Below are 288,358 nucleotides of genomic sequence, written 5' to 3' on the forward strand. Positions count from 1 at the left end.
TACAAAACTCCTGGATTCTTCCTGCATCTGAAACAGTTTCAGTCTAGAAGAATGTAGAAGTTTTATAAATAGAAAAATTAAAATTAACGGGTATCAAATGTCAAGAAAACGTTTAACTAGGAGATAGTCGAAATGCAATATTATTGCAACTTAAAAAGTCGCCAGTTCCATAAAAATGAAGAATTGTTTGCCCAACACTTAATCCCTCGGGGTATTGATTATACGAAAACCTCGTAACCGCCCCCGCGACCACGCCCACAATATTTTTAACCCTAAACCCTCGTGCAGCATGAATTGACAGTCTTTTTATTCGAACCGAATAAAAAACACCTTACATCATCCCCGGCGAAGTGTTAACAGATCGGCCCAGGCATTATTTTCCATTACAAGGCAAAAATTCCGACCGAAAATCGCGGCCGAGCAGCGAGGGGTCGTATTTTTTTTTTGTTATCCGAATGGTACGGCAGGCAAAAAGTGGGCAACCGTATATACACCCTTGCTTTGCTAATCTAAAATTCAAAGTGTGCCGGAGCGTTTCGCCTCAAAATTTGCCTGAATGATAGACGGATTGGTTAGACTCATATAGCTATTAGATAATATAGTGGCTCCACTACGGTAAAAATTCGCGGTATTGATGTTCTCGTAATGATTTCTCGCGCATGCTTCTACATTTTATCCACTAACCTGCACCTTTCGCCATTTTTCTTCTAATCAGCGATTTCCACACACTTAACTCGTTTTCCCCGAGCACTTACCGAGATGTAGGCATATTATAAGAAAATACGGGCGTAATAACGCCACATCTAAACTTATTAACCGGCCATGTTGGTTGTTGAAGAGAATTTAAATCAATTTAATTTTTTTTTCAAATTATTTTATTCTTTTTAAAATTTCTTCTATAGTCCTGATGCGGGCGAAATACGTATAAAATTTTGAAAATAATTATTTTTGAGGCCTGCATTTCGGAAATTCGGAGTGTATTTCGATCATAGAGTATTGATTGCACTTTGTACCATTTTCTTTCTAAACATCGCATACGTAACTCGTTATTGCCTGAAACTTTAATGGGATCTGGATATATTTCGGGAAAATCCCGTAAAAATGCTGCATTCGAACTTATTTACGATCTCTCTGTCTTCATCAGAGATCTCAAAATCTGTCTTCTTTACATATTTTTTAAACTTTCATTAATGCGATAAAGTTTCTTTTAGTTCAGATTTGACCACATTTTCGTCAATTTTCATTTATAAGATTAAAGTATAATTGTGGATTTAAAAAATCAAGCAAGCATTGGAAGAAGTTTTTGAAACCTCTATTTTTCTGTATGCGGCATATGGGACAATAAGTTTTTGGAAAAAGTTGCTCTAAATCGAAATCTAGGCCCATGCCAAATTTCAAAATCTTCGGCCAAGTATGATTATTTACATTCTTCAAGCTTTTTGGGAACAATTAAGTTAAATTCATAATTAGAATGAGAGAAAGCTAGACCAAAGGTTGAAATTGTTTATACGGACATAAAATTTGATTTTACTTTTTTGACCATTACAGAAGAACAGAATTTTAAAAAATTTTCAATGCTTGTTTGATTTTTAAAACTTTAAATAATGTTAGAAATTACTCTTATCAAGTAAGTATCCCAAAACAATTGGGATACACTTTTGATGGTGTTTCATTAAAAGAAATATTGACTTATCAAAATTAGACCTTTACTAAGCCTTGCTCATTAAAAAACCACGAAACTTTCGTATTGACACCCCAATTCTTTCATGATTAATTGCCAAGAATATGTGCAACCCTGTAAGTAGTGTACAAGTACAAAAAGATAGGGAAAATCCCGTACAATCGCCATATAAGTTCGCCAAGCCTCAGAAACGCGCACTAATGCCTTTTTTACGTGTCATAAACGGGACTTAATAATCACATTTATCCATAACTTGCAGCCGCGTATCACTCGAGAAATAAATAAGATAATCGCAGTTTTATCAGTTATGTACGGTCGACTAGCGCACCTGAGTATTTCCACAAATGATTTATGCATTCGCATACGAGACGCTTAAAATATTTGAAAAAATGCCACCAAGTCCGCGGGCGTGCGACTAAAACCATGTGCTGTTATTAAATTGGCAATAACGTCGCCTAGGAGACTTAATACCATTATTATAGATGATTAAGATTGGCTATAAGTGTAGGAAGAGACATGGGCTGCACCTGGGTCCGGAAAGCCGTAACTGTGCACCATGTATACAGTTGCGAACGATAGAGAGAGACATTCCGCAGAGCTAATCATCTGATGGATAAATTTAAAAACCATAAATTACTACGGGAGACCCCGTTGCTTACTCGTCGTCGTAATCAATGTCAACGGAAATCTCTTTTAATTTACTGTATCAATGAAGGATATTTACGATGTTTGCCTAAGGTTAATTCGGTATGGAACTAAATTTTATCAATTATGTACCGTTATTGCTACCTTTTAAATAAAAATATTATGACTTATGGGGACAAGTGGGTCAATGCTAGCCGATTTTTTCTATCAATATCGGTTGAAAAGTTCACCCCAATAACAGGACTAACTAACCTGACTAAACTTTGATTTGCACTCCGAAAATCGGTAGTCCTAAATATGAGAGACTTGATTGTGTGTGGTTGGAAGAACATGACACATGACACATGTTAAACAATGTGTGAGAATCGTTTAGCACGTATTGAGAGATCAGACTCCAATAATGCTAGAGTCTAAAATAATGCGAATAGATATAACTGTGGTAAATTGGGTTTCACGGCTTTTGATGGGTTCACCCCCAAAGAGTACTTACGACCTTCGTACCTATTGTTACTGCGCACATCCCACAAGCAATAATTTATTCACATGTAAGGGACAAGACAGACCATATTGTGGAAAAAACTTGTGTTGTCCGATTTTATTAATATTGTTTACACAATTTCTACGTTAATACTGAAAGTAACTCCAATTCAGATCAGTTAAAATGAGTTGTTGTATAGAGCGCCCCAAAACTTCTATTTCAAATGAATTAATAACAAAGAGGTTCGGGTTACGATATGTTAACCATATGGGGGCACATTGCGTGCGGCAGACTATTTTAATAGATGTCAATTACATGGCAAACGCAACCAAAACAGATAAACAGTCTTAATGGAGAGGTCCTGTCGTAAAGGTCGGATTTACCCGGTACAACCACAACACTGCGGCTTTTCGGAAAAACCTTGCGGTGCTCTCGTCATAACCGGGTCCATAAAAAATTTATAGCACTCTCCTTTAGTCGACGGTAAAAGACTTTCTGTCGAGTTTTGAACGCCCCACATGTGCGTGTCTCCCGACGCTCACATGGGCGTCCCTTTGCAATTTTCAGTAAGTTGTATCAGTTATATTAACATAAACTATGATACTAATAATGAATTACATCCTTCTCTGGGAAAAAACTTGATAGTATTAAAATTTGAAATTCGGGTAAATAAATTATCACTCGAGATATGTTTTCTTTACAAACTGCGTCCATTTCAATCAATTAGTAATAAGGATAGAAAATTTAAGATAGTTACTAGATTTTACGATAAACAAGTGCAACTCACCCGACGTAATTTTCTAATGTATCGATTAAAAATATCAGATTAATTTGTCCGTAACTTTTCACTCTGTCCTTATAACACATTTCACCATAAACACCGGCCGAGCTAATTGTCGAAATCTTGCTAACACTAATACCGAAAAAAATATTTTTTAGAGGAATACCAGGTAGCAACAGTTATTTTTGCTATTTGTCTCTCAACCATGAGTCACGATGTCATTTCGATAACACACTGTATAGAATAAAACATCCCTCGGGCACAATTTTGGTTTTTCTCATAAATTTTGTTTAAAAATAAGTTAAAGCTCTTTTCTTTAACAGTCCTTTATCCACACTACTGATAATTTAGCAAGTATTACTTATGTTCGTTTTCTGGTAAAGCGCGAAAAAAAAATCTAAACCCCCGTCACTGAAAACCCTTTAAAGTTTAAGTACGATTGGATGATCCCGCCGCGTTGTCTAATAGGCCCATGTGACTTTAGCAAACATATTCACGCCAAACTATGACTCATTTCCAAAAACGCTATTTGACTCATAAATAATAAAATTCGCCACGCATTCAAAATATTATATTGAAGTTTCAACCGTATAATTTAATAATAAGAAACCAGAGTTTTAGACAAATTGTTATGGGACCAAAATAATATCATCTGCTCGTTGTTCAATTTATTGTGTTGGAATTTACCCTCTTCATTTTTCGATGCTATGAAACTCCGTTTCCTTTTTTTGCTCCAAGCTGCTGTTAAAAACTATTATTTTCTTTTTTATTTCAACATTTCTTTTCATTCCCCTGGCATGTCAGTCGAACAGGTTGAAGGCTTTAGAGAGTATTTGCCCAGTTTATAGTTTTGTCAGACTTGAGTTTGCGCTGCAAGTTTCAATCACTTAATCACGTTAAAAGATCAAAGTATGATAAGCGATGTGTATTTGTCAAAGTCCGTTAATGCAAACTTTCAAAACGATATCGGAATTATTGAGAGTCATCCAGTTGTTGGTCCTTTCGATCGAATCTGCCTTCATTGTGAATCGGTTGCATAGAATTCTCATTAGACGACCACATTATACTTCTCGGAGCATGACGGAAGTTGGAAGATAAGTATCGAGGCCAGAAAAGTACACGCCATTATTTCCCCGAGAAGGTAAACTCGAAGCGGGTAGAGTCGGAACTCGGACAATTTGTTATCGCGCGTCTTCGTTTGCCTCGGGGACGTTTGATAAAAACAAATGACACTGACGACACCGTCATCCCGATGGAAATGACTTCGGTTCCGTCGCCCGCCGTACTTACTTATTCATTTCACGAAACGAACTTTTAAATTGTGTAATTTAACGAACGCGTCCTCTTTTATTTTTGCCCGCCAGGTCCACGGTCGCCTATATCTGCAGATACATTTCATTTCGTCGCCGTTAGACAAAGCGACTGCGCCCGAGGGGAATAAATCGGCAAGTTTAATTAAGATATTGGGCAGCGAAGAGATATTCTTTTGTTTCGGCGGAACTCGAGACCCATTCATCATGGCCCTCCTTTTCAAAGCGATATCGTTAATGAACATTTTAAATTTGCTCTTCTCGCTGATAACACGTCCCGTTTTATCTAAGCGCGCCCCCACCAATCTATATCGCGACGTGATACACCTCAACATTCCGATCGCGTCCTATGCTTGTATACATTTGTAGAAGAGTACTGTGCATACTTTGCTCTGACCTAGACTAAAGATTTTTTTGGTCATCATAACAGATGCTTGATATTAGAGAAGTGGCAAAAAAATAACAATAGGAAACTCGATTTTGATATTGGATTTAAGTTTTTCTGTCAAAAGTGATATTTTCACAGTATACCAGTAGATTTCTCACAAACAATTTCCTTTATAATTTCACCACAGCAATAGTATATTATGCAACAAGTGCGGTAAACGACATTTGACTCACGAGTTTATTTGACACTTGCGGAGCGAGTGTTTAATAAACGAGTGACTTAAAAAAGTTTACCGAACGAGTTGCATACCGTTAGTTTTTGGGTACATTTTTGCAAAACAACAAGAATACTCAAACAAACGTCAATATTCAATACGTATAAATATCTCCGAAGACATCCGATTGCTCCTAATCCGGTGCGGTAAAATCACGGAAATGTCCGAAGTGGCTCGGATCCATGGAAAACAAAACTGACGTGGTAAAGTGACGCTTCCCGCTAGATCGGTGTATAATTAGGTATTTTACAGGCGATAGTAGAAAAACATTATTAATAGTGCATATATAAAATACACCTGAATTAAAGAAACTAAAAAATTAGGATCACCATCTAATATTGCAAAATTTCTAGTTTTTGAAATGTTGCTAGGGATGTTACAATATGTGCCGCTATCAGTTGAGGTTTGAAAATTATGACAAAAATTTATATAAAAAACGCAAATGGGAGTATTATTATTCAAATTTGGTATATTACTACATACATCTAAGGTCTGTTTAAATAAATAATTAAGAAACCGTATAATAATGGAAAAGACTACCTCGAGCCCCGTCTTTATTCTAAGCGATACAGGATTATTTGCAGCATTTTCTTTCTGAAATATGGTCGTAATGGAAAAGAAATGAATCGACAAAAAATTGAATTTCTGAGAAGCATTTACCCAGAGATTTGTTCTACTTTAATAAACAATCTTTTAACTAAGGGTTTCTAAATATTCCTACAATAACTACTCAAGATGGGGCAATAAAATAAAATTCAACAATAAACATCCTCACTTTATCCGGTAACTTCGAAACTCAAATTTGTTTCTGATGAACATCAACGTTCCGGCTCAGTTCGAGGCTACATTTCATAATCTAAGTGTCAGATCTGGTTGGGAAATTCTCCCGTTTCGGTTTTATTAGAAATTACAAATGCTTCCCTAAAGGGGGATCTCGTTTCAATTTTCTACACCGGTGAACGTATTCTCCGTCGAAATCGTATACCGGGTGATCACTTTAATGAGCAGTACCGTCAAAATTAGAGAGTAGAAAAATTTGAATCAAAATTTAAGATATTTTAATCTCTTTTTATATATATAAATTATGGGCCCACCCAAAGTCTATTCTATAAATAATCGATTTTGTACTTATATAAAACCGAACATTCATCAATAAAGCGGGAAACCTTATTTAGATAGAAAGATAAAACCACAATGTTCTCCTAACTCCCCACTTCAAAAGGCAGTACACACCTAAATATGAATAATGTTAGGTATTTCATAAACATAAAAAAATACAAATTTTCCCTAATTTGCTGTAGTGGCTCGTTGGTTACATGGCGTGGCTGATTTGGCAAAGTTCGTTTGATGAATGATCCTACGAATTATTATAACTAAGTAGAATATGTCGATCATTTGTCTAATGCAAATTACGCAGTCTCGTTTCTAAAAAAAAAATTCATTAAATCAACTTCCTTCGAAGCATTCATTCGTTCCTCCATTCTCGACTGGTTGACTGAAAGCATAAATTATACCGGGGCTTGCGTGCGCGTCGTGTCCGGCCCTGCACTTAGCGAGGGTTGGACAGGGTGTGCTGGTAACACGCTGCCCGTTTATGGGCGGGAGACATGCACTTCGCGAGAAACGTCAGCTGACCAAGACAAACGATTCGCACCTCGAAGGTGCTGAACGTTAATTAAACTGAATACTACATCTCCTTCCTCGCCCCTGTCCAGGTCTGGGGGGGATGAGGACACGGCATCTCGGCTCGCCAAAATTGTGGGGGCGGTTAACTTGACGGGGAGTTTCGTTCGATTTGGTGATTTTTTCACGTTGGAGATTTATAGTCTCAGTTGATAGACTTGGCTCATCATTTTCAGATCGAATTTCTCTTAAGCGAATTCTATTAAGGAGGTACAGAATGTCGGTCTGAACATGAAGTTACACTCCCAGCTTCTCCCATTGTATTGGATAGACCAAACAGTTCAAGAAAATAGGTAGTAAATAACAATCTCTAACCCATATGAAACGAAAGAACTAAAAAAAAAACGAAAATTACACTTTACAAAAACTTTCTCAACCTGGATGATTTGAGATTTTAAACGCGTAAAATTTTGACAGACCAGTTGCTAGAAATTTTATGCAGTTTTACAAAACATAACGACGATTTGAAACTGTTAAGGAACAAACTTTTACCCAAACACAAACACACAAACGGAACAATATGTTTTGAGTAATTTCTATCTAAATTGCATAAATTTCTGACTTTTATTATGGCAAATTTGAAAAAATCTATGTCAAAGTCTTGTGCTTAATTCTTGCGTTGATTCAAGACGGAAGAAGCGAACGATATGATGCTCGACGTTATCATTCCGTATGAAATAGCATTGTGCACCGTATTTATTTTGCACGTTTTTTGAGAAATGGATGTTACACTAAAAGATCTGGAACTAATCCCCAACGAGAACTAACGCTTATGACGATCGCGTTTTCGTTTTACGCGGAATCAGAAATCGACTTCATCACGCCCGAAAAACTTGGACACTTAAACGTGATTGGTTTGCCACAATGATAAGTCAAGATTTAACATATGATAACCAGATGGTCTTGAGAGGGTCGACGACTACAAGAACGTTTTGCAAAATGTACCTTTAGTACTAGGGGGTTTACTTGTGGCGTGGAATGAAATTTCTCTGGAGGCACACATACTCTTGTACATTGTTGCAAGAGAGTCTAGGAACAGTTTGTTTACCCTAACATCGATTTTATTGGAAATAATTTTATTGTGATGTCTGATAATGTCAGATCTCACGCCGCAAGAATTACTCAACAATATTTAAACGATGTGGACATTCCTGTCTCGAAGTGGCCAGCGTGTTTGGCAGATGTCAGGCCATCTGTGGGAAGAATACGAAGTCGTGCTCCTGCTCCTTTGACTTTAAATTAATTGCAACAAGTCCTATTAGAGAAATAGGACCTTATCCCTCTAGAATACATTCGCCATCTGATCTGCATGATGCAGAATGCAAGCAATTTTCATTAATTTCAAGGTCCACACATCAAAACATAAATTTGTGTCTTTTCATACTGCTTCAACAAACGAGTTTTTCATTTCAAATGTACGGTTGATTCGTGTTAAAAATTACTTCAAACATGTTTTGTTTATGTATTAGATATTAGAACAAGAAAATATAACAAAATATTAAATTTGGTATTGGTATAAAGTGTCGGTGAGTGTATTTCTTTCTGGAAATCTGCAACCAAACCGCGCAAAAACGCGTCTAATATGAGATAATATGTTAATGTTTACGTACGTAATAGAGTACATACTACAAAAGGTTATAAACGCATGATGCGCGTGATGCGCCGCCAGCAAAGAAACCCGAATCTTAAGAAGCAACCTGAAATAATACAAGGGGCCAATTAAACTAATCATAAAACTTGGATAAATATATAACGGCTCTGTTTGATCTCTTTGTGGATGCGACAATTTTATAGTTCGTAAAAGCGGGCTGCTTCTACGCGTGCTTCCCGGTAGCGCGGTGTTTATTTGATGAGGTTTCCCGATTCTTCTGCGCACGGGTTTGCTTTTCGATTCAATGATCGCGGATTCCAATCTATCAGGCCGCATTAGATTTACTTACAACTTTTCCCATAATTTAAGAAGGCGCTGCTGCGTCTCCGTTGCCTTAGATCTGCTTTAATGGAATATCGATCAATATCTATCCACGGCCTCACTGGTTTTAAATTTGTTTCAAAAAAACTACTTTGATTATTACTCTCTGGACACTTATTCGATGTCATGGCTGCGGTAGGACTACCCTTGCAACTGCAGCCTAACGCCGTTACGTAAAGTAACCACTACTGTAAGCTACCAATTCGTTATGGTTGCGGTTAGCGGTAAATATTCCCATGTCCAACATTTATTTTGTAAAATAATATGCCAATAACCACAAAGAAATCTAAAGCAGTTAATAGGGCACATGGACGAAAGTTAATTTAATTGAATCGACAAATCATAAATATTCAATAATTTGAGAAATCAATTTGTTTGACCACCCATGTTACTTTTAAAAGTTTCTGAGGAAATGTATAAGCTTGAATAAATTAAACTAAACATTACCATTAACTTTATATTTAAACTTACTTAAAACACTAACATATGAAGCTAGGTATATTGAACAGAAGAAAAATATAAAATAATGTATCTTCATTTTTCTATTTACCATAAAGTTTCAGTTATCACATGTTTAGCGATGGAGTGTACAAGGTGGTCCGTTTAAGAGGAGCCTATACCTTATCTCGAAGCCTACGTGGGTTACAAAAAAAAAATACAAAAGCTGTTTCTATTAAAATTACCTATTTTTATTTTCCTAATAGTCACTTTTTTATATACACGGTAGTAAAATCAAAGTCACATTTTTCTAAATCGAACACCCAACATTTTATTGCATTTTTGAACCGTTCTTTCAAAGACAAATTCAACTATATATATGAGTATGGGACTGTGATGCACCGTTTCGAACTTATTAGCGATCATCTTCGGATATGTTTAACTTTGTTGCTTATTAACTTTCTAAACTTTTTACGAAAATAATGCTTTTCTTTAGGCAATGAATAAATTTAAAATATTTTCTTCAAATACGCCAGGCCACGTATCGCAAAATGATGCTTTTCTCAATTTTCTTAAATGAGACACCCTGCATATGATTGGATTTCCGAATAGCTTCTTGAATAGCAATTTCAATTATATACTACGGGTCTCTGACTTGCCGTTTTGGCCTAATTGGCAGATAAAATGAAAAACTGGGCATAAGATTTAAATTTTTAACATATTAAACTGGGAATTAGCTCCTTATCAACTTGTTCACAACCGTTGCAGAGCATTGTTAAGAAGTCATATTGGAAACCGAATATTAAGCTTTGCACAATATTGCCAAATTTCGAAAATTACTTATTTCTATTTTTAAATATCTACGCGAAATGATTACAAAAAATTAGCACTAACTACTAATGCATATTACTTGCAAGTAAAATTAGTTAAATTAGTTTTTCAATATGTCCGTGGTTTTGAAGAATACAAGAAGTATATGCTATTTGAGACTTAATTTGTTTCATTCGGATAGTAGTGCATTGCCGCGCCAACTCGTTGTTGCACTTCCAAAACTGTTGACGGTTTGTCTTTGTAAACCATATCTTTCAATGTGCCTCACAAAAAAAAGTCCATCGGGGTTAAATCTGGACTCCTTGCTGGCCAGGAGATGGTTCCATTTTGTCCAATCCACCCTTTGAAATTTTCGTGTAAAAAACGAATGATTGCAGCACTTCGATGGTAAGGGGCGCCATCTTACTGCCAAATTAAATTTGGATGCTCTCTTTGGGGAATATTATTATGTATAAGTGGCCGATTTACTTTCCTTAATAAGTTTAAATATCGTACGGATGTTAATTTTTTTTTTAAATTCTAGATCTCCACATTGCGCACCATACTTTCACGGCTCTTGGGCTCTGCTTCTACTTCAAGAACACAATTTTTATTTTCTGAACTCCAATAATGCGCATTTTTTCTATTAAATAACCCCGCAGACGTTTTAAATATTGATTCAACGGTCCAAATTATATTTTGAAATATGTTATTTAAAAAATGCCTATCCATCATTATATTGCAAAATTCGAGTCTTAAGTTAAAATCTGCTTCTTGTAGTTTTCAGGCTGGTGTGAATTTAAATGGCTTGTAACTGTAAATTTTTAAACATGTTTGAAGTGTCTTACGTCACCTTACATCTACATCTGAAATTCAGAAGAATATCTAGCTGCATATTTTCATCCAATACTGTTAGGCACCTACTTTTTTTCACTAAAACAATGCCACTTTTTCACCTATGGGGAAATTTGGCTCTATATTGTCTGAGAGCAAGAACCGGACTTTTGTTATTGGCGATGTACATTCTAATAGGTCAACTTTTTCCTCCTTCGTATAAATTATACAAAGTAGACAACAAAAATTCAACTTAATAAAATATATAAAAAATAGTGCAAGTCCGAAAAAATACGCTTAAAATAGTATAATACACTGATAACTGTAAAAAAAAACGGTAATATTACAACAGAGAATTACTATTGTTTTCAAAGCTACTGTAATGATTATATTAAAAAGGTCAAAATTAATAATATCATCAATTTTGTGTTTGTCTTTCAACAGGCAGGTTTCCATATATTTTTTAAAGACATGTGGTCTATATTATTAAGAATATGAATATTTTTTAAAAGTTTTTTTCCACCTAAGGACCTTATTTACAAAATTTTTAAATTATGAATGTAAAAGAATTTATGTATTATTGGAAAATAATTGCCAATCATGCCAAAACGGTAAGTCAGAGGCGCGTACTATGTTATATAATTGAAGTGGCTATTCGAAAATACAATAATATACAGGGTGTCTTTTTAAAGAAAATTGAGAAAAGCATCATTTTGCGAAACCTGGCAACACCGCGTATTTAAATAAAATATTTTAAATTTGATGATTGTCTAAAGAAAAGCATTATTTTCGTAAAAATAATAGATGGAAAAAGTTTTAACAAGTTAATAAACAACTCAACAATGATGGTTTAAAAATAACCCGAATTCTGAAGATGATCGCTAATAAGTTCGTTCGAAACGGTGCACCATAGACCCATACTCATATATATCGTTGAATTTGGACTATCCAAAAATGCAATAAAATGTACGGTGCTATATTAAAAAAAAATTAACATTGTTTTACCACCCTGTATATAAAAAAGTTAAAAGTTTGGAAAATAAAAAAAATGGTCATCCGTGATTTGTTTCTATTTCTCAATAATATCTGGTTCCGGTTTGATCTAACCTAACTTAACCTAAACATTTGTCGAAATATGATACGATACAGTACAATCAAATTTTAAATAAAATTAATTTCTAATTTTCTGTGAGGGGTAAATCGATGGGGTATTTTAGTGTATAAAAAAAACAACACAATTTCAGAGGATTTCCGCGGGATTTTGGAATATTTTAGGGTATTTTTAAGTATTTTGGAGAATTTCAGGCCATTGCGGAAATGTTAATGAATAGATTTTTTCTGTGATTTAAACATACGAGACATCGACACACTAAACATTAATTTGGAACATTGCTCAACATTTTGAAAAACAGAGGGACCAATCGACCCACTAATGGAAAGTCCCCCAATATACACGCAATTTTTATTCAACTAACGCTACGATATGTATGGATTTATCAATTAATTTTTTATTTTAATTATATTTAATTAAAATTATAAACTGCTAAATTGTATAGTCGTTTTCGGTGATAATGCACCATTAGAAGCATTTTAGAATAATGTAGTGTATTTCGGGGTATTTCCTAAAATTTCACGGCATTGCGGAGAAATTTCGCAGTAGTGGTATGTTGGAATATTTATATTATTACGTCATATCCGACAAGACCCCGTAACAAAGAGGCGCCGCCTTGTTTTTTTTGCCGATCGTAAAATGTATCGGCGTCTCAGGCAAAAAGGACAGGGTGGGCAAGCTGCGGTGAGGAGATAATTAGGGTATTATTATGCGATGTTTTTGGGGGTTTACGATGAGTTAGTGAAGACGTAGTTGTCGAACGGAGAGGATTAAACTCGATTCTGCTTCATTACGTGGTTTTATTTTTGATGATCCTTACAAAGCAGCGGTGGGATTTTACTAAAATCACTTACAATCGTTTTTTTTTTTTTCTCTTCTCGGACAAGTTAAAATTATTGTACGTCATGGGAAGATTTAAATCGAAAACAGTTACAAGTGAAAAGCGTAATAAACGGAAAGAACGTTCATCCTCGTCTTCGGGAAGTGATAGTGACAGTTCGAATTCGAGTTATAGCTCTTCCGATAATAGCTCGAGGAGAAAACGGACAATAAAACGTTTGAGAAAAGAATTAAATGATTTAAAAAGGCGTAAGCCGGTCTTTCGCGCGGGAGACGAACTTTTAGTGCCAAAATTTGACCCAAGTCGGGATGACGTGATGGTGGATAATTGGTTGAGTAAAGTGGATAGTTTGGCAGAACGTTATCAGTGGGACGATGATACTATTCTTCGAATAATTTCCGGACGATTACGAGGTAATGCTCGTCAATGGTACGACGAGAACGTGGAGTATGACTCAAGCTGGATTGAAATTAAAACATCAATGAGCCTCTATTTCCGTAAGTCTGTTCCATTTTCCAAGTTACTAAAGGACGCTGCTAATTACGAAACTAAGCCGGGACAAAACCTAGGAGATTATTGTTTTAAAAAAATGTCTAAATTAAGGGCACTTAACATAAATATACCTGACGTTTATTTGATTGACGCAGTAATCGGCGGTATTAAAGACGATAATATATCGCGAACTGTTAGAGCCGCACAGCATGAGAATGCCAATGCACTTTATGCGTATCTAAACACCGTGGGTAACATGCCTACGGAAATTTGTAGTTTTCGTCAGAATAATACTAAATTCAAACGTCTGCCTTGGACTGGCTTCAATCGAGGAAATTCGAATAATAAAGAATTTTCTAGAAAATCTGAGTCCCGCCCAACGTGTTACAATTGTGGTATTCCGGGTCACATTTCAGTTAACTGCAAAAAACCACGTCTTGAATGTAATAATTGCAAAAAACTAGGTCACACTAAAGAAAAGTGTCCCTTTTTACAAAAGGAAATACAGCACGTTAATCTGTGAGCAAAGGAAAAGTTTCCTAATATATTCTTACAGCCCGCCCGAATTTTTGGCAAAAAAATAAAATGTTTAATAGATTCGGGCAGTTCAAATACGCTAATAAAGGAGTCCCTCGTTAAGAGATTTGGATTGCAACGTATTGATTCGGAGAGTATGACTTTGTGTAGTTTTATGGGCACTTCTTTAGATAGTAGGTCCCTTTGTAAAATAACCGCTACTATACAAGGGGTTTCGGCACAAGTAAGTGCCATAATTCTTCCGGACAAATACCTTAAATATGATTTATTAGTTGGTCGGGATTTTATTAACCAAGAACATGTAATCATGATTAAACGTGACGATCGATTAGTTTTATACAGCTTATTCCCCATTACAAGTGTGTCTGTGAGTTTGGTTGAGGTTTATGACACTATGGATTTAAATAGTGTAAATTTGGGCCCTATTTCAGAGGCTGATAAAGTAAAATGTATTTCCTTATTGCATAGTTTTTCGGATTGCATTTCATCTTCCATGGAAAATTTAGGAAATACGAATACGGTAGAGATGGAGATAAAATGTATAGTCGACACACCGGTTGTACGTTATCCTTATCGTATGCCTGAGGTTGAAAGGGGTATTCTCCGAAATATGATTCAAGAACTTTTGGATAATGAAGTCATCCGCGAATCCAATTCTCCGTACTCCAGCCCGATTACACTTGTTAAAAAAAAGGATGGAGGCTATAGAATGTGCGTTGATTTTAGACATCTCAATGCAGTAACCATTAAAAACCGTGGTGTATTGCCACATATCGAAGACCAAATCGACAAATTAGGAGGATTTAAGTATTTCACCAGTTTAGATTTAGCATCCGGTTTTTATCAAGTTCGCATGGCTGCTAATTCCATTGAAAAGACTGCATTTGTAACACCCGATGGCCATTACGAATTTTTAAGGATGCCCTTTGGGTTAGCAAATGCGCCTTCAGTTTTTCAATCATTAATAAACAAGGTTCTGGGACCGTTAAAAGATGAATTTGCCTTCCCCTATATAGATGACATTATAATTCCTTCATTGACGGTTGCGGAGGGACTAGAACGCTTAAAAAAGGTGTTAATCCAACTTCGTGCACATAACCTTACTTTAAAAATCAGTAAGTGCGTATTTCTTGCAACTACTATAGAATATCTTGGGAGAGAAATCAGTGCAGAAGGAGTGAGGCCAGGTAAGAAGAAAATTCAAGCGGTATTGGATATGAATTATCCTTCCAACGTTAAGCAAGTGCGTCAATTTCTTGGATTAGCAAGTTATTTTCGAAAATTTGTCAAGAACTTCTCCATGATTGTCGAGCCTCTAACAAAATTAACTCGCAAAAGTGCGAATTGGATATGGAGCGCACCACAAAAAGAAGCATTTCACCAAATTCAACAAAAGCTTATATCTTGTCCAATTCTTGCAATATATAACCCTAAATTAGAAACCGAACTTCACACAGACGCATGTTCCATCGGTGTCGGGGCAATATTGCTTCAATATGATGCTGAGGGTAATACACATGTTGTCTCTTATTTTAGCAAAAAAACAACAAGCGACCAAAGGCAGTACCACTCATACGAACTCGAGACTATGGCTGTAGTTTATGCCTTAAAATATTTTCGGGTTTATTTATTGGGGATAAACTTTAAAGTGGTTACGGATTGTAATGCCTTGCGAACGACCTTATCAAAGAAGGATTTGATCCCGCGCATTGGAAGATGGTGGCTGGAAATTCAAGAATATACCTTCGAAATTGAGTACAGGGCCGGCAAAAAGATGACGCATGTTGACGCTCTTAGCAGAAACCCTATATCGAACAATAATTTTAAAGTTGAAGTTTTTCATATAGACTTGACAGAAGCTGACTGGATTACCGCCGCACAAATGCAAGATGAACAGATTTGTAGAATCCGAAACATTTTAGCCGATAAAATAAAAAATAGCGATACAAAGTTTTACTTTGAGCAGTATGAGTTAAGGAATAACAAATTATACAAAAAATTAGGAAATGGAACCAAAGCATGGGTTGTTCCACGAGCAGCACGTATGCAAATTTGTCGTTTGTGTCACGATGATTCTGGGCATCTTGGTGTAGAAAAAGTGTTACAAAGAATTTGTGAAAACTATTGGTTCGCAAAAATGAGGAAATTCGTAACGAAATATGTTAACGCATGTCTAAGTTGTATGTATTACAAACAGTCGTTTTCTAAACGAGAATGTAAATTGAACCCTATTGAGAAACATCCGATTCCTTTTCATACATTACATGTAGATCATGTTGGGCCGTTTATGACAAGCAAAAAGAAGAATAAGTATATTTTTGTAATTGTTGACGCATTTACTAAATTCACTGTAATCGAACCAGTACATAATCAAAAAAGTAAATACGTTATTAGGGTTTTAACCGACCTAATATATCTATTTGGAGTACCTAGCAGAATTATAAGCGATAGAGGGACAGCTTTTACATCTCGAACTTTTAGAACATTTTGTAATACTTATGGGATTAAGCACGTTTTAAATGCCGTTGCCTCGCCCAGAAGTAATGGCCAATGTGAGCGATATAACAAAACCATTGTGAGTGCGCTATCAACAACAGCTGCAGGCAAGGATGAAAGAGATTGGGACAAATATATAAAACAAGTGCAAAGCGCACTTAATACAAGTTTTAATAAGGGTATTAATTCGACCCCCATGAAGGCGCTTATTGGCTATAATTCAAAACATGCGGCAGAGGCAATAATTCTGAATGAAATCCAAGACGAAATCGATAGGCTAGACCTGGAAGAGCTTAGGTGTAAAATTTCGGATCACATATCGAGGGACCAGAAAAAACAAAAAGAACGCTATGATAAAACACGACGAGATGCCAAAAGGTACAACGACGGTGACCTAGTTAGAGTATTAATAACGAGTATACCTACTACGGGTGCCAGTCATAAGCTTCATCCGAAATACAAAGGCCCTTTTCGCATCACAAAAGTACTATTTAATGACAGATACGAAGTTGAAGACTTACGAGAGGGGTTCAAACGTAGACGAACTGTTGTAGCCGCAGACCATGTTAAAAAGTGGATTAGTATACAAAACGAAGAGGATTAATGGCAAACGTGCCTATGAGCGAACGTCGCTCGTGTTTTGTATTTTGGCAAACGTGCCTATGAGCGAACGTCGCTCGTGTTTTGTATTTTGGCAAACGTGCCTATGAGCGAACGTCGCTCGTGTTTTGTATTTTGGCAAACGTGCCTATGAGCGAACGTCGCTCGTGTTTTGTATTTTGGCAAACGTGCCTATGAGCGAACGTCGCTCGTGTTTTGTATTTTGGCAAACGTGCCTATGAGCGAACGTCGCTCGTGTTTTGTATTTTGGCAAACGTGCCTATGAGCGAACGTCGCTCGTGTTTTGTATTTTGGCAAACGTGCCTATGAGCGAACGTCGCTCGTGTTTTGTATTTTGGCAAACGTGCCTATGAGCGAACGTCGCTCGTGTTTTGTATTTTGGCAAACGTGCCTATGAGCGAACGTCGCTCGTGTTTTGTATTTTGGCAAACGTGCCTATGAGCGAACGTCGCTCGTGTTTTGTATTTTGGCAAACGTGCCTATGAGCGAACGTCGCTCGTGTTTTGTATTTTGGCAAACGTGCCTATGAGCGAACGTCGCTCGTGTTTTGTATTTTGGCAAACGTGCCTATGAGCGAACGTCGCTCGTGTTTTGTATTTTGGCAAACGTGCCTATGAGCGAACGTCGCTCGTGTTTTGTATTTTGGCAAACGTGCCTATGAGCGAACGTCGCTCGTGTTTTGTATTTTGGCAAACGTGCCTATGAGCGAACGTCGCTCGTGTTTTGTATTTTGGCAAACGTGCCTATGAGCGAACGTCGCTCGTGCTTTGTATTTTGGCAAACGTGCCTATGAGCGAACGTCGCTCGTGTTTTGTATTTTGGCAAACGTGCCTATGAGCGAACGTCGCTCGTGTTTTGTAGTTTGGCAAACGTTGCCTATAAGCAAATGTTGCTTATTTTATTGTTTATAAAGGAATATCGCTTATGTTTAAGATACCCTACTAATTGATTATGTTTTTTTTATTACGTAAGACTAGGAACCAAGCTAGAATAGTCAAATTATTGTAGTTTTGAAAGATTTAAGTTACGTTTAAATTTCACCATTAGGTCTGAGGACAGACCAATAGTCAGGATGGCCGAGTGTTGGAATATTTATATTATTACGTCATATCCGACAAGACCCCGTAACAAAGAGGCGCCGCCTTGTTTTTTTTGCCGATCGTAAAATGTATCGGCGTCTCAGGCAAAAAGGACAGGGTGGGCAAGCTGCGGTGAGGAGATAATTAGGGTATTATTATGCGATGTTTTTGGGGGTTTACGATGAGTTAGTGAAGACGTAGTTGTCGAACGGAGAGGATTAAACTCGATTCTGCTTCATTACGTGGTTTTATTTTTGATGATCCTTACAGGTATTTCGAAGAATTTTTTGAATTTTCTTTTAAAAAACGGATTTTAGTAAAAAAAAAATTCAGTGACTTAGCCCTAGACCCATTAAAAAATATTAAAGAAATAAACACACACAGAAAAAACATAGATAAAACGTGAATTCGGAAAATTGAATTTTTTTGGGAAAATGGAAAAAATCGATCCAACCCCACACAGTTTCGAAACATACACGCAATTTTTATTAAACTAACCCGGCGATATGGATCGAGTTAAATACGATTAGCGTCCGTTTAATTGCGTCTTTTTAACTGTGCAGAGGGGCGGCAAGTAAGTTAAGTTAATCGGAATGTACCCGGGGTTTTTATCGTGTGATCTGTGCACCGGTAATGTCCATTTAACGACTAGATGCTTGCCCGCCCGTCTATAAATGCCTGGTTGTAATTTTGTGTAAAGACAAATGAACGAGTATCGATTTTGTCATTAGTCGGATTCTCGTTACCCCGGATGACTCAAATTTGACCGAAAGGGGTCATTTTCCTTTCTTTTTTTTTAAGTTTCTCTTTTTGTTTCATGTATTCCAACAAATTTTGTTCATTTTTCCTTTTTTTTTTCATTTATTCAATTTTTTTCCATTTATTCATCTGAAAATCCTTTATTGTTGTGGTTTAGGAGTTATGTCATCAAGTCAGTAGATCGCCAAACAGTGAAGCAAAATTCTTTTTTTCGCAAAAAATCACATTTTTTGAACGTTTTAAATTTCACATAAAATGCTTTGGCAGCCAAATTTTTTGAAATTGAGATTTTCAGTTTGGAGGTTTTCTGTGCTTTAGCTGATCGAGTCACTATCTTGTAGTCGTGAAAAAATTACGATATATTGCTCAATAGCTAAACCACAGCCTCTAAACTAAAACATTTATTTTGTGATTATTATCGTCTACTTTCATTAATTTATGAGTAGAATTTTTCTATAACTAAATAAATTAGAACAATTAGTAATACATAAAAAAATAAAGTTTTCCTCCCAAGCGATTTGATGGTAAAAAAAACGAAAGAGGTTCCAAGAATAAAAAACTACCAGATGATTTAAAAAGTTATTTCTGTCACAACTTGAGGAACAATTTTAAGTTTAAGTTTATAAGTTATTTTTTCCTTTTACTTAAAAAGGATAAAATAAAATTGGGATCTAATAGTGCGATTGTATGAATTTAAAAATAAGTTGTTATAAAACGTATGATAATCTAAGATCAGTGAGAGGGGCGCGGCAAAAAATGTTGTCTATATTTATATTTATGTCTTGACGCAGGTTTGCAGCAATCTGAATTAATTAACATTCCCAAACCATTATCCACAAGTGATATTTTCCGGATAGGTATCATTTACAGAAAAAAAACTGAAAGTTGTGGGGGTGCCTTCTGAAATTATACACCATAATAAAATCTAACGTAAAATGTAAAACGTACAAACGAAGCAATTAAATAAATGCGGTCCAGTCTTACTTTACAAAGAATATCGATGCAAGGCTGGAACGCAAGGGTAGGTCAATCTTTACTGCTTTAGTTGCGCAAAAAAGTGTATACCTTCTCGTGTTAGACACAGAAATCAAAAAGTTGTATTTAAAAAAAAAAGTATTTTAACTGCCCAGACCTTTTTACAAAATGTTATGAATTAAAATGCGAAAAATTAAAATAATAACTATATAACTATTTATAATTTAAACACAAGAATTTCTTTTACTCCTCAATCTGCCCTTACATTGTAGTAATTTTACAAATAACATAAATACGTCCAAATCTTGTTTTGTAGGGTAAGGTTCAAAAACTTTGATCGCCGAAATTATAATACATTATGGGCAGTGTATTTTTTCTTTTTAGGTTAGTATTACGAAATCAGGTCAATCGTATTATGAAAACAAACGTATTGTAAACTTTTTGGTTAAAAAAAAAAATCGTCCGATTTCAAGAGAACCGCTCTATTGATTTACGCGCTAACTTTTTCGCATTCCACCGGGCAAAAAAGATATTTATACAGATAGACCAGCCATAAATAATTTCAACTGCTTTTCTTGCAACGGTTATTACGTTCTGTGCGCTCTGCTTCCGACGACAAATTACTTGCAAAAAAAATTGCCTCGTTATATGGACCAAACCATATATCACTAGTTTTTTCATCTGTTCGGAGCATAGTACTTTCAGATATAGGTACGTTTCAAAGAATCCACGTCACGCTGGTATATATATACAATAATTGTTGGGTTCGATACCAACACAAAAGGATGGATCAAATAACCGATTAAAAAAATGCGTATGAGGCGCCGATAAATCTTTTCTGGGAATCGTCGGAATGAAAACGTTACGGAGGTTCTCGTGGGGTTATCAATGCAACGTGGCAAGTTTTTCTCGTACATATAATTGACTCGGAGTTATCTCCGTTTTTTGCCTTAAAAGTCGTACAGGATGTTGTGACGTCAACGGATGCGTCGCGATAAAGACGCCCTTTGATCCATAAGAGCGTTTAAATTGAGGTGGTGCGCCAGATGTACAATATGCGTTAAAAAATATGTGATTTTATGATTTATTTTTTACGAGTTATTTCGAAAAATATTAAAAATTTAAAACTTTAAAATGTTTTGATTTTGTATTTGTGTTACTTGGAAACGATGTAAAAAGCAAAAAAAAAAAATAAGTATATGTTCCAAAGAAACAGAAAACATAAACAAAAATGTTTTTCAAATGAGTCGATTTGGCACGAAATTCCCCAACATAATACTTAACGAAATTCGAAATGCTTAATTAAATAGATCCAAAACGACACATTAACGATCAACCATGAATATTTTCAAAATCAACATAAGGTTGGGGTTATTTTTTGAACAAGAACTTCAACAAATTACCCGTGTCCTTTTCTCATTGGCTTAGCCCAGTCATTACCGACATAAATCTGAAGAAATGTTAATATAGCAAAATTGTTTTCGAATATGACAAAAGTGACTTGCTGGCGAACTTGTGCCGCGGCACAGATTTGGAATATTAACACAGTGATAACATTCTAGCAGCTATGTGAATGTCCCAATAAGGGCAACAAAATTTGAAAAAGTAAATCGGTTATAAGAAAATGCTAGAAATTTTGAGCCAGCCGGGCATCTTCATTTTTTAAATCCGGGCTCTACAAAATGTCCTTATATTAACGAAGTAACACCGAGACAAATCCATTTCCTTTTATTCAACACTCTTTGCTCTATTTTTCGAATTTTTTCGAACATTTTCCGAAATAAATGGCGATAACTCCAAATGTATATCATCTTCTGGTTTCTTCCTGCGTCGGTTGTTGATTAATCGAACTTGCTTATCAATAACCACGGTGGCCTGTGGAAGTTTCTTCGAAGAAGGTGTTTCCAAGGCTATCAATGATATTACTACAATTATGAGTGAAGCGAATACGATTGCTTACTAACCAAACCTAACAGATGGGCGTTTCCTGACATAAAAAATAATTTTCTGAAAGTTGCTACATAGTAAAATAAGAGCCCAACAATCAACTGAGAATTGCATATCAATATCTCCAACTTAATCTAAAATAGGAATAAAAGAACTTAAAGAAAACGTTTAATAAAGAATGTCCAATTTTTATAGTTTTGGGAATTTACAGCCTCAGTCTGAATAAAGAAACTTTGTACTTCTCATACACCACATTTCTGATTTCAGTCTCAAGAATTTCAAAAATACCAGTCACTGTTATTTTCCGTGGAGCTTTTTCATTGGATATCTCAGAGGTCTGCTCTTCTTGACATTAATAAGTCGTTTACTGTGGACAAACTGATAATATAAAGTCTTTCCGTCGTTATGATTCAAGCACAGCACAGCACTAAAATAATGGGACTTTCCTTACGCCATTTTCTATTTGAACGATTTGTTTGCAATAGGACTTATTTCAAGATATTCTAGGAAATTTTTTGCAAAACAAAAAACAAAGGAAAAAATGAAAAAATTAGGGTGTAAACCGTTTGAGATCCCATTTTCTCTGACAATACATCTGTTTTTTGTAGTTATGGCAGGATGGTATTTACGCCCCCTGTTAGCCATATCGGAAACTCGAAAATAATTTCCCAGCCGTTATTTTACCGCGGTCTAAACGAAATTCATAGAGTTTTCAACCCCATGACTCCGACATTCTTATTACATCGGTTTAAAGCATAAAATTGGCTTTTCGTCTGGCCGCCCTTTTGTCTTCCTTCTGGGGTTTTGAGGAGGGTGTTGAACGGCGCCGCGTAATTCCTTAACGCGGTAATGGGCCCACCGCAAGAATTCAGACCCCCCTCGCTCCTTTCTTCACGGCTCGTCAACTTTTGTCCCGATATTTCCGCAAGTTTCCGCTCACGAAATAATCCCACCCGCTCGAAGCTCCCGCGCACCAAGGCCCTTTATAATTTCAAAATTGTATCGTCAAGGAAAAGAAAATAAATCTCGACTGACAGATTGCACCTGTAAAGTTACTGGCTTGTCCACGATAGTACTTTCAGTGACCATGCATACATAAATTCTAAAATTTACAAATACATAAATATTTCAGGGAGTGCCTGGATTTTTGTTGAAATTTGGTACACCGGAGTTTGCTAGATCTAATAATTACATAGACAATAATGCAATGTTTATAAACTTTCTTACTGTAGATGAAAAAGTTACGGTTAAAACAAAAAAGTTTGAACCAACAACGCCCATATAAAATTTTAGAGGTTTTCACGTAACAGTTTCACAAAGCTCTTATCTAAAATGTAACAAAATATTTATAAATGCCCTTATAACATGAATTATAAAAATTATAAGTTAATACAAAACTATGAAAGAAAAGTATTAATAAACTAAGCATCCACGATAATAACATACAACTTACAGTTTCATTTGAATGAAGAAATTTATTTTGTTTCTGTGAATTATAATTTAGTCAGAGTCTGAGGCCGATGCCTCTAATCCTAAATTGCTAAGATTACATAAATTACATAACTTTGCTGGTTTCTTCCGCAGTTTTAGTAATTTTTTTGATGGGAAAATTGTTTAATGCGTTTCTGTAAAAAAACAGCCCACGTGTAGAGAAAAAGGACGAAATGAGAGGAAAAATATGAATTGTCAATTCAAGCCATGGAGCCATCACCATATAGCTACTAGATATATAGAGAGCTTGGCTCTGCTTAACACAGGAATTTATTATGTGCGTGCACGCTGGGTTATTTTAAATCTCGTTTTCAACCAATAAGACCTAACGGTGCTCAGCAACCAACATGACCGTTGACAATTCGTCAATTTGACAGGTTTCAGTTTGGACGTAGCATTTTTAAGGAAGTATTTTCTAAAAATATGTCCAGATCTCGTTAAATTTTCTAGGAAAAAGAGATAAGTGTATGGAGTGCAAGTTGGTGGATGAAATGTAGGCGCATGCGCGGAAGATGATTCCAAATTATCACAACCGTTCGAGGCGCTGGACTGTAGGATAACATGAATAAAAAAATGTTTGAATATTTTCCAAAGCAGCACTCAGCCTGCATTTAAAAAAAATCAGATTATTTTTTATTTATATAATTTTATCTTTAGGCTTTAGCGCTGTATATCTAAATTATAAGCCAAATTAGGTCAAAATTAACTAACATATGATTTGCATGTAAACTCTAAGTTGAATCTCAAATTAAAATAAAGAAAATATTGTTGTCGCTGTAGGGTGCATATTTTCTAGTATATAAGTCGACCTAAAACGACCAATTTGGGCGTCGACACGCATTTTCCGGCCACCTTGTACAAAACCCAATTATTTTAACGAGTCGTTTAGAACGAACAAATGGAAAAGAAAACAAGTCCAGGTACAAATTTGCAGTTTCCCGTACCTGTTATACGGTGCAGCGAGATCGGATCATCAGATTAAATAAAAAAAATGCACATTAGTTACAAACGCGCGATGACGCTAACTAATGCGGGCATGATAAATTGAGATTTGTGAGCCAGATATATATTTGAATATTGAAGTTGCATTATACGGCCGTACGGATAGGATATGTGTGTGTTTGTGTGTGTATGCGCCGTTGTTGTACACAATTACACATTGTGGTGACATTAGTTTAATTCACTGTCGGGCTAATGAAAGTTTACGAGCCGGCCACGTGAACGTTGCCGCAATCCAGTTTGTTTTATTTTGACGTTTACTCCGTCGGTTCAACTGTCAGTTAGTTAGCGAAAACTACGTAAAATGCATCATGTGCACGCACGCAGCTCGCACTCACTCATCGTGTGCTCGTTTTCGAAGAAAATGCGACGGGCGAGGGAGTACATGGGCCGCTGCTTCATTGCACAAGGTGTCGAACGAGCTACTAGGAACATCTGCGAAAGTCGTATTTTTTTACACATATAGTCCAAGTCACGAGACGTTTAAGTTAGCAGTTAAAACTACCGATTAATTTTGTGCAAGCCAAACGATACAAGATACAATTATACGTTTCAAAAGTTAATTTAATATTCATGACTACCTTAGCAAATCACAAGCGAATAATACAAAATACTTTTTTTTAGAAAATGAAAATGTTTCATGCTTTCTATGAAACTATTTTCTACACTTATTATGCAATATATTTCACGTTGATACTATTTGAAGTAAACCCATAAATGTGGTACCTTCCATATAATTATTCTATTTTCAAAAGTATGTGGAGTACCTTCTATTAAGCAATTATAAAACCAAACCAAAACTATACCAGCACCAGTTTAAAAACAATTATTTGTAAAACTATAATTATGTGCTTGCCTTATGTCCTTAAAAATAATAAGAATTTCATCTTAATGATGGATCAAATCAAGGAAATTTGTCAGGTGGTAAGGCAACTTTTGGCCACCGTCATTGTAATAGTAGCAATGATACTAAAATGTTGCTTAATAGTCATATATAAATGTAATACGTTACTCACTTTAGTTTACCAAAAACAGATTAAGTTTGATACAGACGTTTAAAAAAGTTGTGCAAAAGTTTAAAGTTTAATACAATCAAAGAATTTATTTTATGGATAATAAAAAAAGATACTGCTACAAAAAATTTTTCCAGAGCGTCCTTCGAATGACGTTGTTGCTGTTTCTTTGTTCCATCCAAATTCAGGAGATTGTTTACGCAATTCCGAATAATCTGTATTTTGGTTCCCGTAATTTCAAAAACACTGCGTTTTAATAGGCATAAACTTACAACGGCATAGGAACCGATCGTAGAAGAGTACATACTCTTCCAACCGTAAATTCTTTCAAATTACGTGTCCCAAAGTCTACGTAATCCATTACGAACCCAAAATAACTTAGCGAGTATAACAAAATGGTAATCGTTTTATTCATTATCGCGGTAATCATTATTTTACGTGCACGGGGGCTCATTGTATTCCAATTTAAAAAAGGGAAACAATTTTCTGATGCGTATCGTCAATTTCGTGAATGTAATGAAAAGCTCTTCGACGGCCCTTACGTAGAATTAAGTTTAACAATAATTGAAATCACAAATGAACGTGGATAACGACAGTTTATACCGTTCGAACTCCAGTCGATATCGTCATTGCGTGTCAACGATATTCCACTACAACGTTTCGATTTGCATGAGCGTGATGTGTAAATATCTTATCAAGGATTGTCGAAGTTGTTGTCGCCAGCGAGTATTACAGGCAAAGCCAGAAAGAACCATGGATGCTTGTTTACCGCAAAACATCTGCAAGGAGGAACTAATATCGAGAGCTTGTTGATCCATCCCTAAAATTCAAACAGTGTTGGATAAGTTAATTATAAGTTATTGCCAAGAAAAGCTTTTTTTACATAATCTCGTCAACCAAACCTTAGGAGATTAAATTGAATTTTGGTGTATGTTATTAATGGTCGACAAAGCATGGTAATCGGGTGTTTGTAATATTAGTGCCTACATTTCATTTGAAAGTAACGAATTATAGTCTAATAGGATGGATTATTTACTATTATTTTTACCGAATAATGCCATTATAATAATAGACAAACTAATAGGAAAAAGAGAAGACAAACCAGTATGTAGAAACTACAGTAAAACAGATAGATAAAATAACAGAAGAATGTATACTAAGTTATTATTTATTATTATTCGAAAGGTAGACAAAAAAACCATAACCAAAAACTTAACAAATGCATTACCAACCAATAAAAAACTGAAATTTTAGTTGAAAAACTTAGTTCCTAAAAACCTTCAATTATTATACTTGATAATGATGTCCATGTGCAACAGCAACATGGTAATGGAACACATACACTATCTAAAATATAGACAAACAAGTTTTAATGGAATTTTTAATGAGTGTAATACGTTCAGATGATAATTACTCAAAATAGGTTTGTGAATTGTTGTGATTGGCTCAACGAAAAATGCCAAAGGCAAACCGAAACTATGATGATATAGGACTAAATGAATGTTCAGACAAAACTTACTTGGTGTATTTCATTCGCCCCTTCAATCTGACGAAATGCTGATTTGGGAAAGTATTTTTTTGTGATAGCAATTTAAGTTTCAAATTTGTTGTTTGTAACTATCAAAATGCCACAGCATTAAAAAAAACTAGCTCCTAGTGTATATGTAATTACAACCGAGGCAACAAATTAGCTCGCCTTCAGTGCGGCTACAATTCTTAGACTTCGACTTCAAGCCTTTGAACAGTTCTCAGCAGTTTTCCAAGTTTACTCTGAATTGAATATAAAAACAGAAGCGTCAAAATGTAATTTTTAATGTCCCCCTAAAGATCGTTCACAACTTCACAAATTTCAGAATGAAAATTAATTTCAGAAAAATTTGCATTCTCAGATCTTCTTCTGTGAAGAGTTTAGAAATAAAACGAGATATTGATATCGGGGGCAACTTCTTCTGCATCCTGTAAGCAGCGTAGTGCGCGATTTTTACTGCAAAACCGAAAAATTAATTTCCGGGCCATTTAGGACTTACGCAGGTTTTACAAGTTTCGGAACTGAATATAACAGAAATTCCTCTCCTGTCCACACTAAAATAGGACTTCAATAATGTGCTGCTATTTTTCTTGACCTACAAAAGGCATGCGATACAGTGTCACACCCACAATTTACATGACATACAGGTGTGTTCAAAAAGTAAGGTGACTTAAGTTTTATCAAAAAGTTTTATTTATTTATCAAAATTAGTGTGCCCCCTTCAAAGTAATAATACTTGTGCCAACCTCTTTTCCAACCCTCGAAACACTTCTGGTAGGCATTTTCTGGCATAGCCTTGAGTTCTTCTACCGATTTTTTCTTAATCTATTCGTTCCAAACCTCCTTCATTTCATGGGTTTCTTAAGTCTTGGGAACAGGAACAAGTCGCAGGGGGCCATATCCGATGAATATGGTGTCTGAGGTATGATTGTGGTTTTGTTTTTGACACAAGCAACAATGGGTGAGCTGGTGAATTGTTTTCCCACAATTCCGGATGTTTTCTTCTTATTGCTTCTCGCAAACGGCGCATAACTTTAAGGTAATAATCTTTATTGACCGCACGACCTTGTGGTAAGAACTCTTGATGTACCACGCAACGATACTCAAAGAAAACAGTAAGCAAAACTTTGACATTTGATCGAACTTGACGTGCTTTTTTTGGTTTTCACGTCATAACCATAGTTATGACTTTTTTGAGCATATTAGGATCAACATTGACGTCGTTTAACAGCTCTTGAGGGATGCTAGTTAGATGTTACTTTTGTTCAAAATTAAGCAATTTCGGAACAAATTTTGCTGCTAAACATTTCAAGCATGCGGAAAAAATTGTATTTCACGAGCCAATAGAAATGCTGACGTTTTCAGTCACTTTTCTAATAATGATACGACGATTTTTCAACACCATTTATTTCACTTCTTCAACGCTTTGATCAGTTAATGAATGACATGCTGGGGCGTCAAGAGCGAGGTTCGTCATCGGCATCTTCTGGGCCATCTTGGAACAGCTTCTACTATTTATAAACTTTTTTTAAATATGCGGCCGATATAGAATAGTGGTTCATCTTGGTAACCGGTGGTGAAAATGGAAAATTGTTTAAAAATATGAAAGATGTTTTTGGACGATTTTAAATTTTTGTAAGTAAAACTTTTTCTACAACTGGAAAAAAATGTCCCCACTTTTCAACGAAAGTTTAGTACAACCAATTAATGAAAATAATGTTATAAAATAATTCTGATGCTTGATAAAAACCTAAAATGGAATATCTTATCACTTTTATCACATTTTTACTGTATAAATTTTATATACTACTGGAATTTATTTCTAAAAAAACTATTACATTTATTTCTAAGCGACTTTTTTGCTAAAGCCAAAAACTATATTTTAGATAGCTCTTCCACGTTTGTCGGAATGGCTCATTCTTTTAATTCAATTTTCTGGTTTTAGCTATCTAGGATTGAAAATTGAATTAATGTAATTGTAATATTGTAATTCGTAATAATAACCTGCTTTAGTACATGTAAAAAAACCTATTTTCGAGCTGTAGTGGAAGGGGGATGAAGCTCTTCGCTCCCACTTAAGCCAGCCCAAGCCGTGAAAACGCAGGAAGGAAAACGAAAAAAAAAAGCGTCGGGGCGGAATTATGATATTTATATCTACGTTTTCCTCCGGGCGTATAATATTTTTATTTTCGTGTCAGTTACATCGACGGCATGGGTCGGGGTCGAGACCCTCCGTCGCGCTAATGGAAGTTGTTTAAATAGAAGAGCGCATCCTTCTTCGTTCTGACTACGTTAATAGCTTTCGGAATGGAATGGAAAACAACTTTCATCACGGCGCGGCTGCGACGACGAGGACGGCAGAGACGAGGCCGCCCAAAAACAACCCCTCGTTTTCACAATAAAGAAAACGATAACAACCCGCTTTTACCGCGACCCACACCTTAGTGTATAAGTCGTTATAGACGGTATTTTTAACCCCGTGTTGATACAATTCGTTTACATTTCTTCGATGTGGAGGTTCTCTATGGCGTAGCGAAGGTAATTCGAAAAAAAAAAAACGAATTCGTCTACAGTTGCGTCGACCGCGGAAATGTATAAAATAGATTGCATAAAAAATTTAAAATGCCTGACTCTCGGCGAACGAAAGAAAATCACCCATTGTACGTGCTTTGTCCATTAGTGTATCAGATTAATTAATCACATAAAGTTAGTTATGCTTCTCTAACAATGCTAATTAATAGCGAAGGTTTTCATAAAGAGTATTAAATAAAACGCATTAAAAAGATTTTGCTACAATGTTAGCAATTAGTGTAATAATTATTTCTCGGAGAATCTTTATACAATTTTTAAACAAGTTTGCAACGAAAGGACGACCAATACGTACAGTATGTCGAGTTTTCGTTAGTTTGTTGAACTATTTACGCGTTTTTATATATACACATATATACACAATTTTGAAATTATGCTATTTCATTGTATTCTTGGCCACAATACCTGCGGCGAAAAATATTTCTTTTTTTGTTTTAGGGTTAGAAGATGGAATATGCAACATTTTTCAGACAGAAATATTAATATTGTCAAACATTAGATGGGTAGGCTAAGCACTTACTTTGACATAGTTTATGACAAAAGATAGTAATTAGCATCTTTTATGATTATTATTTGGTCAGTATGTGGCGAAACTCCATTCTTAATGAAACACGGTAACTAGTCCAATGCTACGTATAATAAAAGGTCTATTGGAAAATGAAAGGAGGTATTTTAGAAAATAGACTAACAATAAAAAATTATTGATCAGTCAACACGCTAGAAAGATTAAATGGATGTATTTCATCCATGCACTGCTACAAAGACAACCACTACGTTTACAAAAAGCAGAACTAGATATCGAGTACTTGCACTGCGATTCATTATTTAAAGCCATCGTTTATTATTAAATTTGCGATTAATAATTAAAATAAAAAAATGCCTTAATTCTAATTTAAAAAAATAACTTAAGCGGTATTAAAGGAAAAAATATTTGTTCAGAACAAAATTTTTAAAAAATGTTAACTAAACAAAGAAAAAGACTCGCAGGTTCATCAATTAACGGTTTATATGAGTCATTTTTTTCTGCCATGATAACCTTACCAGGTTGCGTGTTTTACCTTTGATGCGCATGCGCGAGTACTTTCGAACCTCCATTTTACCAACTGTACAGATTAATATGGTCCCTGACATTACTTGCTGCAGTGTAGCGTAAATAAAGAGGCATATTAAGCGGTTGAGGACGCAACGACTGTGAGGCTATTTAAAAATAGAAAAAACTGCAAGTGACCTGGCCTCTATTTCATCAACCTGGGATTTAATCTCCTCACTATAGTCAATATGTTCAACAGATCGAAAGAGCCCAAAAGAGGTTTGTGAAATTTGTGAAAAATGGGGTTATTGTATATGAAGAATTACTCCACTCCTTACTCTAACCAAAAGGAGAAAATATATTGATATAAAAACTCTGTATAAAATCCTAAATGGATTAATAGATTGACCCGAACTGCTGCCTTTGATAGAACCTAACATGCCACTGAGAGCTCTGAGAGGGATCGACCTGTTGACCGTTCCATTTAATACAATTTATGATTTATCTTTATCTTCGACACGCCTTTCAGATAGTGCAAATAAATCGCTTACCAATAGTGATGCAGATATTTTTACTTTCCTTCAATTTTGTTATTACGGTAGGTTCGGGGTATAGTGAACATGCTGTATAGTGAACACACATTTTTTTCTTAATGAATTCTGTAGAGTGAACGACTGGCTCTCGAAATAATGAACCCAAAAGAATTTGTTGGTCAACAAACGCGTCAATTCAGGAAAACGATTTTAAACGTTTTGTTTTCTTTTATGTAATTGGATCACAGCAGTTTCTTGCAGATTGTTATTGCATCAGGTTGTTTCGCGAGTGATGTGTGGCAATAAATAGAAAACATTTAAGCCTAAGTAATAAAGCCATGATATTAAAGGATTTACAGAAAGGTGTTGGCTTGATTGTTTTATCGGAAGAAAATGCTATTGTTAAATCTAATATATGCGCTATTCCAAAGATAAGGGCAAATATTTGGAAGAGTTAACAATGCTTTTAACGGATCAGGAAAAATGAAAACCTTAAGACATTCGGAGTATCCACGAATGGAAAATGCTCTGTAAAAGTGGTTTTTAAAACAAAGACAGCCAAGCTACTCCACAACCAATACCAAGAATTTTCTTTCTATGCAAGCAGCGGCTGCAAAAATATAAAAGGCGCTTTGGCATACGTTACTTAAAGATTTCAGGCGAAAAATTGTCATCACAGCCTGAACTTGTTGATCCTTTCAAAAGAAATCTAGAAGAAAGAATTAAAGGTCTTCAACTGTCGAAAGATCAGATCAACAATGCCAACGAAAGTTATATATTGGAAGCTTCCTCCTAGAAAACATATGTAGCTCGCGAGGAGAAAACAGCTCCAAGAAGAAAAATCGAAAAACAAACACTTTTCTAGCAAGCACAAACGCACCAATTAAAACCATTAAACCAAAAACCCTGGATCATTCCGAAATTTGAACTGCTCTGTTCATTATAGAAATTCCCAAGCTGCTTGGATGACAGCAGCAATTTTTAAAGAATGGTTTCATGAGATGTTTATTCCAGAGATAGGTTTAGCAATAGGAAAACATTTTAAATCGTACCATTTTCACGAACAAAAACGAGTTATTTCATCTGCGTAATTTCGATGTCTATTAATTATTTTAACCACGATTTTTTCAATTTGTTGCTGTTCATGTTTTATGCTTTAAGGTTTTGTTTCAACTTGTTTCAGGTGACAAAGTTCCTATGTAGTCAAACTCAGCAATTTGAAGCTGTCTTATTGTTAGAGGACGCATCAAGTTATCCACTCTCTGAACAGCGAAAAAGTGATGATTTTCATTCTTTACACGCCACCTAACAATACAACCGATGGATCAAAATGCGATTCCTTTGACAAAATTCTTTTATCCCAAAAATTTGTAGTCGCAGGTTATTGGTGTTGATCAGGATATAGGAGAAACTTTGAAATATCTTTGACCGTGGAATTGAAAAACTTAAAGCCTGAAGTTATAGCAAGATGTTGACACAATCTATTTTCGCCATTAGCTAAGCGTTCTAAGAAATCGAATGAGTAATCGAATCGAATGAGTAAATCCATATAGTAAGATTAGAAATTGTTGATTTATTGCTAAGTTTTCAATCGCGATTAGTTAGTTCACTATATCGCGAGTCTACTGTATGAAATTGTGGATTGTAACAATTTTTTAACTGATCTTACTGAGACTATGGTATTTTTGTTGCTTATTTTTTAAGTGATAGTCCAATTTCTGTATATGGTTGATCAGTTAACTTTTATTTATATTCAAATGGGCCCCATGGTTTGTAATATTGTACTGGGTTTATCGTAAACTAACCCGAACTAAAAGGGATCCTACCTAATCGCTCCTGGAACTAGGTTCAGGAAACATTTGGTTGTAACTCACCAGGATCCGAGGCATCGAGGCTTTGCTGCGAGGCGGGCGGCTGCGAGAGGGGTCCAGGCGTCCCGGGCGACCTGACGTCGTCGTTCACAGGACCCCCGTAGCTCAGCGACGACGATGGGGGTCGCTGCAATCAGAAACAATACTTCGGTATAAATGATCACATCTTATCAATTTTGCGGCGAGGGCGTGGTGGTCAATGTGGTGTGTGTGTGTGTGTGTGTGTGTGTGTGTGTGTGTGTGTGTGTGTGTGTATGTGTGTGTGTGTGTGTGTGTGTGTGTGTGTGTACGCGCGGGTGTGAAGAAGGAATAAAAAATTAAAAAGTTCCACCGGGAGCTGAAATGACACACGGTCAAACAAATATCGGACTCAAAGGACCAACGGCCAACGAGCACATATGTCGTGAACACGGGCAAAGTTCAATAGCGAGATGAAAAAAGAGGTACCATATGGATCGGACAGTTACACACAGAGGTGTTAAAAAACCGTATCGAATTGCAGTGTCGGACGGGGAAAAAAAAAGAGTCCGTCATTGCGTCACAGTTCATTAAACAGGGACCGAACAGTTGGAATATCAATTAGGTGGCCGGTCGGCATGTACGGGGCACCTTGTATATGTTTTATTAAATATAACTAGGCGTGTAAAAAGCGATAAAAAAAGCGCGAACGAGTTAGCGCTGCGCCCGTAAACGCGCACCCCGATCAAGTGGGCCGTGGCGAACGTTTCCTACTTCCGTTTATCGACATGTGCACCACGCTCGCTCGACATAAACGTTGAACTATGTCGGTCCATTTGAAATTCATTTGACGGGACCGTTGGTTGAATGGACCTAATTTTTAACGACTAACTACACCGTACGCCTGTGTCAGTGCGGTTTGGAGGTGGCCATTCAAATTTAAAATAGGGACGATTTCGTATTCCGCTAAATGTTCGCATAATTAGAAACAACAATAAAAAAAAATCAAAACCCCCATCGTTTAGTAGTAATTCTTTTATAACTTACAAACTAAACTAATTGCAACCCACACCCTCCCCAAAAATAAAGAAACAGGATTAAAATAAATTTAAGAGCTATATGCGAGATGTTTTGGTACATTCTGTAAACCAAGTAAACATCCTCTTGAAAAACTACAATGAACGATTAATAATCATATATTTTTAAAAAAATCAAGTAAAAAAAAATGTCAACCAGCGGTTTGAGAATATGATCCTTACATTAATTTAAATATTGCACATAGGAAACATAATCTTCAAATGCACTTACCACAGAAAAACAATAAGCTGTTAAAATTTTGCCATGACAATGTTGAAATGTTCAATGTTTTAATTAAAAAAAAAAAGTACACAAAGAAAATGCGACACCTTCCACTCGTAGAACAACCAAAGCCTTAAAGTGCCGTGATTAAAAAAAAAAGGTTGGGCACCATTTCCTACGTTTGAGATTCGGGCAGGGCACTATTGCCCGGATTTAGCTTTTTCCTCTGTCTCGTGTTCTACGCCAAAGAAGCTCAGACCATTGAACGATTTAGGTATTCTAGGAAACACGTAGCGTAAAGGTTGCCGTGGCCGGTAGGCTAGCCGGGACGTAAGTCGAGAACGAGTGCGTGAACATTGTAAATATATATACCGTCAATGAGTGTGAAGGGAATAAAGAGGAAGATTCATTTAAAATGATTTAACCGAAGCAAGAATATAGGCCTAGTAGCCTTGTAGCAGGTTATCAGTGCTGATACAGGGATCGAGAGGAACTCTGGAGAAGCTGAAACCCATTCAAAAGACGTACGGGCCTAATGGATCGAAAAGTCTCAATGCATGGTCATAAAGGGAAGGGGAATAATACCAAATATTTTAGCATTTCCTAATTAACTAATCGCATTTAAATATATTTTCCCTATACACAGGTAATACTATAGTAGTAAATTTAACTTTCGAAACGAATAAAAAGGATTTGCAAAAGATGTGAATAAGAATAATAATAGCAACATTCACGGCATACTTCGTTAAATGTATGTTTTTCGTATATTATCCACGGGTGCGTTTTTCGCGTAGAATTTTTCTAGAATGAAATTTAAAAGGTCTCGGCATTAACTATTCAAAATCATTGACGTAAGTTGGTTATTAAAGTTTCATTTATATATGGCGCAGTGTATATCGACTTTGTTTCGATAAACAATCAAGATGATTGCAACAAATATGCTCCTTTGTTGTTTCATACATATTTTATCAAGTGAAAGATGACAACCTCTGTAACAACAAGACATTATTTATATCTAGCTTTCCACTAAGAAGATTTTGATTAATCAAAATTAAAGTATAAATTTTCATTTCTAGTATTAAATATTGGCGGCATAATCTCTCTGGCGAACGTTACAGTTTGTAAGGAACGCGGAGTTAGATGTTACATGTACGTAAACCCAGAGCTAGAAGCGAATGAATGAATAGGGTCTACCAGAGGTAAAGAATTTGACTGTTCAGGAACCGACGACCACTGTTAACATCACAATTAAATTTTTAGGTTTTCCTTCAAAACTTATATGTTGGCAGTTTTCCAGAATCTTTTAAAGGAAACCTGATGCCACCCAGGTAAGGAGGTTGGATGCGTCATCGCATTTTACCGTCAAATTCTATAAAAAGATTTCTAGTTATCGCGCAACCAACAGATAAATAATAAAATCCGGTATACGCGACTCCCGCAGTTTTCCCTAGTGGGTAACGTGACATGACACTCCACTTTTCGTGGGGAGGACTCATTCCTATGCAAAAATACGGTAACACGACACTTTGACGTCGAAGGCCTTTCCATTTCTATCTGGAATATTCATGAACTGCACGTAACACAATATCCCGCCAATATCAAACGAGGAAACTTACTAGGCAAGAAGCTTTTGATGATTCAAAACGAAATCATAAAAGCCAAATCATCTCGCAGAAATGCCGCGTGTAGGTTGGTATCGACGGAACGTAAATTGGTTCGGTAAGCAGTGGAAAATTAAGTGTGTGAGTGGCTAACAAAATGTGACGAACTTATGCGAGGAAACGGTCAAATAATACGCGTAAACTAACCATTTAACTTTAGGCAATCTGACAACACAATTAGGTCGTAAAACGAAACGCGAAATCTGCTACAGAATATGCTCGGTATACAGTTACGGCTATTGTGGGATCGTAACATTTTTATGGTTCCTGCGAAGAGCGAAGTCTATCTTCTGCCTCGCGCACGTTCGTATTTACTGGTTTTGAGCACAGATACTATAAAAATGATGTGTACTGCTCTTCGGAAAGTTTTATTTAGCGTTACATTTCATTTGATGTAACACGACTACGGGGATGGATTTAATAGATTTTGTCGTTTTAACAACTCAATAACAAGCACTTAGAAGTTTACCTAGGTTCATATCGCTAACTAGACTCTACTAATTTTGATAGTGGCGCATAGTTACCTCTAGCTTGGTTACCCCAGCTTTGAAATAATACCTGTAGTCATTAGCTTATGAGATGTACCAACAATCATAAAGTCGATTAACAAAAAAAACACGATTTCCTTATACCAGTTTTCAAGTCAACTAGAAAATGAAAACAATGCAAGATATTTTTTTCTTTTGTGACCTTACCTCAGATCCTTGATAACGTTGATTGCTAACCTACTATAGTAATAGGATAGGAGAAGAAGAATAAGTCCACAATAGCAGTTATGTTAAGCCGGAGCGTTCTGACTAGTAACATTGGTTGAAAGTAGGCAATTAAAGCGAGGTAGGTCGAAACTTATAGAATCTGATCTATCTGCGGTTTGCATTCCACTAAAACCTTACAACTGATGCCGAACCTCAGGAAGTATATTTGTGCCAGTGCGAATCTCCCATTCAACAGATTAAGTTTTAATAGACATGCTGATAAAGATTCAGGAAAAGGAGTGCGCAATTAGAAGATTCCTTCATGGATAACAGGGTGCAAAGCCCATCAGGGTAACGAAGGCTCGTCGAGGCGCATGAATGAACCAGAACTTTTTGGTGGGGTGGCTAAACCCATGGCAAAATAAACCATAAAAAAATCGATGGAAAGAAAACCCCGATATACCAGGATAAGGAATTTTTCAGCAGTTCGTCTGCCAGAATTTACAGCAGACTTGTCAAGCTACAAAATAAACGCCGCAACAGGCCTCTGCGGCTTAAGAGCTAATAGGAGTAAAAGAAAATACGCTTTGCCAATCGAGAATGGGTTTTCATCTGCTGCTAACCAAACTAACGAGCTACACCAAGGGGTCACTATCGAAGCTTTGGAGTGTATTAAAGGCGAACTTAGAGAAAGCTGTGGAGAGAGTCACAAGCGATACTTGATTCTTAATCTTGAATCTTAGACGATTCCCATGCAATTATACTTACATTGTGATCGACGTTTTTCATGATAAAACCCACTCGTTCCTTTCCTACTATCCACCACGGAAATTGAAGAAACGCGCGCCAATACCTCAGCATTGCAATCTAAAGTAATTTATTTTAAACGCGTCCCATTATATATTTATGCGCATCAGATACGTCCGATAATAGACGAGTTGCGTTTCATTTTAAAAATCATCGCTACAGTTAAACAAACTGTTTAAGTTCATTAAGTATTTATATGAGAGCGACGGAAAAATGATACTGCATGTGTATCGCCCGATGGCTGAGGTTAATGTAACTGAAAGCATCTGCTTTTAAATGGATATCCGAGTTATGCTACATATACGGTTGATTGAATCGATACTAAATAACGGTCCATTGAATTTAGTTTGCGTAATACGGATACGTGTGTCTCGTTTATTTGCATTTAACTGGATTCTGCAAAAGGTCAAAAAAACTTAATCACAAAGAAACGATGGCGACGCTTCGAATGGCAGATTGTCACGCGATGCGTTTTTCATTATGCGAGAGGGTGAATGGATAAAAGGATATTATTGTACGTGTTTTAGTTTATATCGAACGAAATTTAAAAAAAAATAAGCAACCGATAAGCAACATTTTTACTACTTAAGACATTTTCTATTGGCTGGAAATTACAACTTGTCTTATCTACTTATCATTGTATAAAGGTTATAGGCGAATAATAACTAAAACTGAAAACCAAAGTTATTTTAGATATGAAGGGGATATAACTATGCAACAATCGAGTATGCAAATTAGATTCAATACATAAAGAGTTTAAAAAGTTGATGGAAAGCTTATAAGGTATTCGCAGAAATTCAAAAGAAACAGGGCTCTCCAACAAAGAACAAAGTGATAATAGCTCTTTTTCGTTCATACCTACAGATCTAATACGTTTTAATCGTTCAACTACGTTGTGTTTCAAACTCTAATATAACGGGGCCACTTACTTAAACCTTTTATCCACCTCAACGACAACGACAACCAGATGCGGATGAAGGGATTGAAATGAGAATAGTTGATAACAACCTTTGCTTTCAAAATAAAATAGAAAAAAGAAACAATTAAATTAATGTTTTAAATACATTTTTGAACATTTGAGTCGTAGTAATTAAAAAAAGAACAATTGAATACGTTTACCAATAAAGAGCGCAATGCTTCAGCCTCAGCAGTGTAAGTATGTGCTGAAACAGACTTTTTAATTATATTTTAAACGACAAACAAAATAAGGAAAACGTATATGGTCTAATTATATGGCGAATTACTTCGGCGGCTAGATTTACGACACCCGGGGTCCATCAGCGACGAGGCCATAAATCAATTGAGGAGGAAGCTCCTCGGCAGTGACCTACATGCAAGAGATCAAGATGGTCTACGACAAGATTTTATACGTAATACGCTTTTAATTGACAGCATAATAACAGGTCTGTTTACGTGTTGTCAGCGAGAATGCAAACATATTTATTAGAGGGGAGGCGTGGGTGTGTCCGCCGGTGAGATTATTGATGTTCATTAAATTACTGCTGCACTTTCCCTAACGTTTACTTCGCGTTGATGTCGTCCGAGCTCGGGAGTTAGATCCTTTCTTTAGACTAGGTAGTTGTAATTTCTTATCGCGAACCTTGAAGATATTTAACAGATTGGTGGCGCTAGTTATCTTGACAATTAAAAAATATTGGTCATTGGCCAGTAGACGAAAATTTGATCAGGAATAGTGCAAGTGGTTGGGGGATGTTTTAGACATGTCAATATATAATAATACTTATAAATCACAGCTGCAACAAAGTATCTGTCATTCCTGATTACATGTACAACAATACAACTGCAGAGCACGACTACAGTACAGAAATGGAAGGAAGACTAGGAGCTCTAAAGAGAAACACTGGTTCCGTTATCCAAGGAAGATATCCTAATTTTTATTAGCTGATGTATTAGATATTTATATAAAGATGGAAGGGTAACTTGCTAATTGGGCTTAATCCCTAACTTGCATATGACATTATTCCTGTATTCTGACTATATTACTGACTGACTATATTACTTAGAGTAAAGATTACTTCATGTGTTCCTTCCAGGTGGATTAAACTGAAACTGAAAGTAGTCACATGATCTGAAATTTAACCTAGGAGCGATATACCCCAGAGATCAGAGAAGCCATTCATCAAGTCCCTGGAAATCGACACTTAGCATAAAGCAATGCTTAACGCTAGCATTAAATGTAGAAGTTATGAATGAAAATCTTTTCACTTCTCCATATATAAATTGACGCTGTCACTAATAATTAAAATTTCTAACCAACTAACTGAATCATTGCTTTTTGTGAAATTACATAAATATATATTTTATCGGAACTGTTTTGAAAGAACTGCAATTCACAAGGACATGAAAGCTTTAACAAGAAATTAACGTAATAAGGAAGGAAACGCTTTTTTCGTATTTGAATGCGGGAAGAGCGAGATTAAGTTTACCAACGAGAGCCATCTGATTTGTTTAATTTAGTATGACCGGTACATTGGTTCCGTAACCAGATTACCGAAGGGAAGGGTAAGGATTTTACATTTGAATAATTCCGTTTGGACGAGTACGAAGTTGATTTAATATCGCAGCAGCGAATGGTAGCGGCGTAGATTTCCACCCTCCCGGATCGGGTAATTGACTTTTAACTAAATGCTAGAAAATGGATAAGTCCTGTACAGAGGGGACTAACAAATCTAATCTACGCGTCAGTCGAATTACGAATTAGCGAATCTCGGGGGATTCGGCCGCCCCTCATGCAAATAGCAATTGGCCACTTACGGACTAATGCGAGTGTTGTATGCAGATTGAAGCTTCGCAACCCCGTCATCATCCGGTTTAGTGTCTTGATCCGATTTCGGCGTTGACAAACCGACAACAGGGTCGCCAACTCGGACACAGATTTATTTAATTTCCGCCTTCGCGAGGCGAATGCCTCAACAGTGCGGGTGTTAATTGCAAGCAATGAGATGTCGACGTTGGCCCATGTGGGCAGCCGTAATGAAATCAACGCGACCGTTCATTGATGTCGTTGTAGTGTGATAGAGGCTTCCGATCGCTGCAGCTTTTTATATACTATTTGATCATGGTAAATTTATTTGTATTTTGATTGCAAAGTGAGAAGTGAAATGAACTCTAAGAAAAATTTACCTGAACTAAGTCAAAGATTATTCAAGTTAGTGAACATTATGGACCCAATGAGAAGTGAACGTCATATTGCCCGGTTAAAATATCGAAATCGGAAAGTCATGTTAAATTTCCTTACAGGCAGACATTAAACAAGAGCGAACCAGTTATTCATTAAACTTTCAGAACAACTTCAATTTACTAGGTTGGCAATAGCGCATCCCGCTTCAAATGTGCGAAGACTGTATGGCGACTAGAATATATCCCCAGTTGGCAACATCGAAGAACATAAAGAATGAAAACTAAAATTTTGACTACCATTCGTTCAATTAACCAAGTAAGAAAAGCCACTTTTTATAATAAAACATAATTAAAAATATATACGTCCATTCAAACGGACATAATAATAATAATAATAATAAATTGCCTTTATTGTTGTATATTGTCATATACAAATATACAGTAAAGAAGAGGCGAAGTCTATCAAAAGCTACTCCACTTAAATGTTTAAATTGAAAACTAAATAGGAAGTTATAATTACATTGATAAATTAAATATAGTATAATAGATAAATGTAATAGTAATATGGAACAATTGAAAGTTATTAAAAGTAAAAATAAAAAGAATAACATTGAAAATCAAATTATGTGAGAAGTTAACAGTTTCAACCGGAAATATTTTTTAAAGAATTTAATTGAATATGACATTACTGAATCGGATATACTATTAAAAATTACACACATTACAGCGTTATAACGGTAAACGGTAATTTAGCTCGTAAGTAGGACGGATTGGATGTGCTAATAATTTGGAAAACCATAGACCCCAAAAAGTACTTGAAAGTACTGTCAATTTTTATCCAGTTAAGTTCCTGGATTTTACCGTATTCAGCGAACTCGAATGCATCCCCTAGTACCGCCGAAAATAACGAAATCGCAAAATCGATTTCCTGATTATTGAAATATAAAAAACGAAACGTTTACGAAATGTTAAATAATCCTATCGTTTTCCGCGACTCCGAAAACCCCCGGAATCGCCCCCAAAACCCCGAAATTCCAATTTCGTATCCTGATGATGGCTATCTCGAGAACGAAATAACGGGGCCATATTCGTGATCAGCGCACCCCAAAACCCCCGGAACCACCCTCAAAACCCGGAAAGTCCAAAATCGATGTTCTGATGATGGATTGCTCCGAAACGAAACGTTCGACTTGAAAAATGACGTCATTTTCGAAAATAACTCGACCATATTTACCTTAGAACGCAATCACTTTTCACCTAAATCTTTTTTTTCGAAAAATCGAAATCTAGCTCGATTGGATGTGCTAAACCCCAAAAAGTACTTGAAAGTACTGTCAATTTTTAGCCAATTAAGTTCCTGGATTTTGTGGGAAATCCTATCAAATTTACGCAAGCCGAATATCTGCAACAGCTGTTTTGAATTTTTTGCAATCTATATTTATTAATACTATCAAGACATGGGTAATAGAGGACTAAACCATAGTTCCTAATCGAATGAACAAGTGATTGAGCTAAAAGTTTCCGTAAACTGAAATTAAGGACAGTTCTATGCCTGTATAAATGGCACAAAAACTAAATAAGACATTGCAACCAAAGGGACATTTAATTTAAGAAATTCACAAATAGCAGAAGGACCAATTTCGGTACTATATCTTAGGAAACAGAAAATTCTTCCACCATTTTTAGCTATAGATTCACCTATCTCTTTTCTAGGTTTCAATTAATGATTTAATGCCGGAGTTTTAATAAATTTTAATGATATAATATGCCAGAAGTGCAGAATAGGTAACAAAACTGACGTCGTAAAATGACACTTTCCGCAGGCTCGATCGGTGTATAATTGGGTAGTTTTGAGAAAGGAGTACAAAAAAATAATTTCCCAATCTTCCGTATTCTGCAATGATATCTATTGATAAGTGACGACAAGCATATACAGGCTGTTGATCGTCTCGCGCACGTACAAAATGTTCGTATTGTTCGGTGTACCCGGACACGCCTAAGGAGGTGATAAGGATAGATACCGAAAGGTTTTCGAAACTGTTATTTGTTTTGTACTTGCCAGGTCGATTTTCGTACGACGTTTTGATTTTGTTTTTCAGCAGGAATGAAACAATTAAAAGTAACCACTTTGTGTGCGCAATAAACACCACTCAAATAGACTATTCGGACCCGGGCTATGAGACTCCCAAACTTGACGCTCAGGAAGCGAATTGTTAGCTTAATTCTTTTATTTGCCGCGATTATTTTTAAACTTTACGACGGCATGCGTTACCGTGCCACCATAAATCTTCACGAGTAATTAGTTTTTACGTACGTTACACTTCAAGCGGCGTAGTTCTGGTGCGGTAATATGATGTTTTGGGTCATAACGTCAACGGCGCTGCGTATTGAATTACGGGCCCGCACGTGAACGCATGCTTAACTTTAAAGAAATTAGCTGTCGCGGGGAGATTGAGCCCCGCAACCATCGCATTACTTAGTTAATTGGAAAACTGCCTTTAAGTACTAATTTAACCAACAGTTTTTGTTCATCTAAGTAGCGTAAACAACTTTAATGTATGACTGGCTTTACGTTACTGTCTATTTATATACGGTTCTGACACTAGAGGGAGGACTGACAAAAGCGACACGAAAATTCACTAGTCTGAAAATTTGGTGGACGCTAAATATTTAGTTCGAGAAAAATTAAGAGGAACGTGTACACTTACGTGGTAACGATCGGCACAATCCAGCAAAACGTGGTAGAGTTCTCCAAACAATATACCATTTTTACAACATAATCCGGCGTTTTACTTTAGTAAATTTTTATGAAAAGTCTAACCACAGGCCTACTTCGCTGGGGTTTATCTTTGTAACCCTCAATAAATAGATTCGGAATTCCACAATGACGTTCGAAAACCGTACTTCATTGCTACATGCATACAAATGCTTAAAGCTGACGGATTTGTTAGAGTTTCATAGATGAGATTCCTCGATTATTATCGAGGCATGCAGTGAAAAATCTATTATTAGTCTTAAACCCTACTTTCAAAATACAGCAGTCCGCACGGCACAGTTCTTGTCGGCTTAAATATGGCCGTGGCTTGTGGTACACGTGCTGAAAAAAATGGTCCCTTCCGCTTTACCACAGGCTGGTCTTAACCTCATTCCGAAATGAAAAATATAAAAGGTTGTATAAATGGTATATATTTTGGAGAACTCTACCGGTGAACGCGCACACTTGCTGCTTCACAGCAAGAGAGACCAGACAAGAGAACGACAACTTCTAAGTCGTTTCGATATGCGCACGACTCGCGAGACCAGGGAGGATTTATCTTAACGTACAAGTACCGCGCATAGGCAACTTGGAATAGTTAAACACTACTATTCCAGCAAAGAAAATTTAATTACAACTAAATTTAATCTAATAATATATGTGCGCGGCTGTAACACTAATTAAATATTTATTCCAGTGGAGTAACTCCCGATATGGAAGCGGAAAGGCACGAGCACCGAAGGGGGTAACCACAAGACATTAAAACAGAAAAAACGACACACCTGTTTTTGTGATATTCTGAATGCACTATATTATAAGTAAATGGGTTTACTTTTTAGAATCATAAACACTTAACTACTATACTTTTTATAAAACTTCTGGATTCCTCCTGCGTCGGTTCTTGGTGATTCGAACTAGCTAACGCTTCATCGATCATCCTGTTGGCTTCTTCAGAGCTTGACTGAAACTGGCTCGTATTAACAGTAGCCTGTGGAAATTTCTTTGAAAAATACTTAATTATTATTCTTTCAAATCCAACTTATAAATAAACACTCAAAACCTAATAAATCACCAAATCTTTCAGATAACAGTAACAACGCCCAAAGGTGAATCTTAAGTATAAGAAATATAAACAAAAAATTAGTTTCTAATTTTCCGGAAATTACAAAAATGAAATATATTACAGCAACAAAATGGAAATTCTTTCTTGATTTGAAATCTTAAACCGAACACTGAAAAAGTTGAAAAAAAACGAACCAAAAGGATTAGTGAAGAAAGCCACTGGAACCTTAGATATAATAGGAAGAAGAAGTCGGTTCATTATATGGCAAGCGTTGGGTAAACCATATTATCGTCTAATAAGAATAACGAAGATGATCATTGGCTAAAAGAAAATAAACACTCTTTACATGAAAATTAAAGCGTAAAAGCAAGATAGACCTGTAACTTTCAAACTAATGGAGTAACGTAACTATTTACAAATGTTCTACATCTTAAAGATTTCCGTCCATAACATCATTTAGACAATTTTAAATCTTTTTTTACAGATCCTGTAATTTTTTCTTAATTGGTACAAATGGAGAACAATTATAACTGAAGTGAGATGAGAGAGAAGGGAAGAGAAGAAGAAATGGGGTAGAAGCGATAGAGTGAAAAACAAAACAAGAGCTTCTATTTGATTAGGGATGAGTTAGAACCGTTGACGTCATATGCAAAAGAGATCCAACAAGCCGTTATGTAATTGAGATGATTCTAGTCTTTTTTTGTGCTGAAAATTTACCTTTCTAACATACCTATGTTCCAAGTTATAATTTACCACAATGTGTTGATGATTTCTATGGTCATCCGAAAGTCTACCTCTCTAACCGTGATTTCTAAACCCCAAAAATGTAAGTTGTGTTTAGACTTATCAAATTTTATTAAAATGCAGCGATCGTAGTGCCATAGTTAATTTGTAGAATCAATAGCCCGGTTAAAATCAGTTTGATCCTGTCAACATTGTATAATTGAAGTGGGGAGAACATTAGAAGTCAAAGCTTTACAAATACCACCCGATTTTTAATACAAAGCAGGAATAAACATGCAACACGAACAACGAAAGCGCGTAAAATTTGAAGAGAAAATTCGTATTATTCCCTTCACATAATATTTAATCTATTTAATTTATGGAGTCAATTTAGTCGTATCGGTTGCGTTCGGGAAAACGTCGCTGGAAATATTCAGGTGTTGCTCCGCGTTATCGGAAAACGGAGCGCGGCACCTGAGCCGAAAGGGAGCCATACATCACCCGTCCAGAGATTTGGGATCGGATAGAATAGAGCCACCGAGGGAAACAGGATATGAGCGCCGTGGAGGCGTCGGCACTGCCATCCCACCACGGTGCCGACGCCGGCGATATATCACACCGACAAATTAAATTATCCTGTTTTCTGCGATAAGACCGGACTACCGAGAACGCCGTGTGCACTTTTAACCCTCCCACCCACACCGTTCCCGCCTTTCCGTTTTCCACCGTTCGAAACTCGTATTTAGGTAAACCGGAGAGATTAAAAATAGGCACGCAAGCAGCAAGAACATGAAAAAAGCGAACTTGGGAAAGACATCGACTTTGGGTTTCTCATGGTTCCTACTTGGGAACGGTTCAAGTTACCCTTCGACACGTGGACTAGCTGGCGATTCTAAACTGATTCTGAGTAAAAAACAAAACGATTACCATCAACTTTCTAACACGAAGTTTAAAACGGAAAAAACTATCCGTTTTCAAGAATTCTTAACAACAGACAATTGTGACACGAAGGAATATTTTTGCACCTTACTTGCAGCGGCGTCCATAAATGATGGCAAAGAAATGTTACGAAGAGATTGACATTCATAACTTTAAAAGCTCTTAGTGAGTTTTAAAAAAAGCTGCCAATTTCTATGATAAATAGGATATTGGTATTGGGACACAATGCCGACAAAACTTAAGTTCAAAATAATTTAAAACAACATGTTTGCTTCATAGTTGGCAACTGAACTGCCAGAGTTCGTTCTCACTTCTAAAAATTATATAATTTATTAATTCGATCAGCTTTGCTTGATAGAACCTCAAATAACTCAAAAGCCGGCAACTTTATTTACTTTAAACAAGAGTAAAGTAAAGATTGTAAAGTTATTCCGTATAAAAATTAAGTTGGAGGGTAAAATAAGTGACACACCACTCCCCTTAACAAAAAATATTTAAATTTAGTTTTTGATATTCTATTTGGAATAGAAATTAGAGAAGCGTTTTTTAAAACACCATGTAATAAAATAGTATATTATGCAACAAGTGCGGTAAACGGAATTTGAATCACGAGTATATTTGGGACGAGCGGAGCGAGTATTTAATAAACTAGTGACTTAAGAAATTTATTGCTTTTCCGACTTATGCCACTGTTGAAAATTACTTACGTTTCTCACGTCTTTAAGGTTCCGGTTGATATTTTACAAGGGTTTGTGTAAAATATTATACAGTTTCAATTAGAGTTATGAACATCTCAAAAAATGGCCCAAGTTAACAATTAAATGCTTAAAATTTAAAATACTTTACATTCAGAGAAATTATTAAACTAGATCACGGATTGTTGTGGGTGTATAAGGTGTCAACGTTTAAAATGGTCGACATTTAGCTGATTTTATATATCTCGCTGTGATTATCTATTTATTTATTTATCTCAACGGCTGAGCCAATTTACAAAAAAAGAATACAATATATAAATATATAAATAAATAAAACATGGGAAAACACCAATTTAGGTAAAAAGCTTCTTTTAAATAACCATGTAAAAAACATAAAAACAAAAAAAAGACACAATAATTTTGACTTAAATGATGGAAGACCGCTAGCAAAGGGATCAAGGCAGCAGTGATTAAATATTCTCAAGGTTCGAGTTAACGGAGAAAAATGGATATAGTTGACGTGATGAAATGGAATACAAAACATTGGCAAGTTTTGACTTCTTTGGTAAATGTTAAAATCAATGGACTGATATCGTAGTAGGTTCTTCTAATTTTAAAACCACTGATCATAAAAGGGTCATCATAATTAATGTTGTCGTAGATATTTAAACCTGCTTTACATAATAGGGATCTCAGAAATGCCATCTGAACAGTCACCAATCTATTAATGTGATATCTTCTGATATCACCCTGTATAATTAGTAGCCCAACTAACTCAATACATACATTATAGCATTATCTGTAAAATAAAAATGAAAAAAAAATTAACAACTTCATTAGAAGCGAAAGATGATGATCTATGACTCGACTTGCAAAATATGATACACGGTGTTCCATTTAAATTTTGAAACACAGTCCCGGCTCCCAGAAAATCGGACACCAAGAATAATGAAACTTTAATAACCTAAAATTTTCTGCAAAAACACAAACTTTAACTTTTTTTTATAAATTCTCGACATTTCGAGTTCAAGCGATCTTATATGAAACACACTAATAATTAAAACTTTTTAGGAATATTTTAACGAAACTCAAAATAGGTAGGACTGGTTATGCCGGAAGATCAAGAAGAACCAGTACTTGCAAATCTTCTGGATTCCTCCTCGGTTGTTGATAAATCGAACTTGCTAACGTCTCGCCAATTATCCTGGCCCAGTTTCAGTTAAGCTCTGAAGAAGTCAACAGGTTGATTGGCAAAACGTCAGCAAGTTCGATTCATCAACAACTGACGCATTAGGAATCCAGAAGATTTGTAAATAGTATTACAGTGGAGTGTGGAAGTTTCTTTGAAAAATTAAGGAGAACCAGGATACCAAAATTATTTTATGATTCATTACTTTTTCTTTCCTCCATTCAACGCTCTGAAATAAAAAAAGTTCGAAACCAAAAGTAAATTAGAGCAATAATTGAATCCGCTCGGAATCATAGTAAGTATTCTTTGAGGTTTAGGTCGATCCTGCTACTCATACGATAGAAGAGATTATCAGATCGATTGTCTATTCCGCACATGACTCGATTATTCTGTTTACAAACAGCGCGTGGTCGTGTCGAGCATATGAAACGGCAGCCACAGAACGACCAATTCAAGGAGTAGACAAGCGGAGAAATCCGCTACATTCAATCGGGACGTTTACGACCGCAACACTGTTTCACTGGCATTGTCACATCATCGCTATAATGTTTCGAAAGATGTTTATTGATGTTTGAGTTTTTTGAGTACCGTCGTATTATGAATTCATGCAATTGGCAGACACTCGACTGCATTAAGTTTTAATAACGCAATTTGCAACTAAACTAACAAAATAAATAAATTACTTAAGTACGTATGTGATCTTGTGTTAACTGCTTAATTATAGTGATATCAGAATTTAAATAGGCTGAACAGAATGTGACCATAATACGGAGATAAATTTTGGGGGTAAAGTAGTATCATCGCATAGCCCAAATAAAAGACATTTTTTTAAATCTGTGGTTTTGAAGCACCTGCTAAAGCCAAAAAGTTATTTCGAACACTTTTCGATATAGAAATTGACGAAAATGCTCATCTGGTGTTGTTAACTGTAGAATTCAGGTAGTTTTTGGAGAAAATAGTAATGGAAAAGCAGATTTTAACCGAAAATTGATCGAAATTTGCTTGAATAAAGTGGCAAAGAAAATATGTGCTTGGCAAATTTAACCAATGTCTTCATAAGGCACAATGAATAAATAAACTAAAAGTAAATCACAAACTTGGCAGGCGCGTTTTTAATTAATATTTAGAGATTTACTGTTACCACTAGTGTACAATCACGAGAACTTGGTCTCTAATGCACATAATAAGTCTCCAAATTTTATGCACTCGCTATTCTTAAAACTTTTCGAAATACTTTTGACCGAGAGAAATGACATTCTAATTGAATATACATGAAGCATATAACCAGCGGATCCTTTGGGACATCTGGATCTACGTTTTACCGTGTTTGGGCGTTACATTGAGATGAGAAAAATAGTAAGGTAATATTGACAGGAATACTGAATTGGAGTTACACCTAATTACTCCCACTGCAAAAGACGTTAATTTCTAATGCACTCCATGGTCTCCAAATTTAACAGAGTCACTATTCTTAAAACTTTTCAAAATATCATTGATAAAGACATTAGAAAGGAGAGCTGTGTGTACAATTAAAAAATCCGATGCTTGTGGGTCACCGGGACCCAACTTTTTGTGTTACATTGAGAAGGGGAGAGTAGTAATGTTAAGATTGTTTGCCATATTTATGCACTCACTATTATTCAAACTTTGCGAAATATCGTTGACAAAAATATTGAAAAGGAGAAGTGAATTCTGCTTCGTTGAGGAACATTAGTGCAATGCGTCTAGAGACATTAAGTGTTACCTGGGTCAAGTAAGAAGGTTAATAGGAGTGACCAGCAACAAGTAAAGTTTGATAACGATATACCGTTTTTACAACCTTTTATGGTTTTGACTTGGGAATGAGTTTAAGACCCACCTGTTGTAAAGCAGAGAAATTTTCTTTGATTAAACTGTTAGATTAATTCCTATTAGTGTGCTTTTTATAAATCTTGCTAAAACAGTCCCTACTTGCAGTAAATCAATGTCAATTTGCCCATTAGTTGATCTCCTATATTAAAAATACATTAGAAAGCTTAGACTGATATCCAATTTAACATAACCACATAACGACTCTAAAATATTTTCCTAAGAAAGCAATACAAAATCTTGTTGATTATAATAGATGTTTTCCCAGTTTGCTATTGGTTGATTTAGGAGGGGGTTGGTGAAATCGGAGTATTCAATCAGTTTTATGAAATAGCATTTTCTTAGCCGTCGAAGTTTTGCAGTTATTTCTATTCCATCTTGTATTTGTAATTAGTAATTACCAACTTACTGTTATTCAATTGTTTTTCAAAACTCAGTATGCCATTTTTATTGAGGTACTGTATACATTTTATTACAATTTATTTGTTACCAAATACTAACAAATACAAATACAATTTTGTTACTCACTTGCGATGTCCAATGACGAAGAAGTTGAGATTGTGGTCGACATCTGGGAAAATGCAGCCAGAAAATTAATATGCCAGAGTACGTGGCATAGTTCTGAATGGTGTCCAAGAATGAAAAACGCGAAAAGATTGTGGGGTCCCAAAAAGTCTACTTGACATGCACCATGCCGAAATAGTGAGCGTTTTGGTTAGTTGAATGTGCCATATTACATGCGGGCTCTGAAGCTTTATTGCTTTCTGCAAAAGATGTCAAAGAAGCAATGGTTGACTATCACGAAAACATGACTGACAGCAGCATGGTTTTCTGAACAAGTGCTTCCCAAGATTCCACAGTGTTGTCGTGATGGACAACGTCAGTTACCATTCTGCACAAGCGGAAAAATTACCAAATTCATCATATACTAAAAAAGTTATTCAAAAAGAAGCAGTTATTGCAAGTTCTTAAGACAGGAACGTTTGATAAGAAGTATAATGTGGACAAGCTGTCCATGGAGCGAGGATTCAAAGTTGTCCCTCTTCGACCATATCATTACAATTTTAATCCGATAGAACTGACAGCCGAGACCCAGTTTGAGAAAAAACAAGAAATTTAGAAAGATCTGGTTCTATTTCAAACAAATGTGTAGAACATGTAATCGAAGAAGAAAATGTTTAGAGTCCGGTGATGATAGCGATTATTTTGATACAGAATAACTTTTTGCTCTATAATTATTCTAACATTTTTTTGTTGCTAAATTTACTCCTTCATTTATATTTATAATAAACATTTAAAGTAAGAATGGATTTTTCACTGCATGGGCTAATAATAATCGAGGAATCTCACCGATGAAACTTTGCACAAATCAGTCAGGTTTTAGCATTTGTATGCACGAAGTACGGTTCTGGAAGGTTATTGTGGAATTACTAATCTATCTGATCTATTGAGGGTTACAAAGAAAAACCCAAGCGAGGTCAGTATATCGTTTGGCGAACTATAAAGGAGCACTTTTAGTATACAGCACGGCCAAATGCAACTCCGTCGGAAGCAAATACTTTCGGGTCGCGCCTCGTATGCGCAGCCGTCCGATAAAGTTTGCGCGTCGAATGTTCCGTCGCTTTAAACCGTGGAGAGATCCGTTTTATTTTCTTCCTGATACAATTTGCATCGTCTCAGAATCACTTAGACGGAGAAAATCGTCCCCGCGTGGTGTTTCTCCGCACCGCTTTTATTGGGGCATTATCATTTTATTGACTTCAAATAGCTTGTAAAACGCAGAGCTTCGGAGTCGAGAGCCGAGCGCGGGAAACGATTCCCTCGAAACGGCCTAATTCAGGAGACAGTGATGGCTTGTAATCGCCGTCGAGCTTCCCTTCTTGCAAACAGGTGGATTTGTTCAATTTATTACGAGGACCGACAAAAGAAACATCTGCTACAACTATATGCGTTCGCGTACGACGACTATATATACCGGATGGGTGTGCGGGTTATTGAATTAGACACTTAGCACCGGCGGTAGACCGGTGCGTAATAAACGTATCGATCGGATAATGGTACAATTTACCGTGAAAATGGGGGTGTGTGTTTTCTTCTTGGCCGAACGTGGGGGCTGAATTATGAGTTGCCGGGTTAGCAGAAGGAAGCAGCGCCCGAGACGCCGCCGCGCCGCCACCGGACCATCTATCAATCGTATTCCTCCGGCAGGATTGTTTCCGGCTGCAACGGACTAATGGTCCCAGTGGCCAAAGTAAACTTCGCAAGAGAAACAGTTTAATGGAATCCGGGACCGTGGGGACCATTAAAATGAAATACTGGGCACGGACCGAACGGACACGCTCCGTCTTTTCTTTTTGCCCTCCTCCGTTCCGATGTTTTCCTATTTGCGTTGCAACAATGGCACCAGCGATATTTATTTTATTTTGCGTCTTTGTGCCCGAACTCGATTCGATTCGTTGCCGTCCGCCACCCTGTGCACTGTTTTATACAGTGTGACACAATTCTATATTATTAAACGTCAAAAGTTCATTTTTCTAATTCACTTTTTATTTTAGATGTTTTATTATTCCTTGCTGCAAACGAAAATTGTTGACTGCCGCTAGATACAATAACAATAAATAGAAATTAGTTGATATAATGGGACAAGGTCAAGTCGTTATAGAAGAAAATATAATCAAAAATTTCAGACACTTCAAAAATTTAACATTGTACCATGAACACTGCAAACAAATTCTACGCCAAAAAACTACAATATCACGCGGCTTGTTTTAGAGTAAAAACTATGTTTCTATTCAATGTTTTAATGTAAAAACGAATAGAAATTAACTATTTCGTTTTTTGTTACTTACATAGTTGAGGGGGAGCTTAGCACTTTAAAATTAAAAGAACAAATATCTTTATGTTAATGTAGATGTTGCTTTTAAACAGCTTCCTAAAAGTGCAAACGAGTGCTTTCCCTGTTAATCCTTGATATACAAATTTTGACGTAAGAGGATGCACTTTTCGAGTTTTGGCCAATTTGTAGAACGGTTCGATACTTTTGAAGTCGATAGAAATAACGGAGCCTAGAAGGAAATACTTGCCACAACTCATTCCTTTACTTATCAATATTTCTATTGTTAAATTTTCGGACACCTAAATATATAGACGATCTAAAAAAATAAAAAAAGAAGAATCAACAATAGACAACATTTCAAGCGACTTGATTATAAACTAGAAGACAGGTATGGGGTAAAATGTTATCACGGTGATTTGACCAAATATTTGAGGAAGCGAATATAGTTCAAAATACCTGCGGGGCAAAATATCTAAAAAAATGGATTAGGTAATAAAATGTCCAATAATCCACGCGGAAGAGTCTAAGGTCAAGGGTCCAAGAAACCATTATATACAAATTTAGTTTTCAAGCTCATTGTTTAAATTTTGATCAAAACTTTATTTACTTTTGAAAACTGTATGTGTTCTAATGTTATGTAAATATTTTCAGTTTATTTATTTATCAGTTTGGGTTTTAATGCTTTTTAACATAATGCTGGGCCAACTCTGTTGGATTTCTCCTAGTTGTGTTTAACGTAGACGCGGCTACATTTTAAAAATGATGGTGTCTCAGGCGACGACACTATTCGGTCAAATAGACATCGGCGTAACGCAGATTTTGTTCCCAAGGAAATAAGTTTCCTTAAATAAGCTAATGATTATAACAATTTTAAAAATGTTCGTCGCTGTCCGTGGAATTTACCCACCAACGTTCACGTATACGTTTATCGTTTTGCAGAAGTACGAGGTCATAAAACATAAAATTCGTCGTTACCAGATGTTATCGTTACTTGTAAAAGGTCCAATTAATACCGACACAAAGAAATAATAAGCGCTTTTCCATATTAAGGAAACAGCGCGAAAAAGCTGACGCGTCCCCACATTTTGCAGTTTTTACCCGAAACAATAATTATGTATTTTATTATCTCGCTTTGACGGACGGCCATGACAATGTAAAAATAGCAGACGTGTGGTATGCGGCGAGTGACTGAAAGCCAGGTTGCGCTTTGGAAGGCGCTCAAAATGAGAATACTTCATAGCTCGGATCGCAAGGGAGCTGCCAATAGCATCTCCTGCACGCATTTGTCGTCTGAGTCGTATATAATTAACGCGGTATTTATAGTGCAAGGGCAACGATCAGCTATGCTCCTTCACCGAAAAATACTTTGGGGACATCTCGACACTTTCAACTATCTGTATCGTTTAGAATAAACTTACGTTACTTGTGCTAAATCTTACGAATGGAGTCTGATTATCCAACTTAACTTTATACACCATTCGCATGTTTGCTCCTTTTGTAAATTATTTTGACAACGTCCAGTCTGTATTGTCAGTCTGATACATGACATGTCAATATTGGAGAAGGGGCCTTTGCCTGAATCTATGTGACTTAAATTGTTGTTAAGTTCTTAAGTTTCTTAAGAATATTAGTAAGAGGCTAAATTATTCAGATCTACTCCAGGTTCAGATTATTATTTTCAAAGTGTTTCCAAATCTAAAAAAAAGTATGCCACTGCATTTTGCAAAAATATTTAATTTGTATTTCAGATTAATTTACTATTGTTAAAATTCAAATGAAAATTCTTTTCATAATAATTTTCAAACCACTCTTCAATCACATTTTGTACACTGCTGTCAAGCAGCAGAAGAAATTATAGCATTCATTCCTCAGAATTTCACACACCCTGTATCTCGGAAAGCAAGCGTTTTCGGATATGCGTTATATAGGAAACTAGGACTTATTTTTGCCGTAGAATATGCCATAAAACAGAACTCAGAATATATAACACGAAATATAAAATGAATGAAAAATTTAACATGAAATATCAAAATTATATGGTGTAACTACCGCCTTTTGCATATTATTTGAAAAAATAGAATGTACTCGTTACATCGAAAAACTCTGAAGGCAAGTTTTCATATCGATATTTCAAAAACTTCCTGAGGTACAAAAAAAAAATATTTCTGGAACTTAACTCGTCGCGTATCTCGCTAATGAAGGACGTATTACTAAGGTATATTTGGCTCAATATCATTATTTTCACGAGTTTTTATAGAGATAAATAATAAAAAAACTTGAAAATTATCTGCAAATTTCAAATTTCAAGTATGTTTTTAAATACTTCAGGATATTTTGGCGAACAGAGAACATGGTAAAAAATATACCACAAAACATACAAAATATACAACAAGAAAGAACACTTAAAATAATTCATTTTTATTTAGATAATTTCAGGGCTAGATTTAAAAGTTTAGGTATAATGACTTTCCATGCAGTGTTTAGTGTTTCTTTTTACCAATAAGATTGTTTTATTTAAGGACTAACATAGCTATAGTATATGAACTGCAGACTTAAATCGGCTACTACTCACTACGAGGGACTGGACAAGTTACTTGACATGGATCATACTCGGCAAGTACTTGTATGAGCCCAAGTATGTTACTACATGGGTACTTGATAGTTTCAAGTGCCAGCTGATAGAAAAGTACTTGTTAAAAATGAAAGAGAAGTCCAATACGATAGATCTTTAGCAGTTTTAACTACTTTTGTAACATGGTGGTTATCTTTCACTCAAAAATAGAAGAAAAAAGCACAAACCTAGATTTAAATTAGAGTGTGAGAGTGAAGATTATAAACAACATTCAAACCAGCACCACTTTTTTCAATGCTTTTTAGTTTAATTTTGCAATGGCCAAATATAGTCACACATTTTAAGTTACTTTCTGTTGAAAACTAAATTTTAATTCCTTTCCAGGCGTCGTATCCGAATAATAGGGTTCTTTTCATAAACATCAAGAAACTTCCACTTTGTTCTTCTAAGCCATTTGAAGATTGAAATAAATAATAGAGCTTTGCTGGAAAATTAACAGCAACAAAAATTTGTTGTCAACTAAATCCCGCGTAGTGTAGCGCAGACATAAACAAACTAGGAAGTAAGCAACCTTTGACTTGGAGCCGTTTTTGTAGGTACTCACGAAGTACTTACTTGGCAAGCTCCGCTTAATGAGTGGCCGCAATTACATTAACCCATCAAGTTACTTAATGCTGTCCCAATAAGTTTAAAAAATATTAGTTCACAGAGCATTCTGACCACGAAAATTGTTAATAGAATTAGAACCTTATACGACCTCCAATTTGGAAAGGTGGTTTTGGATTTATTTCATGACGTGTTTCGTTGTATCAGTATTTGAAATAAAACCATTTAAATAGACCAAGAAGATTGATCTAATGACGCAGAGAATTTTATGGAAAACGTCCCACAGCCGAATCTGATTCCAATTATCGTGCTATGTGCAGACCAAAAACAAACAAACGGAACAAAGCCTATTCACAAAAACTAAGCCAAATTCAATTTTGACCGGGGGGCGTGTAAAACAAATACCGCAGCGTTTAAGAATATCTGATACTGACAAGGGAACAAAAAGTAACGGTGGCCCGAGATCTGACGAACATGTCTCGTGAATGGCACACGCACACGCACCCACGAAGTAAAGGGCTGCAGCCGCGGCTTTTCAATTCAGCGCAGCGCAACGGGGGGAGAAGAATCGCCAATACCTTGCCTCGACCAACCGTGATATGAATGGAGGGCGTATTGAGTTACACACCAACTGCGATTCCTCGGCTCATTAATTCCAGGCGGCCGTTGAGTGTGATAAGGAAGTTTGTTAAACTTTCAAATATACCCGCTTGCGCCAAATTTGATACATGTGGAACAGTGATGGAATTGATTTAATTCAAGAGGTAAAAATGTGAAATCTAAATCAAAGTGTCTAGTAACAACTATCCATACCGTTATTTATTTATTAGGCTTATTCAAAAATATTCACCAAGTCCATGCTTCCAGTAATAGTATATTATGCAACAAGTGCGGTAAACGGCATTTGACAAGAGCGGAGCGAGTTTTGAATAAACGAGTGAGTTAAAAAGTTTACCGAACGTGTTGCATACTATACTTTTTCTACGACCCTTAGTTTTTGAGTACATTTTCCTAAAACAACACGAATACATTCACTGACGTGACCGTCAGAATTGACAAAAGTCAAAATTTAAAGCGTGGGAAATATCTCCGAAAACATCCGATTGCTCCCAAATCCGTGCGGTAAAATCCCGGAAATGTACGAAGTGGCTCAAATTCGTGGGAAAGGAAACTGACGTGGTAAAGTGACGCTTCCCGCACGCTAGATCGGTGGGTAATTAGGGATTTTCCAGACGGGAGTAGAAAAATATATTTTTATTTTGAAGGTACTGATTAATTGTTCTTATTTATTAAATTCTTCAGAATATTTGAGAGGCCTTTGAAGAATAAATGTTTACATGAACTTAGCTCAGAACGGAATTGCAGTTTCATCGTAGGAAACAAAAAACAACAACTGACCAGCAAAGGAAATATTAAACTTTCTCATGTTTAATACCTCCATTACAATTTTGGATTAGCAGCATTAAGGCACTTTCTTGATTTCCATAGGATTAGGTCAATGTGACAAATTATGAGTTCTTTATACAGACCGAAGAATAAAAAATGTGTGATATCTATACAAGGTGGACCTGATTTTTGGTTTTAAACATTGTAAAACCACCTTTTTTGAAAAAGAGTCCATATAAACTCCAAAAATTATAGGATACAGTGTGTCTAATTAACAGAAAAGGCGAGACGAGTGAGTCAGTTTTTTGTATCTATTAAACTTAAATATCAGAAGGGCTTTTTCTGTAATTCAGTCACTTGTCCTTAATAAATGATTTTTATAAAATTTTACATACAAAAAACAAATGGCAATTTAGAAAATATTTTTTATTTATTTATATTTTGGAGAAACGAGTAGCGTAAATTTTTCATTTAAAAAACAATAGGTTCTTTTTTATTTTCAAAAATATTGTTCACCCAAAAGTGCTGTTTGCTGTTTACAGGAATCTATATGGATGATTTCCCACTAACTGATAGAGCTTGTGGTTAAAAACCCCTTCCCCCATGTATAAGAAATAGTAGTAGATGTATCAGGCGTATAACAGTTTAAAATTGCAGACATGCATAGCAACTTTTCTTAAATTGTCCCGCCTATAACAACTTACACCTGGACCTGGCACACCTAGGTACGTTATGGAGCAAATAAACTTTTAATCAGGGCCGTTATTTTCTAGTGACTTTATTTTCACAAAATTTCAGTTTATCAACCATCGCACTAAAAGCGAATCAAGGGGATATGGAAGTCAGGATATGTTAGACCAAGAAATAAAACAAATTCCGATTGTAGTTAGGTAGTTAATTAAAGAACAGTGTTTCAATTTGCAAGCGCCAATGCAATAAAAGTTTAATTTCCGGGAAGTATAAGCCTAATAATTTTTCTTCTTCTTTTATATTATGCACTTCTGCCTGTTTTACTTCAATATAATTTTTATAACAAGTTGTCGCTCTATATGGCAGCCGATTTATCTCTTGCTATCCTTATTATTCGTTGTTCAGACAGTCTATCTATATGTTGATTCCATTATTGCTTTCTATTTCTTGTTCAGGTGTTAATGTGTTCAATTCCACATATGTGTTATGTTTTCATTTGTTTTTTTATCCCAGACTGTTTTTCCTGCTATTTTCCTTAATGTTTTCATTTCATTTGTTTACAGGCATTTCTGAGTCTTAGATGTTTCTGATCTTGTTTATGGTATATGTCATGACTGATCGAACTACAGATTAATATATGGGGGATTTTGTTTCGGTTCTCGAGTATTTATTCTTCCATATCGTGTCGTTTAGGCATCCTGACTTTTACAATTTGTTGTTATATTTTATCCTCTATGTTATTATAATTTATATGATAATCTAATTCCTAAACATTTGATGTCCATTAACTGCACTATACTTTGGTGATCAAGTTCCAACTTACATCTCATTGCTTCTTTAGAGACTACTAGTGATTTAGTTTCTTTGGCCGATATTTTCATGTTAAATTTCCTTGCATTTATATTCAACTGATGTAGTACTGTCTACAAATCATCTTCATTCTCAGCTACCAATACAGTATCGTGTGCGTAACAACACACTTGTATTTCTTTATTACTACGTAGGAAACAATCTCGAACAGGAATACTAAAATACCGAGCGAACAAACTTAATCCTGAGGCACCTACGCAGAAACGCGCATCACCACTGTTTATTCATCCGTCGTCTCAAAGAAACCGAAGCGGGTGACCACAAGATACGCAAGGGTGTAACTCAATCCCCCATTCGCATTGACGATGCGTCAGTCTAAATTGACACCAATTACCAGTAAAACTCCCTGCTTTAAGCTCCCCCCATAGCTTTTTGCAAACAGCATCACGAAAATGAGCTAATACACTCAGCCGTTCCCCCTCGCGTTCGTTCGCTTCTGTTGTGCGCGGCGAAGATGTCGATCAAACAGACGCCACGTCGAATGCCCGTTGGGATTTCAAAACTTACGACCGATTCGCCAAAAGTCAAGTTTTATCCTTCTCCGATTGTTCTTTTAAACGGCTAAATGGAGTTAGTTATTCTCCTTTTCTATCCGGACCCAAATTATAGCATTACCTCTTAAGGTTGAAAAATTCCTCGGTAAAAAATATTTAAAATTTCAAGCGTCTTCGAAACATTTCCAAACATCTTTTTCGTTTTTCCGTTTATTATGAAACAACGAGGTCAAAATTGCTTAAAGCATTACATGGCAGTATTAAAAATAAAACCACAACATATTTATTACATGCTTCAGCAGTAAGTAGTCGCGATTTTATTCTCCAATGGTGACCATTTTGACCAGCTCATTCGACATGCATAAGTGACAATAAAATATTATTTGTCGCTCTGTTATCAGTTTTTGTGGTGTGTGGTTTATTGAAAATGACGTAAGATCATCTTACGATGAAATCCATTTTTATCGCATTTAAAGTATGCCAGAGCCAGAGTTTTGTAGTCGACCATTTTTAAGTACAAAACATCTAATTTTAATTGAGTTTACTGCAGGAACCGAAAAATTAGGAATTTTAGAGTATGCCTTCAAACTAGCGAAATTAAAAGCACTCCCTATGAAATTAAGCGTCAATGAAATATTGTAAAAGGCCCCAGTATATATATATATATATATATATATATATATATATATATATATATATATATATATATATATATATATATATATATATATATATATATATATATATATATATATATATATATATATATATATATATATATATTAAATGGAACAATCTGTATTGAGTTCAGTCATTGGCCCTCTTCCGCAATTTATGACAGGTCGTGGTTATGATGCTTAGCAGATATTTTAGCCAGTTTAGCGCGAGGCGTGACGTCACCTATCTTTGTCGAAAAAACTTTCATGCGTTGTTTGTCTAGGAGGATGTTTGCCTTTTGATTGAGTGTAGTATTTAATACAATAAAGCATGAGAGAATTTTTTTATTATATGTAACTAGAAAATAAAAAAAGATCTTTTGTTTCGGAACTTCTATAGAGAGGTGTTACCTTATTTGTGAATATAGGGGCGTGAAATGTGTAGGATTGGAAAACGCTAATATTCTAAGAAAGAGTAATACTTACGACATCTGGCGTGCTGGCTCCATCCGTGTGCGAGGTGGAATCCGCATTGCTTCGTGTGCCTCCGTCGCCATTCGTCGAGCCCGTCAGTTCGGGCGGTTTGCCACTATCCCTCTCGTCTATCACTAAGTCTATGGGCATTTTGCCTTTTAAACAACTAATATACCTGTGACAGAAATTGTCACACAATTCATGAACCTGAAACAAAAAAAAGAAGAATAAGATTTGATATCAAATCAGTGATCAAATTACAACCGTAGATGTTTTCAGAAAATATCTAAAGTTGCAACGCAGTGTTATTAACTGATCTGCTCGAAGAAAAAGCTCCGTATTTTAAAAAGCGAGAAAAAAATATATCAGGTTTTTGCTCATTTTTCCGGGGAAGCGAAGTTTTATTTTTTATTTATTTTATTTTGCGTAAATGGCTGCCAAAAACTGCAGAAACGCCTAAGATTAATGGAGCAGCTTCAAAACTAAGCGTCTCCTTAATAAATACAACGGAAATCCTGATTACTTTATTATTGTATTATATATTACACAGTGTCAATGGTTAAAAATCTTTACAAACATGTCCTTGAGATACATGGGGAAATATTCACCATTTCATTTCATCATTATAAGCTGAATAATCTGTCACGTAATACTTAATAAATATTCGGAAGTATATACGGTGATTCGTTAATACTCGGCCCGAACATCTGTCTCAACTTTTAAACTAACTAATTGAAAATAAAGCGGATACATAAAACTCTTAAACGTGATTTTTAATTGACAAGCAAAATACTCTTTCGAAAACGCACAGTTTCTGGACTCTGATTTTAAAATAACGGATGTTGAGGTTTATTTCGAAAACAGAAAATTTCTGAAGAAAAAAAAACACGAGAGGCATTAAAGTTAATTTTAGGCTTTCGACAACTAAGTCTTTCTACCAAAGAGTTTAGGGTGACTAAATAGTAGAGACCAACAAAAATGTAAATGTAATGTAAATTATTAAAACAGTTGTGCTACTAAAATACAAAAATAAGCAAGTCTTTTTGACACTCTGCAATTAGGAAATTTATATGAACTTTTTTTCTATATATAAAATATTGAAAATTTTCCGGTAGTTTTTGACTGTCACAATAATTTTAGCTGCACGCGCATTATTTGAAAATTATCAATTTTTTGTCGCTCCAAAAACTCAACAATATGACATCGTTGAAGGGCGATAAGACCCGACACAAAAAATTCGTTAAAAGCACTAAGCTTGCCGTAAACTTTTTTCATTTTCAGATAAAAGATCCCGAAAAAAATCTAAAAGGTTATAAATTAGGTACAAGACAACAATTTACCATGCCCTATCAATTCGATCAATAATCCAACGTGTGTGTGAGTTTCGAATGCAAATAATTTTAATTGCGGTTACGGTTACGACATTGTATCCTTCGACGGCAGTGGCGTATCTACATTTAGATTTTTCTTATTAAGTTATTTACGCTCGAGACTCCGTAGCATCTCCCAGATTAGATCACGGTTTCCCAATATGATTTATTCTATTTATTTCGTCTGGTTGTCGTGTAACGGTGTGAAATAGAAATAAAACGAGATACATCTGTCAGTTGATAAATGCAAAATCGATTCCCGCCGGTAGAGTTGAGAACGCCACTGTCTTAGACGGTTCTTTTACCGCTACATATAATCTGAGAACAGGAAATTCTAATTTACGGTCGCATTTTAGCTATTAGGATCGCACAGGTTTTAACTTTTTTTTTTCAAAAATCCCGGGCCTTATCTATAGCGCAGATACAAAGGTAGGTAGACTTTGATGGTCTTGTACCCGACCGATTTAATTAAAATGAGCATTTTGAACATATCTTTCGAAAAAAATAAAATATCAATGCCAAAGCTACGAATTACGTCAGCGCTCACGTCATTGGTTTCTAGTAGACAAATCATTCACAATCTCGTGTCGGAATCACTTTTCAATATGCGGGCTGACTAAATTATGCAAAGATACCAAAAAAAAAACAAAAGGTACATTTACATATTCTCTTATGGGATGATTTTCATTCAACGGGCCACGAAGAAATAATACGAATAATATGCAAATCTTTCCAGCGATTTAAATTATGTTAAAATCTCTCAAACGTCTGAATATAACGTTTGACAACATTTTTCAAAAAAATGGCAACTAACAATCTTCACATATTGCCTATAACAGACGCAACGATTTGCTAAAATAAGACTCCCAAGAAATTTGGATTAGTTACTTTTTTATTTACAATGTTGGCGCGGTTGTAACAGTTAAGATTAGGTAATTATTAAGATCGATCAAGGGTTTCAGAGAGTAAATAGAAATCGCAGTCTGCCTGATCTTGTCCTTGTTTAAAGCTGATCGCCAAATGGCATTTTAAAGACTTGTACAACAAAATTATTGATTTCTTTACAGATTAAATTGTAGGTTATTAATAGTGATTCATCTTTAGAGGGTGTTCTCCCGGTTTTTATATCGCAAATTGTGTTAAAAAAGTACAGGGTGTTAAAGGTGAAAAATCATTTTAATACGCAAACAAGTAAGAAAAAAATTGAAAGATGTGCCCAGGTATTTGCACAAATGTCCTGTTTCTGAAATTTTAAATGCCAGTATGTTTATCTTTATATATATATATATATATATATATATATATATATATATATATATATATATATATATATATATATATATATATATATATATATATATATATATATATATATATATATATATATATATATATATATATATATTTTTTTTTTTTTTTCTTAGAAAAAGGTTCGATTTCTTTGAAAAACTAAAAATTAAATTTATATAATTTTTTTATAGATCGATCTTAAGGTTTCACTTAAAAATACTAAAAATTTCATGGCTGCTACGTCAAACCAATGGCGGACCTACTACTTTCTTTAGAAAAAATGCACAGATTTTCCGGCACCTTAATCTTGAAACAATATTTCCTTTTTAACACCCTGTTACGAACCATGCTAGATAAAGACTTTTTCAGAAATGCTCACTAAAGGTTATGACGTTTTATTTTTGGTCGCAAATGGTCACTGTGGCGCCGACCATGACCCTTATCCCAACCCGCCCAACCTGCATGCCCTTGGTTAGAGGCAAACCCAGAACAATCACTCCGAAATGGGTAAGAAAACATTGTTCTTGTGCATCTCTGATGCTATACTCAAATATGGTAAACTAATATTTGAATAAAATTCTTTCGATCAAAATCTGAATTTACGATAAAGAAAAAGACCCTTCACTTGAAAATTCAATTTTTCGTCCAACGAAGCGCGAGGGTTAATAATTTTTTGCTGTCCTTTGTTAAATTAATAAATTGTATGTATATACCTTTTACTTTATTACTTTTTTTTGTAATTCCTGACCAGCACGATAATTTTTTTTTGTTTGCAGTAGCGCCATCTGTCGAGAGTTGAAAAAAGGCTGTAATAAAAAATTGAAGTTTCCAGTGAGTAGTAATGTTTGAACATTAAACCGTTTTTCCATTCAATTCTTAAAGGCATTTTTTGTTTTTTGTTCAGTTTCGTAATTGTCGTGAAAATACACTGTTTTCACCCACCGGACGGTTTACTTTTATATAGCATATTGTTCAGTGGAGTTAAAAGCTCTGCCTAATCGATTAAGCAAGTTCCAAGTTTCTTAATCCGCCAATTCATCTATTAGAAACATTTTCGTTTGTTATGGCTAAATTTTACGGTAAAAAATAATTTTAAGATGCGTCGCTAAAAACAATGAGTGGCAATTGTAGATCAGACCTTAAGAGCAAGTTGGCAAAGAGGACGCCGAAAGGAGCGATCAAAATGTACGAAATAGGTAGGATTCGGATGCATGATTGTAAGATATGGCCGAAAACGCGAAATGCCGGCCGTATCGATTTTTAGTTTTAATTGGATATTCTTTCTCGGCAAGGAACTTAAATTACGGGGCATTATACGTTAATGGTGTTTCGTTGAAAAACCATTAGTTTTGCTCCCTTCCTCGCCGCTCCCTTTAAGCACCCGAACGGATTCAGGAATGGTAATGTAGCGAATATTCGGCAATAATGGGTTGTAAGGCAGCCTTTCCTAATTAGGTGGGAAGAGAAAGGCTGCTACGAGATCAATAATATAGCGACATCGGCACACACATACACACACACACACAATGGCTCGCTTCGCGTCGGATCGTATCCCGCGGGTTTTCAGTCTTTCAGATTCCTCGTATTAAACGCCGACATGTAAAAATATGGAAATTGCGAGGCGGCCGGAGAGCAGAATGCGGTCCGATCGCGAACCGGATGGCCATCGCATCGTTTTGCATTCGCATCCACATTTAAATTGCTAAAAGGGGACACTATCGAACGGTCCATCTCTCTCGCTGCGTTGCGATATTATAATCTTGTTGCAAGGCAAATGCATATAACCGGTTATCCCAGACACTGCCGTCTTCTTCTTCTTCGATGGTCGACAGCCATCTTGAGGATCGACTTTACTCTTTGGCCTGACTGGCCGATAACTTACCATATACCGCTCGCGGTTATTTCTCAACAATAGGCAAATAAGAGAGTACTCAGGTGAAAAACGTCATACGAAACATGTCGTATATTAAGGCCGGTCCGACGGTACCCGATTGTGACATTTATTTAATACTCATTCGAAATTCAATTTGGTGGCCAAGTGGTTACAATGTTGTACCGGAGGTGTGTGTGTGTGTGTTCCTCCGATGAACTTAGTGATGCTGCTTCGGGTTTCGGTCATCTCGCAACTTTGAAGAAAAACAAAAAATGAACTATTTATTTCCGAACAACAATATGATCTCGATTGGTGCTCAATTTCTAAATCATTTTTCACCGTAACAAACGCTTTATAAATTTTTGCTACAATATCCGATACGAGTATTTAAAGGAACAACATTATTCTTAATCTATAAAGCACAGATTTGCTTTAAAGATACAAACAATTTGAAAATATATATACATATATATATATATATATATATATATATATATATATATATATATATATATATATATATATATATATATATATATATATATATATATATATATATATATATATATATATATATATATATATATATATATATATATATATATATATATAATCAATGTTATAACAGGAAACGCTCCAGTGTTGTCGTATTTTAGTTTTATTATTAATGTGATGCACAGGTCTACAGTGTTTTTATGTTCGAAAGCTGTTTGCTTACTTGTATAGTTTTGAGGGCCTTTTTCCAAAAAACGCCATATTTTTTCTCTATCACGTCATTTTTTGTATACCTTAAAAATGTTATTTTATTTATATACATACCAATGATATGAATATGTTTGTTCCATTTTTAGGCGTGATTTTTAAATGAATTGATTTTTATGGAATTAAATGAGATTTGGCAACACTGGATAATATGCAAAGCAACAGAGTTGACATAGAAGCGTCAATAGAGCGTTGCTGCTGGGCAGTGTGGTTGTATTGTGTTGTGCTACTGGTTTCGCGGCTATTGCCTTCGTTGGTGCGTATTTCTAGTGTTCTAGAACGTATAAATATAGAAAGAAGACTTTGAGATAGACATTGCACTCACATGAATATCCCTCTAGAATAAGCCTTAACCTGGTAGCAAAAATGTATTAAGAGATAGCTTAGTTGACCCCTAAAAAGTTTCTCTGCCTCTCCTTCATATCAGACTTGGCTTGATTAAAGCCCTAGACAAAAAAGGATAGTGTTTCAAATATTTGTGCAACAAATTTTCAGCCATGACAAGATAAAAGAACTATTTTCCTGAATATCTTGGAGCAGTTAGCGAAGAACAGGAAGAGAGGTTTCACCAGGACATTAAGTAAATGGAACGGCGATACCAAGCCAGATCGAGCATAACGATGATGGCGGACTACTGCTGGATATTAAAACGGGAAATGCCCTTAAAAACAAATAGCCGAATGTCGGAACAACGCAGCTTCCTGGCAAAAAGACGAAGATTTCACTCAAAAAGTATGAGTAAAGTTTTTTTATTTATTTTTTAACTAGGGTTTAATTTTTTTACTGAATGAAAAATATTTTTTTTAGAAATATTGCTTGTTTTTTCTTTAATATTTGGAAACAAAACTCACGTGATGCAAATAAATGTATAGAAATCAGTTTTCAAAATAAAAACATCTGTCCAAAAAAGTTTAATTTTGTAGACCCTGTGATATTAGTAGCTTAGCAGCTTACTTAGTAGGATTTCGCAGTCCTTGCAGTATTATGTTCAATTTCAATGTCAATGTGGTAAATTTTATTACAACAAATAAGGGTTATTGCAAATGGGCTAAATAAGTGTTCAAATAGTATCATTAACTAATACATTTTATATTACAATTCTACGGTACAATGAGCTACAAATTGCTAGTGGCGCAATATGCGGAATAATTGGCCACCAAACCTTTATTTGAGGTGGCTGCATTATTTCGATTTTTCTATTCACTTGCTCATAACATTTTTGAAAAACGTTTTTTTACAATCTTTAAAAATTTGGCACTGTGTAATTGCGAGGACGCGCAGTTGTCACAGAATCAAGTTTAGCATTACCATCTTTTCTATGGTGTAACAAGAAAAATGAGACTTTTATGTATGCGGTGTCACGATTGCCTTGTGTTGTAAGAAGGTAAGAATTGATGAATATTTTTTTTATTTACTACACACCGGTATTTTCACTGTTTTTAACGTAACAAAAGTAACAAATATGTTTTCGAGAATACTACTTGTTCGCTCGGACAAATAAATGGTTTTCGCTCTTAAGTCAAAGACCGGCACCATATTTCCGTTCCCAGAATCATTTTATTTTTTAACTGGAATGTGCCCCTTTCAAAATTTATGTTTGCTTGGAATGTAGACACTTCGGTAAATAGATATCGATCTGTTTAACGAAATAGATTAGGTATTTTCCTTGTAATTTGTCTTATCTCTTAGGCGTGTTTATATTTTACCGAAATCAATCGGGAAAACTAATCAATAAATCGACAATATAGACTATTAGACGGTGGCCCTAATTAATTCACGTCAGTATATAAATGCAAATCTAAACCACGCGTGCAGGTAATATCCTTCAATTGCAATGAGCATTCTGCTTTCGAAAAATGAGTTTATAATTCCCCCACTTAGGAGATAAAAAAACTGCCATTTAAAGGAGCGACAACAGGTTATGAAGGCGATAATAACTCAATATTCATTCAACGTCTGACAGATAAAGTATCGGACAAAATAAGAAATAAGACGCCACCCCTGTCGTTTAGATTCAACTCCGAGATTATGAATAAATAGGCATTTGTTGTCGAAGAACACGTCTCATATTTCAGATTCTGAATACTGTTTAGTCATGTCCGGAATGAGAAATAATGCCCCGTCTGACGGTATATATTCGAAAATATCTGGAATATTTCGGCTTCGAATGCATGGAAACCGGTACATTTAAAAAGTTTTAAGTACAAGAAAAAAGTTTAAGATAAATATGTTAATCTCATTTAGTTTTCGGATAAAACCGAGTTCATTATTTAGGTACAAAGCCATTGCTGCAATGTGCATATATGTAAATGATTTATATTTAGATAAGATTTTATTTATGTAACTTAGAAAGAAGACGTTTATAACTTTTTTGAAAATCGGAATACCTGACTTTTCAGATTGAACTTCCAAAATAAGTGTGAGTTTCATGATACCTAAACGTTATGGATTCTTAAGTTCATTCTAATCTAATAAGAACTTTAAGTGATTAATTTAAATCGACCGTCATATAATATATAACATATAATTTTCAATGGAGTGGTATTAGGGCTAGCTGACACTTCGCTGGCGTTTTCCTTAAAATTATGGGTTTTGGTGTTGTCTCACTAACAGATTTATTGCAGCTAGTTGTCTATGATATTTAGAAATCACAACTAATTTATTGAAGCTGTCAAATTAGTCTGGCTTTGCTGGAAAGTCTGTTTATTGATCACATACCATTAAACTTTATATTTTTATACTCTTTGACGTTGGTTCAAATTCAAAAAGAGCTGCAAGTTGTAGCATGTATAAAAATCAAATGGCAGCAACAACTAGGTGATTAAAACAATAACTTAAATAAATAACAATAAAACTGGATAAACTTTTTTCAGATGTTGACAAACTTAAAAAGAGTAATTTATTTTCTTAAATCAACAAAATTATAATAATACGCTTCTCTTTTGGGTAAATTTTCATACATTTCAAATAACGCTGCATGGCGTGAATAACCTTGTAGTATATTATATTTAATAAGAATCAATTCTTGTTAATGCATAAAAATGACACTTGAAATTTGTATCAATAATCACCAAACCTAAAATTCTCAAAGTGGTTTTCATTATATACTTTTCTAAGATTTTTAAAAATCTGACGTTTCAGATTTGTGGGAGGGGTCAGTTGTTTTAACATTTTAAGGGGCATTGTGACCCTGACGTGTGGTTTGAATTGAAATGAATCAACATTTTAAAAAAATGGGAAAAAGCAGACCATTTTTTTGTGAGATAAGGGTAATGCGTTGCGTTAATTAAGCATAAGCACACGACACTAAACATAAATAAAATTGCAAAAGATGACATACTGGAGGCTATTGCTAAGCTAATGCCTAAAAACTCATGTGGACTAGATAATATTCCTCCATATATTTTTAAAGCTTGCAGGGAGCTTCTGGTGAGACCCCTAGAGATCCTTTTTCATTTAATTTTAAAGACTCAAACATATCCGGAAAATTTCCAAATTTCCAGAAGATCAAGTCCTATCATGTGTCAATATAAAATGAAAGAAATTATAATAGGACGAAAAACAGACATGAAGGATCTTGGTGTACTTTTTGATTCCGGAAGAAAATTTAATAAACATATAGACAGTATAACAAAAAAAAAAGGTTACAAAATGTGAGGTCTTGTGTTTCGAAATTCTTCCGGCTTTCAAAATAAGGAAACGTTGAATCTATTGTAAAATGCATATGTTAGGAGTATTCTCGAATATTGTTAGATTATCTGGAGTCCGTACTATTCTGTATATTAAAATGAATTAGAAAAGATTCAGAATAAAATTTTGAGGTACCTTTATTATAAGAAGTATGATATTTATTATTTTGATGTACCCTATGCCGTTTTGACTGAGGAGTTTGGTATTTGCACAATTGAGAAAAGAAGGAAAATTGCTGAAGCAATATTTTTGTATAAACTGGTTTGGGCCAGAATAGATTGTTCTTTTCTAATTAGTGAATTAAGATTTATTGTGCCTACATATTTAACAAGGAATAATATCACTTTTGAACTTCCTAGAGCTTACACTCGTCTAGGACAAAATAATTGTACTAACCAAGTTATCCAAGGCCTACATCCTGTTCCAATTGCGTTTTAAGGCTTGATCATTTCTATTTATCAATTTTCCTATAACGTGAAAAATCTCTGAACATTTGTGAGGTTGCAATTTGAAATAGTAATAATAATAAAAAGTTTATTTACATTTGGGATTTAAGGACTTAAGTTAAGTTTAACAATCTATAAACAAATTATCACAGAAGTGGTGCAATTCTACTTCTTTGTGATACGACTAATTCTGGTCTTGTACCATATTAGAAAATTTATTGTCACAGTCAGGAGTTACACTTTAATACCTAATTTATTCTTATATTTTTAAAGTACTATTTGTAAACATTTAATGTAGGTTGTACCATCCATGTGTTTAATTTATTTTTGAAAGCCTTTTTCCTTAATCATTTTTAATTGTGCAGGGAGGACATTATATATTTGTAGAACTAAAGATATAATGCTGCACAGTCTTATGACTTACAAAAATAAAACAAAAATCAAGCTTCTCACTGTCGAAAAAATTGGTGTGAAATGTTCATTCATAATATAAACGTGGGTCGAGTTAAGCCTTTGTTTATGTTTGCTGCCGCCATTAAGCTATTTTATCAATGACTTGTCTAGTCACCTTCAAATATAATGACCGCGACCTACAGCTACTACTCACCTTTTCTAACTCGAGCAGATGAAACCTAAGTACTTGTATGGCCTGGACCATCTGAAACACAAGAAAAAACAAGAACATTATACCCTTTAATTCGCATCACTTACAGACAATGGAGCGTAATCGTTACTTTAGATAAATCACTGTTTTCCGGAATAAATTAACTTTTGAATGGTATTATTGTCAGTGTGTGTAGGTGTGTTTGTCACAATGACCCTGCCCGACCGTCGAGCAGCGGCGAGGCACACGAAAGAGAAAATTACACGGGAGATAAGAACGAGTGAGTCTGTCTGACTTGGCCGGGTCGCATCGGCCTTCGTGCATGACCAGTACCGATTTTTTTTCTGCCGAGCTACATAGGAAATCGTGCCGGTTTTCAAAGATGTCCGGTTGACACGCGATTTGATGATCGAAGCGGAATCGATGCTTGCGGGTAAAGATTTATCGGATATGGTAATTTTATTAATAAAAGCTCATATTCACCGCGAAACTGATTTCTCAGTGGTCGTTTAAATAATTACAAAGTATGCACTTTGTCCCGGACGCGGTAACAAAGGCAATTAAAGCGTTAAGCATTTTTTAGCTCCCGTACGTACAATGTTGATGGTCGTAAAATTTATTTTCCCATATAGAAGTTTATTGGAAACGGCAAAATAGTAATTAGTGAAGAACATAACATTATTATCTGGTTCTTGAAAAGAGCAGCAGATCTTCGCCTATTGACTGAATTATTTTCTCAGTCCAAGTACTTGAAACGAGTACACTGCGCGGAATTAACCTTGCTTATATAGGAAACAAAAAAAGTAGGATACTGAAGAACTGCTTAATAAGCAAAGCTCAAAATTGCCCAAAACTAACGAAATGGATAAGTACATTGTGTTCATTTGCCGCATATTTTCTTCGAACCATTTCACCATAAGGCAACGAAAAATATATCGTCGAATATATTTAGGCGATACGTTTATATGAACGTTTTCTTTAAACAATGGTTTCCTATAACCTGTAAAGACTTTGTCAAAATAATTCTGATCCACCCTGTGTGGACCGTTTCCTTAGTAATATATAACACTGAATATTCTATTCAGTTCATTTACATTATTGTTCCAAGTTTTATACATCAGGTCAGAGCAACAGGGAGGCCACCTATTTGGACTATATGTACCAAGCCAGTTTTCGCCAAAATTGAGTGTTATTTACTTTACCATTAGTTAGTTAGGCTATAGAATTATTATGTGCTGGAGCGCACTACGTATTCTTGCCAAATTTGTATATAACTTACCGCATACAAATTTAAATAATATCAATATATAATATCGATTCTTGGGTCGATTAGAATTCCTTCCCTAGATATAAGCGCTGCTCTAATCCATATTACATTTTGAAATAAAAAAACATTAATCTATTGCAAATACCAATTACAAAATTGTAAGGATGTAAGTTGTGCACTCTTCTTATTTTACATGGATTATACTTAATATTTTTAGAACTTTAGACTTACTTGTGCCAATTTGTCAATATCCATGCTCACTTAGATTTTGATACATTCTATGAAAATTTTGTTTTTCTGACTGTCGTCGTTCCGGATAACTCCTAAAACTGAAAAATCTGCATCTTGGTTTTTATTACTCTCAAGATAGTGCTCAAACATAACTTGCCATAGTATTGATAATGCCTACCCATGTTAAACTCCATTAAAAAAAAAACATAATCGAAAAGCGACTATGAACACTAGTACTCAATTCAATGACAATTCAATTTTATGCCTTATCCATGACCAACTTAAAACATTCTTTTCCGGTATCTTCTAACCCAATGTGGTTAGCGTAGATCTGATTCTGTCATTAAACAAACACAACACTAAAAAAGAGAGCGGGACATATATGCCAGTTTTTTTTTATATATTTTACCATTTAGCCTACACCCTATATCAGCGAAAAAAAACACTGCATATAACTAGATCATAGAGCAATCATATTTTCAAATTCTGTTCCACTGTGAAGACAGCAAAATACTCTTAGTAAATTCTGCCGTGCAGATAATGGAATAGACTAGCGAGCGGAATGCTTAATATTTAAATTTATGTTAAATAATTCGACAACTAAGAAGAGAGTTATTAAATTATTTACAATTTTATATAAACAATTTAAAAAACTGAACTGAACCACTTTTTTAAGTATTGAAAACGTCCAATTATTTATAATTTAGTACTTATGTTATATTTTGTGCATTTTAACAACGATCTATTAGACCTCGGTCCGAATAACAAAATGTCTAAACAAAAAAAGAATATAATTTTGATATAAATTTGATCACTCTCCCTTGGGTAGACTTCTTGATTATGAACCAATATCGTCGTCAAATGATACTTAATATATTTACAAAAAAAAAGTAATAGGAAAACTGCATGCACGTTTCTCTGTTTAAAAATAAGTGAGATAAATTGTTACAAATCGGATGCCCCGTATATCCAAATTTATGAAATTTGTTGCTTCCGCGAATGAAAATATTTGTGAGACTTTGCTATGTTGGACTTCACCATGCAATAAACCGACGGCTTCTACGACACAGTAATTATAAAATAACAAAAAATGTAAATTTAAATTTAACTATTTATTTAGATATTAATTATCAATGTCATTAACACAGAGCTTTACACAATTTTCTATATCGAGAAATCGGGACCGTCAGGAGATGTTTTTAATTAATAGCGATAAAATAAAACGTTCGCGGTAATTTAGAAACATGGTCAATGGAATGCAATAAAAAGTTTGACCCACGTATCTTCCAACATGTCCTGTGGGTGGTCCGAGTATACCTACAGTCGCTTATGACTGATGACATGTAAAAGAAATCTTGATTGTCAAAAGAACTGAACAATAGTAAGAAAAACGCGCCAAAAAAGACCGCAAAGAAGAAAAACTCGGTGGTCCATTCTATAATTAACGCAAAGCTGATACGTGGGCAACGCAACAAAGTTTTCTTGCCACGACATGCGAAACTTACACTAGATTACGCACCCCCAGACGTCTGTCGCTTCTAATATTATTCGTAACAAAATGTAATTAACGAATTATGTCCCTCACGGACCCATTATTAAAAATAATTCTGGATGTGCGGGTCGGGGCTTGGTGTGCCACCCTCGAGGCAAGGCAAGCGTGAATGACACTCTATTTAGTAATCGATTACGTTGCCACTGTTATGTTTCGTCATTCTTTTATCACCAAATAGCGCTGGTTGTATCGTACTTATCGTAGCTTACAAATGGAATTTCACTGTCTTCCAATTTTTCTTTTCTCTTTCTTACTCCTTCCTTTTTGTATTGTCTCCTTGTAAGTTTTTTCGCCTTCAAAACTAATGAATATATCTAACTAATAATCTAAATTAAAATTTTGAACTAAGTCCTTAACAATATCGCGGCAAGTTGAAGTCTGCAACGATCAAGGCTTTTTGTAGTTCCCTATTAATGTAGTTTATTGTTTTGTTCTTGTAATTTGCCTTTTGTTATTTCTTTCTTGGGCTGTATGTATTAAGTATTATTAAAATCGAATTACAGCGGCATATGGGGATGGAATTTGAATCTGTCTTCTAATTAACTTTTGGAGTGTTTTAGCGTGGCCATTAGCCATCAGGTTTCTCTTATCTATGATGAATCTGCATAAAAAAAAATTAAAAGACCATAATTTTTTAATGAAAATAATTATTTTTGCTTCGCGCTAAAATTTTTAATCAGTATCTAGATTATTTCCAACATAATAAAATAAATGTAGTAAATTTTGTAAGGGGTGTTTTTTTTCGATGTATAGAACTTTAAGTTGCAATAAAACAACGATGGATTATTCGATTGACATGAATTTTGTTTATCCGAAAGATAATCTCGTGGCATTACATTTTAAATATGATTTCTCGCATATGACCGCCACGGCTGGCGCGGATGTAGTCCAATCTGGTCGTCCAGTTTTCGATGACTTTTTCCAACATTTGTGGCCGTATATCGGCAATAACACGGCGAATCTTGTCTTCCAAATGGTCAAGCGTATGTGGTTTATCCGCGTAGACCAATGACTTTACATAGCCCCACAGAAAGTAGTCTAGTGGTTTAAATCACAAGATCTTGGAGGCCAATTCACAGGTCCAAAACTTGAAATTAGGCGGTCACCGAACGTGTCTTTCAATAAATCGATTGTGGCACGAGCTGTGTGACATGTTGCGCCGTCGTGTTGAAACCACATCTCCTGGACATCATGGTTATTCAATTCAGGAATGAAAGAGTTAGTAATCATAGCTCTATACCGATTACCATTGACTGTAACGTTCTGGCCATCATCGTTTTTGAAGAAGTACGGACCTATGATTCCACCAGCCCATAAAGCGCACCAAACAGTCAGTTTTTCTGGATGTAACGGTGTTTCGACATACACTTGAGAATTAGCCATTCAACCAGAAGTGCGCTTCATCGCTAAACAAAATTCGCTTATGAAAATCGGGAACAACGGCAATCTCGTTTTGGGCCCATTTGCAAGCGTTGTTCAGGCGTGAGTTTATTCATGATGAATTGCCAAACCTAACTGAGAATAAATCACTTGACAGATGTTAAATCGATCGCCATCTTAAACTCAAAGTTCTATACATCGAAAAACACACCCTATATATGGCTATAGAGTAAGTTCATTTTACTCTACATACTATGTTGAAACTAACCAAACACTTAAGTAAAAAAAAGACACCACAAGTAGAATTTGAAAAACATTTCACACTTAATAAGAATACCATGAAAATTAATGAAATATCGGTTGAACATTTGAGTTAACTGGGTTCAGTTTAAACAGAGGAACCATGACAAGATATTCCAAATTCCACTAATGCAAAAGATAAAACCATCGTCATAAACGAGAATTAATTTTCAATATAATGTATCACTTTTTTTTTGCCGAATATGTCAAATACCCAAAAATAGTCCAATATTCGTAGTCTCTTACGAAATAGCATTCTGAGAAGAAATGGTGCATTGCTGATAGTAGTCACTGAAGATTCAAACTCTATCTATCTAAATTTCTTTGATTCCAAACATATTTTTTTCCACTCATTACTCTAAAATGCGCAATTATACACTGATAAGGAATGCGCAAAGTGTCACTTTAAAACTATTGCTGGTAAAAAATATTGCGAACCACTTCGAGAGTTTTCGGCACCTTAGTCATCCGTTGGGAGCGATCGGATGTTATCGTCAGATTTAAAATACTGACGATATTTAGACTTTTGTCAGATCTGATGGTCACGTTACACATCGTTCAGTGAATGTTATCCGTGTTGTTTTGTAAAAATGTACCTATTGAAAAAGTATATTTTTTAAACACTCAATTAAGCGAATCAATAATCTCGTGTCGTTTATCCAACTTGTTGCATAATATACTATTGTCAATCCTATGTCATGGTTTAGTTTTAAATAAATACAATTGTATTAAATCAGGCAAGAACTTTGAGCTGCTCAAAATTGAGGAAACTTACACATAAGCATCATGTGAGACCAGTATGCCGAACTACACCACAAAAAAGAGTTTTTTCCATTTGAATATGTAGCAGCGTAGACCGATGCTAATTTTATAACCACCAACTAACTTTTTATCACTAAATTGCAAAAAAATGTCTACTTCTATGCTTGGCACCGAATAAACTAAGAAACCAGACACTAACATTAAATTTCCGTACCGATAATAAACATTTTCGCATCTACACAAGTTTCAAAACTGCTAACGACGACGACCTAAAGGCTGAAAAACCACCTTTCCGTCCATCTGGTAAGAAAATACATAAAACACCGACGTACCGCTCCAGTGTGGTACGCAGTGGATTTCAATGAAACATTAACGCAAATGTTAATAAAAATGCCATGGTCTGATGTGCGCCATTTACCGTTTCCTGGGTCTCTTGGGTACTTTGCAAAGGTGTAAATGGATTTAAGGCCGATAAAAATAGCGTATAAAAAGAAAAAGTGTTAACGGCTCGGTAGATAAGCACTTCAATACGATTCCTGCATTTACATTGAAAATGTAAACAGTGCATACGTCCGCACAACTAAAATTTAAGTTTAATACATTCTATTCTTATATTTTTTCTTAAAAAAATAGAAATTGTGGATTTAAATATGTAAATGTATGTAAATTTAAAATCACGTTTGCGCAATTTTTATTTACACATAAAAAGTGCTATTCCGCTATAATTGTTGGCAATTTTGTATTTTATGAATTGTTTTATAACACGTTAACGATGTTCAGCACGATCTGCGAAACCAACGTAAAATTACATTCGGAAGATCGTAACATTAAAGCGTATTATCCATAAAAATCTTTCACGCGGAATCCCTATGGCTTCGTAATATTTTGCGCTCACTTTATAGACGGTAAATCAAAGTTATTGACGAATTAGCTTACTGCCGATCGAATATTTAACGGCGGGTGTTTAATTTGACGGATACTATTGCTGAAAAGAACATATAATTAATCAAATTTAGTACCTAAAACTTTATTAGGTACTCACGCGGCCGGTGGGCTGCTGGACAAACTTATTTTTATATGAATATCCAAGAAAATGGGAATTATAATTACTTATATAACACAAAAGTAAGCTATTTCATTGTCAAAATGGAACACGTTCTCTACCTTATAGTACATTATGCACCAAATTTGATAAACTCCACTTTAGGCGTGAGTTTGTTTTGAAATGAGTGAGTTTGTCCACGTGTTGCACTTTTTCTACGACCATTAGTTTTTGGGTACATTTTTGCAAAACAGCACCACGTGAGACGTGACCATCATAATCACCCAAAACATATGAGAAACTTCGGCAACCAGATAATTTTATCACATTACCTGTGTGATACAAATTAGGTTGCGTTCAGTCAGTTTGAATTTTGTGTAATTTTCGGCACTTATTTTTCGTTTTTGCTTTGTGGTTAGTGGATTATTGGGAGCCTTATACCTGAACTATATATAACGAAGGCTTATCGACAACGGTATAGAAAATGTGTCGTTCCTGCTTGTCCTGAGACGTCAACTTTTACACACTTGGTAAAAATTGTAAAAATGGTGATTTACTAGAAAAAAGCAATAAAACACTAATTACACCGTACTCATTACTTTGACAAACTTTGAGCATGATTATGGAAACATACAGGCCATGGTTAATTATAAACAAAAATTATTTTATGATTACTTAAACATGTGACTGGGTCACTGTGTTATTGAAACTGAAAGTTTACGCTTACTTTTGAATCGCACTGTATTTTGTGCAGCAGATTAAAAGAACATTTAATTTATATCGATTAATAAAATTTCTCCTTATCAGACCTCATAACAGAGTTCAGGAAAATACCCTTCATGCTTTGTATTAATAAATTGTTGTAAATTAAAGGTAAATTTAAAAATCTGCCAGAAATATACCTCCAAAACTGACAAAGTTGGAACGATAAAATTCAATACATGGAGGTTTTTTAACAAGCAGATTTACCACTTTTACGTTATACGTAATAATTTTGTTATTTTAAATGGAATGTCTTGTTTATTTTTGTTGCAATGAATTGTGCATAGTTTCAGTCTCAGTCTCAGTAAAAAGTTGCTCAAAAATTGTCAAAGCTGGAACGATAAAATTCAATACCTGGGGCTTTTCGAATATGCATAATTCAAAAATCCTAACAGCAGCGTTAATTGCCACTTTGCCACAATTAAAAAAAAAAAAACTTTAAAAGTATATCAGTGAAAGGTTATCCGAATTACAAATTTCATCGCGAAATTTTACATTATTGCTGTTCGCATTTTTGAATTCTGCATGTTCAAGAACACCCGGGTATTAAATTTTATCGTCCCAGCTTTGTCAGCCGATAATAATGAAATTATGAGACAATAATAATAACAATGAATAAAGCACCTAATTTAAAATAACAAAATTATGAGGTGTAACGTAAAAGTGACAATGCTGTTAGCATTTTTGATGAATTCAGCATGTCATCATCATTTTTTTATGGTAATCGCATGCGTATTATCCCATCTTCTGGATAAAACTTTTTATAACTTAAACTTCAAACATCTTTGCATAAAATATTATATATATATATATATATATATATATATATATATATATATATATATATATATATACAGGGTTTTTCACTTAAAACTCGGCACGCCAATAAGTCCAAAACGAAAAGAAATATTTAATTTATGTAAAAAGTAGTCAAAGTGTGGGGTCAAGTAGATATTTCCTAAAGTTTAAAAAATTCGACGCCTGCAAAGAGCTGGGCGTCGCGACGCGTCGAAAAATTATTCGATTGCAGAGAGTTTGGAAATACGCGCATACAAAAGTACATATTATTTAAAAACTTTTTTGTTATTTACTCAAACTTATTTATTCTACCCGTTTCTAAGTTATACCGATTTAAAGTAAACATTTCTTGATTAATAAAAAATGTGATTAACGCTTATTTTTACAAGTATGCCATGAATGTTAGTTACCATGGCAACCATTGTTATCGCAGTTGTTTTAAGTGCAATTACAAACAATAGATTTCAACTATTTTAGTATGATTTTATTTATTATTTTTTATCGATTTAGTTCTGATAACATGATAAATAAATGAAAAAACAGTAAAATACCTACAAGTTAATAACCAAAATCATTATTGCAATTAACTACATAATAAGACATTTCAAAAATTTTGTTCAAAATTACGTCCATCTGCTAGAACACAACTAACCAAAACTTTTAACAGATGAGCTTGGGTCACTTGTAGGAGAGTCCTTGTGATAGCGGCACACGCTGCACTAATTTTGTTAATGAGATCAGCCATATCTTCGATAGGTTCTTCATAGATAACGTTTTTTAGGTAGCCCCAAAGAAAATAATCTGGTGGTGTAATGTCCGGGGACCTCGCCGGCCACCTTACCGGTCCATTAGTACCAAACCATCTATTGGGATATTCTCGGTTCAAATACCTCGTTACTATTTGGGCATTAGGTGCAGGCGCTCCATCCTGCTGTAGCCACATATGTATTCATTCTAGTGTCAAGAGGCACTTCTTCTAATAGTTCCGGAAGTGTAGTTTGAAGAAATCTTAAATAGCGATCTGCATTTAAAGTTCCTTCGTAAAAGTAAGGTCCAATAAGGAATCCATTTAATATGCCGCACCAAACATTGATACTAAAAATTCGTTGGTTACCTCTTTCTGTAATCCAACGAGGATGGTTTTCGGACCAAAAACGACAGTTGTGTCTATTAACGATTCCATTATTTTGAAATCGACTTTCGTCTCTCCATAAAATTTTCGAGAGAAAATTTGCATCTTGGCTATACAAATCGGACAATGTCGCTAAGAAATACATTCTTCTAGCATAATCGCCTGGTTCTAGTTTATGAACTAGTTTAGTTTTGTACGGGTGAAAAGAGTTTCTATGTAGAATTCTTCACAAAGAACTTATGGTAACACCGGTATTTTCTTTTATCTCTGATAGGGATATCTTGGAGTTATTATCAACCTGCTGAATTACAGCAGCAGTATTTTCATCATTTGTGGCCGTCCTATTCCTATCTCTTTTAGGTTTTATGAAGCTGCCATATTCTCTTAAGTTTTTACATAAACTTGAAAAGGTTTTTGCATCGGGGACTCTTCTATGCGGATAATACCGTGCGTAAACTCTTTTTGCTTCTCTACAATTGCATCTGCATTCTCCAAACACCAGTAACATGTCTACTTTTTTCTCATTGCTAAATTGCATCATTTTCACATAATAATTCTTAGTTTTTTTTTAACCGAACAAATTTGGATATTTCTTGTGACAAAATGTGACAATTTTTTGATACAGCAATAACAAGTTACGTTTGTAATTGCACTTAAAACAACTGCGATAACAATGGTTGCCATAGTAACTAACATTCATGGCATACTTGTAAAAATAAGCGTTAATCACATTTTTTATTAATCAAGAAATGTTTACTTTAAATCGGTATAACTTAGAGACGGGTAAAGTAAATAAGTTTGAGTAAATAACAAAAAAGTTTTTAAATAATATGTACATTTGTATGCGCGTATTCCCCAAGTCTCTGCAATCGAATAATTTTTCGATGCGTCGCGACGCCCAGCTCTTTGCAGGCGTCGAATTTTTTAAACTTTAGGAAATATTTACTTGACCCCACACTTTGACTACTTTTTACATAAATTAAATATTTCTTTTCGTTTTGGACTTATTGGCGTGCGGAGTTTTCACCATATCAACTGTCTATAGAAAACCAACACACACTAATAGATATCTGAACGCTAAATCTCATCACCACCCATCACAGATACAGGCAGTGGCAAATACATTAATTGCTCGGTCCTTCAGGCTCACAAACGAGAGGCACAGAGATGAAGAACTGAAAAAAATTAGTACCTGTCTTCGACAAAACGGATACCAAAGGCGCATCATCAGCAATGCAATCGGTAAACAACAACAGCCGCCGTAGAGAGTGCAGGACGAGACCCAACGAAGATCGATCGCTGTCCTGCCATACATCAAAGGGGTTACTGACAAATTCGACCGAATATTACGGAAACACGACATATCAACGGCATACAAACCTGATCATACCATCGGAGCAATACTAAGAAACCCAAAACAAAAAATTACTCTGGAAAACCAAGGAGTATACAGTGTAGCATGCGGATCGTGCAGCCTGACGTATGTGGGACAGACCAACAGAAGGATTTCAGTCAGGCTCGAGGAATATCGTTTAGCCATAAGAAACAAACAAACAACCTCTGCTTTGTTTCAGCACCAACATCAGACAGGCCATAAAATTGATTTCGGTATTTGCAAACAAATAGCTAATATTCCTGATTTTAAGACTAGGATTAGACGAGAGGCCATCAAGATAGAAAAGTCCGGATACCTGAATACGAGAGACGATGCTCTGCATTTATCCAATACGTCGAGAACGATAATCAAACAGCAGAGCGATACGCAGCAGCCAACGGGGACATCGCAACTACGATCGGGCGAAAAATTAACAACGCGACAATGTGGCCCCGGGGGCGGATATATATATATATATATATATATATATATATATATATATATATATATATATATATATATATATATATATATATATATATATATATATATATATATATATATATATATATATATATATATATATATATATATATATATATATATATATATATATATATATATATATATATACCAAAATATAATATTCCAAAAATGGTAATTCACCATTAAACCTGCCTCCCCAATTTGTCTTAAATTTTCCAAAAATCAAAAATATTTGAAATTTTGCTGGCACGTAATAGCAAGACGAACTTTCCGATAAAGCACCCTGTATATATGTTTCTAAAAGTTTCAGATGTCTACGACACAGGAAGAAACATCGAAACAACTATAAGGTTGTTCGGAAAGTCATTTCGTTTTTTCCCGTCAGAGGACTTAATTACGTTTTTTCGAAACCAACTTCACACTTAAGCCGGATAACCATTATGTCTTGAGAGCTGATATTGCAAGGCTTGTGTGTGAAAAAGTTCTATTAATTCTACGCAGTAGTTTTTGGTTGGTGCCCTTTTAAATATGGAGAGCAATAAGCAGCATTTTCGTCATATTTTACTTTTTTACTTCAGAAAAGGTAAAAATGCTGTCCAAGCGAGAAAAAAATTGACGGATGTGTATGGAGAAGGCGTGTTAACAGTACGCCAGTGTCAGAACTGGTTTGCAAAATTTCGATCCGGCAATTTTGATGTCGAAGATGCACCACGGTCTGGAAGGCCGGTCGAAGCTGACAAAGATGCGATAAAGGCATTAGTTGATGCAAATCGGCGAATAACCACACGAGAGATCCGTGAGAGATTAAATTTGTCGAATTCGACTGTTTATGGCCATTTGAAAGGCATGGGCTTAACCTCGAAGCTCGATGTGTGGGTGCCCCATGTCCTTACGGAGCGAAATTTGTGTCGTCGCGTTGACGTGTGTGATTCGCTCCTCAAACGTCAAGAAAATGATCCATTTCTGAAGCGGATTATTACTGGGGACGAAAAATGGGTTGTATACAACAATGTTAAACGCAAGAGGTCATGGAGCAGAAAAGATGAACCGGCTCAAAGCGTGTCAAAAGCCAACATTCACGAAAAAAAGGTGATGCTCTCCGTTTGGTGGGATGTCAAAGGAATCGTTTTTTTTACCTTTTGCCGGACAATACAACGATTAATTCAGAAGTCTATTGTCATCAACTGGACAAATTGAATGATTCACTTAAAGAGAAGAGGCCCGAATTAATCAACAGGAAGGGTGTAGTGATCCACCAGGATAATGCGAGACCTCACACAAGTTTGGTCACTCGCCAAAAACTTTTACAGCTTGAATGGGACGTACTGCAACATCCACCATATTCTCCAGATCTGGCGCCTTCCGGCTACTATTTGTTCCGGTCCCTGCAAAATTTTTTGGATGGCAAAACCTTTACCCCAAATGAAGATGTCAAAAACCACCTGAACCAGTTTTTTGCCAGCAAGGACCAAAACTTTTGTGAGAGGGGAATTATGTTACTGCCAGAAAGATGGCAAAAGGTGTTGGACCAGAATGGCCAATATATAATTTAATAAAATATTTATTCATTAAACGAAAACTGTCTTTCATGTTCCCCAAAAAAAACGAAATGACTTTCCGAACAACCCAATATTTTCGTCAAAATTTCGCCACTAAAAACGTAGCTTAGAGGAACATAAATAAAAGTACGCGAGGAAAGACTGATTAAATCATTTTTCCTATTGAACATTTGGTTGCATGTCAGTTTTTCACCGCGATCTTTCTTATCGAAACGTAACTAGATTTTTATTAGACGTGGTGGACAAGCAACTTAATTTCGTCGCACAATATATGCAGTGTCGCCAAAAATGCAAATGAAACTTGAATTCGTCCAAAGTCCCCCGTAAGTTAAATAGTGTAGGACGACTCTTTGACCCACGACGCGTCCGAAATATTAGGACTCGCTCGAGTCCGTTTGATCGGAGATTTTTATATTCTTTATGAACAACTGGCCCTGAAGACACTATCTGCATCAGCTGCACAGGTAGCGACGGACATAACAAGTTAACATTCCATTGTGTTTTTTATCGTCTTATTGGGACGCGATCGATTTCTATGGCCGGCCACAGATAACCCCGTAATTGGTTCGTTACAAAAAAATCATTTATCAAAAATGTCCGTTTCTTCGAAGATGTTCATTTATAATAATTACGGTGAAGGTGGGGCGGCGTCGGTAAAAATGTTGCACTTTCACGTATTGAACCACAATAATACGGAACTAATTAACCCTAATAGGAAGTAACCACTACCTAACCAACGACAGATCAAAAAATAAATCTATGAGCATAGTCGAACATAGTTCAAGTAGAATTGTGTGGTATTAAATAATATTTATTGACTTTGCAGCATTTAATCGTTGAAAGAGATATGCTCCTCATTTTATGTGACATGTACGTACGTCGTTAGCAAAATTTTCAAAGCGTGGAAACTACTAATGTATATGGAAAACAGAATTAGACCTGACACAGTACCTTGAGACACTCCTATTTCTACATTCTGGATACCTCTTGATATTTCGTTCACATTTACTTTTTGAGTTGATTTTGTTGCCTGCTGAATTTCAATCGTGTCGAAAGATTTGTGAGACCACAGGTGTAATATTATTATCTCTATTAGTTTTATTATTATTATTATTACTTCCTGAAAAGCATTATTTCAACTCCAGACTTAAAACAAAACTGGTATGATGAAATTATATCATTCCTTTTCCACAAACTAACTGCTCCTTTGCAACCTGTAATGAAGATTATGTCGATAAGATGTAGCAGAGGTGTCGCCAGGGGGAGCGTGATTGACTAAAGCAAGTGTTTTTATTTATTTTGAAATTGAAAAGAAGAAATGTGTGAGGTTAGTTGATCCGAAATAGAGCTATCATAACCTACCACAATTCGTCGACAGAACGCCTTTAAGAAACATCCAAGACCATTAGATTTAGTTCATATTTATTTATTATCATTAAAGTTAGAAGTTTTACTTTACTAGTTTCTTGGGGAGGTTTTACTTTTTTGGAATACTCTAAATTCCATCTTTATAATCCTTATTAACTAGGATAATATGGCGTGGTGTATTTTCGATCACGGAGACGTGACTGATACTAAAACTTGTCAATCAGTTCTAAATACATCAATGACTTGACAATGAATCTTTAAATAGGACATCGTTGTAGAAGTTGCTATTGAGTATCGTAGTCTCTCCTTATACGGAATGCAAAATAATATTTTTTAAGTCGTTTTTTATATTTACTAGAGGAAACTCTAATGGTAAAACACATTTCAAAAACTTGAAAGAGTAGAACTGTTCATACGGAATTTGCAAATACCGGTACAACCCATAATTTAAGAGCAATTGCGGGAGATTCATAAATCGTGCTCAGAGTGGTCCAACCGGAAACTCTATTTTCAACTACACCAACCAGGTTGTGCCCTAAATTGACGATTTCGAAAGCGGCGTCATGTGTTATGAAAATCGTTCTAGGTAAAGCTATTTTAAAATTCAAACTTGCGCAATCTAGACACTACCTTAAAAAACAACATATTAGAATTCACTTACTAATGAGTCTACTTCGGGGTCGGCTATATAATAAGGTTTTTCTTGTCGTATCTGAAACAGAAAAAAAACAAGCCCAAATTAAAATTCCATAAACCTTATAAAAGGCGGTACAGTGTGGACTTTATTATAATACAAAAATACGTGAGCGCTTGGTACCCTGTTATTTAACGGCAGTTTTATAAAGTGAGGGAGCTTGATCGCATAACGTCGATAAAGTCGAGACCTATTCGTTAAGATGTTATTACACGGATGTTGGGACGTCCTACTTTGAAAAAAGTCCACGTGCCTCGCGCTTTTTGGCCATTTTTCCATAATTATAGGTGTTTTGGTTCGTAGGACGAGCCACACAATGTCGAAAATAGTACGGGCGCCGGTGTCATACTATTACTGAAGTATATTATTAGTGCCAATATTTTATTTTGTGCTATATCAATTTTTTTTCAAAAGATAAACTGAAAAATTATATATACAAAAATCAATATTACGTTTCAAAAGGTGCACCAATATCGCGCAAATACGCGTTCCCACTTTTAACATGTTATTTGGAATCATCAGTGATCAACGGATCTTTAACAATGGGTTCCTTCCCCTCGTTTAACATCTACTCTGAAGAAAATACAAATGTGGGCATAAAGATCACTAACAATATTAAAAATAATCTTCGTTACGCAGATGATCCATAGTTTATCAGAACTTCAGTCTCTAATGGACTTCATTATTGAATATACTAAGCAATTCTTTGTGTGAATAGAGAGAAAACTACAATACCTAGGACACATCTTTAGATAATGGAAGGTAAGGAAAACGATCGGTCGGAGACCCAATTTATGGCTGAAAGACGAGCTGTGGTCTCTAGTGCAACCATAGCCATTTGGAGACGAGAGAAGAAGCAGGGAAAAAAGTTCTTATAATAAAACAATTCATTCAATATCAGTACAGGTAATATTTTCATATAGAAAACTTTAAGCAACGAATACTACGTTGTTAACATTTCTACTCCGACTTAAAACTATACCCGGCAACATCGGCGTTGTTACTATACATTTTTTGCAATCTTAAAAACGTTAAATTGCACTCCTGTCCAGGTTAAAATTGTTCAAATTAGTACCTTTGTGAACGGCACTTTATCACGTACCAATTAAGGAAATTTTGAAATTAGAATCGTATAAAGACGGAAAAAACCGACTGGCTGCGACAATAAATTTCAAAACGAATTTATCGTTTCTGTTACGCCCCTAATAAAATCGATGATAAATTTACGGCAATATGAGTCTAAAATATTTATTAATTGAGAAATATATTAGACGGTATAATACGAGCATTGTAACCCCCACCATAAACCTTTCGTTAGGCCATGAATCGGATCATTTAGCCCCATTTTTTATGAGAGATTATTTGTTTATTTTAGTCAATATACGGTAAGTTAATATAAACATGTGGTTTTCTATCGTCGGCTCTAGAGCTAGACCCTTTTTCGGCGCGAGAACTAGCTTTAAATACATGTGCGTTCCAGATGCTGTCCTCAAAAACGATCCTAATAGTGTGGGGCCGAATGCACGTATGTTTGGACCTAAACAAATACGAAATGCTGACACAAAGTTACCCTATTTATCACAAAAATGTTAAGAAATGAGCAGCTTATTTAAATTAACACTACATTCTCAATTGAAAGGCCAATTCTTAAATTAAATTGGTAATCTTACAGTTTTCTGGTTAAAAAGACATTTGCAATTATACTAAAGACCAACACACGATCGCATTTTCGTGATAGTGTATTTAAAGCTATTGGGTGACTAAGCTCTAAGCCGTCTTTACTACCAAAAAATGCATCCGACTTCGGTATTTTTTATTCATTGCTTAGCCGTATTCCGTCTTTCAATATAAGATAAAAGTCGATAAAAATTAGCGCCCAATTAATATAGCGCACGGCTAATGATGCAATTGACGAGATAAAAAAATATACTTTTATCGAAAACAACGCTATTAAAACATCCGTTACGCCTATTATACCGTTCTATTTTCTTTAAATCCCACATATTATTTATTTAATGTCGTATGTGGGATCCCGATCCGTGATTTTGATATCGTACGTATGTATTAGTATAAACCGGTTTGTTACGAAAATGTAAATTCGACTCGACTTCAGGCAATTCCATTTTTAATCCGCATAAATTACTAAATTTACCTCACACGTTTCGGAATAGTAAATCCAAAAATGACATTTTTATTTACTCAAGTGATTAATATTTTTGACACCGGGATATATATATATATATATATATATATATATATATATATATATATATATATATATATATATATATATATATATATATATATATATATATATATATATATATATATATATATATATATATATATATATATATAGAAAACTGTGATTATGGTCGAGTAAAAAGGAAACGTTAATATAAACGAACTGATATATACATGTAAGTGTATTATTTATTATTTTGAAAGAAAACAATACGGTCTTTCTGATAAAAAATAATCGTAACCACATAAGACTCTCACAGTACCGTTCCCTTGACGTAAAACCATAAATTTTGGAAAAGAAGTTAATCAGTCCTGGTTCAGTAAACAAGAGAAGGGCAACTGATTTAAATAACGCTTAGTTATCGGACTATTTATAATGAGTAATAGTACAAAATATTTTATAGGGATGAATTTTGAAAAGTTTTTAATTGTACTATTGTTATTAAATGTATTAATATGTAATTGACATTTTATTTTATAAGTATTATTCTTCTCCTTCACTCGAATTTGTTTTATAATATTCCATAAAAAAGGTTTACCGGCCTCAACTTCCTGTTTAAGTTTATTAAATTTGATTGCTTATAGCAATGCAGTTTTCGTAAATGGGATTGGTCACTCTATACACGTGACTAAGGTTATGATATTTTTTATATTTTTTTTTCTCACGACATAAGAAATATTCCAAAAAGTCTTAATACAAGACCAAAATGCTACATATTTTAAAAATAGCTGGGCTTACGTTTACACCGTTCGGATCTTTATTCGTCCTTTTAAATGGAACACCATACACAGTTATTCCACTTTTGAATTCTCATAAAAGTTCATGTCTCAAAGCTTTTTTATTATTTTATTTATAAAATGGAGAGGTGAAGAGTACCGCAAAATAATTGAAGGGATTATAGACCAATCACAAAAAATTAAAATAAAAAGTTAAAAATTCAAAATTTTAATAGAACCCCTATACAATTTTACTCGCCTTTAAAAATAAGGTCTACTTTTATTATTTCATTGTTTTCTCTAAAGTCGCATAAAAAAGTTTACTTAAATTGGTTGATGCTTATTCCCAACCTCATTTGAAAAAATCAATTACTAAAGCTTTAAATCAGTGAACACATCTACTGTCGTATGTGTACGACAGGCCGAAGCAAATGGTCGTCTAGCATACTGACTTAAAACCAAAAAGATGTTTATTTTTTTAAACTGAGAGGAAGAAGGGATAAAATTATGCGATTGCCTTCCTTTAGTAACTACAAAAATGATTAAATTAAGCGGCATTTAACACCGAGTATAACGCCTTTAGCATTTCAGAGGTCATATTAGAAAAAAAAAAAAAGGGAACTTCGTATGTTCTTGTTGTGCTTTGTTCAAAATCCCATTATTTAAAATCAAGTTTATTTAGTCAAACCCAATGGGAGGGTGTAGTTCCTCTACGGATATTAAATTTGCATGATATTTATTTATATATTTGAAATTTTCAGCGGCATGTTCGTTAGCGGCAAAAGCGATCGTTTTTTCGAAAATATCAACACGATTGACGACGAGTCGCGCCGCTTTCATGTGCATCCAAAAGAAATTGCCGCGCAAATTGCGTCTCTGAAACACAGTCAAAATGTAAATCATAGCACAAAACGACCGGCAGGCTTCGTCGACCGTATACAAATTTTATTAGAGACAAGTAGTTACGAAACTGGCCCATACGATTTCCACATTAAGCGAAGAGAACGAAAAAAACGTCACCACAACGTCACAAAAACACGCCAGAGACAATCGCACCGCGATTTCGCCCGTTTTGGTCTCGTTTAAAGAGGGGATGTGTATGCATTGCGACATATGGCAGCAGAACTCTGTATCCTCTCTCGCTCTCTCCCTCCGGCTCGCTCTGTGATTTTTGTTGTGTTGCATTAAAACCGTTGGTGCGTGCATCGGGGCGCATTGTTGTTCATTTTGCCGTTCTGGCCTCAAGGCAATTTTCTGTATGGCACGGCTTAGATCTAAACCCCATGCCTCTCTCCGGGGGTTTAAAACAACAATTATAAAGGATCACGGAGGTAGGTAGAAACGGGATACTCGGTTGCCAAACGATTTTTCTTCGTTTCGGTCGGAGCCGGAGTTGCTTCAGCAACATGCAAAACTTACAACAGATCGATATCGGTCTTCTATTTTGGTTACAGGAAAGCAATTGCCCGCGAAACAACAAAACCTAACACAATAATAAAACCTAAATGGGGAAGAATGCAGAAAGGCAAAATTAACGTTTTAGAATAACCTTTATAATTACAGCTAAATTAACAATTATTTTATTTAATCTATTTTACCAGATTTCACTTCACTGGACATTGTTACGCCTTATGGGAATTACATTTCACTCTTTTTTTCACATACTATGTAGATGGCTCTAGTTTTGATTAGTTTAGTTGGTTCCTTAATCTCCATATTTGAAGCCACAACTTTCTTGTTCGTACTGTTGTGTTACTTTTGATAATTATGATGATTTCTAAGTTAAAAAGGTATACTGATACTCCATAATTTTAGTCAGAATTTGATTTGAGCACGCACGGGGTGCAACAGCGAGTCCCTTTGTACCTCAATGAGCGACATTTTACTAACGCATATTTTGATTATTTGCCTATTCATTATGCTTAGACATATTATCCACTCAAAGCTGTTTTATAGAGATCAACGTACTATACATTTTTTTACTTTCAAATCTTAACCTTCAAAAAAAAGTAACAATATGGTACTAACAAGAAAGTTATGACATGAAATAACGAGATTATATTCTATGTGAAAAAATAGAATGTAATCGTGTTCGCCATCTTTAAAAACCTCCACAATCAGTTTTTCATGTCGATATTTCGAAAACCGCTTGAACCATAGGCATATTTGCATATAATTGTTTGACTTGTCGCATAATAATTATTGGTATAATATAATTTTAATTGTTATGCCATTTGACAATATTCAATTCAATTAAACGATAAAGACAATAAAACAAAAATAATCACAATCTGTTAAGAAAGGTGGAGACCGTTTCGAAAAAATGCTACTATTTTTTTGTTATTGTGCAACACAGCAAACACACAAATTTTGGAGAGAGATGAAGGATCCTTCATGACTGGTAAACTTGAACTAGTTGTTCGGGTTTATGCAAGCTTCGGGGTTCGTTTGCGGTACATTAATTATAAGCTCCTTTATACAAAAATTCCACAATTGTTTGAAGAGGTCAAATTACAAAAAAGGTTCGTTAACAAAATTTTAATAAAATGTATATGACTTAGGAGATATGAATCACCTCGTAATATTCTGTTTACATACTGAGCAATTGAATTGAAATGCTGCGTTTGAAAGCTTCATTATAAACTAGGCCAATCGAACAGCAAATAATATATAAATGTAGCGGCAACAAATTCTAATTAAGATACAATCAATGTCTGCGTTACATGGACGCAATTGTGTATACTTTTAATTAGAATTCACACACATAACGGGTACATAAAATTAAATCTCGACGTTCTCCCCTTTCTCTCTCAAAGCTAATTAACCCACCCGTAATAAATTATCGCTGAAAAATTCGACACATTCGAAAAATAACCAACGGAATCGTTAGAACAGCCATTAAAGCCGTTTTCCCTCTAGGTTACAATCCTCATTTGGAAACACGTCCACGCCGTAATCTGATGTCGATAATCATTTTTTAATTATGCAATAGCACCTTTATAATTTAGAAAAAGGGTTTAACAGAAATTACTTTGAATTAACGAAGCGTCAAATCCAAAACAATTTTAAAAATTAGCTGGCCGCCGCTAACAAGCTAGCTAGCCGCTCGCGCATTATTTAAGCGATCTAATAAACCGCATATTTTAGAATAAATTATCATAGTTAACGCAAAATACCTGCGTCGTATGATATTAAATTCTCGCCATTGGAAAATATTTTAACGTAATTTTTTTTACTACCTCGATTTCCAACCGAATGGAGGCATATGCAGTGTGGTATTGTGTGGCTTATCCACAGACAAATTGAAAAAGTGTGGCGATGGTTATTATCGTATTTGGAAAATAGGAAGCGGATTATAACAGTAACAAAAGAAAAAAAAAGAGTTAACTCAAAGTAATATAGGATTTCGCGAAGGAGCATGTTAGGGTCAATCCTTTTCATATTGTTTGCTTAAATAGGCTATTTTGGGGAAGAGACAACTTTCTAAGAAATATTTTTACTATACAAGAAAGAGTAATTAGAATAATTATGATAATAAACTATTTTGAGAGGTGCAGATGTAAATTTAAAAGTTTAGGTATAATGATGGTCCATATGTCTATGCATATGGCGGCATATACGGAGGTTTGTTCAAAAATCAAGGTGACTTTTAAGTTTTATCAAAAAGTATTGATCTATTCATCAAAATTAATGTTTAATTTAATAGTAATAATGTTTAATTAATAAGTCCCCCAAAATATAATTATCTCCTCAATCGTTCCAAACCTCCTTACTTTCATGGGTTTCTTGAGATTTTTGGGATCAGGAAAAAGTCGCAGAGGGTGAATATGGTGACTGAGGAATGATTCTGGTTTTGTTTTAGGCCAAAAAATTAGACACAAGCAACGATGAACAAGCAGGTGCATTATCGTGATGCAAAATCCATGAATTGTTTTCCCACAATTCCGTTGTTCGTATTACTTCTCGAAAACGGCGCGTAATTTTAAGGTAATATTCTTTATTGACCGTACGACCTTGCGGTAAGATCTCTTGATGCACTACGCCACGATAATAAAAGAAAACAGTAATCAAAACCTTGACATTTGATGCTTTTTTCGGTTTTGGCAATTCTGGGTTCTTCCATTGGGACGACTGGCCTTTGATTTCAACATCACCAGTTATGTCCTTTTTGGGCATATCAGGATCATCATTGACGACTTTTAACAGCTCTTGTGCGATGCTCCTTCGACGGTCTTTTTGTTCAAAATTAAGCAGTTACGGAACAAATTATGCTGCTACACGTTTAAAGCCCAAAACTTCGGAAAAAATTGCATGGTACGAGTCAATAGAGATTCCGACGTATTCAGCAACTTCTTTAATAGTGATTCGACGATTTTTCAAGACCATTTGTTTCTTCAATGCTTTCATCAGTTAATTATTGACGTGCTGGGGCATCCAGAGCGAGGTTCGTCAACATTTCTTTTGCTCAACCATATGCCGTTGTCAACATTTCAAGTATTTTGCAGCACTGTATTCAATTTTTTACACAAAATTTCATGAAAATTCTTGGTTCCATTTTTTTTTGACAGCAGAAAATCTCCGAGCACACAAAACACGTCTAACGCAAAAAAAAATAAACGTGCAAACTAGCTAAAACTGAAACATAACAAAAAAAAATAGAAGATTGCCCCGCCCAATTGCAAAAGTTACTTTACTTTTTGAAGACACCTCGTATTATATGTGTGTTTAGTGTTTATTTTTACAATAAGAATCTCTTGGATTATAAAACTAAACGTGGCCATAGTACAACATCTACAGATATGAAATATGTAGTGCATACACTTGAATTAACCGCGTTATAGGTGCACCAAATTGTTTAATGTCCTACCAATAAATTTGCGAAATACTAGTACACAGAAACAATTCAAATTACTAATTACTAATTAACTAAAGATATTGTTAATAGATTTTAAACTATATGCTCCAAGGGACTTTAGTAACAAAGTGCAAATTTTTTTGGACGTTATTTCATTTCGTGTTTCGTTGTGTTGCTAATTGAAATAAAAGATTTAGTATCTATTCATCGCCCCTCCATAAAAACCGCACGGGACTGACCAATAAAAGTTGAGATTTTAAAATTCGGAAGCCAAACGATTTTATTAGAAACGTAATTTATCTATAGAGTGTCCAATAATGTATACGAAACGAATTAAAAAGATTTCTTCGATAGAATGCTGTAATAATAGATCACTTTGAAGTATAGCAAGCATACTTTATGACGTTCTTCATTGTTAAAACATTTGATCTTTAACAAAAAATTAAGTCTTGAAATGTTTAAAAATTATTTCATTTTGAGTGGGGACGCTTTTATTTAGAAAATAACTTAAAAACTGGCTCAAAATCTCACAATTTACTAAAATATACCTAAAAAATGTCTCCATCAGAAAAAGATGTGCCTTATGTATCCCTAATTTAATTTTAGATTTTGTTTGTAGAATTTTTGTTGTCATAATCTATAATGTGTTGGATTCACCGATGGGATGAATAAATGGTGCGCGTGTTATATTATAAATTTTATATGTAAATTATAAACGAAAATAATGGGTCTACTCGTTCAATAAATTGGCACACTCGGGACTTACGTTACGTAAACTACTATTTTACAAAAGAAAGCATATGGAACTTAAAACTCAGGGAAGCGATTAACTGACCAAAACAATCCGGAGCTAATTGCATGTTTTTGATACAAAGACAAATTTCTCAGAAAAGGTTTGATTGATGAAAAGTACATTGCTTAGGTTGAAAAAAAAACACTTTTCTATATTATGACGTCAAAACAGTGTCCGCTTGCCGAATTCACTAATTTTGAATTTAACATAAACTTATTGCAAAAATCAAGTTCCATTTTCTAGATACAGGAGTATCAACATAATCACTGCGATTTTTCGGGATGTTAGGCAGTGATCCATTGATTTTTACACTATTGATGTAAGCCCGAAAAATCGCAGTAATTGTTTTCTTTCCTATGGCGGATAAGTTATACGAGACCCTGTATATCAATGACCGGTATAGTCTGAAACTTATACGTACTCATACGAATTCTTCGCTGGTGTCGTGGTCACACAAGCCCGTATTTCAGAATTTAAAACCGCTTCCGTGCCAATTAGCGGTTATCTTGCCATTTATGATGTCTTCATTAATTTTCAGTGCAGTGACTGGGTAAGTTATGTGCCTTTTTTCGCAATTCAACATGTATCTTAATTGAAGTTTAAGTGAAAATAAAAAGGGCAATATATAACAGCTGTGTCGATAATGCGTATGCAAGAAATTTGTTTAAAAGTATACATATTTAAACATATTTATCGTGAAACCATTTCTACACTTAGAAGCAACATAAACAATAAAAATAAAATCAAAGATATTTTTTTTCCCTATCAAACCGTTTACTTACATATCACAAAATGAATGATTAAGCGAAACTGTGAGTCCAACGCAATTTTCCTAAAAGAATTACGGGGAGCGAGAATCGTCTATAAACAAGTTGCAATTGCAATTGCATTGAAACACTGTGGATGCATTTAGACTGATGCACCACGAATTACCAAAATATTTTGAGGTTTGTTCGTGTAAATTAAAGTCATTCTTTCTCGCTTTAGAAGTTAGGCATTACAAGGAGTGACAAACGTATCCGTAAATATGACCGCTTTTTTCACCTTGCCTCTATGCATTCTCAAGGGGACGGAAGAGCCAGCAGGCACTAGCTTAATTCTTTTAATAAAAATATTTCCCTAATAAATAGGCCCAAGATTTTGGCCAAAAGTTTGCACTCAAGTGCTCCAAACTACGGCTAAGAAAAGAGCAAACCTTTTTACTGAATTGCAAAGGATAGAGTGTATTTGGGTATATAGCATATTTTAAAAATATAGTACAAGGAGTCCCTAACATAATGTATTTTACGATTTATAATTTTTAAATTATTGAAGTTTAGAATGTAAAATTTCCGTTATTTTTGTCCGAGTTTATCTGAATCTAAAAGTTTTTAACAATGATTTTAAATAATAAAAACGTGGTATTTACTGAATACAATATATGAATTTTAAGACAATTACTAATAACTAGCTTTGTTTCAGGAATTTTTTGAGACTCATTGTATAATATTGTGTTTCATATTCTGCACAATTCAGTAAAAAAAAATATATGTCTATTGATTAGAAAAGAAAAAAGTTACAGGGGTGGTCAATACCTAATCAATAACTTCTAGAGCTCCGCAAGTTGTAAGATTTAGCAAATTAAAAATTATAAAAAATTACTAGCCCCGCGACACTTTTATCAATAAAAAATAGTTTTGCCCAAGCAGTATAATTAGAATAGGTTATTGATAATTAACAAAATATGATCATATAGACAAATATTTATAAAAAATAATCAACGAATTACAAAAAATAAAATGACACGGTCGCATAACATTCATATTGCGTTCGTATGACAGAAAACACAAAGTCGGAAACCTTTGAACTTAAATTCGAAACGAAGAGAATTATTAATATTCCGTATGGAGGTAATTATAAGAGTGTACCCATTTAACTTGTCGCCTATGGGTGTATATGCTATTGAATATTATAAAACATAAGGCTTAATTAATGCATTTTATCCGGTCATTTCAATAAATTAGCCAGGCGATTTTCCCCGTAAAAAGCTACTAATAAAGGCAAATGTATTGTCACATGTCGGCCCGCCTTCTAATAATAAGAATATTTTAAGTTTTTTTTGTTGCTTGGTATTAATTAATTTAAAACAATTAATGCGGGAGACAGAGAATCGGAGCGTTTTTTTTTCTAATTTCTAGATTAACAGCGGTATTATTGGCATTATCGCAGTTTCATACAAAAAAAGAAATGAATTTTCTGAGAAAAACGCGACAAGCACAAAAGCCATGCGTTGAAAATAATTAGTGCACATTCCAGATCCATTTGCTTCGACTATATTTTGCCCAGCTGCGCGGAATTAAACAACAGCACGTGCTTTCTACTTTTGGTGCATTTTCCAAACATTTAAGAAGTGCAAACGGAGATAATTTCAAGTTGGGCCGCATCTGTCAAGGAAATTATAGTGTTTAAATCTTGCATGCTGCATTTGTCACTTAAACGTCGGAAAATAATTAAAGAAATAAATGGCCTCGAAGTTTGTTGACTGCCGGCCCCTCGTTTCGTTCATTTATTTGGTGATTTACGTTTCGGTTTGCAAAATATGTCGACCGATTTAAATAATTACTTTGCGAAGGCATAGGCGCGTGGAAGGAAATTCTACTATCAATCCAAGAAAGTGAGTTTTTAAGTAGTCAGTCTGTTAAGCTACGAAAATGCAGGTTTTAACTACAATCTACTCAAAATCAAGAGCGAAAACCAATTATTTGTCCCAAAAAGAGGGGTTTTACTTAGCTGCAGCAGAATTAGGATATTTTTAATTTTGATTAGCGTTTCTTTTGTTAAAAGTGGCGACCGTTATTAGATAACTATTGGCCCGAAATAAGCACGAAGAGATTTTATGAAAAGGTTGTGTTTACCTTTGTGAAATTAAAATGTGCTTTCAGTTAAGTAAAAAAAAATTAAAAACCTGCCATAACGCGAGACGCCGGACTCAAGAATTCTTTTGAAAGGGATTGGTTAAAAGTTCAATATGGCCAGTTCGAAGAGTACCAAAGGTTTTCAAAAGGTCCATGGAAGTAGAATTCTCTGAAACAAGCCTCTTAGCATACACAAACATTAAGGGGGTCATACAATTTTCTATCAGTAAACAAAATATGATTCGTGAAATTTTGTCAGGTGGAAAAATGGGAATTTATTGTCGATACCAACCCAAATAGGATTTTCATTACACAAACAGTGTAAAATAGTGCATGAAAGACAACTTTTACGAAAACTTTATACTTAAGTATAACTCTTTGAAAACTTTATTTGAGGTAAAAAAAATTTTCACAAGAGTTTTCAGTTCGTAATTTTGACGTCTGGTTCAATCATCTTCGAGATGAAGATTTCAAAGTCGCTGCTGTCCACGTTCCTAACTTTTTTAAGAAAATTAATGGAAAAAGTTCGCCTCGAAACAGCTGAACAAACCCAGCAAAAGCTCATTCAGTTTTAGTACAAAGCTCACGCGATAAAACGTTTCACATCTTCACCTTTGGTAATTTCTCCTTATGTTTACGGTTTACGACCCCACGGGAAGCCACTATTTAACTTCGGCAGTAATAATAACCTCAAATGCGATAACGAAAACACATAAAATTTCGGCACTGCGATAATGGTGTTTGCAATGAAATTAGTTTTCGTGCGAGAGCCGGGACTTTATGGCATAGCAGGCCAACGCGCCAAACACCCAACGGTGCAGGTTTCGCTATCGCGGCCTGCCCAGACACAACGTCGGAATTCTGATGGTCTTTATCAGGGACGGCATAGTGGGCAAAGAGAATCGCCCAACAGAAAAAGCAGTCAAATCCAAAAAACTATTTCTTGTTTTTAAAATTTAAAATTAGTCTTCATTTTCCTTCAGAGACAACCAGAGATCAAACTGAACACCCAGAACATTATTCAACCGCACCACCTGTGAGCTGATTCTTACTCCAGTTATGTCCATGATAGAGGACCAACATAGAGATATATGTTGTGTATTTAGGGCGTGGAGTAACGAAAAATCTCAGAGAATTCAAGAAAATGTATCTAAATTATTTTAAACATAACTAGTTAGTTACGCAAGAAGTGCTTAAGAGTATAATATGCTACTAACCTCAGTTCTTAAAAATTAATACAACATATTAATTGATAAAATTTGCGATAGATGTAGAGATACATTTTTGTATGCTATGAAAAATACTGTGCTTAATCTAAATGTATACTTCATAGCGATATATATGTACTTCCAAGAATATGATTGCTAAGCCTTATCATTTTTTTTTGTATTTGTAAAATATAATATACATTTTAGCACAGAATAAAAATCACTTTGATCTACGGAAAAAAGTACCTTCCCATTTCAACAGTTCAAATATTTGGATACATATTTGTTATGTGGGGCGCAAAAACCGCTGTAAATTTTATTTTATTTTATTTTCATTTTATGAACAAAAAAGCAGCAGCAGCTTTCTAATTTTTATCGAAATGCCCAAATAATTTTTTTCTAGTTCTTTTGTCAAAATTATTTCAATATTAAATGACTTATTTGAATTCTATTCGTTTCCGACTGTTTGGTTATAGCTAACACCATAATAATAACGATGAATAAAACTTAAATTAGGTGATGATCTGTAGCAAATAATTGGTAAAAATTGAAAATGTCATATTTCGGTCAGAAGTAATTTTAATGTTAGACGATATGCAAGTTATTATCGAACAAGCGAGAGACGTCATTGTTTAATTTTAATAGGAAAAATCGTTGTCGAAACGTGAAGCTGTAACGTAATACGGTCCTGGATCTGAACCGAGTAAACAGTGAGCTCTTACAAAGACCATGATCCAGTTTTGGTCTTGGGTCCAACAAAAGGAGTTTGCCTGCATTCTATTCATGCCGTCTCACCTGTGTACCTGCATTACATCCTGTGTGTATGTTGAGGCCGTAGCCAAGACTGAGAAATAACGCGGTTTTTATATCAGCTTATATTGTAGATCCGCCGCTCCGACAACAATCAGATTCTCTAACTACGAGTTTTTATGACTGCCAAATTTACACTGGTATATAATAAAATATTTACTTTTTGAACGTCAAGTACAGCTTTTTGAATTCATAGATACGTCGAAGTAGGGAAAACAAAAATTACAATAAAAAAACAACAATATTGTGTAGCCCAAATCAGTACTCGTAAAAACAGAAAAAAATGTATTATAATAATTGTTGCGAAGTGCAGTAAAGGATTTTTATTTTTTTGTAATGAACCTTTGCGACAAAATTTGCGATTTAATTATTTTATGAAGTTTGTTTTATAATTTTCAATAATTACGTTCGAAAACTCGGCATTTATTTAGGCTTCAATTACTTATGGCACTTTAAGACTTTCAAAAAATATAAGAAAAACCAGTAAATCGCATACAACTAGAAAAATCTCAACACGGACGTATTTTTGCTTATTGCAGAGTGATTTGATAACAGAATGAAAAAGGCAACCTTTCAAAACTGTCATTGACTGTCATGACTCATCACGAGTTAAAAATCCTATTACTGGGGTCATTATGGCTGTTGTTCAAGGGGCTGGTATGGATGTAGTCCACAATCCTGCAATCCATTTCAGGATTGAACTTATCAATCGTTTATTCTTAAAAGATTTTGTTACCTCATCATACCAATTGACTTAAACGACGTTCCAGGTAGGCCTACTTAACCCTAATGGTATCTTTTTGTTATCAATTGTTGTTCCTAACAAGACAGACCAACACTCAAACCAAAGGTTAATACAGGGTACTGCAATGCCTATTATTATACCTATATATGCAGAAAGACAGTATTTATAAAAACGCGTTCCGATTGGCTAATTATATTCCTCAGCTCCGGCGGGTTGAAAATAAAACTACGAAAAAAAAAAACAACGCGCTAGTTTTTTGCATGTGCGCAAATTTAAGCAGCTTCGTTGTGGGTGTTTCTCAATAGCAAATTAAAACCACATGTGCGTAACGGCGCGTCTCCCGGTCTGCATATCTGCTAACATTAATATATTTCCAGTTAACGTGCCAACATTTCGGGCCAATCACTCTTTCGGTTGCACGAGCGGGAAGATTAAGAAACGTCATTAGTACCGGGACGGACTGTAAATCTCGCGTTATTCGCCGGACAACGACGCGGGGAAGATTTCCCGAATTAACATTCCCAGCACTAAACGACGGAAAGGAATGCATTCTGTATTTTACAACAACGAACCATTAGTTATTTAGTGCGGTTTTGGAAACGCTATAAACTTCAACCATAATACCCCCGCATCAGCTGTATCAAACATCATTGCCAGTAGTCGAAACGTGTTGCTTATTTCTCATATCGCCGGCATCATGAAATGTACAGAGCGAAATAATAGCAAGTTAACCTGAAATCTATTATTATTATAATCGCTAAATGAATTAAAGAATTTGGTCAACAATATACACATAAGGAATTTTTTATCGCATCCTAACCAAAACTAGCATCGTCGAGTTGCAATCAATACGGTCTGAAGAACAACGTTTACAAAACTAAATTTATGGTAGTTACTAAATCACCACGCCTAAATTTCCATTCAGTGGTAAAAGACACGAATATCGAAAGAGTGTACTCGTACAAGTACTTGGGAACGTGGATAATTTCGAACATCAGACTAAAGGAACAAAAATACGAACTGCAACTGCACGATCAGCGTTTGTCAGCCTTAAACAGTTCTTTACTAACAGAGACTTTTGAGTTTTATACTGCGTGTGAGAATGCTTCGGTGCTACGTATTCTCCATCATTTCGTCGATAAACGCGTTTGAGTCCTGGAGTTGCAGAAAGGTTTTGAAAAAATCGTGGACAGAAAGGATCTCAAACGTTGAGGTTTACAAAAGGATGGAAGCGAGCCGGAAATCCTTGCAACCATCAAATAGAGGAAAGTTGAATACCTAGGACATCAAATGAGGGGACCAAGATATAGCTTGCTACAACTGGTTGTACAGGGGAAGATGCGGAGGTAGACGAAGTGTCGAAAGGCGAAAAATATCCTGACTGAGAGATTAGTTGGGTTGCAGCAGCGCTGAGCTATTTAGGGCGGCTGTCAAGGTCAAGGTCTGAGAAGAAGAAAAACTAACCTAGGATTAGGATAGGAGTTAAGTATACTGCAAAAGAAAAAGTTGATGAATTAGTTAGACAGGGTTATCGTGAAAATGCATAATGGGTATTGGGGCTACACAAGTAGATTCCAACTGTGGCTTAGCTTCGATAGTTGACATCAAATTTATAAATGAGCGGCTTAATCGGAGCATAAAGTGAGAACTCTAACAGAAATGTAAAGTTTGAAATAGCATATACGTTTTCATTTAATTTAATTTGGTTTCATTAAAGTCTGGGTAATTTAGTACAAGGAACAAACCTAATGTAGTGGAACTGTAGAGAAAGCTGCAGTGACTGATCATTGCCAACGTCATGACCAAGGTCCTTAGCTGATGTAATTCGACAGTATCCAGACGACAAAAGGCCAAAGAAAAATATTTGACATTTTATGGACGTTGTCCCTTCCTGGTTTCGTTGGTCACTCTATTCACGATATTCCAAGGATCCTTCTATCCATATTCTATTCCATATATTATACCTTCCTTTTTTCGAGATGGTTTTCATATAACGTGTATACAATATACAACAACAATTCTAACAAACCTGAAACTCTAAATGTAAATTTCTTCAAAACGGCACATTATGGGCGTTGCGCGTGAAACATGGTGTATCTGAAAAACGATGACGTAGCGGTCTGGTACTGATACTTGTTACTTTGTTAACTAGGCTGTTACACGACCTCTAAACAGTTTGTAGCACTTAGATCTACAGAGAACGCGGTGTCAGGATTGGATACGCTCTATATGGATATTTTTTCCTTCATATGATATTTTATTTGAATCTTCGTTCCCTGTATAAATAATTTTGGGTAGTTTCTTATATTTTGAAAAATTAAAATTGTAACAAACCGTCGAAAAAGAGAAAAAAAATATCTTTTTATGCATCAGTAGTTATTGTCGTGTTGCTTCAATTGTAGGTAGGTTGTTAGCTGCAGGTTCAAAATAAGCGATGATTTTCGTGCAAATTTAAACAAAGGGTGCTTTGAGGCGGTGCAAGTGTTATTTTCATCTCATATCTGTTGTATGTAAACGCACCATTCAATTTTTTAAATCAATCAAACCTTCTTATTTAAGACTGGTATTCAAATGAGCTCGTTCAAAGTATTCGTCTCCCAAAATATTAAATAACAAATGGTGCTCGCTGCACCCGTGTATCGTTAACGAAATATTCTCTCTTAGCTATGTGGCTTAAAATCTTGGGTATCAAATTTCGGTGGACAATCAAAATACGATACCGATTTCAGTGAAGCGGCAACGGTCGGTTTTTGAGGATCACCTGCCGTCGTCGACCGGCTACATTCGTAATTTATAACTGGCTCGTAGTAACATAATTTATGTCGGATTGTAAATAACTATACGACAAGAAATTTATGACGCCTATTTCGCCCGTGCTATCGGGATATATGCAGAAAAGAGCACGACTTGTTACTTTTATTATCCTTAACAACGTCTTTTGTCTTATTAAGGCCGTTTAATGGGATCTCGCGGCGAACGATGGGACTATAAATACCGAAAGACCTATCGCCTCTCTCAAACATAAATGAAAACAAAAAAAATTAGATATCCGCCATTAAATTTTTATTAAATAAAAATTGGAAACTAACAAAATACGGCGAGAGTCCATTTACAAAAAAAAATGCCTTCGATCGCTAATGGAAATATACGTAATTATTGCGATGTTTACACCAGCCAGAGTTATGGAGGTAACAAATGGTTAGCAAGCACGCTTATTAACAACCGGAAACAAAATGAAAATATAATAAACCGACAGACAGCTTTTCTCACATTTGTGCACGCAATGATACCCACAAAAACACCCACCAATATATTAATGAGATATTGGAGGCACAGTTTTTGTGTCCGCTGTAAATTACATTGTAACTAATATTGGTAACGAAGCAATAATTTACATGAGTTGTAAGTACATCTAATTTAAATGGTGTCTAAAATTAAATTATTGAATAAGCTATTCCTACCTAAATTCGAACTACACTTTCAGTGCGGTTTGATACGCATTATCATTTAAAAACAGTCATTATACGAAAATAAATGGCAGCTGCCAATTAGGTATGAAACGATTATTGATTGTCTGGAATGGTAAATAGCATTATCTGACACTTACGAAAGATGTTTAGAGATTTTATTAACAAGAAAATTTTTAAATCAACAAGAAACAACAATTAATCCTGTCATGTCACATTAAGTGCTTGTTTAAACTGTATTATTACAAATTGATAGCAGATTTAGGTGCTGATTTGATATTTAACGTACTGGCCAGTTCAGAAACATTAAAACGGAAACAGATTTTAGATTTTGTGACAGAGGAATGTGACCTACAAATTCCACGAAGGGATTAAAAAAATTATTTTAGAGATACCGCGTTTATTAACACATTGATCAAATATACCTGTCACAAATAAGGGCAATTCCAACGAAATTTAAATACAGTTAAAACAGTTATGAGGTATTTATCACCAGTTGTATAAAGGGTTCCATATAGTTCTGAATCACACTTAATTAAAGTCCTAGCAATGAAAAATATTTTTTAATTAATAGGTATTAAGTTGACGGTAGGACGGAGAGCAGCCCTTTTGAACATTTTAAATTAAATTCAAACTGTTTTTGGGTCCTGTTCTTGAAACTAGGTAACGACTTTCTCCTATGAACGGATGTTTTATCTTTGTTACTATTATTTAATTTCTTATTAGGGGCTAGAATACAGCAATCGTTCTTACAGAGAGTCATAGAATACAAAAAATACAAAGTGTGTATATGCGTTACAAAATGAACAACTTTCAATGGTTCAATTTATCTGATAAAAGGTTGCTTTATGAGAAACTATCGTTTATTATTGCATTTCTGGGAAGGTCTCAACGATGTTGGGTTGGTCTGTTACCACCCATCATTTTGGAATATAGCCTAGTGGTCTAGTCATCATAGTTTTAGAGTAAAGAATGGAATATAAATTTCTTCACTCATTCACAGAGGTAATGTTAGTTAAGAGGTGGATTGACCGCCCTCATCTCCAGCCTTCATGAGATGTAATGCTGCTTAACAGTTTTCACTTTTACTTCGTGTCTGGAATGACCTGTAGAATGCAGCCTCTAGTTGAACTCACTATACACAAGGAGTCCAAAAAGTATGGAAACAGCGGAAAATCTAGAGAATTACACAATTGATCCAAAAAACAAAAAGCATTGAACAAAAGAACTGTCCCTGTCACTGCCACTAACCACCTGGTGGAGGGGATGGGGCAACAATCTGTGCTACAAAAGCGTCAGGTTTTGTACGAAGTTTTCTTTTGGATTCTCAGTATATGCGGATGTAGTCGTAAAAAAATCAATTTATCGTACTTGTTAACACAAATACACGGTTCAATGTTATGAATCTCACTTCAGTTTTGTATTATTTTTTGTACAGTTATACACTAATCATTTATAAATAATTGTTTATAAGTGGTTTATAAACGTTTGGCCCTTACTTTTTAAGTACATTTTTTTACGTATGACGTGACCAACATAATTGACATCAAAATACCGTGACTGAAATAGCGCGAATTGGCTCACGAGAGGGTTTAATGAATTTGACGTTTTAAAGTGATACTTTGCGCGCGAGTAAGAGGCAAGAAGTAGAAAAAATATTTTAAAGCCAATGAATAATAACACTAAAGCTGATTTCATAGGACTAACCGGTGAGTTTCTTTTCCCGACAAAATCTGAGGCTTTTGTGGAATAGAATCCGAATTTGTAATATAAGAAATGCAGGTTTTCATTTAAGGTTTCAGACTTCATACTGTTATTTTATGCTCATTCTTTATAATGGAGTTGGCAGTGAATAAACAAATTTATACGTTTTCATAAACCTGTTTAAATCGTTTTATCACACACTCCTCAAAACTATCATTGTCGTGTAACGTCTAAAGTAATCCCAAAATAAAACTGGCAATAGTTCAAAGTGTCGACACGAAAGATGCAATCATCTCAAATGCACTTTTAAACCGCACCTGCGATGCCTTGCTTTTTCCGCGTGGAACCACTCTATTGTTACTTGGCCGTGTACATTAATTTGTCCATTAGAAATGCGATCCCGTTCCAAATCGTCTAGAAAAAGAAAAAAACGAGGGACGCGCACTGCGGATTGTATATTAAATAAACTTATCATTTCGGCAAAAAATTTCTAGTAGATCTCGACCGATTAAAAAACATGTTATCCAAAAGGATCACTTTTTAAAACCGGATAATAAAAACTTACGGAATATAAATTTGATTCGATTCAAACAAAGCGTCTTTTAAAAGCAGATTAATTTTATAACCTGCGTGGATCGGACAAAAAACGTCATCGGTTGTCTTCGGTTTCGTATCTCTATCTGGTTTGGTCGAGTCGTATACCATGTATGGTGGCCGTGTATACTGGGCAGCGGCAGCATTGTTCGTCTGGCCGCCAGTAAAAGCTGAACAACACGAGGTCGAATAGCTCACACTTCTCAACTGGCATGCCGATCGTTTCTTGCTGTCGTTAATCGTCACCTTTTAATTACCGAGGTCAGTAAATTAGTTCTGGAGACGCAGAGACAAGTGCCTCTCTCTACCGGGACGTGCTTTGTAAGCCCAAGATGAAAATCGACACTGCGACGAGTTTCGCATTTTCGCATCGCCTCTGAATAAAAATTTTAACAGCCTTAGTGCAAAATTGAGTTGTTATTTGATTGGAAAATTAGCCAATGGTCATTCGTTCGTTGCGACTACGAATATTAAATGTAAAAAATAAAATAAACCGTTAGCGTGAGTAGTATTGTAAAACAATTGCTTACCACTGTTATGGGCGGAGTCGGTTAATATGAAAATAACGTATCGACATGTGAGCTATTTCTTCGTCCATCAATTATCCAAAGGGACTATAACACGCTAAATTAGTATTTTGATTTCGATTTTTTCGGCTAATAATAGTAAGATCCAGTATATCCATAAAATATGTTGTTGATCTGCTGCGATTAGTGCACCACACTATTTGGCGTAGAGCTTTTCTTACTTCATTATAATCTAATTAAATTTTGCTTAATGTTCGCAGGCTTTATCATCACATCATCATCACATTAAATCATTTAGTCGCGATTTTCCAAATTACAAAATATTTTCATGGAGAAAGAAGAGAGTCCTCAATTCTCAATTTTTAATTGGTTTTCGCGTTTAGGTTTAACCGAATTAATGTTGCTGTATACCGAAATAAAAATATTGAGATAATATGTCTCTAAATATTAAAATGTTATATTTCTGTAATATCTGTCTCTTTTGACACAAAGGCACAATTTGCAAATACAAGTTGAGCACAAACCAGCTTGGGTCCGAAGCTTTACAATTGTCCGCCAATTAGCATAAGAAAATGTGCAAGCTAGTTGTGCTCACTAACTATGAGACCTTCTCAATTTCATATTACTCCCTATAGCCTGTGCTGTAGGTATTCCGCCATTTCATGCTAGTTTGCTAGTTTCATCTTTTCCTGTATTTTTTATTGTTTTCCACTTCTTAATACTTGCTGGTTGTACTAATATTATGTTCATTTTATTTTCGTTAAAATTTAAGAATCAACTTACGCACATTTTTTTATTTCTAGTAGTATTATATAGATTTTTTGTGTATACCTATAAATAAAAATATATAAACAAATACTCATTACGATGCCTTGCATGGGAACTTGAACTAAAAAAACTTACCAATACAAATAGGTCGGTATTTAAAGATCTATATTATTAAAGTTTGAGAAGAATCACTGGTTCTACTTCTTATAGAAATAACGATTTGAACTGCAACCAAATGACAGAATAGGTGCACATTTTTTTGCTTGGCAAAATATAGTATGATGATGATAAATGATGGCACGATTAACTAAAAAATATTTCTGTAGTAATAGGCATAATCAGACTAACCATTTATTAATTTTGTTGTGCAGCCACGCCACATCAGGTTGATATCAATATTTCGGCTTTGTCGGTTGTCTAATAAATAAAATAAAACCATTAGCGGAGTACAGAAGAAACTCATTCCAACTTTGAGGATATTTCTCTTGCTGATAAATTAATCAAGATTCTTCCGAGAGCGGACAAGTTTCCTTTAAATGACAAATAATACAATTCTCGATAATATGGTATCGATATCGTAAAACCCGACCCGCAAAAAACAATCACGGTCGGATTAACTATTCATATTAGTATTTTTCTATCACTTTTTTGGTTATGGCGGCATCGTTTGAAGACCAAACGCAACGGACAACGGCCCGTTAGTTACGGACGTGTCCTGCGTAATCCGTCCCAGTACGGTACTGCGATGTTTTTTTCAAATTTATACTTCCATCGGCGTTGGCATTCTTCCTTGTGCGTAATGCTTTTGATAGAGCGTTTGAAGCTTTTCTTTCGAGAGACAGCTTAACCGAGAATTAACATGCAAAAAACATCGGAATTTTAATACCCTGTCCGGTTCGTCTGCCGTGAGTATACGCGCTCGATTCTGTTTTGTTTTTATTAACTTGAGCGCATCAAAACATACATTTTTATGGCCGATTTGCAATTCAAGTGCTAATTAATAAACGCGCATGCAAATTCCGTTTTATTTTTTGAAAATTTTCATTCAACGCAATCTGCTTTGTATCGTGCCCTCATATTTTTTCGATCGTTTGCTTCATTTATTTAAGTCAGTCGCGGTAATTACGAACACTTTTTATAATATATCAGTGCTAATTATCGACGGTAAATACGCATCGAGATATTTAGTAAAATAAAAGCGTGATTGGCATACATAATGTCCCAACGGTAATAAATATTAACAGTGGAGTCACAGCGCTAAAATACTTCCTGAGCACGAAGAAGATAATCGCTTATAATGTAATTCTGATTGACCATAAAATAGACATAATAATAAAATACGCATTCTTCTCGGCGGCATTTAAATTTGTCCTCTTTTTCAAATAACGTTCTAAGAGTCAGCTCTAGAAAGGTAGCTCCTCAAGTCGATAGTTACGAAATAAACTTTGCATCAAAATTAACGCACCATTACAATTTCGTTCAACTTTAAAGTTCATTTTCTAGCGCACTGCTGATTTAATTTTGATTTTTTTAAATGTTAGCTTAGATCTTCAGAAATGATGTAAAAAAAAATTTTGTATTTAAACTTAAGTTTTAAGCATATTTTCAGAAAAATCACTAGGAATTTCCGTCAACACCATTACGTGTCAGTTTAAGTAGATACATAGCCTCATCCTTTATCAGGATTTAGTTTTTTTATTCACGTCTTTATCCCACTTATTAAATTAGATGCGGAATCTAATGTCACACGAATAAGTTTGCTAGATTGCAACAGCAGTTTTCTAACGCCAGACCACATACTGCAATAATAGTCAAAAATTATTTAAATGAGGAGAATTTTTTCTTTAACTCAATCGGCAACTAGCATACAGATCATCAACACACCCCATTCTCAGAAAAATATGGACTAATATCAATCAAGCACAAATTAAACGTCTAGTTGAAAGTATGAGTCGATGTTAGACTAGAAGAGTGACTTTTTTGTTAATTATTTTTTTATATTTTTCATTTAATAAAATAAAGACATGAAAAAAAATGACACCTAATAGTGTTGACAGGAATTCCTACAGAACACTGAACATACATCTGGTTTCTCCTAATTAATTGCAAATTTAAATAAAAATGTATTTTGTAACATCGTTTCTGAAGATATAAGCTATATTTAAAAAATATTCCTGGCAAAATTAACTTGGAAATGGGCACAAATTTTAGTGGGGCGTTAATTTTTATGCCAAGTGTAATCTACTCACTTCCAATTAATACTTCTACGGTTAGGAAAGCGATATTTTCAAAATATCGGAAGATAAAAAAAAATAATTTCGATTTTAAAATTTAATATTAATTTATCATCATCAGACATACGGATGAAAACACTATATAGTGTGTTGAAATAATAGAGGTAATAGCGATATAGAGGCATTGCCTATGACGATAATACAGGAATATTTGCAGCAACTAGGAAACAAAATTTTGAGGTCCATTCAACATGCGCATGCGCGAGATTTATAGTCACAAAATATGCCTAGATCTCGTTAAATGTTATATATCAATTCCGTCTGCGGCGCATCAATTTTCGTCAATATTAAGGCATGTTAATATACATCACGCAGACTTGCCCGTTTTCAAATACGTTTCAAAAACGACATTATTAAAAACTTATTGCGTTGATGCAGTTTTTTAAACTACTTTTGGACATAGAAAAAGTTTACTCCATTAACTGCTGATGTATTTATTATTAAAATATTTATTTATTAATAATATTTTAGAAGATTTTTTTGCTTCGTTACTTCAGTTTTGGGAAATTGAAAGTTACAAACAAACACTAGTATGTTATTATTTCTGAGTATCTGAGAAGTCAATAACAGGTTCAAAAACAAATATTAGACAGGCAGTAAAACAAATTTTTTATATTGGTAAATAGTGCGTGACTACTTTTTTTGTTCTCTAAATGCCACCAAAAAACTGAAACACTTCAGTCTAGTGAACTATGGCATATCATGTTCCCTTTATTGACCTTTATCCGATCAACAGAACACGGACTTTGCAAGTACGATTATGGAAGGAGCCCAAATAGGGCCTATGGGTGAAAGTGAGCAAAAGGCAATGGTCAACTCTCCCAAGCCTGTCATCGGGCTACCAACGGGTTTATCAACATCCATAAATTGAATCCAAACATTGACCAAGACAATTACAAAAAAAAAAACAAAATTTTATAAGCTCGTTGCTGTTTTTCTGACGGCACATTCGAGAGACGTGACAATTTGAAATGATAGCGAACCGCCGCGGTCGCATTAATTTATCAACTTCTCAGATAACTAATAACAATTAATTAACAGTGCATACATTTGATATTCAAAAGCGCAAGGCTGCTTTCAATGGCATAATGGACTCGTTAAGATTATGAATATTGATCGAACGTTTTTATTGTAACGACTGTAATTAACCCGAAATTATGTCACTTTTAATAATAGCGTTTAGCGCAAATTTGTCAGTAATAATTCCTCCGGTTTTCTAATTTACGAGCTAAAAGTGAATATTGAATAATTATACGTTTCGTTGGCGCGATAGATTTTTGAGCAGACACATCAAACGCCTCGTAGATTCTTATTTCGACGACCATCGTTAGTAATTATATCGGTAACAATTGTGTGACAAAAAAATCATCGCAATTAATTTGCCGTCCCCGTATCTCGTTCAAATTGTCGCGAGTGGCGCTTGCGTCGTGCCGTACAAATTAATTAGTAATTTTTAATTGTGTCCGGTGTAGGTACAAGTTGTAGAATTTCAAATGCGTCCTTTTGTTCCATTGAAAGGCGTCCAACGATATCAAATTACTGCGGGGAGAATGCTTTTGTACCGCGAAGTTTGGACCGCTCGAACAATATCCACCGGGGGCACCATTATGCAATTATTTTCGACGAAAGTATTCGCGTTACGAACGCGTACCGAAATTCGTTTGACGTTTCGGGTAACGCCGTCCCTATTTCCCCGATTCTTACGACTGTAACGACGAAGCCAGATTTTACAAATAGGAATTAAAATAAAGTGGTTGAAATTTGGAAAAATTTATGAATATGATGTGAATAATAAGACAATAAATATCATAAAATTCTTCTAAATATAACTTACTGTTTTGTATATTTTATTAATATTTTAGTAAGTAATTTTTTCAAATCCCGTCTGTAAAATACCTAATTACACACCGATCTAGCGTGCGGGAAGCGTCACTTTACCAAATCAGTTTCGTTTTACCGCACGGGTTTGGGAGCAATCGTATGTTTTGGAGATTTTACCGCACGATTTGAATTTTGACGTTTGTCAATTCTCACGGTCATGTCGTGTTGCTTTGCAAAAGTGTACTCAAAAACTAACACACAGGAAAATGTTATGCAACGTGCTGTAAGCTACTATTGGACTAGTCGGTAAGTAAAGTGACATTTACATTATTTTCACAAACATTGTATACACCGTTCGCATGAACTTTAATGGTTTTTACAGTTTTTATATTAATATCTTGCTAATTACAATCTTCTCCTTTAAATAAACTACTTCATTGTAAAAGTTAAATAAATAACATTACATTTCAAAATTGTGTTTATTCCGTTATGTATATGACATCCAATAATACATCTCTCTCTGTCTAACGTACACAGTTAAAAAGAGACAACAATAGCAGAACCGATCGGAACGATAAAAGAGTAAGTTTAATGGCAACTCGTAAATATGTTGTTTGAATGGTACGAAATTTAGTAATCCGATAGTCTGTTATTACTTTTAGTTTGTGAACTTTTGATTTTTTCGTGACGGTCGTAGAAAAAGTATAGTATGCAACACATTTGGTAAACTCTTTATGTCACCATTTTTTTAAGAACTCGCGCCGCTGCGCTCCGCTCGTGCCAAATAAACTCGTGAGTCAAATGCAGTTTTTCTACTCCCGTCTGTAAAATAACTACACACCGATCTAGCGTGCGGGAAGCGTCGCTTTATGAGTTTCGTTTCCCACGAATCCGAGCCACTTCGGACATTTCCGGGATTTTACCGCGCGGATTTGGGAGCAATCGGATGTTTTCGGAAATATTTCCCAATATTTGAATATAAACTCGTGAGTCAAATGCCGTTTACCCCACTTGTTGCATAATACATTTAACCATTTTAGGGGAACATCCCGCTTTTCGCTTCTTGCCTATAATATTTCTATTCCGAAGGACGCTACAGGTCATTTTTCAATTTTCAAAGACTATAAAAATGTATCCCATTTCCATTGAAATCAATTTTTTTGCGAATTTTAAAATTTTAGTTCAATTAGCTAATAATTTTTTACTATTCAACATACAGTATGGTACAAGAAATTACTTCAATTCGCTAGCAATATATTCCTTTGCTTAAAATAGAAGGCTTTTCTTTATGCCAATTTCCACTTGATTCGATTTCAATACACAGCGTGTGAATGTTGCCTTTTCAAAATCCATATTTAATTAGATTGACTAGTCACTTACTAGTCACATTAATTAGATTTACTGCAGCTTATCTTTCCATTTAACCTATGATTTTTTAAGTATTAGTTGCATGTAGTACCTATGTTGTAATTGAATCATACAAACAATTCTTTCAATTAAACTGATAATATTCCGGGAAAGAAGCTCAAATCAAAATTTTACCCGAGACAAAAAATTTAGACAACCCATCAGCCTAATACGGAACTTCAGGTGGTTAAAAGGAACCCCACATTTTTTTTAATTACTTATCCAAAAAAATTTACCTATTTATTAGTAGTAACCTGAATAAATTAGAATATGTTAATTTTAATTTAATTTAATACATTAATTTAATTTTAATTTTTTTAATTAAATAGTTAAAATTTCATTCGACAGAGTTAAATTCGCCTTCGGGTTGAAATTTTAAATTCTCGGTATTTGACACATAGGTCACAATTTTTTAAAAGCTCATCAGGAAAAATTTGTATGAAAAACACCGGTTATGCTTACACAAATAGCTAATTGGGATTTACATAACAAGTAAATATGATCATTCCCCAAGCTCATCATTTATAGTTAGTGTTTAGTGAATTAGTGTTAGAGTTAACGATATCAAAGTCTTCACCAAGAGATTTTGGAATTAGCCGTCGTTTTCAGGAGACCATTGTTTTATATTTATTTATATATTATATATATAAGTACTGAAGTTTTTGTTTCCTAAACCGATGAATTGCCTTTCAAACTGGTCTTGCATTCCTTAAGCGGGAGGTGTCCATTTTAGTACTCACAAACAACGTAAAGCGACGCCAAGGACTTTTACGGACAACCCGTGCCTTAAATTCTAACACATCATGAATAACGGTATAGGCACTAGATTTAAGAGATAAAAAAAGTAAATTTACTTGTCTCATAAACACAACAAATAATTAAATCTTAAGGCCATACTTTTACATCGTGCTAGAATACAAGACTACGTTCACGCTGTCACTTTTTTACGTTGATAATACGTTGCCATTATATGAAAACCGTCGGACTACGCCAATGTAGGGAGGTGGCGAAATAGTAAATCGAAGGCTGTAGCGACGCGTCAGGAACTGACAGCAGATAATGAAAAGTCAGTAAATCTAGATTTTTACCTGTGCTGGCCTATTCTGTTCCGCCCCAGTCAAAAGTTGTAACTGTAAAATGAAATCTTTTCAATGTTTAGACGGGTGTCCCTAAGCCCGGAGGAAGGTATGATTTACGGACGGGTCGTAAATGATAGATTTTGGTACCTTTCAATTTAGAGATAAATATAGATATTCCATAGGTATTCGTTCAGCGCCATTAATTCTCTTAAGGTTTGGCTGGTGACTTTTCAAATTAGTAGTTAGAATTAAGGAGAAGAAACAAACACGCATTTACTTGAATACGGTAAAGAAATATGATGAAAATTCCACGCCATAAATGTTCGACCAAATACAAGCATTTAGTTCCTTCCCATTGCCAGCCTGTGGATTTTTTTTGGAAATTATTGATTTGTACAGTGTGTTCTTTTCTAACCTGTTACGGATTTTGTGACCCAAGGCTGTTTTTAATGATATGAAAGGTAGCACAGAAATGTCACAGGTATTTTGGATTTTTAGAGAGATTTTCAAAACTTTCCGTTTTTAAACATTTATGCGTTAAATTATCGAAAAAGTGGCGTGAAATACACTTCAAACTTACATTTTTTAATGGAACACTGTATATATTTTAATAACTGTATTAGGTTTGTTATGGAGATATTCACAAATATATAACACATAAGAGCTATTTCATACTAATGTTTACCTTTTCAATAGGTTAATCGAACTACAAAGGCTGACTGAAAAAATATGAAAATCACCTTGTATGACAACTAATAATATCGTAGTTAATGCCTCACATATTGTTTTGCTTGATTTGTCCTTAGTAAAAAGGTCACTCATATTATAATCTTAACTCATTTTGCAGTAAAATTTCCTTAACAAATATTACATTAAACATAGAAACCTTTTACCGGTTCCAAATATTTTATCAAGCTCGATCAAATTTCCGGATACGATTTGACTTCTGGTGGTAATGATATGGTACACAATCCGTGATCTTCTTAATCAATTTTCTAAAAAAAATTATAGAATTTTTAACCATATTTTTATATAAAACGCATCCGTTGGTCTGATAAGCGATGTCAATTCAGGAAACATTTACTTTAGATTAAATTAAAAATTAGATTAAAACCCTTTAATCTTCTCCTGAAGATACCAACTTGGTTGGCTAAACGCGCTTCGAGTACGTAAAAATTAAGTTTTGGTTTGTGGTAAAACGCGTTATTGTGTGACACATATATCTATAAAATAAATAATCTTTACATACACTGTATATAGGTTTTTAATCTTCCTTAACAAATATTATATTATTTTCTGGATAGAGAGAGCTTTATTTTTTCATTCTAACCGCTATATCATTTGATCAAGGAAGTTAGGTATTTTGCTCTGCGTTTCTGCAGAAAACTCTTTAAGCATTGCTTCGTGTTTTGGGACGTACTTTTCTTTTCAATTTTCAGCAATGTCACCTATATTATTTGATTTTTCCTATTCAATAGAATTGGTTTATTCGATGAGAAGTAACGTGTTTATAGTAAGCCGGCTAGACACGATCCGCCTGAAGACCAGTCGCCTGAACGTGTTCAGGTCGAACTGTCAGTTAAGAGTATTCAGGTGGACGGAGAAAATTCAAAACCAACCTTCACACCATACCGCAAGTTTTTTTTGGATTTCTTTTTACCCAAAGCAACTACTAAGCCGAGAAGTGCTAACGCGTCATCGTTAGTAGAGGCCACGATGTTGATTGAGACTGATATTTCATATTCGCCTGAATGTGTGAAAGGTGGTCAGTCCATCAGGCGACCGGTCTTCAGGCGGACGGTTCAGTTCAAACTGAGAGTCCTGCCGGATCGTATGTAGCCAGCTTTAGGTTGTCACGTTTTCGAATAAACAAAAACTGACGGAAGTTCCACAAGACGCGAAATAACCACAACCCAACGTTGTCTACATTTCGCGCGAATCGTTGTTTATAAATTCGAAAATAGAAGCAACCCGTCTTAATTGTTGCTGTTTGTGTTTTCAAGTGAAAATTGGCAAAGTGTCCCGGCGTCGACTACGCCGCACACTTAACTAAATATACATCACGCTCTAATCCAGCACGTATATACTTTTACCCCTTAGGATTTATGCCTGTGGTGATTTATATAAATAGTTGCGGGATTATATGGTACGTCTGGGACGCCAGCCATTAAAAATGTGTCTTTTATTGCTCGTTCTTCGCCAAGAGCTTGAACGTCGTAATGGCTTTTATAAAAACCATTAGTGGTTTTAAGGTTTATAAATACGTTAAAATAAACAGGGCGGTATTAACGTTTTAAATGACATCATTAGTGGTGCAAATTGCATGCGTTTTACGGCCCATCCGTCATTTCTATGTAAAAGTTGGGACCCGCATGCCTAATAAATAATAACAAATTAGTTTTCGCAGCGGTGGCCCTTCAGAATCATCATAATTTTTTATTGGTGAAAAATTTCTTTCCCTGGAGTCTATCGAAGAGGGACCCTAGACGCAGAAGATATTCCGGGCTGAAGAATTTAGGAACATGGTCTGGAAAAACAACAGCTGAACAGTTTCGAACAGCAGCTTCGAAAAATTGCCTTATTAATAATCACCAACCTTCATAAAGGAGATGGCACATGAAGAAGAATCAGTGCCGGTACTGCCAGTTTTGGTCAATTAGTGGTTGAATTGTTTAGTATGAGTGTTGAGAAATATCAAAACAAAGATGATTTTGTCCAAAATATAACTCGGTAACCAGAATTGCTTTAATAAATGCAGCTGGTATATATCAAAAACCAAGTAAATGAATTGCGATAAACTACCATTTAATTCCCAAACTATTTGTTCCAAGATATAATTATTAGGGTTTTAAGACAGTTGTTGTTTAGTTTAGGACTTGCTTAGTCAATTAAAAGCATATAACTAATATTGGCAGTCGTTGTTGAGCTAGTTAAGAAGGACTGACTGTAACAGTTTGTTAATATTGTCGTATATAGTTTTTAACTACAATTTTAGCAGAATGTACGATCATTGATGGAATGCTATCTAATAAACTATTTATAAGAATCTATTAAATTGAACCGGAAAATTAAAAGGTATAATAAATGCTGAATATAGATCTGAAAGTTCTATCTGTTGGGATAAAATGGGCATTGAATGTATCATGTAGAGGATATTATGACGTAACACGTTGTCCTTTCACGATCCGAGATATGTGTGATGTATTCGCTAGAAGGTCTTTTGTCGATCTCTTTCCGAACAATGGGGCGACCTTACCTTGTCTCTCTTTTCGATGATCGGGTTTAGTTAAAAGTCGGGTTATGCTGGCGGCTATGTTGTTACATCCAATTCTAAACACTTGGTTATAATACAGGGCCGAACACAATGTATCAAAATTAAGGTGGTGTCATAAATCACATCATCATATAACCCTGCATGGCTGTTGCGGACGAATAGCGAGGCGATTCGAGATACACGAACCGCGTTTAACGAGTTTGGTTTCGGTCGAGCAAAAAAAAAATACACCGACTTTTTTCGGTTGGTGAATTATGAACGCCATTAAAATGTTTTCGAGATGGATTTTTTTTTTCGTTAAAGAAATACGCCAAATTCCAAAGTTGTGCGGAGACAGCACATATTAAATTAGATAATTTTGCTTTCATGTTTTTACGCACCAGTAGGTGGTTCGTATTTATCAAAAAAGATAAGATTTAATTTTGCAACTTTATTTGTCACATTGCAATTACGTGCGAGTTAAAAGATAAGGAAATTATTGAACAACGGCGTACACTCACAAAAACCAAATATCAGAATCTTCTTAATTGAAAATTACCAGACCAAACCAGTTGCCTTTCTCAATAACTTATCGTGGCGGGTAATATAACGCACTTCTTGTCATATCGTTGACATTCAAAAATCAACTTTTCAACAAATTGGAAAAGTATCCGCAATAGCAGTTACGAGTGCACTTGTAAAATAATGTCCGAGGGAACTGAAACATAATGTTAAACCTAATATTCAATTTGGAGAAGTTCTTAAGAGGATGTTTTACTTAAACATATTATTTTCAAATATTCTACTTCAATGTTCTTTTCTTGAAATCTAATACTTTTTGATTGTAACCTGTCCTACGCCTTACGACGCTTTATGCATTTTTATTTTTTATTACATTTTATATGTTCGATGGGGACCTTGGCATACTGAAAAAAAAAAAGCCAAACCAAATAAAGTCGTAAATTAACCGTAGATAAACCGCCTTGGTTTCTTCTTAGTAAACCAGCTCCCCCGATAATTAGATGTTAACGACTTATCTTTTATGACGTCACGGTTGTGGCGGAAATTTTATGCTTTATTATACGCGTGCATTTTTTATTGACATCGACGATACTGCTTCCATTCGGGTGCGTTGTTTGTAACGACCAAGCTTGGTGTGAATTGTTTTGTTTTTTAAATAAATATATTCCTCATAAACTAGGCATCATTTTTTCCCGATTTATTTCGATTATGACAATTACTGCAAAGCAATGTAAATTAAAAGATATTTATTTTATCAACCGTTTTTCTAAACACAAGGTCTCACACATTCCAAATAAAAAATTTTAACCCAAAATTTTGCATAGTGCTGGATTGGTAGAAACTACCGGAATAAAGCAAAACTTTCAATACAAATAAATTAATGCTTCCATTTTTTTAACCGAACTAGTAAAGGTTTATATTGACGGATCATCAATCCAACGGTGTTTGCAGGTTTTCAAAAATCGTAACAAAATGAAGATGTTCCTAAAAATGCTTTCAGCTTTTATAAATATGGCTCGCACAGCGACTAATAACGGAGAACAAAATCTTGTAAGTACACAACAGCATGTTTGGTGAATCACCCCCGTGGTCATAGTCGTCGCTCGCCCGAATTTGACACGCCACTGGCCAGAAAAATTTCATACCCCTACTCGCAGCCGGGAACCCACCCCATTCGCTGATGCTTCAAACAGCTGAACGTGTAAATTTGCCTATGTTTATTTATTCCTCTATTGTAAATCGTTTAAATCGCGGGCCACATTCAAATTTATACCCCCTTGATTCGAGCTCCCGGCAAACAACTAACTCCCGTTTTTATTGTAAAGTCAAAGAGAGGCTACGTGGAAGCTTGCATTGGATGACTGAAATAACCAACGAAAATTTTGAATATTTACACTTTTTTTGCATACATTTAACTCAACTGACTTGAATTGGGGTACCAATTAGGTGACTTCGGCGACCCCCTAACATTAAAAACAACGGGATGGATAAATCAAGTTATATCAAAACTATTCAATTTTTTGAATTATGTTTTGCTTCAATTATCCAATTGTGGAATTATTCAAAAATCAGAATAAAGTTGGGAGAACAACTTTGCACTCCTATGATTTTGTATATTTGTCTCATACTGCAAATCGTGGCCCAAATATTTCCCTTATTTTTGGAGACCTCATTTCCATTTTCCAGCAGCTTATATTCATATAATCGTATATCACATATATCTATCATACTGCATAAATTGTTTCTATGAGATTGGGTTCTTAAATTAAGCTATTATACAAAGAAGAGCTAGATTTATAGGTATATATATGTAAATGTATAAAACACTACATCTCAACCACATTTTTACTCCATAAACATAAAATATTAAATAATTACTGAAAGAACATGTCCTACTTTGTCAAGTTCATAATGTACGTAAATTAATAAATATTTATGATAGGAATATCTGATATGAATAAATTAAATAAACATTAAGTTAAATTAAACTAAAATAAAATGATGCGGCAACTTTATTGCTGTTATCAGGACCAATATTTGAATTGACTTCTTACTTGTTTATTGAATGTATTATATATATATATATATATATATATATATATATATATATATATATATATATATATATATATATATATATATATATATATATATATATATATATATACATATTCTCACGTATTGATTCACGGATGGAAAAATATGATGACACTATATTCCGGGATATCATCCGTTCGCTCGTTGAACTCCGACTGGAATCCTGCATCCGACTGGAATCCTGCAAATCCTGCATCCGACTGGAATCCTGCAGACGTTTCGCCAAAATCTCACTTGGCATCTTCAATGCTCGCGCTCCGAAAACACTTCGAGTGTTCGAAGTGTTTTCGGAGCGCGAGCATTGAAGATGCCAAGTGAGATTTTGGCGAAACGTCTGCAGGATTCCAGTCGGATGCAGGATTTGCAGGATTCCAGTCGGATGCAGGATTCCAGTCGGAGTTCAACGAGCGAACGGATGATATCCCGGAATATAGTGTCATCATATATACATATATATATATATATATATATATATATATATATATATATATATATATATATATATATATATATATATATATATATATATATATATATATATATATATATATATATATATATATATAAACAAATAAAAAGTCAATTCAAATAAATAAAAACTCAGCTTAAATAAATAAAAACTCAACAAAATGTTACTAATTTAGGAACAAATGTAAATTATATATTTTAAGCGACCAAAAGTGATCCCCAAATTTATTGTGATTTTTTAGTCATTAGAAATAAATAGCTACAAGAATAACTGCAAATGGAGAATATTAGAACAAAAATGTTACCCCAAAATAATAATATTAAAATAAAAAATAATAATAGTTCTGACCTAACTTCACTTCCTCAAAAGTTCATAGATTGCACAACACAAAATTATTAAATAAATAAAACCTGAACAAATCAATGCTACTACCGTAAAGAACAAATTGGACGTACATATTTTCGGGGAATAACAGACCCCCAAATGTATTTTGATTTTTTAGTACATTTAGAAAGTAGCAGAATCGAAATAAATATTAGCAAGAATTGGCCTATAAGATATTCCACCATTCAAATAAATTGTAGAACAAATCAAAGGGTTACAATACATGCAAAATAATGAAAATATCCAAAACCAAATATGACAGGATCCGTCACGTTATACCCAAACTGAAACGTCTGAAGTTTAAATCTTTAAGAACCTCACCTCCTCAATTTTATATACAAAATATTAAAAACCACTCAGCCGTCTTATTTTTCTAAACCGGTTGTATCAACTAGGAAGCTAAATAGTACAAAAACAATTTAAAAAAAAACAGTTGCTACGTTTTGCTGGACACAACACGACATTATTTCCAAGATCTTTTCATATAAAGCTTCTAAATTGATGAACAAATTTTTTAAACGACTTATAAGAACGATTTTTATTATAATGGCTGGCTTGTATAAGGACTGACAATGTCTAACGATTATTTAGATTGAGTGTTGTTTTTTCTTTGTATAATTTTAAATTTAAAAACGCCCGTTCAGTAATACTTCGAACATATTATCCGCCGTTTTTCATTAGTTTGTGATGATTAACTTGCAAGGTTTCTTGCATTTCCTTTAATGAAGAGACAATAATAATAATGATAATAATAATAATAATAATAATAATAATAATAATAATAATAATAATAATAATAAGATGATTACTTATTTAGACAGGAATGCAAATCCAACAAATACAAGAGCAGTTCACAACAAAAAAAAGAAATCAAAATGGTGGGCCAACTGGGGGGACCTGACTAAACGCGCTGTGTGTTCTATGCGAAGGCTATACACAATGTCAGCTCTGTTGTCTGCTACGGCGTTTTTACGAGTTAGACGCGATGAAACATACGTTTCATTTGAATAAATGTTACTATGGATACGTTGAGAAAGACAAAAGGAACAATGCTTTCAGTGTTCTGAGATTCCCAAACTCTGAAAATTTCGAAATAAATAATTGCTAAACTATTTTTTTAGAAGAAATAAAAAGAAGTAAATTTTGATTACCAAATTGATAGCCATATTTTACCAGTAGTAGACTACCGAATCAAGCACCTGGGAGTTTAATATGCAAACTGAGTTAGTTTGCTCAAATGCACTTAGGTTATTTGGTTATATTATCAAAAATGTGCCGAGTTTACAAATATTAAGGCTGTTGTTTGCTATATAACGGGTTTGTTCTTGGCAAGCTTTCATTGGGTAGGGTAGTTTGCCGTCCACAGTACAGGGCCTACAGAGATCGGTTGGAAAGAATTGAAAAATATACTAAAAGTAATCTCATTGAAGGAGAATTTTATAATATAGAATCATGGTTATAATATTATCCTGTTAATTAATATAAATGAAGACTAGCGCATATAATGTTTCATGTCCCCTTTAAAACTAATTCTGCGCAAAACTCCACCACTATCAAAGACTTTTTTCATTGTTGATTAAATTAACAATAAGTAGTGTGAATGCTATACAAATTTTTCTTATTCAAATTGTCATGTAATTTTGTGGACACCGTTTGGGTTCGCTTGTAGTGTCCCTATTGTTCACCAAATAAATAAATAAATACATAAATTTATGTCGGTCGTCTCTTAATTCACTTTTTAATAATAACGTCGCGGTTTTATTTCGAGCATAATAATTCCCCTGAATTATGCTCGAAATGTGTAGTTTGGGTTTATTTTTAAGCGGGGCCCGTCTTACATAAAATTAGATTTTGGCAGACGAACCGCTCGGGCGAATTCCGGCACGCTAAAAAATACCGCGGCATTTTTCGAATTTATTATCTGCGGAAAATAAATATGGGCCGAGTTAATCTTTTTCAATGGCCGTTCGCGTGGATTAGACCGGCTTGGAAAATAACGTTCGTTTGTCGGGTGACGAACGGATTTCATTCAAAATAACCATTTTTATTATTATCATTTTTCGACTAGGCGAAAGCGAAATGCTGCGGATAACAAAACCGTGCTTAATCCTGTTCACTAATTTTGATATTATGTGCAATTCACACATTTTAAAAAAGGCTAGTGAGTGTGTATGTGTTTAATGACATCACTGAAAAAAATTTTTCTTTTTTTTTTTGTAATGAAACAAACATCTAAAAATGAGCTCCAGTGGCAGCTTAAATAACGAAATATTTTGAAAAAATCAACCGAGGCAAAATTTTAAAAGTTTTCGGAGAAATACAACTTTAAACTATTAAAGTAGATATCAGTCGGTCAAAAAAGTCTCCGTATACATAGCATTTTTTCAGTTTTCTTTTAGTTTCTTCTTTCACATATCGGCAATCTCATTAAGAATAATACAAATAAAATAAAAATAATTTGAGACACTTTATTTGAAAGATAAAAAATAAGGCAGTTTTAGAAGCAAGAAACTATGTCCAATAAGTCTCCGTATACTACTATTTCTTATGATAAATTTAAAAGTTTCATATGGCATTAAGTCTTTTTGGAAGACTTAAAACAAGCTTTCTTGTAACTTCTGGCGATATGTTTTCCCACTCTTCTCTTAAGGCCCCCACAGACGCTCAGTTTTTTAACACAGGCCAATTTGTGCAGTTTAACCGCACACACACACGCAGTTTTATAGCACAGTTCTTTCTATACAGTCAACTGGGTAAATTCACACTCATTAGTTTTGGCACGGTTTTTCTATACTTAGTAAAAGAAAATGGCTTCTCGAGACACGCCATCATATTGCATTACGCTTGCCTTTGCAATAAAGAAAAAGCAAAAAAAGCAACGGTTGGTTCAAAGAAGCAAATGGACCAAAGATTGGTTACTCAAAAGAAATGATTGTTCCCATGTCAATCTGCTTGCTGATTTGAAACTTGAGAAGCAGGATTGGTTTAACTACCTAAGAATGGACGAGACAACCTACTTGAAATTATTGAAACTCGTTTCTCCTTTAACACAAAAGCAAGACATATGCATGAGGCAATCAGCTATTTTTTTAACCACGACTTTCCTATTTGCTCCCGTATCAACTTCTTTGAGTTTTTCGACCAACACATCATAGGCTGCGGACTTTTTATTTCTGTCACTTTATTCTTTACTCTTTACTTTTCATAAACATGGTAAGCTTTCGTATACCTCAATAAATTCGCTTAAAAACTGTTTGTTAATATTCGCCATTTTGTTGCTTACTATTTTTGGATTCTAACAAATCAACTGAGCGAGTCCACACACGCTCAGGTTTCCAAGTTTGCGTAGGTTAAATTCAATCACGGTCTGATTTTGCTCAGGCCAGGCCAACGACCTGCGCAGTCGGCCGGACGTTCACACAAACGCATCGATATGCCTGCACAAACTAGATTTGCACAGGTGGCCTGTATTAAAAAACTGAGCGTCTGTGGAGCATTACAGTTCGAGATGGCGACCGATTTAACAGCTGTCAAGTGATTTATTCTCAGTTTGGTTTGTCAATTCATCATGAATTCATCAAGTAAGGCGTAGATTCGTCGAATGGGTCCAAAACGAGATTGCCGTTGTTCCCGATTTGTATAAGCGCATTTTGTTTAGCGGTGAAGCGCCCTTCTGGTTGAATGGCTACGTCAAGAAACAAAACTGCCGCATTTGGAGCGAAGCTAATCCTCAAGTGTATGTCGAAACACACAACATACAGAAAAACTGACTGTTTGGTGCGCTTTATGGGCTGGTAAAACCTTAAAACTGAACAAATCAACTGAACGAGTCCACACACGCTCAGGTTTCCAAGTTTGCGCAGGCTAAATTCAAGCAAGCAAGTCTGATTTTGCTCAGGCCAGGCCAACGGGCTGCGCAGTCGGCCGGACGTTCACACAAACGCACCGATATGCCTGCACAATCTAGGTTTGCACAGGCGGCCTGTATTAAAAAACTGAGTGTCTGTGGCGACCTTTATCCTATTTTTAAGGTCTTCTTTACTCGTAACTTGATGTTTTTTCAATCGTCGCTTTAATTCTTCCCACAGGTGCTCTATGGGTTTAACATCCGGAGATTGTGGTGGTGTATGAAGTTGTTGTAGGACATTATGCATCATCCAGTGACGTACAAGCGTAGCAGTGTGTTTAGAATCGTTATCCTGTTGGAATAAATAACGCCCCTCAAGGTTAAGTGTTTCAACACTTTGGTTTGAATTATTCTTTAGGATGTTCAAATAGCCGTTGATCCCGTCAATAAAAGCTAAATTACCTAACATGCACCCCCAAAATAAACATTACTTCCACCATGCTTCACCGTAGGACAGACATTTTCGATTTTCAGAGTTGTATTTTTTTCCTCCAAACTCCTGCTCGATGCAAGCAGTTTCTAAACGTTTGGGGGCTAACATTTTTTGAGAACTGTTCTCTGATTTCCTCTGGAAGTTTTGGAGACTCTCCTCATGCAGTTAAATTAATGGGACGACCAGAGCGTCGCCGCACTTTATAAGATCCGGTGAATTTGTATTGATTTATTACATGCTGTACAGTTGAATGTGATTTAGTATATTATTGTGTTGTATACTATACATACTATACATATATATGCAACTATACTGTTGCATACTATACTTTTCCTACGACCGTTAGTTTTTGGGTACATTTTTGCAAAACAACACGAATACATTCACTGACATGACCGTCAGAATTGACAAACGTCAAAATTCAAGGAGTGGGAAATATCTCCGGAAACATCCGATAGCTCCCAAACCCGTGCGGAAAATCCCGAACATGTCCGAAGTGGCTCGAATTCGTGGGAAACGAAACTGACGTAGTAAAGTGGCGCTTCCCGCACGCAAGATCGGTGGGTAATAAGGTATTTAGGTATTAGATATTTTACAGACAGGAGTAGTAATATTATTTTAAAAATATCTCTCAAGGATTTTTTCTCTTTACATAAATCTACTATAATTTTTCGAAGCGCAATTGGATTTTCGCAATTTTTAGCGTTCATTTTGCTTTTACTGCAAAAAAACTGACTTAAAAGTGCCGTCAAAAATAAACAATTATAACTCATTTGTTTAAGCGAAATTTGATACAAGTTGACTTGATAAAATATTGATAATTAACGGTTCCACCTGCAGTTCTGAATAGTGATTTATTTAAGTGAGACTTATTTCACATAGTTTCTTGCTTCTAAAACCGGATTATTTTTTATCGTTGAGTGTCTCAAATGATTTTTATTTTATTTTTATTACTCTTAAGGAGATTGCCTATATTTACTTGAAACATAATTCTTATTAAATGAAAGTGAAACTAAATAAAAACTGAAAAAACACTATGTGTGCGGAGACTTTTTTGACCGACTCTAAATAAAATTGCAATCCGTTGCTAAAACCGGAAAAACTATTAAATCTCATATTTCTTTATGCCGCAAAGAACAAAACGTCTATTATACGTGCTACTTGCTATGTGCCGACGATGGGTGTATACAATTTTTTCGAATTTTGTAAATCATAATTTATGTAACGCAAAAAATAAGTTTCCTATTGTCAAAACCTGCCAATTTTGGAAGCGTCAAAACTTGAAAAGTTGACAATGGAAAACGTCATGTAAAATGACCTATTACGGCGTTTTTCAAATTTATGTGTACATTTTTTAAAAAGCAATTCTTGGAGAAAGGATAAGATCGATCGATATACACATTTCGTCAACAAAGAGAATACCAGAAATTTGCGACATTGAAAAATTTTCTCAATTTTAGACAGTACATTTTTTGTCACGCCACTGTAATTCGGTAATAACGAACAGACGGAACAGGCTTTATAAAAAGGAAACTTTACAATATTTCAAGAATATGAACATCAGGGTCGAGTTCTGAATAACAAAAGTAAAGTAAGAATTAGCATGAAAAATGTTCCCGATGAAATCAAGTAAATTTCCCAATTTTATCAAAAACCATTCCGATATTCTTTATCTGATTTCCGGCAAAACGTGTTTTTCGTTTTTACGCCAGACAAGGACACCAAAAACAAATCACACGAATTTAAAACCGCGTCTAGTATATTAACCTTGGATGTTTTGTCTTGCGTTCTTTTTTTAGCCGCCAAACTAATCCACCCAAATTTTTAAAAGGAGAAAGCGTATGGAATTTCAATATCATATTACCGGAGAAGGCATGTGTCTTGTCCCGGGTGTTTTTCAAGGTCCCGACGGCCACATTCGAACACTACGCATTCAGGGGGTTGAAAAGTGCTGCTGCCTTTGAAGGTTCACTGCACCCGACGGCAAGCATCCATCTACCCTGAGATGCCACTTCCAAGAAATACATCTGTTCCAACTTAAAATATCTACACCGGAGATTATTACAAAGTCGTCGATATTATAGGCAGAAAGAAAGTTGAAGAACGATTCTCGGTAAAATTAGCCGGGAACCACCCATCCTCCGAGATGCTTTTGCCACTTACCTTGTCTCTCTTATGCATTTGAAAATAGAACAAAACGAAAGGGTAGGTAGGAGAGCAAAAATAGCGGGGCTACGAGCTGCTCGCTTCATTGTTTGACAGACGTTTATGACATCATAAATTTAGAAGACACAGAACGAGAGAGACGGCAAGAGGAGGGAAAAAATGGAGGAATATGCGTACAATAAATTTAAGTGCCTGTTTTTATTAGTGGTTTACGAACCTACTGATGATAATTCAACTTTTACGGTTTACGACAGCACAAAACTGTAAAGTGCCAAAATAATGTGGGTTAAACGAGATTTATGCTCAACTCTATCAGTTTACGGGCATGTTATTTTGATAGATATTATTTAATTGGAATTAAAAATTTTAATATTATGATTAATATTTGTTCCTTCGGCATAAAACTACATGATGAGATTTCATATAATTTTTTCCTTGTTTTTATTGGCTGGTTATATTTACCCAAGGATATACTTAATTTTTTAAAATATTTTTCTTAAAATACCCACACACCCACTACCAGAAAATTGTACAAAATGTCCGAGCTATTTAGTGTGAAGATTAAAAAAAATAATTACAAATTTAATAAGTTCCTAGCTCTTTCTATGAATTGTGGTACACACTTTTAGCATTTTTAACCTTGTCTCCAGGTACAATTTTTATTTGTTTTTTTTTGAAAAGTGGCGTCAATACTACATACATCTAACATACTAACATGAACTACGGAAGACGGCTTTTAACAACTAACACATATTAAAAATTACAGTGTAAAAAACAATTTAACATATAACAGGGTGAAAAATATGTTGAAAATATCGAGGAAAATATGTGGAGCTGAAAATATAACTGCTCAAGATATTTGAAGGATAACTAATTTTTTAGCGAAAAATCGAGAAACCGAAAACCGACACTGCCCAAGTTTTCTGCAACGGATGGAATACTTTTCATCTAAGGTGTTTTAGTCAAAAATTTAATTTTAAGTGCTTAATTTCAACTATCAAAGGGCAGTAAATCTCATGTCCGGATTCATTTCCACGTGCCTTCTTCTTATCGCCACCTATCGTCATATTTACCAAACAAATTCCTTATCGTGACGCGATGTGAATCGTATGTAAATACGAATCTTTTGTAGGCTCTAAAACGGGGATCGGGACGGCACAATGACAGATGCAAAAATTGATCCGCGTTTGATGCGGCAACGGCCTATGGCAGCGGGCACATATACGGGGAACTCAGGTGACTCCGGTATTATAATGCAGATGTGGCCCAGAATTGTCAGTTAGTTTAATCGTTTCGGATCAAGTGATGCGTAAACGTTCAGGGTTGCCGACGTCATTGTATTGCATCAGATCTACTATATACGTATAGTTGCGCTCCACACGGATACGTACACGAGCAAGTATGTGCGCGGAGGGTTATTGTGTTCGATCGGGTTCCCCTCCGACCCTGCATTGTGTGAGAGATGCTGGTCCGATAAACGACATGCTGTTATTGTTGGTAATTTTTTGGTTGCTCGAGTGGCGTTCAATAAACTGACGTCAGCGGGACGCCCGCCGAGAGAGTCGTCCAAATGAGCAATTCCATGGGCCCCGTTAATCTCCACCTAGGTGGTGCCCATTGTAGTGATTGTCCGATGACTCGGCCCGTCAGCTTAATCCTTCCCTGTTAATTGACACTCGCGCCGCAGGTACAAAGCTGGAAAAGGCGACTTTCGCATCGCAAATAATCTTGCAATACGTCAAAAGGTCAATTGCGATTGATATTCGGACCATTGCTGGCACCCATTTAGCTGTTGGAATGAAGTGAGGTGCCCAACAAAAGAATCAAAAGTGTCCCATCTACTAACATACATAACAAAACAAAATCCACTCTATGCTACCGAGTTACATTGCCTTTTTGTTTCCTCTATATAGTCTTTATAAGCGCATTGGGGTACTTTTGAGCGAAGTATATTAAAAAACTAAAATAGTTAATAAGACAAGAACTGTTTGTGCTAACCACAAGAACTGCTTTCGATTTATTCGTAATAGTATTTTATGCAATATTTTGATAAACAGTTTGAGTTAGTTTTGTTTTGGCATAACCGGAGTGCCGCGGGCGACGTTCTTCTTTGTCCTTTCAATTCTAGAAGAATTCATGGTGAAAATAAGACTACCACGAAAGATAAAATAATATAAGCACGCAGAACAATGGCAATTGTGGCAGGAAGGTCGCCAACCAATAAAATAAAACGTCTTGACAATTAAAGTTTGTATGGGGGAGGCTCGAGAAACGTCTGGATAGACACACACACATACGTTGAAGATGAGACTACACCTTGACAAGGATTCAAGACAATAGAGTCTCCATCCTTCGAAGCAAGTATTTGCAAAAGAAATCTGTTCTATGTTCCTTTTTCGTTCAATCCAGATAAATTCAAAGTGAACAAGACTACTAGGAAAGATGACATTTATAGGCACGCAGAACTGGGGCAATGGAGAGGAAGGAAAAAACAAAGGAGCCTTAAGGAAGGTCAGTAACCAAGTTGACAGGCCAGGCAAAACAACTATACAATAAAAGTTTGTATGAAGCCGGATCAAGATAGAAACGGCTCGTCGAAGATACGACTACATCTTTACAAGGATTCAAGGAAAAGACGAGAACATCATTCCTAAATAGCAATAGCAACAAGACTACTAGGAAAGATGACATTTATAGGCACGCAGAACTGGGGCAATGGAGAGGAAGGAAAAAACAAAGGAGCCTTAAGGAAGGTCAGTAACCAAGTTGACAGGCCAGGCAAAACAACTATACAATAAAAGTTTGTATGAAGCCGGATCAAGATAGAAACGGCTCGTCGAAGATACGACTACATCTTTACAAGGATTCAAGGCAAAAGACGAGAACATCATTCCTAAATAGCAAGGTTTTAGAAGGAAAATAAGACCTCGTCGGATATACGAATTTTCATTTAAGTCATTACCCAACAGCGACAAGAAGTAAAGAAATAACTCCTGTTTCCGAGACAGAAATAGAACAAAATGCGGTAACTTTGACAAACATTTTTGACAACGACCAACGGAAACACAAAAGTCGCTTAACATTCCTCCAGTGGAGACGTAACAAAATCAATATTTCTTTATTTGTGCGAGACGTCTTAATTTTTTCATTAATTGGTTTATCGTCACTCAAGTCACGGTCGGTAAGCGTCACCCATCGCAGTGTTTACCGACTCTTAATTTTTTTGCCTGTTCGTTTTTTCATCAATTTTCTGCACCGGAGAATGTCCGGAATGTCTCGGTGAACGTCGCCTTTATTTCATATAAGTAAAATCGTCGCAAATGCGTTTTTCCGTCCAGTACTACGTCGGCGCACGGATACGCAGCGCGATTAGTCGCATATTTTCAACTCCGCATTCTTCGCAGAGATCTCGTCGGGAAATAATAATTGTTAACTTTATCCGGCGTCGCTGACATACTAACAACGACGTTATTTCTGCTCAGGTGTACAGTCTCGCAAACTGTACCCACGGCTAATTAATTAATTAATTCATTTATTTATAGAAATAACGTTACGTTATATTGCTTGAAGCAGACCAAAAGATGGACACAAAAAAATTTCTTACAATACAAGAAATTACAATATAAGAAATAACAAAACCGACGAATACGTCAAGTAAGAAATGTTATAGAAATTCTGTTCCTAATATGTTTTTTAAAGGTACGTAAGTTAGTTTTGGTTATATATTATATAATCACATTAAATGTGAACACTGAAAGATAGTCTGTTACGAAGGGTATAAGGGTTGGCGTTAAAGAGAATATGGTGTACACAAAACTCAGAATCGATAAAGTTATTTACTACTACCTTATATCCAAAGAAAATACCAAAACACTGCATTTTTAACTACAGTGATTGCAAGCGATAATGGTGTAAAATTTCATCTTCATGAGAGTGAAAACAAGCATCTTTGTCTATTGAAACGAAAATTAATTTGAAATTAAAGAATTTTATTTGGACATTCTCAATTCTATCCAGGCAATTCTGGTATATAGACTGCAAACTATTGGCATTCCTATTTCTACCCCAGTACACTTTTTACCACACGGCAACATAATGTAAAGAACTCAGTAGTTCTCAGAATAAGTCATAAATTACGCAATGCTTTGCCAATGATAAATAAGACTCACACAACTGTTTCGAGTCCAGAGTAACCCTTAAATCTTTTACCACGTTAACACGTTTTAATTGGATATTGTGTAATTTTAAATTCATATTTGGAATTCTCGACAAGTTTAGTTTAGAAAAAAATATGTAGAGACATAGTTTACTTTATCGAATTAACGACAGTAGAAATCTTTAGGTTATCAGCGTATAATGAATACGCACTAAGAGTGACGAGAGTCCAGAACACACCACTTCCTATATAAACGTTTCCGTGCAAAATCTGTCGAGACAAAAATCGACGGACGAAAAAGGAAACTTTCCGCGCGCTGGGCCGTAAAAGTTACCATCACAAGGTGCTTGGTTTCCGCAAACCGCAAGGAAAACTGTTATTTAATGATTATGGGCCCATCTTAAAACCCAGCCTGAAGGGGTGGAAAAGTGATTCGGGGATAATGGACCCATTATTATTTATTATTTCCCGTATAGATTTGTTTGTTGAACGGTCGGTGGGGTCGAGCTTTTTGGGTCGCGCAGAAACCTCTATATAAATTAAAAGAACAAATGGAATAATAATTTCGCTAAATGGACGGGTATACACGGGCAGTCCAACAGAGCCTCGATTAAGTGAAAATGATAATGAAATCGTTGTTGATTAAATGGCGCACTCTGATGATATTTAGATTTTTCGACGACGATAAGTCCTCGAAAACTACTCCAATTTGGAGCATTGCCTAATGTCATTCATGATATCCGTACTTTTCGTGTAAGCATTCATTACCCACGCTACTCTGACAAATTAGGTTTTTTTTATATCGATTTCTAGGCAATGGATATTTTTCTGTGCCTAAGTGTAAGTTTACTTATTATTTGCCTTTATTTTTATCGTGATGGTATCGATTAACTCCTCAGAAGTTAAGTGGATTGAAATAAAAAACTCCATAAAAAAATAAAATCAGCTGGGGAAGTTTAGTTCTGAAAGCTTTTTAACATGGATAATATTGGAAATAGTGCTTTACTGGGACTTGTGCGACCACAGGCACAAATATTGAAAACTACAAAGTAATCTTCCAGGACCATATAGGGGATATCAAAATTTCACTATTAATTTTTTTCCAACCTCCCTGTACATAGAGAGATGCCACTGACCGAAAGTGTTTTACCGGCAAAGTTTCGTGGCTTTAATAGCTTTAAACAATGAATTATTTATATTGATAACATGCATACAAAGTGATGGGATTAATTAATCAAATAACAGGAAAAATAGTTTCTATTACACAACAGATTTTAATTCATACATTTAATTTGTTAGTTTATTAAGAAACGCATACAAAAACACTTAATTCTTAAAGATTTTTAGCTTAAAATTTGCCAAATATTTATTTTTACAATAGACGTTTTAAAAAAGTTTTAAGGTTTTCATGTGACGACCCGTTATAGTTTTAATTTTTCCAATATTTTAGAAGTATGAAGTTATGTAGACGAAATTTATACTACAGTGCAACAAGTTCCTGAAAATGTTAAAAATCCATCATTATTCCTGTTGTTATTTAGAGTAATATAGTTGTTAATTTAATATAAAGTATGAAAAAAGTGATTAATACAGTATCCAAAATATTTGTGTATAATTGAACTGAGGTGGCCTTTACTTGATGAAAATCCATTTGCCAAAATAAATAAGAACTAAAAGTTCAGATTTTCACGAAATTATATATTTTTACATGACAACTGTTTCGACAACACCGTGTCTTTATCAAATGATAAAATGAAAGAAAAGAAATTTTAAAAAGTTACTATAATGCACCGCCATACATCACAAAAGTTAAAAAAAAAAGATATTTTGAAAACTCTATGTTCGCCCTATACAAATGCAAATGTATGACCATCACTGTCTTTCTGAGTAGAGCAATAAATTCGATTTACCATATCACCCTTAACCTACCAGTAATACGCATCACACTTAATGTTATTAACATCTACATAATGGTTTGATAGATCTATCCGAAATCCTCTATATAACCCCTTGGGACCATGGCATTAGCAACATTAGAAACAATAACAATATTTTGAACACCCCTATGCAAAGTAATAGATAGTAGTAGGAGTAGTAGTAAGAGTAGTAGCAGACATACAGACATACAGACATCGATGATAAATCGAATTAAAGATAAATTATACATTTTCGGTACGTGGCCGCGAATGTAGATATATTCCGAGGTGAGCGACACCACGCGTTCGCATAAAATTTTCACACAAACACAACAATAATCGCAGTGTAGAGATGTAAATAAATAACCCTAGCGACCAACAACTAACGTACGGGAACTCTCACAGTCAACATTATAAGCAAATTCAATGCGTGTAGGCCCTTATCGTATTTCGAGTATAATATAAATTCTGTAGATGTTTTACATGTGTTTCTGTGTTTATCAAGCGCGATAAGCTAATCAAAGTGATAAGCCGGAGCTCGGATATCAAATGCAAATAAAATATAATAAAACATTATATACGCGTAGCGTACGGGCTGCCTGATGTGCCGAGATAATTATTATAAACCTGCGTTTAATTCAGAGGCTCCCTCTCGCCTTTATAAACAACCAAGAAGCTTCTTGATGTTTAGGTGAACAAATATGTGTACAACAGGCGCTACATGTGTTTTTATCTACGGTAGGAAGTAGATACGCGCGTATGGAGCATTTATACACTGCGCGGATCCATGATTGTAAATATTGATTGCTACTGCTTACTTGTTTAGAAAAAACGGCTATGTCTTCGTTAAATGACTCGGATGAGCATACGTCTCCACCGGCAACCCCGGGCTCCCTAGGCGTACACGTTGCCAGCTCGCATTTTTCGAAGATTAGGGCTAATAGGGGGAAGAGGGGATGTCTGAAAAAGAAACCATAAATTAGAATTTCCAAAAAGTTGATAAAATAAATAATAAGTACAAGTATGCCTTAAGAAATAGGTATTTATAAATACGACTATTACTCGAACCAATTTTGACATGACAATTGTTTCGAAAACACGGTGTCTTTATCACATTTGATAAAGACACGGTGTTGTCGAAACAATTGTCATGTCAAAATATATAATTTCGTGAAAATCTGAACTTTTAATTCTTATTTACTTTGATAAATGGATTTTCATCAAGTAAAAGCCACCTCAGTTCAATTTTTAAACAACATAGTAGTACACATGTAGTAGTAACATGTTTTCCAGCACACCTAATGCCTTTGCCTTCTTCTGTACTCTGTAGACGACTAATTCTTAACTTTTTGTTTGTTCCTTTTTATTATTCCTTAATTTCTTTTCTCTGTTTTTCTTTTTTAAAGTCAGGGATATAGGGTCCATTGAAAATGTAGAAGGTTTCTATACCTTTCTATAGCACAATTTTTTAGTTGTTACGCTCGTCGACTGAACAAATACATTGAAACAAATACTGGGGAGATAACTGCTTTTCAGATTCTTGATATTTTATTCACAGTCAGTTTTTCATTTTATTCAGAGTCAGTTGGAAGTGATATCTTTGAGATTTTCGTGAAATGTCCTATTTTTGTTCGGTGCCACTCTGTTTACCCTCGCGTTGCACGCTAAATTTGATGGAAAATTGAACTCTGGTGATTTTTTTGAGCACTTTAAGTACAACGGTCTATTTACACGGACAAAGATACGGACGAACCAATAGCTGGACCCTGCGCGTAGTTCAATATTTGTTCGCTTCACTACTGACTGTTTGTTTAAACGCGAAGGGTAATTACTTAACGCCTGGACGTATATTAATGATAAATGGGTAACCAGTTAGCGTATTCAAACAACGGGTTAAATAAAATCGAACCAAACGATGGAGCGCTCATTGCTACCGATATAGAATAACTAGAATAAAAAAAATTCACAATTGAAAATTTAACATATTAAAAAATGTGTACTCAATTATTTAGCAACGACCTTGCTGGGTCTTGCCACAATGCCCTTCACTAATATCGTAAGAGTATATTCGTGAAACCACAAAAACCCAAGAAGCGAGACCGCGCAAGCGCAAACCACTATCAAACACTTTTAGTGTATCAAGTCAATAAAAAGTATTGAGTCAAAATAGTGGTACATAGTTAATAAACGCATTTTAATAAGGAACCTTTAGATTATTTTTAATTGGTCTCACTTCCGATTTAGGACACCGTCGTCTTTAAGCTTTCCGTAAAATTCAAATTCAAGTGGTTAATTATTCATAATAGCTGTTTTATGGGCCCGTAAAATTCGTCAGTCCGTTCGAATTTACAGTTCCGTATATTCAACATAACGCGTTTTCCTATCACAAATTGTTACTGTTAGGTCTACTAAAATATCTATATCACAAATTTTACGATCTTTTTACGACTTTTAATGCATTATAAATAAAAATCGGCTCAGGTGCCGGATATTTTAACGCGAGGAGATTTCATCGAGCTAATGGACCGAGATCCTTCGTAAGTATTCTAATTGGATTCGGAATATATGTTGCTTTTGTTTTAAAAATTTACTTTTTTAACAACGAGAAATTGGTTGAAGGATTTTGCAGATCCGCTCATCAAGCTGTTTTATCACCTATTGTTGTTCCACTTTCGCTCTCAAACGCAATACCATAGCTTTAAAAATATATCCTATGGTATTTTCTTGTCAATATTCCAAATTGCATCCTTACATTTCGGATTCACCAATTTAATATTAATATTTCGTTTAATTTACGTCAGTACCTTCCTGACTCAAGTGTTGTGGCATTGCAAATCGACACACAAGATGGGTAGCTATTGCGAAAACCTATAAACTGACTATAAACTAACACATTTTTATGGTTATATTTACTTGCTAAGTTAAAAATAAATAACATTCATTAATCCTAAAAAAATAGAACAAAGTGTAAATAACAAAAATGGTGAAGTCTAGGGACAACGCTACTCTACCCGACCACCAATGTGAATATTATTAAGAGCAAAAAGAATAGAAGAAAGCGTTCAGTCTTTTTTCAATTTCACGAACTCTTTTAAATATAGAAGTGAATCTATACTGTACTGCACTATATTTGTGAATACGAATCTCATTGCGCAGATGAGTTGCCTACTAATACCAGTCTCACCTAGAGCTAATAAGACATTTATTTTTTAATATCTGCTTATAGGATAATTGATTGCATTGTTTTAGATTGTGTTTTCATTAAATGAACAATTTTTCTGTTTCTTATTTCTAAAAACCTCAATGCTTATGTATATAACTACAACTGGAAATAAAACTTTGTTGTAAATCCTTGTTTAAGAGTACATAGTTCTAAAGTTTCAATAAGCGTTGTGAAGTGAAATGCGTTTCGCTTTTAATGAAGGACAGAAATTATTATCACCATAAAATCACCAAAAGTTTCATCTGATAATAAAAGAAATAAATATATACAATGTTCATTGCTGAATATTCAATACTCCTTTACTGTAAAAGTGATATTTCCAAGCTAAAAGCGGTGAAACAATAAGGTTTGCCATCGATCACTAAACGAGAAATAATCAAATTGGTTTTAATTCACCGTTCTGGAGAATTTGTTTATAATTGCCAACACGCCAGGTTCCGTATAGATATGAGCTGCGTGCAGCCTGCAGTCCGGTCGAGCAATTTGCATTTTTAATGCCATCTGATATTTCTGCGGCACAAGTTAATTCCAAAATTGCTCAAATTAGTCAATCCAACGAAGCTACGCAGTTGGATATCACGCAAATTCGAAGTTTGCGGTTCGTTATCACATCCATCGCATTATGCACCAATAGCGGCTTCACTAGACTGAAATACGCTCATAGATTATTTTTAATTCGGAAGTTTCAATCAGTAAGTGAATATAATTTTCCAATTTGATTCCTGACAACACATCGCCAATTAACAGGCACTCGATCTGCCTATTGCAATATATGCTGGTGGTGATCACAAATAAAAATGTCAGAGGATGACTTATTTAGCGCTAGTCATGTTTTCAAAACTAAACAATTAAGGGTTGATGGCAGTTATGGTTTATTGGATTGGAATATGGCCTTGCTGTGTTATAAAGCAATCTGTTTTGAAAAAAAAAAATAAAAATATTAAATATATAAAGAGAGAGCCGAAAAACTACAGAGGCATTGCAGTTATATGTTCAATCGGACGTTTATACTCGCGGGTCATAAAATCAAAAATTGAACAGCAAATAGCTACAAGGGAAATGGAAGAGCAGTCAGGTTTCCGCGCCGGAAGATCGGTGATAGACTTTTTACTTTTACTCTTAAAATCCTTGTAGAAAAGAGGAAACAGAGAAACCTAGAGACACACTTAGCCTTCATTGACTTGGAAAAGGCATATGACTCCGTCCCTATACCCAAGCTGTGGAAAATAATGTTAGCCATGGGAGTCAAGCCAAAATTAATCGAGGCGACCAAGAACCTGTACCAGCACAACACTGCAAGAGTTAAAATAGCAAATATGCATCTAACAGAACCTTTCACCACTGATAAAGGACTACGACAAGGCTGTTGCTTATCGCCGACATTGTTTAAGATATATATAAATGAAAAACTTAAAACGTATTGGAATAGCCGTAGATTAAAACCTCCTTGTGACCCTCTTCTATGCTGATGATCAAATAGTGATAGCCGAAGATGCAGATGATCTGAGCTATATGGTACAGAAACTGAACGAGTATTATGTACATGCCGGTTTGAAAATAAACATGACGAAGTCAGAATACATGATTGTAGGTAATGACAAAGTAAGAGATCTACCTCGAAACTCGAAAACGAAAAAATGATAGGAGTAGAAAGATATAGATATCTGGGTGTAATATTTAATAAGGGCGGAGATAGCAGGGTAGAAATTCGGGAAAGAGTAGCAAAAGGTAGAAAGATAATCCGATCACTTACCTCAGTACTATGGGAGAAGAACATACGGAAGACAACAAAAAAACGAATGTACTCTTCCTTTGTGGAAAGTGTGACATTAAACGGAGCGGAGATCTGAGATCTGAAGAGAGACAATAAAAATAAATTATTATCTACAGAAATGGATTTTTGGCGGAGAAGCTTGGGCGTATCACGATTAGAACGAAAAAGAAACATCGATGTAAGAAGAGAAATGGAAATAGAAAAAGACATTACAGAGGAAATAGAAAGGCGACAACTGGTAACATGGACATGTAAACAGAATGACAGATGATAGATGGCTAAAACGAATTTTAAAATGGACGCCCCCGCAGAGACGAAAACGTGGTCGACCAAAGCGCAGTTGGAGAGACGAGGTGGAAGAAGCAATGGCAGAAAGAAATATTAATCCGGAAACCTTTTGCGATAGAAAATTGTGGAAACTGAGCACGGAGAAGCGAAGACAATCGCATTTATTTTCAAAACGTACCTTATTAAATTACCTTTGGCGTGACGAGTATCAAGTCAATGCGTATTAACATTATAATTGTTAATTTTCGACACTTACGTGTTTTATGTACATAAATTAAAAAGTGCCATAACTAATTGTGCCGAAAATGATTGACATTCAGGTGTCACACATTTGTCTTTTAAATTTTGATATTACTTAATTAATTAACTAATCCGAGATTACAACCCCTTGGGCAAAACTTCATTTGTGCGGCAACTAATATTAAGCCGCAATATACTAAATATACTTATTACGGAGGAAAATTGCACGTGCGTGTTAATAAATACTTTAAATACTTTGTACGATTGTTATAATTTTGCACGATATCTACGTCTGCAATCAATAATTGTTCAGAACACGTTCTTTAACTCCGAAAGTCGAAAGACAGGCGAAAATTAAACGGTCTCATGTAATGGACGACACGAACGTAAATTATGCAACTCCGACTTGATGTCACGAAAATTAAATTTTCCGAAAATTGCCCGAAAATATTTTTAAGGCTACGTAGGGAGATTCACGTTGAGTATCCTATTAAAAGTTCTAGAGAACTAACAAAGGAAACTTTTCAAAATTTGGTATACGGCAATAATAGGCGGTAATCAATATTGCTACCACAAATTAATGGCCGCCTTGGAATTTTTAATGTTTTATACATACGTATATGGGGTTCCCACGCAAAATCATAATTGTTTAGAACTATAGTTTTATTCAATGTGGTATGTATAAATTCCATTTTTTTTTTAAATGATTGGTAAATAAAGTGGATATTTCGAATGTATATGCTTAAAGCTCTACCTACGTGTTACAACATCGATACATAGTCAGCGGTGTTCCAAAAATGTGCAGTTCTTTGAATACAATCACAGTTATGAGCAAATTATGTCTTCTCTCGCGTGCGGCCATTAACCACACATAACCACAAAACTAAGGAAGAAACAATCAAAGCAATTAAACGACTTAAAACCAATAAAGCGCCAGGACCTGATGAAATCAGAGCGCGGAACTTCTTAAAGAACTGGAAGAAGATCACATAGCCACCCTAACAAAATTGTTCAATAAAATATATCAAACAGGCAAGAATGGCTTCTATCAATCTTCATCCCAATTCCTAAGTCAAGCAATGCCAAAAAATGCGAAGAACATCACACGATTAGCTTGATGAGTCATGTTCTCAAGGTTTTTTTGTATATAATCCACAATAGAATAGATCCCCAACTAGAAGAACATATCAGGGAAACACAAATGGGATTTACAATGGCCTAAGTATCAGAGAAGCATTATTTGGAATTCAAGTATTGATCCAAAGAGTTCGCAATATTATCTGCGACGTGTTTCTTTGCTTCATTGATTGTGAAAACGCGTTTGACAAAGTCCGACAAAAAGCTCCTCGAAATACTACAGTAATCAGGAATAAAAGATGCAGATAGACGTATCATTGCCAATCTATATAGTCCACAAAAGGAGTAGCAGAGTCAACATCTACAGAAATAAGTATACAAAAAAGTGTCCGTCAAGGATGCGTTTTATCATCTCTATTATTTAATGTTTACTAGGAGTACCTCTTCAATGATGCTTTGACTGAATGTAAAGATGAAATACTGGTTAACAGTGAGAAGCTAAATAATCTCAGATATGCGGATGATACAGTCCTAATATCAAACAGCGCAGAAGGATTACAGAGATCAATCAACAGAATTGTAAATATATGCGAATAATTATGGGACGAGCTTAAACACAAAAAATCATTAGCAAAAATCCACAAATAGTCAAAAATCACCAACACTAATCTACAAGTGAAAATCACTTAGCTCGAAAAAGTAGAAAAATTTGCGTATCTTGGTTGGAGCTTGTATGTGTTCTATAGCAACTTACAGCATCTGCAGAAAAGCGAGTGGGGGTATTTGAGATGTGGTGCTATCGTAGAATGATGCACGTCCCATGGACACACCATATAACGAACGACCCAATCTTGCAAAGAATGAATGAAAACAAAGATCCAGGAGAGAAAACTTGCATACTTCTGGCACACTATGAGAAACGAAAAATATCGAATACTCCAACGTATAACACAAAGAAAACTATAATCGCCAACGTCAACAGATGATAGGGCACTAGAAGAAGAAAAACCACAAAACATACTTTTTACACAAGGATGGAGTTGAACCACTTAAAGAAATAACTCGCCATGCTCACCACTGCACACATACAAATCGAGGATTACCGATGTCCAGCTTTTGGAGTGCTCTGCAGAGAAACGCTTTGACGTTCTCACCGGTAGCAAGTGAAATAGCGAATTCAAAACACGTATTGGATTTTCTGCAAGTTCAAATACACTAATTTACATATTGAATGAAATTTACTTCTGAATGGTCTCAAAATATATCATCTTTGCTTTTAAAGTAACCGACGGCAATAAAACACCTGATGAGTGTGTTGTAGGACTGAGCATTAGAGACCGACTTTTAAGGTGTTTTGAAAATATAAAAAAGATGCAATATTATATTATATTTATTTATAATAAAATCATACTAGTACTTATAGAAAATAGGATGACAATAAATACATACAAATTATGAATAATTACCTAAATAGGTAAATATTTATTCAAAATATAATTCTGTTTCACTCTCAGAGTCGTTATTAAGATTAATTACAATGTGTGGTTGGATGAAAATGCATGAATATACAATTTTTTGAAATGTACTGTACTGTAATCTGCAGTTCTCAACAGGTATATTAATATATTCATTTTTTTTAACTGTTACACTCTTGAATTAGGAGTAAAATTTTCTGCTCTCGCATTTGATTTTACAAATAACTCTATAGAGGGAGGCAAGGTCAATAATTATATTGGTTCCATATTCTTCTAGCTTCCATTTATTCCAGTTTATTCAAAGTACGAAAAATCCGGTTTGATAATATTTAGAATGAAAATCACTACGTTTTTTCTTCCGTTCAATAATTCAAATAATTCACTGCTAACCATATGCTTCATCGAAGATATTAGCTCTTTCAAAGTTTGCAGATTTCTATTAAAGTATCTTCTTAGTTGAATCCAAGTCTTATTAAACATTTTTCAGAGTTTGTTTTGAATCTAATGACAAGTTATTTCAACTCGATCTAACGAAAAAATTAGTGATGTAGACATCTACCTTATTCGTCCCTGTCTGGTCCCTCACCTATGATTAGATTATTATAATTTCGTTTTGGGGGCGGGTCAAAGCCAAAACGATATACTTTGAGACAGCTTATACTTGAACCAGTAGTACGTGCACTATTGGAATGATCGCTATCAGTAAATTTCTCAAAGAAACTTCCACAGGCACTGTAATACTTTTTACAAAACTTCTGGATTTCTCCTGCGTCGGTTTTTGCTGACGTTTCGCTAATCATCCTGTTGGCTTCTTCAGAGCTTGACTGAAACAGTTTCAGTTGGACTCAGCAAAAACCGAAGCAGGAGGAATCCAGAAGTTTTGTAAAAAGTAAGTGATCAGTAACGTTTGCGCGTTGCTCGACCATTGTTCAATAGAATTTTTAATAATAATTGCAAGCAAAGCGATCAAAACTAAAGTAATGTTGAAGCGGTGTTTAACGAATTTTTTCGAATGTTTAACAATCCGCATCGCATTCTGTTATTCCGAAAGGTAACGTCCCGCTGCGCAAAACAAACGATTCATTTGTATTACCTTCATGTCTTTCGTCCATTATAATTGAATTTTACATTTACATGGTGAGAATAACTTTAACGTTGCATGTTGAAATATCAAACTGCTGCTTCTACAGATGTTACTATGATAAGTAGTCCAAATTTTATCTATTCAATCCGGATTATCGTCCAGTTGTCAATGAATCCAAGAACAGAGTCGCGACATTGGTAACTTTCCATCGACAATTGAAATTAGGATAATTAAAATCATGCGATGCTAATAATGTCCGATTTTTTATTTCAATTCGTTAATGGAATTAACCGACGCAAGTCACACAAAAAGCCATATAAAACGAAGTATTTCATCCAAAGTAACAGGTCGCAATTAGCAATAACTATTAATTTATACTTATGCGATTGTTCAAATAAATGCTATTATTCTGTCCAAAGCGTGGACTATTAATTCCAAAAGTTCATATAAAAATCTGTGAATGTTAGCTGTGACATTTTTTTGATAAATGGCCCGATAGACCATTAATTATCGAAAACAAATCAACCAAAAACGCATCAATCATTTTCATCACAATTAAATTAAACTAAAGAAACAAAACGAAAAATATACAAGCAATGTCGGCAGTTACCGTGATTATTGATACATAACAAAAAAACATAAGAAATTATCTAATTGTTATTTTTATTTGCATGCACAGTCTACTCCACTTTTGCCGATACGTTTATTGTTGACGTATGAGAAAATGCGTAAATAATGCGATAGCGTCGGCGATGCTGATTGATGCACTTTATAGTAAATGTTCTTAATGGTTCAAGCGCATTGAAAACTATTTCTTAGGAAGTCAATAATTGCACGCAAACCGAACTAACAAAACCGCGACTTGTTGACAGGTAAAAAAATAATCCAAAGAGCTTTTCATTATTAAAGAGGAATAAATTGCACTAAAATGGCAAAAGTCTCGTAGACAATTGTAACATAAAAATAACTAATATAACTAAGCTTAATCGACTATTAATAATAATAATTAATCGTTAATTAACGCAATTGAGAAAAAAAGTTATAATAAATAATAAATGAAATTAAACATGGATTAAATGGAGGCTTCCTACAATACCACATCTATGCAAGTGATGCTGCACCCTCAACAAAAAAAAAATATATTTTAACAACTAATACTTGTAGCGAAACAAATTATGACGGGTTGCGGTTTCTATATTTCTATTTGCTGATGCGAGTTCAATTATAATTTGATAGAGGGCGCCCCCACGATTAAACGATTATCGTATCGAGCTACAGCCGGCAACGCCGAACATGGAAAGAGTTGTGTGCCGGCATCTCACCCAATAGTTCTTATTTTTCTAGATTTTGTGTAATATGAGATATTTTTCATATCGAGAGAACCTGTGGCCTGTTATATCGCCGTATTGTGTCAATACACTTTACCGGACGTTTGCCTGGTCTTTTGTTAAGGTAGGTCGGAGATTTTTTGTGCGCCAAATGCCACTTATCGTTTTTTTTAACTTATTGTTTTTTGTTAAGGAATTATCTCAACCCGTTTGATTCTAAACCAAATAAAGTTTCACAACGCTGATTGCGAGTTTTTGTGCCGTCCAACCCACATACTCCCTCAAAAAGCAGATCGACCCCGTTACGCTGCATACTACGATAAAAATATAATATATAAATAAGTGCAGATAATGAATCAATGCCTATAACTGTGTTAAGCCAGCGTTAGTAGACGTAAAAACATACAGAAAAGAGGAATCGAAAAGAAATAAAAAAAGGTACACAATAAAACAATCAAATGTTATTGAATTAATGATATGATTGATAATAGTGAAAGTTAAGGTTAGGTTAACTATTTTCATATAAGACCTTGAAGGTAACTGCAGCCCAAATGATTTTGCGATATTTAAAAACTTTCCTAAAATGCCCATATCTGCACTCTTGGTGTTCATATAATTTATGGTTATATCATAGGATGCACCAGCTAATTTTACTACAAAAAACATTGTCATTTGGGAAGGAGCTCAGAAAATGAAAATGATCTTCATCAAAATTTTATTTTTTTATTTATTTATTTCAAACAATAGGATTTCGACAGGCGAAGTCCCGATTCACACCCTTAATTTACAAATTTGCGTGCAGAGTGTTATGACTATCATCTAACTTTTAGAAGTAACTAATTCACACTGGGACCATAAAAATCTTCTTCCAAGCTCAGCTAGGTTAGCGTGGTTGTTATAATAATCAGATCTTTAAAAATCAAACTGAGTATCCAGACAACACGCGCAAAAGTTAATCAACCATAAAGCTATGAAAAATATAATGCTTTCAATGAATGCAACGACGATAAGTGTTAGAAACACCAGGCGAGTAGATTTTGTTTGTGACCACGGCAGTAGTATATAATCCTAGGACAAACTAAAATATACTAGCTAATCTATTTCAACCCCATTTAGGTAAGAAACAAATATACAATTAATATGACAAACAGTAAATGTAAAAAGAGCAAATTGAAAAAGTCATTTATAAAACAATCAGAGAAATATGACCTATACACTCAATTCAAATCAAAATATGAATCAGTTACCCACTAATTTTCGGAGTTACATTCACAATGAATTTTTTATTATAATTTGTTTAATGTTTAATTCATTTAATTTAATAATATAGCAGTACCAGGAAATTAAAAGAAAGAATCAGTCAGCAATAGCTTGGCAAACGTTGCCGTATTATTGATTATTTATTATTAATTTTCGATTAACTTAAAGTCGACTTAGAAACACTTACTATTCTTGAAACATAGATCATTTAGGAATCTTGCCTCGAATAATAATTAACCACATAAAAAGCGAGAATAACTTAGTAGTTATCAAAATCGAGCACCAACAACCTTCAATTCATCCGAATGATGAGATAAACATTTTTTTTTAAGAAACCAATGAACGTTTAAGATCCAAGTGGGTTATTATTATATAGAAAAATGCGTGTGTACACACACTCGGCGATGTCGACTAATATTAGGAAAGTTTTAAAAATAAAGCTGATGTAATTTTTAATGGAGCTTTATTGAATATAAAATAGTCTCGGGATATTGAAGCGGCTTGTTTGTTCAAGCTCGCGACGTATTGAGAGTTCGATTAGTTTTTTTTCTATTCGATGATGAAGAATGAAATGTCATCGACGCGATAGTCGTAGTAAGTTTGTCAAACTTGGTCAGATGGTTAGTAATATATAATATATAATTATATTGTAAATATATTCGTATACAATAATATTTTCGAATTGAATGGTTTCCAAAATAAAAATTGGTCGTTTCTTCAATTACATTTTACCTGTTTCAGCCAAAAATGGATTATGGTTAGGAAGTAGCTAAGAGTATAAAAAACTTTTTTTTTTACTTATTCACGTGAAATTGTTGCATTCGGAAATATTTAACATTACTTTTTGTTAAGAGATTAAAATTGATGACTTTTTCACTATAATGACAATAGATTTGCATTTGACAGAATTTTTAAGCAGATTCGAACAAATGTTCATAACTTTCACCAGATATCGAGAGACCGCTTAATTATTTGTGTTTGGAATTCAGTAGACTTTAGGCTTGAAATACCGTTACTTCCCAGTGATTCTATTACTAAAACTTAAATAGCCTGCTACTACTAAAAAATCGTTATGTTTCTGGAATTAATTTGACAAGGGTTCTTCCGCATCCTCATAGCTCCACTAGGGAGCTGCCTGGCAGCTTTATGAGTGTCTTCGCGACTTATTTCTCTTTCTTCTATCACAAACTATAATGGGCCTTTACCCATTTTTTTTACTTGCATCCTAATTCGATATATTTTCAAAGTCGTTACGTTTCGGTACACTTTACTTAGCATGTAGTAATAAAATACAAATTTGGTAACAGACAAATGACAGCAATGTTAACAGAAACATAGTTCGAAAGTAATTAACGAAAGTATAAATATGTAAATAACACATAGTTCTATAGAATAAGTTGAGAGAAACTTTTTCAGATGCTGCTGGATATCCGATAAAGTTATATGAAAGTCAGTCGCTGGACGAATGTCGTGATAGCAAATTCGAGACAAAAAATTGGAATGAAGGTATCCTGAGCGTATCACATATAAAAAAAAAAACATTCTTTACAAATTAAAAAAATTGCTTATGCAGTGAACATTACGATCGATAATGAACGTAGATCCGTTAAAAACTTGGCATTTCTACCATTTTTTATTTTATTCTTGCTATATGATATTATCATTATTATTGCACGATACAGTTAATTCAGACATTTGAATGTCATCGAGAATGGTTAGAGAAGACTTAGTGCATGGCATGCGATTTGACAGCCCAAACTACGAGGCAAAGTCGTTATGACGTCATAGAGTTCTCTGTCAAATTTGTAGTAAACATTAGTGGTGGTTGGAACCATGAAGACTTAAAGGTAGACAAATCTTGGTAAATTTGAGTATTAGCGACCAATAGCCATGCACTCAATATATATAAGCTTAATAAAACTTGACTTGTCAAATTGAAGGTGCCAAGAAGCCACTACAGCAACCTAGATATGAAAGTTAGAAAAGAAATTTCGACCTGCGCAGTCGGAACACACCTGAGTTTGACTGTGAATTCGTGTGAACTGACACGTCAACAAAAATAAGTCACAGAGGAAATGCGCATGCGCATTTTACGGCGATCACACGCCGGGCACAAATAAATAATGAATTGCAACTCGATTTAATAGCGATAAGGATGATTTGTGTGACACTTGACGCCCAGCTAAATAGTTTATCATTTCGTAAGTCGTTTAATAACCGCGACAAATTGCCCCGGATTTAAACTTAAAGTTCAACGGGAAATGGAAACCGAGAAGAGTTTGAAAACAAACCATTCGGCGCGGCGGCTGCGGCGCGGGTGTTGCGAACAAAACGACAGCATGAATGGTGTCTATCAGTGCTATCCGCATTCATAAATGTACACTATTTATTTATGACGTGCCATCCTCGGATAATTTACGGGTCAAAGCATCGAGATAGCCGTGACTGCGGCCACACTTGTTCGCCAAACGCTCGCTTGTTTTCCTTGCACTTTGAGATTGTGACGGTTCTTTGTTTATGGCCGGCGTTATTGCAGATGGTCTTTATTCTAATCGGACCGAAAGAAAAAAAATTAAAATGTGTATAGAGGTTAGTAGGGGCCACGGCACACTGTGGCGACTGCCGACGTTTAATGGGGGACTTTTAATGCTTTTCGGAAGATGATGTGATCGACAAAACTGTGGGGCTCTAGCAAAACCTTAAAAGCTGGTTTCATTTTTTTTTGGTTTTGGCTCCGTTTTTTACATTATATACACGCTATGGAACAATTTTCTCCAGCAATCTATATGTTAAGATGGCCTACGAAGGTGTTGATTATTTTTCGATGTTAACGATTTTTAAATCAAATTCCCGCTTCGAAGACAAAATTTACGATGAGATCATTAGGTAGCTTAATTTTCAAGCATAACTTGATTAAAGAAATTTGTCAAGCCAAAAGTACCACCAAAAAGACCACTTTTATTGTATGATCTATTATTACTATCAAAACTGAAGCTCTTAGGTTTGGGATTTTTGGGTTTCTGTAATAAATTTGGGGTACAAACATGCTTTTCAGACAGTGACAAGAAATAAGTATAAACAAACGGAAGGACTACATTTATCCAAATTCTTTGTGGTTTTTATCGGAGTTATTTACCTTTATCTAGTGGGTCTCGGAAACGATCAATACTTTGGCCTCGCAATGGTTCCGATCCCATGCATACACTAAAGGCGAGACTAATGCGTAGTTTATTATTAGTTTCTTGGTAGTGAGAGAGTCTTTTAAGGAACTCAACGTAAAGAAGTTTTCACACAGAGTCAATATGGTGACACCAAGAAAGTTGGGTAACAATTGTCATGTCTACAAATTTGGCAATTTTCCCGTTTTCAACAGTTTGACGTCCAAAATCAAAAGACCAATTTATAGCAGTTGGCCCAACCCAATTTTCAACGCCAAAATCTTCCCATATGCTACATAATCTCATGTTAAGTCATCACAATCGTCCTTATCCCACTCAAACTAAACTAAATATAAAAAACTAATCTATTATTTGTCCGGAACGAAATATTCAAATGCGCCAAAAATATTTAAAAATTCCGGATTGCAGATCTCGTTATATGCAAATCAGCCGGCACGTTTTCGAGTTTGGCAAAAGTATCCGGACGTCGTTGTTATTATAAATTGCTCCAATTATCTGTTCATTTATATTCATTTATATTTCAAAAGTATTAGAACCGGTGGTCCAGTTAATGTTTTTACATTTAAATGGCATAAATTGTAATACTATTTTCTTCATTTGGCATTCCAAAAATGTCAGTGAACCGTCGCAAGTAGAGCAAACAAAAATGACAAATATACCTCAAATTTAACTTTTTGCTGCAAATAATTGAACCAAGACTATTTAGATAAGGTGTCGTCAACCTTGGAGACCCATACAAACATTTTTCCTCAAGGCTTGGTGGTGTAAACACACATACACACTAGTAGTTGATAATAATGAGATTTTAGCAGTGCAGTGATGTTTGTAACAAGTTTGCCTTGTATCTTAAAGTCAATTCGCTGGCGTGGGTCTGCACAATTTTCATTAACCAGCTATTAACTCTAAAGAACTTCTTTGTAACCTACTAAGCATAATCTGGCATTTTTTGGTACCTGGACACTGAATAGCTCAAAAAATGATTCAAATTTTTACTTGTCCTGAAGCGGTGGACGTTGTTCTTCGCGTTCAAGTCTCAACGTCTTGCTCAAAATGATTCTTCCATATAAAACTTTCTGCGATTTGTCATCAATTTTTACTTATTGGTTTCAATTGAATTTATATGAATAGTCTTCACAGTGAACTGTAGTTCGATTTGCATATTTTTGAATTGTAGCTTAGATCTTCATAAATGATGTTTTAAAAAAGTGTTTATCAGATTCTGTAGGAATTTCCGTCAACACTATTAGGTGTCTAAGCCAGTTGCTCTCCGCATACTGTTTTGTTTTTTTTTTTTATTTACGTCTTTATCTAAATTATTAAATGAAATATGGAATTTAATGTGAAACGAACAAGTTTGCCAGATATTATAATGTCAGACCACATTCTGCAAAAATAGTGCAATATTGTTTAAATAGACGAATATTGAGACTTTGGACTGGCGTCCACGCAGTCCAGACGAATAGAACATATATATACATTAAATTCAGTATTTTATTTAATAAGTGAGATAAAGACGTGAAAAAAAAAACAAAATGCTGATGAAAAATGGGGCTTATACAGATTTAATAGTGTTGACGGAAATTCCCACAGAATGTGACAAAAATTGAGCATAAAACGGTATTTTTTCTTTAAACACTGTATTCATAACAATTTAAACACATAAAACGAAAAGGACCTTCAATTTATTCATTTAACCTAAAACAACGTAGATGTGGTAGATTTTCAGGTTTCTTTACTCCAATTATTGCTAGATATGAGATATTTCGACTCACCCGTAGATGGCGTCTTTGTCGCGTTTGCCGACGTCTGGCACCGCGCCGCCCATAACATGGTTCGCCGTCGGGTTCACATGGTTTGCGTGGTACGGATGCATGGCGTGGTTCAGGTGCGGCGAATGGTGCAGACCCGGGATGCTGGGCCGATGCGCCACATGGGGCTCGTACATACCGCCCGCGGCGCCGCTGTCCATGTAGCCCGGGTGGATGCCATCGTCGTACTAAAATAAAAGAACGAGATGACGTTATTTTCGAAATCGATGTCCCACGTTATTTCGGTATAAAATAAGCGAGAAAATACGTTTAAAAATATTTGGCCATTCCGTTCCGTTCCATTGTGTATTTGGTTACAAGGTATCTCCTTCAGGCGCATACGAGCGTGGGGTGAAAAGTTTCCGGCTTGACCAAGGGGTAGCGCCTCTAGGTTCACTTTTGGAGTGACATCCTAAAGTACCATTCCTACCGAGCTTGTGTGTACAGTTTTAGCCTAATCGGCACAGACCATATATGATGTTTTAGTAACTCTAAACTTAAATTAAACTTTGTTCCTAGATTATAAATAAAAATCACCAGAACAAGAAAATAAAAGGAACAAATTCCTATAGCTAGACTTTTTGACGTGATATTTTTCCCGCGTAAATTTTTGCAATTAAGAATGAAAGAAATTTGGTAACATAGAATTCACAATGTTTCATCTTTGTCCCGAGACAAACAATTCTAGGAAATGTCAGATCTAGCCTTGCTTATTTTTTTGTAGTTGTTTTGGATAGTTTAAGAATCACATTATGGTTTTTTCATGTCTGTGGCGACGCATTTGCAGAAAACACGTTTGAGTTCACAAATTAAAACCGTCTAAGAAAAAACGAGAGCCTGTCACGCACACATATTAAAAGAATAGAAAAAAACGTTAGACTAATATAAATTTTCAATGCAATACTATCACCAACATCGGTTATTATAAAATGGCTGATACGAAATTATATGAAAAAAAAAAACAAAAAATTAATTAGCAATTAATTAAATCTCGTCGTGACCATCTAACCGAGACCCACCAAATTCCACAAACGAAAATTCTTAAGCAGCTTCCAAAAGATTATAACCGTGTTTTTTTTTCGTGCAGCATTTTTGATTTCGAGTATTACATAAAGCCACAGCTATCCGACTGCTTAATGTTTCTTTTATGTAAAATACGCGCCGTAAATATTTATAACTCAAAGTAGGTATTTCGCAATTGTAGTTAATTTAAATACTTCTCGTGGTATACTAGATTTTTTAATTAAATCCATTTCCATGTAGAAATAATTAAGATTATAAGATAATCTTTTATTCCAAATAACTAAATGAGTCCGTACTAATGTCCGTTTCATGCAAATGACGGGCAATGTTCGTACGGTAATTGCTTATGTTTTGTGTTTGCAGCTTTTATTTTATGCCGAATTTCTTCTTGTGTTTTCGTTAAGTGTGTCGTTAACGTTAAAATTTGTCTTCTTTGGTCCGTGGTTGCTATATAACTGGCCGAATAGGAAATGCGAACAAAAATAATTAAGAATTCACCAGCCATCAAACAACATAATTTCCACTTCGTAGTAAAGTTAGATTCAATGGTTTCAAATAAGTAAACTAGCTCACTCGAGCTCAATGTGCATACCACCGAATTTTCTACAGAAAAAAAAATTACAAAAATATTTTCTATAATTTAGATCACTTCCACACATCTTGGGTATAAGCTTCGTCCAATTCTTTTCTAATGCGCTATCGATCACAACTCGTTCGGTTACAAAAAATCAATATGGTTAGTTTTATGAAGTAGCTTCTAACGTATTCAGTGTATACCTCAGTGTTTCGGGATAATAGTGATCAGAGAAATTGCAATTTGCTTGATCTATACGAACTAGCTGAGATACTTCAAGACTTAGGACGTTGAATGATTGAAGTGATGGACACAGACTATCGAAAACTGTCCAATTTTAAATTAAAATCCCCAATATATTCACTGTTATTTTGATCTTCATACAATGTCTATACCCCGGTCTATACTGTGTGTGCCTATATTAAGGAAAAATGCGCCATAAAGAAAATAAACAGAAACTGAGGTTATTGTATGTAGTTAAATAAAATGTCTGGAAGGTTTTAATTATTTTTAAAATTTATTTTTCTATGATTCGGATTTGGCTTAAAATTATTCATTATGGTTGGTACTTGATGAAAAACTTGATTGTTGAAATCCATCTTAATTTGATATTAATTTTTCAATTATGGTAACTAATGGAAACCGATTACTAATAAAAGTTTCGCTGTTTCCTGATTTATATAGCTCATACCAAAGAGTATAAGATATAGGGGAAGGTTGCGTATACTGTTACGAATGCCATCTAATATTTGTGTCCAAGTACTAGAGTACTGTTCTGCTGGTTTAAAGTAATGCGTCACTCTGAAAATACTACAGTAGCTTGTAACGGATAACAGCACTTTATTTATAGTTTAATAAAAAAAAAAATGAAAATTATTTCGACGTAATTTTTTTTTTACATTTTACCTTTCAAACTTTAAATTGAATTGAACCGTACGTCCCGCGCGTTCCTGTCTTATACTCTTTGGTTCATACCAAATAAACATTTAGTCAGGCCATCAAGCTCGACTGGCAAAATATTGTCGTCATTTACTTATTTTACTTTAAACCAAACTATTGTTTGTATTGTAAACACTTGTTACTTACATTATAAACAATGTGTCAAACCTTGATTTTAAAGATATTTCCAACTCTATTTCTTTTGCTCATTTGTCAATTATAGTAAAAGAAACGGTAAAAAGTAATATTCTAGTACCTCAAAATATTAATAATTAAATATTATACTACAAATATTATATTATACTATAACCACTAAATTCTTCGTCAAGATTAATAATAAGTGGAAGGATCTTCTTCGCTGTCCATTACTCCCTGTGATACCACTCGCCAGTTATGCCTCTACATGTGTATTGTAATTTTTCTACATTTCAGAGTTAACAGTTTCCTCTTGCAATCAAGAATGTCAACAAATCGATCTGGCAACTTCACTTTTCTTGAAGTAGAATAGTAATACCAACTGAAATGCGAGCGACAAATTTATTTTCCATTTAAGAAAATGGTTTTAAAAATTGCGACACGGATGTAGGGATGTAGTTCCTATTTGATGAGTTCCTATTATTTTTTAAATAGAACGATGTAAATTAGGAAGCGTTGCATTTTTATCACTTTTCCCCATAAACCTCGGCGCTGGTGAATACGGTTCCGATATTTGCTAACTGAATTTACCTACAACTCTCTTTTTTATTTGTTGTCTCCATCAGAAAAATATAATTTGTTAAACTCCACTGTGTTTTGAAAATGTTTTTCTTCCTTGGTTTCCACGAAAACCATTTATTATTATTAAAAGAAGAGTGGTGGGAGTCTCTTAGAATGTTTCCACTTAACACAACTAATGACTAACATTTCTTTCAGCAAATACAAAATTAAAACGTACAATTTTTCAAGCGTCGCCGATCGAACGGCAACATAATGAACTTTTTATCCCACCTAAAACATTAAGGCCCGTTTAAATCCAATTTGCCACGAAGCCTAACTTTAATCTGAATATACAGATGACGTGAGCTAATCTAATCTCCGTTTATCGCGAAGTATATTAATATTAACGAGTGTTTTTTCAATATTTTAATAACACCAGATTTTTCTTCTGATAGGAATTTCAGATAAGGTTATCTATTAATTCTTAAATTATAGCTCACACGTCCATATTTCTTTGAATGTCGACGACGTAAAACGATTTCCGAGAAGTTTCATCACCCACCCCACTATTCTGAGTTCTGATATTAATATAAAAGTATTTATCGATATTTTTGTATTATATAGGGAATAGTGCATCTCAAAGCCTTGACTTCCGGAAGACCAAAAAGTAATTACGACCTTCATAATTATTGTTACAACAAATAAGTTCTTCATAGGTAAGGGACGTAACAGAAACCATTCAAGTAGATGTCGACCACGTGTTTGCTTATATCAGCTGTAGTGTTGAGTAACCTGTACGTTTCGAAAAGTTTCTTTCAAGTATATCATTAATTTTTCTGTTACGTCGCGTCGAATTTACTTGTCATTAGATGTGAAACAAATTGTGAAAAATGTATATGAATTTAAGAAGTAAAGGATGAATTTCATAAGAAGTTTTAAAAGAAACCGGCCTACTTACAAAAACGACAATATCTTCGATAAAGGATATTCTCGGGATATTGTTAACACTGAATGTGAACAATAGTAAACAAGACAGCGGCGGCACGTAGGCAAAATTTGAAGGTGTTCTGCAATCCCTGCAAAAAACTTACACATGCATGCACTGCAACAAATCATTCTAAATTCCTTTGGAAGTGCCCTTTTTAGGTGCTTACTTAGAGTTGTATGTAAGTCAGCCGAAAAATTAATAATTCCACAAAATATCCTGGGATTGTCGGAAGCTCCGCAAAATTCCCTACAATTAATAATTTTTCATAAAATCTATCTATTCTCCGAAACATTTTCATTATGTTTCGCAATAAATTCCGTACAATCATGAATGTGACTTTTTTCCATGTCTTTTTATTTCCAAACTTAAATGTTCTCTGACCCTTAGTTCCGTCCAAGTTTTATCGCCACCAAAAAGCAGGGAAAATAATATATAACATTTTTTACATCCTCAAATCCATTCATTTTCTGAGTAAATGTGTTTACTAAATTTCCTCTACTTACACCAGCTTTGTCAATGGTAAAATCTGGTAATGGCGTAATTGTCAGAAATCCACAAAAACGGAAAGAAGCACACACGCTCTGTAATTATTGTTTTTGCGTTCAACACGCAGCGCCGAAAACCAGTAAACCACAAAACTCTTTTTTCTTCAACTCTCTCTCTCCTATTTCAATCACGGCTTTGCTTTAGACCACTGAGGTGGTCGAGGTGTACTGAGAGCACAGGGGGATTACAGGTTCGTTATTCCACTGGTCGATTTTACCTACTCGCTCGGCGGCATTTCCTTGGCAGCATTGCATTTTTTTATATCATTATGACGATACGAATGCGAAATATTATGAATTTTATTGTTGACAAAAGAAAATATTATAGTTAGAATATTATGATTTTTATTTTCTGTAAGTTCTTAATTGTTTGAGAGCCCTGCAGCACCAGCAGCCCCTGCAATAAGATATGATAGGAATAAAGATGAGAAAAATATGTTTCCTTTAACAAAATTCGTGGCACAATCAGATTGCTTCTACTTTGGGTGAATTGAAAGGAAAGCTAGAAGAGTTAGAGTTAGAGTTATTTGTAAAATGGGATTTATATATTACAAGTGGTAATGAAATTGCAGATTTAATAAGCTTCGGCAAATTAAAAAGTATATATAAGTATATTAAAAGTCTATATCTGCAAACCTAGATGAAACCGAAGAAGAATCTTAGTTCGATTTACACGACACAGTATCCAAAGCACGCGTTGATTCCAATAAGGACTCTCAGACGCATCACCATAATTGCAAACTGCTCTCTGCTGTCTGCAAAGAATATTAAGAAATCTAGCTTACCCTATCAAGAAGAGACGAGTGCAGAACTTGTTAAAAATTGGTTTCAAAATTATTTCTTGAAAAACAATAATCTAACGCGAGCTATCACAGTCGCCAGTAAAGATAAAAACCGAAATTCAATAATGAATGTTACAAATGGTATTTATTTTGAATTCATTTACAAAGAAGGACAATATTGGGGAGTATTAAATTCTTACGCTATTAAAAGCAGAATATGTATGTGCTAGTGTGGTTGTTTAGCTAAACAGACATATTGTTTTATGTCTTCCTGCATTGTATATTCGACCCCATAGAACAGTTCTGACACCCCAAACTAGTAAAAGCAAAAAATGTTACTTCGCTTTAAGTTGGAGTGTGATAAATTTAATTAAATAATTAATAAGAAATTAATAATATAGTTAAAAACTGGTCTAAATTTGCCGCTATTTTTGAATATCCCGCGTTTTCTTTAAGGTTGTCTGTCCATTTATTGGCGCCATAATGAATTTCATAGACAACCGGCTATTTTTAGTTAAATTTGGCCGTTTGTTGAGAGTACTGCAAAAATTTTGTTTTTCCTCTTGGCAGTGGTAGTAAAATGTGTTGAAATTTCTTTTCTATCTTAAAGTAAAAGCAAGAGTTTAATATGTTTAAAACAATGGTATTTTATTGATTTGTAAATGAATCAAGGTTAAAAAAATTAAAGTTTTTTTCTTGTTGGTGTTTACATTTTCCCCGTACAAATCTAGTGGTGTGTTAGATGTGTTATCAGTAAAAAACCCGAGCATCTGCAAAAATGAAGGAAAGATGCGAGGCACCCCGATATCATTTATAGTTTTTATGAAGATCTCCAATATACTCTGGAACCATTCTAACTTGAAACTGAAGATAAGGCTTCATTTGTTTATAATGCCGATGGATCGAGCTTCAGTCGTTTAAAAGCAATCGGACAAAAAGGGAGACAATTAGTAAGAGTCTCCGGAGGATCTCGGCGAGAATCAACTACGGTTTTAGCACGTGTTGGAACAAATGGTATTTTTTTTGCCACCACTTATAGTGTTTAAGGATGCTGGAATTCAAGTCCGTTGGACATCAGACAAAGCTTGTCCTGGTACTGTTTAGTCGGTATCTAAAAATGGATGGATGGAGGAACCATAATTTTTTACATGGTTCCCTGAAGCATTTATACCACATATCAAAAAAATTAGAGAAGAGAAATCTCTACCAAACCAAGAATGTGTTCTAATTTATGATGGGCATGCAAGTCATATTACACAATGAAAACATTTTGGGAGAAGGAGTTGATAAGGGAACTGGGCGTTGTAAAAATTTGAATTTATTGGAGTGTTAGCCAAAGCTTGGATGTGTGCAATTAAACCTGCAAACATTATTTATGATTATTATTTAAAAGTTGCAGCCTTTTTCCAGTCAACAAAGACAAATTTCCTACAAGCGCTTTCAAAGATCAAGAGCTTCAACAATATTGAAAATATTGTGGACAGTGACACTAAAAAGCATTGACGAAACTAAGCAGAATTTTACTGCAAGGAGAAAGAATTTATTACCATTTTGAGAAAAAAAGTTCCTGTTTTAGAGAGCCGCTGTGTTACTTATTTCTGTTAACTAAATGTGTTTTTTTTCAACAGGGTAAACTTTTAAAAACTTTACTTAAAAATGTATATTTTTGTTTTTTCATACCTATATTGGGGCAAATGTAAACATGTGCTAAAAAAAACATTATTGTGGTTCATATTACTAATACTAGGAAACGTTTACAATTGCCCTATATTTTATCTACAGAATTCCTCTAGTTTTTGATATAGATGTAACAATAACCCCGAATTTTTTTGGGTAAATGTTGTAAACGACGTTTTTTCAAAATAATTTTTTTATGAAAAAAAATTCTTCACATCTTTTTCGGCCAAAGTATCTAAAAATAATTACCAAATCAAAAAAGAAAAAAAAATGAACTGTTCAAAATCGTTTACCCCGCTTGGCCTACCCGTTGAGAGCTTGAAAAATGTGGCATATTTGCTAGCTAATTCCTTGCGGCGTGCTGACAAATCTTCTACTTGCCAGTTCTTTTATTATTAATTTATTTTATTGTCCATAAAACGGTGAAATATGTTATGTCGCAATAAAAATAAAACAGTTACGTACTTATTTGGGTAGCACAAAATTCGAATTAAACGTTTTTCCTGGGGGGAAAACCCGTAAAATTTAACAGCAGTAGTAAAAAATACTTACGTCAAATTATTGGTTGCAATAATAAAATAGCAAATCAATATTTCATTTGGATTGGCGGTTTTGAGGATTGCTCTTGACGAATCTGTCTGTCGCGCTTAATTAAATTAAAACATAACTAATTGTTCCTCATTATAATATCGCAAATTTAAAAATGCGTTTTGGACGAACGGAATGGATGAAAATTTTAGTAGGTACTTGTCTTTGTCTTATTTTATATCAGATAAAGCCGAGGATAAAGCACATTGATCTGGATTGTATGTATCGTAGACAAAAATAAGCTTTCAAAAAAATATTATTCACTTGAATAAAGAGAGGACTATCAAAAACCAACAAATTTTGCTGACAATGTTGAATTTTCAATGTCGAAGTACAACCGAATTATTCGGATATAGGAATTTAAATAAAATTAAGACAATGGTAGTGAGCAATAATACAAGAGACAAGGAGCACCTCCATTATTGACCCCGAATCGGTTCCAGGATTTTTGTTCGGGCAGAAATTTCAACCTTTCTTAAACGCATGTGCAATATCGAACGTGTATGGAAATCCTTGAATTATATTTTATTGTCATTATACTTCTACTCTTCTATTTCGGCTTTGACGGTATCGAAAAGTTGAAAAAGTAATTAAATTTTCCTCGTGCGAATTTTTTGAAATTTTTGCACGAGACAACTTTATTTAGATATTTTAACCTGGCCCAAGTGCGCTTTATTCACCTAGAATGTCAAAAAACAGTATATTCCAAATTGGCGAAAAAAGTAAATAAATAGAAGTCATGGAAAAAACTGGGCATTTTTTGTTAAGGCGGTGAATATTATTTTGTGGTTTAGTCTTAAAATTCGTTCGTCTACAGAAGAAAGGGGAAATATGGGTTTCATTTCTTGTAGGATTTTGTTTTTATGGTAATAAAATACAGTTTTAAGTCGCTTTCAACAGATTTCAGGATTTTACCAAATCTAACTATAATTTATATAATAAACTCAATTTTTTTGGCTCAGATATATGTCAAAAAACAAAATATTCTAGGCTGCACCTACAAAAAAATCGCGGTTGGAAGGAAAAGTCTAATTAAATAATGTAACGAAAACAGCAAGCAGGCCGGCGGAGCTCAGAAAGTAAGGCGAAATATAAAATAAAAACCAGATAAAGGAATATACTGATTTTTTCTAAAAATCTTCAAGAAACACACTCGGATTTTAAGTTAGCTGCAAAGTTTGCGAAATTTTTGAAGGATTTTATTTGGGCAGTGTCGTTAATAAATTTGTATTCATTCGACATATTATATAAATACAATTATTTTTCACTTGTTTTTTTTTTTTTTAATAATGAGTAGGCTTCATCGTCACCAAAACGATGAACGATCCCCGATCGACATATCGCATATATATAAATTCAAATGGTTTTTTGATTCAATAAAATTTTCATACAAGCTGTCGCCCATAACGGTAAAAAAAGTGAAGCATTGTGTGCATAAATAAACTTTATTGTTTGGCCGTTCCGTCGACCAGATTTCATAAAATCTCGCCAAAAAGTGTGGAATTGGTTTCGCTGATGGTTTGACAATCATCGACGTTTTTTTTTCGCACCCTCGTCCGCACAAAAAATCGCCGCGTAATTGAATTAATAATAAAAAATCGGCGGAATCGCTGTTGCCATATTTTTTCCGATGACAGATTAGTTTTAAAAGTCGGGTTTAACTCGTATTTTTATCGAATTGCTTCCTAATAAATTATTTCGCTCTCTCTGTAATAAAATTAAATAAAATACGCTGGAAAATACGTCTGCATAGTGATGAAATAAATAATTGTTTTTAAAAAATACCTGCTTGAGCAAGCCCCAGAAAGATGTTTTCTTTAACTTCTATCTGTAAACAGAACGTAATACGCAGTCTGGGCAACTGAATGTGTGGCGAAGAGTAAAAATGGTCAAGCAAACACTCGGTTAGAATAGAAATTATCAGTGAACTCTCTATAATGCTCACCATAAAAAGTTACAAACCATCAAACCGAAACTTGGAAACAGAACTAAAAATGAAATCTTGAAACAGAAAAGTGACTTCGGAATTTGGTTAGTTTTGGCTCCAGTTTTGATTAATACTGGGTTAATTTTTATAACAACTAACCGCAGTCTTCATTACAACTGTTATATTTAAAATATTAACATGTATCGTGCATTGAATTTTTCTAAATTACACAAATTCAAAAGATTCAGTTTTTTGACATATAAGCCTACATTATATATTTTTAAAATGAATATGTCATATAAATATGTTTATTAGAATGTTTTTCTGATTACAATAATAAATCAATTAATGTAAAATACGATTTCACATATTTCACAGGATTCGGAATTCACGGGTTCTATTTTTCAAAAACTTCTAAATGGATTTCCAGATTTCGACAATTTTGAAAAATAATTTTTAGGTTATGCGGAATATTTTATTCCGACATAATTAAAAATATATTTTGCCTTTTATAATATAAACCTTAAAAATGGTAAGTGGGTTTGTTGAACTGAACAAACCAAAATACTTAAGCTTATATTGACCAACTGCTATTTGTAAAAATTGGTTAACGTGCAAATAAACGCATCGTCAAATAAAGTACAAATAGTTAGTCGCATACTTCAAAATGACTGAATTAAAAGATGTGCTCAAAACTCAAAATTTTGGAAACTAGGTTTTATTTCACAAAGATTTGACAGATTTAACAGGTAACAACGATTTCACACAGTTCGGTTTTAACACTATTGTACAAGGTAAAAACTTCCCCAGGAGTTCGATAGGCAATCGCAGCCAATAGTCCGGACTTGACTTGAATGCGGTTTTTTTGCAACTTTGTTTGTCAATATTTTTTGATCAAAAACGACTGGACTAAAACATCATTGTAATCGGAATAAATCCTTCCGTTAACCACGCACATTTCTGTATTAAAATTTTTTTAACTAGACAGTATAGCACAAATCAGTAATTTGCAGATGATTTCGCGGATTATTGCGTGATTGCGCGGGATTTGTGTTGTATTTGTATTTGTTTGTATAGTATATGCCAGAAAAATAATAGTTTTGTTTTTTAGGCTACTTGGAAACAAACTTGGATACATTTTAAATCTTCGTTTACCTTGATACATTTAAAATCAAAAAAATGACAGCGACTCAAAATGTTATCAAGATAAATTGAACCCACTGTGTCTAATTCAAGGCATTTTACTTCTTGTCTTACAGATCAAATTTTGCGGGCAGGCGATAAGTTAAACAGTAAAATAAGAGAATTTGATATTATAACAATAACATGTTCGATGTGCCCCTAAAATTTTGTAAAATCTTGAATTTACAAAAGTTATGAGGAGTGTTTTTTCTCTGAAACTTAGCCCAATGATAACAACGGACATCTGTCTGTATCATCACTACAATTTGCTAAAGTTTTCGGAGATTGACTTACTGACCTTCCTTTGAATGTAATACCCGAAAATCCTAAAGCTTTAATTTGACAAGAGAAAATTCCATGACTTTCCTTACCCTGTTGGCAATATGTAGAAATATCGCGCGAGATACTTATAAGGATACCTCCTATATAGTATACAAAGCTTCAATATAAAGCTAGTAATAATGGCGAAAACTACTAAATTCTATACGAGTGTAAAAAAGAACAAACCAAAACAAAAAATCCAAGTCAAAAATCCACAATACCATAATAAACGCCTTTTAAAAATACGAAATGCCTGATGTTCAGTTCCGACGGAAAACGGTCTAAGACAAACAGAAGTCAGGTAATAATAATTGTTTTCCTTCCTTTTACTTTTACCTTTTTTTTGTTAATTCCCGATTTTAATTTATGGTTATTTATAAGGGAAACCCTAATTATTTGCTATAATAATTCAGGCACATAAAAGCACATCAAAATCCAAAAACCTAAATAAAACGCAAAATTTTTTGCACGGTGTTTAATTTTATAATTCTAGAAAACACATATTAAATAAGAAAGTTTAATAGCTATTGATACATTGCCTAAACCTATATATTTATTCAGTTTGATTGGTATTTTGAAATAAATTATATATTTCAAAAATATTCAAGGAGATAACAAATAATGTTGGTCTCTTTTAATGGAAAATTCAAGAGAGTAAATTTACTAAAAACGCGAATTTTAGTTAAAATATGTAATTAAATCGAGAATACAACCGATTTCGTCTACTTCGCCAAATTAAGAGAAATCATGATTTTAATAAAAGCACCCCGTAAACGCAACGAAAACGGAGATGGAAAACGCCACTAGCGAGAAAAAGAGCAAGCGATAAAATAAAAATAAAACAAAAACTTACGTTTTTCTGTAGGACATCCATGGCGAAATTTCGCGTCACTATCTTTCCGCCTGTCCTCTACAAGTTACACCTAAAAATGATCGAGAAAAACGTTTCATCAGCTTTCAGGCCGTGACCAAAACCAGACTCAAACTTTTCAGAAGGTAACACGTCCGTCGGCACGCCACTGCCCGCACTTTCATCCAGAAGGGCACACTGTACAACACTAAAAGTTTTACGACGGCCGTAAACTTAAATCCACATTATACACGAGTATAAGTCGGAAATAATGCACACGATTACTGAAAACTTGGTGGCAACCTAAACCTTCGATTTTGATTTATTTCAGACTCCAGTTTTTGACTTGTCTGGTTGCCTATTTAAATATTGCAAACCCATGGGGCCTTTGCACAAGTAAATAATGCACTACGCCTGCTATGTTGTGATAAATGAATAGAAACTAGATAGTGTGTGTTGTGATGCAAGGCGAAAACTAGATAAAAAAGGCAGACAACTATGCGTATACGTGGATAATATGCCTATAATTATATTTAATTTCGCTACTAATTAAACTAATTTGACTTTGGTGTTCGGCTATTGGTTTCACTAAATTGGTCGATACAAATTGGCCATGTTTCCGGTGGACATCATGTCCAAAGTGCCAAATTTTTTAATATCGAAATAGTTTAGCCAAAACTTCTCTAGCCTTCAGGAACATAAGTTTTTGTAATTCTTTCTAAATTCCGTTGTAAATATTATTAACAATTTTAGTCAGATATGCGTAGAACGCGGCAAATTTCCGTCGGACCAAATTTTCTAGGATTAAAAGTTTCAACTTTTCGCACAGCCCCGTCCGCTTCCGTCGGATAACATTTTTCTCAGCATACGTTCGCCCGGGCAATTTAGATATTTTTTTCTATCGAAAACGCGCACGTTAGCAAAATTAAGAAAGGGTATTAAGATTTGCGGCGATTTAAATTTTATGGTCACAATAAAGCAATAAAAGGCGGCAATGAAAATACAGTAGTTAGTTATAAATATACGCGATATGACATGTTTTATAGCGCGTCTTCGACGGCACTTAAACCGTTTTGATAAATATAAAACCTTTATTGAATAAGAGAGTGTTTATTTACAATTAGATGTTTGACTGGAAAATTAAACGTTGCACGTATGAACCAATTGGGAGAGATAAGATAAAAGTGAATTTAGTAGCAGTTCGACGGATTACTGGATAAAATTTAAGATTTAGAAACGGTACCCAATTTCACAAAAAATTGTAAAGAAAATTTTATTGCTGCGGCTTTGTTTGTTTAATTTATGGCGCCAGCAAAGTGCTTATTGAAGATTAAGCGTCAGGGGCGAATCGAAAAACAATGAAGCCGCGTCGTCTGACTTAAATTTTTTATTAACCGGGTGTCGCGAAAACTTTGCCGAGTCGAAGCGATTGAATCGTATTTCATTATATCTCGATGACAAAAAAAATAAGGCGGGAAACGACGAAAATGACGTACGTCTAGCGACATATCACAATCCAAAATTAACACACCGGATTTCGCAGTGCTCTGAATGATATTACCGGATTTCACCTATTTTGAAAAATCATTTTTAAGTTATGCGGAAAATTTTTGGTATTCCGTAGTAATAAAAACCATTATTAAGGTAAATTAAAATAAAAATACAAAAAAACCTTCAGTGTTAAATTAATAAATATGATATAAATTATATAATATTTTTGAGTTGTATCTTTAAATTTTATTGCTTAATTTCTTCCTGTAAGCAGTTTTATATCCTATACATAAAATTGTTTAACACATTTATTTATTATGAACATAAATACTAAATACAAACAAAGCAGCGGTTTTTTTTTTAAATAAAAACTAGAACGGAAATTTATGTAGCGTTCTTGCAATTACCAACTGGAATTTATCAGAATCGGTTATTAGGGAACAACAAAAAATGACTCCAATCTAGAAATGACGTAAAAATAGTTATTTAATAGTTGTTATTTGAAAATGATTTAATGAAGAAAAAGTGCTCAAGACTCTAACTGGATTTTAGAAACAAAATATGATTTCACAAAGATTTTTCTTTTAATAGGAAATTTTTTGTGTTGTAATTAAAAACTAATAAAGTAAAAAACAACTTTTAAAAAGTAGGAAAGGATATTGTTATAGAATTTTTTTTTCACCAAATTTCGTTTCTTATTTTTTCTTCTCTCTCCAAAGCCAAGTTTAATACATTTTCTTGGGCCGCTTGATAATTAAAGCGCATAAAAACAGCAAAAATATACTTTTTCAAATAAAAATCACACATGATGACTTAAACTTGTATCGTGTATATCTTAGAGACTTAAAATTGAATTTGGGAATTTGTTGAATTTATATTCTAATTGGAATTCGAACGGACGACAAAACCTGAATAGTTTTCCATCCGTGAACCACAAGTTGCATAAATACTGCAAAAAATCCAAATGAAACTTACGGAGCCCTCAGCTGTTTGCCAAAATCGGTAAGGGAGCAACCAAACATCACCCCTTAGACACCAATCTACTAATGATGCAAAAATAGTTATTTCAACTGAAGTATCTTTTACTTGATGAAAATCCATTTATCAAAATATGTAAGAACTAAAAGTTCAGATTTTCTCGAAATTATATATTTTGACATGAACATTGTTTCGACAACACTGTGTCTTTATCAAATGTCTTTTGATTTTGAGAAAGACTCAGAGTTATTTTTTTTGAAATAGTAATTTAGTCATATATTGGCATTTTTTAAAGTTTATTTGGTTATTTGAAAATGGTTTAATTAATAAAAGGTGCTCAAGATTCTAACCAAATTTTAGAAACACGTTATGATTTGACTAGTAATTTACCCCTCGGTGTTCCGCTTTTGAGCACGGGCCTCCAAAAAAAAAGTGAGCCGTAAAACTTCACGACGCACTAAACTGTCTACGCGGGTCGTATTTTTTTTTATTTTAACCGTGTGTGGAGAATAATTTTAGAACGCCACTTTAACTGTCTACTTTGCAATAAACTTTTATGACTTCGGAGATTTAAATTTCGATCTCCGAAGCGACGACAAAGTTTCGTTTGGTTCGGGCGCATACCGTCCGTCGGATGAATATTCATGGTCGCCGACCGTCGCTATAACGGTGGATTTTTTTCCTCCTTTCGCACCGAAACATGCCCTAATTGCAACTAGGAGTGTGTGTGCTATACGATCGATTAATTCGCCCAGATAACGATTTTAATTATACGGGCATTAAGTGGGTCGCCGGTGGGACACTAGGACTCGCGTTTCGTCGGTAACATTCTTCGGGTCGCATTCCACGATGATACACCAAAACCAGATGGTGACTTGTTTTTTTTTCCACCGACGGACCATTTTACTATGTAATCAGGTAAGGGATCTCGTTGTACCGAAATAACGCACCGTCATCGGTTTTAAAAGAAACCAAAAGTGGACCTTTAAAAGCACAACTTTAAGTTATAATTACTGAGGTCGGATGGGAGGTATTTCTCGATTCTCATAGCCGCGGCACCCGCGCGCCGCCATTTAATTGCGCCTATTGAGTAATCAAACGTCCATTATGAGTGCTTCATAGTCCATTAGGAAAATTAAGCGCAAAGCAAAACACACTTCACATACGGATTTCGCTGCCGACTCGGAAAATCTCTTCCGATATCTCTTTTTGAACGACCCGCACTATTCTTGTTTTCAACCGGAATAAAGCGACCATACGCGTTCCCGTTTACTCGCATTTCGAATTATTCGAATAAAATCTAATCCTCACTTTGGGGGCAAACTAATCAAACGGGAAAATTTATAAGCTGAATGCTATTTGAAATAGCTCTCAAGATATTATTTGGAAACGGAATAGATTTCGAAGTAACAAGGAAGGCCAAAATAATCTTACATCAATGCTTGGTTACCCTCTTACGGCAAATTAACCAAACGGGAAAATTTATAAGCTGGATGCAATTTGAAAATGCTGTGATTTGGAAACGGAATAGATTTCCATGTAATAAGGAAGACCAAAATAATCTTAGATCAATGCTTCGCTAGCCTCTAGCGGCAAACTAACGAAACGGAAAAATGAATAAGCTATTTGGAATAGTTCACAAGGCATTATCTGGGAACGGAATAGACTTCGAATAATTAACATATGCATGCATGCTGCACAAGAATCGAAATTTCTTTTAAATGACATTCGAATAGTGAATAACAATTAGTGCAACATATAGTATCAAGCTAGGTGGAAAATGAAGCAATGTAACCGAATCAAGTCATCAAAAACATTAATAATTTCGGTGAAAAACAAACTGGGGAGTTAGAGAGAACAGGGCTAACCTCAATGGGTGAGATAAATTTTCGCAAGTGCAAAATTGATGGATAAAAATCTGCGACTTGCTGATGGCTCTGTTATTATATAATAAATCATTAAATTATGCAGTCCTCTGAAATCAATTAAAACTCCCAATGAAGAAACAAAATGACCGTCACGTCGCCAAAATAAAATCCAAAATATGCGAAAATGACCGCAATAGATGTGGATTTTATTGTCTAGTAGTGACTTGGAAGCCAATTAACAACATTACTGATAAAAGTGATAAAAAGAACTCCAAGTGATGACACTGTTGCCAAAGTGACGCCGTCAAATGTACAAAAATATTTCCACCAGGTCGTCAAAACGGGAGAAAATAGATGCGGACTGAGTAGTTTATTTGTAGTAACTTGGAAGTCAACTGATAAAAACTATAAAGATTTGATGACACTGTTGCCAAAGCAACGCCGTCAGATTTAAAAAATGTTTTCGTCAAGTTGTGAAATGTGAGATAAAGCACGCAATAGCTTTGCATTATTTTATGGGCTAGTTAATTGATAGATTAGATCTTGGGCGGTTGGGACTCGTAAAACTTTCCTTATAAAAATAGCCAAAAGCAAGAAGCATCTAAGTGGCTTCAAGGAGAACACAAACTCTCCGATGTTAAGGTGGACTATTTTATTGGCCGGTCGCCTCTTAAATTATATTTGGTCCTCGGGAGTCGTAAAACTTAAAACTCGCCATAAAAGCGACTAAAAGTTAAGAAGCGTCCCCGCAGGTAGCGGCGTAAAGTCGGGCATTGTAAAGATGTCGAAGAGATTTCTATAGAAATTGGATTAAGCATTATCATTCTCGCTCTCCCAGTTGTGTGGGAATGGCCCTGTTGAAACTTTGAGAGCGCGCGAATTTTTATTTCTGCCGATGTTTTGAAGGGTATTTCCAAAGCGAGAATCAGATGCCGGTTGAATTTGGAATCGAGTCGAAATGTAGACAAAGCCGTTTTCGAAACAGTGAGACTTGGCATGGTTACCGCGCGCTTGGTATGCGCGATAGGTTCCGCGCGTAACGTCGGGTATGGCATAAAAATGACTCTGGCAATCTAACAAAGTGATGTAAATAAGGTCGAAGGCCCCCGCGAGCGTCTGTCGTCGTCGTCGGCGTCGTACGTAAGTAGTGTTCGGATACGCAAGAGTGCACCGGGGCGTGAACGATGGATGTCATCCGCGGGTCCCATTCATTAGCCGCTGATTGATGCTGACAGGTCGAAATGTCGATCAATCAACGGTTTCGTTGCGATAGATGGACGGACGGCGTCGCGACCGACGTGTCACCTTCTCTTGTGCTGGTAAGCCTACCCGTGGCTGAGCCATGAACTCGCGCTGCCCGCACCACTATTTCGGGGTTGTGTGTAATCGAGTCACCGTCGCGCACTGTTTACACACTCTCCAATAAATCACTTTTTCGTCTCACTTCACTGTCACACTGGAAATTACCCACGTGCTGCCTGCTGGTTAGCGTCGGAGATGGTTAGCCGGCGGCACATTCATGGGGTCGGTGTGTAAATTTTCGTTCAGCGCCGTGCCGTCCGAAGCGCGTGCGGAGTTCTTGCGCGTTCCGCAGTCGTCTGCCAACTGTCAATCACGTCGGTTCGAGGGGGTAGAGTGGGGCTTAGATGAATGACCTGTCAGCTCTCGGCCACGCCTCTCCGCCAATGGCGTCGACAGTGAACGACGGCCGCGATACCTACCGGCGTGGCCGCGAACGAAACTCACCCGCCGAGTCGACCGTGCGTCGACGCCGTTTGTTGCCGACGCGAACGCAAAGCGATCCACCGAGCTTTTCGATCGTTGCGTAAGCGTCGTAGTTTGGGCTTCGCGATTGTTTTAAATTTGAATTCTGCGATTCGGACCGAAAGCGCGTCGCACAGATTGTTCATAACTTAAAGATTTTTTGCCACCACCCGTTGGATACAAAAGGCAATATCTGTATAATTTTCTCAAGAAATACCAGGCAGAAAAATAGTATTATGAACCAGATGATCTTTGAGAATAAATTAACATTAAAAGGGCTAAAACTTGAGATTAGGAAAAATTACTTAAATAAAAACTTAGATTAACTGGGTAGACGATAGCTTCGGGAAACAAATTGCATTGTGGAGCTCAGTAACCCATTGATTTCACCAAGCAGCTACAAAAACATGGGGAAAATGTAATATTTGTAATGTTAATAATATGCATTTACCTTAACTTACTGCTCTATAATGATTGTCTTTTCATTTATGAGAGCTAATAATAAACAAAGGTTGCTCTTTAAATTCTCGTAAATATGTTACGAATCTATAATTACGGTGCGAGCAATAGAGCAACGGAAAGGAACACGTGGAATTAACTTTTTTTTATCGAGATTCCCACGCAAATTCAACTTCAATTAAAAGTCCAATAGTTTATAAGGTAGCCGACGGATATAATTTAACACGTGAATAAAATTCACCAATAAAAAAAATAGGGAGGTTTAAAAATCGATATAATAAAAATATTTTTAATTATATTAAACTTCAGTAAATGGGATGTAGAATTACGAACGATGAAGTACTTCAAAGAGTGGGTGGTGAGCGAGAGCTACTACATATCATAAAAGTAAAGAAAACATCATACTTAGGCCACCTACTCAGGCACGAAGAGTATGAGTTGCCACGACTGATAGTTGAGGGAAAGCTGGAAGGAAGGAGGGGTTTAGGAAGAAAGCGACTGTCCTGGATGCGAAACATCAGAAACTGGACCGGCCTGAACTTTGAACAAGTAATAAGAACGGCACAGGATAGACAAGCATTTGCCAATGTGATCGCCAACCTTCACTGAAGACGGCACGCGATGATGATGAAATGGGATGTAAATAAATGGCAAAGTTGTCGCAATCCGCCTTTAAAAAAATAAACACATCGCCAATGGTGAAAATAAGGAAAGCGAAAAAATTTTAGACAAAAAAACGTTATTAATTTAAATAAAAATTCTCTAATGGGTGGAAATTTCGGTGCAAGAAATGTTGTGATAACCAATTGGATTAAAACTCTATCAACTGCTTCATTTGTTACCGAAGACCACTTCAAAAAAAGGGAACTATTTTTTTATGAAATATGTTCATTTCTGAAATGGTTTAAATGTACCTATTGAATCTTTATAATTAACATTTCGATTTTCCGATTGCCCTAATTCGTCAGAATTTACTCATGGAGTCTTCTAATGATCGAACAAGTGCAAATAGGGCAGCAGGCTTTTTGAAAAAGTTCTGTTCTCCCTAATACTTATTAGTTTTGTGATTTACAAATTATTATTATCGTATTCATTTTAGTCATTTTTTGTAAAAAAGAGTCGCCTACTATCAAATATTTTTTGAATTTAATATTTTTTTTTCTAACTCGAAAATATCATTTGTAATATGCAATTTTTTGTTGCCACTTCACGCTTCGTTTTCTTACTCGAATGTATCTATCTATTCCTTTATAGAAACTACTTCGTAATCACTATCAAAATTTGCTATATTTTAGATACTTATTGATTTCCTTCATTCATTATCAACTTTTTTTAATAATGTTATCAGAAAAAAAAGGAAATAAATTTTTTAAAATAAAAACGAAATTTTCTTTATCGACTTGGTACACTGGTAACCACGACCCTCATCAAGATTGGTGAATATTCAAATTACTAATTTTGTAAATTTCTTTTCTATTTGAACTGCATTTAACCAACCATTAACACCGAAAAATTCGATTATTCATAAGTGTGACAAATTTAATAAACTTAAGTTATTTCGAGAATTGAAGTGCATTCGATTAGCGATATCAATAAAGAAAATTACTGCTACGTTGTTGGTAACGCTCGTCTAGCTCTATTTTGTTATAAATGAGAATATATTTTAAAGAGCCGACGGAAAGCGAACGACCTCAAGGGTAACAGAGTTGCCATATTTAATAGCCGTCGCTAGTCGAGGCATTTTGGGGTGTTGCGTTCGTTTTGATGGTAGAGTGGCGCGTTAAAATATTTATTGTTAAATACAGTATCAAAAGTTGTTGTTTAAGGTTTTGGTTAGTTGTTTGCTTTTTAAAATGTGTCATTTTTTGTTTCCCCTTAGCGTGATTTTTTTGTCCAGTAAGCTTTATTTTCAATACGGTACTATTAAATATTTCTGCTCTTTAATAGTCCGATAATCCTAGAATATTCCGAAATCTCAAATTGTCAGTATTTATTAAAATTTTAAATAAGATAGATGATGATTGTGTCAGCAACACATGAAAAGAAAGTTGAACCATATCTTTGGTTTTACCGCATTTAAAATTAAATTTTGTTGGGCCTCAAAATCCTGCATGTTGTGATAAAAAATAACTCTTTACGCGAAGGAGCATTTGAAATTGAAATTATTATAAAAAATCATGTTTATGATACGCTATTAGTAGCCTTTATTAAAAATTTCATTGTTACGTAGGTACTGTAGAGAAACTTTTTGGCTTCTTGCGTTTTGTTGTTACATCAGAGCAACGGTCAAACGACTACCGTCGGGAAATGAGGTTAACTAATGCATGGTATACCTACGTCACGCAAGTATCAAAACAACTGATGATTTGGTTTGAGAAAGTGTGTTGTGTTTGTACGTATCATCTGCATTACCTACATTAATTTATAAAAACCTAAATAAGCTGGTGACTTGAACTTTTGTTTGTTTGTTTTTGTTTTGTTTTGTTTATATAAATATTTTGTTCTTTATTGGATTTACGTACCTATATTTGTGGCATTTAGATATTAGAAACTAAAGTACGGAGTATCATTTTGTAATTCTCAGAATTTTTGTTCTACAATAATATTGCTGTTTTACCTCCTGGGATTTAATAAAAATGGTTCATAAATACTGCTAGGATGGATATTTGAAATCAATTTTAAATTTTATAGATAGTTTGTCCAGAATTTTTTTTATATTATTGCTTTATTTTGATTCTAGTGTATTTGTATTTGCATAATTATACCTCTATATAAACTTTTAGAAATGTTTTATTCCAAATTGGTAACGATATTCATTCATTTTGTCTTATTATCAAAATTTCGGGATTCTATCGATTTACACTGTTTTAATATTTTCCCAACAAATAACTATATAATATTTTCCTCCTTAATTTTGATAGATTTGTACCCCATTTAGTTATAACAATGTTATTGAATACAATTGACTGTTTAAATATTTAACTGAGAGATTGACAAATGTGAAATTGTAAAAATTATAACTTTGTCATTTTCGCCCAGCTTTAGTCACAAAGTGTTTTTCAATATTTTGAATCCGCATTCTCTACAAGAGTTTCTTAATTCTCAGCAAATGTTATGCAAATGTTATAGATTCGTTATAATCCCAACGCACACTTGTTTCTAGATACCCATCAAATAACTATAGGAATATGCAAATAAAATGTTATAAATAAAAATAGAGCAATTAATTTTCCTGCAAGCTGAGCAATTACGGAGGCAGAACTGCCTATCGATTTGACACTAAAATTTATTCCACGGTGATCACAAGAACACAAACAATGCCTTCCTTGCAGCAATATTAAGCTGCCAATGAACTTTCTAGCGGTAGAGTAAACTGTAATTAAAACAGAAATCTAAATACCGAAACCAATACGGTAATGATAAGTGCTGAATGTAGATAGTATTCAAGTTCGATATTTCCGTTAGTTGATTTTGTAACAAAGTTATTTTTAAAAAATTGCTCAAGCAAACTGTTATTGATGGAAAATGACTACAATTGAACATCACTGAAAGAAATCCTCATATCAGCTTGTCAGAATCTGTTATGCGTTCAAGTATTCCTGGTTCCAGCTAAATGTCTACGAAACCAATTTGGAAAATTAAAAACGTTTGTTTTTAATTGTTACAGCTGGAGATTGTCTACTTGGTGCTATAAATATAAAAATTATTTTTATAATCTATGATTTTAAGTTAATAATTAGATTGCTATGGATTATGGATAAAGTTTGACAATGCCAATTTCCATAACTAATTTCAAATTGCAAAATATAAAATAAAATAGGAAAAAAAAGATACGGTATTTAGTTGGGTAGCTATATTTACAACTGACTTACCCGTCGTCCGTGGTACGATTTCCTAAAAACACGACCATTAGTTTTCCATAACATTTTTGCAAAACAACGCGAATACATTCACTAAGTGACGTCTGACATGTCTGTCAAAATTGATAAATCTCAAAATTCAAGCAATGGGTAATATCTCCGAAAAGATTGAATTAATCCCAAATAATATTATTAATATCTTATAGGCTGGGTAAAAGAATATACATCCATCGCTTTCATCCATACTAAAACTTTAATAATCACCATAGTTATGTTTTAATTAAAAAATGGCAGTCTTTTTAAATGCAAAAGCAAAAATTATTGCCACAATTCTCTTCGCTTTGAAGAGTCTCTGTCAAAACAGTAGGGCTACATCACTTGCATGCAACGCACACTAGATGTTTGGAGTCTTAGCAATATAAAATTGCATTTTTGTGTGCGATATTTATAAAATTAGATTTCTGGAATGTTATCAAATGCAGACTACTATTAACACCACGCTCATGAAATATATTTATGTATGTATAAATGTATGTGATTTAGTGAGTCACTAAGCAAATAAAATTTTCCGACTATGAATTAAGTAAACGAGCGGTAAAAATATATACTTGGTTATAAAATAACAATGATATCACGATATTCGTGTGTTTCGGATTTAGAATATTTTAAATTGACGTAGGCAATAGGATAATGAAAAGTCACTCAAGGAAAACTATTCGAGAATTGGAACTTATATTGTTTTTACTCAAAATTCATTTATAAAGCAAATTGAAATTTCTAAATTTAATTTACCTATTTAAGGTGTTTTATAGGCTGAACCAATTTCGGCGCGGTACAAATTTAAATACAAGAAATAAAGAAACCCAGATAACTGGCTCTATAAACGAAACCCCTTCTGTTAAATCGAACCCACACATTTCCCCTTGTTTAATGGGATTAAATTTGGCAGCAGCTGCGTCTTGCACAAAATGAGTTCTATGCTATATACGAAAGTACCAAAATGGTATGAAAAAATACATTTTTATACTGGATATCCAAAATTTACATTAAAGGAATATTCGATGATACGTATTTGTAAGTACCATTATTTTATATTACGCAATAGATTATAGACATTTAATAGAAACGTTGATTGTACCGTTAACTTAACACGAACTCATTGAAATCATTGCATTTTTTTCTGTTATAAATTTCTATTCCTTTTAGTTTCATTAAAGATTTGGTGTTCCTACTGTGGACATTTTTCGGTATTATTATAATTGGATTTTATTGAACTGAGGTGGCTTTTACTTGATGAAAATACATTTATCGAAATAAATAAGAACTAAAAGTTCAGATTTTCACGAAATTATATATTTTGACATGACAATTGTTTCGAAAACACCCTGTCTTTATCAAATGTAATATTTACAAACTACCTACTACTATATATACCGACAAATAACCATAAAACCTTAATTAATGTAGTTGTGAGAATTTAAGTTCACTAAAGGACAGGTATTTAAATCTAATTGATCGTTAATATAGTAGTAGGTAGTTTGTAAATATTACATTTGATAAAGACACGGTGTTGTCGAAACAATTGTCATGTCATAATATATAATTTCGCGAAAATCTGAACTTTTAGTTCTTATTTATTTTGATTGGATTTTATTTTTTATTTTATTTATTTTATGCGTATGTGAATCATAAACTTATTAAACAACTTATTTAACAATAACATTTTTATTTCTTATAATTCCTTACATATAAATCAACTGAAGTGCCAAAAAACAAAAATATATACTCAGCAAAGAAATTTGATTATTATGTGGTATGTAATTGATAATTATTTGATTGATTTCCTCTATAATATTCACAAAGGATGTAATAGCTGGTTTCTATCCTTTTGGTTTAGGCCGATAATTAAGTTTAATGGATTTCGTTTTGTTGACGTCCATTCTAGATTTAGAAAGACTTTAACAAACACCAAAATAAATCCTATGGCTTGAGAAAAATAGATTATTTAGTGCCGTTTCTTTTTTTTTTTATTTCAAAGACACAAGATAACCAGAACAAGCAAAATCACCGCAAGGTGAAATAAAAATGAAAATTAAAAAACGATTGATAGATTTACGAAGCTTTTAATTTATTAATTAATTATTAAAAGCAAACTGATATTTATAACGGGTTCATAAGAAACCTTAACTTTTATAACCGATGTCCAATAAATACCAAAACACTTTATGTTTTATAATTTTGCATCCAAAATGTTTCGATTACTTTATACAAAAAACCTTTGGTGTGACTTACTTTTTTACTTTGTAAAACCTTTATAAATCTTAAAGTAACTAATAAATATTCTGCAATCACTATAAAACCTGAACTCCCATGTGCCTGAGACGACTCTCAAAATTGCTATTCTCCAAACTTCCTTCGTCTGCACAATTTTAAAAGGCATGTTTAATTTAATTTTAATCTTTGTCCAGATGTTTATACAAATCTAGGCCCACTTCTTTCGAGAACAAATATGATTGCATAATTAACATTTGGGCACTAATAGTTTTCAATTGCATTTCAGTTTCTTTTAGTTTTATAGCGGTTCCGAAGGTTTTTAGAAATAACCTTTTTAGTAACAATCGAAACTAGTCCAAAATATTACCTTTATCAGATTCGCCATTTAACTGCTATAGTATCGCGAACAGTTTTCAGGTCTCATAAAATAAGTTATCAAAACGTAATCATTATCACTATAACGCAAAAATGTTAGTTGGGATAAGTTTCAGAACGAAGCCAAACCTTTGACCTATCGATTTGGCATAACGCACAAAGAAAGCACAACGCAATGGTTTCGAAAATGCAATGCGAAGCAGACACTCCAAAAAATCGGTACTTTAACGCGTTACATTTTCGTCCATTTTAGACAGACAAAAAGGTTGTTATACTGACGAGAGAAAAGCATCCATATATAAAAAAGGAGCCCGAACTTTTTCCCATAAAATTTTTCTACATTCTAGAGATCGAGTAGGATATTGTAACAAAAGTTTCAGTGATTTATGGGGTACGCCGGTATAGAAACAGGTGACAAACAAGGGTCGGCCAACAAAAGGGACCGGCATAAATTAATCCCCCAGCAGTGTAAGTATTTGAAATGCACTTTGGATTTTTCGGTTCACTTTAATATTTATCATAATAATCGAATAAATTTTGGGATTATTCTTTTCGTTTGTAAAATCGAGCGCAAAGGTCACTTTCATGATACGTACAGGAATGGTTATCTTACAGCTAAAATACGTACTTAGGTACAAATATAAATAATTATATACAACTTATTACGTCTGTGTTTTTGTCACTTGGGAGTACGTTTAATTTTTTTTATTTTTATATTTTCGATTTGTCTGACTATTAGAAAAATGACTGAATTTTACATGTTATTTTTACGACTCCGCTTTCTTTTAATGAATAACGAAGATGAAAAATAAATGCACGTCTTGCCGTCTATAATATAAAAATTTATACAAAATATATGCTACATTATACAGCCGAGGTACAGGTTGGGCTAGCATGGAACCATAGCCAAAATTACATTTTAAATTTAGCCGTTTTCAACTATATCAAATGACTGCTTGGGACAGCTTTTTTAGAAAAAAAAAAGTTTTTCTACTTCCGGCTGCAAAATGCCTATTTACACACCGATCTAGGGTGCGGAAAGCATCACTTTACCACGTGGGTTTCGTGTCCCACGGATCCCAGCCACATTTCTGGGATTTTACCGCACGGGTTTGGGAACAATGAATAATAATCTACTAATAATCGAATAATCTACATTTCAAAGACGCCGTCTGTTGAACTCGTCATGCGGAAATATGGTAAAAACCAGAGTTGAAACGAATCTTTCTTCCTCTTCTTGGTAATAGAACGGTCACGCCAGGTCCCGGCAAGATGGGCCAAATGGTGCTCTTGCCGTATGTATGCTTAAATATACGAAATTTGAGTGCGGAGCTGACTGTATGCAGTTTGCTTTAGTGTGGGTTTCGGAAAGTTGCTGTCAACCAATGCTCATAATCTCAGTTTTGAATTAGTTAACCACGAGACCGCCTCTGCTCTTTCCAAAACTGTTGTCTCCCGAATTTTGATAATTTGATCTCCATAAGAAGCCGGAAGTGCCGTGTCATATGAGAATGGCAAATTTCGATTTGATTATCATCATCTGATGAAGCGAAAACATATTATCGGCGAACTTCTTTTTCTAGAGTCTTCCGTCGATACGAATGTTTTGTTTGTTCACTTGCACTAATCAAAGCTATTTTTTTTGGCTTAGATCATAATTATAAATATTGGATTTAACTCTTTAACTATAATAACTATATTAAAAAAATGATATTAGGGTCGAGACCTACATGGATAGAAGGATTTACTTCCACATTAATAATAACCGTCGGAAACGATTAAAAGATTTTTTCAAAGTTGAAATTAATAATTTTCCATCGCTGGCTTCGATTATGCGGGTCTTCTCTAAACCGAAAACGATGCTTCAAACTTAAACCCTTATCTATAACTTATAACTTTTTGCCGACAAACGCATATAAATTTTATATGAGACATTTCGTACTTTTAATTAAAATTCTTTGACGTGCGGCGATAAGATCGTTATCGTTCATCTTTAACATTATACTTTCAACACGGCAATTATTATAAATAACGAGGAATTTATTACATCGTACTAAATGATTACAGTACACTAACCAAAAAGCATACGGCACGTGTAAAACGTTTACGATTATAAATAAAGACACCAACTAAAAGTATTTACAACGCATACAATAATTCCACATTTTTGCAATTTTCCTGATTGTTTCGATACAATACAGTAGCAAATAATATTATAAATTAGTTCTTAGTAATGTCTCACCCGTATACGGGAGATCAGTATAAAATTTAATCCACATAAGTAATATATACTATACTATATACTTTATAATAATTTGCAAATGCTGCCAACGTTGTCCTCAATTACATATAATGGAAGATACAGATATGTGGTGGTAGAAAACAAAGTGACATAAATTTCTGTAGTCGCTCGTGCCAACTGCAATTTGTGACTAAATACCGTTTATCAAACTAATTGCATAATGTAATATTCTTATTATGTTGTTAGAAACCCATTTCAGAGAAATTCAGGAAGTCATGGTAACCAACAGCTAACATAAAATGACCAAAGAACGCAAGTAGGCAAAATTTTTGGTGCAATTAAATTATGTGCAGAAATGTTGGTCATGGTTTGCGTATTTTTAAGTTACTTTAAAAAAGCCAGCAATATATTGAATTTTCCACTTCCCTTTTAGCTTTAGGTATGTTAGAATACTGAAAACTTTATGGTCATTCTGCGTGTTTCCATTGTGATTTTGTGAGTTCCTTACGTTGACTTTAGTGGTGTAAATAGTCGGTGTTTTATTAATATTGGAGTGTAAACCAAATTTGTTCTGTTTTTAATTCGGGTTTTTTATTTATTCAATTAAACATGTTTTTCACCAACTTAAAATTACCATTCGTTTTGAGTGACGTAGTGAATGCAGAAACTTCTACAGGCTACGGCAAAAAGAAGTTAACTAGGACTATAAAAACATTTCATTTTTCGTTTTAATATCATTTGGCATTTTAAATAATGAATTCGACACTATAATTAGACACTTATAACAATATCAATAAAGTGAAAATGTTCATTTTTTTTGAGTGTTTTAATTATATTTTTGAAAATAAGGTTGTTGGGCATTTATTTAAAGAAGTCATAGCGTTACTTTTTTTTATTTATTTTTTTGCGACTTTGTCAAAAGTGTCATCTGGTGGCAAGGTAACCAATCTCAATCGCGTCACTCATAGCACGATTGGTAGCTTAGAAAATAATCTTGCTAACTACTCTATGTTTATTAAATTATATTTCAACTTTTCGCAGCTTTAAAACTCTCTATGGGTAATCATTATAGAATCCAGGTCTTAAAAATACAGATTGCAATTGTGAGATCATTAGTTTCTTAGTCCGTTTAACTAATACCGAACCTCATTGACCTTACGGGTACCCGGGATATCGACCTAAGTTGAAGTAGGGAGAGTACAAAGGCGTAGACGAGACACACCATAAAAATAAATACCCACATCTAAAATTAATTTCACGCATATAGGATGTTCAACAAATGCGCACAAAAGTTAAATTTCAAGTTAAAATACGAAATTTTGAAATTTCATTTTTTTTTGTTCTGCATATATTAGAGCTTTAAACCACCAATCTACGTAAGATCTGAAAAAATGTCATTTAAAACATTGATTCAAATTAATTGCATAAAGACGCTTTTTTGTCTTTAATTTAATATTAGATTTTGTTTATAGAATTTCTGATGTCATTTAAGCTACTAATTTCTTTGTATCATAATCTGTAATGTGTCAGTTGAAACATAATACTAATAGACTTTTAGGCACATACACGTATTCCCGACTAATACTTGATTGTGATGAGTAAATAGTGCAAGTATAGTAATGAATGCATATTATGTATGGGTAGAAAAGAAGCACTATTTGCTTTGAATATTCTTGCTCACTGGTTGCATGGATATGAATGTTGCTTCCTTTAAACCTTTATACAGGAATTATTAGACTTCCATTTATGAAATTTTGGAGACGGAGTTTTCTAATTAGGGCTGGATCCAATGGCGACGTTGCCACATTTATGTTTTCCCCTAAAGTACCAAATTTTCTCATTTTAAATAAAAGGGGTATGTTTTTATTTCATTTTTTGATTACACTTAAAATTGTAAGTATTTTTGGTTAGTTTATATACCCCAGTTAGTTTTTATACCTCAATTCAATCAGGAATGCCAAAAAACGAAAATAATTAATGAATTATTCAATACACTAGAATTGAATTTATGAACGACATAATTAATGATTTTTTCTACTTCCTTCTGTAAAATACCCAATTATACACCGATCTAGGGTGCGTCACTTTACCACGTGAGTTTGGTATCCCACGGATCCCAGCCACTTCGGACATTTCCGGGATATTACAGTCCGGGTGTGGGAGCAATCGGAAGTTTTCGGAGATTTTACCGCAGGGCTTGAATTTTGACGTTTGTCAAATCTGACGGTCATGTCAGTGAATGTATTCGTGTTGTTTTGCAAAAATCTACCCAAAAACTAACGGTCGTAGAAAAAGTATAGTATGCAACACGTTTGATAAACTTTTTATGTCACTCGCTCCGCTGCGCCCGCGTCAAATAAACTCGTGACGCAAATGCCGTTTACCGCACTTGTTGCATAATATTACTATTAACGAATTGGTAAACTTGGTAAGTAATGAGAATTGAATTTGTTATTTTGGGTTGATTTGTTTGCATGTCAAATTAAGTTTATTCTACATGAATAATAATATTTTTAAGGGAATGATGATAGGAAATGTTCCTATAGTGAAGTGTGTGAGTATACCCAAATATACCTCAACTTACTCAACTATTAAGATTAGTTTCAAAATTTAGAAATACTGATATTGTAAGAGACCGTCCAAGAACAGGGTGGCGGATAACTAAAACTATATAGCTACTAGAGATATAAAAGCCCTGCCTATGTCTATAATAGAGGAACTGATGAGACAACTATAAAAAAAATGAGAAGGTCAATTCAGCATATCCATCCGCGCGATTTAAAATTTCGTTTTTAATCAGTGACCTTACGGCAGATCGTCAATAAGTTTGATATGCCTAGATCTCGTTAAATATTATGGGAAAACGAGTTAAGTGTGGGTGAAATGTAGAGGCATGTCTATTAGCTTCTCTACAAAAATATCAATGCCGCTTCCGGCGTTTGATTGAGATTGATTTGAGTTTTCACCGTGGTAGAGTCACTACATGATCTAATAGGATATAGAGGTTTTAAATGTTTTATTACCATCTATAGATAATCCAAAGTCTGTCATTAGTGAGAAGAATTTTGGCAAAAAATAAGTATTAACTACACAAGCAGCACATTTTTCAGGAATTTTCTGAAAATAGCGGAAAAATATTGGCGGATTTTATGGTTGTGAATCGATTTTAAATCCAAATATCCTAAGTCATATCCTTTTTCCCGGACGACGCGACTGCGTTAATCGTTAATCATTGATCGCCACAATTACCGATATTGGTCAAACGAAACGCCTCATTGGATGATGAAACATGAAACAAAAGCTAAATGTACGCGGAATAATTGGTGGATATGTTATAGGGCATTTCTTTAACAATGGCTTTCTCACCGATGAAAAATATTTTCAAATTCCAAATTCCAAATTTGTGGATATGCTGAAGTACTATCGAGCGGCCACCTCGTTCACCAGATTCAATTTTTATTCTTTGGGGTCACCTCAAAACTAAACTTCAACACCTTGGCTGACTTAGAAGACCGGATAAGAGCCGAAAATCGATCTATAACACGGAACGCTCTCATCGAAGTCAATTTGAGCATTTATTAAAATAAGTAGGTATCTCTTTTCTTCGTTTTTAAATAGTATTAATTGTTATTTAATTTTAATAATTGCTTAAAATCATGTATTATGTCGTTCATAAATTAAATCTTGTTTATTGAATAAATCATTAATTATTTTTGATTTTGTCATTCCTGCAATATCCGTTGAATTTAGGTCTAGGGTATGTTACATGAAAAATAATTTGAAGAGTAATAAAAAATGGAATAAATACATACCATTTCTTTCTAAAATAAGTAAGTTTGGTAGTAGCTTAAGGAAAACCATGGCAACGTCGCGTATGTCAACAATGGGTACAGCCGAATTAAAAACCCCCATTTAAGTGTAGTGTTTTTTGAAATATACGGTCGTTGATCCACTTTTGACTAACCCTGTATATGTTTTGTTCATTACAACAAAGCTTTTGACAAAGTAACACAAGAACTTTGTATCCACCTTCTTAGAAGAAAGAATGAAAGAATTTAGACACTCGCACCATCAAAATACTAATGAAATAAAAATCGGAAGAGGTGTCAGGCAAGGATGCGTGTTAGAGATATTGAAAGTCTACTCAGAGGGCATAATGAATCGAGCACTAGGAGACGAAATAAAGGTTGCCATAGCTACCTGAGTGAATATTAACACGACATGCAAATGATAGTTGCTAGCTGATAGCTACTAGTCTGGATGATTCTGATATGATGATATGGTAAATAGTACGAGCGAGGGATACGGATTGTCTGTAAATGTAAAAGAGCCCAGGTTTATGATATTATCCAGGACCACACAAAACAACTCCCAAATGTTTCTAAATAACCAGGCTATAGGAAAAGTTCAAAGGTACAAATATCTAGGTACTATAATCATGAAGAACAACGAATGCTCTGAAGAAATTAAAACTAGAATAGAAGAGCGAGGAAAATATTTATGGAAATGAAGGGTATTTTGCAGCGAACTTAGCTTAGGGTATAGATGGGATAGACGCCGCACTTTAAAAATAGTGAATTTGAAACCAAGTTTGCGCTCTAGTACAAAGGTCGTTCGATATATACCATATATATACTTCACAGGTGATGCGTGTTTTTATATTTTTCGGCATAATGCAGTATTTATTACAGGTACATATTTATCATCATTTTCTATTTTAGACAAAATGCTGCGGAAATGTAAAAGGAAAATAGGGGCACCCCTTCGTGCTGCTTGGTCTCAGGAAGCCCTTCGTCAAGCTTTCGAAGAAATAGATAGAGGCCAAGTCGGCGCGAATGAAATATTGCGGTGCCATGGAATACCATATCGAATGTTAAGGAGGCAATATGCTAAAAAAGCAGTGAGAAACTTACTTTGGGTAAGTAATAAGGGATTGAATTGTCTTCATCAGATTCAATTCACTGTTTTCTAGTTAAATTTTATAATTTGTTTGTTACTTTGCTTGTAACTTGTCCTGTTTGTATTCTCAGTATTTTTTTTTCTGTACCTATTACTTTCCTCTTTGTCAGGAAAAAATCCCACGTTGGACTTTGACAACGAGAAACGTCTCGTAGCGCACATACAAAAATTAGAAAAGGCAGGATATCTCCTATAACACGGCAGGATGTAAGAGACTTGCTTTTGAATTTTCTGAGAAACTGGGTTTGGAATTTCCTTGCAATACAGAGACACGTATGACTGGTCAGCACTGGCTTAAATCATTTCTTGAACGACACCCATAACTCAGTATTCGCCAGGATTAAATGGAGGTGAAGTAAACAAAATATTTGAGTTTTTGCTAAAAGTACTGACTGAAAATAATGGAGTTAAACAATAATCACTTCTACGAAAAAGGAGAGACTACTTCAATTATTGCTTGCTGTAATGCTGTTGGCAACTATGTTCCGAGAGAGCCAACGTTTACATGATTTCATTCATCTATACTCATGTCGATATTTAGCCAGTGGCAACTACCCCATACAGTAGGCTATCTATCCTCAATCGATAATTTTTTTTTAAAGCTGAATACCTACAAATCTAGAGTATGCATTTGTAGCGAACCAAATTATGACAGGTAGCGATTCCTAGGTTTCTATTTGCTGCTGCGAATTGAAGTATAATTTGATATAGGGCTCCCCACGATTAAACCATTATTGTATCGAGCTATTGCTGATAACGCCGGACTAGGAGATAGTTGTGGGCCGGCATCTCACTCAATAGTTCTTATTTTTCTAGAACTTGTGTAATTTGAGATATTTTTCATATTGAGAAAACTTGTGGCCTGTTATATCGCCGTATTGTGTCAATACACGCACGTTTGCATTTTCTTTTGTTAAGGTAGGTCGGATATTTTTTGTGTGGCAAATGCCATTTATAGTTTTTTTAACTTATTTTTTTTTGTTAAGGAATTATCTCAACTCGTTTCATTGTAAACCAAATAAAGTATCCCAACGCTGATTGCGAGTTTTTGTGCCGCCCAACCCACATACTCCCTCAAAAAGCGAATCGCTACACACTGAACCATGATCTGATCTGATCATGATAGTAAGTATTAGGACTATAGTTTATACAAATAGTTAACTAATTCGAGTAAAAAAAAAGTTGTAGTCAAATTTCAAAAAGTGGAGCATCCCCCTTTTACCCCAGATCTTAAGGTCAGGTTGGTAAGATGATGTGTGTTGGCGGTACTGTTCTATCTATGTTGTAGAAGCATAAATCTTGCGCTCCGTCCTACCTTTTCTAATAATACAGAATTACTTTATTTAATTATTTGATACATACATTATTTGATAACTACGAACTATAGAAATACATTATTTGATAAATACGTGTCGCCGCATCGCTCGCGTCGCACGCCTTGGTCGCCTATGTAGGACGGAGTCTAGAAATGAAAATACTGAACATAAAACGAACCGAGGGAATAACTCACTAAGGAGATGATTATTTCATTAAAAAAAAAACGGAAGAAAAATAGAAGGTAGGAAGAAGGCGCATTTTCTGGTTGAAAAATCTGCAGGACTGCGTCAGTTGCACTAACAATCAGCTATTTCGATCAGCTGTATCAAGAATATTTATAGCCTTGATCACTGAAAACCTTCCCAACGAAGACGGCACTTAAAAAAGAACAATAAATGAAATGAAATCAAAACACGAAATTTAAGATTGGTTATTTATTTTCTAACGCTTTCGCAGGGCATTATCAGTTACAAAACAAATTCAATTTAGAAAATATCAAAAATACTTCGTCCATAGCGAATTCCAATAAAGTGATGGATACCGATCCAGGTTCCCTCAAGACGCAGGTGGTGTCACCCGTATTTGGAGATGGCAGGCAACAAAGCTCGGCATCACTTGAGCGTTGCCTTGCAACGTCAGATTCGGCTGACGGTCGCCGCCAATGCCGCCGCCCGCCGTCGCGGCAAAAGCGTTGTTTGCTCTCTTTTTCGATATCACTTGTTTACGTCAAACCTCGGCGTTTGAAAGATTTATTCGGCGTGCTCAATCATTTTTCATGAACCTCTTCCCCCGGTTTACCGGCGAAATCCCTGATTGACAACAACTTCGAAAGTATTATATTTATTTATAAAATGGCTTTGTGTAGGTCAGGACTTTTTGTCTCCGCTTCGAAAGTAAAAAAGACGTCACTGTAACAGCCTCTCGTTATATTATTTATCTTTGTAAAGTAATCTAAAATTTGACAGGCGACAGACAACTCTTTCATTATGATGCCAAATATATTGGTTACTTTTTCACCATTGCGACGTCTCACACTAGGGTAGTAACAATAAATAAATGATCGAAAATAAAAAAAAAATCAAGTGTACTAGTAGCTACGGTAGAGAAAGCCAATAAGAGAGTCGCAGATTGCCGAAATTAATATCGGAACCGTATTCACCAACGCCCACATGAAGCACAGGACTACAAGTGATTCATAAAACATTAACATTAAACTGTAAATATGATATAGGTATCTAGTTTCGACTTGTTTATCTCTAAAAATTCAGAATTTTTTGAGTTTTCGATATATAACAAAACCTTCGTTTTTTCTTGACGGGACATGCTATTTCGTAAATTTATTTTTATGCCGTTTACCGCACTTGTTGCATAATCTGTTTGACATATTAGTAAACAACGTTGATGGTTGAATTATTGTCCATGTCATTTACCAAACGTCAAAATTAAAATCATTAATTTTCGTGAAAAAATCAAATGGAACATCCTGCATATTATACTTTCATTAATTACAGTTACTAATGGATGCTCTTTCAATTTTATTAAGCATTTCGATTCGAACTAACTTCAAGGATAGGTTAAATAACTGTACCACTTTATCAAATTGTTGGCATAATAAATTAATTGCTATCGTAAACGGCGTCAAAAATATAGGCATTTTTGATAAAACATGGTATTAAATCCGAAAACACTCAGTATAGACCATAACAACTAATACTAAAAAATAATAACTAATATGCAGGGTGTTAAAAAATATAACTTTGGTTTCCCACATAGCGATGAAGCACCTGTATATCTGAAAATTATTTAAAATTATTTCTTTGTCTTATCTGTAACTTGTGCATTTAACATTTTTTTCTAAAACAAATAATAAATGAGATATATTACTTCGACACACTATTTGGACACCCTGTGTAATAATTGGTTCAAGCAAACTTAGAAACTCCGGTGTACAAAATTTCAGAAAAAATCCACTCAAACTCTCTGAAATATTTGCCTGCCCTGACTAATTAAAATTATTAAAATTTCAATTTAAAACATTTTAAGATAACAATAATTTAAAAAAAACGATCAGAAATTAATATCAAATGGAGCGTCGTCCGCTACTGCACCTGACTTTAATAGCCATGAGAAACAATTGATTGTTGATTTTTATTCAGGACATAATTTACTACCAGGATTACTAATTACGTGCAGCTCGATTTGCACATTGACTTACAAAAAACAAAATGAATATTACGTACCGTTCATAACAACTTGTATTTTTCTCGTACCCAACCTTTTCGCGAAAATGCATAAATTTGTGCCTATATAATTTATACTCTTATTGCAGTTTTATTATTCTTACATTTTCCCGCTTGTAAATTCACAAACGTATATTGCCCCAGAAGTAAAAATTTCTAAAACTCAATCGGAAACTTTAACGCTTCAACCGCACTCACAAGAAAAGTTATAAACTGCCGGACCATTTATTTTAAACACGATGTTCAAGTTCGTTACCACAAAATAGAGATTAACATAATCACACGTTTCCCAAAGTAATAACAATTATTAACGTAATTTACTTAAAAGATAAAGTAAAAGCTCACGAGTTTTTATATTATAAATAAGGTTTCGGGGCAAATTATAATCTCCTATTTCATTCGAGTCACAAATCTCTCAGGTGGCTTGACAGGTATAGAAAGGAGTCCATATGGAATTAGACGGAATTTTTTACCTGGTTCAAACGGAATGTTACTAAATTTTTAAAAGCCAAAATGTCTTTTATGGAATGCGACTTTCATCAAATTTGAATGGTTCCAAATATGCGGTTTGGAATTTGCGTGGCGCCTACTCGCTAATGTGAAAATATATTTTTCTACTCCATTCTTAAAAAATACATAATTGTGCACTAATGCGGTGTGCGGAAAGTGTCACTTTAGGATATCAGCTTCGTTAAACACTGTCGCGAGTCACGACGTTTCCGGTACTTTAGTCGCAGATTTCGGAATGTTCCGATGTTTTTGGAGGAATTTAATTATCGATAATGATATATGTCGTATATGACGATCTCGATTTGCTGTGCTCCCCTCGTGCCTAAATAAACTAGTAACTAAAGTGCCGTTTATACATAACACTTGGTGCATATTATACTATTAACGTCTCGTCCACTTAATCCATTAAATGATGGGAAATTAATTATAATAATTATTATTTTCCTAATAAAGGTCATATTCTAATTGCAAAAAAATATCATTATCTCATTTAAAATTTCTTACGCAGGGAGTTACAAAAAAGTGGTTAATCCATATAATAATCATATATATATATATATATATATATATATATATATATATATATATATATATATATATATATATATATATATATATATATATATATATATATATAATATTGAGCACTTTGTTTTCAACATACTTGATGTTAAAGTTAACATTTTAAAGGGAGGTTTCATTTCATTTTTTATAGCCCCCTGCATATTCTAGTGAAAATATATTTTTAGAAACCCAGATATTCAGGCTAGGAATCCTATTTACTTAAAATTAGATTAGCATTAATATTCAGTGGAAAATTTTAAATTGTAAAATTTAGTAACACATTACGCCTCGATGAGTCAAAACCATGCCATTATGGAAATTGGACTTTTAAATATTTTGGTGGCACATTTGAGATTTGTTGTTATCACCTAAATATTGGATTTTCGCTAATTGTAAAACTGTTTTGATTTTTATAGCTTCAAGAAATTCACTCGGAAAATAACTTAGAAGCAGTGATATTTGTATACAACTGATAAACCAGTTTTTGTGAATGAAACTAGTGTGATCGCGACTTTACTACGGCTTGTTTATTGGAATAATAATTATACATCATTATAGTTATTGAGATGAACAGATAATTGAGGTGTTAATTATTATAATATCAATTAAATAAAAATTGAGAAGTAAGAATAATGTGCAAATGGATAAATTGTAACAGATATTATTATTTTACAATACAATTTCATTTGTAAATTGTAGTAATCAGGTTCCGAATAATTACCATGGTCGTTAGACTCTATAAAAATAATAAGGGGCTATACAATATTTTCTAGCAAATTATCAGCTTCCAACATTCTTTCTTCTATTTCAGTCACATGTTTGACACACTTACTTCATGCTTCACATTCCACCGTTTTGTTTTCTTTTTGCAAGGGGAGTTGAAGGTCTTTCATTTTAAAAGTGGGGCCTCGATTCTTTCTCTATTAAAAATGATTTTCTGTTTTGGGTTTTTGCGTAACAATATATTTTTTTTGTTCAACGAGTTTGTTTTTTTAAGTGAAACGAAAGTAGTATTCTGATGATAGTCTCTTCATCTCCCTTGATTACAGTTTCATTTGTTTCTGTACTTTTCTTTGGCGAGCTCATGGGAGCGCAAATGCCTGGTACTTCTCCCCAAAGGAAAAAAACCACTAGAAGAACCGTCATCTTACCGACCACTTTGTATATTAGATAGAGCGGGTAAGATTTTTGAGCGTATCGTTCATCAACGAATCGAAGCAGTAGTCGATCCACTATTGGCAGACATTCAGTATGGATTCCGGAAAGGACGATCGACCATGGACGCTATCAATCTGGTTGTTAATACGGCCAAGGAGGCAATCGCAGGGGCTAGATGGAAGGGTGCTACGAAGGAGTATTGCCTGGTGGCTACTTCAGAAATCACAAATGCTTTCAACTCGGCCATCTAGGACTGTATAGTACAAGCTCTCCGAGAATAGAGTCTTGAGGTACGACACGAAAAATACTCCACAAGAGTATGATATAACCGTGGCTTAGCACGAGGCTCTGTTCTTGGTCCGCTGCTGTGGAATATCATGTATGACGGGCTTCTGAGACTGAAGATTCTAAGATCGTCGCCAAATACTGCCGGAGAGATTCGCCATATGTTTGATACTATCTTTGAGAAAATTAACCGTTGAATGGATACAGTAAACCTGCAGCTGGCCAAGCATAAGACCGGGGCAGTGCTCATTACTAGCAGAAAGAAGATATAGACCATCAAGCTTACAGTTGGCGAACAAGAATTCACATCACAACCTTATATTCGATATCTGGGAGCGGCAAGTGGAACACGTCAGTGCCAAAGCGTCGGTGGTGAGTGCTAGTCTCGCACCACTGATTCCTAATGTCAGCAGCCTAAAGGAGAGCAGAATATCCATTTGGGCTGATGCACTGGAAACTCAAGAATGCCCTCAAGTGCCTTACGAATAGCTAGCGCCTTCCGCACAATATCTGAGGAATCGGTGTGTGTCATCTCGGAAAATCTGCCTCTTAGAGTTCTAGCTGAGGAGAGACGGGAAGAGGTCAACTACGCTAAGCGCTGAAGAACTTAGAACAGAAGAACGACAGAACAGCAAAAACCGATGGCAGCTCCAGTGGAATGCCGTAGAGAAAAGAAAATGGACTCATCGTCTTATCACGGCGAGAGCAATTACTTACCTTACGCAGATGTTGTCAGTTCATGGCTGCTTCCAAGAGTATCTACACCGCTTTAAACAAGACAATTCTTCAAAGTGCCCGTCCTGCTCAAGAGACGATGAAGATGCGGAACACGTCTTCTTTGTGTGCCCTCGTTTCAATCCACAGCGCGATATTTTGGAGGGGATTTTGAACCAAAAGATCCTGCCAGAAACATTAGTGGTAGCAATGCTGTCATCTGAAGCTGTCTGAATGCTACAAACACCTTTGCCACAGAGGTAATTACGGAGCTGCGTTCCATGGAAAGAAGAAGAGCAAATCACAGAAGATAGAAGAAAGGAAAATAACACCTTAGCCACCAGAATTAAGAGCAGTAGCTAGATAATGCCTGACTGCGGTTTCCATGAGGATCAGAGGCAAGAGGAATGGAGGGAAGGTTTTAATCGGTATTAGCATTGACATGTCTACAGCCAATGTTCGAGTCCGACATATCCAGGCCAAACACCTAAGCTTGTTGAATACGTAAAAGTATTTCCCCCTTTGAAAAAAAAAAAAAAACACACACACACACACACACAGTACATAAGTTCCATTTTTCGATTTAGTATACTAAAGCATGTACAAAATTTTATGATGTCCCGGAATGTATTATCATTACATTTTTCCACCCGTGAATCAATAAGTGTGAATCAATACATAATTTCACTGATGCAAAACTGATTGAAATACCACACATCAACTTTAAAATCAAAAATGAATATCATTTATTTTGCGCAACCATAAAGCGAAACCTAAACTCGTGTTTTTTTATTAAATTTAGATTCAAAAAATATTTTAAAACAAGGAACGAACTGCCGATAGTTATTTGAACTGGACCTATTTATTTCGAACTCTGAACAAGCGCCGACACTAAAACAAGCAGAAATGGCGGGTGAGGCGACAAAAAACCGGCGGTGCGGCGGCGTGACAGGAATCCCACCCCGGCCACTTTAAAATCAATTTGGCTCATAAACTATTCAAGCAAAATATCAACAGACGCGTGTGTTGCGGTTTAATGTCAATTCGGGCCGAATCGACATAACACGCATTCTTGTTAACAATTTAAAATGAAAACTAGTAGAAAATTGGGGAAACGCGTTCGGGACCGAACGAGATTTTTATTATTTACCGACCGCAACATTGAACCTAACGATTTCCTGACATGTGCATTTAGCGTCAGAGGGGCCGCATTAAATATTCAAATGCGAAGCGAACGTTATATATCGATATTGCTTTGATACTTTTATTTTTAGTTTGTCCTTTGCATGGGGCCGCGAGTTGTAAGAAACTCGCCTTAATAATTGATGAGCATATGTTTGCCGCTTGGTGTGTTACAGGTTTTTTGGAATTTCTCGTTTCGGTACGCGATTATGTTTTCTTTTCTTTAAACGAGTTTAGCGGGGTAGATCATTGAGAGCAGACCAAATCAACCCGAATGTAAGAACAATGCACAAAAAGTAAGATATGGGAATGGAAAACGCTTGTTTGATTTCTTCTTCTTTAGGCGAATCTTGTTGAAGATATATCTGAAGAGCTCAGCTGTACCATTTGCGTAGTTTTCTTAATCTAGTAATTCATTTTCTTCTAGGTGGGACCTCCCATTTCTTTCACAGATTTTCATTCTCTTAAAAACTTCGGTAACCCGAACTACGCCACAACCACAACAGCAGCTAACACAATGTTCTAAATATGAGTTTCGCTAATTAAATTATTATTATTATTATCTCAGACAGCGCTTAGAAGAAAATAGCTCGCTTGGTGAAAGGTCAAAGGTAAAAAATCTAAACCCGACGCAGAAGAAATTCAGAAATCGTGTACCATCGAAATAAAATTACATGCATAGATGCACGAACAAATATGAACAATTTATATAATCTACTGATTATTCTAACGAAGCACGTCCAGAAAATTGTCGTAAGCTCAGTAGAGTGTGGAAAAATACTATAACTGCCTTAATTATAACTATTTTGAGAAAATGTTTATATATCAAAATATGTATGTTTCCGAAACAAAAAATTTGGCATCTCTAAAATGCATTTGCTTTTTGAAATTATCAACTTCTAAATTTTCTATGCGTACCTAACCTAAAAACAATTGTACCTTTTCTAAGAATCTATTAATAATAGAAAAAAAAGTTACGAGATAAAAGTTGTGCAGGGTGGTCAAGTAAAAACTTACTTTTTTTTAATATAAACTATATTAAATACTTTTTAAATTCGGAAAATTCTCTTACTCTTACTTACATTCAACATGAAAAAAATATTTAAGGCATTTTTTTAAGAATTGAAATATCCCACTATAATTTTATCGCATTTCGTATTATGTCGTATTATTATGTCAAAGTTGTAGATTTGAAATATGAGCAATAAAGCGTTTTTTAAATGTAACAATGTTGCGATAAAACACGGCAAAAAAAAACAATTTAGCACTACCGAGACTTCTATATTTTGACTTGTTTTGGGTTTGGAAATCAATGTTTGACAGTTTTAACCCACCTAACTTAGTTTTTATCATAAAAATACTAATACTAAATAAAACAAATACAGGCAGTTTATTATTTGCATCATTTAGAAAAAATATATTAAAATTACATTTTTTATATAAGTATACATTTTTATCGAAATTTTTATTTTTTTCTGTTATCCGTCTAAAAAGGCGTTTGTTGTATTTTTTTTGTCCATCTGGATATTTTTCAGTATGCTTAATGCGTATGATAAAATGTATTCCATTTTTAGACATTAAAAAAATGTAAAAAGGTTTGTGTTCATAACTTAACTACTTACTTACTCAACTTGATCTATAAGATTTATAAAAAATTGCAATGCCATGCCATACTTTGCTGTTATCTTCAAAAACATTGTATTGCCAATATATAATATTGCGAAATTTTCAACAAAGTCTGCGTGTTTCCATTTGATAAAAATAACTTTTAACTTTAACTTTTAGTTTTTGGCCAACCTGTATTTATTTATTTCCAAAATATTAACTCATTGCACTAAAGTAGATCCCCTTCTATAAGAAAATCCACCCCAAAAATTTAACAAAGGCTTTCAGTCGAAGAAATTTTTGGATTTGCAAACGTTACTTTTGACTCAAAATTAAAAATATGTTAGAAACTATAAGAGTTTGATATAGGTTATTCTGTATATGAAATATGTATATATGTAAATTAAATATGTCTAGAACGTTCAAAATCAATCAAAAATCGCTTAATGTACAGGGTGATCTATTTAAAATAGGAAAGTTCTTACGTGCCAATGAAAATCAAACACCCTGCATAAATAACATTTTAAAAGTGTAAGTTAATACAATCCAGTTTTGCCTTTTAATTTTTTTATTATATATATCCAACAAATTTATCTATGAAACCAATCCAAAAGCATTTTACATGAACATAACTTGTTAATTATTAATATATTGAGGTCAAGCAATTTAGAAAAATTATAAATATTGTGTGACGTAAAGCGTGACCCGAGCATTTCATACATACTTATGCGTCTACTAATTCATAGCGAATTTTGATTGGATTTAACTTAAGCAATTCAATGGCGAAAGACGCGATAACAATCATGAGCGGTAAACAAATCCGGGCCTACATTTTTAACTTTCCTACGGTCTAACATAATAATGGCTGTCACTAATGTTACAATTAACGGACTTCATGTTTCAGTGACGTTATACGCTGCTGGGTAATCCGTGTTTAATTAACTCTAAAAAATTGCATGTTTTTTGTTCTGCCTATTATTCGTTCGGTATGATTATTTAATGTTGCCGGCTGCCCACAAAATTAGCTTAACTATGGAGACTTGGCATTATTATGTCAAATGTATTGTTCGCTTAAGTCATTTTCGTTTTATGTCCCGTATGACGGCGAACAATCGCAGTAATTTTGCAATCCGCACGTTCTATAACGCTCAGTCGTGTGCATTAAAAAATTATTTTCAAAAATTGTAGGGTACTTGCCATTGTATAGCAAAAATTCATTTTGAATACTAACCTAAAAGAAAAACCCCAGACTAGTGGCAGCTAATTCAACAGAAAAGTGTTGTTGTTAATTAAACACAAAAATTCAACAACAAGTAGCCTAACCACTGCCTTTATTTAAAGCTTTCCCATATCGATTTCCCAAAGTGTTCGACTAATAACAGAAATGAGCGTCAAAATGAGGTAATGCCCCTTCGCAGCTGAAAACGGCAATTTTGGAGAGGTAATGGAGTACGAGAAGGCGCAGGGCGGTGCGTCCAATCGATTCTTATTAATGGAAACATCCTGGATTCTAAAAATAAACCCCATTTCCGATAGGAGCGTCTAGATTAATCCAAAATCCATGGAATTGTGTTGTTGTTTTTCTTGTGGATTTGATTAAAAAAAGATTTCATCGCCATTTTTTAAAGTTTGGGTAATTAGAACCCTGTAAAGTGAGATTATGTTTGAGTTAGGTTCAATATTCAAAGCTGAACTCTTGTTGAAATATTTAATGTCGTAATGTAGTAGAATACCTAATTGATCTTGTACTCTTTATACACTAATAATAGAGTGAGTTTCTCTTATTCAGATATTAAAGATATTGCTTATATGTAGAAAGCCTGATATACTGAGCTGTGTAAATTTAATTTTGCCTTGTTCTCAGACAATAGGACACTTTTTCTGTTAGTTATGTGACAACCGACAGTTAAATCTTAGCATTCTGCGAGGTTTTCTACTGTCGTCGTTTCTCGCCTCTCGATTTTGATTACCTGGGATTCCACCAATCTTCTTCTTGTTAATGTAGCTTTCTGTACATCATCTTTTCAGCTTTGTGGCGACCTTCCTTTTTTTTTTTGCTTTCTGGGGAACTTAATATCATTCATTCCGTTCCACTCTCCATACCAAGTGAGCATTTTACTTATGACTGTATCCAGAATGGAGTCAGTAATACCGATTTGCTCATTTATTATGTGTACCAAACTTGACGTTCTATCACTTCTTCTTCAATATTCGTTCCTTGTTCCGTTATGTTAACTAGCAAGTTTCTGATCCATAAGTGCCTAGTGATTCAAAGACTGACATTTGTTTGACCATTTTCGTAATATTACTGGCGTTGTTCCTGTCTCCCAGTACCAAAACTTGATCGTTAGCAAAGAAGAGAATGTGCAGCATCTGATCTGCTATTGATAAAGCCTTCACAGTTTTATTTCTATTCTGTTAATGAATTCTTTAAGTAAATTGTGAAAATGGAGGGGTTAAAACCTAAATTTAATTTGTCTTTTTTTTTCAGAGGAGTTATATTATATTATATTATATTCACACCAGGACTCAAAAAAGCTAAACAAAGGTTGAGAAAACGTGAACACAATATTACAACTTATAATTGCTGGACTGAATGCTTCGCCAATTGTGCTGAGGAACGGATCGAAGAAGAAGCAGGACAATCTGAACTAGTATCACTTAAAACAATTTGCGAGTTCAAATCTCTGAACATCGAAAATATGACTCAAGAAACATATATTCTTTTTAAGTTTAGAGAAACGTTAAACTAAAATGTATGTTGATTTTTGTTATTTATTCGTTAAGATTTATAGAAAATAAGTAGTTGCCATAATAATAATAATAATAATAATAATAATAATAATAATAATAATAATAATAACAACAATAATATTTGAAAGCGGTCATATTACATATTACATTATTGAAATTATTTTAAAGTATACAGGATCGCTTAAAAAAGCATGAATTCCTTTTAAAGTTCATGACATTGAGACTGACAAATGACATTTGAGATTTTTACATGACAACTGTGTAAATAAATTCATAAAATTTACTATTGTCAGTAAATTAAAAAAAATAACTGAGAATGGATTTTCCTAAAGCTGCATTAGTTGATATGATTTATATACTATCTATAATGCGGAAAAATACTTTGTTGGCAGTAGGAGTTTACATAACGAAGTAACCTTTTTCTTCTTCCATTTTACTTGAATGTAATTTTTATCACAAGTTATCGTTCCATCTTTTTCGTGGGCGTCCTATATTCCTCCGACCGGCACGCGATCTATCTCTTGCTTTCCTCATTATCCGTTGTTCAGACATTCTATTCTATGTTGATTCCATTCTTGCTTTCTATGTTTTCAATTCCACATATGTGTCTTATGTTTTCATTTGTTTCTCTAGCCCAGAGTGTTTTCCCTGCTATTTCCCTTAATGTTTTCATTTCATTTGTTTCCAATTATTTCTGAGTCTTAGATGTTTCCGGTATTGTTTCAGCGGTATATGTCATGCCTGGTAGAACTACAGATTTTGTTTTTTCAATTTCAGATACCGACGATGATACTACAGTATCATCGTCGGCCGTTACACTTGTATTTCTTTATTACCCCTTTTTGTTTTTACTTCTCTAATTATTTCGTCTAATATAATGTTCGATAATAAGGGGCTTAGTGAGTCTCCTTGCCCAATACATGTAGTTACATCTATGGGCTCAGTTGGCGCTGAATTTACTCTTGCTTTTATTTTAATTTTTTTGTATATATTTTCGATTGGTATTATTATATCAAATGGGATATTTCTGTCATAAAGTATATGTATCAGGTTCTGTAGCTGCACTCCATCAAAAACTTTTTCTAAGACATTGAAGCATAAGAACACTGAACTATTGTACGCAATTGATTTTTCTATAATTTGCCTAATTACAAATACTACCTCATTACAAGATCTTCGACTTCTGAAACCTTGTTGTTCTTCAAAAAGTTTTACAGGTGGAGTTATTTTGTTGGTAATAATTCTTGTTGACAGTTTCAAAGTCGTGCATAGGAGGTTAATTCCTCGATAGTTATTTGGATCAGTTTTCTTCCTCTTTCTAAAAAGTGTCTTCCGGTATTTGTGATCTTCGTATTCACTTTTTTATAAACGCTGTTTGCTTGGGAGCTCCGTGCTTCAATAATTCATTCTGTATTCGATCTTTGCTAGCCGATCTTCGGTTTTCTTCACTATTTATTTCTAGTATTTCATCTGTTACTATATCCGGGGTTTCTGGTGTTAAATTCTCCGTCGTAATGTACAATTGTTTTAAGTGGTTTGTCCATGTATCATTTTCGATAAACTTTACCTTTATCAATTCGTTCATTTCTTGTCGCTGTCCATATATCATTCTTCAGATCACCTTTTGCAAACCATAAAAGTCGCGTTCCATATATTTTGAGAATTTTTTCCCAGTGTTCTTTTTTCTTTTTCCTTACCAGTGTGTTTGTTTCGTTGCGAATTCTTTCATATTCTTCATAATCTTCTCCTGTTTTCGTGGACTTATATTTGAGATAGGCTCTTGTTTTCTGTTGACATTTTAGTTTTACTTCGTCACAAAAGGAAGGTGTACTTTTTATTCTTTTTGATGTTCTGTCGGTTTTTGATATTTTCTCGAATGTTTCTCCCCCTATTTTCTATATCTTCTTCTATTACTGAGTTTTCGTTTATTTTGTTTTCCAATCTTGTTTGATAGAGATTTTTTATTAATTCATACTGTAGTTTCCCTACTTTAGTCTTTGTTTCTCAAAATTTTATGTTAGTTTTTTGATGTTTGCTTATTTTCATTTCTATTTTCCCCCAAACAAGATTGAGGTCACTTTCTACATTAGCAGAACATAAACATCTTATATCTAGTATTTGTGTGTAATGTATTTCCCTATTTGTTAAGGTGTAGTCTATGATTGATCCATCTCCTCGTGTATTTTTGAATGTATATTTATATTGCTCTTGGTGTCTAAAAAGGTGTTATTTATTGTTTACTAAAGATTCGCCGTTCTCATTAGTCACACTTTCATTAAATTTTTCTTTCACCCCTGCTATTGTTGCGTTCCCTACTCGTGCATTGAAGTCACCTAATATAATAATTATCTCTCTTTTTGGTATTGCATCAATTGTATCTTGTAATTTCTCATCAAATTTTAGTCTGTCTCCTTCTGGTTTGCAGTTTTCTGGGGTGTAAATTCCAATTGTGTTAGTTTTTTGATTTTCTGATTTAAGCTTAACTAATATAATTCTTTCCGATGCATATTTGCCTTCCTGGATATTTTGAGACAGTTTTCTACGGATTATTAATTTTACACCCTCTTTTGATCTGACGTGCCTTTCCACTCCACTGTATATTAAAATATATTCGCCGAGCCACATTTGTCCTTTGTCTTTCTTTTTTGTTTCACATATCTCTATATTTCTATCGCATTATATTCTTTTTTATAGCTGCTCATTTTCCGTTTTCTTGCCGATTTCGTCATCATATTATTTTCCGAGGTATTACATTGGTTCTGTCAGCCGTGTATAGTTTTTACAGTAGGTAGGCAGTGATAATGGTAGAGCTACTCAATCCACCAGGCCCCAGGCGAAGTAACCTAATAGACATTAAACCAACTAGACAATCTCTTCAGTGTTTAATGGAACGGTTTGATGCTAGTGGTAGTATTGAATATGAAAAACGGAAAATGGCAAACCACCATGCTACCGATACGGAAAATGAATTGGGAATTTCACTTCAAGATAATCCCAGGTCACCTAGCTAAATTGTGTGATACATCCCAATCGCTTATCATCCCTTCGATATGGAACTACAGCAAGAACTTGTGCACCGTGATTTTGAACAAAAGGTGAACTTCTACACCGTTACAAATGAAGCAATAGCAATTTTCTAATTTATAAAATAATGTTTTACGATGCAGCTACTTTTAGCACTAATGGTGCAGTTACTTGTCATAACGTACATTATTATTCAACAGTTAATCCGTTCAGGGTACGGGAGGCGCAAAACAAAACCATTAGTCACTTAATGTGTGGTGTGGAGAAAAAACACCTTAAACTAATTGGACCATATGTTTTTCGGGTACCACTTAACTAACTAAAATAACTAAAACTAAACAAAATTACTGTCTGTTGCTTTATTGACGGCTCCAATAAAGTTCTTTCTCCTCTTCATTTTTTAATCTTAAGTAATATTACAGCAATATTCTTGGACACGAAAAAAGGTTAATATTGAAAAAGTTATAATAAATCGCAAAGTATTAAAAATAGCTATATGACATATTATATAATATATAATAATATATATGGTGTGCTATTTATGAAAATTGATATTTTTCAATTAATAATGATCGAAATATATTCGTTTATTTTGATCATCCCGTATTATATATCTTTTACGCCATCTTCCAATAACGATAATATTAAATATGAGTGAATGTATCTACCATTTTCTTATAACTTTTAAAACCAACGAGATAATGAACTATTGGTGACTCATCCTGTACTTCACTTAATTTTGCGTATGATATGGCAAGTAAAATCTGCTTCTTTGTCTTCATCTTCAGCGCCAGCGCAGGAACAATAAGCCCAACGTTTACATGTGAGACACTGCCTTCCGTTGGCGTTTAATTCAAATAGTAACAGGTTGGGGGTTAAGGCATTAGACTGGTTCTCTAATACTTTGAAAAACATAAATATACCAAAAAGCCTAAACAAGGCCTCGGAACACCGGATGGATCACTTGAACGACGAACTAAGCAACGAAAATGGACAATGAATTTTGCCACATGGAATGTTCAGGGTATAAGACAGAAAACTGATTTTATTGCGGCAGAAATCAAGGAACGAAAAATTGATTTGGCAGCCTTAACGGAAACCGAGAAAAAAGAAAAAGGTACCGGTTTTGTCGGATACTTTGTCCATATATTTTCCGGAGTGTCAAAAGAAAAGAGAGCAGCGAGAGGAGTATCAATACTAATAAATACTCATAAGAAAAGATTGGAGAAATAAAATAAGTAATTGGGAAGTTGTTGATGAAAACATTCTAACAGTTAACTTGAAACTACATGGCCATAACATAACGATTATCGCAGCCTATTCACCATCAGAAGATGAAAGAGCCCATATTAAACAGGAATTTTATGACAAATTAGATGAAGTAATTACAAACACCGTGCAAAATAGAGAAATTGTGATGATGGGTGACTTCAATGGAAGCACGGGAAAACAACAAAATTGTCCAATCGTGGGACCGTATGGAGAAGAAACAATCAATGATAACGGTGAAAGACTAATTCATCTTTGCGAGACCCAAAACCTAAAAATTAAGAATACCTAAAAATTAAGAATGGTTTCTTTAAACAATTAAAATATCCATCGCTATATATGGACAAAGAGTACTCGAAACCTTAAATCCATCATTGACTACGTGATTAGTCGACAGAAAACAAATTTGCAAATTAACGATGTGAGAATCCTAAGAGGGAGCACCTGCGGATCAGATCACTACGTAGTGAAAGCCAACATAAGCCTTCATTTTCGAAAAACTAGAAACCTTCAGAGAGTTCAAAACAATAACGTGACATCCGCGGAGACAACTGTTACACCAAAAGACAACTTTGACAGTTTTAGGGATGAGAGCACAGTATTTCTTTATCAAAGACGGCTCGAGAGTAAGCTGCTCAGTCCTGATGGACACACGTTTGACGAAATCTACGAGAACATAATAACGAGTCTAACAGAAGCTACACAAGAGGCAATAGGAATAAAATAGAACAGCACCAACAAAAAACAATGGTTCAAGGAAAAAAACAAAAATATCTGAAATGGCCCTGTACTTCACTTAATTTTACGTATGATATGATGTAACACACAAGTTGTTATATTTAACCATTTTTCATTATGGTGGCATACTTTGTGTAGTAACTTGCGAATATCTTTATTTAATTCAAATGGTCTAGTTAATTCACAGTCCTTGAAAAATTGATATAGTTTTATTATTTACTGATTAACATTGTCATTGATTTTTTTCTGCCGTCAAGCTTAATTAAATAACAAATTAACATTGTATGTGGTACACTGAACGTTCAAGCTAGAGATACCGATGAGTTGCGAACGATTACGCAATTAAGGAACTATGCCTTACAATTATTTGCAGAACAAGAACCCGCATTTCACATTGCTCCTCAAACCATAACTTCTTTGAAAGCACTTTTTTCTTACGGGCGACATGAAACAGTTGTGTTCATTGACTGAAAGTCGTTTTTTGTGTACCAGCATGATCTATTTTTCTGTTAAAATTTCCCTTTTAGAGCACAAAAAAGTACCTACGAAACGCCCAACTGCCGACAAGTGATATTAAAGTTATTCAAACGTAATTTGAACTATTATGGTTGGCAGTTATTGGAATTTTCGGATTGTTCGACTACCATATACATGTATACAGGGACACCCATGTGTGAAATATTTTGGTTGTTACACGGACACGAACGGAAAGTGTATCGAAGAAGTGCATAGAATGATTGAGAGATAATACATACCTGTATTAAAATTAATATTGTCTTAATTAATTTTTCAAAGGGACTTCCACAGGCTACTGTAATACTATTTACAAAACTTCTGGATTCCTCCTGCGTGGGTTGTTGACGAATCGAACTTGCTGCTTTTGGTTTTCAATTAAGCTCTGAAGAAGCCAACATGAACGGCGAAATTTTGTTAGTGTTTAAATTTTATTAAGTTAGGATTATTTATAGATAGTCTCAACTTTAAGGAGCATATAGACCATACAAGTAATAGAATCTATTTGTCAGGTTCTCACTCTGTATAACAATCTATCTGCGATTATTAAAATTATTAGCCAAAACAAAAATTGCATGTTGGTGGCTGCTCCTTGAAAAGCAATAATTCTTTTTCACTTTCGCACTCATTAGATGATCTAATTTTACATTCTTTGTAATTTTTTGGTTAATAAAACTTTTTTTCGAATTAACACTAGTTTCTATTAATGAGTTTAGGTTTTGGGCTCGTGAATGCATTAGGGAATAACAACAGTGGTTTTTTATGCTTTTCTGAGTAACATAATTACATAACAAATAATACAATACAGCCCAAACCATTAAAGATGAGTAATTTAATTCGTCTTTATTGTAAGGAACAACTGTATGGAATCTGCTTCAATAGAAACAGGAAGACCAACATGGTTCATTTCATGAAATATATTGTTTATATCTGTAAAAAGGTTTTTAAATTTCGCTTTAAAATGATACAAATTCTTAATAACTTTTATCATTTTTCAAAATTATAAAGCATAATCGATTATGACTTATAATTTCGTTTTATTTTATATTTTTAGTTTTGGGATCCAAACTGACATCTTCAGATATATCATATTTCCACTAATATCAAATTGAAAGTTGGGTCTACAGCACTGCAACTTCAAAGTCTTATCTCGATTAAGTAAACATGTCACACCCGCGCAACGCAATTTCTTTAATAGCTTGATTTCTAAAATCTGAACTCTATGCAACATTTGTTTAAAAAAAAAATAAATTCAAAAACTTTTCAAAAGATAAATACTTAAAACTGCCACAAAAAACAAATTTGATCAATTTTATCATCATTGGCTTCAGTTCAAATCATAGTAGGGCATAAAATTTATGTTTGCCATGCTACAAAACAATAGCTGAAGCAAACCCTTTGTCAGATACAATCAGTTCTGTCTTTAGTTTGAATTTTAATTGAAAAATTGTACTTAACTCGAACTTATTTTTATAGCGTCTTCCTAAACGACAATTTGAATTTATGATGATGGATTAATGAATTTGTGATCTTTTTTGCATGCATATTCGTTCGATTTTTTTTTTTGAAATTTCCTTTGGATATCTTGAGGTCAGATAAAAATATTTACACAACTTTCTTAAATTATTAAAAAATACAAGTTATCTTTAATAACAAATGTATGTATAATAAAAGTATATTAAAATGAGTAAAAATAAAAGGTATCGAATAAACTCATAAACCAGTTTTACATCAAAGTGTGGCAAATATTTAAATTGCATTCCGAGTAAATTTAGTGTTAAGTCCGCTATTAAGAGGCTAGCCATCATTCCACCCGACGCATCAATCACATTAAAAAGAAAGTTTTGTCGCCGCTTTCCGACCCGTCAACGACGCGGTTTCAATAACATTTTTATGAAGACGAGAACGCATTTTTATCTTTCAAAACATTAATATCCCACAGACGTCACACCGATATTAAAAACTAAATTTAAATGTGTTGAAAGGCTTTGCTCGGCTAAAAATATTCATTTATTCTAAATACATCTGTAGTTGTGACAGTGACAAAGAAGATTACGACCACTTCTAATAACGCACGGTCCACGAAAGGGGTGGGCTTGAAGGCGGCAGCAACCGAGCTACCCTTCGACCGTGACGGGGCGTGAATGCCGAATACCTACCGGGTTAAAATCCGCAAAAGCTGGTTACGAAGCTGACTTTGGTGATATTGTTCGTCATAAATCAATTAAGCTTTGCAGATTAGTGGTATTTGAATGGATTTGTAAACCCAGCGGAATATTTTGAAAATATATGGCATTCGTGCAGGGAATAAAATTTTATTTCAACCTGTGTAAATTTCTTAATTATTACTAATACCGACTGATTCGAGGCTAAGCAAACCTATGCAGTTGGTGTCTATCTTCAAAAATATGGGAAGCCTAACAACCATATGCCAATTATGCAAGTGCTTTTTTCGTTGAATTATGTATTTTATGTTTATTACTATTTAATTAATTGTTTGATAGTCGAAGAATGCTGACAACTAAATATTGGAACATGTATTGGTTTTCTTCACGTTTCTTGAGTTTTATCAGTCTGACGTGAGGAGGCGTTAAAATGAAACATACTGGTAAGTAGTGTGTTACCATTAAGAATTGTCACGCATCATTTGAGTATTAATAATTAACAACATTTTTAACGAGATGCTACATGGCCGTTCTTTCTCAAAGCAGCGTAAGGCATTCCATTAAAATATGTAAGTCACACTTGTCAAAGAGATTTCTACAAGCTAGTGCCAGGCTTTTATCAAGTTCAGCAAAGTTATATCCAATAGAACGGACCCTCATGCTATACTGCTTAATTAATCAAAAAAATTGAACATTATATTAAAGTTTTGTGACATCCCTCTGGTAGTCTGGATCTGAATATAATAGAAACACTTTACCACAAAAAAAAACAATGCCTAAGAGATGCGTACTTTGCCACAGCTACGTGCTAAATTACAAGAAATATGGGATAGTGTCACCCCTAAATTCTGTGAAAGTCTAGTTGGTACAATATTACCCATTGTAGGCTGTTTTTATTTTAATTTTCTAAAAACCGTTTACTCGAATATTTAATTTTCAGAATTTTTCGATTATAAAACAATTATTCAAATAGTACTCAACATAAAGTATATAATTAAATCGTAAAAATAATTTTATATAGAATAAAAGATGTTAATATCATATTTACAATTAGAAAAAAATAAATAAATAATTTCGGTAAACTGGCATTTTATTCTCAAGGTAACTGTTTGTTCCAACATATAGTTGTTAGGTTTGTTCAGGATACAGGGAGTCCGAATGGGCGTTTCTTGCCTATTTGACATAAGAAGTTTTGTCATAACTTAACAATTTCAATAGAGATAGTATATGGGGTGGTCTAACCAAGACAGGAGGACGGATTACTGCTCAGGAGTGTTTTTTTTTTTTGAGTGTGACTCATAGACAAATGGGCTATGTTTTTAAAACACTTTTATTATATGGGGTGGTCTTGAACATTCCCACTACATCCAAGTTATATTTGTAAATGGGACATATGGTAATAAAGTGATAAAATCAATTCTCTCCACATTTACATAAAATTTGTATGATCTTAATAATACAGTATGTCGAGTTTTACAAAATCTGTATGTTACGATAGACAGGGGAAGTACTTACCATAATGGCAACTGCCTCTTTCGGTGACACTTAAGCACCATGCCATGTCGCCACATATGAAATAACATGGCAATAAATAAAATAACAGCTATTACATTTTATCAGGTACAAATTATTATGGAGTTTGAGGTCTTTAAGCAGGAAAATTTAAACAACAAAGTGAATTGAAAAATTAAAACTAAACTAAATTTTATTTGAAACTGTACCTAATCTCCAAAACATTGTAGTCTTTTTAATTTAATTGCGTTAAGTGATGATTGCGATTACGTTTAATTGTCCATGCTGAAGGGATTAAAGTTACAGTTTGGGTTGATGATAATATCAGTGAAAACATGGGCTATGCAACCAATCACACGCTTGTGTGTTTTTCTCACTTTTGTAGAAATGAATTTGCTGTCCTCACTGGCGTTTTGACTCCTATTTTGAATTTTAATCAATTTTTTTAATAATTGTAAATAATATCTGAAGCGACGTTGTTTTATGAAAATCTGATGCAAATTACATCGCTGTTACTTATTTTAATTTAAAATTAATATGTATCGCATGATGTTCACTAATAAAGCATGGCGTACCACATTTTACCTTAATTAATTAAAGTTAGCCAATTATTTTTATGGAACTATTATATGCATTACAAGAGGCGTCATTAAAGCAATAGCGCATCCTCCGCAAATGCATAATGTTAATTAGTTGTGGTGTTGCCGATTTTAGAAAACTAAAAATAGTTTTACAATTAAATTTTACTATTGACAAATGTCAGATTTGCAAGCGTGTCGGTTGATATAGTATATTATCTACAAGTTACTCCACTTTAACCACGAGTTTGATTTGGTAAGAGCTCAGCGCAGTGGTTCGAAACGATTTAATGAAGTTCAAATCGTTCTTTTCAACATCGGTTTAGAAAGATTTCTTAAAATTTTTTCATGAAAAAATTGTTCAGCTAGAAAAAATTCAATTTTGTCAGATTTACATTTAAGAAAACCGAAAATACTTTTTCCAGTAACATTTTCGATTTTTACAAAAATAATATCTTTTAATAAAAATATCAATTTTGACAGCTATAGGTAAATGTTTATTAGCTTTCTAAAACTCGTTATTAAAAAATATTCCCATATGATATGGAGTATGCAGTTACACGTATGGTAAACGGCATTTAAGTCACGAGTTTAGTAATAAACGAGAAAGTTGAATTTGCATACCTTAGTTATTCTACGCCCTTCGACTTTTGGGTATATTTTTGCAAAAAATCACGAACACATTCACTGAGTGACGTGTGACGTGACCATCAGAAGTGACAATAGCGTAAATACCATCAGTGACGAAAATTTACCAAAAATATCCAGTCGGTCTTAAACCCATGACTCAAATACTGGAAAAATCAAACATGACAATGTGGAGACTGTGGGTAATTAAACTAATGTCTTGAAGTGTCATCTTACGCACGCTACCTCAGTGCATTATTGGGTAGGGACAAGAAAAATTTATTTTCAAAGATTCAAAGACTAGGTAAGACTGAGAGGGTATGACAGGTTTGAACAAATGTGCACCTCCAAACGTAATTGGTATCTTCAAACGGATATTAACAAATAGTTTGTGATCTGGTTAAACTATCGATTAACTCAATAGCATAGTTACTCCAGAAAAGGAAAGAGTAATAAAATATTCACGATTTATCTCTCAAAAGCTCTATTGCACTCATGACACTGATAAGCCAGTCCTATTTTTGGAATCCCTGGTTAAAATAAAGGTCTTAAGAAATTCCTATTCGTTCTGCATAGTTTACGCAGAAAGTAATGTTATGTGTTTTTTATTTTGATTTCCCCATCTAAAATTGTGTTGTGACGCTACTAATCCAGGCATTGTAACAAAAATTTAACCACAGAGTAAGAAGATGATGCACTACTCAATCAGTTTGACAGATTCGCCTTTGCTGATACAGCGTGTCCCAAATAGGTGTTGCCGTTTTGGTGAATTCAATTAACAAAATCTCAAGATTTTCAAATGGAACACCCTATATTTAAATCGTTTAAATTTTACTTACTTTTTGAGATATTCATGGTTTAAGCTAACACCCGTATAAATTCTTGTTGGAATTTAAAGCTAATTTTAAGGCAATATTAGGTATTTTTTAAATAGCAAATACATGACACTACTTTCTTTAAACATATAGTACTCCGGATATACGAATAAAACCTACTGCTAACAACATAGGGTGTCCATTAATTCGTGGAAATTAAAAAAAAATCGACTCTATACTACACACTTTAACAGATTTAATAAAACTTCAGAATTCGTATTTAAAAAAACATTTAGTAGTTAATTATCTAGCTTGATTGAAAATACCTAATAAATAACTAACTAAACAAGGTAACAAATTTGAATTAATAAATCTAAAAATATAAAACAAAAAAATATGGTGATACAGGGACATCCTGTATAAACTGAGGCGCATCTGTCAAACTGATGGAGTAGTGCATCATCTCCTTACACTGTGCTTAAATTTTCGTTGTAAATACCTCGATCAGAACATAAAAAAAACATAACCTCAATTTCTGCCTAAACTATGCAAAATTTGAATAGGAATTTCTTAGGAAAGTGACCTTTATTTCAACCAAGGATTCCAAAAATGTTGCAATATATAGGGTGTTCCATTTAAAATTACAAAGTTGATGTCGCGGGGGACACTTTTGGGACACCCTGTTTCATCGAAATTGAAATATTTTACAACTTCAGGAGAAATCCAAGAAACTTTTTTTCTCCTATGGATTTGTAGATCGTATTATTTGGCACACGGTGTACGTATAGGAAAAATAATAATCGATATTTAGTTTGCTATTTTTTCAATAACTTTAATATAATTTGTTATGAAGTTTGAAGTATTAATCGGTGACGACATCAATATTTTCTGAAAATAATTTAAGGTAACAAAAATACGAACAAGTAATAATGTTGATAAATTTGTTTATTAATGGTTTATGCATACTGGGCTTAATTTAATAGAAATAGTTAGTAATCGTACTCTTTTATTTCATCTGCTGATGATGTAGAAATTGTGGCTGTAAGATGGTATTGTATGACTCTCCCACGGCAGGATCCAGTTTTAGAATGTAAATTAAGGGATGTGATGATTAATTTTTCTGGTAAATTTGGATTTATTATTTATTTCTGTACGAGTGACGAAAAAAATTATGGATCTTCATAGTTGGTGAGGTAATTTTTAACATGAAAGGATATGGACAGCAAAAATAAACTAAAAATAAAAAGACAAACATACTGCAATATAGTACAAGAATAGAAAAATATTAGTATATGCAAATTGTTATTAAAATTGTATTGATGCATGTTCATATAGTCACTGTTTTGTCTAATAATAATAAAAAAGAATATATAAATAAATAAATATTGTTTATTGGAGACAAAAAATTATTTTATTGTTGCCTAACAGAGTTTTATTTGATTTCCTCGTTATATAAAGAAAAACATTTGGCGACGTTTTAGATTCATTTCTTTAAACAAAAGAACAAAACAATACACACAAAAAAACTTATTGAAGTGAAAATTAGTACATATATTAAAGGCAATTTCACAATAAATAAATGATTAATGAAAGATAAAATTGAACAAAAAAGTGAAGTTCTCTAAATAATAAAAATAAAGGCGAATACAAAGATAGCGATGGTTCGATAAGATTCTTATGCCAATGTTCTCAATTAAGTGTTATTAATGTGTTATAAACAAATATTGTTAATATAATTATTATCGAAGCTCAATTAATAGCGGAACGAAATATTGATGTACTAGTGATTTCATAATATCCACTCAAAAAAAGCGAAATATTTTAAGATTACAAGAAAAGGAAAATCATAGAATAAAAAATGAAATAAAGCTGAGCTCCTTCTCGAAAATATTCTCTTTCTTATGGAGCTGGTTAGGTTCTGGAAGGAACATCCAACGATTTTTACATTGGCGGGGCGGACTTCATGACCTAAAGAAAAAAAAACTAGAAATTAAAGTCCTGTTTCAACTGGGGCTTTTTGCTATTGTAATTTGGTAAATTTTGTTGGTTTCGACACGGTTTTAGAAAGAACTTATTTACGACACTCGTCGCCTTTTCGGTTAATAGAAGCCGTACAAATAACACTTTAAGAGTGCACCTGTTTCGAATTAAACGGACAAAAAAGCTCTTATGCTTCACGATATTTACCCGTCATTGTTGCTTGCATTATAGGGGTCTATAATAAGATTCTGGCGCGAGGTAATTTTATAATGGAAATATCACTTAAGTTAAAAGGTGCATTAAAATTTCAATAAATTATAAATATTTCTTCGCCGGGTCTCGTAGACTCGAGATGTAATTTACTTAAACGATCGGCGCAGTTTTATCCGAAATACTTTAAGTTCTCTCGGAATTGTGCATTCTAGACCATTCCGCCGGCTAATTCAGTTCACGGGAAAAAATGTTCCCAGCGCAATAATGCGACTTGCAAATTGATGTTACCGTTTGAGCGTTCGAAGGAAAAGAAATCGCATTAAAAAACAGCATCGACTGAGAAAATTATGACGATCATTGTTTATAAAATATGCTGTAAGGAGGTTTTTTTTTTGTTGGTTGCCCTGTCAGTCTTAGAATAATTGTTGGAAACTCTTATCGAGATATTTATTTATTTGGAATGAATATGTTACCCAGATCGAGTTACAAGGTTTGTTTTGGTTTTAAAATTAGAATCGGTTCTACACAATAATAATACAGAATTAATATTGGATAGCGTAGAACTGAATGCCCCTAAAAAATAATTGCTTAACTGTGTTAAGTAGTTCAGAAGGCAAAATGGTGCCCTTAACGTTATGGCCAGAATAAAAATAGATGAACAATACTTTTGACAAACTAAACTTATGTTTGGGTAACATGGTATGTTTCCTTTCAGTATCATATTAAACATAATTGAAAATCAACAAGTACGGTTAATTAAAATCAATAAATCATTTCGTCCATTTTGTCTTCACATGACTGCATAATGGCACTCGCATGAAGGCATAATGGACCTCAATACAAAGCATTTAATGCATGTTTGGCAAGTAAAATCTGCTTCTTTGTCTTCATCTTCAGCGCCAGCGCAGGAACAATAAGCCCACCGTTTACATGTGAGACACTGCCTTCCGTTGGCGTTTAATTCAAATAGTAACAATACAGACACCTCCAGGTTGGGGGTTAAGGCTTTACACTGGTTCTCTAATACTTGGAAAAACATAAATATACCAAAAAGCCTAAACAAGGCCTCGGAACACCGGATGGATCACTTGAACGACGAACTAAGCAACGAAAATGGACAATGAATTTTGCCACATGGAATCTTCAGGGTATAAGACAGAAAACTGATTTTATTGCGGCAGAAATCAAGGAACGAAAAATTGATTTGGCAGCCTTAACGGAAACCGAGAAAAAAGAAAAAGGTACCGGTTTTGTCGGAGACTTTGTCCATATATTTTCCGGAATGTCAAAAGAAAGAGAGCAACGAGAGGAATATCAATACTAATAAGAAAAGATTGGAGAAATAAAATAAGTAATTGGGAAGCTGTTGATGAAAACATTCTAACAGTTAACTTGAAACTATATAGCCATAACATTACGATTATCGCAGCCTATTCACCATCAGAAGATTAAAGAGCCCATATTAAACAGGAATTTTATGACAAATTAGATGAAATAATTACAAACACCGGACAAAATAGAGAAATTGTGATGATGGGTGACTTCAATGGAAGCACGGGAAAACAACAAAATAGTCCAATCGTGGGGCCGTATGTAGAAGAAACAATCAATGATAACGATGAAAGACTAATTCATCTTTGCGAGACCCAAAACCTAAAAATTAAGAATGGTTTCTTTAAACATAAAAATATCCATTGCTATACATGGACACAGAGTACTCGAAACCTTAAATCCATCATTGACTACGTGATTAGTCGACAGAAAACAAATTTGCAAATTAACGATGTGAGAGTCCTAAGAGGGAGCACCTGCGGATCAGATCACTACGTAGTGAAAGCTAAGATAAGCCTTCATTTTCGAATAACTAGAAACCTTCAGAGAGTTCTAAACAATAACGTGACATCCGCTGAGACAATTGTTACACCAAAATACAACTTTGACAGTTTTAGGGATGAGAGCATAGTATTTCTTTATCAAAGACGGTTCGACAGTAAACTCCTCAGTCCTGATGGACACACGTTTGACGAAATCTACGAGAACATAATAACGAGTCTAACAGAAGCTACACAAGAGGCAATAGGAATAAAAAAGAACAGCATCAACAAAAAACAATGGCTCAAGGAAAAAAACAAAAATATCTGAAATGGCTATCTACAAAAAATGAACAAGAAGAATATAAATACATAAAGAGGAAACTAAGAGTGCAGATTAACAAGGCAAAAAACGAATCTTGGGATAGGAAATGTGAAGAGATTAACAACTATATTGGAGGCAGAAAATGCTCAGAAGTGTGGAAATTCATATCTACTGTAAAGAATCCAGGAAAAGACAAACTAGACATTCAACTTATTAAACCCGAACAATGGTTAAAGAACTACAAAGATCTACTTCGGGAATCTAGACCAGAATATTTAACTGAATCTCCAAGACACTTCAATGTACAAGGAGAAGAAGTTGAAATACTTGAGGAAACAATAAGAAAAGCTGTTATGAATCTTAAACCAGGCAAATCTAGTGGCCCAGAAGGAATATACTCCGAAATGTTAAAATATGGAACTCACAACCTTTTCAGAAATCTGACAATTATTATTAATAAATGCTTGAATGTTCATCCCGTTCCCAAGGAATTTAAAGTGGCTTTTATCTCCTCTATTCACAAAAAAGGAAAAAAAAACTGGACTGAAATAACTATAGGGGCATTTCGGTTACAAGCACAATGAACAGACTGTACGGCAGAATTTTATGTGATCTCATTGAGGAAGACTATAAAGAGAAAGAGGAAGAAGGACAATGTGGTTGGTGTGTGGTGGTGTTTACCCTAAAACAAGTTATAGAAAAGAGAAGTGCCAGGAACTAACATTTGTTGACTTACAAAAAGCATACGACACAGTCCCAGTAATAAAGCTATGGAGGGTCTTAGAGCAATCCAACATTAATCACACCTACATAGCAGCCCTTAAAGAACTATATAGGGAATCAAAATCAAGAATAAGGGTCGGCCAATGCATTACGGAGAAGTTCATGATGAATAAAGGACTACGTCAGGGATGCTGTATTTCTCCCACCCTTTTTAAAATATATATGGCAATGGCACTAAACAAATGGAAAAGAAAGGTCCAGGGCATGGGAATAGAAATTGATGGTGGATGCTTGTTTACTCTTCAGTTTGCAGACGACCAAGTCATATTAGCCAATGATAAAGATGATGTGCAATATATGATTCGAAAACTAATAGTGGAGTATAAAGAATGGGGCTTGATAGTCAACATAGCAAAGACAAAGTATCTATGTGTGGGAACTCACTCACTCGGAAATTTGGAAACGGCAATGTCAGGAATATGAATATCTGGGCATCACATTCGACAACACTGAAACAGATGCAAAAGAAATAAAAAAACGAATAGTCAAAGCCAAAAAAGTAATAGGAGCTCTGAATGGTATCCTATGGAGCAAAGAAATATCCAAGAAGCGGAAATTTAATATCTATGAAGCAATGGTAAAAAGCACCCTTCTATATGGATCAGAGACATGGAGAATTTCCGAGAGACATAAGAAAAGGGTTGAGGCTGTCAAGATGGATGCAATTAGAAGATCAATCGTTTTAACAAATTTTTGAACCAATATCTACCGGTCATCCTTGTACTTGGGTCAAAATTATGCTGAAGGTTATTTCGTTCTGTCAAGTCGTATGACAAAGATCTCAAATCTTTTGGTGAGAGGCCAAAGAACCTGGCGTCCATATTTTTTACGCCCGCAGTAAGCCTTAGTTGCAACATTAATTATTGCTTGTTTCATTGATTCTTCGGACCATTTTTGCCTCTCGGTCTTTCTGTTATAGTTACTATCCATCTGAAAATATGAAAAGGTTTGTTTAAAAGAAGCTGTTTAAGAAAAACGGACCGGGAAGGCAAAATGGTCGGAAGAATCAATGAAAGAAGCAATAAGCCCGGTCCGTTTTGACTATTTGCTATATTCTAGAAAACGTGCCGATCTGGAGATTATTGCAACATAGAACATCTAAGAACAAATATGATAAAGTTTATAGCTAATATGTTGCCCTTTAAATCTATAATAGTATCTACGTATCTTATTATAGAGGTAAAAAGTTAAAATTATACCAAATATAGCTTACCTTGTTAAAATTTCGTAAGTCACTCTTGCCGGTTTATGGCTAACTGTCCGAAGCTTATTCTATGCAGCAAAAATTGATGTTAATAACTTTGTAGAGATGGTACAAATAGTATTCAAAGATTTTTAATGGACCCTTTAACCTGCAGGGTCTGTTATGCCTCCCTTTGTTGGAAACAGGTACAATGCGAGGCAGCTTCAGTTAAGCTATGAAGAAGCCAACAGGATTCGATATATCAGAAGATAGTTTTAAACTAATTTGTACATAAGGCACCATTTACACGCCACATCTTTTCCTTATTTTGGCGACTGCAAACACAAGTTTTTCAGTGGACGTGCATTTGTGCCACAAAACACCACAAATGTGTCAATTGCAATGATTTGACTCAAATTACGTTTCTATAAAAACAAATCAACTTTTAAGAAAAGCTTCGACAATATCGGCTCTCTGTCAGTTGTGGGGTCACGTATGAGCGAAAGGTCACTTCCAATTGTATGAAAATATCATAGCCAACTGCAGCGCATTAATTTTACCGTAGAAGGGCTACTATATTAACAATTAGGTATATGAAAAAGAAAGGTAATAGAAAAATAAACCAAAGAATACAAATGGTTCTTATTAACCTAAAATTGGAAAATTTGAATTTCAAGAAGTTACAATTTTTTTTCAAAATTAATAAAGCCTTAAAACGATTTGTAATTCGATTCAAAATTAAAAGTGCTGGAAATTATTCTTAAACCAGTTTCTGCAAAAAAAAAAACTTAGGAAAAGCACAATTTAGTACTTAGGATGGCACATAATAGTCTGTTACTTTTCTTACAGTGCCTTGGAACGTTATCCCGTTATTACTACGAATTTATATTCCCAACCCGGCTCTAATAACTACTTATTAAAAATTAGGTTTCTTTCGTCTTCGTTTCGGCGTCGATTTCACTCATAGTAAGACAATTTAAACGTTGAAAAGGTGAATTCTGGCATAGCAATCTTCCACATTTTCACTTTTTAGAAACGTCAATAATGAATAGAATATATTACTCTTTAACAATTGATAAGTTTTAGTGGAATACAAGAAATAACACAATGTCTGTGCCTCAATCAAACTCAAACTGATTGCAGTCTGGAGTTTGTGCAATTTTTTCTACTTATTTAATTTTGACAATAACATATAATTGAAAAAGGGCGCGGATATCAAAACGTAGTAATAATGTCAGCTGCAGGGTAATTTTGTGCTCTTCCAAGGTATTATGTAAAATATAATAATATAAATAAAATATTCTTGCCCCTTAAGTACTAACTACGCGTTTTATTTTGTAAATTAGTGATATACATTAATAAAATTCCGTAAAGTGGATATTTGCCAACTTTTTTCCGATTTTAAGTTCTTTATTCATATTTTAAGTTATTATTTTGTAACAGTCCTTCGTCACTTTTCGCCCAGGGATAGAGCAAAGAGCGTTAACAGAGGAAGATTTGAATTTGTGTCAGTTTCAAAATATTACTCACTGTGGTTAATATCAGAAAATTTGGCAGAACTGGGTTTTGAAAATCGAGTTGGCAATTACGCTCCTCCTATATAGCTACTAGTGACCCTAGTACGGTACAAATTTCTGTATATGAGGATGGGAATGACATTTTTCGCGCATGTCTTTAAATTTAAAACTTATTGACGGTTTGCAAGCTCCGATGTTGCTTGTTGAACGCCGCAAGATCATTGGTTTGGTTGGATGAAATCTCTCAATTTTTTTTTCATAGTTCCTCCATAAGTTCCTATATTATCTGCCTTTAAAATGCAAAAATTCGCCAATCCCTTTTTTATTTTTTCTAACCTGATTTCAAGATCACTTTTTTAAATAAGTGACACTCTGTTATAGTTATAGTAATTTTTTCTTGTCTACAAGACGGTGTACAATTTGAAATCCCGCATTTCATCTTCGCACCAACTCCTTTTTCTTTATTATTTCTCTTATAGTTACTGAGTTCCCAGTAACGAGAAGTGATACCCACTATACTTAGATCTTCCGCACATTCTTCTAAATTTCACCCATTAACCTGCACTTTGGGCAATTTTATTTCTAAACAGCTAACTCCACACACTGAACTCATTTTCCCACAACAGTTAACTAGATATAGGCATTTTTTGAGAAAATACTGATGTAAGAATGCTATATCTAAACTGAAAAGTGGCCCTAGGCAAATGAGATTTCAAATGACCGCGCAGGTACATATTAAAATACGACGGGTATTTTATATGTTCTTTATCAATTCCTGGATTAACAGCATATCCAAGGCCTCTATATATCTAGTAGCGATATGGCTCCTCCATTTCAGAAACTCGAAATTAATTTACATCAATTTCTCTGATATCTTACCTCATTGTATTTACCGGTACTCTAGCGGTTATTTAGGAAGCTCAATTACAAGGGGAATTTCTGATTTATTTTACGTTAGTTGTCAAAACCAACTGAACTAATTATATGGGTTTCAGCTAGAAAACAAGTCCGTTTAGCGGTTGTTTAGGAAGCTCAATTACTAGGCGAATTTCTGATTCATTTTGCCTACCATTGAGATTGCTTTCCTTTTTTTAGCCGTTGTAACTTACCAAACTTGAAAGAACGGTTTATGTTATCGTCGATGCGCTTTTCTTTTTAACCTTGACCCAATTGTCGTTCCGCCTGCATTCGATACACAAAAATGCATCCCACGCAGTTGCATAATTCTAATTTACCCAGTCATGCTGAGCGGCGCTTGGAATGTCTATTTTCTTTACGCCGAAGTAACTTCATTGCCGGTCGATTTTAATGTAAATCGTTATCACCTCACTACTCACGACCAGAAAATATTTATACCTGATTTTCGCATTAAATAAACGGTTGATTGATTGTTTACATTGGAAAGCGCGATACTATATAAATACCAATTTTATTTTTATAATCCGTCTAATTATCTCGAATGCTAATGCTGATCGATGTATGGGTAAGGACAATTAATCATGGTCCAACGTGTTAATATTTAGATTTGTTCTTGTTTGCATAACTGAGATTGTGTAAAATTCTCGGTTTTTGTCGACTGAAGATGTATTTAAAGCACGATAAAAATAACCCATTTATTCTTTTTGAGATCGCCAGGATACTAATCCGTTGGTTTGGAAGAATACGTTTTTTAACGACGCCGATTTTTGTTGCACTTTGAAACGAGAAATATTAATAGAAACTTGTTTTGAGATTTCAGATTTCATTGTGTATGCTCATATCAAAAAGCACGATTTACAAAAATTAATAATAAAAATAAATTTAAGTATTGGTATAACAAAGAAATCCTTTTATGGTATTATTGTTTTAAAAAATAAATTGGTAAGTTGGACGTTATCTTTTTTTAATAAAAATATTTTTCGGCGACGCGGGAACGGCATCACCAGATCATTTTAAAGAGAACAACATAATCAAAAACTTTTACATGAACGTAAAAATAAAAATAAATAAAACTCTGTTTTCAATGGAGTTTCAAAATTAAAAAAAAACCTTTTTAGTTTCAAAGATTGATTCAACTTGTTTGTTAATATTTTATACTCCTCGCCATCAGGAAAAGTACACTGATTATGAAGGACTGCGCTTGCATTATTTAGATATAATTAATTCATTTAAAATGCTGGACCTTTTCAAAAATGACAACCAATTGAGATTTAAACAAATAGTTTTTTACTACGGAAAATTCTGTGTTTACATGAAAATATACGTAGTTATATGATAAGAAAAATTGATGACGTACTTTAAGAAGTAAGATATGATTAGTGCTATTATGTTGCTCAGCAGTCAAGTTGAGATGTCCTTTTAGGAAAATGGAAGCGAATCAGCTCCAATGAAGCAAAGTTATGAAGAGTGCTCGCCAAACGTAGAGGCAGTGGGGTTTTCAAAGAACTAGTGATCGTGGAAAAAGGATTCTTAACTTTAGTGGTCTCAGTCTACCCAGTTTATTGGCAATAATCATACTGTAGCGGGGTGGTATTGCTTTTAACCAATAGACATACACACTACGCAGGGTAAACTAGACGTAGTAAAAGGTGTTAATTTCAATTTTTAGGATGCCAATAGTTGGAAGTAGGCAACCTATATTTTTTTAACATGATCGCTGAATCCTATCTTCATCACGTCTGTCTCGTTGCTTTAACATCAAGAACTGCGGCGGGAACAAATCTTTTAGAAAGATAATGCCAGACCAATTACCGCTTCAGTTACTTCCTCCAACCAGCTAATATAACCTTTTATCTGTCACCCTGCACCACACTTGTCGGCTAGTGAATATGTATGGTATAATGCTGAACTGCTAAACTAGCTTTCAAATTGAACACTTTCTTACTGGTTTCGAGGGTATCCCGAAAAATGTGAAAATTATCCAGTCCTTTTTTCATTTTTTCTGACCTGATTTCAAGATCATTTTTAAATAAGTGACACTCTGTTATAGCAATTTTTTCTCTTCTACAAGACGATGTTCAATTTAAAACTTCATTATCTTTATTACTTCTCCTACAGTTACTGAGATCCCGCTATTGAGAAGCGTAACATCCAGTATAGTTAAGCTGGAAGCAGTGCCTTCCAAAAAGTAAAGGTGGTAGATAAAATAAGCGGTTGGATTCATATTCTAGCATATACAAATTGTAAATATAAAATGTTGAATTTTGAATTTCTTTTTAAAGTAAAGAACACTCCGTTTACGGAAAAACCATAAATTCTCAAAATGGACAAATAATTCACGAACTCAAGCTTTACATATTAAGTGGTTTGCTTACTTAAAAAGGAGAGATCTACGTTAACCCTAGCTGTCCCTAACAATGGAGATGTTTTGGATAGGTACATAGCGCCGACACGGTATCGTTCGCAAAAATTGAATTTATTGTTCATTTTGTCCAGGGACGTGGGCGTGCTAAGCGTTTACAAAATTCATAGAAAAACTATTAGAAAGTAAAGCGCAATTCATGCCGTCACCTTAGGGGCGAAAAATTTCCTAGAAAATTATGGTTGGGTTTAAACTTAACCATGAAATGTATTAACTTGGAAGTTGTTAAAGGGACCTAAGAAACTTGTTAATAAATTATTAATAAAATGATTATATATAAAACATATTTGTGGATATTTTCTTATTAAGTAAAATTTTTGATATATCTTTTTGGGATTAAGCAAATCATTGTTACCAAATTTTGATTATTTAGAATAACAAAAAACATACAATACGCTATTGGATATAAATTAAAAAGTTTTGCAAATGTTTTAAAACTTTTAATTTTTTATCTAATAGGAAAATGAAATTAAATTATTTTGGGAAACATCAACGGTTAATTGGTATATTTATTAAAAAGTTAAAAGTCATTTTTCAATAATGATATGTGGAACTATAAATTTTGGTGCTATTTTGGATTTTCTTTTTAAATAAACCAGATTTCCGATAGCTTTCCAGTTATTCATAAAATCAAAAATATTTTAAATTGGACGGACGATATTTGTATTTTTTAATTCTTCATGTATTCTGAACAGTCCATTTAGGCCATTCTAAATATGTTCTAAGTCTAAATAACAGGTAAAGGCCAAAAAGAAATACACTGCTGATAAATAATAAATACTATCAGTAACAAAGCCATATTTTAGTAATAGCTGTTATTCATACATTCATTCATAGAAACGGATTGTAATAATCCAACCTTCATCACAAAGTAGCACAGGAAATTTCACAATTAACCAAATATTTATAATCAGCATTGGCTCACATTTAACATTTTTTTTATTACATACATTTCCAAAATTAATTAAATAAAGTTTGGAATTGAAAATAAAAGCCGTATGTTAGACTTAAAGCAGTAAGAATTATATAGCTTTTTAGTAATAGCGATTGATTAACTTGGAGCACCCATCCTATAAATTTCCAGGTACTTGAAAAAGGAGTAGGTATTGTTATTCAAAAAATACATCTAACTTAAATTCCGCTTTTTTACTGAAACCACTTATAGTTTCGCATTTGAATAGGTGGTAACATATATTCTGAACTGAATTCAATCAGTGAAACGGATCATAGGATCTCTTTGCGTGTCAAACCACTGCGCACCGATCGGGAATAAGACTTAATAGTGGAGGCTTTTGTCCCACGATTTATGGCTTGACACTTTCGAAGGCGAACAAAAACTGGATGCTTGAGCTTTTCTTAAGCAGCATATGGTATAAATCACCAAACTACTGATATCTTAGATGTTCTTAGACCTAATGCCGTTATTGTGCTACAGACTGATTTATCCGAATGTGTTTACTCCTGCTTGACGCTTATCCCCCTTTAAAAAGTGAAAACATTGGGAAACGGTTCGATATTTGGTGTTTACGGACACTTATTTAAAATATTTTTCGTCGCCTTGTTACGTAAACGAAACCTGATAGCAATATACCGAGCGACAACGAAACGTGCTTTTTCATTTATTTGTAGGCGAAGAATTTTAATTTTGTATCCACGATGCAGGTATATAGTCCATGACTTTATAGAAAATCTGTAAAATAATACCATATAACGGGTTATGATATTTGTAACAAGTAATAAAAAAAGCATTTTTTGTTGAATGGCACATATTTGCTCCCTCATGCAGTTGTTTAATTGCTTAACGTCAGTTATGAAAAGGCGATTTTTATGGCCGTAAATTTGCAAAAAATTTGCAAAAAAAAATTTTGAAAATGCCGCTACAATTACATTAAATTTACATTTTGTTAATAGGTTTGATTAATATATGATTAAATAATAATTGATACAATTAACAAAGCCACGCATCTTAACTGAAGTTACCGCAGACAAAATAATGATTAACCTAAGATTATCTTATCTGAATGACAATGTAGTAGTTTATGATGCGGAATATATTAATTTTTTATGCCGCATAATAAAACTACGAAATATTAATACTCGAAGTAATATTGGTTAGCTTTTAAAATTTGTTTTACACCATAAAGCTCACTAAATAGTTTTTTATAGAAAAAAAAATCGACATGGTCAAATGTTGTGTTGAGTTGAAAATATCAGAATATTATTTTTCTCACCCCTTCTATCAATGTAAATCAACTTTAAAAGACAAACAGTTTTAATTTCAAACGCTTTAAATGCCAATTGCTAACTTTTAGAAAAAGGTTTTAAGTATGGTTAAGATACTTAAAATACTTCAATAACTCACTATGTGACCATAATGCTGGAAGGTAGCCAACCAAACAAGTTTCTTTTGAAAAATAATCATTTCCTTCAAAGTTCTTAATAAAATAAATTATTGAAGAATTTATTATAAAAATATTGATGATATATACCTAATGTTGAATGAAGGACTTCCAGTACTATCGTGAATAGTACGCTAAGCTAAGGTGGTTCAAACATTTTCAGGTATTACGCAAATTTTCAAGTTGTTTTAACTAACATTGTCGGAAAATGAAGGTCAAAGAAAACAAAATTTATCAACATTCATTATTTTTAAGGATCTTCAAATGCAAAACACGTTCCTAGTGGTCTAACGTTCTATAAATAATCCCCCAGAGATGGATGGAAAACTTATATCCGTTTGTTAAAGCAAAAGAAAAAAAACTGTTCTCCAAATATTTCTAACAAAAATGAAGGAAGATGCTCACAATACACCGACAATATTTTTGCAACTGGAGTGACATTAACAATTGAATGCTAGTTTCCAGTATCAATAAAATTAAACCACACACGTAACAAATTAGTTTTATCCAGAAATATCATAATATTTGGCAAAGCTCACTAATTTCTCTTTGTCTCCAATTCGCCAAATAATACATAGTTTCGAAGCTGCCAGTCGGCTCCACCTCTCATTGGTTCCCATAAATCTTCATAGTTTTCTAAATAAAAAAAGTTGTTGGTTTGTGGGTCCGTTACACTTTCAGTTCAATTACTTTTGTTTCTCTCGCAAAATTCCGAGCACATTATTCGACCCCAAAGTAATAAATCTTCCATTTGGTACAAAACAAATCGAAACAACAAAGGACCATGAAAATGCTTTAACCGGCCCTTTTCCCGATCTAAAAGTAACAAATAGGTAGGACAGAGTGAGTCGGTTTTGAATGGTCGACGTTTTGAAGGAGTCAAAATGACTTGCTTTATTTCTTTTAGATAGCACTAAATGAAATTATTACAATATAAGAACCAATTAATAGCATCGTTGTTAGGTTCGTATTTATACATTGTATTACATAAAGGTATTAAATTTAAGCGGGTATTCCTGGAGAAGTTGTATGAAGTTTTTTAAATTTTATTTTTTAAACCGGGTTTTTATTAATATTTTATTTACAGTTATCCCATGACAGATCATCGAAGTTTCCGTTCATCTAACTGGGATTCCATAAGGGGGAAGCTGGGATTTAATAAAGGTTGCCCAATTGTTGGTGTTTTCTCGCTTAACGATTAATAATACAAAATATTAAAAGTAAATATTTGAAAACCAGCAAAGATACCATGATCATGATTGGGCACAATTTCTAATGAATTACAGTTTTATTTGATAAATTAGGCATAATTAGAACATTAATAACAACTCGTAAAGTGAAAACACTTTCAAAGTTCAACCTTTGAGTTTTAAGTTGTTTTATTCATGTTCATTATTTTAGGTTCCTTTCAGATGTAAATCATTAAAAAACCTCAATCTGTCTCAGCTTAAATCAATGTTCAGTCTAGCTAGGGTTATTATAGGAACATTTTTTAGAAAACGTTGGTTTTAGAAATCAAGATCAAGAAATTCAAGACTCGGAAATACTTTTCGAGATTTTATTTTCCCCAATTTACTTAATGAATCTACCTTAATAACGTAATACCGTACCACCCTGCCCTTACTGGAACACCCGGTATATTTTTTGTCTTATTTGTTGATCAACTTTTTCAAAGGATTTTTTAAAATGTCATCAAGGATGTTTGAAATAGAAACCCATATTAGTAGTATTATTGAATATAATCAAATGTTGTTTGTTGTTGCTGTTTTCTAATTACAAAAATATACCGGCCCACTTTTAAATATTTAGGCTTCAAACATGTCGTTCATCTACATCTACTCGAACCGTACTTTTCATCTAGAACATCCTCCATTTATATCAAAAATAAAATGTTTGATTTGAATCATCGTATTAAATCAGGTTGAGACAATTTTAAGTGTTAACGAACTAATGAATAAAATCTAGTGTGCACAACTAGCAAAACAAAATCAACTACTAATGCAATAAAACAAAAATTAAAGAAGTTTAACGTCAACATTTATCTGTTTCACGGTATCGAGGAGCAATCAAAATATGAACATATATCACGTATACGATCAACATTTTTACAACGTTGATTTTGTTTTACCTCGTCTGCGATAAACTGTTTACGTTTCTACCTTTACACACCAAAATTACATTTGTTGTTTTACAACGCGTAGATCTATTGAAAGATTTAGAAAATAAATTTGTTTATTTTATGTGTCGGCTACACATTTTCTCTGTTTAGACAAGTTCATATAATGTTTATTTTGTTTCTCGAAGTTAAGCAAATAGAAAAATACTGTAATTTAATTCTTCCTAGATAAACATAATGTGCATTACAATCAAATAACTAATATTTGTTTTAATTTTCGAAAGTTTGTAAAAATATAAGCGCGCTTGTTTGAATAGAACGCTCAAATTGTAATAAAATGTGGCGTCAACGGGCGCACTCACATAACGGGGTGCTTTATCCTGTCCATAAAAAGTTATTTTAGATCTTATTTTCTTATCCGTTCCTACCCTTGTGTTATCATCGCGAAGAACCTTGTGAAAAGTCAACACCATTTTTCTTGAAGCTAAAATTTTTCTTGTATTTATGGCTCAAACAAACTCGACGCCGTACACTTGAATGTAATATAATATTCTATAAAGCTTTCCATTCGTATAAGCACAAAATTTTAACAACAACAAAAATTTGATCGAATAGCGTGATGACGGATCACCTGATTGCTTAAACTTCAACTTAAATATTACTCAATCAAATTTAAATTAAATTTTTACTGGATGTAACAATTTATTTGGCTGTCAAAAATTGAAATGGGTAGCTCTTATCTCAATTAATGTCATCGTTATTTTCTTAAATAATTCAAATATTGAATATTTTAGAACTTGGATCCATTATTTTTAATGAAAGATTATAAGTCGTTGTTAATAGCTGTTAAGCCAAACCAACTTTCAAAATATGTTGAAAAAAAAAGATCTTCGTTTTTTTTTTATCAATTTGCTTTTATTATTTTTTTAATATTGTGTATCAATTAGTGTCGAAATTATTAATAAGGTTCTTATAGAGGCCTTGTTTTACAGTTACCATTGTTATTCAGTTAAAATTATAAACAAATTTGTACAGGCAAAATATATAGAAACTATTCTGTTTGGAAACGCCAACTATTATTGGTTGTTTCAAAAACCACATGTGAAAAAGTAAAATTATCAGGAAATACAAAAAACTGATTCAGTAAAAATGCATGTTTCTTTGGTGCAAATGAATCTTTTTTATGTAAATTAAGTAAAGCAATCTACTATTTATTTTTTCGATTGCCATTTTAATTTTCTTTTCCGTAACTGATAGAAATTTTTACTATGAGGAGGTATTTTTCTTAAAGAAAAAATATTTTGTTATTATAAACTTACGATCTAAAAATAAGGCTTGACAGGTTAGCTGTACCTCAGCACGAATGTGCTCTTTTTGAACAGGGATTTACTCACAATCCCGATTAAAATATGTCAATTTGGAAACAATACTTTGGGTTGCCATTAGTACGCATATTTCGTAGAAAAAATACGACCCTGTGGGTTCTGCTTTCATTTTATTGTTATGTGGTATTATATTTATTGCGTCCTTTTTCTTTTTTTGGTATATACTCTCTTGGAATTTTTTTTTGTATACATTAAAACACATGGCACTTGATTTACCATTAAAAAATAGCCCACGATATCATATCAAAAAATTTCGCACACATATAAAACCTTCTTTCATCACCGTATCCGAACATGTTTCCGGAAACAAAACTTTCGTCAATTTGCGGAATTTAATCCAAGTTAGCGATGTATAATAGGTTTCAAGTATACCGGGTTAATGTTGAATAGTTGACTATTTATTAAGGAATTTGGGAACCTCATTCCCCGTGTGTCACGAGTTGAACAAAATCTTTGCAGACAAAAATTGGGATTGTGAACCCGGTGATGACAAAATTCTTTTCTGGTCTTTATTGTGAAACTGTGTTGCGGCAGACGTAGGGTAGATGTTCACAACCTTAACCTGTTTCTGGCGGAGAGTTTGGATTCAAGGTCAGGCGTAATCTCTGGAACTAAATGTCAGTTGTGTCTCGTATTCTGTTAACTTGATAACCCTTATGCTCAATACATGTATCTCCTGTTAAGCACATTATCGAACACTTGTCCAATCCTAACTCAATTTAGAAGTATATACTAAACAATCATTTTGATCGTCATTCAGCTTCAGGACGTCCATGTTCCATGAGTGCTGAATATAAAACCACAAGGGACTAATCCGCGTTTTCTTTAAAAATTAATCACTCTGACCTCTGCCCTGAAATCCGGACATATGATGCTCGACCTTGTGAATATGCACATCAGCCAACCCGGAGTAACTATACCTTTTTATAGTCTATATAAGCTGCGTATAGTAATCCCTTACTCGTTTCAGCTCTTGTCATCTCTTCTGTTTCTGACTGAGTAGCTGATTTTCTTCCATATTTCTCTTTGTACGTGGGTGTATGTATTTCTCTTTGTATTTGATATGTGACGTATATCACCTCTAGCTGTTGATGAACTGGTCTAAACCGGTCAAACTAAAAGCTCTAGATGTGGTCTATTCCTGGCGACTTCAAATTTAACATGTATGATGCCCTTAAATAGATCTCTTTTACCCTATGACATTGTGTGATCGGCGTTTGAACTCTGAATTTCGTTACTAATGCTGTTACTATGGGCTATTTTTTCAAAGAAACTTACAGAGGCTACTGCAATACATTTCCAAGTCTTTTGGATTCCTCCTGCTGCGGTTAAGTTTGTACCCCTGCTTATATACCTCTTGAAGGGGGGGCGACGACACTAAAGGAGTGTCATGTCGCGGTTAAGATTGGTTGTTTAGGCATTTCTATGAATTCTTGAAATTTCATTTTTGGTGGAAGAAGTAATTACATTCAAGAATATTAGCTTTATAGAATAAGATTTGATGTCTACTGTCATGATTGTGTTGGGCTACTACTGATAAGTTTCTTAGTCGAAGTCTTCAAAGTGCGAATCCAACTTGCGATGGTGTGTATCGATTATGTCGTATGTTTGGCGCGCGTATTAAGTAGAAGAGTTTCCGGTTTTATTATTGTTAATCATAATATCCAACATAAGAAAAGTAAGAAAAGTGATGGGAAAAAGACAGTACAAAGACAGTCATGTTTTCTTCAATATAACAAACAACATAAACATGTTTGGTAAACATCGCTCAAAACTGGTTGATCGTCCCAATAGTGCGTACAGTGCTGATTGATGCTGGACGAAAAACTGATATTTTTCGTCCTGTTTCCGCAATTTACTCTTTGTCGCTCATGCATGGAATTCTGTAAGCTCCAGGTATCTGTAAATGATGATTTTGATGCATCAAAGATGCTGAGAGATTCTTCGAAAAATGATAAATCTGGTTTTAACGTTATATTTCTTGAGAACTTTTGATATGTGGTTAGTGATGTTTTGAATGTAAGAACGGGCCGCAGTGGCAAGTTTGGCGAGTATTGTTTTTGGACTCACTTTCTTTGGAAGGTTGTGGTGAAGGGTATTTTGATATGGAACGCAATAACGTGGAAATTATTAGAGAGAAGAGCAGATGCAAGGAGTTTTATTTTTGGGTTCACTTGAGGCTGAGATAGTTTTACAGCTCTGTAAGCAAGAATCATCGGTTATCAACTTTCTGTTCACAGAGTCCTAAAACCTCAACCTCAATCGCTGAATCCAGAATTAAAACACCTTACATCTGTTCTTCTCCATAATAATTACCCTTTACTATAACCTTCCAAAGAAAACCAGTCTAAAAGTAACCCCACACTTGCCATTGTGGTCCCTACTTACATTCAAAACTTCACTAACCACATATCTTGAGAAATATAACGTTAAAACTAGATTTACAGCTTGTCCAAAAATCCAACATTTCGTTTCGTCAAAGATAAAATTAGTTTGGGATATCAGGAGTGTACAGTATTCCTTGCATAAACGGTAAAGAATGCATTGGAGAAACAGGATGAAAAATATCAACTAGTTTAAAATCACATGAAACAGCCTTGAGACTACGACAAAGAAACTCATCAGAAGTTGCCAAACACAATCAGACATCAATTCTTATTGGCAGTAATAAATTCTTCTAACAAGGAAAAATATTCCACCCCACCCCCCCACACACACCTACACGTAGTATATCAGCAGACACGGGGTAGAATGCTAGCCAGTTTCAGTTAGACTCTGAAAAAGCCAACATGATGATTGGCAAAACGTCATCAAGTTCGATTTATCTACAACCGACGCAGGAGGAATTCAGAATATTTGTGAACAATATTACTGTGGCTCTTTGCTCCATTCTGCGTTCTGAAAATCTCCTGTTTCCATTGCAGGTTATCGGTTTGGGCAGTGGTTTTTTCTGGTAGCACACTATTACACTTGCCATCCCCAGACAGTAGCATTTTTCTTTCCACTATCTTCATAATGGATGAGATGGTCTGCTATTTGTAAGGGTAGTGGACGAAAAATTGGGGGGTGGCAATATACTCGTCGATGAATTTAACAGGAAAATAGTGTATCTAATAAAGGGTAGGATTATCCATGACCGCTATGGGAAAATCTTCTTTGCATACAGTAGCGGTAAGTATACTGCTTTAAGCGGTAAGTATCTGCACCCACCAGACGTTCTTCTTCTTCTTATTATTAAGGTTGGTGCCACAGATTTTCATAACTTTCAGCATTTTAAAATTTCGATAAATTGTCACATTGGAACAATCCGACAAATTTTTCAGAAGGGGCATTTTTTAATTTGAAACATGTGACTTTCCGAAAAGCATTCTGTTAATATGGCAATTATTTACGATGCTTTTGCACGCTGTCCGGTATTTGTAATTTACTGCAGTTTTATTTGTCGCCGTTACACAATTCGGTTGCGCAATTAAAATTCTGTTAAAATGAAAAATTGCAACCGGGTATGCCGTTTTTGTTTGTTACATTCGGATTGTTCGGAATTGGGGGGCGTGAAAACGTAAAATTGGCCGGTTGTTGTGTTTACACCAAAGTTCACATTCCATCGATTGTGAGTTTGAATTTAAAGCCAAGGCAATCGCGACAGCTAATTTGATATATTTTTTATTTCGCAATAAAAGCGTAGGTAAATATTTTACGATTTTGTTAAAAAAAAGATAACTTGCCCGAAGTCAATAGAGACGTTGAAATTATCAACTTGATATGTGCTAGCTGAGGAGTTGTTAGAACATGAGAATCTTAATGCGTGAGTTATAATCAATACCTTTAACCAAGTCGATAATGAAAACACTCTATAAATCTCTTATTATTGTAATTATCACAGATAAATAAGCTAAACCAGGTACTTCTTTTTTCACATAATTCAAAACATGTTTCGACTCCAACTTGCAAGTCGTCTAACAGGGGACTTCATAAACCGATAAAACCAAGTCGTTAATTTAGTCAAATCGGGAGATCACAAAAGAACATTTCACTATCTCACTTCAAATTCCGAGGTACTGAACTTGTCCCGGTTAAAAGGCTTTCCATGCAACTCCAGAAGAAAGTAAAAAAAAATACAGCAAAATGTATTAGAAATGAACCTTTAAACTATATGTCAAAGATATACATGTTATATGCATAAATTAGTTGATACAAAGCAAAAAATTTGTTTTAACCAGTGTTAACTAGTTACAGGATGATAACTTATGTAGATCATATGGTGACTGGGAATTATTCTATTTCTTTTTCTAATATGTCTTTCTAACTTTGAGTTTGCGATCATGTTTTTAGTGAGCACCTATTGAAAAGAAACCCTATCTTAAATATGTAATTTCTACAAAACGTTTTCCGATGTTCAATAACTGTTTTATTCTACTCTTTACTGTAATAAAATACTCAATCTCAAATACACAATCTCAAACCTGCGGAAACTATCACTTTTAAGAAGAGCAGAGGAATTCTGGTGTACCGTAGAGGAATTCTAAGGAATTCCGCGAAGAATTTGTAGAAATTCCAGTGGAATTAAAAAGAAGGAATGGATATCAGTTTGCCACTGTCGCGTGCCACTTCGGGCATTTCCCGAACTTTAGTCAACGGTTTGGTAGTGATCGATATTTTCTATGCAATTTAAGCAAGAAGTGTATTTGTGCTGTTTTGCAAAAATTGATCTAAAAACTGACTGGTAGTAAAAGAATAGTATGCAATACAATGATAAACTTCTTCGGTAACTTATTTATTACTTTAATTTACAATGGTGTTATCGGTGGGATATTTTTTTATGCCTTCTTAGACTATTTACATGCCATAGAGAGTGATGCATCGTTCAAACAATCTTCCACAGACCAATATAATACTTTTTACAAAGCTTGTGAGTTCCTCCTGCGTCGGTTTTTCTTGAGTCGAACTTGCTAACGTTTCGACTATCATCATGTTTGCTCATTAAGAGCCTGACTGAAACTGGCGCGCATTTTACTCTGCTTATATATTTTTTAAGGGGGCGGAGCTAAATGAGGAGCATAAACACCGTCGCGGATGACTGATTCCCATATTGGTGACAGGTAAAGACTTGAGTTGCGGTTAAGCTTATTAGGTTGGTTATAGATTTCTATAGACTCTCAGATTTTTGGTTGGTAGAATTCAAAAATTTTGGTTTTATCGAATAACATTTTATGTCCGGATTCGTGATTATGTTCGGCCACTGCTGATGAGTTTATTTCATGTTCTTTGAGCTTAGTTGATATTTTTCGTCCGGTCTATCTAATGTATTCTTTACGCATATGACGGATTAAAGTTGTCGAGTTGGGCAAGTGGTAAATCTAGTTTTGACGTTATATTTCTTTAGAACTTTTGATATGTGATCAGTGATGTTTTGAATGTAAGGAAGGATAACAGTGGCACGTGTGGGATTGCTTTTGACCTCATTGTATTAGAACGATGTGGTGAAGTGTATTTTGTGATGGAACGCTTAATAGCTTTAATGTGGAAATGATTAGAGAGACAAGCAGAGGTACGGTGTTTTTTTTCTGGGTTCAGCGACTCGGGCTGAGATAGTTTTACAGCTCTGTAAACAAGAGAGTTGATAACCAATGATTTTTGGGCCGGATGGTGATATGACAACGCATTAAGGCATCGGTCTGTGTGCATAGGTTTTCTGTAAACACAATGACCCAATGTTAGGTCTGATTTTATATTGATGAGAATATCTAAGAATGAGAGGTTATTATTAGTTTCTAATTCAATGGTAAAATATATGTTAGGGTGTATAGAGTTTACATGTCTAAGAAAATCTACTAGGGATTCTTGACCATAAGGCCAAATAACAAAAATCTCATCGGCTTAGCGTTTTGATAGTTTTGATTTTAGATAAAAGGTGTCGAGAGCTTTCTTCTCAAAGGCTTCCATCAATATATTCGAGATGACTGGTGATAGTGGAGAACCCATAGCTGTTCGCGGCGTTTGTTCAAAAATTTGACCGTTGTAAGAAAAATATGCTCCAGGCAAGCATTTTTCAATTAAGGTGAGATGGTCTGGTTCTAGATTTTCGGATTTTAATATATCTGAAATGATGGTGAGAGTTTCAGGAATAGGAACTTTAGTAAAGAGTAATCCTACGGCGAAACTAACCTAATGTAATCCTTTTTAATTGTTTAATGAAGTGAAACGAATTAATTACGAGACCATCAGTTTTCCCTGTACATAGTTTTTATAAGGAAGCTAGATATTTTGCTAGAGAATATGTTGGAGAACCATTGGTGCTGACAATAGGTCGAAGGGGTAATCCCGGTTTGTGAATCTTGAGTCCCTAGAGACGAGGAATTTTAGAGATATGAGGTATGACATGTTTTTTCACCGAGTCTGATATAGAAGAAGCCTTAATAATAGATCTAAGCTTGCGTTCCATAGATGACGTAGGATCTTTTTTAATTTGACGATATGATCTGTCTGTAAGAATATCTTGAATCTTTTCCTGATGTTCATTTGTGTTCATGACCATTTTCTTTATCTTCTTTTAGGGTTACGATGTCGGGATTAGATTTTTGGGCAATGCGTTCAGGTTTTGGAATAATAGATTTAAGAAGTTTTGTTTTTTTAAGGATTTTTATGGTTTCAAATCGAACCTCATTAGCTGTTTGAGATGGCAGTTTCGTTAGGGTAGACTCGACATTTGAAATGATTTCCACTTTTGGGATAATACGTGGGGCCAGGACGAAGTTGGAACCTTTTGAAAGAGCTATTTTTTCCGTTTTGCGAAAGTTGGTGCGATGGTACCTATATCACAGTGTTTGGTAGTTGAGAAGAGTTTGATGGTTTCCCTAGTGTTGACGTTAGTTTTTCATATTTCTGAATGTGATTTTGGGTAGAAGATAAACGAAGATTTGTTATTAATCATGGGATTCTTTCTCGAAGTAAAGCGAAACCAGATTTTCGAAGAATTTTCTAGGCGGACATGATGGGATATTTTAAGAAAATTGAGGATAACATTATGATCTTCACAACGTAACAAAAAGGTTAGTGTACAGAGTAATCCTACAAGTTTCTCCAACTTTCTGCTTTTGCGCTTGATGTTCTCACAATAAAGGCTTGCTAATTTTTCAAAGAAACTTCCACAGGCTACCGTAATGTGTAAGAGCTTGACCGAAATTGGCTCGCATTTTATTCTGTACATGCTTGGGCGGCAGAGATAAATGAGAGCCATGAACACCGTCTCGAATGACTGTTTCCCATATAGGTGACAGGTAAAGACCTGAGTGTGGTTAAGATTGTTAGGTTGCTTATAGATTTCTAAAGATTCTCGGATTTTTCGTTACTAGAAGAATTGATTACATGCAAAAATTTTAGTTTTATCGAATACAATTTACCTGTCACTAATATGGGAATCAGTGATCCGAGACGGTGTTTATGGCCCTCATTTAGCTTCGCCCACTTGAAACTATATAAAACACGGTACAGAGTGATTGACGAAACGTTAGCAAGTTCGGCTGAACAAAAACTGATGCATGAGGAATCCTGAAGTGTTGTTAAAAAGGTGATGTATTATTAATTGAAAATAGTTCAAGTGCAGAATGTGCTCCAAATGATGACTGGCAACTTAAATTATGTTGAATAAACATTTCTGGCTACTATCAGAGACGAACAAGGGCAAGTGATTGGTTGACCCTTCCCGAGTTTCCAAGAACCATTTTGTCATAAAAAGAATAAAGTCACAATTTTAATACCATAAAAATATCCAAAAGCAAATGATAAAGTAGAATGCAGTTTCAGAAGAAGAGGAAGAATAGGAAGCCAACAGGATGATTGGCGAAACGTCAGCAAGTTTGATTCATCACCAAGATTTGTACATAGCAGAATGTTGTCGTTGCAATTGCTAGTGTCGCTCTGTGAGTTGCATAATTTTTCAATTTATTAGGCGAAAATTTTCTTAGTCTTGAAGTGTGTTTAATATGAAAAAATCCATTCGAACTTAAAATTCTTCCTTTCATTTTCGAGTTCCTAAGCATTTTTTTAATGCTTCGTTTGGCTAATTTATGATTTACTTTTTGTACATTGATTAGCCAGTTAAACCTTAACATTATCCAAGTTTTCAGGTTGTCCGAGTGATTTCCATACAGATAACGATAAAAAGCAACATACCTTAGAGGAACACCTAACAAGTGAAGTCCACGTTATTGATGAATTCAAACATAAAAGTTTAGCGATTTACTTATATAAAATGTGATGTAATTGTTAAGACGAAAATTTTATTGATTAGATGAAATGCAAATGGCATTCTCGATTGTTTTTACGAATTTGTCGCACCAATTTGGCACGTAGAATCCCACGTTTATTTTTATCTCAATCGCCGATCCAAAGAACACCATCGGGAACACAAACGAATTTACAAAGGTGGAAATAAACGCGATTATGGGTCGGTTCTTCGTAGCGTTATAAAATTAACATACTCTTTTAAATTGTACAGATCGGCCTTGAATAAGAAAACACACGCATTCGATTCGTTCCGTATGATGTAATTTGCATTCCCCTCTTCAAAATTCATTCCCTTTGTATGACAAATAGCGCGGTAGACACGCAGCGTCGACCAGGGGAGGAACTGCGAACAAGTACTGCCGACAGCCAATTGACTTCGGTTGAGATAGTAATAGTAATGTTATACATTATTAATGTAACTTGAAAGTGCAAAATGCATTTAAATAAAGACGATATTAATTGCTACGAATTTAGGTGAGTCTCACTTTTGATCAAAAGCAATTTGGTGAATAAAAAGAGTTAAAGAGTATCGCTTTACAGAAAGAAAATGGGACAAAGTATTGGGCAAGGGCAACAGTTTTGCTGTATATACCGTCACTACATTGGCTAATAGCTATTTCGATAGATCTACAGACCTTCATTTTTAGGAAATATAAACAAAACTCTCCTTTCGTTTCAATCAGAAATGTAATCAACTTTCATATTCGACCGTGCATAATTTTAATTAGAAATGGAATTTTCTTTTCGCAGTATAATCGGTATTTTTTAGTTTTAATTTTTAATTATAAAAGAGCAGTGGTTGTACACTGTTTTGAACCATATATTGAAATGGTGTCAAAGGGAATATGCCGAATTTTCATATTCCTTAGTTGCGAATGAAACAGGTTCACCTGCTCTGTACGAACTATTGAGTGAAAAATAGCTTATTTAGCATATGATCTTTGATATCCTGATATTCTTCTCCTATAAGCTTTCAGTCTTGAAATGTCAAGCTGCCGTAATTGGGTCAGTATAGAACGAGCAAACCTCGACAAATGTTTTGCATTTTAGTGCTGTAAAAATTAACGAAAACCTTTTTTCTTCGTTGGATAGTAGTTACAGTTCTAGTAAGCGGAAATTGATTAGTTCATTTGAAAAACTACCCAAGTATAATGAAATCGAGTTTGTGGCATGAAAATTCCTTTCGAAAATTCGACACAAACTACTTAGATTGTTTTTATGAAATATTAAGAGAGCAAATATATACTCTTTGTATTTGTATTGTATTTTGATATTTTTTCAAGATATAATACATTATTTTCCTATGGGAAATTGTCCTTGAGTTTCCAAGAATTAGATAAAAAATTAAAAACTGACTCCAAATCTTATACATGAAACGATGCAAAATGGTTTAACATTTGTAATAGACAATTATGTTTTCTGTTATGTTTTTAGAGAGTATTTACGTATTGTATTAGAAGTATTTTAGCTAGCCATGGCGTGCGTAATGCTTTATTGCCTAGCATTTCCACACAGGTCCTGAAAATGAAGTTTTACCGAAGGGGAGAAGGCTGTTAGGATTTTTCTACAAATATTTTGCAGAAATTCCTGCATTGATCAGTAGGTAAGTCCAGGTACAAATATATAATCACAATGTCAGTTACCCTACCTAATTTATTAAAATCGGGATTTACGAAACCCAATGACCCTAATAAAATTATAATTTATTGGATCTTATTCAAATATTGCCTATTATCTATGACTATAAAATGTATGTAATTACATAGTAAGCTATTTTGTATTGAATTTGATGTAATGTATTCTTAATCCATTCCAAGAAGTTTTTTAACATCCTCTCAAAAATTTTACTCGAACCTTTGAATTATTGTAAATGGATTTCGGAAAATGTCAGTGGTGTAGTTTACAGTGTTATGAGAACGAATTCAATGAACAGGTTGTAGATTACTTATCTCCTCCAAAGAGTTTTTATTTAATGTTATTTTTTTTCCAACTGCTACATTTTTATTACCAGGTGGTATTCCTGATATTTTAAAATGAGAATGGAAATATCTCTTGCTATTGGGTGTGTAATCATTGCTATTTTTCTAGGTTTTCTGCTAATTCGTGGGTTTCATTTCATTCTTCGTTCATTCTTGTTTGTTAATTAAAATTCTTAAAATTCTTTTTTTTTTATTTGTTGTACATTTAACATCGTTGACTGAAATGAACGATTCCATCGATATTTGCATTGAACGCATCACGCAACTAATAGGATGCCGCGGAAATCGAGCGAGACGAAACATTAAAGTCAACAATATCCTAGCGCGGTACAACAAACAATATTCGCTGCAAAACAGAGTGATTTGTGTTTTATCATCATTTCCAGAAACGTTGTTTTCGACCACACGGCATCCTACAATTTTGTCCAGAAATAATTCATTCCGTCGTTATTTGGCTATACCCCCGAAAATTACAAAATTGTCAAATGGCTCATGTACGACCAGACAATTGCAAAATAAATAATCAACGCGTAATTTTCAAAATTTATTTCCTCAATAATTCAGTGCGCCAAGCGTTTTAATGTTCCGTATACCATTAGCGCTGAATATTTTAGATTGTTCCATCGGCAAAAAGATGCGCGACATTGTATCGTTAATAATTACCGAGGCATTTGTCTATTTCAGCATTCTGCTCTCGCAAAAACGTACGGTCGTCCACGTACGCCCCTTTAAAATAGCAAATCCTCTGCATATTTAAAATTTGCCTTAATTATTTAACGTTGGATACAATTTAGCTCCGCAAATGGATCTGGCAATGAAATACAATTTTAAGTGTTTGGCTGCATCGAGTCGGGTGTCTCTGCTAATTTCAAAATCAACTTCATAGTTTTTTTTAGGAATTTCGCAACCCTGATAATAATACAGGCAATTTAAGGGATACAACATGTTCTTGAGCAATATTTTGCGATCCTAGGAAACTATAAAAAAATAGTGAGCAGGAGATACATATCAAAATGTTGAAAAACTGTTTTAATATATGCAAAGAACGAATTTTAAAACTCCGTTATCTTACAGTGAAAAAATAAACAACAACATTTTGAAATTGAAGATATGTTCAAGCGGATCACCTTCTTTATCTGCCCAAAATTCTAACTCTTCTAGGCAAACTATAGACTACTCTCTAATTTTTTCGAAGTTGTTTCGGAAATACATACAACAATCCATAGTGTGCCACTCAAAGTATCGCCTTACACCGAAGAAATTTACAGCAGGAAACAGTTAGTCGTAAGATTTCATGTGAAGAAATCAGGAAAAATCCTGTAAAAAAGCAAACAACAGTCTTTAGTTTGCCTAAATGTGGATCGCCCTTTTGAATGACATCTTGCCTGGTGCGAGCGTGAAGAAGAGGGAAGAATATGGCGGAAATGATTTTTCTTTGATTTATTATTAAATAACATAAGTTTCAACCCCTAACGCTGTATTTAAAATGTTGTCTAGAACGTTTTCAGTTAATAAAGCGAATTTTGTAGTTCCAATTAGCGTTGGTTCTGAAAGCTCTTAATTTACTTATTCTTCCCGCCTTATTCCAAAAACAAGACATAGACCTAGAACTTGTTGATTTGTTTCCCTTTTAACAGAATACATACTGAAGTTTTTATTTATTTAATCAAAATATTATTATCAGCTAATAACCCTCTTGTACCCTCTATTGACAATTATATAATATGTATGAACCTACCAAGAGTAAAAGATTAAATTCTATTCCTGCTAACTGGATAAATTTCGGATAGTTGCTCTCCCTTAATGGATTAAGTTCCTAATACTCTTAGTCATTCGCAGAGCTCGCTAGAAGATGAATAAAAGTATCTTGCTATCATAAATCATAGCTTATATTTCGACCACCATAAGAAGTGCCTTGTGTCAGGATTCCTAGCAGGGTTGGTAGACACTTGAAGACCACCTTTAATCCGCCGTCATTGAGGGCTCTACAGTTAGAATCCTCTATTGCCTCAGTCCCGGTTGGGAGAGAGTTCGATGGAGAGAATTTCATTTAACAAAATTGAAAGCCGGTGGTATTTGTAAAACTCCTTGTATAACAGTGAGTAACCATTATCAATAATTTCTCTAATACAGGGAGACCTATTTAAAAATAAAACTTTGACGAGCTGCGAATTTTTGAAACCATTCTTTATAATAAAAACGTACTAGACAATCAACCCCATAAAAAAGTTTTCCGAAATGCTACCTTGCAGAAAAGTAGTCCTCCGCCCGCCCTGGTTGGCACACTCTGAATAAGAACTAATACAAAAGCTGAGTCAGGTGAACCTAATATCTAAATAATCGAAGTAAAACAATATTAAAAAGCTTCAAGTGCTCTATTTTTCTCTTATTTTTAAAAATGACAATTTTTATAGTATTGGTATGAAATTCTCGTGTGCCAGTTTGGCAGTTTGACATTCTATATTCTATTGACATGGTATCGATTAAAGGCTACCTATCTCTAACGTTGTTGAATGAATATCATCAGATAGTACACATACGCATATACTATGAATTATTTGAAAAAAAAAAGGTGTGGTTGTTAGGTGTTTGGAGCAACTAGCGATGCAAGATCCGGAACCTCAAAGTGAATTTTCGCATATAATTATTATATAAAGTTAATCCAACGCGGCAGCCGAAAGGAATCGGGCGCATATTTCGTTAACCGGCAATAAAAGATCCATAAAAACGTTGTTTATAATGTTTGCCGAGAGATATGATTAATAAATATTTGACAGGTGCGTGTGACATTTGATACTTCATTAAGTCGAGATTTACAAGGGTCAATAAATGATATCTGTTCAATATTGCTCTAGAGGACTATAAAGGTGGACTATAAAATTTTATGGCGCCATTCGGGAGATTGCGAACGGACTGGAATCGCATCGAAGTGTTTTTAAGAGCAGAGATTGCGCGCGGACTTAGGTTTGGAATTAATTGTTGATTTTGGATATAGTCCTGGTAATTGTCAGCTTTGATATTTATTATTAACACATTAGTGCCCGTTGACGTATTAATACGTTTTTTTCATCCAAAATCTTGTAGCCGTTGACGTAGTAATACGTCATTAATTGTGACAAATCTAGGTGCCGTGGACGTAGTGGTACGTTATTTTTGGTTGTAAATCTAGGCGCCGTTGACGTAGTAGTACGTTTTTTGTTGTCATAGTAAATGTCACATTATAACTGATAATTTAAGAGTTAGCTTGTGTTCTGCAATAATTAACTTACGAATTGACTGATTAATTAAGTAATTTATATATTAATTTAATTGTTTGCCCTGCGATATCATGGAAGAAGACGACTTTGAATTAATTAATAAATGTAATGAGGTATGTGCCGATATATTATCTGAGTTTGAAAATGATGAAGAATGTAACAGCGACGATACAGATTTAGCAGAAAGTAGCAGAAAAAGAAATGTTTTGCCAATTATAAGTGAATCTGAAAGCAGCGATTCAGAAGACACGATATTGGAAAACGAACAGAACTGTTCAACATCAAATTGGTCCCAAATCGATAACGATATTACAGTAAACCCATTTTTGGGAAATTCTGGGGTTAAAGTGTTCCCAAGAAATGCAGAAAATATTTCAGACGTGGTGGATTTGTTTATAGATGATGATTTTTTTCAATTATTAGTAACAGAGACAAATAGATATTATATGCAAAACATGCATAAATATAAACGTGTAAAAAGCACAAAGCAGTGGCGAGATACCACGATAACAGAAATCAAGAAATTTTTAGCTTTGAATATATTGATGGGACAAGTAAAAAAAAATAATGTTAACGATTATTGGACTACTGATCCGTACATGGAAACACCAATTTTTGGTAAAATCATGACTAGAAATAGATTCAGGCAAATACTACAATCACTACATTTTTGCGATAATAGTGCAATCCCTGATGACGCAAGTCGACTTGTTAAAGTAGAATCAATAATGCAATACTTTATAGAGAAGTTTGATAAAGTCTATAAACCAAAACAAAATCTATCGTTGGATGAAGCCATGATTCCTTGCAGAGGTAGAGTAAGTTTCCGAGTGTACAACCCAGGAAAGATTACAAAGTATGGGTTATTAGTGAGAATGTTGTGTGAATCCGACACTGGATATATATGCAAATTTAAATTATATAGTGGCAATGGAGAAACATTGCAAAACCTGGTCGTAAACCTTTTAGATGGTTATGGAAATATTTGGCACCATGTTTACATGGACAATTACTACAACAGTGTTCAGTTAGCACAGAAGTTACTCTACAAAAAGATAAGAATTTGTGGAACTATAAGAGAGAACCGCGGGCTACCACACGATCTAAAAAAAATTACTTTAAAACAAGGACAACACAACTTCCGTAGAAAAGGTGAAATTCTAATACATATTTGGAAAGATAAAAGAGTTGTAAGAATGATTTCAACAATACACCAGGCTCGAATGATACAAACCCAGAAAATAAATCGAAAAACTGGCGATCTGATACAAAAACCAGAAACAATTTTGGAATATAATAAGTACATGAAGGGAGTTGATATAGCAGACCAATACCTTGCTTATAATCCTATTATAAGAAAAACTGTGAAATGGACAAAGAAGGCTTTTATGTTCATATTAAATACTGCACTGTTCAATTCATTTGTTGTCTTCAAGGTTCTGAATCCAGGAAAAAAAATAAAATTTTCATCTTTTTTGAAAAATATTGCGCAAAACTGGATTGAAAAAGGATATGTTCATTCAGAGAGTCCAGGAAATGTATCCAAGAGAGTTTCTCGCGAAGATGCACCAATGAGACTTTCTGCAGACATGAGACAACATAAAATTGTGAAAATTACTAGTTCAGGCAATAAGAAGTTTCCTCAAAAGCGCTGCAGAGTTTGCAAAAAAAACGGAAAAAGGAAGGAAACCTGTTTCATGTGCTCATATTGTGTAATTCCTTTATGTATGGGAAAATGTTTTGAGGATTATCACACAAAAAAAAATTATTAAATCTAAATAATAAATCAATATATAATAAAAATAATTTTTGTTGGTATTTTTTTCTTGTTTTTTTTAAGATTAAATATTTTAAAATCTATTAATCGAAACACTGCACAGAACTATATTTCTATCCATCTTAGCAACCGAGTGAACTATTTTATCATACTACAAAAACCTAAAATTGAGAAATATGTAGCATTGAAATCAAATAGCCCTAATATTATATCCTACTTTAAAATAAAATATGCCGGCTCTCAGCTATAACAACATCACTGAGCATTTTTTTTGTGGGAGGCACTCCCTCCCTATGGGACCGACCTCGGATCCGACCGCGTCAGGCGAAAGCCCCGTCCTCCCTTTACTTAAAAAAAATTCGGCGCCCCTCCCGGTCCCATAGGGCGGGAGGGGGAATTTTTCGAAAGGGACGCCGCCGAAAAATTTTCAAAAATTTTTTTGAGGAGGGAGGAGGAGGGAGGTCGGGTACTTCCTCCCCCGACCTCCTCCAGAACTTTACCGAGTTGGGTCCCGATCGGAACGACGGTCTCGGAGATAGCAAACTTTTTGACCTTTGACCTCCTCAAAACCTCAACAAAAAAATTCGCCAATTGTCGATCTCGGGCTCGACGCGTGGCCTGAGTATAGGGCTTTCGGGGCGTCCGGGTCGGGTCCGCCCCCGACCTCAAATACTCAAAAATCCGACGCTACCTCAATATTGAGGAATTTTTGAGGAGGTAGGGCAAGGCGGCGCTCGACGCCCCTCCGCGACCTCACTCACGCCCCGAGGTCGGAATTTTCGATTTCCGATTTTGGGAAAGTGAAAAACGCGGTCCTTTTTTTTGATCCCCCCTTGTCGCCCCCCGTTTGGGAGGAGATCGGGGAGGAGGGTATCGTAAGAAAGGCCGTTCCTTCGACCACCTCCCGTATCGATCCGAACCCGGCCGGACCTAACGCGACCTTAATCGACGCGTTCAACGACAACATTGAAAAAGGTCATATTTTTGAGTTTTTGAGGTAGGAGATTTTTGAGGGCGGATCCGGCGTTTCCGACCCGAGAAACCCCCCCGTGCCGGTTTCGAAGCGATTCGGCCGGTAAACCTCGGAGATAGCAAACTTTTTGAACTTTGAGGAGGCGCCCTCAAAAAAAACTCCACAGACGGGTATAGGACATGGGCCTTCAGAACGACGCCCGGGTATAGGCGCGTCGACGTAGGTACTCGAATTTTCGATCCGTCCCATAGGAGACGAGACCCTCCCTAACCTCAATACCTCCTCAATTTTGAGGGGCGTCCTTTTTGAGGGTTCCGGTGCGCCTCGGGCCCCTCTACGCGAATATACCGTCCGCGCCCCGATCCGACCTCAAATAACTCCGAAAACCTCGAAAAACCGAAAAAGGGCTACCTCCTCAAAAGCGATTTTTTGAGGTCGCTTCCTCCTCGAGATTTTTTTCTGAATTCGATGGCGAGAACCCCGACCCCCCAGGTCGTACCGTTTCCGAGATAGCCCCCCCGACTTCGCCCCCCTGCCCCCCATCGAAAAAATAAAACCGGTTTTTTCAATTGAAATCAAATAGCCCTAATATTATATCCTACTTTAAAATAAAATATGCCGGCTCTCAGCTATAACAACATCACTGAGCATTGACGGTATTCGGTAGTTAGGTATCAGGACAATGTTTCGGCAAGCGCCGTACGTAATTAGGATTTCTAAACGGCCGGTATAGTGTTAATAAACTCTTGTGATATTTGATTGCATAACAGCAAGACGGATATTTAGCGGGTGAATATAATTTTAATTGAAATATGTTATGGTTTTCGGTTTTTCTGCAAAGTTAAAAATTGCTAGAATCTAAAATACTATTCTTTTTGTAATTTTTCTCATTCACCAATAGAGTGTGTAAAATGCACTAATCATTATTACCGATTTCGTTATTATAAGAGTTATGCGGTCTGCGCAAAGATGCTGATTATTATGGTAATTGATAAATGAAGAGCCAAAAATTGTGTGGATTAATAATTTTTCAAAGAAACTACCGCAGGCTGTGGATCTGCTGGCCTCTTCATAACCCTGTCTGAACTGATTGGCCTGCACGTATCATATATACCTGCCTGGCGGGGAGTTAATGCTTCACAGATGACCGATTTCCAAATGGAAGAGAGATGGAAACCTGTATCTCATTTTATTAGGGTGTTTGGTGATTTCGATAAACTCTCTAATCTTTCTTGGTTAGAAGAAAGTGCTAGATGCAAGTATTGGTAGTATTTCAGAAAATGTTCATTTTGTTATTTGTAAAGGGTCTTTTTTTCGATGTATAGAACTTTAAGTAGTCATTACTGTTCAAAATGGCGACCGATCTAACAGCTGTCAAGTGATTTATTCTCAGTTTGGTTTGGCAATTCATCATGAATAGAACTGTATTTCGAAAATATTTTTTTTGTGCGTAATACGTATCGCGCACTACGTCCATTGTATCGTCGACAAAATCGTCCATCAGAACAGTTAATTCAATTAACCATGTAACGTTTTCGAACCACGTTTACTCTTATTGATAACTCGCATCCCCAGAGACGCCGTACGGTGCGTACAGAAGAAGCTTTTGCTGCTGTAGAGCGTAGCATTGAGGAAGACCCGAATGAGTCCATCCGCCATCGAGCACATGAATTGGATCTGTGTCCATCCACTTTATGGAAGATTTTGCGGAAGGATCTTGGTTTACGTGCTTACAAAATCCAACTCGTGCAAGAATTGAAGCCAAACGATCATCAAGTAAGGCATAGATTCGTCGAATGGGCCAAAAACGAGTTTGCCGGTGTTCCCGATTCTCATAAGCGAATTTTGGTTAGCGATGAAGCGCACTTCTGGTTGAATGGGTACGTCAACAAACAAAACGGCATTGTATTTTTTAATAGAACGCATGACATCTTGATAATATAAATTTTTTGAGCTAAGAACTGAGGAGAAAGAAGAAACTAAGGAATTAATCACGGAATATTTTTGGACTGTATTTGATAATAGATTTAGTTAAAGATTAATTTGATTCGGTATTCGGTTTTCTATAGACGGAGTGGCCTAATATCTGATTAGTTTTAGGGTCAATTTCAAAGAACATTCTGAAGACGTCAGGAGTAAATTGGTCGATACATCAGCGAGACAGAGTCAATATCCGACGGAGGAGAAATTCAGAAGAATTGTACCTTCGCTATTTCGCCAACTTAAAAATAGCAAAACGATTATACTTACTTTTATAAATAGGCTAGATATATAAATAATTGTGATGGAACTCTGTGAACTTTTTTTGCTGGTCCGTTGTATTTTCAATTACGAAATAATAACTCAAAATTAAATACTAATTAAATAATGAATTTTCGCTTACTTTTGTAATGTTGTATGGAAAAACATTTTAAAATTTACAGGAACACGAGGTCACCTGACGCAATAAAGATAGATGTAATGTAAAGATAGATGTCTTTTCAAATTTTTGGGAAAGGACGATTCTGTAATTGTCTTTTTTAAACTTCTCCTATATACCAAAAAGTAAGTCCTGACTCACTTTTCAGTTTTGTTATGCAACCAAGAAATATAGAAAATGCCAGTTTCCACAATTTCTTTACTTTCATGGATCTATGTAAATGCCAGAACGGAGTACATTCTATTGTTATTTAAATTATTTAAGTGAGTATTTCTAATATGATAAATAATGTCATTTTTACTTTAAATATGTTATTCGAAACTTGCAACATTTTAGTTCGATTTATTATAGTTGATTTTTACATAAAGAATTATTTTGAATGTGTATTTGCTACTTTTAATAATGTTTGAGACAAATATAGTACAAAAATGAATTAATTTTCATCACATTAAATCACTTATTAACCAAATATATAAGAATTTTGAGAAAATAGATAATGAAAATATTCGCGGGTGCGGAAGAATTTACCCAACGGAATCTTTAATAAATTCAGTTATGGTCAACCCGGGTAATTGTAAGCAGAGGCAATTATATACGCTACCTAAAACGAGTTTAAATTTACCGCCAAACTGCAACGCCGCGACTCTTCGAGAAGGAGATTTCCCCTACCATTGGTATGTAAGAAATCATGTTGTTTTGACGAGTTTGTTTGGCTACATCTATGTGTTTCTCAAACCTCTGTAAAAAATTCGATTTTTCGTTTAGCACAAGTGTTAAAAGTAAGTGAATTACTATCAAAGTAAGTGGGACTTTGATAATTTTGCAGGATTATTAAGGCTTTGTTTTCTCCTTATTTACTAGTTTCAAATGTTATATTTTTATTACTAACATAATTGAAGAGTGTTTACATTTGCCCCAGACATTTTGTAAAAGTAAACACAATTTTGGGGTAAATGTAAACACTTTTTTTTTAAATTTCAGATGCTTCAGAAATATGTGCGCAAGACAAATGGCCCAGCATATGAAGACCTCATTAATGCTGTGACAGATGTTCAGGAAGCATAGCAAAATCTACCTGCAAGCTCAAGAATATTATCATGTCCCTATTGCAGTAATTTCCCAAAGGATTAATGGGCGCAAAACTACTATGAACTCCATTGGTCCAGGTCGCAAAACAGCACTGTCGGCCCAGATTGAAGATAAGATTATGGAATGTTTGCTTGCTCGAGCGAAAGCAGGCTACCCTTGCGACAAGGAGGAACTATTACACAATGACATGTTGTCTAGAAGCTAGGAAACTGGACATAATTTTCAAGTTTTTACGTGATCTAAGACAAGCTTTATCAAGCTTGGACATTTTTTCTGAAGAAAAAGAGTGCTTCATATATAATGCAGACGAAGCAGACTTTAAAAGCGATCCTAGTCGCTTACGAGCGATAGCCAAAAAGTAGATTTTCAGGGAGATCAGGTAGGGAATCTACCACTGTGCTAGCATGTCCGCATTATTGAAGCAACAATTGAAAATTAAATTACCTTGATTACTTGACTGTCACAACCATTAGACAAATGTGTCTTTGGTCCAGTAAAAACATGCTTACTTTGTAGAAATGCCATCATTGCTATCATCCTGATCCACTTCTGAAATTTCAAAACCGATTACCAGCTAGAAATAATAGGAATGGTTCTCTATTACACCAAATTACTGCCAGTCCTGAAACTGAGGACTAACAAAAGGAAAATCAGGAGAAAAATCCTAGAGAAAATGTTCTGAATCCTTACCTTAAAAAGAATATAATCGATGCAACCACCTTTTTACTGAGACTTGTACTTCTTCATGCACATCAAATAATATTTGGAAAACAACCTTTGACATAAATATTGTTCACCCCCCAAATTGCTCAGAGACGTCGCTTAGGAAATTAATTTTTAATTCTCCAGAGAAAAAGGAAACCACTGCTATTGTTGAAAGCACAATCACCCTCAAAAAAGATAGTAATGCCAAGATTGAAACAACTCAGTTATGGAGAAGTGTTAACTACAGCAGAAGTATTAAAAAGGCTTAAAGAAGCGCACCAAAAAAAAAATAGACAAGATAAAAAAACAAAAATCAACCACCCAAGACGGTGCAAAGGCCAGAGAGACTGAAGAAGCTTCGAAAAAACGAACATATGAAAAAGAAAAGGCAGAAAAAACAGAGAGTTCCTCAAGTGACAATGATTCAATTGCATCCTTCAAAAATTGATCCAAAGAAGTTATTGCTCTGAGCACCCCCTTATCAGATTTGAAAAATTGTGATTTTGTTATTCTCAAATTCACAGATGGTAAAAGAATTAGGACCATACATAGATACGTTTGTGCAGTAGAAAATGTTCATGACAGTGACATTAAAGTAGTAGCTCTCAAATCTATTGACGAAACATAGCAAAATTTCGCCATCAATCAAAGTGATGTTAGTTTTGTCCCTCAAGAACAAATATGGGGAGTTCTACCTGTTCCTATAATTAAAATGAAAGGCGAGAGAATATTCATTTTGTAAATAAAGTGCCTTGTATTGATTTTGTTATTTGTTGTATTTTCAATTACGAAATAATAACTCAAAATTAAATACTAATTAAATAATGAATTTTCGCTTACTTTTATAATGTTGTATGGAAAAACATTTTAAAATTTACAGGAACACGAGGTCACCTGACGCAATAAAGATAGATGTAATGTAAAGATAGATGTCTTTTCAAATTTTTGGGAAAGGACGATTCTGTAATTGTCTTTTTTAAACTTCTCCTATATACCAAAAAGTAAGTCCTGACTCACTTTTCAGTTTTGTTATGCAACCAAGAAATATAGAAAATGCCAGTTTCCACAATTTCTTTACTTTCATGGATCTATGTAAATGCCAGAACGGAGTACATTCTATTGTTATTTAAATTATTTAAGTGAGTATTTCTAATATGATAAATAATGTCATTTTTACTTTAAATATGTTATTCGAAACTTGCAACATTTTAGTTCGATTTATTATAGTTGATTTTTACATAAAGAATTATTTTGAATGTGTATTTGCTACTTTTAATAATGTTTGAGACAAATATAGTACAAAAATGAATTAATTTTCATCACATTAAATCACTTATTAACCAAATATACAAGAATTTTGAGAAAATAGATAATGAAAATATTCGCGGGTGCGGAAGAATTTACCCAACGGAATCTTTAATAAATTCAGTTATGGTCAACCCGGGTAATTGTAAGCAGAGGCAATTATATACGCTACCTAAAACGAGTTTAAATTTACCGCCAAACTGCAACGCCGCGACTCTTCGAGAAGGAGATTTCCCCTACCATTGGTATGTAAGAAATCATGTTGTTTTGACGAGTTTGTTTGGCTACATCTATGTGTTTCTCAAACCTCTGTAAAAAATTCGATTTTTCGTTTAGCACAAGTGTTAAAAGTAAGTGAATTACTATCAAAGTAAGTGGGACTTTGATAATTTTGCAGGATTATTAAGGCTTTGTTTTCTCCTTATTTACTAGTTTCAAATGTTATATTTTTATTACTAACATAATTGAAGAGTGTTTACATTTGCCCCAGACATTTTGTAAAAGTAAACACAATTTTGGGGTAAATGTAAACACTTTTTTTTTAAATTTCAGATGCTTCAGAAATATGTGCGCAAGACAAATGGGCCAGCATATGAAGACCTCATTAATGCTGTGACAGATGTTCAGGAAGCATAGCAAAATCTACCTGCAAGCTCAAGAATATTATCATGTCCCTATTGCAGTAATTTCCCAAAGGATTAATGGGCGCAAAACTACTATGAACTCCATTGGTCCAGGTCGCAAAACAGCACTGTCGGCCCAGATTGAAGATAAGATTATGGAATGTTTGCTTGCTCGAGCGAAAGCAGGCTACCCTTGCGACAAGGAGGAACTATTACACAATGACATGTTGTCTAGAAGCTAGGAAACTGGACATAATTTTCAAGTTTTTACGTGATCTAAGACAAGCTTTATCAAGCTTGGACATTTTTTCTGAAGAAAAAGAGTGCTTCATATATAATGCAGACGAAGCAGACTTTAAAAGCGATCCTAGTCGCTTACGAGCGATAGCCAAAAAGTAGATTTTCAGGGAGATCAGGTAGGGAATCTACCACTGTGCTAGCATGTCCGCATTATTGAAGCAACAATTGAAAATTAAATTACCTTGATTACTTGACTGTCACAACCATTAGACAAATGTGTCTTTGGTCCAGTAAAAACATGCTTACTTTGTAGAAATGCCATCATTGCTATCATCCTGATCCACTTCTGAAATTTCAAAACCGATTACCAGCTAGAAATAATAGGAATGGTTCTCTATTACACCAAATTACTGCCAGTCCTGAAACTGAGGACTAACAAAAGGAAAATCAGGAGAAAAATCCTAGAGAAAATGTTCTGAATCCTTACCTTAAAAAGAATATAATCGATGCAACCACCTTTTTACTGAGACTTGTACTTCTTCATGCACATCAAATAATCTTTGGAAAACAACCTTTGACATAAATATTGTTCACCCCCCAAATTGCTCAGAGACGTCGCTTAGGAAATTAATTTTTAATTCTCCAGAGAAAAAGGAAACCACTGCTATTGTTGAAAGCACAATCACCCTCAAAAAAGATAGTAATGCCAAGATTGAAACAACTCAGTTATGGAGAAGTGTTAACTACAGCAGAAGTATTAAAAAGGCTTAAAGAAGCGCACCAAAAAAAAAATAGACAAGATAAAAAAACAAAAATCAACCACCCAAGACGGTGCAAAGGCCAGAGAGACTGAAGAAGCTTCGAAAAAACGAACATATGAAAAAGAAAAGGCAGAAAAAACAGAGAGTTCCTCAAGTGACAATGATTCAATTGCATCCTTCAAAAATTGATCCAAAGAAGTTATTGCTCTGAGCACCCCCTTATCAGATTTGAAAAATTGTGATTTTGTTATTCTCAAATTCACAGATGGTAAAAGAATTAGGACCATACATAGATACGTTTGTGCAGTAGAAAATGTTCATGACAGTGACATTAAAGTAGTAGCTCTCAAATCTATTGACGAAACATAGCAAAATTTCGCCATCAATCAAAGTGATGTTAGTTTTGTCCCTCAAGAACAAATATGGGGAGTTCTACCTGTTCCTATAATTAAAATGAAAGGCGAGAGAATATTCATTTTGTAAATAAAGTGCCTTGTATTGATTTTGTTATTTGTTGTTCAACAATGATAATTTTTTTTCTTTACCTAATGTATTGCTATAAATTTTTTAATAAATAGGTTTTCAAAAATAAACGTCAAAACAAACTATTCCAAAAGGTTTTGTAGCCCTTTTAGACACTTGTTATCCTCTTAAGTTTGTTACTTGTATAATTTGAGTGAGTTTAGGTATGAGATGTTATTTTATCCATATGATCCATTGAAAAAAGTAAAGTTTCTGTTTTTCCATACATAATGATCAATTTTAGAATTTGGTTTAGAGTCTTTTTAAGCATATATATTCTACAATGACTTTGGGGTAAATGTAAACACTGGCCAAAATTAACAAGTTTATAACGTTAATGTTCACATGCATCCCCCAAAAAATGCATTTTCTTCAACCTGTTTCGTGATATGTCTTCACATTTGCCCCGGAGTAGCCGAGGTAATATTTATTTTTCTTAATTTTTTTAAAGTAGTCTTGGATTTTTCTTTTTAATATTATTCTCCATTTTAGTATACTTCGCGGTCTAAACAATGCCCCAAAAATGATTTTGTAGTTGTAGTAGAATCATTATTTTGCAGATATCAAACTTGCAAAAACTGTTTTCGAATTACATTATTAAATACCGTTTCGACGTATAAATTTTTTTGGCTGACTATCACCGGGATTTTTGATCATAGAGGTTTTATCAAAAACTTTTCCTTTTTCCCGCGTGTACCCGCCATAAATTTTATACCGTTCCATTTTGTCATCGCCCCAAAAGAGCTCCTGCACGTGAAAGACTGGGTTTTACTACGCCCGACAAAAGCTATATGCATATCGCAACAGAGCACCATCAATCAACACCTTCTGCATCCCCATCCGTGTTCATCGCGAAACCAGTGACGTGCCGTTCAGATTCGCAATGAGATAATGGGCATTTAAAAAAATATACCTAATGCGGGTATCATTCCGAAAAGAAAGACAAATCAGGTTATTGTTTGAGAATTACAATTTTATTTCACTTGAAAGATTGGTTCAACGCTGTAAAGTTTTGAAAATTCGTTCGAAATTGCAGTTCATCAAACAGAGCAATGTAAACAATAAGATATAAATATGTGAATAATTCTTCACCATCCGAAGAAGTGTGGTATATTAAATATTGTAAACAATGAAGAATTTGTTAAACCCCTTAGAATAGCTAATTTTATGAATATTAAAAATGAGCACCATTTAGCCACTTTTTTTATATTTAGATCAAAAAGTGACTTTAAATCGCTTTGTTGCATATCCGCTGGAGCTATTTACATGTTATAGAATATATTTATAATGACATCATTAATTAATTTTTAAGTTGTAACTTAATCATCTAAATATATGCTTGACAATAACAGACTCGATTAATTATTGCATCGAAGCAGGTCCGTAGTTCTTATATTTACAGGGTGATTCAAAACGAAAGGGCAATCCAGAAATTCAACATACTGCACCTTATTACATAATTTTAAAGGTATAATTTAATAATATGAAAATATGATTGACAATAACAGAAACGAATAATTATTGCATCGAAGTAGGTACGTGCTTCTTACATTTACAGGGTGATTCAAATCGAAAGGGTAGTCCAGAAATTGAATATACTACACCTTAATACATAATGATTACCAATTACAGTGTGTGAAGGATTTTTTACAAATATTGAAACATTTCGATGAAAGTTAACATCTAGCCACTTCGGACATTTCCGGGATTTTACGGCACGGTTTTGAGAGCAATAGGATGTTTTCGAGGATATTTCCCACGCCTTGAATTTTCAGGTTTGTCAGTTATGACGGTCATGTCAGTGAATGTATTTGTTTATATATTATATTGTATTTGTTTCGCGAAAATGTACCAAAAAACTAACGGTCGTAGAAAAAGTATAGTATGCAACACGTTTCATGCCGTTTACCGCACTTGTTACATAATATACTATTTTTATTATATAAAGTTCGAAAATTGCGGTTCTAGTTGTCTGCCCGACGATTTTCTTTATTTTTTCTTAACCATTTTCTTCTGTATGTTTTACACTGTTTCAAATCAGCATACGCAACTCTCTTAACCTAACTCTGGCCAAGAAGCTGAAAGTAAATTTATTGAGGACGTATTGTTTGTAATTGTAAGTAAACTACATAAAATCTTGTTACTGTCAATTTGACACTCGATTTATGTTATTTTCGACAAGCGAGAAGCAAAACATGACCTAGAATACAATTGTTTATTTATTATTTTGATGTTATATTAATTGTGTTAAGATTTGTTTCCGTTAATATGCCTTCGTTGCACGCCTATGCTGCCACCTTAGCCGGCGGAAAAGAATCCCACTCTAGAGATCGCGTCTTTCTTTATCTAAGGGGGATAAATTTAAATAAATCCATTAAAATAATATTTTTACCAGCGTTTTATTTATCCTATAATCCCACGAGCGCGGGGGAAATTATGATTGCATCGGAAAAGTTTTTTAATAAAAGTCACTTGGAAACTTTCTTTTTCATAATGTATTCGGGAAAATGGTTATTGATTCCTTTGAGACCGAGCATTCGCTGTTTTTTTTTTCGATATTGTCGAGGTAATTTGCAAACTTTAGTTCAATCATCACCGTAATCACAGGTGCAATAAAATAAACAACATTTCCGGAATTTTTTGTAATGTTTCCAGGAATCCAAAATTACCGGATTATTTTCTAGCAGGAAAACTTTGAATTGCGTTCCTGTTTTGTGCAAAACCAAGAAACAAAAAAAAATGTAGATTTTGGACTTGCATTTTCTACAAACATATTTACTATTTATACTTGCCCCATATAGAATTGTTGATTGTTGTTGTCGTTATTGATTGGGGAAACAATAAACCCATAATTCGTCTGAGCTATACTAAAATAAGAAATATATATAGAGGGAAATGGAAATTGAACTTAAGGGGATAAAGAAGGCCGTTGTTTACAAACGGAGTAACTAATTGATATTGGTTTAAAAGTAAATAAAACAATCTCGTCCTCCTTCATACCAATTAAATGGAAAATCTTTTTTTATATAAAGGATGCGTCAAGACGTCATTACATGTTTCAACAAATCAATTGCTCATCTCTCCGGTAAACTGGAGTCCTAAAGCAACTCTGAACCTACACTGTGAACTAATATGAAGAGTATAAGCTGGAAACCAGTGCAAATTAGAATGCAAATTCACCTGTGTTATACCTTTAAGTGTTTGGAGAAGATTTAATAAATTTAAATTACGTTATATGTTGCTGATTGGCGGACAAAAAGGCTTCCAAAAGAAGAAATAAGGTTCTTATTTAACCTTTAGGACTGTGGTTTATCACTTGATACTCCAGATATTTTATTATATAGAATAGTAAGTCTCTAAAAGACTAGTACTCAGTTTTGTGCACTCCGTTAATAATCCGCCAAGATTACTACGGCCTACTACACTTATTGCGGGGCGTAATTTAATATTGTGGTAAATGATATGGATAATGAACCATAGAAATCAAACAATTACTTATTTGCAATGTTGAGTGAAATTAATACACAGTACCCAAACATCACAAAACAAAATATAAATATCCAAGCGGATGTTGCCCAAATAAAGTCAGAACTAGGAAAACAAAGCATTGCTGTACGAGTGTTGCAACAAAAAGTAATATCACTCGAAGAGTGAGCAAACTTGAAAGCTTACTGAAAGTTGAGCAGAGGAGTAAGAAAAAAAATTTACTGGTTTTTGGAATAAAGGAAGACGAAAAAAATCTTATGAAAACAGTTAGCAACTTCTTCGCCAAACAATTCGACGTTGAAGTAACTGAAAACGATATTAGTGATGCCTATAGGATTGGTACAGAAAGTAATTCAAATCGTCCCAGATCCACCTTGGTTGAAGTCGTACGTTCAACAACAAAGCATGAACTCTTTCGGAGTACTTCCTGAACTAAGACAGCAACAAAAAATCTTGCTAAATCATCTGAAAAGAGCAAGAGAGGCAAAATGTTCTGCTAAAATAATTCTGCTAAAAAAATAAACTTTTGGTCAATGGGGAAACCAGCAGCTAACTCGGAATCAGCAACTCCTACAACTCGAGCGCCATTTGAAATTCCCAATTCCCAATTATATTAAAACAAGAGCTAACGGCATAAAAAATAGCAAAATAGCAAAACCTTCGGCACTGTACTAACACACAATAACGCGTTTTACCACAAACCGAAACTCAATTTTACGTATTCGACGCGCGTTTCGCCAACCAAGTTGGCATCTTCAGGAGAAGATTAAAACTGATTAATCTTTAATTTTAATCTTCTCCTGAAGATGCCAATTTGGTTGGCGAAACGCTCGTCGAATACGTAAAATTGAGTTTCGGTTTGTGGTAAAACGCGTTATTGTGTGTTAGCAATTACAATAATCAAGGCACCTCGGGACTGCCTCCAGCTAAGAAAACGAAAACTAAGTGAAGGCAAGGGAATAGAGAAAAATGATCAAAACAACTATTAAAAGTTAAAAGTTAGATCCCTTTTCTGTTTGTTGTTAGCTTGTCTCGTCTTTTTTCTTATTGTCGATTGTCTATGTAAGCTAGTAGAATACATTTTTTACTGCATATTATTGTTTTTATCTTGTAATTGAAATTTATCTATTTGCTTATCTATATACTTGAGTGTGAATTTAAACCAATAGAAACCTGTGAGTTGTGGAATGTGTCTGAGTATAACACAAGAGTATAGAATTTTAAGGAAACAAGAACTGGAGGGAATGAATACTTCTCACTATTTCATATAAACATATGTAAAGTTTCAAAAAATTTTGCTGAGCTTCAAATTACACATAGTGATATTAATGAATCTTTCGACTGTATTATACTCACTGAAACTTTTAAAATTCACGATTTGTCGCTATTTTCCTTGAATAATTATTGCGCTGTTTATAGTGAGGACGATATTAACAGAAACGACGGCACGATAATATATATAAAAGAGAGTCTTAGCTATGGTCAGAAGATCATCAAGATTTCACAAAGCAGAGTAATACAAATAACAGTACACAATCAAAGCGCTAAACCAATAATGACGACTGTATAAAACACCATCGATTGATGAAAATAATTTTATTGAGATTTTAGAGTCATATTTAAAAGGAATAAAAACCGCAACTCAATACCATTTCGTTGTTGGAGATCTTAACATTGATTTGTTAGAGAGAACGAACGAATTGGCTACAAATTACTATAATATTTTATCAGAGTTTAACTTTATTTCTGCTATCAACAAAGTAACAAGACCACGATCTCCATCCACATATTTATTAATAGCCCGTTTAACGAAAATCATCAAGACAACTATTTCTCGGCAATTCTGCAAACTTCCATTACAGACCATTATGGGATAACAGTACATGTACCCTGTGAGCTAGTTAGTATAATACCAACCAATAAAATTTAAACAAATAAAAAAACTGATATAAACAAACTCATAATTTACAAAATACAAACTGGAACCTGTTTTATAGCATCGCCGATATAGAGGAGAAAAAAATTATTTTATACAAATTTTAAAGGATAAAATCTTATTATATTGTATTTAAAAACAAAGTAAAAAAAAGAAAACCGTAGATAACAAACGGTTTAATTCAATCAGTAAAGGAAAAAAATAACCTATATAAAAAAATGAAGGCACAACCTATGAATATTGAGCTAAAAAAACAGATTCATAAATTATATAATTATTAATAAATCAATAAAAACGCCAAAGCTAATTATTATAAATTGAACTGAGGTGGCTTTTACTTGATGAAAATCCATTTATCAAAATAAATAAGAACTAAAAGTTCAGATTTTCACGAAATTATATATTATGACATGACAATTGTTTCGACAACACCGTGTCTTTATCAAATTTGTTAAAGACTACGGTGGAACTAGGGTGATTGTTTATTTGCTGAAAGTCATGGGCAAGCATCACTTAAATACTAAAAACATTGTTTTGTAATATCTACTTTTGTAAATAAATAATAGCAATAATAAGCATTACCTGAAGATAAACACTTGAGTGCTCGAAACATGTAATGACGTCTCGACGCATTTTTTATTAGAAAAGAATTTTACATTAAATTTATATTGTCTCTTTTCTCTTAAGTTTACTACTACACTTTGAGAGATAGAGTACTTTTGGAATATACATTTTCACAAATTTTTCTCAATTTATAATACCCATTGTTTCTTAGCTATCAGATAAGTTGTTGAAAGCAATTTATAGATAAACTGGTGGACAAAGCAAACATAAGCAAAAATAGAAAAGCAGAATTTTGCATTTTGATTTCTCGTTGATACTCGGTTTTATTAAAAAATAAAAATATTACAAAGTACATAACTTTGTAATCAACACATATAAGGTTTTTGATCCCTTTCACCCTTGGTTGGTCGATTTCTGGCACACCTTATCTTAAGTAGCAATTATTTCTCTCAGTGTATTGATAAGTAGTAAAATATAGGATATTGGGTTTCTTCTAATTTCATATTTTCAAAATTTATACGATATTTATAGTTGCCTATGGTTTAAAAAAATGCCCATGTCCAACCTCTTTCAATCATCTATCATTGTTTGAATCCGCAGTGAAAAATCTCGGATATACAAGGCATTTAGCTAACCATCTAAGTATTGAAAAACTCGTGTGAAAATAACTTAAATGAACAATTCAAAAATACGAATTTCAATAAATCTTCAATATCTTTAATTTAATTTAATTTAACTTAACTTTATGTGTCAAAAAAAAAAATAAAAACTCGAAACATACAAAAAAATACTGGTGCGCAAACAAACCACTGTATGTAAATGCACGTTACACTTATTACAAACGTAAATTGTGTAGCTGTGGCAGATTCTACACCTCCTTCGGGCTTTATTAGCATGAACAATCATGAGGTGACCAGGTCAGAATGAGGTTTATTTTGATCACCACTATATGGAAGTGAATAAAATAGGTACCCATCAGATGAAGAAGGGCACCAAAACTTGAAGCCAAAACGAACTGGCTTACCCCTTGTAAATATTTTGGAGGAATGTCGGACAAAGTAAGGTACTATTTGTTCATCTATGGATAAGTTGAACAAAAATATGCCAAACTGAGGATTTTTTTTATTTATTACATCAAAAAAGGGTCTAACTTTTGAAAATTTATCATTTTTATCCAAGAAATTATTGTCAGATAAGTGCAAGTTTTGCTTTCTCATTTGAAATCTATTGCGGCTCATATATTTTTTTGTAAGATCAATTCCTTTGTCTTCATAAGTAAACCAATAATTCTAAATATGTGGCATTGAATGATAACCCGAGAACAATAAAATGCCTACAAAATTTAAAAGTTCATTTTTTGACAACGAGAGCATATTTTACCGAAAATTTTAAAATCAAATCAATCACTTCGTCATAAAAAAATATAAAAAATATTTCAAGCGGAGTTTTTCCAGAAAGCCTATTTTTTAGTTCCACGCATAATCTAAATTCATCCGATATAGATATGTGAGTGTACTCAATCTGAACTTTCTTCCATTTGACAGTAGAAGCAAGTCGGTCGTTTGCAGAAAGCAGACTTCTTCTTTTGAATTCCAAGGTTTCATCATCTGCTGAGTCCCGTTTAGGTTCAGTAGTTGATGAATTACAGGACTGTTGAAGGGCAGCTGTATCATTCGGTGTCTGTATCTCGAAAGTTGCAACTATATCAGTTGCTTCCCCAAAATCTTGTAGATTTTTGTTATCGTTCATATCTTCTTTGTCAGTCAAGGTATCCACGTCGGGTGCAATGTAGACCGCGTCAATATGTTCTGTAAATATTTTTTCACGTTATGTTTAGCATTAACTTAGGAAGAATTACGTAAGAATACGTAAATCCCAATAATGCTTACGACTTTCATTGTTATTGTCCTCATCCATCACGATCTCTTCCATAGCCGCCTCTAATTCTTTTTGAGTCAAATATCTCGGAAATGCCATATTTTACAAACTGTAGCGTTCACTGCACAAGGTACAAACTAATACTTAAAAAACACGCTAATTGTTTGATGTTTATTCTACATGCGCTGACTTGTCTAGACTTGCAATAACAGCGCTTTGTTTCACAGATAAAACCAGTCAAAAATAAAGCATAATCAATATAGTGTTTCCAATGTATCTTTTTTTGCTAGGTAATCTACATGCTATAGACAAAAATTTTGGATTTACTTGAAAACGTGATACAAATTTATGTACCGCTTTTGTTTATTTTTAAAGTCATATATAAGATCTTTCCTTTATACATAAATTAATAAATACAAACATAAACGAAATTACAAATGACCAGCACGAAAGTTAACAGATAAGAGACAAATAGCTGTCGAGTTTAATAAATATTATTGTGCACTAGGAGAGAAATATGCTAGAATGATTCAAAAACCAACTCAGTTACAAATGAGACTGAAGTAGAAAAAATAATAAAATCATTAAAACCAAAAAAAAATCCAGGCGATCAGAAACAACCAGAGAAATATCAAAAGAAATACCGTTTCCAGTGATTCTGCTTATAAACAGATGATAAACTTTTTTATAGCCGCTTGCTATAAAAGCACCAAATTTGTTACAAAAAAATAACTTTAATGTATGTGATAGTTTAGCTGAACAGATGGAGTATAGTGTTTTGTGTCTTTCTCCATATATTTAACTGCATAGAACATTTGTGGCGCAGAGCAAAATCAAATGTGATAGCGGAAAAGTGACTCCTACTTGGAGTACAGCACATTTTAAAAATTGAAGATTCTTAAATTTGCATACAAAATAATACAGATCCCAGAAATTATTCATAATAAGTGAACAGATTTAGATTTTGAATAAAAACGTTCTAATTTATTGATAAAAAATAAATAAATAAAAATAATATAATATTTAATCTACATATTTTTAAAACACCTTAAAAGTGAAGCGCCGCCGGCAAGTTATTTCGATTTTTCATGTTTTCTAATATGTGTGTATTTGACTTTTAAAATTCTTGGTTACTCTCATTAAATGACGGATCTAATTATTAGCTGCTAATTTAAAACATTATTGTCAAATATATTCAGTTATTGTTAAATCGCGTCATTCCGAGTGCGGCATTGAACTACAAAAATATTTATCAGTTGATGTGCGGGGCCCCACTTCAATCAGATTGGTTCCGTGCGGGCTTCGTATTTCTCGTCACAGATTCTTATCATCTGACAGTCGGAGAATAATAATTGTTACACACCATATATCATGTAATCAACTTTCCGGACACAGGTCACATAGAAAGGAGTTTAGGGATGACGGACGGCGTAACAAATGTGGGAGTGACAGGGTAGAAAGGCTGCGCCCGGTCAGCACTTCCTCCAGGGGTTGTACACGCTCCCTCACGGCATGTAAACTAGACCGTGCGACTACGGAGATATCCGCATACCCTTCAAAAAACTCCTTTCACCGAGTTCGGTGGAAAATGCAAATATTTGGGTTAAAATACAACTGAATAATAGGCTACAGTTTTCCCAGTGTATTTGGTTAGGTAATTGTTAAACATAATGAATAATTTGTTTTGTTTTCTTTGGGAAACAAATTTGAAGACTACAGTTTTAATTTTCTAAAATCGTTCGCATAACCAAATTTCTGTGAATACTTTTAAAGAAATTTTCGTTACAGGTTTGTTAAGATACAAGTTTTCAATAAATTATTAATTTCGGTTTGGGTAGTATTGACGTCACCTTTACAAAGACTGAGGTTACTTTGATAACTAAGGTCAAAAGTCAAGACGATATACTTTGAGGCGAAGTATACCATCCTCCTTTAAGACCTTGTACCAGTGACTTCCGATCTTTACTTAGAATTCAACCAAGAACGACCATCGAGACAAAGTCAATGAGCTTTTATCAAAAACATTTAAAAATAATAAAGTTTATTACAAACGCCACTATGCTTTTCAGCTACAAGACATTTTCTTCGCAAGGCATAATTATTTTGTCCATAATTGGATATTTTTACCAGTATGCCCGCTACAATATCCAAATTAAATGGTTTTTAATGTCCTGTTATAAAATGGTTGTCCTTTTTTTACACGGAGAACCCTTATCCGCGGGATGATCAGAAAATAACTCGGTAACAAGAAGAATGTTTGTCGACAATTATTCGAAATTTTCGGCGCTAATGACGCACTCTCCAGACATCAAATCATCTATACGTGGAGAAAAAAAAAAGAAAAAATTTCGGGCAACGGCCATGCATTTACACCATACTGTTTAGAATATCTGGCCGATCAAACAAGTTTAATCCGTAGAATGCGCCTGATTGTTTCGTTTTCTCACAGGTTCTCTTGCTGCGAGGAATGCCATATGTAGATGGGCGCAGCGGGGAACAATCCGTATGTCGCCCTGATGGAGTAGATGCCGCAGTTTGATTCGTGCGAAGGTTTCGGCCTCCACCGGTACTACTTTAATGCCGCTTATTTTGAATATTTAAAGAGGCGTGTTATTGTTCTTTTAAATTCACTAGCAGACGATTAAGTTGTCGATAAACAAATATGCCGAATAAAGTCGTTGCCTTTCGTTTTCATTTTAAAGTGTGAACAATAGATTAACACCGACAAAACGTGTTCACTCGATGGTGGCGCCGCCATGAGCAGTACGCCGAAGAATATTAATTTAATAATTGCATTAATTTAATTTAGTTTTTTGCAAAAAAATTTTTTAATGGATTTAAAGATGAATTACAGTTTTAATCCCAAAAAAGCAGTCGCCATATGTATAATTTAATTATAAACTTTGTGTAGAGTTTTTTTTTACAACTTTGATAATAAAAATCATAAATCTATCTGAAATTAGTAAAAATAATAATTATATAAAAATATGGGATCAATAGGGCATAGATAAAATAAAAAACAACAAAATAGGAAGGTAATATAATACAAACTTTCTGAGATTGAGATCCAAACAAATGAACGCATAAACAATATTTAAAAAATATGCCTATATCAAGTGCACTTTAAGGGATTTTGCAAATAAATTCCAATATTTTACTACCGGGCCAACATAATTAACACTAGAATTTTGGTTTTCCAAATTTTGAAATAACATTTCGTACTGAACTTGTGAAGGCGCTTTCCTTTCTATATTTACAAAAATTCCATTTTTTGTTGTAAACTGTATGTTTATTAATGTAAACCAACACCCACTAGTAAAACTTCCTTACTTTGCAGTATATATGTTATGGTGCATTGTTCCCAATAATATACATTAATTGCACTCATAAATATAACACAAAATGCGTTCGTTAATGTTCGAATTGGATACATTTTTTTTTTCGAAAATCTACAAAGGAAAAACTTGCAAAACGTTAAGGATTTTGAAAAATTCACACATATACACTCAAGGCCAGGCATGTGCAGTTTTTCCTTTGAGGATTTACGGAATTCCAAGTGAGGGGATGACTTGAACTAGAATTAGAGATACATAATTGCTGTGTATCCAATTTATCATACGACGTTGCTTTAGACCAAAGAGATGTTGGCCGTTTTATTCAAAGAAACTTCCTATTCTATTTCCTTTAACAAACGGATTAATTTTATGATAATAACATCGATTTATGGATTACTGCACTGAAAAAAAATTGTAAGGAAAAACACAATAATTGTAGTCATTCTCTACAAAAAGAAGTAGAAGTACGTACAATAACAATATATTTGATTTATTTAGACAAAAATGTGAAAATATACTCTTAATAATTGTATTGCTGAGATTCGCAAATTGCCAAAAACTTGCCAACAATTTCTATCAAGCACACTTTATAATTGGTGTAAAATGTTTTATTACGAAACTAAAGATAGAGTTTCTATTATATTATGAGTACTGCTTTTAATGTGTGTAAACACTACTTACCATTGCGAGAAAGAAAACATCCTAATTTGTGTACCCATATTCTCTATTTTCTAGGGTCAATTATAACATATTTTCAGACGATACTTAACTATAAAATCATCTACATGTTCTGGGACTCCCCATTTGCATAGCATCTCCTGCACATCTTTCAATAACGATATATAAACAGCAGAAACAGCATTCACGTGAACCTAAAACGTTGGCCAAGAAAATGCTAAAATTATGGGTATTAGCTTTACAATATTCCTAACCAAAAATAATTGTGAAACTAGGTTCAATAATGACCAGTTACAATTTATATATTCAGTTTCCACAAAGATTAATTCTGTTTCTAGTAAAATAGTAAGAACAGCTTTTTTGACATCCACTGTAGGATTAGCTTGTATAGTTTGCAGTACATTTTTTTATTAAAAAGAATAATAATACCATAAAGCTACCAGGAATGAATTTTACAATGTATAGATATCACATGTAAAATAATACAAGTATACGCCCCGACAACAGAACATGAAGATGAGGAAGTAGAAGAATTCTACGAGGAAATCAATCAGGTTTTGAATAACAACACGGCTCACTATGTTCTTATGATGGGTGACTTCAATGCAAAAATTGGAATAAGATCAGACCCACAAGAAAAAGGAGTAGGAGCATTCGGATCGGGAACACGTAATGAAAGAGGAAAACTTCTACTGAATTACGTTAAAGAAAACAACCTCCATATCATGAACACCTACTTTAAGAAGAAAGAAAGCCGGCGGTGGACTTGGAAAAGCCCAAACGGATTAATCAAAAACGAAATAGACTTCTTAATAAGTAACAACAAAAACATAGTACTAGATACAAGTGTAGTAAACTCCGTTAAAATGGGAAGTGACCACCGTATGGTCAGATCTAAGATATACTTCGATACAAAAATAGAACGATACAAATTGATCTCAAAGGGACCCAAAGGTATCAACACAGAGGAACTCAGAGTAAAACAGGAGCAATACCAACGTCAACTAGAAAATTGTATCGATCGAAATATGCTACACACCCAGTCTATTAATATGCTAAACAACGAGATCTCAAAGCAAATCCAAGAAATAGCACATAACGTGGCAGGAAATAAGAAAAAGAAAAAACTTCAGCTTTGCCAACAAACTCTGGATCTAATCAAAAAACGCAAGACGATAAACCAAGATATTACATTGAATCATATAGAAGTCACGGAACTAAACAAGACAATAAGAAAGAAAATCCGACTCGAAACAAGGAATTATAAGAACCAGCAAGTTAGACAGACGCTAGAGGAGAGAAAAAGTTTGAAAGTACTGCAAAGGGAATTTAAGAACAGGACCCACATCACAAAGCTTGTAAATGAGAACAACATCGAATGTACCAGGATGGAAGAATTAAAAGAATTAACTGAGGCATTTTATCGATCGCTATACGAAAGCAAAGCCAAACCACCACTAGAAACATCTTCTAAAGAACGACAGAAGGTAATGAATGTAGGCTCAGAAGAAATCCCAGACATAACAAGTGAGGAAATTGAGAGAACCATGTCCAAAATGCCAAAAGGAAGAACAGCGGGAGGGGATGGTATAGTATTGGAAATGCTGATCTATGGAGGAGAAATAGTTCTGGACATTTTAAAAATATTATACAATAAATGCCTGCTGGAGTGCGACGTCCCCGCAGACTGGAAGAACGCCCTAGTAGTTTTGCTCTTCAAAAAAGGCGATAAAACTAAATTAAGCAATTACAGACCAATCAGCCTGTTGTCTGTCATGTATAAAGTATTTATAAAAATAATAACAGAAAGATTGACCAACAAACTTGACAGTTACCAGCCTAAAGAGCAAGCCGGATTTAGAAGAGGTTTCAGCACACTAGATCATCTGCAAGTAGTAAGAACAGTTATAGAAAAGACAAATGAATACAATATCCCAATCTGGGTCGCTTTTATTGACTATGAAAAAGCTTTTGACTCTGTAGAGATATGGGCTGTATTGAAGGCATTAAGCAACAGCAGAGTCGACTATCGATGCACAACCTTAATCCAAAATATATATAGCAACGCAACCCTCCAAGTTATGTTGAAAGATTTCACAGATAAGATTGATATAGGCAGAGGAGTTAGACAAGGAGAGTCCATCTCACCGAAGCTGTTCACGCTTGCGTTGGAGGATATGTTCAAGAATATCGGATGGGAAACTAAGGGCATTAAAATAAATGGAGAATACTTAAGTCACCTACGGTTTGCTGACGATATTGTTCTCTTCGCGGATAATCAACAAGATTTGCAAGACATGCTATTGGAACTAGATCAAAACTCTAAAAAGATAGGCCTCAAGATGAATATAGGAAAAACCAAATAACGAACGATAATATCACACAAGAAACGAGAATCGAAATAGATAACAAAAAAATAGAACACACAGAATCCTATGTTTATCTAGGTCAGAAAATAGAAGTTTCAAAAAACAACTTAAAAGCAGAACTACCGCGAAGGATATCGTTGGCATGGACAGCCTTTGGAAGACTCAGAGAGGTTTTTTGTTCAGGCCTCCCAAACACCCTCAAAGCGCAAATCTTCGATCAATATGTACTTCCAACACTAACATACGGTACAGAAACATGGGCAATTAATAAAGAAATCATTTGCAAGCTACAAACAACACAACGAGCTATGGAAAGGAGGATGATAGGTGTAACCCTCCGGGACCGAATAAACAATAATATAATCCGGGAAAGATCAAAAGTGACAGATGTCATAGAGAGATTATGTAGACTGCGATGGAGCTGGGCAGGACATATAGCCAGGAGCAAAGATGATCGTTGGACACGCAGAGTGATGGAGTGGAGACCATGGAGCAGTAAGAGGAGCAGAGGACGCCCCCAGACTAGGTGGACAGATGATATAAAGAGACTGGTGGGAGACAATTGGATGTGGCATGCGCAGGATAGAAAGGAGTGGCAATGCTTAGGGGAGGCGTACGTCCGACGATGGATGGATAGCTGAGGATGATGAGATATCAAATAACTAATTTCATGTTAAAAAATGTTACATTGCTTGCAACATTATTCCTTATTTGAATCTACATTTTTGTGAAAGATGTTTTAAAGGTGACGTCGCATTGCATTGACATTATGCAACTGTTATACAGTGTGTTTCAAAGAAAAAAAACGATGAAAAGTGTATGAAAGTTTTACTGTTACCAAAACACACTTGTACACATCCACTACAATTTCTTTTTTTCGACATGCAAGAGACCCAAGAAAAAAAGTTTCTAAATAACCCTGCCTTCCCACCAAAACTTAAAAGAACTGAAAAATATTAGAAAAAGAAATAATTAAATTAAATTATCAATCATTAACTAAATTAACTTTTGTTTGTGAAATTATCTTGGTTAGTTCTTCTTCAGAACTTAAGCTAAGCATAGACAAAAATTTTTCACAATCGTCTTTTAAAATTTCACTCCGAGTAATGATCAATATGACCACCTATTGTAAAGCGAAATAAATTAATTTCTGGTTGAGTATAACTGGTTGCCTACTCCGATTATGGAAAGACTGATTTATCTATCTTTTTTAACTCAAATTAGATGTATAAAAATTAAAGTCGTTTTTCTGTTTGACAAAAAAAATACATTAACCATAATAAAATTTAAATGTTGATATATATATATATATATATATATATATATATATATATATATATATATATATATATATATATATATATATATATATATATATATATATATATAATATATATATATATATATATATATATATATATATATATATATATATATATGTATATATATATATATATATTCTCACGTATTGATTCACGGATGGAAAAATGTGATGACACTATACTCCGGGATATCATCCGTGCTCGTTGAACTCCGACTGGAATCCTGCATCCGACTGGAATCCTGCAAATCCTGCATCCGACTGGAATCCTGCAGACGTTTCGCCAAAATCTCACTTGGCATCTTCAATGCTCGCGCTCCGAAAACACTTCGAACACTCACTCACTGAGTGTTCGAAGTGTTTTCGGAGCGCGAGCATTGAAGATGCCAAGTGAGATTTTGGCGAAACGTCTGCAGGATTCCAGTCGGATGCAGGATTTGCAGGATTCCAGTCGGATGCAGGATTCCAGTCGGAGTTCAACGAGCGAACGGATGATATCCCGGAGTATAGTGTCATCATATATATATATATATATATATATATATATATATATATATATATATATATATATATATATATATATATATATATATATATATATATATATATATATATATATATATATATATATATATATATATATATAGATATATAGATAGGGAGGAACCCAAAATTATACGCTTTTGTCATGTTTCTCAAACATACTCTTGTTGCGACGTACTAATATAAGCAGAAAATGTTTAAAAGAATAAAATAACATAAAATCTTCTTGCGTGATACAACTAACTGTTGACTATCGTTTATAGTTACAGTTATCCTTAATTCCATAAAATAATGTTGAGTTAAGCTGACAGCGGAAATCTTCCACTTGCTTGCGATTCCCAAGATTAACGCAAATTTTTAAAGGTAACATACCGCACCGATTTTACTTCCTTCATAATCCCATAGGACGAAAACCATTAAAGTTTTAAAAGCACGATCCGAAAACGCAGTCTATTAGAATGAGTTTAATGTTAATTTATGTGAAACCTCTGGCTAGAGGTTCACATAATAACACACGGGTATGGAAATCTGATTGAGGCAATTAATTTCGCCTGAAAGTCGCAACGGATTTTTCGTTCTGTCAGAGACTTTTGAAGAATTTGCATTGAAATGAAGTTAATGAGCATGAGTTTGTACGTATATACGTATTCGAGAAAGTAGTGTCGCGAAGTTGGATTTATTGCTCGGCCATAAATTCCCTTTTGTTACAATACAGTCGATGAATTTATACTTTGCATTTGGCCGATATTTTAGGGTCACATATACATACAGAGTTATCTCTAAATTTATGTGTTATAAAAAAAGTTGAATACAAAAGTTGTTTCCAGTGAAATGATGATTTTTTTTCTATTATTTCAATTGTTACTCAATTACATAGAGAGTAAACAAATAAAGTTGCGTTGCATATTCACTTTTAAAACATTTTTCTGCGTAATATATTTTATAAAATTTTATAATTTTTTTTTTATAAAATGACACTTTTTTCACACAATATTCAAAATTGAAAATTTCGCTTCTCTAATTTTTTTGAAACCAAACACCCTGTTTATATTTTGCATTTTCGGATAGCCCTTTAAAAGACGAAAAAATTGATCAATATTGGTCTGCGATGCACCGTTCTGAAATTATTGACTATTTTTATCAATTCCGAGGCAATAATATTAAAGCAATTAACCATAATTCTGAAAGAGTCTCTAATTTTCTTTTTATAAAATTGCTGTATCGATAATCATTTATTTAAAATGCTCTAAGCATTTGACAAACCCGTTCAAAAATATTATTAATAATTTTATATTAAATTTTTACATGAATAATGCAAGTGGTATATATTAACTCCAAACGATTTATAACATTTAAAATATAATTGGTCGAATTTAAATGGTTATTTACTTCCCGAATTTGTTGTTGCACTGCAAAAACTTCTGTGGGCTTATTTTTGTATACAATCTCATTTAAAGTGCCCCACAAAAAAGGTTTACATCTGGGCTCCTTGTTGGCCAGATGGTGTCATTTTGCTCAATCCATGGTCTAAAATTTCCATTTAAACATTCACTGATATCAGCACTTTGATGATAAGGATCTTGTTCCCAAATTAAATTTGGATGTTTTATTGCAGGAATGGTATTCCACATCAGAGGCTCAATATTATTTTTTAATAAACCTAAAAATCGCACAGATGTCAACTTATCTTCATAAAATATTGGTTCAAAATTTCATCTCTTCAAATACCGCACCACATTTTAACCGATCTTCTACGTTGTTTATTTTCAGTGCTATAGTTGATTAAATTAAAATTATTTAAATTAAATTAAAGCGATTAAAGGAAATAATATTTATTTATTTTGTAATAAAGAATTTTTATGTTTAACGGCATTTGAAATAACTAGCAATTTCATTAAAAAAATATTGGAAACACTACTAGAATTAAGCCAGAAATGTATTTAATTGCGTTAATATTGCGTGGGAATTGATAAAAATCGTTAATAGAAGCACTATACGAAAATGCAAAAATATACAGGGTGTTTGATTTACAAAAAATTGAAAGAAGGAACATTTTGCGAAACATCGTAATACCGCGTAGTTGATAAAAATATTTTAATTTTAAATATTAACTGAAAAAAATTATTATTTTATAAAATATGTTACACAGAAAAATGTTTTAACATGCAACAACGTAACAAAAACCTTTCCAAAATAACCTGAATCCCGAAGATATATTTTTTATATATATCGTGAGATTAGGGTATTTAAAAATGTAATAAAATATAGGGTGTTGCATTTAGAAAAATGTAACTTCATTTGACCACCCTGTATGTGATTTAATGACAGTTTAAATAATAAAAAAATATAAGATCATTTTACTAGAACAAACTTTAAACTTTTTTTATGACACTTATAGATTTCGAGATACGATATAGGTCCCTCTAAAACCGACCACCCTGGACACTGCAATTGCTTGTTCACCGCTCTTTTTAGTGAGTTAATAATTGCTGTAGGATTATCGAAATTTTTGCTAAAAAAAAATATGTACAGGGGTGATTCATTGTATAGAGGGGGGAACATTTATACATACAAATATATTATCTATATAATTTTTATGTAACAATTCGCAGTCCTATTTTACTTTCCTTTTTGTAATTTGTTTGATATGCAATAATAATTTTTTTATCAATAATGAATAATAACATGGAAAAGTTTTTATGTATTTTTGAACAATAATGAACAATAATAATATTCAAGTTATGCCACATCTGTCATAATTAAACACAAGAAGTGCCGGTGTATGTCTAGGTGAAGATTTTATTTTTTGCAAATTGGAGCCCTAATGGAAAAAATTACTATAATATGTTATATATTTTTGATAATAAAGTAAAAGTACCTTTTTTATGAAATTAATAAAAAAAAGTAATTTTGATGTATTATGCCTTTTTGTTGCATATTTTATCAAGTATGTAATATTTACATTAAACATTATATATAATTAAACATTTAATGAAAATTAAAAAATGTAAAATAAAAGACTTAGAGGGGACTGACATTTATAATCGATCACGAGTTGCATATAATATTGTGATGGTACAAGACATGTATATTAAGAAAATGTGAATGCTTAAAAGAATAAATTTAATGGTATTTTGAAGTTTTTCAATTCTGAGGGGCACGTCGCACGTCACCCATTGTTGCTCGTAGAAAAAATATTGGATTCAACACGTTGATAAACTTCTCCGGTCGTTTATGCTTCTTCAGTCTCGTTTATTAAGCACCAACTCAGCTTGCGTCAAATCAAAGTCTTGACTAAAATGACGCTTATCAAACTTGTTGCGTAATATACCAATAAGCCTATTCTACTTTAGATTTTATTCTTAGGGTACAATCAAATCGGACATGTGTATTTTACGAAGTACCTTTCAAATTCTTATTTTGATCAAGTTAGGCATAGTTTATGGCTCTTCGTCAAATTTTACAGCTGCTGGTTTTGAGGAATCCTTATTAACTTTGCGTTGTAGAGGATTGCAAGCAGAAATCTGTTATCAATGCTTGCAAAAGAGATAGATATTTTGCTAGGGATATGTCATATTCACTACCATACCTCAGTGACACACCAACTCTTTACTTAACGCTTTCTTAGTCTCCTCACTTTTATTTTGTTTCGTTTTTAATGCTACGTTATATGTATTCTGCTGATTCATATTTCTACCTTTTTTTGTTGCATTTATCCGTTCCTTCTTTTCTAGAACACAATGGTTAGAGGTGAAGTCTAACGAAAGAATATTCATCATTATATATAAATAAATGTATAATAATTTAACATATATAATGAAAATTAAAAAAGCAAGAGAAATATTGTCACATAACTAATGAAGGAGGAAGCACTAAAAAAAAACCAAAATATACACGCCAACATGTTTTTATATAACAGTTTTATTTCTCTTTACTTTACTGGCATAATTTAGGAACTTTTGAAAATTCAAGCGACCCGTTATCCAGAAACGTAATACTTATATATAGTCGAATTTTTTCTTGACATCAGTCAACAATTTATTTGTTCCTCATACTTAACGATTATTATTCTGTATCAATAAAGTTAACCTTAACCTTTTCCATGAGAAGTTGAGCAATAATTATTTATTACATACATTAAAATAGGCCAGTAGCTGTAACTGGAAGAATCTTTTTTCTTGCACCGGGTCAATATTCAATTAATCTCACTTCTGAAGAAAGTCGCGCGTCTGCTTTTATATGCTTTTATTTTGGGGTTTTTAAATGTACAGTCAAAAAAGTCGCCGTACAAATAGTATTTTTTCAGTTTTCTTTTAGTTTCCTCTTTCACTTACATTTAATAAAAAATGTCTTTTTCTTCTTCTTCTTCTTTCTAACATGGATACCATATTAATAGGCTTCTGCCTGTTCATTGCCAACACGTCTTCCCCGGAACACGAGGTCCACCATTCTCACCACTGTTTTGGCGGTCTTCCTTGAGATCTTTTCCCTACAGGGTTGTTCATTCTTGCCTTCTTCTGGCGAGTCTGCCGCTTTCCATTCTTTTTATGTGCTTGTTCCAAAATCTTCGTCTTTGCCTCACCTACCTTCCTATGTCTTGTATTCCGCACTGCTGTCTGATGTCCTCATTCCGTATTCTGTCATACCAAGTTTTACCCCGTATCTTCTTCTTCTTCTTAAAGTACCTATCCGTTACGGATGTTGGCGATCATTACGGCAATTTTTATCTTGTCAGCAGCAATACGGAAAAGTTGTGCTGTTGTCTTATTAAACCAGGATCTGAGATTCTTCAACCAGGACTTTCGTCTTCTTCGTGGGCCTGTTTTTCCAAAAATTTTTCCCTGCAAGATGCATTGAAGCAAGGTGTATCTTGGTTCGTTTCTCATTATGTGGCCGTACCCCGTATAATTCTTAATATTTCAACTGTTCTCATCATTTGTAGAGTCCTGTTTGTATCTACTCTTGTTTCTGCTGCGTATGTTATGTATGTATAAGAAATGTATTTCAAGTAAATATCGGCAATCTCATTAAGAGTAATAAAAATTAAATAAAAATCATTTGAGAAACTTTATTTGAACGATAAAAAATAAGGCAATTTTAGAAGCAAAAAACTATATCAAATAAGTCTTCGTACACTATTATTTCTTATGATAAATTGAAAAGTTTCTTAAAATCTGTTTAGTCTTTTTAGAAAACTTAAAAGAAGCATTCTTGTAACTTCTGGCGATGTTTTCCCACTCTTGTCTTGTCCTATTTTACTCGTAACTTGATGTTTTTTCACTCGTCGCTTTAATTCTTCCCACAGGTTCTCTATGGAGTTAACATCCGGTCCAGCGTCCATACTCCAAGATATTCCAATATTCAAGTTTTAACTGCTTCATTTATCTGCTAATGCTGCTGCTATTGGTGTCTAAGGATTTTTTGGAATAAAGTAGCTTTACGCTGCGAGACCCTGTGCGCATGACCCTAAAATATATTTCGCAACTGCAAGACCGTAATGTAAATTTGACGTTTACGACTGACAATTAAGTTGCGCCATATAAATTAGGAGAAGTACCCGGTCGGTGCTTAACAAATATGCGTTTCAATTTCATTGCTATACACTTACGCCACCGCGCGAGCGCCGTGTCAAATAATAGGCAATAAAGAGTTGGGTAAATATGAATGAAAATCTTTGACTCATAAAACATTTTTTGTTGCTCCTTTACGTCTTTTCATGCGAGCGAGGATGATGTCTCAAGAATTTATGCTCCATGGATCTGAGCGAGTGATTTATTACATTTTGATGAAACACAATATACCCATAAATATTTTTTAATTGGCCTTGGGGCCCGGAATATTTTGGAATAGTATTGGGTTTCCGATAAAGCATTGAATAAAATTATTGTTGTTCTATAACGATATGGTATGGTATATTTTTGTACCACCCAGGAGTTTTGTATTCATCTGTTGTCAATTATTTTCTTGTCTGTGATTTTCTTTACACCATGTTTTGACAGATGATTTCTTCTTAACGACTTTTATCATTATGTATGGTGAACGGGAAATAAACGAATTTACCAGTGGCTGGCCAATAGCGCTGATTATGTAGTTTTACCGCGGAAAAATACTTGATTTGAGATTTGATGACTATCGAAATTGGCATTATAGAAATCATCATAAGGAAAAAACATCATAAGCTCTTTTATAAATTTATAATGGAACACACCAATAGAGTTAGTTTCATACATTAGAGCAGTTTGGCATATTAGGTAAGGTATAGTTTACTGAAATTACACATCAACCAGTTTTTAAACTATCATTAGATTGCTGATTTGTATTGTATAGTATTGAAAGAATTAATAACTATTTATTACGGAAATTCGTTTTTTTCAGATATTCTTTTTTTGAAAATTATTATATATCAAGTATTAGTCTCATTAATATTTTATCTATCTATATCTATTAGTTAGTAAGCTCAGAACCTATTCTTCTGAAGAACGTAGACCAATAACCGGTGGAAAAACACAAATTTGTATGATAAAATTTTTCTTGAAACCAAAAATTCGAACAATTTTCTGAAAACGGCTACACTTTTTTTCTTTTGAAGGTATAACAAAACTCAATGCAAGTGCGATTTTTGCCTGTTTATTTATCGTCGAGGAGGAAACAACAGAATTTGGACTAGTTATTGACCAAAGAACTGAAATTTGTTCGTAAATAACATTTTAGGAGGGTAAAGAACGGGTTTGGTTAGTTTTGGTTAACGCCTTATGAATAAAGAACTGCTCTTGTTCTTAGAATCAGTTGATTTTTGCTTAAACATATCGATATAGTTGCTTTGGAAATTGCGAATATCAAGTTGTAGTTTTGTAACTTTTCAACGGGAAACCGAATCAGCAACTTATAACAATGACACATAACTGTCCAAGCTGTGGCTTCACCCTGATTTTCGATGTCTGATGACGAATTCTAAAAGACAAGATGTTGAGAACTCTGAACACACCGTTTTGGACATATAGGGCGCTTAGTTACTTAAAGATGCCACTTGTTAAAGATATGACTCCAAATTGATAACTTCTATAGACATTTGTGTCTAAAAAACAGATCTTTCTGAATTCTGAATAAAAAAATTAGATCTCGAACACTTTCATTTTTGAATTTATAAATTCATAGTAGATAGTCGAAAATATTGTTTGTGTTTCTCTATCTCTTTATTTTGTAAAAAGAAACGGTAACTAAATTGAAATATGAGCTCATAGGAATTTATTACTGGTTCGAGTGAGTAATATGTGTGACATCTTTTTAGATTTGCACATCTGCTTCTTGCATTTGACACCACCACTCTAGTCTCGAATTCCCATGAAAATCGAAACACTCTAATTAGTCAGTTTTCGAAGCAGATATTCATAATGTATAGGACGAACTTGGTGCTTTCAGGCGGAATGTGACACTTTCCTGTCGCATAACTCATCCCGCGTTACCGTCGACAGATAATGTTTTGCGGGGTTATTCTTGAAATATTTATGTCTGTCTTTGAGCTCAGGTCCCCACGAATTTCCAAATATTAGATTTTAAAGTGCGCTTCAAGTTACTCTTAATTGTTTAGTAAAAATATTTTATAAATAACTATATTTAGTACAGATTTGATTGACAGAGTCATTAGAGTCTCGAACTAAGTCTATTTTGGCGCATATATTTACTGAACAATAAATAAATAATTGTTTCCGGTAATTATAATTTGAGATATTTGCGTACATCATTTAAAACGGATATGATTCTATATATATTCTATTCTATGATTCTTAGTACCTTACCCATTCAGAATGATTAATATTATGTGGCAAATATAGGTCTGAAGATTATATTTTTATTTTTAGACTTATTTTGCCTTTCATTTATTGAGCAATACTTGGAAATGGAACTCACAAAGAAAACATATGCCACCACCATCTAAATAATAATTGAACTTCAAGGTTTAAAAGATCACTATTCAGTGTTCAGTGCTATAGAAATAGCACTTGGTAACAATTTTTTACACCGCACAGTAAAATTAAAAAAAAACACCATTGAAAATTTTGCATGGTTCAATCCTGATTTTTGAAAAAGGGATTTAGCAGTTTAGTAAAACCCCGTCCTCATAGTTTTTAAAGCAATTAATAATTGAAGCAAATCAGCTTACTTACTTGTGAATTATGAATTCTAAAATTTTAAAGTTGGCTACGAAACTGCTACAATTTAGACCTTGTTGAATACAGTCCTTCTGGATTTTCCTGCGTTAAGTTTAGACCCTTTGCTGCTGACGTTTTGCCAAACATGTTGGCTTCCTCAGAGCGCTGTCTAAAATTGAAAGGAGAATGCTCTGTAACACACCTTTAAGATAATAGCTTTAATAGTGTGACGGACGACTGAACCTCAAAAGCGAGATGGAAGGCCGGGTTAGATACAAGTGCTTCATTTCTGTCAAATAAAACCTGATGGCTCGTTTCAGATGATGTTCAGAAAATACCGATGCTGTTATATGAATATTCTCGGATGTTTTTCTTCAATATATTTTTTACCACGGTATGCTTTGACGGACCATAGATAGTGGGAGACTATTGGGCAAGTAAAGGATCTGGTTGTAATGTTATGTGATTGGAGCATTTTTTGATATTCGGTCGCTGATATTTTGTACCAGGTACTGTGGTGACAAATGGAGGGTCAGTTTCTGGGTGAGTTTATGTGAGTAGTTCTGGTGAAGAATCAATCGAGCCTTCCTGGCAGTAAAATGTATTTGATAGAATGGCAAAGAAGGAAAGTTGTTTTAATTATTGATTGAGATATTCAGTTTGAGACAGTGATATTGCTCCGAAAATTAAGAAACAAAGAGATTCCTTTCACTCCTTGACTCCTTTTTTTCAACAATTTGTTCATGAATTCTGTCTTAATATTCTTAAAGCTATTGTGGTTGTTTTTTTTCATTTACCTATTTGTGATTTTGCAAGTCCAGTTACATTATGTAGGCAGCGTCAAAAATTAGGTTGACATCATGGTCGTTTGTTGTATACTCGAATTGATTGCCTCGATACAACGGGCAACGTGGTTGGCCGCGTATATATCAGTAATTTGTTTAATACAGTGTGCGAACACACATTTGCAGTAAACATAAAGGGGAAGTTCGATTTCATTAATATTTATGAGCTTATCCGAGCCATGAGCAGGAATAAATTGTCAATGTTTTCATAAAATATTTGCCAAATTAATATCGAATCAATGCGGATACCGTAATGCATAATATTTAGGAAACGCTAAGCTAATATTGATATCCCGGAGCTCACCGCACTCGCTCATATTTTATGCGGGATGGAAAAAGAGAGAAAATGTCGCTCGTCTCGGTGACACGAATCTGTTAAGATCCCGCGAGATGAATATAAATGAAACTTTTTAACAATTTTATATCTGCTTTATATTAATTTGCATGGTGACTATTATTGGCACATTGTGCTATGATGTGAAGTATTATCACTCAAACAAATATTTTGTGATATGTTTTTTATTGCCACAATACAGTCTAACATATTCACATTTTTGTTTTAATTTCATATGGTAGATTAAAAATAAAAATTTAATAAAAAAGAGAGATTTTGTGAAATTATTATTAAAAATCTTGCGTTGATTTGTTTAATAAAATACCAATACCACATAACTTCTATTTAACAAACACTATTTAATATAACGCTGTCATACTTACATATTATTATTATACCGTATAGAAGGTATGTCTGCAGTCCTACCTTTCCAAAACACATAATATAAAAAATATTATAGAGTTAATTGAACTGAGGTGGGTTTTACTTGATGAAAGTCCATTTATCAAAATTAGTAAGAACTAAAAGTTCAGATTTCCACAAAATTATATAGTTTTACATGACAATTGTTTCGACAACACCGTGTCTTTATCAAATGACCATAAAACCTTAATTAATATTGTGACAATTTAAGTTTAATAAAGGAGAGTATTTAAATCTAATTGATCGTTAAGCAATACATTTTAATGTCTCATTTTGTTAATCTTCATGGCTTCCAATAAATTTAATTTTTTACTTTTTGTGGCTGTATGTAAAATATCAAAATTGTCGTCGAAAATGTGTTTTTCTGTGTTTAAGTCTGTAGCATAATTAGAATCTAGACTATTGTTATTAAACGCTCTTTTATGTTCGTTAATGTGTTTCTTGAAGGATGTACCTTTTTGTCCAAAATAAATTTTAGAACAAGATCCGCATTTCAACCTGTAGACACCTGATTTTTGAGATTTTGCACATTTCGTTTTATTGTTTTTTTAGAATTTTTCTATTGTGTTGTTAATTCTGAAAGCTATTTTTAAACCACAATTTGACAAATGTTTAGAAACTTTTTCACTGCATTGCCTGCATTTGTTTTTTATTTATAATTTTATCTATACTGAACGGATGGTAGCCGTTGTTCAGTGCAATTTGTTTAATGATATTAAGGTCTTTGTTGTAATTTTTAAATTACAAATTACATTAACTCATTACATAATCGTATAAAATCCACTATCGAGATTGAACAAAACTTATTTCCCAGTATTCCACCTATGGATGTGATAGATTTAGTAGATTTTACCCTAACTCGGAAACAGGTTAACCCATTGGTGAAACAAGATTTATTAGATCGCTTAATAGTATCTTTAGACCAAAATTATTTTGAATTTAATGGGAAGATTTATATATCTAAAGAAGGTTTGATTATGGGAAGCCCACTTGGTCCTTTGTTAGCCGAGATTTTTATGGATAATTTGGAAAATATCATAATAGAACATCCTTTAAGTAAAAGTTTTGTATGGTGGTATAGATATGTGGATGATGTCTTTGCTTGCTTTGTTGGAACGGACAGACAATTGAACTCTTTTTTAAATTACATTAATTCATTACATAATCGTATAAAATTGACTATCGAGATTGAACAGGATAACTCTCTTAATTTTTTAGACTTAACTATTACGAAAACGAAAAACAAATTAGATTTTTCCATTTATCATAAACCTTCACACATAGACACAGTCATACATAACAACTCAAATCACCCTTATACACACGAAATGGCTGTATTTCACTCTTTTATACACAGACTTCTTAATACGCCATTCTCAACAGAAAATTACAACAAAAAACTTAATATCATTAAACAAAATGTACTGAACAACGGCTACAATCCGTCAATCCAGACAACAATAAACTCTATCTATCCGAAATCTAATACAGAACACAAACAATTTAAAACAATTACATACATAGGGGAACCCAGTGAAAAAGTTTCAAAACATTTGTCAAAATGTGGTTTAAAAATAGCTTTCAGAACTAACAACACCATAGGAAAATTTTTAAAAAACAATAAAACAAAATGTCCAAAATCTCAAAAATCAGGTGTCTGCAGGTGAAAATGCGGATCTAGTCCTAAAATTTATATTGGACAAACAGGTAGATAATTCAAGAAACGCATTAACGAACATAAAAGAGCGTTTAGCGTTTAAAAACTGTAGTCTAGATTGCAATTATGCTACACACTTAAACACAGAAAAACACATTTTTGAAGACAATTTTGATATTTTACATCCAGCCACAAGAAGTAGAAAATTAAATTTATTGGAAGCCATGGAGATTGATAAAATGAGATATTCAAATGTTTTGCTTAACGATCAATTAGATTTAAATACCTCTCCTTTATTCAACTTAAATCCTCACAACAACATTAATTAAGTTTTTATTGTCATTTTTCGGTATATATAGTAGCAGGTAGTTTGTAAATATTACATTTGATAAAGACACGGTGTTGTCGAAACAATTGTCATGTAAAAATATATAATTTCGTGAAAATCTGAACTTTTGGTTCTTATTTATTTTTATATAGAGTTACCTACCTTTCTAAAACACATCGAAATGTTAAAAAAAGAAATTAAAGCTTTTGGTCCGTTTTTATATATATTTAGAAACAACGCGTAATATACATAGAACTTACTGAAACCGAATTAAGTAATATGCAAATACGAATTGAAAGAAATCAAAACGCTACTGCCGCACATTGGCAGGTTCGCTCATACGGTGACGTAATAGATATATTTGTGTTCAATGTATACTTACACTGTTACTTAACAATGCAAATGAAATTGCCAAAACGCGTTTGTAAAGAAACATCTACAATAATTTACAATAATATTTATTATGTTATTTCCATAAAAATAAATTTACTCTAAACATTAGATCAATGTTCAGTGTGAGAAATAAGATAAACCGAGTAATTTCGTCAAACTTTCAATTAATTGCAGTTTTCGTTTTGTGCTTTTTCATATATTAATGGACAATTTTGCTAATATTTACTATTTGTGATCAGAAAAAGCCGAAGAAGAATCTTATAAAAAAATCTGTGTACCATTTTCCTAGGAAGCCATGGTTAACATCAATTAATTGAGCGCACAAGGAAAACTTACAAAGGAGAATGTTGCAAGGATCATATTTCAAAAGCTAAAAATAGTTGCCGTAATTTTGAAACTGAAGTACAAACGATTATAAAAATGTAAATAAATATGCAAAAATTGTGATTTTTAGATGAATTGAAAAATGTAACAAAATGAAGGACGCTCTGTTTGAAATAATCGAGTGCGCCATCTCTTAAAATATTTTAGCAGGAACGCAGGAATACAGAATCTCTGTAAAATAACTTATAAGTGCAATTTAATCTCTATACATCACAAAACATAAGAAACAGGTTTGGGTGAATATTTCAGTAAAAATTCACATTTGACTTTACTGCAAAATAAGCGGCTTTCAAAAAGTGTTACTTTGTTGTTTGTTTACAGTTTGCATAACTTACTAAAATACTATTTCTAAAGTATTTGCAACGTGAAAACAGATTTTGGGAAAATTTTAAATGTTTGAATCTTAAGGCTTAGGTACTAAGAATTTTTTAAAAACATCTACTTATTTTGATCAGAGATTTTAAAAATGCTATACACCTCTTACAATTATAGCCATATATCCGCACTCACCTATTTTGCCAACAATATTCCATGCCGTGTGGCTTCAATAATTATGTATATGCTATAAAAAGTTTTTCTTAAAATAATGAAGTATCAATAATTAGTTTATTGTTATCTTTTTGTTCTTGAGAATGGGTTATTTGCCTTTGTTAGCGACTTAATAAATAAATATTATATTACTTATGCCGTTCTGACCGAATTAAATAGAATTTGACTTGATTGGTCAATTGACTACAAACTTTTTGCGTATGCAACAGTTGTTTGAATTTGATCATTTATTTATATTTGTTTCGTTCAACATTTTCTGAATATTACTGAACAAGTGAAATTTAGTTTTTTTTTAAATCCTTGATTTTTTTTAATAAATATTTGTAAATTTAATCTAAAAGCTAAATACACTTAATCAAAATGAAAATAAAATCGTATGTTTCGGTAGCTAAGTATAAAATATTAAATTTCATTTTTGAGTGGTTTTCAGTAATGAAATATTTGATATTAAGAGTACATATTAAACAAATACACAAATTAAAACGCTACCAAATACATTTTCTGAAAAGAAAAAAAAACTACCGCTGCGAACAGGATTCGAACCTGTGCGGGCAAAGCCCATTTGATTTCGAGTCAAACTCCTTAACCACTCGGACATCGCAGCTTCTGTCAGTTTTGTTCGTATCACGATACAAGTACGGCGAGTGCGACTAAGGTACAGGCTTGAACTTTTATTTGGAGCGTCAGATAAGAGAATGAAAAACAGATTTGGGTTTAGTTATTTACTAATAAAGAACTCTCATAAAATGCATGGGAAAATTGTAGTAAATATTTAATGGCCTACTGTTGCTATCGAGAGCTTTTTACTTTCTATACGATGTGCATTAAAAAATTAGAAATTTTTGGAATTTTCGTTGGGTACTATTAAATTATTTTATTCTTATTATACATCTTATAAAGATGATTATATAAATAAAGTCGTATACATAAAATTAATTTGATTTTATTTTATTGTATTTGTGAATATTATTTTAAATAAATAAATAAATCAGTATTTGAGCATTCTTCAGATATTTTTTTTAAATAAGATAATTTTAAGACATAAAAAATATTAATCAAATATACATATACATAATTCTGTATTTGAAGACTTTGTTCAAATTACACTCCTGAAAAATACATTATTCTTGCTACTTTCTGATCTATGATTTTTTCAGAAAGTTAGCAAAACCTTTTTATTTGGAATTGCTAAGTGTATCAATTTATATGCGCCTTATTCGGAGGTTTTGTAAGAAATTTATAAATATAATAAAAAAATATATTTTATAAAAATATTGTTTGATTATTAAATAATATTATGTAAATGATTTTAATATTTATTATATAATTAAATAAGGAAATGCAATAATTATAATAAAAATAATAAACACGAGAAAGACGGGAATCCCCATTACTAGCCGTCTTTTCTGTTGTAAAATTTGCATCATTTAAACTTAGGGTATGTATGTACTTTTATAAATTTTTCTTAAAAATTCTGAAATACTAAGCTCGCCAAGAAATATAACCACAAATTCATAATATTTGTTCCCGAAGAAGAAAATAAAATTATAATTGCCCACTTCTAAAAAATTAGGAATTCGCTATACACGTGAAAAGACAGGATATTTTACGCCTGTTTTATGTATGTTTAAAAAATTGCTAGACGGGAAAATTTGTTTTCATGGTTTCTACCTCGGATAACGGTACATGATCCGATAATCAATAATTTGGAGAAAATTACGATCAATCACAAGTCCCACATTTCGCTGGTCGCCGGCAGGTATAATAATGCGCCTCGTACTAACAATGTTGACCTTTCGTGCACAAAAGACCAAAGCTCATTTTCTTAGACAATAAAAATTTCTCTCGGAACGTAATTGGTTATCGTATCAGGCCGATGAACAATACCAATAAAGCTTCGATCGCACACCGTTAACAATGACTCGGTAATTTGTAGTTTTTTGTTGTTTGGGAAGATAAGAGCGGCTGAAGACGATGCGACGCGCACCTCCTTATCTCTGAAATAAGCTGAGACAAGAACATGTGTTCATCTCGCCATTGAACACAATAGGAAAACGGGGGGGAGTCCTATTATCTTGGTTTGGTACTATATTTATTTCTGCGCCATGGGCAACGAACGCTTTTGATTACTGCGATTAAAATTGTTTCCAAGTTTTCCTTCAAATCTCTGCCGTCAACCTTATTACAAACAATTCAGCCCAATAGTGCTCTTATAATAAAAAATACATTAGCAGAGGTCGCGGGTTAGAGGAAAACTTTATTGAAATTGAAATGGAAATGGAAATTGAAATAAATCGGCGATTTTTTTTATATACGCTAGCTATTTTCACATAAAATTAAAATATTTTTTGTTTAACAATAATTGTTTGTAAACTATCTAAGGTCTTCCATAACCCAACAGCCATAGAACACCAGGTGTTACTTAATGAACAGAAAGCAGTAAAACGGTAAAATTCACGATCTTAATTTTTCAAAGAAACTTCTTTATTTCTCCTGTAGAAAGTAGAAAAAAATTATGTTCGGCTTCGTGATCGTGCTCGGAAACTGCTGAGCCTATTTGTCTTAGTCTTAAAGCTCTTTCATGTTCATTGAGTCTAGTTGATATTTTTCGTCCGGTCTCTATAATATATTCTTCGCCGCATATGAATTCTGGCATCTCAAACGGAATTTTGTCTTTGACGGATCGAAGATGTTGAGACGTTTTTGGACAAGTTTTAATTCTGGTTTTGACGTTATATCTCTTAAGAACTTTTGATATGTGGTCTCTGGAAGGTTGTGGTGACGTGTACCTATTTTGTAATGGAACGCTTAATATCTTTAATGTGAACGTTATTAAAGAGAAGAGCAGATGTAAGGTGTTTTAATTCTGCGTTCAGTGACTGGGGCTGAGATAGTGTTACGATGATTTTTGGGCCGAATGGTGATGTGACAATGCATTACGGTCTGTGTGCGTAGGTTTTCTGTAAACACAATGACCCAATGTTAGGTCTGATTTTCTATTTATTTGAATATCTAAGAATGAGAGATTGTAATTACTTCGTAATACAATGATAAAACGTATGTTAGGGTGAATAGAGTTTAAATGTCTAACAAAATCTAGTAGAGATTTTTGACAATGAAGCCATATAATAAAAGTATCATCGACGTAGCGTTATAAGAAAAAAAAAATGTTCCAGGCAGACATTTTTCAATTAAGATGAAAAGGTTTGGTTCCAGATTTTAGGATTTTAATGTATGTGAAATAATGTTGAGTTTCAGGAATAAGGACTTTAGTGAAGAGAAATTCTACTAGAATATTCTGTGAATGTAATGTAATGCTTTTTAATTGTTCAATGAAATGAAAGAAATTAAGTATGAAACTATCACTTTTCCCTGTTGAAGGAGAACTGCAGAAGTTTTATAAATAGTATTGACGAGCTTAAATCAAATTTTTTATATCAAACTTAAAAATGTGAGACTACTAAGTGTTGGCTTTAAAATCGACAATAGAAATATCGCTTTTTTTCCATATTACAATGATATTTGCATCGGGATTGCTATCGGAGTTACTCCAAGAATACCTACCGGTTGAGCAAATTTGGAAATTTCTATAGGAGATCGCAGAAACGTCCATACAACCTAGTACACTAACATTTTCGAGTGAAAAGATGAACAATTGATCGTTTGGTTTAAGATGATATATAATATATATAACATATAATAATGATAGTGTGGCAGTGTTTTTAGATGTCATTCAGAGATTTGGAACAATAAAATCAAAAACATTAAAGTAAAAATAATGGTTCAGACAACTATGACAATATCACTTACTGCATCTCTTTTTTTTTTAATTCTATTTAATTATTACATTTAAATGCAGTTTCTAATGTTGGAACAAAAATCCAAGTTATTCATTGTTTCAATAAACAGAGTCGGAAACAAAGCGTTGTTCGTTGCACTTCCAAGTGACTCTCTTATACCTACCTGAAAATCTTGAAAGTTAATACGTCGATTTTGTGGGAAATTGGAAATGCGGTAAATAAATCTCGAGGTGAGATTTAATCGTCGATAATCCTACTTGGCCTAATCGAAAGTGTTTATCTGAAGCGTAATATATATTACCGGTTTGTTTAATAGGTGCTACATGCGACAGAATTTAGTGCCTGCTTTATTGGCGTCGATATAAAACTCTAGACTGTGTCATAAATAATCTCACGTGGAGGCTAATTTAATTTTGATATTGTTGTACGGTGGTTTAACTTAGGTGGTATCGAACTGAATAGGACAAAATTGTCCCAATGAAATGAATATCGAAATCCAGTATTACTCCAGTGTTTTATTCATTCATTCATTATCATTGAAGTTCTTGTAATGTGCGATTTCAGTGTGTTACAGGTCCTATTTCATGGTTTCATGCATAAGTCGTCTGGTTAGTCAAGATTCAAGTTCTCCGATTTGTTCAAAGAGTGCTTTTTCCAATTATCTTAAGAACTCGGATACTCTCTAATTTGGTTGGTGCCTTGTTTCTGACTCTATTTATTGAAACAATGAAAAACTTAGATTTTTGTTCCAACATTAGAAACTGCATTTACTTACCTATAATATCAGAAGTTTTCACATAAATTGTGAATCAAACACATTTAGAATACGCTAAGTTTTTATTAATTCGTTATATAAAAATCCCTCAAAATCAGAAAAATATATGTCCAAATATTTTTCATGTTTTTATCCAAATTAACTTAAGAACATGTCTATATTATTTGGGTTGGTTGATACATAGAAAGTTTATAATTAATAGTAGACGGTCCTAGAAACTTAGAAAAAAAATGGAGAGAGAGAGAGAGAGAGAAAATGATGGAATTATCTATGAAATGGCACAAGAGACACAATTATTGTCTTAAATTTTAGAAGTAGACTTCCACAAAAATTTCTAAAGTTTACATTTAAGGTGAGAATATTTTCACAGCTGTCTCCTCTTCTCACAACGCATTTTAATAATTTGGGGGCTGAGGGGGGGTAAACCCCGAGTTTATTATTTGGGATATCAAATGACATTTAAAATCAAAATTAAATTTTGTTATTTATCTTCAATTTTTTTTACAATACCTTTACTTCATACAAAATTACCCAATAACTATGATTACTACTTTTTTTTCATGAATAATTAGGTATAGTTTAGTGGGTTAGTTAACTAACCGAAACTAGTCAATTATTGAAGACCAACCAATTTGATTGATTATTAAATTATTTAAGTAGCAGAATATCTGGTGAAATATTGAGTATATTTTTTTTCGTTCCTAAGGTGTTCCAATGCACTGTTTTGCGATTAATATAAATAAGACGCTTTTAGTGCAATAAACGTTTAGCAAATTTTAACTGACGGAAAGCAATTAGGAAACTGTGACAAGCTTCAAATAACGACATGAAAGATGCGTAGCGTAATTAGAAATTGTTTCTGTCAATAGAAATATTTTATTCATTTTTAAGGGGTTTTCGATATTTTACTAAGTACGTCAATAGTTTATAAAATTAATTAGTCTCTAACAATTTGTTAGTTTTGGTTAGTTTGGTAGTGCGCCCTTATTGGACTATTAAAAAGCCATATTGTGGAGTTTATTCATTTTTCAGGAAATTATTTTTTGAAATCCAAATGAATTGTGTCTTATTACGAGTGTGGACATAAGAAAATAAAAATAAAAAAAGCGGATAAGGAAATTCTTCTATTCTCGTGGAAGAAAAGCTGAGAAGAAATATTCTCGTCTGACTAAGTGAAACTGCTGAAAATGAAATTTTGAATTGAAAATGAATAATGAAAATAATATTGAGAAACTTTTATTTTAATTCTGTGGAATATAGTCAAAAGTTATTCCCCTTTTTAAAAACGCCACCTGGTTTCAAGTTTATTAAAGTGGCGTTAAGCCTTTTTGAAGATATCGACATTTATTTAAGAAAATGTCCGAACATCGGCACCACTTTCCTTGAAGAGCATTCAGAACAATACTTTTTATTTACTGGTCCAAAAATATACAGAAATTTGTTTATTCTAATACTGGTGCTAACTGTATCCGTAGGTATTCAGGGACGAAAACAATAGCAATTCTGTTTTGTATCAAATACCGCACTTTAGTCAAGGGTTTGAATTGCATAAGATGAACAAAATAAAAAAAAGAAAATACATACGTTGTCGGAGAACGGAAAATACAAAAATATGCGGAGCAAATTGAAATATTCATTTCTACATTTTAGAAAGGATTATTGAATGCTAAAGTAATCCCTTGTAAAACCTGTTGGATAATATACCATTTTGAAACTCAATCTGTGTATTTAAACTTAAGAACAATGTCAATAAGACTACTCCCACTTTTATTGGTGGTTCAAAATAGCTGGCTAATTATTTAATTCGTTCTGAAACACAATCATTTTGTATTTTACATTTGATGTTATTGTAGTAGTTTTCGGGACAATAAAGAATAAATCTATTTAAAGCAAAATTAACATTTATTTACCTATCTTATGAATTTTAACTTATGTGGTTTCTAGTGCGCTGTATTCGCTGTGTCGAAAATCGGATCAAAATGAAAACACGTCTTGTTTACAAGTTTCCCTCGAATTGACAGGCTGCTATTAAAGGCACATTTGTCTTGCGATTGAGGCAGGTCGCGTGGCTTTCGTACCAAGAACCATCAATTCCGTGTGTTGATCTTGTCAAAGAATGGAAATTGCGTGGCTGCTTTCGCCCGCTCCGCGAGGGGTAGCAAGGCATCGGGTTAGCTGACCCCTTATTTCGAAATTGATGATGTTATCCGGATGGCAAGTGACGAATATTCGATCAACACTGACGATTTTCATGAGATCTCTTCGATTTTGTCAGCTTCATTTGTCATTCATAGTGTGTGTGGCAAAAAGTGTCAGGATCATTTTCTTTATATTAGTCTAGCACCCTTGGTGACACAGCTCCCCCATCTTTTACTGTCAATAGTAAATTAGACAATTTCACAGATTCGTATCTTACATAAAACTAAATCTAAAAAAATATAGAATATAAAAATCAGTATACTTTAGGTTGCAAAAAAAAATCCAACTAATCAAACATTGACAAGCCTACCAAGTTCTTGGTAATTCTTCCACAATTTTTAACAAATTAACGTTACTCCACTATATACTAATTAACACTTGTCGTTAAAAAAATGTAAGTAAAAAGTTATGCAAGGAACAGTTATTAGATTTTCGTTAAAATGAAAAAGTTTAAATACTACATTTTTTAAAAGGCTTTTTAAATCAAAAAGGATAATGGAAACTGTTGGTGTCATCTTTAGTTTATTTCTAAAGATAAAAATATCAACATACAATTTGAAGTAGGCACCTTTTTTTAAATTTTTATTGTAAGGGGTGTTTTTTTTTTCGATGTATAGAACTTTAAGTTGGAATAAAACAACGATGGATTATTCGATTGACATGAATTTTATTTATCCGAAAAATAATCTTGTGTTGTCTTCCAAATGGTCAAGCGTTTGTGGCTTATCCGCATAGACCAATGACTTTACATAGCCCCACAGAAAGTAGTCTTGCGGTGTTAAATCACAAGATCTTGGGGGCCAATTCACAGGTCGAAAACGTGAAATTAGGCGGTCAACAAATGTGTCTTTCAATAAATCGATTGTGGTACGAGCTGTGTGACATGTTGCGCCGTCTTATTGAAACCACATCTCCTGGACATCATGGTTATTCAATTCAGGAATGAAAGAGTTAGTAATCATAGCTCTATACCGATCACCATTGACTGTAACGTTCTGGTCATCATCGTTTTTGAAGAAGTACGGACCAATGATTCCACCAGCCCATAAATTGCACCAACACCTATGATGTGTTGGTCCTAAAACTCAAAGAAGTTGATACGGAAGCAAATAGAGAAGCAGTGGTTAAAAAATAAATCATTTAAGGAGTTCATTTAGGAAAGAATGAAAAAAGTATTGAAAAGCAAAGTAAGTGGGGCCGGTACAGAAGATAATACTCCAAACCTGCGGTATTATGAATTGCTGATCTTTTTAAGTGATCAAGAGACACCACATGCCTCAACGAGTAACCTAGACGATGAAGAACATGGAATAAAGGTAATAGGATATTATTGAAACACTAATACGGTCAGTCAAAAAAGTCCAATCTTTGGTCCATTTGCTTCTTTGAACCAACCGTTGCTTTTTTTGCTTTTTCTTTATTGCACAGGCAAGCACAATGCAATATAATGCCGTGTCTCGAGAAACCATTTTCTTTTACTACGTATAGAAAAACCGTGCCAAAACTATTGAGTGTGAATTTACCCAGTTGGCTTTATAGAAAGAACGGTACTATAAAACTGCGTGTGTATGGGACAAGCAATAGTACAGTTAAACTGCACGAATTGGCCTGTGCTAAAAAACTGAGCGTCTGTGGGGGTCATAAAGTTCTATACATCGAAAAAAAACAAAAATTTCATATATTTCTTTTTGGCCATTTTTAGATGCAATTTGTAGTGTTGTCAAATCCTGCGAGTTTTTGAAATTCTTGGTGATTCTTTCTTTCTTCAAAATTAAAAATCTCCCAGGACTGGTGACAATTTTTATTATATTATTGATATTAATTTTAAAAAATTCACAGTACTTTATTATACAGATAGAATTGAAATTTCTGTGCACATTTCGTTAATATTTTTGCGAATATAGCGTATATCAAATTATACACTTTTACAAGGGATCTTTAGAAGTTTTTTTTTAAATTTAGCAACAGTTATCTCTTAAGCAAGATGTAAAATTCTGCTTCCATTTCTTAAAGCTTTTTTGGTTGTATGTAAATATATGATAAACTAGCCAAAACTAACATTGCAGCAAAAGTAGTTCCAGTTCACTCAGAAAATGAAAAAAAAAAGGTATTATATACGGCCATTCCTTGAAAATTAAAAAAAAAATTACATTGTATTTTAATCAGTCGTTTCGCAGGAATTCAACACTTGGATTGAACGTATAGGAAAATCCATGTTATACCATGTTATGCCGCAAAAAAAATCACGATAATTGATGTAAATGTCCAAATCATTTTCGAGAAATAAAATAAAAACAAAATTTTTCCTAAAACCCTTAATAGTTGTACCATGAATTGATCATGGTAAAGTGGATCATTTTTTGGTTTCAGTTCAATGTCATCAAATGTATTCAAAAAGTGATATGAATTATTGTTCAATTATTATAGTTTTATTTATTTATTTATTATTATTATTAAACAATTGTATTTTTGCTATTCTGGTGACTTTTTATAAAACATTAGGAATATGCATCTTCTGTATACAGGTCAATAATAAAAGTTATTGTTTAGATTACATTTTTTTAATTAATTAATTTAATCAATTTTTGAAATATATAAAAATGTGTTATTTAAATTTTTAAATAAACATAAATAACATTTTTTATTGGCCTATATACAGATTTAACTTTATAATGTAGTGGTTACATCATAAAGTAAAATCGCTTGGTTCATATAAATGTTGACAATTTTTGTTATTCTATTACACATATTACGAAAAATTTATTAAAAAATGCATGCATACTTTTCGAAGGATCCCCGAAAATTCATATTTTGGAGGTAAAATTTAATATATACTCCAATTACGTTGGCAGCACAGTAGGGGCAATTTGTTTCTATTGCACATGATCATCAATTTACGTCTTATCCATACGAAGATATCTGCCAAGTTTTTTTGTGTTGGCCCATTTTTCTAATCGATTTACATGATCTCTTATCCTCTACGTCTTACTCTGGCCCGTCTTAGCACATCTTAAAATCAACTTTTCTTCTCTAATAATCTCTACATTGGACATTTCTATTCCATTATAGTAAAATCTCACAACAAAATATATTATTTTATTAAGAATAGCAAGTTTGCACTTGATTGATTCCTTTAAAATATGCATTGCTAGAGTTTTTCGCCCCAGATTCTCATGTTAAATGTGTTAGCAATTTTTGTAAGCCTATATAGTAACAATTTGAGATCATTTTCTTTGCTAATTCCATATCCAGCATCAATTTTTTTGACATTCGTTCATGACTAGATTAAATAGCGCTAGTTTTATTGATACGGAATGAATAAAACCATGTGATGATTTCTAGTTTATAAATTAAATTACCATTTGTAAAAGGGGCTTGATTACGTCTATAATATATTAAAAAAGTGATTTCAGGGCTTTAAAGTATACAGAGAGACAAAACGATTTACCTTGCATCGGTAAAAAGTCTTTCGAGTTTGTCATATTATCGACCTTTTGCCGTCCGCGTTCGTCCGGGCACGTTCATCTAGGGCCATCACTCACCTTGGGGGTTAATCTCTCGTAAAGTTCCCGCGTCGAATGCCATTATAATGAGTGTCGCTTAACTGTGGAATGACGGACTACGGACCCGCTTTAGTCATGACAGGCGAGTGACGAAATTTCACTCTGATAGGACATATGACGGTCATTACTCCGGTAAGATGCCGATCTGGAGTCCAGAGTCGGGTCAAGGGTCGAGCACCATTTCAGTTTGTGGTCTATGTTTTAGCATTGGCGTTCGTTTGGGTACTTATTGTCGGATATTTTTTTCTTTTGCATAGTCAAGATCGAAAGAATTTTCATTTTGTTTGTTTAAAGTGCGTGAGCAATGAATTAGATAATGAAAATGAAAAACGGAAAATGTAATGAAAGAAGTGGTTAATTTATGTTATGTTCTTTTTAGAAAACAAAGTCATCATCATCATTTATGAGAGGGGAATTATGTTACTGCCAGAAAGATGGCAAAAGGTGTTGGACCAGAATAGCCAATATATAATTTAATAAAATATTTATTCATTATACGAAAACTGTCTTTCATGTTCCCCAAAAAAAAACGAAATGACTTTCCGAACAACCCAATATTTAAATAAAATATTATCTAAGTAAATATACGAATTGCTTGGGCACTGGGCCATCATAAATTATTTTACTTAAGGTGCTTTTTGAGTAATAGATACATTTTTTAGCAAAATATTTGTATATCTTAACGAATTGGTTAATTATTTTGACAATTTGAATACATGCCGACACCTTTCCTTGCGTCCTGCCGTCTACGTCCATGGCAATTGTCCAAAAGAATTATGGAACGAGGCAAACATTAGGCAGTGATGCGAAGATGAAACGGGCCTGTTAAGATCTAACATTGAATGGACCATGTTGGCTTATTGTTGCGTTTCTAGTAGTAATAAAATTTACCTGTTTAAGTCTAAGTTGTAGAGTTTAAAATAAATGGTCCTTACATGGCCGACTACATCCTCTTTTAAAGTCGAATTAATTAACCTTTTTTAAGCGCGTATACTCACCGTTTCGTACAAAGATTCATTACGTAATTGGGAGAGTATAAGGAGCAACGGAGAGGAAGAACAAGCATTCTGCTTCGCTACTAAATATTTTAAATTGCGTTGACCCGTGAAATGGGGTTTTCAGCCAAAATGCTTTTGAGTCTTTGTGTTTTTTCTCGTGCCCTGCTTGGTATGTCGGTCGTTAACCGCTTCTTAGACAACTCTTTACTTGCAAAGAATTGGGAAAATTCTTATTTTTCGTTTGACTGTTAGTCGCAGTAATTTAACTTTGAAAAAGCCTTAACTAAGAAGGCAAATAAGTTTTAATTTTGTGCTTAGAATTTGCATCTTCCGTTTTTTATTTTATGTATTTGCAAAAACAGTTGTTTTTTAAGACAAGAAGTTCACATAAAATTGGTTTGTTTTGAAGACACAGAAGTGTCCTTGTGTGCAACACACCCTCGTTTGCGAATTCAAAAAAAATGTTTTTTATCTATTATGTTCCCCACTTCATTGTTGAGATAAAAAGTAAGAACAGAAAACCTGCCTTCCTAAAACCTCAATAAAACGATTAAAGTTTATAAACAGATACGAAATAGTTTGAAATTGATGAAAAAAAAAATAGTGGTACATATTTTTAATGATACCTAAACTCAAAATAATCACCAAAGTGGCCTGTTTGATGGAAACTGAGAAAAGTAAAGAATTTCTTCACAACCGAGCAAAATTACGCAAAAGTATGCTTGGTTGCATACTCTGGGTAACAATATTTTCGCTGGATACACTATCAAAATTACTTATTAATAGGCAAGTGAAAGTAAGTTCGAAAATAACTATGAGAAGACCGATTTAAATTACTTAATTTTTTATTCATTATTTTAATTCACTGTTTCTTTTTACTGAAAATATAATAAGACACTTACTTACACTTTGTTCTGAGAATGAACGAATATAAGTCGAAACGCCAGTTTTATTTTTTATTTTCTGGCACCATATAGATGTCCTGGTCTACGACAAGTCAGTTTTTTTCTATTTCTCTAGATCCTTTAAACAGACAGTAAGCCTTACAACATATGTCTGCTTATTTTTTTGAAGATATGACTAAGAAATCCAAATTTTTAATTATGTCATGATAATTCACAGATACAAATCAAATTACTCTAGATACCACAATTTATCCAAAGATATCTAGGATATCTTTGGAACTTCCTAAAATATTTCGAAAAAATTGAAATTTGAACAAAATGTTCAAATACTTATAATCTTTTGTTTAAGCCAAACACGCCGTAAAATGTTTGGTTATTCTTAAACCATCATCCAATTTAAATGTTTCCTTATAGAATTTTGGAATTTTAGATAGCCTCCTCTATTGCCTTTTGATGTATACTCCAGTCAGAGCAGTTGTGCAGTTACATCACGTGCTTTAACGAAATAAAAAATGATCCGTAGGTCTTATCTATATCGCTACCGTTTTCAGATGCGTTCCTATTTTAAAATGGCTACGTTCGGATATGCAATCCTAAAAACCTAATTAAAACTCTATTTTCTAAGGGTTTTTGCAACGTGGACATATGCCACCTATTTTGTTATAATGAGATTATGGCAACTTGGTTCAACCGACAAAATATAACACGTCGAATATATGGAAGAAAACAAATATCAATTAGATGGGTTTATTT

General features: G+C 34.1%; 5 protein-coding genes and 1 non-coding gene across 6 annotated transcripts; 3 read left to right on the forward strand and 3 right to left on the reverse strand.

Moving 5' to 3' along the window:
• Positions 1–33,224: 33,224 nt before the first annotated feature.
• Positions 33,225–167,292, reverse strand: LOC132699709 (homeobox protein homothorax-like). The gene is made up of 8 exons (XM_060666564.1): positions 167,031–167,292; positions 161,368–161,437; positions 149,237–149,460; positions 133,355–133,496; positions 85,274–85,324; positions 70,602–70,652; positions 60,576–60,770; positions 33,225–33,351 (listed from the first exon to the last, which is right to left on the reverse strand). The coding sequence occupies exons 2-8, from the start codon at positions 161,386–161,388 to the stop codon at positions 33,340–33,342; spliced, it is 696 nt and encodes a 231-aa protein (XP_060522547.1). The 5' UTR covers positions 161,389–161,437; positions 167,031–167,292; the 3' UTR covers positions 33,225–33,339.
• Positions 167,293–193,444: 26,152 nt separating this feature from the next.
• LOC132708326 (uncharacterized) lies at positions 193,445–196,588 on the reverse strand. Its single transcript, XM_060680594.1, has 2 exons — positions 196,205–196,588; positions 193,445–193,624 (listed from the first exon to the last, which is right to left on the reverse strand). Exons 1-2 carry the CDS (start codon positions 196,586–196,588, stop codon positions 193,445–193,447), a joined length of 564 nt encoding a protein of 187 aa, XP_060536577.1.
• Positions 196,589–208,930: 12,342 nt separating this feature from the next.
• LOC132708327 (uncharacterized) lies at positions 208,931–210,117 on the forward strand. Its single transcript, XM_060680595.1, has 2 exons — positions 208,931–209,470; positions 209,587–210,117. Exons 1-2 carry the CDS (start codon positions 208,931–208,933, stop codon positions 210,115–210,117), a joined length of 1,071 nt encoding a protein of 356 aa, XP_060536578.1.
• A 25,732-nt stretch (positions 210,118–235,849) lies between these two features.
• On the forward strand, positions 235,850–238,556 carry LOC132708329 (piggyBac transposable element-derived protein 4-like). The gene is made up of 2 exons (XM_060680597.1): positions 235,850–237,404; positions 238,270–238,556. Exons 1-2 carry the CDS (start codon positions 235,850–235,852, stop codon positions 238,554–238,556), a joined length of 1,842 nt encoding a protein of 613 aa, XP_060536580.1.
• A 3,538-nt stretch (positions 238,557–242,094) lies between these two features.
• Positions 242,095–260,435, forward strand: LOC132708334 (uncharacterized). Its single transcript, XM_060680606.1, has 2 exons — positions 242,095–242,161; positions 258,535–260,435. Exons 1-2 carry the CDS (start codon positions 242,095–242,097, stop codon positions 260,433–260,435), a joined length of 1,968 nt encoding a protein of 655 aa, XP_060536589.1.
• A 15,452-nt stretch (positions 260,436–275,887) lies between these two features.
• Trnas-cga (transfer RNA serine (anticodon CGA)) lies at positions 275,888–275,969 on the reverse strand. Its single transcript has one exon. It is a non-coding gene; the product is annotated as a tRNA-Ser (tRNA).
• Between the last annotated feature and the right edge of the window lie 12,389 nt (positions 275,970–288,358).

The sequence above is a fragment of the Cylas formicarius genome, unplaced genomic scaffold, assembly GCF_029955315.1.
Source record: "Cylas formicarius isolate icCylForm1 unplaced genomic scaffold, icCylForm1.1 PGA_scaffold_10__41_contigs__length_53128322, whole genome shotgun sequence".
In the NCBI taxonomy this organism is placed as follows: Eukaryota; Metazoa; Arthropoda; class Insecta; order Coleoptera; family Brentidae; genus Cylas; species Cylas formicarius.

Bases quoted from the DNA above. Each gene is read 5' to 3' on its own strand.
- LOC132699709 (XM_060666564.1), bottom strand. From the start codon at position 161,388: ATGGATGTCCTACAGAAAAAC. The intron at 133,497-149,236 runs GTGAGTCGAAAT...TTTCTTTTTCAG, and splicing joins GACAAAGACGCCATCTACGG to ACATCCCCTCTTCCCCCTAT. The intron at 85,325-133,354 runs GTAAGCAGTAGC...TTTCTGTTTCAG, and splicing joins TAGCCGTTTTTTCTAAACAA to ATACGACAAGAAAAACCTTA.
- LOC132708326 (XM_060680594.1), bottom strand. From the start codon at position 196,588: ATGTGGCTCGGCGAATATATTTTAATATACAGTGGAGTGGAAAGGCAC. The intron at 193,625-196,204 runs GTAAACAATAAA...ATTCATTAACAG, and splicing joins ATGAGAACGGCGAATCTTTA to AATAGAAATAAAACTGTGAA.
- LOC132708327 (XM_060680595.1), top strand. From the start codon at position 208,931: ATGGGTGACTTCAATGGAAGCACGGGAAAACAACAAAATAGTCCAATC. The intron at 209,471-209,586 runs GCAATAGGAATA...AAATACATAAAG, and splicing joins TAACAGAAGCTACACAAGAG to AGGAAACTAAGAGTGCAGAT.
- LOC132708329 (XM_060680597.1), top strand. From the start codon at position 235,850: ATGGAAGAAGACGACTTTGAATTAATTAATAAATGTAATGAGGTATGT. The intron at 237,405-238,269 runs GCAATAAGAAGT...GGAATTTTTGAG, and splicing joins TGTGAAAATTACTAGTTCAG to GAGGTAGGGCAAGGCGGCGC.
- LOC132708334 (XM_060680606.1), top strand. From the start codon at position 242,095: ATGAACTCCATTGGTCCAGGTCGCAAAACAGCACTGTCGGCCCAGATT. The intron at 242,162-258,534 runs GTTTGCTTGCTC...TACAATGTATAG, and splicing joins TGAAGATAAGATTATGGAAT to ATATCACATGTAAAATAATA.